The sequence below is a fragment of the Taudactylus pleione genome, unplaced genomic scaffold (genome assembly GCF_031769625.1).
Source record: "Taudactylus pleione unplaced genomic scaffold, aTauple2 ptg000064l, whole genome shotgun sequence".
Classification (NCBI taxonomy): Eukaryota; Metazoa; Chordata; class Amphibia; order Anura; family Myobatrachidae; genus Taudactylus; species Taudactylus pleione.
This window is the reverse complement of record NW_028284466.1, coordinates 5,151,128-5,428,649: the sequence shown is the minus strand read 5'-3', so window position 1 is coordinate 5,428,649 and position 277,522 is coordinate 5,151,128. Positions and strand designations below refer to the sequence as shown.

Below are 277,522 nucleotides of genomic sequence, written 5' to 3'. Positions count from 1 at the left end.
AATTTATGTGGTATACACTTTTTATGGTCTGATTTATGTAGTCCTATTACAGTTAAGGAGTGGAGTTTTGGGACTGTTGCTGGTTTATAATAGTGATTTCCTGGTTGGAAGGTCTCTTCCCTCTTTGAAAGTTACCCCCCACCCACTCTCCTACCAGGGACATGCAGTCAGGGCAGGCAAGGGAGACAGAGCCTTCCCTGTAATACACCCTGTCAGACTACAGAGTTTTGACTATAAAAATTATTAGAATAATACAAAGAAGATATTTATAACTTATATATATCTTCTTTGTATTAGTCTGATAGTTTTTACAGGCAAAATTCACCAAAATTGCAGCACTCCCTGGAAATACAAGGAGAGATAGGAGATGAGGCAGTAAGAGCTCAGCCTCACCTCTAGTAGCCAGACAATGCCTGGAGCTGGAGGCTAGGCCACAAAGCAGCCAATAAAACACAGAGAAAAAGAGATAATGGAGGCATGCCTCACTGTGAGAAGGCGTGCCTTAAGCTCTGATGGACATCTCTGGCGATCAGGTGACCAGTCCAGGAAGTACTCAGGCATCGGAGCTCAGTAGCAGCACTGAGGAGGGAAAGAAATGGGAGATTTGTATGAGGGGTATATGTGCTACATGATATCTGTGTGTGTTGGGGGATCTGTGTGAGGGGGGAGATCTGTGTAAGTGGGGCAGGTTCATATGTGTGTGTGTAAATCTGGCTCTGATAGTAGCCAGCACCTCCTAATTCATTGACCTAACCGCACGTCCCTGCCTCCTACTTATTGTCCTTGTCTGCTTTATTATTTTGTGGAAAAGGAAGATAACAGTGTCTTGCTGTAGGTCTGGAGGTGCTTTCCTCATAAACATGTTTCATTTCTATCCTCTGGGGTCAGAGATACCACTGGTCCCGGTGGGCCATTTTGTGTACAGTTGGCAGGGGAGTTTGAATACCTTGAGTTGTTGGCATTGGGATGGCAGTTGGCCCCCATCTAATTCTTCAGTTGTTGATAATGGGCTGGTAGGTAGCCCTCATGTAGGCATTGAGTTGCTGGTGATGGGCTGGCAATTGGCTCTCACCTACACCTTTTAATTACACCTTTTATTGAATTATTTAATCAAGATGGTAATACTGTGTATAGTGCTGTAATTTCTTTACTACCATAATTAAATAAAGCTGGTCATTTTCCCACCAATATGTCTTCCTGTCCTTAATATAGGATATGCTTTTTCTCTATTCACCTGGCGTAGAAATGTAGCCTGACATCAGCTGATAGGAAGTTTATAATGCTGTGAGTTTGCCTGCTATACAGGGAACTCCAACTAAATGTACCCTATCCACAGGATTGCAGAATCTATTTACATTACATATAAGTGCATTGTTAGATGCGTTGGTGCCTAACTCACACATGCCAAGAAAACATCAGCTCCTCTCAGATAATAAAGTATTTTACACCTCTGCAGATTTTGCAGCTATGCTGCAGCAGATCCATCTAGTTCTCCATAAATCCAGATGAATTTGTGTAAGAACAGGAGCATGATGTCTTAAAACTGTACTGTACTTTTGTAAATGACCCATCCTGGCGGCAATATGAAGTGTTTGTGACATTACTGTCTGTTTCGAGGGCACGCAGCATGCATTCCAATAAATATCGTCTTTGAAGGAAGGAATTTTTTTAGGAATGTGTAATAGAATTGGGAGCTGGAATTGGTCACCCAAATAGTTACCATTACTTTCCTGACCCCTCTTACTTGGATTGAACTGGCTGTCTGTAAGTTAAATAACTTCTGATATCTGGCTCTCCTTATAATAGCTGCACATTATTGTTTGCCTGGCTTCTCAATAATGGATACACTTCCTTCCTTGGCCAAACTCCCGCACTTCTTCCTCCTGTGCACAATACCTCTCCTGGCAGGTGACCTCCAATGTCTATTGACCCTTTCTGCATTTAGTATGCTGATGCAGTCTCTGGCACCAGGGCTGCATAGAACCGTCCCCAACCAGTGGCTCCTCCTTTCCTCTCTCTCCATCCAATACAGTTGAGCATAAAATTTTTCAGTGATTTGATGCGGCACTTTTACCAAAACAAACGTATTACATTCCAGCTTAGGACTGTGGGCCTGATTCAGACCCGGTCGCAAGCGCTGAGTGCTCGCAACCGGGTCGATGTTTGCCCACTGGGCATGCGCACGATGGAGCCGGCTCCGTCATGCGCATGCGCGAGACCCGGCTAGCGACAGGTGCTCCGTCACTCCGGGTATCACACCAAAGGGGGCGAGCTGTCGATGGTGATTGATAGCTCGCCAAGTTTGGTAAGTGGGCAGGGGGGGTGGCTGGCCAAACGGAGGCGTTTGGGGGCTGCCCCACTGACATCACCAGTGATGTCAGTGGGAGAGCTTCCGGCTCTATTAAAGCCAGAAGCTCTCTGGGGCTTGCGGCCACAAGACCCTACCACAAGGGTCTCATCGCAAGCCCGATGGTCGAGATGGTCTTGACCATCGCGACCATCAACCTGGCCGCTCGTAATAGCTGTGGGTGGTCACCCACAGCTATGCGAGCGGCCAGGAGGCTGAACAAAAAAAAAAAGCCCTGATTCAGAGCGAGCGCTCGTTAAGAGCGTCCATCTCTGAATCAGGCCCTGTGTTACACCAGCTTTAGCCTGAACTATGTAGTGCGTATTTCTGTATTGGTAGAATACAGAACAAATACATTCTAGGAGTAGTCACCAAAAAAAAAAAAGATGATGATGAAAAATAAGAGACAAATTATCATTTTCATTAAGAGAAGCAAAACTCTGGGGTCAAATCTGTGTGGTCTTGGGTAGGTTTTCATAAAGCCACTAAATATAATTAAGCTACAATAAAACTTTATGCCTCAAATATGAGTTTTCTATGAAGCAGCTACTACTGACATTCACTGACTTACATGTAAATGTTTCATGAGCTTATTTTTGCATGCACTGATCTGCCAACTGCAGCTGAGAATGACACAAAGCTTTTCAATACCTTATATAACTGAGAATAGCAGATAATAATGTCATGTCAGACATCTGAAAAATTCAATGTGGCAAGGGAACTAATACATATGTTAATGTAACAAGGTGTCTAATCATATGGGATCAAGTCATGCTTTTAATTTTAATATATGTAAATAGATATGTTCCTATGTCCCAATGTGAATCTGTCGGGTGTGGGTAATTTGTGAGAGAGACGAATTTTAAAACAGTCTCTTCTGAACAAAAAAAATATCACGGATGGATAAAAAGAAAATGATGTCCGGTTGTCAACTAAAGACGCAATAGTGGAACTATAATGTGGGTGCAGAAGGTTCAACCTCTATTGGGCACAAAGATTAGGTGGACCGGGTGCTTGGTCACTCCCAGCCCCCCACACTTCCCGGCCCTCAACCAAGCTCTGGAAAGTAGACAATGTCCCAGCAAATAAATTGATAGCATTCTGAATAGTGAAAACAGGGCCCTGAATGTTTGACAGCGACCAGGATTAGAAATGGCTGCAGATTGTTAGTTTACACACCGCAGGTCAATAATACGACTTGGCATATGTAAAGGTAGCTTAGGTACAGAGTAGAGAGCATAGGTACTGAGTAGAGAGCTTAGGTACTGAGTAGAGAGCTTAGGTACAGAGTAGAGAGCAAAGGTTCTGAGTAGAGAGCATAGGTACTGAGTAGAGAGCATATGTATTGAGTAGAGAGCTTAGGTACTGTGTAGAGAGCATAGGTACTGAGTAGAGAGCATATGTATTGAGTAGAGAGCTTAGGTACTGAGTAGAGAGCATAGGTACTGAGTAGAGAGCTTAGGTACAGAGTAGAGAGCATAGGTACTGAGTAGAGAGCTTAGGTACAGAGTAGAGAGCATAGCTACTGAGTAGAGAGAGAGAGAGGTGTATTCTGTCCACAGGAATTTGTCCTAAGCAGATCCACACCCAGAACCTCCTAGGAGTAAAACTGGGGCCTGGAGTAGTAGCAACCTGATGGCAGGCTGGGGTCTGGTGGTATCCTGTAAGACAAATAGTCACAAAGGGACTTATTCATCATCGGGGGGCAGTATTAAGTAATCATCTCATTGTGAGGGATACTTAAGTATCCAACTCGCAGCAGGGGAAACTTTACACCGGAGCAATTCATCATTGCATCTGAAGATTGCGCTTGTTCTCGCAAGCAAACTCCGAAAACTTTCAGTTTTCAGAGTTTGCTGAATATCAGGTGGTCTATTTGGGATCCCTGATAATGAATGGCCCGGTAACCTAAATATGCGCTTCTGCATGGTTACCTGCCATTTATCGGTTGATGAATAGGCCCCGAAGTCCTTAGTTCAGCAGCTTGAGTCTAGAGACCACACAATGCCAGCTCTTTTGCCACCTTCTCCTAGTCTGATCTTGATTGCTGGCGTCATCTGTAAAGGAGATACAAGCAAGACTAAGGAACAGTCACACTGACAGTGTTAGAAGACAGAGTGACAGATCAGATAGGCACACAGACAGTGCGCATCCTCTTTCCTCCAGGCAACCGCAGATTCCGCAGAGTTGAGTCCTCTCCTCCCAGAGCTGTGTGCTGGGCACCTCCTGATGATATAGAGGAGACACTCAGCAGACGATTGGCCTGTTCAGCTGCTTCCTGAACAAGACCCTCAGCTGCTGACAGTCTCCCAAAGTGCCCAAAGCTCCTGCAGGATAGAGAAGGTATACAATGATTTACTGCACCCAGGGGAATGTCTTGGCAACAACAAAAACCCCTAGGGACACCCATGAAGACATACAGGCCTTTATTAATTTTTGCGAATGAATGTGCCATCAACATCTCATGTGGTGATGAAGTCCCCATCTTAGCCACAGAATCCTTCCTGTGCTCATGGTAGTCTTTAATCCAGTCATAATTATTGTTCCTTGACCAAATCAGGATTCACTGTGAATGCTGGTAAATCACAAGATTTGTATATATTCTCTTCCAGACAAAAGTAATAAAATGCTTAAAGAATGTCTCGGTTACTGATTTTGTCATTGATTAAATAAGTCCCCTATGCACAGCTATAAGGCAGATTTATGCTGGGTACACACTGATAGATACATTGGCTGATCAATTGATCGGCCAGTGTGTACCCGCGATATGTCGGTGAACGTCGCCATTCACTGACATATCGCATTGGCTGTGCTGCACAGCCGATGGACAGATATGTCTGCAAACATATCAGTCCATCGGCAGGTGTGTACGGGCGGTCAGCAGACCGCCCATACACACACAGCAGCATCCGCGAGGAGGGGGACGGGATACACCCCCAACACACCCGCCGGTCACCGGGTCCTACCCCCTGGCACAAGCAGATGATGGCCGTTCAGTGTGTATGAATGACCATCATCTGCAGATATATCTGTCAGGTGTGTACCCACCTTTATTCTTGTAACTTTCATTTTTAATCTATTACAGATTGTTTACATTTATGCTAATTTTTCCTGTAGCGATACTGCATACAAGCCAGGCACACTGCAAAGGCATTCATTATTTATATAATGAACACCACCCGGTTTTAAGTATAAAGACTTTTTGCACTTTATTTATTTATTTCCAGTTATTTATATAGTTCACAAAAGAGAGGATCAGTACCTAGAAGGTAACTGATGAGGCGCTGCTTTGAGGTGTAAAGATCCAATATTAAAGTGAGCTGCTGCATATATTGGAGGACGACCAATCCTCACAGACAAATGGAAATATAACAAGAAAAGAACAGCGCTCAGAATACAAACACGAACATGAAAAATTTATCACAATTTAATACCAAAAAGTTATCAAATGCACAAATAAAAACACATGTAAATGTAAAGATATAACTATATCAGCACAATAAGAAGAAATGAAAATAAAAGGATAAAAGTCACCCAATCCACATGGACAAAAATAATGTCAAGAATATAGCAGTAATTTTAGGAGCTGATATCCAGATTAAGGGCCTGATTCAGAGCCGGACGCTCTGACAGAGCGCTCGCTCTGAATCAGGGCCGGGCATTTTTTTTTTTCAGAACGGCCTCCTGGCCGCTCGCATAGCTGTGGGTGACCACCCACAGCTATAGTGAGCGGCCATGATGATGGTCGCGATGGTCAAGACCATCGCGACCATCGCTCTTGCGACGAGACCCTTGTGGTAGGGTCTCGTTGCCACAAGCCCCAGAAAGCTTTCGGCTCTCCCACTGACATCACTTGTGATATCAATGGGGCCGGCCCCAGACGGTAGGCGTTCCCATGGGAACGCCTCCGTCTGGGCAACCACGCCCTCGGCCCGCCCACTAAAGGGGGCATGCTGTCACTCAACATCGACAGCACGCCCCCTTTAGTACGAGACCCGGAGCGACGGAGTGCCCGACGCTATCCGGGTCTCGCGCATGCGCACGACGGAGCCGGCTCCATCGTGCGCACCTACCATCGACCCAGTTGCGAGCGCAGAGCGCTTGCGACCGGGTCTGAATCAGACCCTAAATTCCTTGTTCATGGAAAAGCTGATGATGCTTGGGGCTCTATTTATCAGGGGTGTATCTAGGGATCCAAGCTCCCCTGGCAATGTAATGTACTGGCGCCCTCCTACCCCCCTTATGCAGTGCTCCCAGTAGTAATCCCCAAGTAGTAATCCCCCCTATGCTGCATTGCCCCCAGTAGTAGCCCCCCTATACAGTGCCCCCAGTAGTAATCCCCCCTATGCTGCATTGCCCCCAGTAGTAGTCCTCCCTATACAGTGCCCCCAGTAATAGTACCCAGTAGTAATCCCCCCTATACAGTGCCCCCAGTAATAGTACCTAGTAGTTGTCCCCCCCTATACATTGCCCCCAGTAGTGGCCACCCCTATACAGTGCTCCCAGTAGTGGCCACCCCCATAAATTGCCCCCAGTAGTGGCCACCCCAATACAGTAGTGTGCACCCCCCCATAAAGTGCCCCCAGTAGCGGACACCCCCTATTTCAGTGCCCCCCCATGCCAGACTTACACACACACACAAAGAACAAAAAAAAATTCAACTTACCTGGTCCCCGCTCCTGACACGACCGCGTCCCAGCCCGCTCTTCTCCTGTATGGGAGAGACGTTTTGACGTATGACGTCTCTCCCGTCACATGCTGTGGGGGGAGTCGGAACACGGAGCTCATGAGTGAGCTCCAGCCGGCTCCCTCCGCGGACGACGCAGCAGCTAATGAGAGTCAGGCAGACTCTCATTAGCTGGCTGCTATTACAAACACACAGCCGCCGCTGGTGGCTGTCTGTTTGTAAACTGTGTAGGGCAGACCGCTCTCACTGCGGTCTGCCCTACAATTGTGGGGCCCGGGGGACTTGTCCACCCCTTGGCTACTGGTGGCACTGCCGGGCGGCTCCCCCCCTTTGGTCGGCATCCCTGGCGAGTGCCATCCTGGCCAATGGGTAGATACACCCCTGCTATTTATTAACATTATTTCTCCTTCATCTACTAGGGGACACTGGAGTCTCAATACAATGGGTATAGGAGTGGGTTAACCGGGAGCTGACACCTTAAAAAAAAAAAAAAAAGCTAACAGTGGCTTGCTCCTCCCCCTCTATACCCCCCCCAAGCCAGTCTAAAAAAATGTGCCCTGGGAGCGGGACGTTGATCTCCTGTTTAGGGCTTATTTTAATAGAAAGAATGACCTCCAATCAGCAGGAGGATGGACAGGCAGCCCACTGCCCCTGCCTGTCTACACCGATGGATGCTGCCGGGGGAGACCTCACCGCTGCTGCGCAAGATTTGCGCTGAGGTCTCCTGCTACAGAGACCTCAGTCTCTGGGGAACCCAGATACGCGCTGGTTGCAGTGCTCGTAGCGGGTTCCCACAGCACATGCCCGCCACCGGCAGCATAGGCAGGGTCAAGGTTAGTGTCACCTGGCTCCCTGGTTAGCAGAGGAGCCAGGACTTTATAATAGCCGGGCATTTCACAGTTGCCGCTTGTGCGGAAGGCGCCATAGCGGGGGGGCGGAGTCTAAGTTTTTTCTTCTGCTTCTGCCTCCCATCAGCCTCAGCGCTTCTAAAGAACACTGAGGGGCCATTTTGGAGCACTACTAAGTGAAGGAGCAGGCTGTGTCTGGAGTCAGGCTAGTACTCAGTTATCAGCCCTCGCTATTATTGTTGCAGCGTTATTGAACTAGCGCTGTACAGTACATTGCTTATCCCCCTCTGTGCCCCTTCTCAGTCAGTCATAGGTGCGATTGTAATTACTACTGTCATATTTTTCTGACTCTGTGTGTGTGTGTGTGTGTGTGTGTGTGGTAACAGTAATGTCTACCAAGGGGTCTAAGGCAGCCCAAAAGGCCTTTTCCTGCAAGACGTGTGGGGAAAAATTCACACAGGGACAGCCTAATGCATCCTTACTGTGTGATAATTGCATGTCTCAACCTCAGGACTCTGTTAATGTGAGCCAGCCTATGTGGTCGGATCAGATAACATCAGTTATATCCAACCTGTCATCTGAGTTTGAAGCAGCTCGCAGAGACAGGGAGAGGCTGAATCAGACAGCAGCTGAACCAGATTGGGCCCGATCTCTAGCAAGATCGGTAGAGGGTCTTACAAAAGCAATGTCCCAGGCTCCCTCTGCATCTACTCAGGTCCTTAGTAAAAGGTTGATTCATAATCCCCTACATTGGGATGAATCAGACGAAGAGGATGTTCAGGACCAAGAGGAGGGGGAAGTGCAGGAGGAAGAGGTTCAGATTACTGAGGAATTTGAACCTGCATCACAAGGGGTAGAGGCCTTGATTACAGCAGTACGACAGGTGTTACATGTGGAGGAGGTAGAGGTAACTGCAAAACCATCTATTTTTGGTAGAAGGGTTAAGCAGTCCGTTACCTTTCCAGCATTGGAGGAGCTGGATGATATTCTCTCTATTGCATGGAAACACCCAGATAAGAGATTTCAAATGAACAAAAAATATCTCTCTTATTACCCCTTTCCGCAGGACAGTAGGAGATAGTGTGAAACTCCTCCTGCGGTAGACCCATCAGTAGCCCGTCTTTCTAAAAAGACAGTACTTCCAGTGCCGGGTGCGGTTGCTTTAAAAGAGACCTCGGACAGGAAGCTGGAACAGACATTAAAATCCCTATACACTGTAGCAGGTGTTTTGATGCGTCCGGCTCAAGTCTGCTGTTGGGTGAACAAAGCCATTGAGAATTGGGCTTTGCAGCTAGCGGAAGGGTTTAGGTCCGGTGCACAACCCGATGACCTCATTCAGGTAGCTGAGCAGATTGCAGAATCAGCTGCATTCTTGGGGGAAGCGTCAAAGGACATTTGCAGTCTATCCGCCAGATCTTCAGCATTGGCGGTGTCAGCTAGAAGGGCTCTGTAGTTGCGTCAGTGGCAAGCAGACGCAGAGTCTAAGAGAGCAGTAGAGGCTCTTCTTTTTACGGGGGAGGTTCTTTTCGGCTCAGAATTAGATAAGTGAATCTCACAAGTTACAGGTGGAAAGTCCACGTATTTACCATCTGCTACCCCTCCTCCTACCAAAAGACCCTCGGCAGGTCCGTCCTTTCGTGCCCCTGGGAGATTTAGAGGGCGTGCCAGAGGAGGCCCAGCTTTCTCCAGGGGTACCAGAGGCCGGGGTAGAGCATTGTCTTCAGCTGCCTCCAGCTCACTGCAGGATAAAGCCGCTGCAAAGCCTACCGCATGACATTTTCCCTTCTCATTTGGGGGACCCCAGAGTAGGGGCTCGGCTCCTACGTTTCAAGGACATTTGGAACCAGTCTTGTCAGGACGCCTGGGTTCGGGATGTCATTGTTCAGGGACTAAGGCTGGATTTTAGAATACAGCCTCCCTCTCGTTTTTTCAAGACAGGTTTACCTCAGGTTACGGTAAAACATGTAGCTATCCAGGAGGCAATAAAAAAACTGTTATTGTCTCAGGTAATAGTGAAAGTTCCATCCCACCAGAAATGTCAAGGGTTTTATTCCAGTTTGTTCGTGCCCAAGCCAGACGGCTCCATGAGGCCCATCCTCAATATGAGGCCCATCCTCAATATAAAGGAATTAAACCCTTATCTGCGAGTCTTCAGATTCAAAATGGAATCTCTCCAATCCGTGATTGCGAGTCTCGAGAAAGATGAGTTTTTAGTGTCCCTCGACATAAAGGATGCTTATCTCCATATACCGATATGGCCCCCTCATCAGTTTTTTCTTCGTTTTGCAATACTAGACTCGCATTTTCAATTTCAGGCCCTGCCTTTCGGTCTTTCGTCAGCACCAAGGGTGTTTACAAAGATTATGGCAGAAATGATGGCCCTGCTGCATCGTCAGGGTATTGTTATTGTTCCGTATTTGGACGATCTCTTGATAAAGGCCTCGTCACGGGATCGCCTGTTAAAGGATATTCATCTAACGCAGAGTGTTCTCTTACAACACGGATGGATCCTAAATTTCAAGAAATCCTCCCTGATCCCCACCCAACGCCTGCTTTTTCTGGGAATGATACTAGACACAAGGGAACAAAAAGTATTTTTGCCCCAGAACAAGGTTGCCCCCATTCAGCACCTGGTGCGCATGGTTTTACAGCATCGCTGGGTGTCGTTACATCTCTGTATCCGTCTTATCGGGAAAATGGTAGCAGCTTTCGAGGCGATATAGTACGCAAGATTTCACGCCCGAACCTTTCAATTAGATCTTCTTTCCCAGTGGTCAGGGTCCCACCTGTTTCTACATCAGAGGGTCCTTTTGGCGCCGCAAACACGAACATCCCTCATATGGTGGATGAATCCCTCTCACCTGTTGGCGGCAAGAAGATTTGCGATGTGGGATTGGATACTCCTCACCACAGACGCAAGCCTGAGAGGGTGGGGAGCAGTGACCCTGGGAAAGCATTTTCAGGGGCTCTGGACTCAACGGGAAGCAAGTCTATCCATAAATGTGCTGTAGTTGAGAGCAGTATTTTATGCCCTTCAGAAGGCGCAGCCCATATTGAGGGGTCAGGCGATCCGAGTTCAGTCAGACAATGCCACGGCTTTGGCATATATAAACAAACAAGGCGGCACAAAAAGCAGAGCCGCTATGAGGGAGGTAAGCAGGATTTTGATATGGGCAGAGGAATTCACAGTAGCAATTTCTGCAATATTCATACCGGGAGTAGAGAACTACGAGGCCGACTATCTCAGTCGGCAGAACATCCATCCAGGGGAATGATCCCTGAATCCTCAGGTGTTCCATCAACTGACTTGGAGGTGGAGCTGTCCGCAAGCCGATCTCATGGCGTCAAGAGTAAATCACCAGTTACCAGTCTTCTACTCCAGGACAAAGGATCCTCAAGCTGCGGCGCTGGACGCTCTGTCAGCTCTGTGGCCCTTCCATTACATCTACATCTTCCCTCCGTTTCCTCTCATTCCACGCTTGCTCCAGAGAATCAAGCGAGAAAGAGTCAAGGTACTACTAGTAGCACCAGATTGGCCCAGGCGAGTGTGGTACTCGCAAATACAAAATCTGTTAATAGACGAACCTTGGCCCCTACCCCTTCAGGAGGATCTTCTTCTGCAGGGGCCGTTTGTTTATCAGAACTTACGGCGGCTTCGTTTAACGGCTTGGCTACTGAAAGGGCCGTCCTCAGAAGCAAGGGGATCCCATCCAGCGTGATTCCCACTATGCTGCGGGCCAGGAAGGATGTCACCTCTCAGCATTACTATCGGATATGGAAGGCTTATGTTGTTTGGTGCGAGAGACGTAATTACCCTCCAGCAGTTTTTAGGACATCACATCTCCTGCTTTTTCTTCAGGCCGGTCTAACAGCGGGCCTTCGTCTAGGTTCCTTAAAGGTACAGATATCTGCATTGTCAATTTTCTTTCAGAGGAAATTGGCCTTGCTTCCAGATGTTCAGACCTTTTTACAAGGAGTCATCAGAATTCAACCTCCTTTCGTACCGCCCACTGCACCTTGGGATTTGGATTTAGTTTTAATGTTCCTTCAGTCTGAAACCTTTGAGCCTTTACACAGGGTAGAAATGAAGTATTTAACCTGGAAGGTGGTTCTGCTGTTGGCGCTCGCCTCAGCAAGGCGAGTGTCGGAGCTCAGTGCCTTAGCCTGTCGTCCCCCCTTCCTCATTTTTCATGAGGATAGGGTGGAGTTACGCACGCAGAAATCCTTTCTTCCCAAGGTAGTGACTGCTTTTCATATAAATCAGCCGATAGTGGTCCCGGTTTTCAAAGACGATTCTCCAAATTCAAAGTTATTTGATGTCGTCAGGGCTCTTAAGACTTACGTGGACCGGACGGCTTCCCTCCGTAAATCTGACGCTTTATTTATTAGGTTTGATTTGGCCCGTCCAGGTTGGCCGGCGTCCAAACAAACCATTTCAAGATGGATTCGCCTGGCTATCAGACAGGCTTATGTGGTGGCTTCCAGACAACCACCTAGTACCATTACCGCTCATTCAATGTGCTCGGTAGGTCCTTCATGGGCGGCTGCTCGGGGGGTTTCATTAAACCAACTTTGCAGAGCAGCTACTTGGTCGGGAAAGCATACTTTCCTTAAGTTTTATCGATTTGATACTTTTGCGGCCTCCGCTTCTGAGTTTGGTCGTGCAGTCCTGCAGGGTTCTCAGCGCTCTCCCACCCGGGAGGTAAGCTCTGGGACGTCCCCATTGTATTGAGACTCCAGTGTCCCCTAGTGGATGAAGGAGAAAATGGGATTTTGGTACTTACCGATAAATCCATTTCTCCGATTCTCCGGGGGACACTGGACGCCCTCCCTGCGCTGTTCTTTTCTGCAAGGTGCTACAGTTGTTGCATTAGGTCATTTGATTGGTCTGTTACCGTTTTTCTTTCTGTGTATGATGTGTTAGTACATGGATGTAGTTATTGTAGCTTTTCTGTCTCCTTCTCTTTACTTCCAGCTCTCCTCGGGCACAGTTATTTTAGACTGGCTTGGGGGGGGGTATAGAGGGGGAGGAGCTAGCTACTGTTAGTTTTTTTTTTTTTTTTTTTAAGGTGCCAGCTCCCGGTTAACCCACTCCTATACCCATTGTATTGAGACTCCAGTGTCCCCTGTGGAATCGGAGAAAGGGATTTATCGGTAAGTACCAAGATCCTATTTTTTACTAAAATACAGTGAAAAAGGGTGTTTTCACACCCTTTTCACATTATTTTAGTATCACCTAAAGTTACTACAGGGCAATTGGAGTAGAATTCATAAAAACTATTATCGATAGGGGCCCCCACACGTTTGTTGCCCAGGGCCCCCCACAGTCATTAATCCGGCCCTGTCCAGAATATAGCAGTAATTTTAGGAGCTGATATCTGGTTTAAGGGCCTGATTCAGAGCCGGACGCTATTTGCGAACGGTCGTTCTGAAAAAGGGCTGGCTATTTAAATGAAGTGCTCGCTCTTTGCGGTCTGTTGACGCCTCTAAGTCTGAACGAGCGAACAAAACCTGCGGCCGCTATTTTGATAAAAACGCCCCCTGGCCGCTCGCATCCTACGTCATCTCCGCTATTTATTTGATTATTCGAGTACATCGAAAGGCGTCTGAACTGCTCGCAGTGCTTGTGGTTGGATTTTCCTACCGCAATCATGCGAACAGTTCAGGCTAAAGGTGACGTGGTCGATGACGCTGCTTTGTTAATTATGCACACCCTTAAAACGCCCATTTTGACCTTTTGGCACGCCTGCGTTCGGATCACCACTTCCCGTTTTCAAGCACCTTCCCCTGTTACCACCCACAAACGCCTCATTCTGTCACTCAAAATAGCAGGCATTCGCTATTTTGCGAGCACATGAATTTTGACCGCACTGACTGGTTCGCGCATGCGTATTACGAGCAGTACGCATGCGCAGTTGTGCGAACATCGCTCGGAGCGAACGAGTGGCCGCTTACGATTGGCTCTGAATCAGGCCCTAAATTCCTTGTTCATGGATCACAGGGGGCGGGGCTTAGCGACGGTCGGTCAGTGCATGCGTCGGCACTTGTCACAGTATTTTTTGCAAAAATACTGTGATAAGTGTGGAGGGGATTCGCAGGGACAGAGCTTTATCACAAGTAAATATCACACTACAATCTGCATTACAAATGCCGATTGTAGTAAATAGAGCTCTTTGTGAGAAAAATGTCCAGCATGAGGCTACAGCTACCAGTTCCAGTGTCCAAATGATATTGTGGAACCGTCATATTTAAATGTTGCCCTTTTGGAAGAGATAAAAATATATATGCATAAATGCCTTTGTACATACAGTATAGTATTAGCATCATGAATGCTGACATGAATAAGATATGCTGATGCTAATACTGTACTGTATGTACAAAGGCATTTATGTATATATATTTTTATTTCTTCCAAAAGGGCAATATTTAAATATGATGGTTCCACAATAGTTCCCGGAGACCAAGGTGCAAACTATGTAGACTTTGTAAAAACCTATACAGACAGCTGTCTTAATACCAGTGGACTGGACCTGTGCCATAGGGGACTATTTACATTGCAAAAGCTTCGCCAGCGTTGCTAAAGGACCCCACAATATCATTTGGACACTGGAAATGGTAGCTATGGACTCATGGGACATTTTTCTCACAAAGCATCATAAGCTTTTCCATGAACAAGGAGTTTAGGGCCTGATTCAGAGCCGGACGCTCTGACCAGAGTGCTCGCTCTGAATCAGGGCCCTCCTACCTAAACTTGGAGCGGCCTCCTGGCCACTCGCATAGCTGTGGGTGACCACCCACAGCATATGCGAGCGGCCAAAAAGATGGTCGTGATGGTCAAGACCATCGCGACCATCGGGCTTGCAACGAGACCCTGCGGTAGGGTCTCGGTGACGGCAAGCCATGGAGTGATTTTGGCTCTATCAGAGCCAAAATCACTCCCACTGACATCACTAGTGATTCAGTGGGGCCGGACCCAGACGGTAGGCGTTCCCATGGGAACGCCTCCTTCTGGCAGCCACGCCTCCGGCATGCCCACCAAAGGGGGAGTGCTGTCAATCAACATCGACAGCACGCCCCCTTTGGTGCGAGACCCATAACGACGGCTTCCCCGTCGTTATTCGGGTCTCGCGCATGTGCACGACGGAGCTCCCTCCGTCGTGCGCATGCACACTAGGGCACCATCGACCCGCTTGTGAGCGCTCAGCGCTCACGAGCAGGTCTGAATCAGGCCCTTAATCCAGATATCAGTTCCTAAAATTACTGCTATATTCTGGACAGGGCCGAATTAAAGACTGTGGGGGGGCCCTGGGCAACAAACATGTGGGGGCCCCTATCCATAAAAGTGTATCATGTATGTATGTATATATATACCCACACACACAACTTTTACATACATACACATGCATATATATATACACATATATGTGTATATATATATGTATGTATATATTCTAACACTATATATATATATATATACATACATATATACACACACATACATCGGGCTGCCTGCCTGATGTGTATATATATATATATACATGTATATATATATATATATATATATACACACTACCGTTCAAAAGTTTGAGGTCCTTACTTTGGAAAGAAAAGCACTGTTTTTTTCAATGAAGATAACATTAAATTAATCAGAAATACACTCTATACATTGTTAATGTGGTAAATGACTATACTAGCTGCAAAATGCCTGGTTTTTAAAGGAATATCTACATAAGTGTATAGAGGCCCATTTCCAGCAGCCATCACTCCAGTATTCTAATGGTACATTGTGTTTCCTAAGCGCGTTAGAAGACTAATGGATGATTTGAAAACCCTTGTGCAATTATGTTAGCACAGCTGAGAACGGGTTTGCTCGTTAGAGAAGCTATAAAACTGGCCTTCCTTTGAGCTAGTTGAATATCTGGAGCATCACATTTGTGGGTTCGATTATACTCTCCAAATGGCCAGAAAAAGAGAACTTTCATGTGAAACTCGACAGTCTGTTCTTGTTCTTAGATATGAAGGCTATTCCATGCGAGAACTTCCCAAGAAACTGAACATTTCCTACAACGGTGTGTACTACTCCCTTCAGAGAATAGCACAAACAGACTCTAACCAGAGTGGAAAGAGAAGTGGGAGGCCCCGGTGCACAACTGTGCAAGAAGACAAGTACATTAGAGTCTCTAGTTTGAGAAATAGACGCCTCACAAGTCCTCAACTGGCAGCTTCATTAAATGGTACCCGCAAAATGCCAGTGTCAACATCTACAGTGAAGAGGCGACTAAGGGATGCTGGCCTTCTAGGCAGAGTGGCAAAGAAAAAGCCATATCTGAGACTGGCCAATAAAAGGAAAAGATTAATATGGGCAAAAGAGCACAGACATTGGACAGAGGAAGAGTGGAAAAAAGTGTTATGGACAGACGAATCGAAGTTTGAGGTGTTTGGATCACAGAAGAACATTTGTAAGACGCAGAACAAGTGAAAAGATGCTGGAAGAGTGCCTGACGCCATCTGTCAAGCATGGTGGAGGTAATGTGATGGTCTAGGGCTCGTTTGGTGCTGGTAAAGTGGGAGATTTGTACAAGGTAAAAGGGATTTTGAATAAGGAAGGCTATCACTCCATTTTGCAATGCCATGCCATACCCTGTGGACAGTGCTTGATTGGAGCCAATTTCCTCCTCCAACAGGACAATGACCCAAAGCACACCTCCAAATTATGCAAGAACTATTTAGGGAAGAAGCAGGCAGCTGATATTCTGTCTGCAATGGAGTGGCCAGCGCAGTCACCAGATCTCAACCCCATTGAGCTGTTATGGGAGCAGCTTGACCGTATGGTATGCAAGAAGTTCCCATCAAGCCAGTTTGGAGAGCTGAGAGTCATCACAGCAGAGCCGTAACTAGACTTTTTGGTGCCCTGTGCCAGAGAGAGCATTGGTGCCCCCCCATTTTTTAAATAGGGACATAAGAGAGTGCATCTGAAAAAGGGCCATGGCCTCATGAGGAAGGGCCAGGGAAGAGATAGGGGAGGCCAGGAGATTCTGGGGATAAAAGAAGAGGAAGCTACAAGTGAGAATGATAATAAACAGGAAAATTAACAGGCCCAACAGCGCCCCCTGCCCTGCAGTGCCCTGTGCCAAGGCACTGGTCGCACTATAGTTACGGCCCTGCATCACAGCGACGGACAGAAGAATCGGCTCACTATATGCACCCTGCATGAAATGGCTGCTGCAGTCAGGGTCAGGCTGGCCTACAGGGGTACAGGGGAAATCCCCGGTGGGCCCCACTACCTGTGGGCCCACCCCCTCCTCTTGGTGTCAGGTTCCAGACCTCAAATTATAGATTGTTACTCTATTAGACTGTCAGATACCTGGTGGAGCAGGACCACTGATCAGCATGGGGGCTTGGTTCCCTTCTATAGAAACTACACGAAGATTTGCCTAATGGTAAGCCAAGTATCTGTGGTGGCTGGCCACACCCTCACTGGTGGATGACCACACCTCTTAAGCATGGGCCCCGGGGGGCCCTTCATGTTCCAGTCCGACACTGGCTGCATCCCGGATAATCTGGTCGCTAGGTATCCAGGTAGTAAATCTGATCGCCATGGCGACCTGTTCCCTGGGATTTGCCAAGCCCTGTTTTAATAGCAAAGCCTCTTCTCTCGATAAAGGATCAGACGGGCCACGGGCAGCTGACAGTTCTCTAAGCTGTGAATGGGCAGCCGGGCTGCCTGTCATGCTGAAAAAAATAACAGCCGGGTGATGCGATTCGGAGGGGCGGCGCCACAGTTATTATTATTTAGGAGAGAGGGGACAATACAGTGATATAGGAAGGGGAATAATACAGCTCCCGGATCCCACTGAATGTGTGGTATGATTATTAATATATAGGGTAGAGGGGACCATACAGTGATATATGAGGGGGAATAACATAGTTCCTGGCTCACATTGATATGTGGTATTTTTATATAGGGGAGGAGGGGACCATACAGCATACCTCCCAACATAACCCTCTCCAGGAGGGACACAATGCTCTGCTCCTGGACTTTCCTGGTATTTTATGATTGGTGGCGGCTTCAGAGGTGGGTCTGCAGTACAGTAAAAATTCAAATAGGGGAGTCCCAGCCAATGATGTTTGGCAGCGTTTGAAATGACAGTTGGTGTTGCTCCCCTATTTGAATTTTGAACTGCGCTGCAGCCCCACCTCTTACCAGGGAGGTCCAGGACCAGAACATTGTGTCCCTCCTGGAGAGGGCCATGTTGAGAGGTGTGATACAGTGATATATGAGTGGGAATAACACAGCTCCCGGCTCACACTGATATGTGGTATTATTATTAGTATATAGGGAGAGGAGACCGTACAGTGATATACAGTATACGGGGGAATAACAGCTCCAGATTAACAGACTTTCATCTTGGTTCAATTTTTTCTCAGGGCTTGCTCATGTATTTTGTATTAGCCAGAAGTGGTTCCATAGAAGTGGCCAAGAGAAATCTTATATGTGTGGCCATAGGGATCATTGTGCCTTATAACCAATGCAAGGTAATAGCACTGATTACACCATTTGAATGTATGGGATGGGTACGGGATGCCGGCTCTCAGGATCTTGGTCAGAATCCTGAAGCTGACATCCCGACAGTGTTAGAATACTGACATTTTTCTAGCAGTTTCCTAACCCTTCCCCTCTCCCTACCTTAACCCTAGCCCTTCCACCACAGTGCCTAAACCTAACCTCCCCCAGTGCCTAAACTTGACCTCCCCCTCCCCCTTAGTGCTTAACCCTAACCCTCCCCCCTAGTGCCTAAACCTAACCTCCCCCTCCCCCCTTAGTGCCTAACCCTAACTTCTACCTATTACCTAACCCTAAACCCTAATGCTAACCCTGCCCCCAACCCTGCTACTTACCTTTGGGATTCCGAATGTATATTTCTCTGATTTCTATTTTTTCCCCATGTATATAACAGCTACATAAGTCACCTATAGGTTTTATTACTCCCACTTCACTTACTTGATTATTTAAATAAAGACACACACAATGTTTATTAACCTTTTAAACCATATGAAATAACGACACGGACAACTGAGTAAATTTGCAAAAAGGGAGGTCTCAGCCAAATTTATTAATCAAATTGAATTATTGATTGAATTATTGAATATTGCTTAACCTATTAGCAATGGTGGTGAAAGGGAGTGCACCTCGGCTGAGCTCTATGAGTACATTATTAAATAACCGCTGGGGATAGAAATTCCACCCCCTGCGCATAACCGACTTGGGTAGAACCAGTTCCCCCTAAATGGCCCAGTACTGGTCCCTCCATGAGATGGTGACCTGGTCCCCCCCTTTAAGGTAGTGACCGACTAGGGGAAACGCTAATCAAGCCTTGTTGTGCAATATACTAGTTGCTGAGAAGCCCAGCCTTCTGCCACGTACGGGTCAAAGACCAAGTACCGTCACCAGAAGCTAACCAACTCCCCCTACCTAATGAATTGAGATAAGAGCCTTGACAAACAGCTCCAGATCCTCGCCAGTCAAATGCACGCCATCATGTAAATAATAATCCACCTCCTCAAATCGAATGCGATGGTCCTTAATAGCACGCCCACCTATGCCTAACACAAAACGAGAAACCGCTGCATTAAGCTTCCTTCTTACCCTATCCAAAGCAGCCCAGCTTTGTTCCCCCCCCCCCAAAACCCACGTGGTATCATCTCTGACCAAACTAACAAGACTCGTGGCCAGCGGTCCGCTATAATCTGAAAATCCTTCTTGATCGCATTTATCAATTCAATGCCCTTGCAAGTGCCAAGGTAATTCCCCCCTAAGTGGACCACTACACAATCGGGGATCCCCCACCTCTCCTCTGACTGCCACAGCAGATCCAACAAACCATTCCATCGCATGCCTCTCACTCCAATCCATCTATCCACAAAAGGTGCTACAGAGGCCAAAAGTGCCTGTTGGCCCAAAAGACATAAGAATGGCTGATAAATCACACTCGACTTGAAACATCCAGACCAACCGGTAAAATGAAAATATATAAACTAGGGGTGTGCACCGGCCACTTTTCGTGTTTTGTGTTTTGGTTTTGGATCTGGATCTTTCTTCGTGTTTTGGATCTGGATTGGTTTTTCCAAAACCACCCTTCGGTGTTTTGGGTTCTGGGTTTTGTGTTTTGGATCTGTATTTTTTTTTAAAAAAGCATAAAAACAGCTAAAATCACAGAATGTGTTGATTTTTCTGCTCCTATGCTATTATTAACCTCAAAAACCTTAATTTCCACTCATTTCAGGTCTATTCTGAACACCTCACACCTCACAATAGTGTTTTTATGTCCAAAAGGTTGCACCGAGGTAGATGGATGACTATGCTAAGCGACACGAGTGGGCGGCACAAACACGTGGCCCATCTAGGAGTGACACTGCAGTGGCAGACAGGATGGCAGTTTGAAAAACTAGGCCCCAAACAGTACATAATGCAAAGAAAAAAAAGAGGTGCAAGATGGAATTGTCCTTGGGCCCTCCCACCCACCCTTATGTTGTATAAACAGGACATGCACACTTTAACAAACCAATCATTTCAGCGCCAGGGTCTGCCACACGACTGTGGCTGAAATGATTGGTTCGTTTGGGCCCCCACAAAACAAGCTGGCAATTAATCTGTCCCTGCACAAACTGGCTCTACGGAGGCAAGATGTCGTCCTCATCCTCCTCATCCACCGATTCCTCACCCTCTTCAGTGTTGTGTACATCCTTATCCTCACAGAGTATTAACTCGTCCCCGCTGGAATCCACCACCACAGGTCCCTCTGTACGTTCTGGAGGCTGGTCTCCCTGGAAGAGTTGATAATTCATTTTTATGAACATCATATTCTCCACATTTTGTGGAAGCAACCTCCTACGCCTTTCGCTGACAAGGTTCCCGGCTGCACTAAACACTCTTTCGGAGTACACACTGGAGAGGGGGCAACTCAGGTAAAATAGAGCCAGTTTGTACAGGGGCCTCCAAATTGCCTCTTTTTCCTGTCAGTACAGGTGCGGACTGTCTGACATGCCTACTTGGATGCTGTCACCGATGTAATCCTCCACCATTCTGTCAATGGTGACAGTATCATATGCAGTGACAGTAGACATGTCAGAAATTGTTGCCAGGTCCTTCAGTCCGGACCAGATGTCCAAACTTGGTCCTGTCTGCCCTGCATCACCGCCAGCGGGTTGCTTAGGATACCTAAGTTTTTTCCTGGCAGCCCCAGTTGCGGGAGAAAATGAAGAAGGAGCTGTTGACGTGTCACGTTCCGCTTCAGCTGACAGTGTTTTCACCAGCAGGTCTTTGCACCTCTGCAGGCTTTTGTCGGCCGGAAAAAGAGACACCACATAGGCTTTAAACCTAGGATCGAGCACAGTGGCCAAAATGTAGTGGTCTGATTTCAACAGATTGACCACCCTGGAATCCTGGCAAAGCGAAAGAAGGGCTTCATCCACAAGTCCCACATGCCGAGCGGAATCGCTCCGTCTTAGTTCCTCCTTCACTTTCTCCAGCTGCTTCTGCAAAAGCCTGATGAGGGGAATGACCTGACTCAAGCTGGCAGTGTCTGAACTGACTTCACGTGTGGCAAGTTCGAAGGGCTGGAGAACCTTGCACAACACGGAAATCATTCTCCACTGCGCTTGAGTCAGGAGCATACCCCCTCCTTTGCCTATGTCATAGGTGGATGTATAGGCTTGAATGGCCTTTTGCTGCTCCTCCATCCTCTGAAGCATATAGAGGGGTGAGTTCCACCGCGTCACAACCTCTTGCTTCAGATGATGGCGGGGCAGGTTCAAGAGTGTTTGCTGGCGCTCCAGTCTTCGGCACGCAGTCGCTGAATGGCGAAAGTGGCCAGAAATTTTTCGGTCCACCCAAAGCGTCTCCTGCACGTACCTGTCGCTTTTTAGAAAATTCTGCACCACCAAGTTTATTGTGTGAGCAAAACATGGGACGTGCTGGAATTTGCCCAGATGTAATGCCCGCACAATATTGGTGGCGTTGTCAGATATCACAAATCCCCAGGAGAGTCTAAGTGGGGTAAGCCACTGGGCGATGATTTCCTCTAAGAGGTTGTCGGCGGTGTGCCTCTTACTGAAACCGGTGATACACAGCGTAGCCTGCCTTGGAACGAGCTGGCGTTTCTGAGATGCTGCTACTGGTGACGCTGCTGCTGTTGCTGCGTAAGGTGATACATCTACCCAGTGGGCTGTCACAGTCATATAGTCCTTAGTCTGCCCTGTTCCACTTGTCCACATGTCCATGGTTAAGTGGACATTGGGTACAACGGCATTTTTCAGGACACTGAGGACACTTTTGTTGACGTTTCTGTACAGTCTCGGTATCGCCTGCCTAGTGAAGTGGAATATAGACGGGATTTGGAACCGGGGACACACTACCTCCATCAATTGTCTAAATCCCACTGCACTAATGGCGGATACCGGACGCACGTCTAACACCAACATAGCAGTCAAGGCCTCAGTTATACGTTTTGCTTCAGGATGACTGCTGTCGTACTTAAAGGACTGTTGGAGGGTCAATTGTTTAGTAAAAGTAGTGGTGTTCCTACTTCCTCTCTGGGATGATGAACGACTCCCAGCAGCAGCAACAGCAGCAGCGGCAGCAGGAGGCGTAGCAATGCAGGATCCTCCGGAGGAATCCCGGATAGGAGAGTCAGTCATGCCAGTGACATGGCCTGCAGGACTACTTCCAATCCTGACTAAGGAGGAAATTGATGAGGAGGGAGTTGACGGTGTGGTTTGCAGGCGCTTGGATACAACAGGACAACGGGATTTAGGTGTCCCTGGACTGCTTACGGTCATAGCCAAAGTTTCTGAACTTGACAGTAACTTATTATGAACGCGCTGCAGGTGCCGTATAAGGGAGGATGTTCCTAGGTGGTTAACGTCCCTACCCCTACTTATTCCACGTTTACATATGGTACATATGGCAAGACAGTTGTTGTCCGGATTTGGATAGAAATATTGCCAGACCAAAGAGGTGGAATGTTTGGTCTTCTGCCCAGGCATGACCGTGATGGGCTTTTTCATCCCACGGACAACAACTGTCTCCCCCGGAGCCTGATTTAAACAAACCACATCACCATCAGAATCCTCCTCGCCAACTTCCTCCTCAGCGCCAGCTACACCAGTATCCTCATCCTGTTGTACTTCAACAGTGACATCTTCAATTTGCATATCAGCAAGTGGACTGTGGGTGCTCCTTTCAGCACTTGCAGGGGGCGTGCAAATGGTGGAAAGAGCCACCTCTTCCCGTCCAGTGCTGGGAAGGTCAGGCATCGCAACCGCCACCACACTTGGACTCTCCTTGGGGATTTGTGATATCTTCTTAGAACGCACAGTTCTTTGCTGTGCTTTTGCCAGCTTAACTCGTTTGATTTTTTTAGCGGGAGGAGGGCTTCCATCGTCATGTGAAGCTGAACCACTAGTCATGAACATACTAGTCATACTAGTATGACACACACTAGTCATAGGGAAAGACCTTAGCCGTTCCTTGCCACTCCGTGTCATCAATGGCATACTGGCAAGTTTACGTTTCTCTTCAGATGATTTAAATGTTTTTTTTAAGGTCATTTTCCTGAACTTTATCATGTGGGATTGTATGTGGCTTCTACTAAGACATTGGGCATCGGCCTTGGCAGACGACGTTGATGGCATGTTATCGTCTATGTCATGACTAGTGGGAGCAGCTTCTGCACTAGGAGGAAGTGGTTCTTGATCTTTCTCTATTTAATTTTTATCGGAGAAAGTTTGGTCCTCCATTTATGTTATATCGATTTGATACATACGTGCGGCTAAGGCGCACACAATCACAGAAAATATTTTTTTATTTTTGCTGGAGAGTAGTGCACTTTGTAGGTTACACCACCCTTTAAGAAATTAGCCAGCCGGCCCTTTACTTATGGGACACAGGCGCACGCTTGGTGCTGCTCCTTTGTTGATGCACGTGCGGCTATTGCGCACACAATTCACAAACACAGAAAATATTTTTTTTTTTGGTTTGGACTGGAGTGTACTTTGGGGGTTACAGCACCCTTTAACGGTCAAGCCAGCCGGCCCTTTACTTATGACACAGGCGCACGCTTGGCACTACTTTGTTGATGCACGTGCGGCTACTGCGCACACAATTCACAAACACAGAAAATATTTTTTTTTTGGTTTGGACTGGAGTGTACTTTCGGAGGTTACAGCACCCTTTAACGGTCAAGCCAGCCGGCCCTTTACTTATGACACAGGCGCACGCTTGGCACTACTTTGTTGATGCACGTGCGGCTACTGCGCACACAATTCACAAACACAGAAAAAATATTTTGTTATTTGGTTTGGAGTGTACTTTGGGGGTTACAGCACCCTTTAACGATCAAGCCAGCCGGCCCTTTACTTATGACACAGGCGCACGCTTGGCACTACTTTGTTGATGCACGTGCGGCTACTGCGCACACAATTCACAAACACAGAAAATATTTTGTTATTTGGTTTGGACTGGAGTGTACTTTGGGGTTTACAGCACCCTTTAACGGTCAAGCCAGCCGGCCCTTTACTTATGACACAGGCGCACGCTTGGCACTACTTTGTTGATGCACGTGCGGCTACTGCGCACACAATTCACAAACACAGAAAATATTTTGTTATTTGGTTTAGAGTGTACTTTGGGGGTTACAGCACCCTTTAACGGTCAAGCCAGCCGGCCCTTTACTTATGACACAGGCGCACGCTTGGCATTACTTTGTTGATGCACGTGCGGCTACTGCGCACACAATTCACAAACACAGAAAAAATATTTTGTTATTTGGTTTGGAGTGTACTTTGGGGGTTACAGCACCCTTTAACGGTCAAGCCAGCCGGCCCTTTACTTATGACACAGGTGCACGATTGGCACTACTTTGATGATGCACGTGCGGCTACTGCGCACACAATTCACAAACACAGAAAATATTTTTTTATTTGGTTTGGACTGGAGTGTACTTTGGGGGTTACAGCACCCTTTAACGGTCAAGCCAGCCGGCCCTTTACTTATGACACAGGCGCCCGCTTGGCACTACTTTGTTGATGCACGTGCGGCTACTGCGCACACAATTCACAAACACAGAAAATATTTTGTTATTTGGTTTAGAGTGTACTTTGGGGGTTACAGCACCCTTTAACGGTCAAACCAGCCGGCCCTTTACTTATGACACAGGCGCACGCTTGGCACTACTTTGTTGATGCACGTGCGGCTACTGCGCACACAATTCACAAACACAGAAAAAATATTTTGTTATTTGGTTTGGAGTGTACTTTGGGGGTTACAGCACCCTTTAACGATCAAGCCAGCCGGCCCTTTACTTATGACACAGGCGCACGCTTGGCACTACTTTGTTGATGCACGTGCAGCTACTGCGCACACATTTCACAAACACAGTAAATATTTTTTTGGGGGGTTTGGACTGGAGTGTACTTTGGGGGTTACAGCACCCTTTAACAGTCAAACCAGCCGGCCCTTTACTTATGACACAGGCGCACACTTGGCACTACTTTGTTGATGCACGTGCGGCTACTGCGCACACAATTCACAAACACAGAAAAAATATTTTGTTATTTGGTTTAGAGTGTACTTTGGGGGTTACAGCACCCTTTAACGGTCAAACCAGCCGGCCCTTTACTTATGACACAGGCGCACGCTTGGCACTACTTTGTTGATGCACGTGCGGCTACTGCGCACACAATTCACAAACACAGAAAATATTTTGTTATTTGGTTTAGAGTGTACTTTGGGGGTTACAGCACCCTTTAACGGTCAAACCAGCCGGCCCTTTACTTATGACACAGGCGCACGCTTGGCACTACTTTGTTGATGCACGTGCGGCTACTGCGCACACAATTCACAAACACAGAAAAAATATTTTGTTATTTGGTTTGGAGAGTACTTTGGGGGTTACAGCACCCTTTAACGATCAAGCCAGCCGGCCCTTTACTTATGACACAGGCGCACGCTTGGCACTACTTTGTTGATGCACGTGCAGCTACTGCGCACACATTTCACAAACACAGTAAATATTTTTTTTTGGGGTTTGGACTGGAGTGTACTTTGGGGGTTACAGCACCCTTTAACGGTCAAACCAGCCGGCCCTTTACTTATGACACAGGCGCACGCTTGGCACTACTTTGTTGATGCACGTGCGGCTACTGCGCACACAATTCACAAACACAGAAAAAATATTTTGTTATTTGGTTTAGAGTGTACTTTGGGGGTTACAGCACCCTTTAACGGTCAAACCAGCCGGCCCTTTACTTATGACACAGGCGCACGCTTGGCACTACTTTGTTGATGCACGTGCGGCTACTGCGCACACAATTCACAAACACAGAAAAAATATTTTGTTATTTGGTTTGGAGTGTACTTTGGGGGTTACAGCACCCTTTACCGATCAAGCCAGCCGGCCCTTTACTTATGACACAGGCGCACGCTTGGCACTACTTTGTTGATGCACGTGCAGCAACTGCGCACACATTTCACAAACACAGTAAATATTTTTTGGGGGGGTTTGGACTGGAGTGTACTTTGGGGGTTACAGCACCCTTTAACGGTCAAACCAGCCGGCCCTTTACTTATGACACAGGCGCACGCTTGGCACTACTTTGTTGATGCACGTGCGGCTACTGCGCACACAATTCACAAACACAGAATAAATATTTTGTTATTTGGTTTGGAGTGTACTTTGGGTGTTACAGCACCCTTTAACGATCAAGCCAGCCGGCCCTTTACTTATGACACAGGCGCACGCTTGGCACTACTTTGTTGATGCACGTGCGGCTACTGCGCACACAATTCACAAACACAGAAAATATTTTTTTATTTGGTATGGACTGGAGTGTACTTTGGGGGTTAAAGCACCCTTTAACGGTCAAGCCAGCCGGCCCTTTACTTATGACACAGGTGCACGCTTGGCACTACTTTGTTGATGTACGTGCGGCTACTGCGCACACAATTCACAAACACAGAAAATATTTTGTTATTTGGTTTAGAGTGTACTTTGGGGGTTACAGCACCCTTTAACGGTCAAGCCAGCCGGCCCTTTACTTATGACACAGGCGCACGCTTGGCACTACTTTGTTGATGCACGTGCGGCTACTGCGCACACAATTCACAAACACAGAAAAAATATTTTGTTATTTGGTTTGGAGTGTACTTTGGGGGTTACAGCACCCTTTAACGGTCAAGCCAGCCGGCCCTTTACTTATGACACAGGTGCACGCTTGGCACTACTTTGATGATGCACGTGCGGCTACTGCGCACACAATTCACAAACACAGAAAATATTTTTTTATTTGGTTTGGACTGGAGTGTACTTTGGGGGTTACAGCACCCTTTAACGGTCAAGCCAGCCGGCCCTTTACTTATGACAGGCGCACGCTTGGCACTACTTTGTTGATGCACGTGCGGCTACTGCGCACACAATTCACAAACACAGAAAAAATATTTTGTTATTTGGTTTGGAGTGTACTTTGGGGGTTACAGCACCCTTTAACGATCAAGCCAGCCGGCCCTTTACTTATGACACAGGCGCACGCTTGGCACTACTTTGTTGATGCACGTGCGGCTACTGCGCACACAATTCACAAACACAGAAAATATTTTGTTATTTGGTTTGGACTGGAGTGTACTTTGGGGTTTACAGCACCCTTTAACGGTCAAGCCAGCCGGCCCTTTACTTATGACACAGGCGCACGCTTGGCACTACTTTGTTGATGCACGTGCGGCTACTGCGCACACAATTCACAAACACAGAAAATATTTTGTTATTTGGTTTAGAGTGTACTTTGGGGGTTACAGCACCCTTTAACGGTCAAGCCAGCCGGCCCTTTACTTATGACACAGGCGCACGCTTGGCATTACTTTGTTGATGCACGTGCGGCTACTGCGCACACAATTCACAAACACAGAAAAAATATTTTGTTATTTGGTTTGGAGTGTACTTTGGGGGTTACAGCACCCTTTAACGGTCAAGCCAGCCGGCCCTTTACTTATGACACAGGTGCACGATTGGCACTACTTTGATGATGCACGTGCGGCTACTGCGCACACAATTCACAAACACAGAAAATATTTTTTTATTTGGTTTGGACTGGAGTGTACTTTGGGGGTTACAGCACCCTTTAACGGTCAAGCCAGCCGGCCCTTTACTTATGACACAGGCGCCCGCTTGGCACTACTTTGTTGATGCACGTGCGGCTACTGCGCACACAATTCACAAACACAGAAAATATTTTGTTATTTGGTTTAGAGTGTACTTTGGGGGTTACAGCACCCTTTAACGGTCAAACCAGCCGGCCCTTTACTTATGACACAGGCGCACGCTTGGCACTACTTTGTTGATGCACGTGCGGCTACTGCGCACACAATTCACAAACACAGAAAAAATATTTTGTTATTTGGTTTGGAGTGTACTTTGGGGGTTACAGCACCCTTTAACGATCAAGCCAGCCGGCCCTTTACTTATGACACAGGCGCACGCTTGGCACTACTTTGTTGATGCACGTGCAGCTACTGCGCACACATTTCACAAACACAGTAAATATTTTTTTGGGGGGTTTGGACTGGAGTGTACTTTGGGGGTTACAGCACCCTTTAACAGTCAAACCAGCCGGCCCTTTACTTATGACACAGGCGCACACTTGGCACTACTTTGTTGATGCACGTGCGGCTACTGCGCACACAATTCACAAACACAGAAAAAATATTTTGTTATTTGGTTTAGAGTGTACTTTGGGGTTACAGCACCCTTTAACGGTCAAACCAGCCGGCCCTTTACTTATGACACAGGCGCACGCTTGGCACTACTTTGTTGATGCACGTGCGGCTACTGCGCACACAATTCACAAACACAGAAAATATTTTGTTATTTGGTTTAGAGTGTACTTTGGGGGTTACAGCACCCTTTAACGGTCAAACCAGCCGGCCCTTTACTTATGACACAGGCGCACGCTTGGCACTACTTTGTTGATGCACGTGCGGCTACTGCGCACACAATTCACAAACACAGAAAAAATATTTTGTTATTTGGTTTGGAGAGTACTTTGGGGGTTACAGCACCCTTTAACGATCAAGCCAGCCGGCCCTTTACTTATGACACAGGCGCACGCTTGGCACTACTTTGTTGATGCACGTGCAGCTACTGCGCACACATTTCACAAACACAGTAAATATTTTTTTTTTGGGGTTTGGACTGGAGTGTACTTTGGGGGTTACAGCACCCTTTAACGGTCAAACCAGCCGGCCCTTTACTTATGACACAGGCGCACGCTTGGCACTACTTTGTTGATGCACGTGCGGCTACTGCGCACACAATTCACAAACACAGAAAAAATATTTTGTTATTTGGTTTAGAGTGTACTTTGGGGGTTACAGCACCCTTTAACGGTCAAACCAGCCGGCCCTTTACTTATGACACAGGCGCACGCTTGGCACTACTTTGTTGATGCACGTGCGGCTACTGCGCACACAATTCACAAACACAGAAAAAATATTTTGTTATTTGGTTTGGAGTGTACTTTGGGGGTTACAGCACCCTTTACCGATCAAGCCAGCCGGCCCTTTACTTATGACACAGGCGCACGCTTGGCACTACTTTGTTGATGCACGTGCAGCAACTGCGCACACATTTCACAAACACAGTAAATATTTTTTGGGGGGGTTTGGACTGGAGTGTACTTTGGGGGTTACAGCACCCTTTAACGGTCAAACCAGCCGGCCCTTTACTTATGACACAGGCGCACGCTTGGCACTACTTTGTTGATGCACGTGCGGCTACTGCGCACACAATTCACAAACACAGAATAAATATTTTGTTATTTGGTTTGGAGTGTACTTTGGGTGTTACAGCACCCTTTAACGATCAAGCCAGCCGGCCCTTTACTTATGACACAGGCGCACGCTTGGCACTACTTTGTTGATGCACGTGCGGCTACTGCGCACACAATTCACAAACACAGAAAATATTTTTTTATTTGGTATGGACTGGAGTGTACTTTGGGGGTTAAAGCACCCTTTAACGGTCAAGCCAGCCGGCCCTTTACTTATGACACAGGTGCACGCTTGGCACTACTTTGTTGATGTACGTGCGGCTACTGCGCACACAATTCACAAACACAGAAAATATTTTGTTATTTGGTTTAGAGTGTACTTTGGGGGTTACAGCACCCTTTAACGGTCAAGCCAGCCGGCCCTTTACTTATGACACAGGCGCACGCTTGGCACTACTTTGTTGATGCACGTGCGGCTACTGCGCACACAATTCACAAACACAGAAAAAATATTTTGTTATTTGGTTTGGAGTGTACTTTGGGGGTTACAGCACCCTTTAACGGTCAAGCCAGCCGGCCCTTTACTTATGACACAGGTGCACGCTTGGCACTACTTTGATGATGCACGTGCGGCTACTGCGCACACAATTCACAAACACAGAAAATATTTTTTTATTTGGTTTGGACTGGAGTGTACTTTGGGGGTTACAGCACCCTTTAACGGTCAAGCCAGCCGGCCCTTTACTTATGACAGGCGCACGCTTGGCACTACTTTGTTGATGCACGTGCGGCTACTGCGCACACAATTCACAAACACAGAAAATATTTTGTTATTTGGTTTAGAGTGTACTTTGGGGGTTACAGCACCCTTTAACGGTCAAACCAGCCAGCCCTTTACTTATGACACAGGCGCACGCTTGGCACTACTTTGTTGATGCACGTGCGGCTACTGCGCACACAATTCACAAACACAGAAAAAATATTTTGTTATTTGGTTTGGAGTGTACTTTGGGGGTTACAGCACCCTTTAATGGTCAAGCCAGACGGCCCTTTACTTATGACACAGGCGCACGCTTGGCACTACTTTGTTGATGCACGTGCGGCTACTGCGCACACAATTCACAAACACAGAAAAAATATTTTGTTATTTGGTTTGGAGTGTACTTTGGGGGTTACAGCACCCTTTAACGGTCAAGCCAGCCAGCCCTTTACTTATGACACAGGCGCACGCTTGGCACTACTTTGTTGATGCACGTGCGGCTACTGCGCACACAATTCACAAAAACAGAAAATATTTTTTTTTTGGTTTGGAGTGTACTTTGGGGGTTACAGCACCCTTTAACGGTCAAGCCAGCCGGCCCTTTACTTATGACACAGGCGCACGCTTGGCACTACTTTGTTGATGCACGTGCGGCTACTGCGCACACTATTCACAAACACAGAAAATATATATTTTTTTGGTTTGGACTGGAGTGTACTTTGGGGGTTACAGCACCCTTTAACGGTCAAGCCAGCCGGCCCTTTACTTATGACACAGGTGCACGCTTGGCACTACTTTGTTGATGCACGTGCGGCTACTGAGCACACAATTCACAAACACAGAAAATAATTTTTTTTTTTATTTGGACTGGAGTGTACTTTGGGGGTAACAGCAACCTTTAACGGTCAAGCCAGCCGGCCCTTTACTTATGACACAGGCGCACGCTTGGCACTACTTTGTTGATGCACGTGCGGCTACTGCGCACACAATTCACAAACACAGTAAATATTTTTTTATTTTTGCTGGAGAGTAGTGCACTTTGTAGGTTACACCACCCTTTAAGAAATGAGCCAGCCGGCCCTTTACTTATGGGACACAGGCGCACGCTTGGTGCTGCTCCTTTGTTGATGCACGTGCGGCTATTGCGCACACAATTCACAAACACAGAAAATATTTTTTTTTTTGGTTTGGACTGGAGTGTACTTTGGGGGTTACAGCACCCTTTAACGGTCAAGCCAGCCGGCCCTTTACTTATGACACAGGCGCACGCTTGGCACTACTTTGTTGATGCACGTGCGGCTACTGCGCACACAATTCACAAACACAGAAAATATTTTTTTTTTTGGTTTGGACTGGAGTGTACTTTGGGGGTTACAGCACCCTTTAACGGTCAAACCAGCCGGCCCTTTACTTATGACACAGGCGCACGCTTGGCACTACTTTGTTGATGCACGTGCGGCTACTGCGCACACAATTCACAAACACAGAAAAAAGATTTTGTTATTTGGTTTGGAGTGTACTTTGGGGGTTACAGCACCCTTTAACGATCAAGCCAGCCGGCCCTTTACTTATGACACAGGCGCACGCTTGGCACTACTTTGTTGATGCACGTGCGGCTACTGCGCACACAATTCACAAACACAGAAAATATTTTGTTATTTGGTTTGGACTGGAGTGTACTTTGGGGTTTACAGCACCCTTTAACGGTCAAGCCAGCCGGCCCTTTACTTATGACACAGGCGCACGCTTGGCACTACTTTGTTGATGCACGTGCGGCTACTGCGCACACAATTCACAAACACAGAAAATATTTTGTTATTTGGTTTAGAGTGTACTTTGGGGGTTACAGCACCCTTTAACGGTCAAGCCAGCCGGCCCTTTACTTATGACACAGGCGCACGCTTGGCATTACTTTGTTGATGCACGTGCGGCTACTGCGCACACAATTCACAAACACAGAAAAAATATTTTGTTATTTGGTTTGGAGTGTACTTTGGGGGTTACAGCACCCTTTAACGGTCAAGCCAGCCGGCCCTTTACTTATGACACAGGTGCACGCTTGGCACTACTTTGATGATGCACGTGCGGCTACTGCGCACACAATTCACAAACACAGAAAATATTTTTTTATTTGGTTTGGACTGGAGTGTACTTTGGGGGTTACAGCACCCTTTAACGGTCAAGCCAGCCGGCCCTTTACTTATGACACAGGCGCCCGCTTGGCACTACTTTGTTGATGCACGTGCGGCTACTGCGCACACAATTCACAAACACAGAAAATATTTTGTTATTTGGTTTAGAGTGTACTTTGGGTGTTACAGCACCCTTTAACGGTCAAACCAGCCGGCCCTTTACTTATGACACAGGCGCACGCTTGGCACTACTTTGTTGATGCACGTGCGGCTACTGCGCACACAATTCACAAACACAGAAAAAATATTTTGTTATTTGGTTTGGAGTGTACTTTGGGGGTTACAGCACCCTTTAACGATCAAGCCAGCCGGCCCTTTACTTATGACACAGGCGCACGCTTGGCACTACTTTGTTGATGCACGTGCAGCTACTGCGCACACATTTCACAAACACAGTAAATATTTTTTTGGGGGGTTTGGACTGGAGTGTACTTTGGGGGTTACAGCACCCTTTAACGGTCAAACCAGCCGGCCCTTTACTTATGACACAGGCGCACACTTGGCACTACTTTGTTGATGCACGTGCGGCTACTGCGCACACAATTCACAAACACAGAAAAAATATTTTGTTATTTGGTTTAGAGTGTACTTTGGGGGTTACAGCACCCTTTAACGGTCAAACCAGCCGGCCCTTTACTTATGACACAGGCGCACGCTTGGCACTACTTTGTTGATGCACGTGCGGCTACTGCGCACACAATTCACAAACACAGAAAATATTTTGTTATTTGGTTTAGAGTGTACTTTGGGGGTTACAGCACCCTTTAACGGTCAAACCAGCCGGCCCTTTACTTATGACACAGGCGCACGCTTGGCACTACTTTGTTGATGCACGTGCGGCTACTGCGCACACAATTCACAAACACAGAAAAAATATTTTGTTATTTGGTTTGGAGAGTACTTTGGGGGTTACAGCACCCTTTAACGATCAAGCCAGCCGGCCCTTTACTTATGACACAGGCGCACGCTTGGCACTACTTTGTTGATGCACGTGCAGCTACTGCGCACACATTTCACAAACACAGTAAATATTTTTTTGGGGGGTTTGGACTGGAGTGTACTTTGGGGGTTACAGCACCCTTTAACGGTCAAACCAGCCGGCCCTTTACTTATGACACAGGCGCACGCTTGGCACTACTTTGTTGATGCACGTGCGGCTACTGCGCACACAATTCACAAACACAGAAAATATTTTTTTATTTTTGCTGGAGAGTAGTGCACTTTGTAGGTTACACCACCCTTTAAGAAATGAGCCAGCCGGCCCTTTACTTATGGGACACAGGCGCACGCTTGGTGCTGCTCCTTTGTTGATGCACGTGCGGCTATTGCGCACACAATTCACAAACACAGAAAATATTTTTTTTTTTGGTTTGGACTGGAGTGTACTTTGGGGGTTACAGCACCCTTTAACGGTCAAGCCAGCCGGCCCTTTACTTATGACACAGGCGCACGCTTGGCACTACTTTGTTGATGCACGTGCGGCTACTGCGCACACAATTCACAAACACAGAAAATATTTTTTTTTTTGGTTTGGACTGGAGTGTACTTTGGGGGTTACAGCACCCTTTAACGGTCAAACCAGCCGGCCCTTTACTTATGACACAGGCGCACGCTTGGCACTACTTTGTTGATGCACGTGCGGCTACTGCGCACACAATTCACAAACACAGAAAAAAGATTTTGTTATTTGGTTTGGAGTGTACTTTGGGGGTTACAGCACCCTTTAACGATCAAGCCAGCCGGCCCTTTACTTATGACACAGGCGCACGCTTGGCACTACTTTGTTGATGCACGTGCGGCTACTGCGCACACAATTCACAAACACAGAAAATATTTTGTTATTTGGTTTGGACTGGAGTGTACTTTGGGGTTTACAGCACCCTTTAACGGTCAAGCCAGCCGGCCCTTTACTTATGACACAGGCGCACGCTTGGCACTACTTTGTTGATGCACGTGCGGCTACTGCGCACACAATTCACAAACACAGAAAATATTTTGTTATTTGGTTTAGAGTGTACTTTGGGGGTTACAGCACCCTTTAACGGTCAAGCCAGCCGGCCCTTTACTTATGACACAGGCGCACGCTTGGCATTACTTTGTTGATGCACGTGCGGCTACTGCGCACACAATTCACAAACACAGAAAAAATATTTTGTTATTTGGTTTGGAGTGTACTTTGGGGGTTACAGCACCCTTTAACGGTCAAGCCAGCCGGCCCTTTACTTATGACACAGGTGCACGCTTGGCACTACTTTGATGATGCACGTGCGGCTACTGCGCACACAATTCACAAACACAGAAAATATTTTTTTATTTGGTTTGGACTGGAGTGTACTTTGGGGGTTACAGCACCCTTTAATGGTCAAGCCAGCCGGCCCTTTACTTATGACACAGGCGCCCGCTTGGCACTACTTTGTTGATGCACGTGCGGCTACTGCGCACACAATTCACAAACACAGAAAATATTTTGTTATTTGGTTTAGAGTGTACTTTGGGTGTTACAGCACCCTTTAACGGTCAAACCAGCCGGCCCTTTACTTATGACACAGGCGCACGCTTGGCACTACTTTGTTGATGCACGTGCGGCTACTGCGCACACAATTCACAAACACAGAAAAAATATTTTGTTATTTGGTTTGGAGTGTACTTTGGGGGTTACAGCACCCTTTAACGATCAAGCCAGCCGGCCCTTTACTTATGACACAGGCGCACGCTTGGCACTACTTTGTTGATGCACGTGCAGCTACTGCGCACACATTTCACAAACACAGTAAATATTTTTTTTGGGGGTTTGGACTGGAGTGTACTTTGGGGGTTACAGCACCCTTTAACGGTCAAACCAGCCGGCCCTTTACTTATGACACAGGCGCACACTTGGCACTACTTTGTTGATGCACGTGCGGCTACTGCGCACACAATTCACAAACACAGAAAAAATATTTTGTTATTTGGTTTAGAGTGTACTTTGGGGGTTACAGCACCCTTTAACGGTCAAACCAGCCGGCCCTTTACTTATGACACAGGCGCACGCTTGGCACTACTTTGTTGATGCACGTGCGGCTACTGCGCACACAATTCACAAACACAGAAAATATTTTGTTATTTGGTTTAGAGTGTACTTTGGGGGTTACAGCACCCTTTAACGGTCAAACCAGCCGGCCCTTTACTTATGACACAGGCGCACGCTTGGCACTACTTTGTTGATGCACGTGCGGCTACTGCGCACACAATTCACAAACACAGAAAAAATATTTTGTTATTTGGTTTGGAGAGTACTTTGGGGGTTACAGCACCCTTTAACGATCAAGCCAGCCGGCCCTTTACTTATGACACAGGCGCACGCTTGGCACTACTTTGTTGATGCACGTGCAGCTACTGCGCACACATTTCACAAACACAGTAAATATTTTTTTTGGGGGTTTGGACTGGAGTGTACTTTGGGGGTTACAGCACCCTTTAACGGTCAAACCAGCCGGCCCTTTACTTATGACACAGGCGCACGCTTGGCACTACTTTGTTGATGCACGTGAGGCTACTGCGCACACAATTCACAAACACAGAAAAAATATTTTGTTATTTGGTTTAGAGTGTACTTTGGGGGTTACAGCACCCTTTAACGGTCAAACCAGCCGGCCCTTTACTTATGACACAGGCGCACGCTTGGCACTACTTTGTTGATGCACGTGCGGCTACTGCGCACACAATTCACAAACACAGAAAAAATATTTTGTTATTTGGTTTGGAGTGTACTTTGGGGGTTACAGCACCCTTTACCGATCAAGCCAGCCGGCCCTTTACTTATGACACAGGCGCACGCTTGGCACTACTTTGTTGATGCACATGCAGCAACTGCGCACACATTTCACAAACACAGTAAATATTTTTTTGGGGGGTTTGGACTGGAGTGTACTTTGGGGGTTACAGCACCCTTTAACGGTCAAACCAGCCTGCCCTTTACTTATGACACAGGCGCACGCTTGGCACTACTTTGTTGATGCACGTGCGGCTACTGCGCACACAATTCACAAACACAGAATAAATATTTTGTTATTTGGTTTGGAGTGTACTTTGGGTGTTACAGCACCCTTTAACGATCAAGCCAGCCGGCCCTTTACTTATGACACAGGCGCACGCTTGGCACTACTTTGTTGATGCACGTGCGGCTACTGCGCACACAATTCACAAACACAGAAAATATTTTTTTATTTGGTATGGACTGGAGTGTACTTTGGGGGTTAAAGCACCCTTAAACGGTCAAGCCAGCCGGCCCTTTACTTATGACACAGGCGCACGCTTGGCACTACTTTGTTGATGTACGTGCGGCTACTGCGCACACAATTCACAAACACAGAAAATATTTTGTTATTTGGTTTGGAGTGTACTTTGGGGGTTACAGCACCCTTTAACGGTCAAGCCAGCCGGCCCTTTACTTATGACACAGGTGCACGCTTGGCACTACTTTGATGATGCACGTGCGGGTACTGCGCACACAATTCACAAACACAGAAAATATTTTTTTATTTGGTTTGGACTGGAGTGTACTTTGGGGGTTACAGCACCCTTTAACGGTCAAGCCAGCCGGCCCTTTACTTATGACAGGCGCACGCTTGGCACTACTTTGTTGATGCACGTGCGGCTACTGCGCACACAATTCACAAACACAGAAAATATTTTGTTATTTGGTTTAGAGTGTACTTTGGGGGTTACAGCACCCTTTAACGGTCAAACCAGCCAGCCCTTTACTTATGACACAGGCGCACGCTTGGCACTACTTTGTTGATGCACGTGCGGCTACTGCGCACACAATTCACAAACACAGAAAAAATATTTTGTTATTTGGTTTGGAGTGTACTTTGGGGGTTACAGCACCCTTTAATGGTCAAGCCAGACGGCCCTTTACTTATGACACAGGCGCACGCTTGGCACTACTTTGTTGATGCACGTGCGGCTACTGCGCACACAATTCACAAACACAGAAAAAATATTTTGTTATTTGGTTTGGAGTGTACTTTGGGGGTTACAGCACCCTTTATCGGTCAAGCCAGCCAGCCCTTTACTTATGACACAGGCGCACGCTTGGCACTACTTTGTTGATGCACGTGCGGCTACTGCGCACACAATTCACAAAAACAGAAAATATTTTTTTTTTGGTTTGGAGTGTACTTTGGGGGTTACAGCATCCTTTAACGGTCAAGCCAGCCGGCCCTTTACTTATGACACAGGCGCACGCTTGGCACTACTTTGTTGATGCACGTGCGGCTACTGCGCACACTATTCACAAACACAGAAAATATATATTTTTTTGGTTTGGACTGGAGTGTACTTTGGGGGTTACAGCACCCTTTAACGGTCAAGCCAGCCGGCCCTTTACTTATGACACAGGTGCACGCTTGGCACTACTTTGTTGATGCATGTGCGGCTACTGAGCACACAATTCACAAACACAGAAAATAATTTTTTTTTTTATTTGGACTGGAGTGTACTTTGGGGGTAACAGCAACCTTTAACGGTCAAGCCAGCCGGCCCTTTACTTATGACACAGGCGCACGCTTGGCACTACTTTGTTGATGCACGTGCGGCTACTGCGCACACAATTCACAAACACAGAAAATAATTTTTTTTTTGGTTTGGACTGGAGTTTACTTTGGGGGTTACAGCACCCTTTAACGGTCAAGCCAGCCGGCCCTTTACTTATGACACAGGCGCACGCTTGGCACTACTTTGTTGATGCACGTGCGGCTACTGCACACACAATTCACAAACACAGAAAATATTTTTTTTTTGGTTTGGAGTGTACTTTGGGGGTTACAGCACCCTTTAACGGTCAAGCCAGCCGGCCCTTTACTTATGACACAGGCGCACGCTTGGCACTACTTTGTTGATGCATGTGCGGCTACTGCGCACACAATTCACAAACACAGAAAATATTTTTTTTTTTGGTTTGGACTGGAGTGTACTTTGGGGGTTACAGCACCCTTTAATGGTCAAGCCAGCTGGCCCTTTACTTATGACACAGGTGCACGCTTGGCACTACTTTGTTGATGCACGTGCGGCTACTGCGCACACAATTCACAAACACTGAAAAAATATTTTGTTATTTGGTTTGGAGTGTACTTTGGGGGTTACAGCACCCTTTAATGGTCAAACCAGCCGGCCCTTTACTTATGACACAGGCGCACGCTTGGCACTACTTTGTTGATGCATGTGCGGCTACTGCGCACACAATTCACAAACACAGAAAAAATATTTTGTTATTTGGTTTGGAGTGTACTTTGGGGGTTACAGCACCCTTTAACGATCAAGCCAGCCGGCCCTTTACTTATGACACAGGCGCACGCTTGGCACTACTTTGTTGATGCACGTGCAGCTACTGCGCACACATTTAACAAACACAGTAAATATTTTTTTATTTGGTTTGGACTGGAGTGTACTTTGGGGGTTTCAGCACCCTTTAACAGTCAAGCCAGCCGGCCCTTTACTTATGACACAGGCACACGCTTGGCACTACTTTGTTGATGCACGTGCGGCTACTGCGCACACAATTCACAAACAGAAAAGATTTTGTTATTTGGTTTAGAGTGTACTTTGGGGGTTACAGCACCCTTTAACGGTCAAGCCAGCCGGCCCTTTACTTATGACACAGGCGCACGCTTGGCATTACTTTGTTGATGCACGTGCGGCTACTGCGCACACAATTCACAAACACTGAAAAAATATTTTGTTATTTGGTTTGGAGTGTACTTTGGGGGTTACAGCACCCTTTAACGGTCAAACCAGCCGGCCCTTTACTTATGACACAGGCGCACGCTTGGCACTACTTTGTTGATGCACGTGCGGCTACTGCGCACACAATTCACAAACACAGAAAAAATATTTTGTTATTTGGTTTGGAGTGTACTTTGGGGGTTACAGCACCCTTTAACGATCAAGCCAGCCGGCCCTTTACTTATGACACAGGCGCACGCTTGGCACTACTTTGTTGATGCACGTGCAGCTACTGCGCACACATTTCACAAACAGAGTAAATATTTTTTGGGGGGGTTTGGACTGGAGTGTACTTTGGGGGTTACAGCACCCTTTAACGGTCAAACCAGCCGGCCCTTTACTTATGACACAGGCGCACGCTTGGCACTACTTTGTTGATGCACGTGCGGCTACTGCGCACACAATTCACAAACACAGAATAAATATTTTGTTATTTGGTTTGGAGTGTACTTTGGGGGTTACAGCACCCTTTAACGATCAAGCCAGCTGGCCCTTTGCTTATGACACAGGCGCACGCTTGGCACTAATTTGTTGATGCACGTGCGGCTACTGCGCACACAATTCACAAACACAGAAAATATTTTTTTATTTGGTATGGACTGGAGTGTATTTTGGGGGTTACAGCACCCTTTAACGGTCAAGCCAGCCGGCCCTTTACTTATGACACAGGCGCACGCTTGGCACTACTTTGTTGATGTACGTGCGGCTACTGCGCACACAATTCACAAACACAGAAAATATTTTGTTATTTGGTTTAGAGTGTACTTTGGGGGTTACAGCACCCTTTAACGGTCAAGCCAGCCGGCCCTTTACTTATGACACAGGCGCACGCTTGGCATTACTTTGTTGATGCACGTGCGGCTACTGCGCACACAATTCACAAACACAGAAAAAATATTTTGTTATTTGGTTTGGAGTGTACTTTGGGGGTTACAGCACCCTTTAACGGTCAAGCCAGCCGGCCCTTTACTTATGACACAGGTGCACGCTTGGCACTACTTTGATGATGCATGTGCGGCTACTGCGCACACAATTCACAAACACAGAAAATATTTTTTTATTTGGTTTGGACTGGAGTGTACTTTGGGGGTTACAGCACCCTTTAACGGTCAAGCCAGCCGGCCCTTTACTTATGACAGGCGCACGCTTGGCACTACTTTGTTGATGCACGTGCGGCTACTGCGCACACAATTCACAAACACAGAAAATATTTTGTTATTTGGTTTAGAGTGTACTTTGGGGGTTACAGCACCCTTTAACAGTCAAACCAGCCGGCCCTTTACTTATGACACAGGCGCACGCTTGGCACTACTTTGTTGATGCACGTGCGGCTACTGCGCGCACAATTCACAAACACAGAAAAAATATTTTGTTATTTGGTTTGGAGTGTACTTTGGGGGTTACAGCACCCTTTAACGGTCAAGCCAGCCAGCCCTTTACTTATGACACAGGTGCACGCTTGGCACTACTTTGTTGATGCACGTGCGGCTACTGCGCACACAATTCACAAACACAGAAAATATTTTTTTTTTTGTTTGGAGTGTACTTTGGGGGTTACAGCACCCTTTAATGGTCAAGCCAGCCGGCCCTTTACTTATGACACAGGCGCACGCTTGGCACTACTTTGTTGATGCACGTGCGGCTACTGCGCACACTATTCACAAACACAGAAAATATTTTTTTTTTTGGTTTGGACTGGAGTGTACTTTGGGGGTTACAGTACCCTTTAACGGTCAAGCCAGCCGGCCCTTTACTTATGACACAGGTGCACGCTTGGCACTACTTTGTTGATGCACGTGCGGCTACTGAGCACACAATTCACAAACACAGAAAATAATTTTTTTTTTGGTTTGGACTGGAGTGTACTTTTGGGGTAACAGCACCCTTTAACGGTCAAGCCAACCGGCCCTTTACTTATGACACAGGCGCACGCTTGGCACTACTTTGTTGATGCACGTGCGGCTACTGCACACACAATTCACAAACACAGAAAATATTTTTTTTTTGGTTTGGAGTGTACTTTGGGGGTTACAGCACCCTTTAACGGTCAAGCCAGCCGGCCCTTTACTTATGACACAGGCGCACGCTTGGCACTACTTTGTTGATGCACGTGCGGCTACTGCGCACACAATTCACAAACACAGAAAATATTTTTTTTTTTGGTTTGGACTGGAGTGTACTTTGGGGGTTACAGCACCCTTTAACGGTCAAGCCAGCCGGCCCTTTACTTATGACACAGGTGCACGCTTGGCACTACTTTGTTGATGCACGTGCGGCTACTGCGCACACAATTCACAAACACAGAAAATAATTTTTTTTTTGGTTTGGACTGGAGTGTACTTTGGGGGTAACAGCACCCTTTAACGGTCAAGCCAGCCGGCCCTTTACTTATGACACAGGCGCACGCTTGGCACTACTTTGTTGATGCACGTGCGGCTACTGCGCACACAATTCACAAACACAGAAAATATTTTTTTATTTGGTTTGGACTGGAGTGTACTTTGGGGGTTACAGCACCCTTTAACGGTTAAGCCAGCCGGCCCTTTACTTATGACACAGGCGCACGCTTGGCACTACTTTGTTGATGCACGTGCGGCTACTGCGCACACAATTCACAAACACAGAAAAAATATTTTGTTATTTGGTTTGGAGTGTACTTTGGGGGTTACAGCACCCTTTAACGATCAAGCCAGCCGGCCCTTTACTTATGACACAGGCGCACGCTTGGCACTACTTTGTTGATGCACGTGCGGCTACTGCGCACACAATTCACAAACACAGAAAATATTTTTTTATTTGGTTTGGACTGGAGTGTACTTTGGGGGTTACAGCACCCTTTAACGGTCAAGCCAGCCGGCCCTTTACTTATGACACAGGCGCACGCTTGGCACTACTTTGTTGATGCACGTGCGGCTACTGCGCACACAATTCACAAACACAGAAAATAATTTTTTTTTTGGTTTGGACTGGAGTTTACTTTGGGGGTTACAGCACCCTTTAACGGTCAAGCCAGCCGGCCCTTTACTTATGACACAGGCGCACGCTTGGCACTACTTTGTTGATGCACGTGCGGCTACTGCACACACAATTCACAAACACAGAAAATATTTTTTTTTTGGTTTGGAGTGTACTTTGGGGGTTACAGCACCCTTTAACGGTCAAGCCAGCCGGCCCTTTACTTATGACACAGGCGCACGCTTGGCACTACTTTGTTGATGCATGTGCGGCTACTGCGCACACAATTCACAAACACAGAAAATATTTTTTTTTTTGGTTTGGACTGGAGTGTACTTTGGGGGTTACAGCACCCTTTAACGGTCAAGCCAGCTGGCCCTTTACTTATGACACAGGTGCACGCTTGGCACTACTTTGTTGATGCACGTGCGGCTACTGCGCACACAATTCACAAACACTGAAAAAATATTTTGTTATTTGGTTTGGAGTGTACTTTGGGGGTTACAGCACCCTTTAACGGTCAAACCAGCCGGCCCTTTACTTATGACACAGGCGCACGCTTGGCACTACTTTGTTGATGCACGTGCGGCTACTGCGCACACAATTCACAAACACAGAAAAAATATTTTGTTATTTGGTTTGGAGTGTACTTTGGGGGTTACAGCACCCTTTAACGATCAAGCCAGCCGGCCCTTTACTTATGACACAGGCGCACGCTTGGCACTACTTTGTTGATGCACGTGCAGCTACTGCGCACACATTTAACAAACACAGTAAATATTTTTTTATTTGGTTTGGACTGGAGTGTACTTTGGGGGTTTCAGCACCCTTTAACAGTCAAGCCAGCCGGCCCTTTACTTATGACACAGGCGCACGCTTGGCACTACTTTGTTGATGCACGTGCGGCTACTGCGCACACAATTCACAAACAGAAAATATTTTGTTATTTGGTTTAGAGTGTACTTTGGGGGTTACAGCACCCTTTAACGGTCAAGCCAGCCGGCCCTTTACTTATGACACAGGCGCACGCTTGGCATTACTTTGTTGATGCACGTGCGGCTACTGCGCACACAATTCACAAACACTGAAAAAATATTTTGTTATTTGGTTTGGAGTGTACTTTGGGGGTTACAGCACCCTTTAACGGTCAAACCAGCCGGCCCTTTACTTATGACACAGGCGCACGCTTGGCACTACTTTGTTGATGCACGTGCAGCTACTGCGCACACATTTCACAAACACAGTAAATATTTTTTTTGGGGGTTTGAACTGGAGTGTACTTTGGGGGTTACAGCACCCTTTAACGGTCAAACCAGCCGGCCCTTTACTTATGACACAGGCGCACGCTTGGCACTACTTTGTTGATGCACGTGCGGCTACTGCGCACACAATTCACAAACACAGAATAAATATTTTGTTATTTGGTTTGGAGTGTACTTTGGGGGTTACAGCACCCTTTAACGATCAAGCCAGCTGGCCCTTTGCTTATGACACAGGCGCACGCTTGGCACTAATTTGTTGATGCACGTGCGGCTACTGCGCACACAATTCACAAACACAGAAAATATTTTTTTATTTGGTATGGACTGGAGTGTATTTTGGGGTTTACAGCACCCTTTAACGGTCAAGCCAGCCGGCCCTTTACTTATGACACAGGCGCACGCTTGGCACTACTTTGTTGATGTACGTGCGGCTACTGCGCACACAATTCACAAACACAGAAAATATTTTGTTATTTGGTTTAGAGTGTACTTTGGGGGTTACAGCACCCTTTAACGGTCAAGCCAGCCGGCCCTTTACTTATGACACAGGCGCACGCTTGGCATTACTTTGTTGATGCACGTGCGGCTACTGCGCACACAATTCACAAACACAGAAAAAATATTTTGTTATTTGGTTTGGAGTGTACTTTGGGGGTTACAGCACCCTTTAACGGTCAAGCCAGCCGGCCCTTTACTTATGACACAGGTGCACGCTTGGCACTACTTTGATGATGCATGTGCGGCTACTGCGCACACAATTCACAAACACAGAAAATATTTTTTTATTTGGTTTGGACTGGAGTGTACTTTGGGGGTTACAGCACCCTTTAACGGTCAAGCCAGCCGGCCCTTTACTTATGACAGGCGCACGCTTGGCACTACTTTGTTGATGCACGTGCGGCTACTGCGCACACAATTCACAAACACAGAAAATATTTTGTTATTTGGTTTAGAGTGTACTTTGGGGGTTACAGCACCCTTTAACAGTCAAACCAGCCGGCCCTTTACTTATGACACAGGCGCACGCTTGGCACTACTTTGTTGATGCACGTTAGGCTACTGCGCGCACAATTCACAAACACAGAAAAAATATTTTGTTATTTGGTTTGGAGTGTACTTTGGGGGTTACAGCACCCTTTAATGGTCAAGCCAGACGGCCCTTTACTTATGACACAGGCGCACGCTTGGCACTACTTTGTTGATGCACGTGCGGCTACTGCGCACACAATTCACAAACACAGAAAAAATATTTTGTTATTTGGTTTGGAGTGTACTTTGGGGGTTACAGCACCCTTTAACGGTCAAGCCAGCCAGCCCTTTACTTATGACACAGGTGCACGCTTGGCACTACTTTGTTGATGCACGTGCGGCTACTGCGCACACAATTCACAAACACAGAAAATATTTTTTTTTTGGTTTGGAGTGTACTTTGGGGGTTACAGCACCCTTTAATGGTCAAGCCAGCCGGCCCTTTACTTATGACACAGGCGCACGCTTGGCACTACTTTGTTGATGCACGTGCGGCTACTGCGCACACTATTCACAAACACAGAAAATATTTTTTTTTTTGGTTTGGACTGGAGTGTACTTTGGGGGTTACAGTACCCTTTAACGGTCAAGCCAGCAGGCCCTTTACTTATGACACAGGTGCACGCTTGGCACTACTTTGTTGATGCACGTGCGGCTACTGAGCACACAATTCACAAACACAGAAAATTATTTTTTTTTTGGTTTGGACTGGAGTGTACTTTTGGGGTAACAGCACCCTTTAACGGTCAAGCCAGCCGGCCCTTTACTTATGACACAGGCGCACGCTTGGCACTACTTTGTTGATGCACGTGCGGCTACTGCGCACACAATTCACAAACACAGAAAATAATTTTTTTTTTGGTTTGGACTGGAGTTTACTTTGGGGGTTACAGCACCCTTTAACGGTCAAGCCAGCCGGCCCTTTACTTATGACACAGGCGCACGCTTGGCACTACTTTGTTGATGCACGTGCGGCTACTGCACACACAATTCACAAACACAGAAAATATTTTTTTTTTGGTTTGGAGTGTACTTTGGGGGTTACAGCACCCTTTAACGGTCAAGCCAGCTGGCCCTTTACTTATGACACAGGCGCACGCTTGGCACTACTTTGTTGATACACGTGCGGCTACTGCGCACACAATTCACAAACACAGAAAATATTTTTTTTTTTGGTTTGGACTGGAGTGTACTTTGGGGGTTACAGCACCCTTTAACGGTCAAGCCAGCTGGCCCTTTACTTATGACACAGGTGCACGCTTGGCACTACTTTGTTGATGCACGTGCGGCTACTGCGCACACAATTCACAAACACAGAAAATAATTTTTTTTTTGGTTTGGACTGGAGTGTACTTTGGGGGTAACAGCACCCTTTAACGGTCAAGCCAGCCGGCCCTTTACTTATGACACAGGCGCACGCTTGGCACTACTTTGTTGATGCACGTGCGGCTACTGCGCACACAATTCACAAACACAGAAAATATTTTTTTATTTGGTTTGGACTGGAGTGTACTTTGGGGGTTACAGCACCCTTTAACGGTTAAGCCAGCCGGCCCTTTACTTATGACACAGGCGCACGCTTGGCACTACTTTGTTGATGCACGTGCGGCTACTGCGCACACAATTCACAAACACAGAAAAAATATTTTGTTATTTGGTTTGGAGTGTACTTTGGGGGTTACAGCACCCTTTAACGATCAAGCCAGCCGGCCCTTTACTTATGACACAGGCGCACGCTTGGCACTACTTTGTTGATGCACGTGCGGCTACTGCGCACACAATTCACAAACACAGAAAATATTTTTTTATTTGGTTTGGACTGGAGTGTACTTTGGGGGTTACAGCACCCTTTAACGGTCAAGCCAGCCGGCCCTTTACTTATGACACAGGCGCACGCTTGGCACTACTTTGTTGATGCACGTGCGGCTACTGCGCACACAATTCACAAACAGAAAATATTTTGTTATTTGGTTTAGAGTGTACTTTGGGGGTTACAGCACCCTTTAACGGTCAAGCCAGCCGGCCCTTTACTTATAACACAGGCGCACGCTTGGCACTACTTTGTTGATGCACGTGCGGCTACTGCGCACACAATTCACAAACACAGAAAATAATTTTTTTTTTGGTTTGGACTGGAGTTTACTTTGGGGGTTACAGCACCCTTTAACGATCATGCCAGCTGGCCCTTTACTTATGACACAGGCGCACGCTTTGCACTAATTTGTTGATGCACGTGCGGCTACTGCGCACACAATTCACAAACACAGAAAATATTTTTTTATTTGGTATGGACTGGAGTGTGTTTTGGGGGTTACAGCACCCTTTAACGGTCAAGCCAGCCGGCCCTTTACTTATGACACAGGCGCACGCTTGGCACTACTTTGTTGATGTACGTGCGGCTACTGCGCACACAATTCACAAACACAGAAAATATTTTGTTATTTGATTTAGAGTGTACTTTGGGGGTTACAGCACCCTTTAACGGTCAAGCCAGCCGGCCCTTTACTTATGATACAGGCGCACGCTTGGCATTACTTTGTTGATGCACGTGCGGCTACTGCGCACACAATTCACAAACACTGAAAAAATATTTTGTTATTTGGTTTGGAGTGTACTTTGGGGGTTACAGCACCCTTTAACGGTCAAACCAGCCGGCCCTTTACTTATGACACAGGCGCACGCTTGGCACTACTTTGTTGATGCACGTGCGGCTACTGCGCACACAATTCACAAACACAGAAAAAATATTTTGTTATTTGGTTTGGAGTGTACTTTGGGGGTTACAGCACCCTTTAACGATCAAGCCAGCCAGCCCTTTACTTATGACACAGGCGCACGCTTGGCACTACTTTGTTGATGCACGTGCAGCTACTGCGCACACATTTAACAAACACAGTAAATATTTTTTTATTTGGTTTGGACTGGAGTGTACTTTGGGGGTTACAGCACCCTTTAACAGTCAAGCCAGCCGGCCCTTTACTTATGACACAGGCGCACGCTTGGCACTACTTTGTTGATGCACGTGCGGCTACTGCGCACACAATTCACAAACAAAATATTTTGTTATTTGGTTTAGAGTGTACTTTGGGGGTTACAGCACCCTTTAACGATCAAGCCAGCCGGCCCTTTACTTATGACACAGGCGCACGCTTGGCACTACTTTGTTGATGCACGTGCGGCTACTGCGCACACAATTCACAAACACAGAAAATATTTTTTTATTTGGTTTGGACTGGAGTGTACTTTGGGGGTTACAGCACCCTTTAACGGTCAAGCCAGCCGGCCCTTTACTTATGACACAGGCGCACGCTTGGCACTACTTTGTTGATGCACGTGCGGCTACTGCGCACACAATTCACAAACAGAAAATATTTTGTTATTTGGTTTAGAGTGTACTTTGGGGGTTACAGCACCCTTTAATGGTCAAGCCAGCCGGCCCTTTACTTATGACACAGGCGCACGCTTGGCACTACTTTGTTGATGCACGTGCGGCTACTGCGCACACAATTCACAAACACAGAAAATAATTTTTTTATTTGGTTTGGACTGGAGTTTACTTTGGGGGTTACAGCACCCTTTAACGATCATGCCAGCTGGCCCTTTACTTATGACACAGGCGCACGCTTGGCACTAATTTGTTGATGCACGTGCGGCTACTGCGCACACAATTCACAAACACAGAAAATATTTTTTTATTTGGTATGGACTGGAGTGTGTTTTGGGGGTTACAGCACCCTTTAACGGTCAAGCCAGCCGGCCCTTTACTTATGACACAGGCGCACGCTTGGCACTACTTTGTTGATGTACGTGCGGCTACTGCGCACACAATTCACAAACACAGAAAATATTTTGTTATTTGGTTTAGAGTGTACTTTGGGGGTTACAGCACCCTTTAACGGTCAAGCCAGCCGGCCCTTTACTTATGATACAGGCGCACGCTTGGCATTACTTAGTTGATGCACGTGCGGCTACTGCGCACACAATTCACAAACACTGAAAAAATATTTTGTTATTTGGTTTGGAGTGTACTTTGGGGGTTACAGCACCCTTTAACGGTCAAACCAGCCGGCCCTTTACTTATGACACAGGCGCACGCTTGGCACTACTTTGTTGATGCACGTGCGGCTACTGCGCACACAATTCACAAACACAGAAAAAATATTTTGTTATTTGGTTTGGAGTGTACTTTGGGGGTTACAGCACCCTTTAACGATCAAGCCAGCCAGCCCTTTACTTATGACACAGGCGCACGCTTGGCACTACTTTGTTGATGCACATGCAGCTACTGCGCACACATTTAACAAACACAGTAAATATTTTTTTATTTGGTTTGGACTGGAGTGTACTTTGGGGGTTACAGCACCCTTTAACAGTCAAGCCAGCTGGCCCTTTACTTATGACACAGGCGCACGCTTGGCACTACTTTGTTGATGCACGTGCGGCTACTGCGCACACAATTCACAAACAGAAAATATTTTGTTATTTGGTTTAGAGTGTACTTTGGGGGTTACAGCACCCTTTAACGGTCAAGCCAGCCGGCCCTTTACTTATGACACAGGCGCACGCTTGGCATTACTTTGTTGATGCACGTGCGGCTACTGCGCACTCAATTCACAAACACTGAAAAAATATTTTGTTACTTGGTTTGGAGTGTACTTTGGGGGTTACAGCACCCTTTAACGGTCAAACCAGCCGGCCCTTTACTTATGACACAGGCGCACGCTTGGCACTACTTTGTTGATGCACGTGCGGCTACTGCGCACACAATTCACAAACACAGAAAAAATATTTTGTTATTTGGTTTGGAGTGTACTTTGGGGGTTACAGCACCCTTTAACGATCAAGCCAGCCGGCCCTTTACTTATGACACAGGCGCACGCTTGGCACTACTTTGTTGATGCACGTGCAGCTACTGCGCACACAATTCACAAACACAGAAAATATTTTTTTATTTGGTATGGACTGGAGTGTGTTTTGGGGGTTACAGCACCCTTTAACGGTCAAGCCAGCCGGCCCTTTACTTATGACACAGGCGCACGCTTGGCACTACTTTGTTGATGTACGTGCGGCTACTGCGCACACAATTCACAAACACAGAAAATATTTTGTTATTTGGTTTAGAGTGTACTTTGGGGGTTACAGCACCCTTTAACGGTCAAGCCAGCCGGCCCTTTACTTATGATACAGGCGCACGCTTGGCATTACTTTGTTGATGCACGTGCGGCTACTGCGCACACAATTCACAAACACTGAAAAAATATTTTGTTATTTGGTTTGGAGTGTACTTTGGGGGTTACAGCACCCTTTAACGGTCAAACCAGCCGGCCCTTTACTTATGACACAGGCGCACGCTTGGCACTACTTTGTTGATGCACGTGCGGCTACTGCGCACACAATTCACAAACACAGAAAAAATATTTTGTTATTTGGTTTGGAGTGTACTTTGGGGGTTACAGCACCCTTTAACGATCAAGCCAGCCAGCCCTTTACTTATGACACAGGCGCACGCTTGGCACTACTTTGTTGATGCACGTGCAGCTACTGCGCACACATTTAACAAACACAGTAAATATTTTTTTATTTGGTTTGGACTGGAGTGTACTTTGGGGGTTACAGCACCCTTTAACAGTCAAGCCAGCCGGCCCTTTACTTATGACACAGGCGCACGCTTGGCACTACTTTGTTGATGCACGTGCGGCTACTGCGCACACAATTCACAAACAGAAAATATTTTGTTATTTGGTTTAGAGTGTACTTTGGGGGTTACAGCACCCTTTAACGATCAAGCCAGCCGGCCCTTTACTTATGACACAGGCGCACGCTTGGCACTACTTTGTTGATGCACGTGCGGCTACTGCGCACACAATTCACAAACACAGAAAATATTTTTTTATTTGGTTTGGACTGGAGTGTACTTTGGGGGTTACAGCACCCTTTAACGGTCAAGCCAGCCGGCCCTTTACTTATGACACAGGCGCACGCTTGGCACTACTTTGTTGATGCACGTGCGGCTACTGCGCACACAATTCACAAACAGAAAATATTTTGTTATTTGGTTTAGAGTGTACTTTGGGGGTTACAGCACCCTTTAACGGTCAAGCCAGCCGGCCCTTTACTTATGACACAGGCGCACGCTTGGCACTACTTTGTTGATGCACGTGCGGCTACTGCGCACACAATTCACAAACACAGAAAATAATTTTTTTTTTGGTTTGGACTGGAGTTTACTTTGGGGGTTACAGCACCCTTTAACGATCATGCCAGCTGGCCCTTTACTTATGACACAGGCGCACGCTTGGCACTAATTTGTTGATGCACGTGCGGCTACTGCGCACACAATTCACAAACACAGAAAATATTTTTTTATTTGGTATGGACTGGAGTGTGTTTTGGGGGTTACAGCACCCTTTAACGGTCAAGCCAGCCGGCCCTTTACTTATGACACAGGCGCACGCTTGGCACTACTTTGTTGATGTACGTGCGGCTACTGCGCACACAATTCACAAACACAGAAAATATTTTGTTATTTGGTTTAGAGTGTACTTTGGGGGTTACAGCACCCTTTAACGGTCAAGCCAGCCGGCCCTTTACTTATGATACAGGCGCACGCTTGGCATTACTTAGTTGATGCACGTGCGGCTACTGCGCACACAATTCACAAACACTGAAAAAATATTTTGTTATTTGGTTTGGAGTGTACTTTGGGGGTTACAGCACCCTTTAACGGTCAAACCAGCCGGCCCTTTACTTATGACACAGGCGCACGCTTGGCACTACTTTGTTGATGCACGTGCGGCTACTGCGCACACAATTCACAAACACAGAAAAAATATTTTGTTATTTGGTTTGGAGTGTACTTTGGGGGTTACAGCACCCTTTAACGATCAAGCCAGCCAGCCCTTTACTTATGACACAGGCGCACGCTTGGCACTACTTTGTTGATGCACGTGCAGCTACTGCGCACACATTTAACAAACACAGTAAATATTTTTTTATTTGGTTTGGACTGGAGTGTACTTTGGGGGTTACAGCACCCTTTAACAGTCAAGCCAGCCGGCCCTTTACTTATGACACAGGCGCACGCTTGGCACTACTTTGTTGATGCACGTGCGGCTACTGCGCACACAATTCACAAACAGAAAATATTTTGTTATTTGGTTTAGAGTGTACTTTGGGGGTTGCAGCACCCTTTAACGGTCAAGCCAGCCGGCCCTTTACTTATGACACAGGCGCACGCTTGGCATTACTTTGTTGATGCACGTGCGGCTACTGCGCACACAATTCACAAACACTGAAAAAATATTTTGTTACTTGGTTTGGAGTGTACTTTGGGGGTTACAGCACCCTTTAACGGTCAAACCAGCCGGCCCTTTACTTATGACACAGGCGCACGCTTGGCACTACTTTGTTGATGCACGTGCAGCTACTGCGCACACAATTCACAAACACAGAAAAAATATTTTGTTATTTGGTTTGGAGTGTACTTTGGGGGTTACAGCACCCTTTAACGATCAAGCCAGCCGGCCCTTTACTTATGACACAGGCGCACGCTTGGCACTACTTTGTTGATGCACGTGCAGCTACTGCGCACACATTTCACAAACACAGTAAATATTTTTTTGGGGGGTTTGGACTGGAGTGTACTTTGGGGGTTACAGCACCCTTTAACGGTCAAACCAGCCGGCCCTTTACTTATGACACAGGCGCATGCTTGGCACTACTTTGTTGATGCACGTGCGGCTACTGCGCACACAATTCACAAACACAGAATAAATATTTTGTTATTTGGTTTGGAGTGTACTTTGGGGGTTACAGCACCCTTTAACGATCAAGCCAGCTGGCCCTTTGCTTATGACACAGGCGCACGCTTGGCACTAATTTGTTGATGCACGTGCGGCTACTGCGCACACAATTCACAAACACAGAAAATATTTTTTTATTTGGTATGGACTGGAGTGTATTTTGGGGGTTACAGCACCCTTTAACGATCAAGCCAGCCGGCCCTTTACTTATGACACAGGCGCACGCTTGGCACTACTTTGTTGATGTACGTGCGGCTACTGCGCACACAATTCACAAACACAGAAAATATTTTGTTATTTGGTTTAGAGTGTACTTTGGGGGTTACAGCACCCTTTAACGGTCAAGCCAGCCGGCCCTTTACTTATGACACAGGCGCACGCTTGGCATTACTTTGTTGATGCACGTGCGGCTACTGCGCACACAATTCACAAACACAGAAAAAATATTTTGTTATTTGGTTTGGAGTGTACTTTGGGGGTTACAGCACCCTTTAACGGTCAAGCCAGCCGGCCCTTTACTTATGACACAGGTGCACGCTTGGCACTACTTTGATGATGCATGTGCGGCTACTGCGCACACAATTCACAAACACAGAAAATATTTTTTTATTTGGTTTGGACTGGAGTGTACTTTGGGGGTTACAGCACCCTTTAACGGTCAAGCCAGCCGGCCCTTTACTTATGACAGGCACACGCTTGGCACTACTTTGTTGATGCACGTGCGGCTACTGCGCACACAATTCACAAACACAGAAAATATTTTGTTATTTGGTTTAGAGTGTACTTTGGGGGTTACAGCACCCTTTAACGGTCAAACCAGCCGGCCCTTTACTTATGACACAGGCGCACGCTTGGCACTACTTTGTTGATGCACGTGCGGCTACTGCGCGCACAATTCACAAACACAGAAAAAATATTTTGTTATTTGGTTTGGAGTGTACTTTGGGGGTTACAGCACCCTTTAATGGTCAAGCCAGACGGCCCTTTACTTATGACACAGGCGCACGCTTGGCACTACTTTGTTGATGCACGTGCGGCTACTGCGCACACAATTCACAAACAGAAAATATTTTGTTATTTGGTTTAGAGTGTACTTTGGGGGTTACAGCACCCTTTAACGGTCAAGCCAGCCGGCCCTTTACTTATGACACAGGCGCACGCTTGGCACTACTTTGTTGATGCACGTGCGGCTACTGCGCACACAATTCACAAACAAAGAAAATAATTTTTTTTTTGGTTTGGACTGGAGTTTACTTTGGGGGTTACAGCACCCTTTAACGATCATGCCAGCTGGCCCTTTACTTATGACACAGGCGCACGCTTGGCACTAATTTGTTGATGCACGTGCGGCTACTGCGCACACAATTCACAAACACAGAAAATATTTTTTTATTTGGTATGGACTGGAGTGTATTTTGGGGGTTAAAGCACCCTTTAACGGTCAAGCCAGCCGGCCCTTTACTTATGACACAGGCGCACGCTTGGCACTACTTTGTTGATGTACGTGCGGCTACTGCGCACACAATTCACAAACACAGAAAATATTTTGTTATTTGGTTTAGAGTGTACTTTGGGGGTTACAGCACCCTTTAACGGTCAAGCCAGCCGGCCCTTTACTTATGACACAGGCGCACGCTTGGCATTACTTTGTTGATGCACGTGCGGCAACTGCGCACACAATTCACAAACACTGAAAAAATATTTTGTTATTTGGTTTGGAGTGTACTTTGGGGGTTACAGCACCCTTTAACGGTCAAACCAGCCGGCCCTTTACTTATGACACAGGCGCACGCTTGGCACTACTTTGTTGATGCACGTGCGGCTACTGCGCACACAATTCACAAACACAGAAAAAATATTTTGTTATTTGGTTTGGAGTGTACTTTGGGGGTTACAGCACCCTTTAACGATCAAGCCAGCCAGCCCATTACTTATGACACAGGCGCACGCTTGGCACTACTTTGTTGATGCACGTGCAGCTACTGCGCACACATTTAACAAACACAGTAAATATTTTTTTATTTGGTTTGGACTGGAGTGTACTTTGGGGGTTACAGCACCCTTTAACAGTCAAGCCAGCCGGCCCTTTACTTATGACACAGGCGCACGCTTGGCACTACTTTGTTGATGCACGTGCGGCTACTGCGCACACAATTCACAAACAGAAAATATTTTGTTATTTGGTTTAGAGTGTACTTTGGGGGTTACAGCACCCTTTAACGGTCAAGCCAGCCGGCCCTTTACTTATGACACAGGCGCACGCTTGGCATTACTTTGTTGATGCACGTGCGGCTACTGCGCACACAATTCACAAACACAGAAAAAATATTTTGTTATTTGGTTTGGAGTGTACTTTGGGGGTTACAGCACCCTTTAACGATCAAGCCAGCCAGCCCTTTACTTATGACACAGGCGCACGCTTGGCACTACTTTGTTGATGCACGTGCAGCTACTGCGCACACATTTAACAAACACAGTAAATATTTTTTTATTTGGTTTGGACTGGAGTGTACTTTGGGGGTTACAGCACCCTTTAACAGTCAAGCCAGCCGGCCCTTTACTTATGACACAGGCGCACGCTTGGCACTACTTTGTTGATGCACGTGCGGCTACTGCGCACACAATTCACAAACAGAAAATATTTTGTTATTTGGTTTAGAGTGTACTTTGGGGGTTGCAGCACCCTTTAACGGTCAAGCCAGCCGGCCCTTTACTTATGACACAGGCGCACGCTTGGCATTACTTTGTTGATGCACGTGCGGCTACTGCGCACACAATTCACAAACACTGAAAAAATATTTTGTTACTTGGTTTGGAGTGTACTTTGGGGGTTACAGCACCCTTTAACGGTCAAACCAGCCGGCCCTTTACTTATGACACAGGCGCACGCTTGGCACTACTTTGTTGATGCACGTGCGGCTACTGCGCACACAATTCACAAACACAGAAAAAATATTTTGTTATTTGGTTTGGAGTGTACTTTGGGGGTTACAGCACCCTTTAACGATCAAGCCAGCCGGCCCTTTACTTATGACACAGGCGCACGCTTGGCACTACTTTGTTGATGCACGTGCAGCTACTGCGCACACATTTCACAAACACAGTAAATATTTTTTTGGGGGGTTTGGACTGGAGTGTACTTTGGGGGTTACAGCACCCTTTAACGGTCAAACCAGCCGGCCCTTTACTTATGACACAGGCGCATGCTTGGCACTACTTTGTTGATGCACGTGCGGCTACTGCGCACACAATTCACAAACACAGAATAAATATTTTGTTATTTGGTTTGGAGTGTACTTTGGGGGTTACAGCACCCTTTAACGATCAAGCCAGCTGGCCCTTTGCTTATGACACAGGCGCACGCTTGGCACTAATTTGTTGATGCACGTGCGGCTACTGCGCACACAATTCACAAACACAGAAAATATTTTTTTATTTGGTATGGACTGGAGTGTATTTTGGGGGTTACAGCACCCTTTAACGATCAAGCCAGCCGGCCCTTTACTTATGACACAGGCGCACGCTTGGCACTACTTTGTTGATGTACGTGCGGCTACTGCGCACACAATTCACAAACACAGAAAATATTTTGTTATTTGGTTTAGAGTGTACTTTGGGGGTTACAGCACCCTTTAACGGTCAAGCCAGCCGGCCCTTTACTTATGACACAGGCGCACGCTTGGCATTACTTTGTTGATGCACGTGCGGCTACTGCGCACACAATTCACAAACACAGAAAAAATATTTTGTTATTTGGTTTGGAGTGTACTTTGGGGGTTACAGCACCCTTTAACGGTCAAGCCAGCCGGCCCTTTACTTATGACACAGGTGCACGCTTGGCACTACTTTGATGATGCATGTGCGGCTACTGCGCACACAATTCACAAACACAGAAAATATTTTTTTATTTGGTTTGGACTGGAGTGTACTTTGGGGGTTACAGCACCCTTTAACGGTCAAGCCAGCCGGCCCTTTACTTATGACAGGCACACGCTTGGCACTACTTTGTTGATGCACGTGCGGCTACTGCGCACACAATTCACAAACACAGAAAATATTTTGTTATTTGGTTTAGAGTGTACTTTGGGGGTTACAGCACCCTTTAACGGTCAAACCAGCCGGCCCTTTACTTATGACACAGGCGCACGCTTGGCACTACTTTGTTGATGCACGTGCGGCTACTGCGCGCACAATTCACAAACACAGAAAAAATATTTTGTTATTTGGTTTGGAGTGTACTTTGGGGGTTACAGCACCCTTTAATGGTCAAGCCAGACGGCCCTTTACTTATGACACAGGCGCACGCTTGGCACTACTTTGTTGATGCACGTGCGGCTACTGCGCACACAATTCACAAACAGAAAATATTTTGTTATTTGGTTTAGAGTGTACTTTGGGGGTTACAGCACCCTTTAACGGTCAAGCCAGCCGGCCCTTTACTTATGACACAGGCGCACGCTTGGCACTACTTTGTTGATGCACGTGCGGCTACTGCGCACACAATTCACAAACAAAGAAAATAATTTTTTTTTTGGTTTGGACTGGAGTTTACTTTGGGGGTTACAGCACCCTTTAACGATCATGCCAGCTGGCCCTTTACTTATGACACAGGCGCACGCTTGGCACTAATTTGTTGATGCACGTGCGGCTACTGCGCACACAATTCACAAACACAGAAAATATTTTTTTATTTGGTATGGACTGGAGTGTATTTTGGGGGTTAAAGCACCCTTTAACGGTCAAGCCAGCCGGCCCTTTACTTATGACACAGGCGCACGCTTGGCACTACTTTGTTGATGTACGTGCGGCTACTGCGCACACAATTCACAAACACAGAAAATATTTTGTTATTTGGTTTAGAGTGTACTTTGGGGGTTACAGCACCCTTTAACGGTCAAGCCAGCCGGCCCTTTACTTATGACACAGGCGCACGCTTGGCATTACTTTGTTGATGCACGTGCGGCAACTGCGCACACAATTCACAAACACTGAAAAAATATTTTGTTATTTGGTTTGGAGTGTACTTTGGGGGTTACAGCACCCTTTAACGGTCAAACCAGCCGGCCCTTTACTTATGACACAGGCGCACGCTTGGCACTACTTTGTTGATGCACGTGCGGCTACTGCGCACACAATTCACAAACACAGAAAAAATATTTTGTTATTTGGTTTGGAGTGTACTTTGGGGGTTACAGCACCCTTTAACGATCAAGCCAGCCAGCCCATTACTTATGACACAGGCGCACGCTTGGCACTACTTTGTTGATGCACGTGCAGCTACTGCGCACACATTTAACAAACACAGTAAATATTTTTTTATTTGGTTTGGACTGGAGTGTACTTTGGGGGTTACAGCACCCTTTAACAGTCAAGCCAGCCGGCCCTTTACTTATGACACAGGCGCACGCTTGGCACTACTTTGTTGATGCACGTGCGGCTACTGCGCACACAATTCACAAACAGAAAATATTTTGTTATTTGGTTTAGAGTGTACTTTGGGGGTTACAGCACCCTTTAACGGTCAAGCCAGCCGGCCCTTTACTTATGACACAGGCGCACGCTTGGCATTACTTTGTTGATGCACGTGCGGCTACTGCGCACACAATTCACAAACACAGAAAAAATATTTTGTTATTTGGTTTGGAGTGTACTTTGGGGGTTACAGCACCCTTTAACGATCAAGCCAGCCAGCCCTTTACTTATGACACAGGCGCACGCTTGGCACTACTTTGTTGATGCACGTGCAGCTACTGCGCACACATTTAACAAACACAGTAAATATTTTTTTATTTGGTTTGGACTGGAGTGTACTTTGGGGGTTACAGCACCCTTTAACAGTCAAGCCAGCCGGCCCTTTACTTATGACACAGGCGCACGCTTGGCACTACTTTGTTGATGCACGTGCGGCTACTGCGCACACAATTCACAAACAGAAAATATTTTGTTATTTGGTTTAGAGTGTACTTTGGGGGTTGCAGCACCCTTTAACGGTCAAGCCAGCCGGCCCTTTACTTATGACACAGGCGCACGCTTGGCATTACTTTGTTGATGCACGTGCGGCTACTGCGCACACAATTCACAAACACTGAAAAAATATTTTGTTACTTGGTTTGGAGTGTACTTTGGGGGTTACAGCACCCTTTAACGGTCAAACCAGCCGGCCCTTTACTTATGACACAGGCGCACGCTTGGCACTACTTTGTTGATGCACGTGCGGCTACTGCGCACACAATTCACAAACACAGAAAAAATATTTTGTTATTTGGTTTGGAGTGTACTTTGGGGGTTACAGCACCCTTTAACGATCAAGCCAGCCGGCCCTTTACTTATGACACAGGCGCACGCTTGGCACTACTTTGTTGATGCACGTGCAGCTACTGCGCACACATTTCACAAACACAGTAAATATTTTTTTGGGGGGTTTGGACTGGAGTGTACTTTGGGGGTTACAGCACCCTTTAACGGTCAAACCAGCCGGCCCTTTACTTATGACACAGGCGCATGCTTGGCACTACTTTGTTGATGCACGTGCGGCTACTGCGCACACAATTCACAAACACAGAATAAATATTTTGTTATTTGGTTTGGAGTGTACTTTGGGGGTTACAGCACCCTTTAACGATCAAGCCAGCTGGCCCTTTGCTTATGACACAGGCGCACGCTTGGCACTAATTTGTTGATGCACGTGCGGCTACTGCGCACACAATTCACAAACACAGAAAATATTTTTTTATTTGGTATGGACTGGAGTGTATTTTGGGGGTTACAGCACCCTTTAACGATCAAGCCAGCCGGCCCTTTACTTATGACACAGGCGCACGCTTGGCACTACTTTGTTGATGTACGTGCGGCTACTGCGCACACAATTCACAAACACAGAAAATATTTTGTTATTTGGTTTAGAGTGTACTTTGGGGGTTACAGCACCCTTTAACGGTCAAGCCAGCCGGCCCTTTACTTATGACACAGGCGCACGCTTGGCATTACTTTGTTGATGCACGTGCGGCTACTGCGCACACAATTCACAAACACAGAAAAAATATTTTGTTATTTGGTTTGGAGTGTACTTTGGGGGTTACAGCACCCTTTAACGGTCAAGCCAGCCGGCCCTTTACTTATGACACAGGTGCACGCTTGGCACTACTTTGATGATGCATGTGCGGCTACTGCGCACACAATTCACAAACACAGAAAATATTTTTTTATTTGGTTTGGACTGGAGTGTACTTTGGGGGTTACAGCACCCTTTAACGGTCAAGCCAGCCGGCCCTTTACTTATGACAGGCGCACGCTTGGCACTACTTTGTTGATGCACGTGCGGCTACTGCGCACACAATTCACAAACACAGAAAATATTTTGTTATTTGGTTTAGAGTGTACTTTGGGGGTTACAGCACCCTTTAACGGTCAAACCAGCCGGCCCTTTACTTATGACACAGGCGCACGCTTGGCACTACTTTGTTGATGCACGTGCGGCTACTGCGCGCACAATTCACAAACACAGAAAAAATATTTTGTTATTTGGTTTGGAGTGTACTTTGGGGGTTACAGCACCCTTTAATGGTCAAGCCAGACGGCCCTTTACTTATGACACAGGCGCACGCTTGGCACTACTTTGTTGATGCACGTGCGGCTACTGCGCACACAATTCACAAACAGAAAATATTTTGTTATTTGGTTTAGAGTGTACTTTGGGGGTTACAGCACCCTTTAACGGTCAAGCCAGCCGGCCCTTTACTTATGACACAGGCGCACGCTTGGCACTACTTTGTTGATGCACGTGCGGCTACTGCGCACACAATTCACAAACAAAGAAAATAATTTTTTTTTTGGTTTGGACTGGAGTTTACTTTGGGGGTTACAGCACCCTTTAACGATCATGCCAGCTGGCCCTTTACTTATGACACAGGCGCACGCTTGGCACTAATTTGTTGATGCACGTGCGGCTACTGCGCACACAATTCACAAACACAGAAAATATTTTTTTATTTGGTATGGACTGGAGTGTATTTTGGGGGTTAAAGCACCCTTTAACGGTCAAGCCAGCCGGCCCTTTACTTATGACACAGGCGCACGCTTGGCACTACTTTGTTGATGTACGTGCGGCTACTGCGCACACAATTCACAAACACAGAAAATATTTTGTTATTTGGTTTAGAGTGTACTTTGGGGGTTACAGCACCCTTTAACGGTCAAGCCAGCCGGCCCTTTACTTATGACACAGGCGCACGCTTGGCATTACTTTGTTGATGCACGTGCGGCAACTGCGCACACAATTCACAAACACTGAAAAAATATTTTGTTATTTGGTTTGGAGTGTACTTTGGGGGTTACAGCACCCTTTAACGGTCAAATCAGCCGGCCCTTTACTTATGACACAGGCGCACGCTTGGCACTACTTTGTTGATGCACGTGCGGCTACTGCGCACACAATTCACAAACACAGAAAAAATATTTTGTTATTTGGTTTGGAGTGTACTTTGGGGGTTACAGCACCCTTTAACGATCAAGCCAGCCAGCCCATTACTTATGACACAGGCGCACGCTTGGCACTACTTTGTTGATGCACGTGCAGCTACTGCGCACACATTTAACAAACACAGTAAATATTTTTTTATTTGGTTTGGACTGGAGTGTACTTTGGGGGTTACAGCACCCTTTAACAGTCAAGCCAGCCGGCCCTTTACTTATGACACAGGCGCACGCTTGGCACTACTTTGTTGATGCACGTGCGGCTACTGCGCACACAATTCACAAACAGAAAATATTTTGTTATTTGGTTTAGAGTGTACTTTGGGGGTTACAGCACCCTTTAACGGTCAAGCCAGCCGGCCCTTTACTTATGACACAGGCGCACGCTTGGCATTACTTTGTTGATGCACGTGCGGCTACTGCGCACACAGTTCACAAACACAGAAAAAATATTTTGTTATTTGGTTTGGAGTGTACTTTGGGGGTTACAGCACCCTTTAACGGTCAAACCAGCCGGCCCTTTACTTATGACACAGGCGCACGCTTGGCACTACTTTGTTGATGCACGTGCGGCTACTGCGCACACAATTCACAAACACAGAAAAAATATTTTGTTATTTGGTTTGGAGTGTACTTTGGGGGTTACAGCACCCTTTAACGATCAAGCCAGCCGGCCCTTTACTTATGACACAGGCGCACGCTTGGCACTACTTTGTTGATGCACGTGCAGCTACTGCGCACACATTTCACAAACACAGTAAATATTTTTTTGGGGGGTTTGGACTGGAGTGTACTTTGGGGGTTACAGCACCCTTTAACGGTCAAACCAGCCGGCCCTTTACTTATGACACAGGCGCATGCTTGGCACTACTTTGTTGATGCACGTGCGGCTACTGCGCACACAATTCACAAACACAGAATAAATATTTTGTTATTTGGTTTGGAGTGTACTTTGGGGGTTACAGCACCCTTTAACGATCAAGCCAGCTGGCCCTTTGCTTATGACACAGGCGCACGCTTGGCACTAATTTGTTGATGCACGTGCGGCTACTGCGCACACAATTCACAAACACAGAAAATATTTTTTTATTTGGTATGGACTGGAGTGTATTTTGGGGGTTACAGCACCCTTTAACGGTCAAGCCAGCCGGCCCTTTACTTATGACACAGGCGCACGCTTGGCACTACTTTGTTGATGTACGTGCGGCTACTGCGCACACAATTCACAAACACAGAAAATATTTTGTTATTTGGTTTAGAGTGTATTTTGGGGGTTACAGCACCCTTTAACGGTCAAGCCAGCCGGCCCTTTACTTATGACACAGGCGCACGCTTGGCATTACTTTGTTGATGCACGTGCGGCTACTGCGCACACAATTCACAAACACAGAAAAAATATTTTGTTATTTGGTTTGGAGTGTACTTTGGGGGTTACAGCACCCTTTAACGGTCAAGCCAGCCGGCCCTTTACTTATGACACAGGTGCACGCTTGGCACTACTTTGATGATGCATGTGCGGCTACTGCGCACACAATTCACAAACACAGAAAATATTTTTTATTTGGTTTGGACTGGAGTGTACTTTGGGGGTTACAGCACCCTTTAACGGTCAAGCCAGCTGGCCCTTTACTTATGACAGGCGCACGCTTGGCACTACTTTGTTGATGCACGTGCGGCTACTGCGCACACAATTCACAAACACAGAAAATATTTTGTTATTTGGTTTAGAGTGTACTTTGGGGGTAACAGCACCCTTTAACGGTCAAACCAGCCGGCCCTTTACTTATGACACAGGCGCACGCTTGGCACTACTTTGTTGATGCACGTGCGGCTACTGCGCGCACAATTCACAAACACAGAAAAAATATTTTGTTATTTGGTTTGGAGTGTACTTTGGGGGTTACAGCACCCTTTAACGGTCAAGCCAGCCAGCCCTTTACTTATGACACAGGCGCACGCTTGGCACTACTTTGTTGATGCACGTGCGGCTACTGCGCACACAATTCACAAACACAGAAAATATTTTTTTTTTGGTTTGGAGTGTACTTTGGGGGTTACAGCACCCTTTAATGGTCAAGCCAGCCGGCCCTTTACTTATGACACAGGCGCACGCTTGGCACTACTTTGTTGATGCACGTGCGGCTACTGCGCACACTATTCACAAACACAGAAAATATTTTTTTTTTTGGTTTGGACTGGAGTGTACTTTGGGGGTTACAGTACCCTTTAACGGTCAAGCCAGCCGGCCCTTTACTTATGACACAGGTGCACGCTTGGCACTACTTTGTTGATGCACGTGCGGCTACTGAGCACACAATTCACAAACACAGAAAATAATTTTTTTTTTGGTTTGGACTGGAGTGTACTTTGGGGTAACAGCACCCTTTAACGGTCAAGCCAGCCGGCCCTTTACTTATGACACAGGTGCACGCTTGGCACTACTTTGTTGATGCACGTGCGGCTACTGCGCACACAATTCACAAACACAGAAAATAATTTTTTTTTTGGTTTGGACTGGAGTTTACTTTGGGGGTTACAGCACCCTTTAACGGTCAAGCCAGCCGGCCCTTTACTTATGACACAGGCGCACGCTTGGCACTACTTTGTTGATGCACGTGCGGCTAATGCACACACAATTCACAAACACAGAAAATATTTTTTTTTTGGTTTGGAGTGTACTTTGGGGGTTACAGCACCCTTTAACGGTCAAGCCAGCCGGCCCTTTACTTATGACACAGGCGCACGCTTGGCACTACTTTGTTGATGCACGTGCGGCTACTGCGCACACAATTCACAAACACAGAAAATATTTTTTTTTTTGGTTTAGACTGGAGTGTACTTTGGGGGTTACAGCACCCTTTAACAGTCAAGCCAGCCGGCCCTTTACTTATGACACAGGTGCACGCTTGGCACTACTTTGTTGATGCACGTGCGGCTACTGCGCACACAATTCACAAACACAGAAAATATTTTTTTTTTGGTTTGGACTGGAGTGTACTTTGGGGGTAACAGCACCCTTTAACGGTCAAGCCAGCCGGCCCTTTACTTATGACACAGGCGCACGCTTGGCACTACTTTGTTGATGCACGTGCGGCTACTGCGCACACAATTCACAAACACAGAAAATATTTTTTTATTTGGTTTGGACTGGAGTGTACTTTGGGGGTTACAGCACCCTTTAACGGTTAAGCCAGCCGGCCCTTTACTTATGACACAGGCGCACGCTTGGCACTACTTTGTTGATGCACGTGCGGCTACTGCGCACACAATTCACAAACACAGAAAAAATATTTTGTTATTTGGTTTGGAGTGTACTTTGGGGGTTACAGCACCCTTTAACGATCAAGCCAGCCGGCCCTTTACTTATGACACAGGCGCACGCTTGGCACTACTTTGTTGATGCACGTGCGGCTACTGCGCACACAATTCACAAACACAGAAAATATTTTTTTATTTGGTTTGGACTGGAGTGTACTTTGGGGGTTACAGCACCCTTTAACGGTCAAGCCAGCCGGCCCTTTACTTATGACACAGGCGCACGCTTGGCACTACTTTGTTGATGCACGTGCGGCTACTGCGCACACAATTCACAAACAGAAAATATTTTGTTATTTGGTTTAGAGTGTACTTTGGGGGTTACAGCACCCTTTAACGGTAAAGCCAGCCGGCCCTTTACTTATGACACAGGCGCACGCTTGGCACTACTTTGTTGATGCACGTGCGGCTACTGCGCACACAATTCACAAACACAGAAAATAATTTTTTTTTTGGTTTGGACTGGAGTTTACTTTGGGGGTTACAGCACCCTTTAACGGTCAAGCCAGCCGGCCCTTTACTTATGACACAGGCGCACGCTTGGCACTACTTTGTTGATGTACGTGCGGCTACTGCGCACACAATTCACAAACACAGAAAATATTTTGTTATTTGGTTTAGAGTGTACTTTGGGGGTTACAGCACCCTTTAACGGTCAAGCCAGCCGGCTCTTTACTTATGACACAGGCGCACGCTTGGCATTACTTTGTTGATGCACGTGCGGCTACTGCGCACACAATTCACAAACACAGAAAAAATATTTTGTTATTTGGTTTGGAGTGTACTTTGGGGGTTACAGCACCCTTTAACGGTCAAGCTAGCCGGCCCTCTACTTATGACACAGGTGCACGCTTGGCACTACTTTGATGATGCACGTGCGGCTACTGCGCACACAATTCACAAACACAGAAAATATTTTTTTATTTGGTTTGGACTGGAGTGTACTTTGGGGGTTACAGCACCCTTTAACGGTCAAGCCAGCCGGCCCTTTACTTATGACAGGCGCACGCTTGGCACTACTTTGTTGATGCACGTGCGGCTACTGCGCACACAATTCACAAACACAGAAAATATTTTGTTATTTGGTTTAGAGTGTACTTTGGGGGTTACAGCACCCTTTAACGGTCAAACCAGCCGGCCCTTTACTTATGACACAGGCGCACGCTTGGCACTACTTTGTTGATGCACGTGCGGCTACTGCGCACACAATTCACAAACACAGAAAAAATATTTTGTTATTTGGTTTGGAGTGTACTTTGGGGGTTACAGCACCCTTTAATGGTCAAGCCAGACGGCCCTTTACTTATGACACAGGCGCACGCTTGGCACTACTTTGTTGATGCACGTGCGGCTACTGCGCACACAATTCACAAACACAGAAAAAATATTTTGTTATTTGGTTTGGAGTGTACTTTGGGGGTTACAGCACCCTTTAATGGTCAAGCCAGCCAGCCCTTTACTTATGACACAGGCGCACGCTTGGCACTACTTTGTTGATGCACGTGCGGCTACTGCGCACACAATTCACAAACACAGAAAATATTTTTTTTTTGGTTTGGAGTGTTCTTTGGGGGTTACAGCACCCTTTAATGGTCAAGCCAGCCGGCCCTTTACTTATGACACAGGCGCACGCTTGGCACTACTTTGTTGATGTACGTGCGGCTACTGCGCACACAATTCACAAACACAGAAAATATTTTGTTATTTGGTTTAGAGTGTACTTTGGGGGTTACAGCACCCTTTAACGGTCAAGCCAGCCGGCTCTTTACTTATGACACAGGCGCACGCTTGGCATTACTTTGTTGATGCACGTGCGGCTACTGCGCACACAATTCACAAACACAGAAAAAATATTTTGTTATTTGGTTTGGAGTGTACTTTGGGGGTTACAGCACCCTTTAACGGTCAAGCTAGCCGGCCCTCTACTTATGACACAGGTGCACGCTTGGCACTACTTTGATGATGCACGTGCGGCTACTGCGCACACAATTCACAAACACAGAAAATATTTTTTTATTTGGTTTGGACTGGAGTGTACTTTGGGGGTTACAGCACCCTTTAACGGTCAAGCCAGCCGGCCCTTTACTTATGACAGGCGCACGCTTGGCACTACTTTGTTGATGCACGTGCGGCTACTGCGCACACAATTCACAAACACAGAAAATATTTTGTTATTTGGTTTAGAGTGTACTTTGGGGGTTACAGCACCCTTTAACGGTCAAACCAGCCGGCCCTTTACTTATGACACAGGCGCACGCTTGGCACTACTTTGTTGATGCACGTGCGGCTACTGCGCACACAATTCACAAACACAGAAAAAATATTTTGTTATTTGGTTTGGAGTGTACTTTGGGGGTTACAGCACCCTTTAATGGTCAAGCCAGATGGCCCTTTACTTATGACACAGGCGCACGCTTGGCACTACTTTGTTGATGCACGTGCGGCTACTGCGCACACAATTCACAAACACAGAAAAAATATTTTGTTATTTGGTTTGGAGTGTACTTTGGGGGTTACAGCACCCTTTAACGGTCAAGCCAGCCAGCCCTTTACTTATGACACAGGCGCACGCTTGGCACTACTTTGTTGATGCACGTGCGGCTACTGCGCACACAATTCACAAACACAGAAAATATTTTTTTTTTGGTTTGGAGTGTACTTTGGGGGTTACAGCACCCTTTAATGGTCAAGCCAGCCGGCCCTTTACTTATGACACAGGCGCACGCTTGGCACTACTTTGTTGATGCACGTGCGGCTACTGCGCACACTATTCACAAACACAGAACATATTTTTTTTTTTGGTTTGGACTGGAGTGTACTTTGGGGGTTACAGTACCCTTTAACGGTCAAGCCAGTCGGCCCTTTACTTATGACACAGGTGCACGCTTGGCACTACTTTGTTGATGCACGTGCGGCTACTGAGCACACAATTCACAAACACAGAAAATAATTTTTTTTTTGGTTTGGACTGGAGTGTACTTTTGGGGTAACAGCACCCTTTAACGGTCAAGCCAGCCGGCCCTTTACTTATGACACAGGCGCACGCTTGGCACTACTTTGTTGATGCACGTGCGGCTACTGCGCACACAATTCACAAACACAGAAAATAATTTTTTTTTTGGTTTGGACTGGAGTTTACTTTGGGGGTTACAGCACCCTTTAATGGTCAAGCCAGCCGGCCCTTTACTTATGACACAGGCGCACGCTTGGCACTACTTTGTTGATGCACGTGCGGCTACTGCACACACAATTCACAAACACAGAAAATATTTTTTTTTTGGTTTGGAGTGTACTTTGGGGGTTACAGCACCCTTTAACGGTCAAGCCAGCTGGCCCTTTACTTATGACACAGGCGCACGCTTGGCACTACTTTGTTGATGCACGTGCGGCTACTGCGCACACAATTCACAAACACAGAAAATATTTTTTTTTTTGGTTTGGACTGGAGTGTACTTTGGGGGTTACAGCACCCTTTAACGGTCAAGCCAGCCGGCCCTTTACTTATGACACAGGTGCACGCTTGGCACTACTTTGTTGATGCACGTGCGGCTACTGCGCACACAATTCACAAACACAGAAAATAATTTTTTTTTTGGTTTGGACTGGAGTGTACTTTGGGGGTAACAGCACCCTTTAACGGTCAAGCCAGCCGGCCCTTTACTTATGACACAGGCGCACGCTTGGCACTACTTTGTTGATGCACGTGCGGCTACTGCGCACACAATTCACAAACACAGAAAATATTTTTTTATTTGGTTTGGACTGGAGTGTACTTTGGGGGTTACAGCACCCTTTAACGGTTAAGCCAGCTGGCCCTTTACTTATGACACAGGCGCACGCTTGGCACTACTTTGTTGATGCACGTGCGGCTACTGCGCACACAATTCACAAACACAGAAAAAATATTTTGTTATTTGGTTTGGAGTGTACTTTGGGGGTTACAGCACCCTTTAATGATCAAGCCAGCTGGCCCTTTACTTATGACACAGGCGCACGCTTGGCACTACTTTGTTGATGCACGTGCGGCTACTGCGCACACAATTCACAAACACAGAAAATATTTTTTTATTTCGTTTGGACTGGAGTGTACTTTGGGGGTTACAGCACCCTTTAACGGTCAAGCCAGCCGGCCCTTTACTTATGACACAGGCGCACGCTTGGCATTACTTTGTTGATGCACGTGCGGCTACTGCGCACACAATTCACAAACACTGAAAAAATATTTTGTTATTTGGTTTGGAGTGTACTTTGGGGGTTACAGCACCCTTTAACGGTCAAGCCAGACGGCCCTTTACTTATGACACAGGTGCACGCTTGGCACTACTTTGATGATGCACGTGCGGCTACTGCGCACACAATTCACAAACACAGAAAATATTTTTTTATTTGGTTTGGACTGGAGTGTACTTTGGGGGTTACAGCACCCTTTAATGGTCAAGCCAGCCGGCCCTTTACTTATGACACAGGCGCACGCTTGGCACTACTTTGTTGATGCACGTGCGGCTACTGCGCACACAATTCACAAACACAGAAAATATTTTTTTATTTGGTTTGGACTGGAGTGTACTTTGGGGGTTACAGCACCCTTTAACGGTTAAGCCAGCCGGCCCTTTACTTATGACACAGGCGCACGCTTGGCACTACTTTGTTGATGCACGTGCGGCTACTGCGCACACAATTCACAAACACAGAAAAAATATTTTGTTATTTGGTTTGGAGTGTACTTTGGGGGTTACAGCACCCTTTAACGATCAAGCCAGCCGGCCCTTTACTTATGACACAGGCGCACGCTTGGCACTACTTTGTTGATGCACGTGCGGCTACTGCGCACACAATTCACAAACACAGAAAATATTTTTTTATTTGGTTTGGACTGGAGTGTACTTTGGGGGTTACAGCACCCTTTAACGGTCAAGCCAGCCGGCCCTTTACTTATGACATAGGCGCACGCTTGGCATTACTTTGTTGATGCACGTGCGGCTACTGCGCACACAATTCACAAACACTGAAAAAATATTTTGTTATTTGGTTTGGAGTGTACTTTGGGGGTTACAGCACCCTTTAACGGTCAAGCCAGCCGGCCCTTTACTTATGACACAGGTGCACGCTTGGCACTACTTTGATGATGCACGTGCGGCTACTGCGCACACAATTCACAAACACAGAAAATATTTTTTTATTTGGTTTGGACTGGAGTGTACTTTGGGGGTTACAGCACCCTTTAACGGTCAAGCCAGCCGGCCCTTTACTTATGACACAGGCGCACGCTTGGCACTACTTTGTTGATGCACGTGCGGCTACTGCGCACACAATTCACAAACACAGAAAATATTTTGTTATTTGGTTTAGAGTGTACTTTGGGGGTTACAGCACCCTTTAACGGTCAAACCAGCCGGCCCTTTACTTATGACACAGGCGCACGCTTGGCACTACTTTGTTGATGCACGTGCGGCTACTGCGCACAAAATTCACAAACACAGAAAAAATATTTTGTTATTTGGTTTGGAGTGTACTTTGGGGGTTACAGCACCCTTTAATGGTCAAGCCAGACGGCCCTTTACTTATGACACAGGCGCACGCTTGGCACTACTTTGTTGATGCACGTGCGGCTACTGCGCACACAATTCACAAACACAGAAAAAATATTTTGTTATTTGGTTTGGAGTGTACTTTGGGGGTTACAGCACCCTTTAACGGTCAAGCCAGCCGGCCCTTTACTTATGACACAGGCGCACGCTTGGCACTACTTTGTTGATGCACGTGCGGCTACTGCGCACACAATTCACAAACACAGAAAATATTTTTTTTTTGGTTTGGAGTGTACTTTGGGGGTTACAGCACCCTTTAACGGTCAAGCCAGCTGGCCCTTTACTTATGACACAGGCGCACGCTTGGCACTACTTTGTCGATGCACGTGCGGCTACTGCGCACACAATTCACAAACACAGAAAATATTTTTTTTTTGGTTAGGACTGGAGTGTATTTTGGGGGTTACAGCACCCTTTAACGGTCAAGCCAGCCGGCCCTTTACTTTTGACACAGGCGCACGCTTGGCACTACTTTGTTGATGCACGTGCGGCTACTGCGCACACAATTCACAAACACAGAAAATAATTTTTTTTTTGGTTTGGACTGGAGTGTACTTTGGGGGTAACAGCACCCTTTAACGGTCAAGCCAGCCGGCCCTTTACTTATGACACAGGCGCACGCTTGGCACTACTTTGTTGATGCACGTGCGGCTACTGCGCACACAATTCACAAACACAGAAAATAATTTTTTTTTTGGTTTGGACTGGAGTTTACTTTGGGGGTTACAGCACCCTTTAACGGTCAAGCCAGCCGGCCCTTTACTTATGACACAGGCGCACGCTTGGCACTACTTTGTTGATGCACGTGCGGCTACTGCGCACACAATTCACAAACACACAAAAAATATAATTTTTTTAGCACTTGGGGGGAGCACCCCTGATGGACAGAGCACCCCCTGGACAACACTACAGCACCCCTTTAGGACTGGGACACTGCACAGGACTTTGGAGTGGAAACAGCCCCTATGGAGAACTGCCTGCACAACACAGTCCAGCCAGCCCCTATGGACTTTGAAGTAGTGGACACAGCCCCTATTAACAACAGCAGCACAGCACAACACAGCCAGCCCCTATGGACTTTGAAGTAGTGGACAACAGCAGCACAGCGCAGCACAGCGCAGCACAGCACAACACTACTCTGCACTACACTACACTACACAGCCCAGCAAGCCCTAACTCCCACCCTCCCTCTTCAGTGTCCACAGCCGAGTGAGAAAATGGCGCCGACGCGGGTACCTTATATAGGATCCAAAACCCGCGAGACTCGGAAGGCGGGATGATGACGTTTTGCCTCGATTTCAGATCTGAGTCAGGCGGGATAGGTCAAGCCTGACTCGGATCTGCCTCGGATCGGGGGGGTTCGGATTTCAGAAATCCGAACCCGCTCACCCCTAATATAAACATTAGTATTGTAAAGTAAATAACATAACAGGCCAAGGAAGGGGTAACAGGCTGTTTGGGTGACCCAAATGAATCTGAAAAACACAAAAACCTCCTATATATCTATATATTTGTGAGGGTAAAACTTGAAAAGCACTTCACTCCCCAATGTTATACGGTGAGAAGCTTAAGGCGTTGGGTTTCCCAAAAAGCAACACGCAAGGAGCACAACTCCCCTCCTCTAATATATCCATTATAAGCAGCAGAGCGCCAATGACCTAATCGTTTTATCTCTGCAATAGAAGCTCCTGATACCGCTGCATATGTCGCTGCCCCTATGCGAAAGGAATGTGTCCCATAATACTCTAGCGGCAAATCCAGCGCAACTAAACATTTTTAAAAAATGCTAGTGAATTGAAATCGGGATAAAGGGGACAGGTCCTCATGGACTAACCACTGCACTCCCCCTTTTGGGCGCTGTAACAAGAAACTCCTAGCTAAGGTCACTGGACAAATGTCAGGGTCCTGATACGAAGGGACAGAGATCCAGCGACCTTTACCCAATTGATCGGTTTTTGACCTCTGAATTTGAACCAAAACCAGATCTGTCTGTACTACGACATTAGCGGCAAGTAGCCCGGAATCAGTCGTTCTTTTACTGGAAGCAGTCAGCTCGCCTACCCTGAGCGCCCCAAAAAATGTAAAAGAAAAAGCTAAATTAAATAAAACCACTTCATAAGGCCCAAACGCAATACCTGACACTGCCAGGAGGTGTCAGGTGGTCAGGAGGAGGTGGTCGCACCCAAAGTGATCGAGAATATGCAAAACGAGCGCTCAGTCGCAACGCACATCGTAAGCGCAGAAACACCCACAACAATGAAAGCACACATCCTATCTCTACGGCCTAATTCAGAGTCGGTCAGAGGTGGCAACCTACGTCAGCACGATTAACACCTGTTACATTGTTAATTGCCTACAAACATCGGTAGAGGCAGAAACCATCGCCAGCACTCGCAATGCTTAAGGTAGACCCTGGGCTACCCTTATCTCTGCGAGCAGTAGCGTCGTTATTGCAACGAGATGACGTGTGTGATGACTCCCTCAGTAATATATGCACGCCCTTAAAACACCCTTTTTAAGGTCAACCACGCCTACGTGCGCACCACCACACCCCCGTTCACAAGCACCATCCCCTGTAACCACCCACAAACGGCACAATATGTCAATCACAGCTACGACCTCATAGTGACTAGCGAGCAAGAGGATTGAGGTCGGGAAGACAGGCTTGCGCACGCGCACTGCCATGTACACGCATGCGCAGTTGAAAAAGACATCGCTCGCTACCACAAATCGCTCTGTGCGACCGCCTCTGAATAAGGTCCTAAGTTTTTTAGTAATTTGATATCAATTGGCCTGCGCAAATCACCCACTTGAACCTGCTCCCTCGCCCATCCTTTACTAAGGATGAAGGATTTGGTAGGATCACTAAGCCCTAACATTTTAGAGAAATAAGAAATCCCTGCCAATGATGCTGACATAGCAGCTTTGGAACGGCCTTTTTCATGCCAATCCCATACAAACTGCAAAATTACCTCCTGCAACGGCTTACCCCCACCTCTTGAAGCCAGAAACACTTGCCAGTCACTCCAAGCTGCAGAATAAGATCCCATCGTTCCCGGAGCCAAAGCCTTCATCGCTAGACCTTTTATGTCGACCTGATAACCTGCCAGATGTGATCAGGGCAGGTTAAACCAATTCCGCAAGCTAACGGTGCTAAAGATCTAAACCTATCCCACTGAAAATGGGACAGCGCATCCGCTATGCCGTTATCAACGCCTGGAACATGACGAGCCGTGAACGCTATATTCCCAGTTAAGCAAAGCAACACCAAACGCCTCAATAAGCGCAAAGCCGGAGGTCAGTCCATTCTTTGGTTATTGACGGCCTGCACGATGCCCAAGTTGTTGCACCAGAAAACTATACGCCTATTACCGAGCCTAGAAATCCAAAGCTCGACTGCCACAACAATCGGAAAGAGTTCCAAAAGTAACATGTTGGCTGTCAAACCCTCCGTCTTCCAAGAAGCAGGCCAAGCCGCCGCACACCATTCGCCATCTAAATACGCCCCAAAACCTACTGAGCCGGATGCGTCAGTATATAACTGAAGCGCACTATTAGTAACCGATTCCGGCAGCCATATGCGCACCCCATTGAAGGTCTGCAAAAAAGACAACCAAACTCGCAAGTCCTCTTTCATCTCTACTGACAATCGAATAAGATGGTGCGGTTTCTTAACCCCTGCAGTAGCCCGCTCCAACCTATGGCAAAAAACTCTCCCCATCGGTATAACCCTGCAGGCAAAATTCAATAAATCTAACAAAGACTGCATTTGCTTCAGCGAAACTTTTATTAGCCAAGACGAAGGACACCAACAACTACTGCAATCTGCACACTTTATCTTCCGGCACTACAAAGACCCAAGACCGTGTCTATCTCGATACCAAAATAGGATAACTGGCTAGTTGGCCACTCTGTTTTCTCCTTAGCTGTGGGGACCCCCATAACTGAAAAAAGTGCTTTCACTGAGAAAAGAAGGTCACTACATACTGCGGAATCAGCCGGCCCCACCAACAGAAAGTCATCTAAATAGTGAGCCACGCCCAATTGCCGCGTGCCCGCTTGAATGCACCATTGCAAAAAAGAATTAAAACATTCAAAAAGGGAACAAGATATGGAACATCCCATCAGCAGACACTTGTCCACATAGTATTGGCCACCAACTTTAAAACCCAAGTATCGAAAAGAATCAGGATGAAGGGGAAGCAGCCTAAAGGCTGACTCAACATCGACCTTGGCTATTAATGCCCCCTTCCCAAATTCCTGTACAATACCTAGCGCGTCCCCAAAGGACTGATAAACGACAGAACAATCCGAAGGATTAATTGCGTTGTTCACCGATCCTCCATCCGGGTAAGACAGGTGCTGTATCAACCTGAACTTACCCAGTTCCTTTTTCGGTACCACCCCCAACGGTGACACGCAGAAACCGTCGAAAGGTGGGGATTGAAAAGGACCCACCATGCACCCTAATTCTATTTCCTTATTAACCTTCGCCAACACCACCTCTGGAATATCCCTAGCTGATTTTAGATTATTTCTGGCAATAACCGACACCGGTGCACCAAAGGCAACCGAAAACCTTCCGAAAAACCCCGCAACAAAAAGGCCGCCTCGTCCTTCAGAGGATAGCGCCCTAACCAACTGACTAAAACAGCCCTATTAACTGGAGATATAGCTATGTTTACCAGATCCTTTTTGTTCTCCTCGCCCCGCTGCCTGACCGCTGCAACGACTGCCCTCCCCCACATGACATGCAAACATGCTTATATTTGCAACTGGCTACCCTATGACACTGTGCATTGTTGAAGGCGTAACACCGTCCTTTTTGCGGGCCTGCTAAAGCCCGGCTTTGCCTGAAAGGGCTGCTTACGATTAACTGCCCCTTCAATGGCAACCTTCCCTTGCTGCGTGACTTTAAGCCACACCTCCACATCTTTAAAACCTAAAGACAACACTTTCTGCCTTTCCTGCTTCTTCCTAAACACTTCGTCATACTGCCGCCATACATTGGCCTGGCTGATACATACATGCAATGAATCATATGCATATATTTCAAAATGTTCCCATACGCCCAAGGACGGGTTTCCGCATAACAAGCTGCCAACACATACATGCCGACATCCAGTTGGCGTAACTACGCCTACTTTCCTCCGCTACTGGACCACTGGATTTTGCTGCATCTAAGGCCTTTTTCGCATCATGCGTTACCGCAAATAAATCTACAAACTTACCCCTCCTAATCCTAACCCGGACCGTACGCCGCGCAATATAGCTGTATTTGCGCAATGTACTATGTCTCCCCCGGCATCATGCAAAGAGCTACTTCTCTCTCCAACCGATTTATCTCGGCTTTTACCTTTCCCTCTAATTTGCTGTGCAAAATAACGCATAAGCTTCCGAGGTTTCCCCGAAGAGCTGGACAAATCAGTAGAGTCATTGGAACTTGAAAAAGCTTTGCGCTGCTGGGAATAGTCACTTCATGCTCACCTGTTCCAGATGTAGAAGGGCCCTCCGAGGGCTCCTGTGAAACTGAATCCTGTCCCTCGCTGCATGGCGCGCCCGCCACGGCTTGATTCGCCGATCCTAACTCAGCTGGCTACCTGCTAGGCACCTCCGAACCCGATGCTGTCGTAACCAAGGCAGAAACCTGTGGGCTCGAAACGGACACGTTAGCCTTCCTGCAACACAGTATCAGCTAAAACCGGGAGCGCGTACTGGGCAGACAGGTGGGGGCGGACCCGCTGGTGGAGGGGGGGCGCAACCGGGGGGGGGCATCACCGGGAGAGGGGGTTGGAATGCTGGCTGCGGGCCACCTGAAAAGCCAAATGACTGCTGCGTCAACTGAGATGGGGCAATGTGCAAGCCGGCAGGCTGCTGAAATTGTTGCACATGCGCCTGTGACATGTAATGAGTGGGAGGGGGGACGAACAAGGGCTGCTGCTGTTGCTGCAAAAAGGACACAAAGGGAGGGCCAAACTGGTGCTGCGGCGCACCTGTAAAATATGGTGACCAGCCTAAACCCGTGTTTGGTAAGTAATGCAGTGGGGGGGCGGGAATAATTGAATTAGGTGCTGGCGGTGCTGTGCCCCCTGGGATCGTCGACCACCACCCAGCCCGCGCAGGTGAACTACCTGGATGATAACTGTGCATGGAGGGCGACAGCAGCTCGCCTGGGCTCTGGAGCGGAGACGCTCTTGTCAGATTAAAACCAGTAGCAGGAAAATCCCCTGCCCGTGAGGTCCTGGGGGAGGTCTAAAATGGCGGCTGGGAACATATGCGCTGTGGAAAACGCGGCTCCTGGATGCCTGGTCAGATCCAAAATGGCGGCCGCAAGGACGGGAGAGGGGCCGGGCACCAGAGCCGAGCATGGCGTGGCCTGCGGGGATGCGACCCGCGAAGCGGGGCCAGGCGTTCCCACGATGCTGGCGGCCCCGCGCAGGAGCCAGGCATGCAAGGTGGAAGGTGAGGGAGCTGGCCCCGCTGCGGACCCGGCATCACTCTCGGCGCGCCGGGTTGGCGCGGGAGCACGAGGGGGTGCTCAGTTGGTGCCACGGCACGTGGAAGCAGCCACTGCAGTGGACAGGGGACGAGAGGCTTCCAAAAGGCGGCGAGGAGTGGGGCATTGTGGCGGGGACGGGGCATGTTCCCAGCACTGGTAGGGTAGGAGGGGAGGGTTGATGGAGGGTTTGAGCGATGAGGAAATGGGTGCTGAGAGGGATAAATGATATAGGGATTAACAGGTAATATAAAATACAAAAAACAAGAAAAAGAAAGGGGGATTAAGAAATTGAAAGAAGTGGTTTACTATAATATTTCAGTAAACACTGTGTACTTATCCAGCCTGGGAGGACAAAACTGGAAAGAGGACAGTCACTCCTCTACCAGCAAATATATATCACCTACAGTACCCACCTACTAAGAACTATCTGTTGGCTAGACTACTCCCTAGCAACCCAGAAAACCAATCTACAACTGGAACACAACAACCAATCACTGTCCGTTTTGCTCCCATAAAAAACCAGGTGCTTATATTCTCTCCAGCTTATACAAGCACTCGAGTGTATTAATGGGGGTAAGGTGCAATCAGGGAGATTGCTAGAATGTACAGAGAGTCAGGGAGAGATGGTAAGTATGATGATAATCAGGGAGACAGGGGCGGAACTAGCGGCGGTGCAGCCGGTGCATTGCTCCGGGGCCCGCTGTGGTGCAGGGGCCCATAGTCACTCCTGACTAGTCCTCCGGGCCCCACAAGTGTAGGGCTGACTGCAGTGAGAGCGATCTGCCCTACACAGATTACAAACACACAGCTGCCAGCGGCGGCTGTGTGTTTGTAATAGCAGCAGGTGAGAGTCAGACAGACTCTCATTGGCTGCTGCGTCGTCCACGGAGGGAGCAGCTGGAGCTCACTCATGAGCTCCGTCTTCCGGCTCCCTCTGCAGCGGGTGATGGGAGAGACGTCACATCATGACGTCTCTCTCATCCCATGGTGCAGAGAGAGAGCGGGCCGGGAGGAGCATCCGGACAGCGGTGGTTTTTCTGTTTGTGTAAGGGGGCACTTGCACAGCATAAGGGGAGGGGGCGCTACTATGGGGGCATTGGCACAGCATATGAGCTACTGGGGGCATTTTATAGGGTGGGGGGGCACTATTATGGTCACTGTATAGGGGGGGCTGCTACTGGGGACATTGTATGGGGGGGCTGGCCACTACTGGGGTCACTGTATAGGGGGACTACTACTGGGGGCACTGCATAGGGGGGGCTACTACTGGGGACACTGCATAGAGGGGACTACTACTGGGGGAACTGCATAGGGGGATTACTACTGGGGGCACTGCATATGGGGATTACTACTGGGGGAACTGCATAGGGGGATTACTACTGGGGGCACTGCATAGGGGGGGTTACAACTGGGGGACTACTACTGGGGTCACTGCATAGGGGGAACCACTACTGGGGGCACTGCATAGGGGGGGCCACTACTGGGAGCACTGCATAGGGGGGACTACTACTGGGAGCACTGCATAGGGGGAACCACTACTGGGGGCACTGCATAGGGGGGACCACTACTGGGGGCACTGCACAAGGGGGACCACTTCTGGGGCACTGCATGGGGGGCCCCAAAGCATATTCTTGCACCTGGGCCCACCACTCTCTAGGTCTGCCACTGCAGGGAGAGTTGGTAAGTATGATTATAATCAGGGAGAGTTGGTAAGTATGATGATAATCAGGGAGAGGTGCTCAGTATAATGATAATCAGGGAGAGGTGCTCAGTATAATGATAATCAGGGAGAGGTGGTAAGTGTGATGATAATCAGGGAGAGGTGGTAAGTGTGATGATAATCAGGGAGAGGTGGTAAGTGTGATGATAATCAGGGAGAGTTAGTAAGTGTGATGATAATCAGGGAGAGTTGGTAAGTGTGATGATAATCAGGGAGAGTTGGTCAGTGTGATGATAATCAGGGAGAGTTGGTCAGTGTGATGATAATCAGGGAGAGGTGGTCAGTATAATGATAATCAGGGAGAGTTGGTAAGTATGATGATAATCAGGGAGAGTTGGTCAGTGTGGTGATAATCAGGGAGAGGTGGTCAGTGTGATGATAATCAGGGAGAGTTGGTCAGTGTGATGATAATCAGGGAGAGTTGGTCAGTGTGATGATAATCAGGGAGAGGTGGTAAGTGTGATGATAATCAGGGAGAGGTGGTAAGTGTGATGATAATCAGGGAGAGATGGTAAGTGTGATGATAGCCAGAATCTGATTGCTTATTATTATTATGGGCAACAACTCCACTTTAGATGTTTTAGTAAATATACCCTTAGTTATCATGGTGTCCCCAGGTTGTGTGCCAGTCAGAAGGACAAGAGTCCCTCCTGTAGGCAATATATAAATATAGGGTAATACTGGTAATAATTAGATATCCCTAATAGCAGGTCTGAACTAACAGCACTTTGATGGGACAAACTGATCTGAATTTCTGTTACTGTGAGAACACATCAGGGATATTATATATTTTCCCTGCATAACTGATCCCTACTAAGGCCTTGGCCACTTCCTAGCTGTCACTGTTACATCACATGATGCATCACAGTGGGGCTGGAGCTCAGGCTGATATCACAGACTTCAGCATTTGGAGTCTTTTGATAGGTAGTTTTCAGGAGAGATAGTTGCAAAATGGCTGTGTGGTGTTACAGAATAGTATTTCTACTAATACTGCTCCAATCAGGACATGGGATGCCCATACCGACAACCAAAGGTAAATTATACCTGTTATTTTCATTATTTTTATTAAGTGGAAATAAATAATTTTTGTCAGCCAAACAGAGACATAGGGGGAAATTTTCTTTGGTCATTTTACTGCGATTTTGAAAATTTTAGATTACGGAAAAGTAAAACCATACAGAGCATGTTATTATTGCACATGGTTATAAAACGCATCCCAACTTATTCACATGACTACAATATAAAACGTGTGAGTAATGAATGTGTGCTTTTACAAACCACTAAAAGGCGGCAGGTTTTTTTGTTTTTTTAAACTGCTTGCCCCCAGCAAGAGCCCAAATCACCATACAGAAATCTCTGATTTATCCAGTGCTACCATTTGATAAATAGAGAGAGTTGAGTGATGTCATTAATTAGGCACCAGTGACAGCAGGACGGCCGGGTACATCCATTGTGTTCTTCAGCACTTACATAGCTGGCAGCATTTCCTGGGACACATTGCTGCTCAGCCACTGCATCTAAGCATGTCCTGTGCGGTACTGTCTCTGCGGACCTTGGACCTGAAGATAATGTAGATTTTTGTATATTAAATATTACTCTTACGTATTGACTTCCAAAGCCCATATTTTAAGAATAGATAATATTATTTACAAATAAAGTAATAAATAGTAGTAATATAACAACATTTCCAGGACAAATTATTCCCGGTGATACAGCTTTTAGATCAGGGCCCTGGTAATTAGGGAAATTGGCAGCTAAGCACTTGGGCTGGTCGTGTTTAGTACAGGGGCAGGTAGTAGCCTATGCTGCTGGCCTCCTATATCAGGATAGCCGGATCAGGCTTTCTAGCTCAGGGACTGGGTACAGAAGTGATATAGCTGCACCATACTGTCTTATATTACTTATTACCTACATTACCAGCCCTGCTCATGTTACAGGAGCAGCTCTATTGGTTGTATTATTGCTTCAAATTGGGAGTGTATATGTGTAACACGGCTGCATGTGATAACAAGTTTATTCACCTAACCTGTTCCTTTCTTGCATAGATGACCAGATGCCAGAAGGATGGCTGATGGCTGCACTGGTCATGATGGCTGTAGGCGTTGTGGGAATAATAGGCCTGTACATTTACATCTGGTAAGTTACTGACTCCTACTGATCGTGTTATAGTTCACTTACCTAGATAAAAGGGTAATATTACTGTACTATTATTACCATAACCAATGAGATGGGTGACTGGTAGGTACGTATGTTGCCTATCTTCACCAGGGGCAGATTTGGCATCAGGTGCACCCCTGTCTCTGTATATACAGTGTAACAAACCGTGCCCCTGTATTTTCAGTTTTACCACCCCCAGGGGGAGATGTATCATCGGCGACATCGCCGATGCGGTACACCCCCCCCGACTTCGCGTACATACCGCGGTTAATTACCGCGGTATGTACCAAGAATATCGCAAAGAACAGCTCTCTCGATGAGAGCTGCCCTTTGCGATGCTGCCGGGCAGAGGGACTTCCGGGTTTAACACCCAGAAGTCCTTCTGCGCATGAAGGCCGCGGGGGCTCATGGGAGGGATCCGTTTGGATCCCTCCCAGCCCCGAGTGTTGCGCTAAGAAGCCCACAGGCTTCTATTGGGTAACGCCACCTGAAGGTGGCGTTACCTAGCAACGCGAAGCAGCAGAATGCAGCACATTCTGCTGCTTAATACATACAGGGAATGCAGTAAAACCCCCGAAAACTGCATTTTCGGGGGTTTTACCGCATTTTTGCCAATGAAACATCTCTCCCACAGTCCCTGTATTTTCAGTGTTATCACCAGTATCTAATTTTACTCCCCTCCCCCCAGTAAAATCCACCACTTGCAGGGACTGTTTAGCATTGGCAGTAACTTCACATTAGAAAAGCTCCATGCTAATCACAGCCAAACAGGCAGCCTCAAGGGGTGGTGCTTTGTTCCCTTGGGACCATATGCGAAACTGGTGAGTGGTCCGGGGGTGCACAGGACCACCCATTAGCCCAGTTTGGCGATCCGCTGCTGCCCGGCTTGCCCGCCCACCGCCGTCAAGGGCCGGTCTCTACAGTGGCTGCCCTCTCCCACACCATCTCAGATCGAGCAGCAACTTCTGCGCAATGCACATGCGCAGAAGCTTACTTTAAAAAAATGGCTGCTGGGGGAGATGCTGCGCATGCCCAGCAGCAGTTCTTCCCACAAGCAGTCAAAACAGAGGAGCAGCAGGTAAGTGCTGGCGGTGGTGACTGCAGGGGAGGTGGGGGAGGTTGGAGCTGATGATACAGGGCTGGGGGGAATTGGAGCTGACTGCACAGGGCAGGGGGAGGAGGGGTTTGGAGCTGACTGCACAGGGCAGGGGGAGGAGGGGTTTGGAGCTGACTGCACAAGGCTGGGGGGGAGGTTGGAGCTGACTGCACAGGGGGCTGGGGGGAGGTTGGAGGTGACACAGGGGCTGGGGAATGATGCTGAGACACACTGTGGCTGGGGAATGTGGCTGAGAGACGCACACTGGGGCTGGAGGAATGGGGCTGAGAGATGCACACTGGGGCTGGAGGAATCAGGCTGAGTGACACACACTGGGGCCAGGGGAATGGGGCTGAGAGACACACTGGTGCAGAGAGATGCACACTGGGGCTGGGGGAATGGGGCTGAGAGACGCACACTGGGGCCGGGGAATGGGACTGAGAGATGCACTGGGGCAGGGAGACGCACACTAGGGCCCGGAGAATGGGGCCGAGAGACGCACACTGGTGCCGGGGGAATGGGGCTGAGGGACACACTGGGGTAGAGAGATGCACACTGGTGCCGGGGGAATGGGGCTGAGGGACACACTGGGGCTGAGAGATGCACACTGGGGTCAGGGGAATGGGGCAGAGAGATGCACACTGGGGCTGGGCAAATGAGACTGAGCCACAGGTGGGCCTTAGGATGGAGAGACGTAGGGGGCCTGGGAATGGAGAGGCCCAGGGGGTCCTGGTGAGAGACAAGGGGGCCTGGAGATGGTGAGACATTGAGGCCTGGAGATTAAGAGACACAGAGAACCACAGGGGGCCCTGGGGATGGAGACATTTGGGGGTCTGGAGTAACACAAGGGAGCCTGGAGAGACAGAAGTTTGATCAGGGAAATTCACATTTTTCCTGCACAAAAACTTCTGTTACTACAGTATAAATTCTTCAGAGGTTCCCCATTGCAGAGAAACCGCCATATAGGTAAGAAAAGACTTTAAAACTGACTGGGGCCCCAAAAACCCGCCGAGGGGGACACCATGGGGAAGGACGCCACTGGTGTGTGTGTGATAGAATATTTTTTTCCCAAGTAACAGTAACACAATATCTGACATGGTACTAAAACTGGGACCACTCATTATCAGATCTCTAGTTTTGACTATGCTTGGGACTGCCAGTCCTGACTGCAATTAGCATACAGAGGTCTTCCAATGGGAAGCCACTCCCCTGCTATAACTATACTAAGGGAAGGGGGGTGCAGCGGACCTGGGCCCCTCCACAAAGCTTGGGCCCGGGTAATTAGAACAACCCCACAACCCGTCCCTGCATTCCACATCACCTGCCCTTAGCCATAGCTAAATATATACAGACACACGGCTGATCACTTATGTTTCCCATTTTATTATTTGTTACTTCTAGGAAGAAACTGAAGGACATAGGTGACTCTGTGAGCATCCTAAAGAGATCATTTGTCATCATTACACCAGGTAACATTAGCTAGATTACTATGTAATAAGTACTGACCACAGCACAGACAAAGTCATCTCAGTATATTGCAGCATATTGTTGTGTATACATTGGCCACATTAATAATGTTATTGCTGGTGACAATGGCCAATCACCCCACAATGAGCAAGATGATGATTGAATTAATGAAATCTGCAATGGCTCAAACTACATTTGTGTGATACAAGCCGGGCCTACTGGGCATGTTCCCGGTCCTGTAGGACTAGGAGGACGACGTGTTGTGTACCAGGGTAAAGCTGTCCAATTATACTACAAGTGGCACTACAAGCGCCAGCATACACTGGTAGACAATTCTACATATTGGTCCGTGATAGAAGCAGAACTGTTCTTTTCTCAGATGAATTCTAGGAGTTTATTGTAGATGCAGATTTGTAATGTCTTTAGTCTTGTTCCTCTGTGCCTCCCCCTGTACATGTATCCTCCCTCCCTTGTGCCCCCACCTCACTCACCCTGGACCTTGCACACTTACAGTAAATAGGAAGTTAAATGTCCTATAGAGAATTACAAATGTATAGGGGCTGCCATACTTCTCATTAAACATTTGCCGCTACTAGATATATTTGATCAAGTATTTACAATTGTTCTTATATGCTCCCAAACAGAGTCACCAAGTGTCTTGTGAAGAGCATATTATGGATGAGAGAGAGGCTGGCACATATAAACAACATTCAGGGTGCACATCAGATGGATGGAACATCAGACGGGCATACTGTATATAATCAGCAGAGAGCACCGGAGGCCACCCCCTCCCTCCTCCCCTTTTCCAGTAACCTCTAAAGTTGGCAGCATGAGATGGATTGCTGGTGTTTGGGGACATTACTCATAGGTTTAGGTTGAGTTTCCAGGTCCTGGAAAAAGTCACTTCAAAACCGGATGGTGTTGAGGTATCGTGCCTTGGAGGACCTGTGCTGCCATAGGGAGATTATCAATTCCCGGGATTTACCTTGAAGAGACTCTTGCTTGATATACTCAGTGCTGAAGTCCTTTTGGCAAGGAAACATGCGCCCCCATTGGGGATTTTATTAAAATACTATCTGTATTTTAAAACATACTGTATGTGAGTGCATATTGCTTTAGTTTTTATTAAACTTGGTTTGGAGGTAATGGACTAGTTGCTCCCTTCCATTACTTTTGTATATGACACCATGTTGCAAGGACACCATATGAACAGATGACCGTCCATATTTAAGATGTGCCTGACATTTCATCCCGTCTATGAGTACAATCAGTAATATATATAACGCTAGACATTATATACAGAACTTCACTATAAATTTTGTTTATCCCACCACATCTGAGTCTAGTAACAATGTAAAGGCGCACATCCACTACCCGATTAAACAGCGATTGAACGATAACGACATAGTACGCGCTCCCGCTGGTCGTTTTTGACATCTATCATTGCCCGAACATGCTGGTCAGTCTGCTGATAACGACAGATTGGCCATGTTCGGGGATGAGGGAGGGTGCCTACACTGAATGACTGATCGCTTAGTGTAGGCACTGCACAGACTGTGAAACGACTGCACAATTACAATGTCATAATCGTGCAGTCGTTTCACAGTCTGATAGTGGATGGGCCACATTAGTTTTGGTTTATACAAGTTGTTTTAGATTTCAAGTAAAAGACAGGTATAAGGTTCACATATAACCACTGTGTGATTTGGGGATTGCATGAAGTCACCCGTTGCCATCCATACGTGAATATTGTTTGGTTGATAGATTACCATTGTTATTTATTAATGCTTTGTCTTATTCTTTCCCCATTCTTTTGTTGAAATGTAACTGTATATAGTGAAATCAGTTTCTTTTGTAGCCAGTGGCTGTGAATAAAAAGATGGTGTCACAACCTCCTGGTTTATATGAAATGTAGATAAAACCTTTGGAAAGAAAGTTGGATTGGATCTTAGGCTGGGTACACACGATGCGATTTTCAGCCTGACATATCTGACAGAAAGGGCCGGTAACTGTGTAGTGTGTATGCAGCACTTGGTTGGATCGGCTCCCGATATAGTGAGGGCAGCACACGCTATGTAATTCACCTCGTTTTAGTACCGTCCAGAAAGTGCAGCGTGTACAGATCATGACCGATGTCTGCTAATTAATTAGCATTTCCCTTGAAAGGTTAGATGATTTGGGATTTAATGAATCAGTTTGTAATAAACAATTTTGGGTGGTGTATATCGGCCATTTTCGGGATTATTTTTGGTTGGTCTGAAATCGGTCTAGTTATTAGCATCGTTTGGCAAAATCTGATAGTATGTACCCAACTTTAGAACCACTTTGAACTCCAAGTCATAGATATGTATAAAAGGATTCATTGCAACATAGTGCGTATAGCTCTCCAGTCCTTCAGGTAGGGGTCATTGCCACCGAGAACACTATTATTTTTTTTTGTGTCTGTGTAAATAATCTCTGGACAAAGCAGTAAGGCTGAAGCATCTTACAGGCTGCCAGGAACAATGGATGCAGTGGCCAACGTAGGATTGCTATCACTTCCACTTTCTTTTTTCTGAGCTTTCTCAGCATGTGCGGGATGAGAGGAAATGGGAATGAGACATAGGCTAGCTGAAACCTCCATGAACCTGACAAAGGAGCATATACAATTGGGCACGAGGATTAGCGAGGAAAAAACCTTGCGCCCAATTTCTTCTTCAGGGTCCATAGGGGGTCCAGAGGGTTGACCTTGGGGTATATGTTGGGAACCAAATCCGGGCACCACGCAGTTAAAGCTTTCAGCTCCCAGGATGGGATTTGGTCCACTCTCCCTATAGCCCCGCCCCCAAGCCAGAGGCACCTCAGTTTAAGTTGGTGCCTGGCTGGAGTCGGGTCACCGTTATCGCAGGAGGGGCTGATTAGCAGCTCCTAAACTTATTGTTATTTTTTGAGTTCATAGTTTTTTATTTACTTTTGGACTCTGCAGAGCGGCATCGTCGGACTGTCCATAGGACGTCCAAGCTGCCGCTCCGTCACCCCGCCAGTGCCGAGACGCCAATACAAATCTGGGGATCTCGGCGGGACCCCAGAGTCTGTGCTAGCTGGACTCTGTTGGGCGCCCAGGACTGCTTCCGGATTGAGGGGGAGCAGGTAAGGTTTCGGATCACCGCTTGCGCATCTATGCAGTCTCTTGCCTCGGTCTCTGTGGACAGACCGGAGGCGCTGGCAGTGGCGTTGGGGCCCCACTAGACCACCAGGGACTTAACGATCCCCCGCGTATCCACTAGACCACCAGGGACTTAACGATCGGCAATGAGAGCCGGCTTCCCGGGGGTTAATAGCCGACCAGGGGAGGCAGCCTTCCCTGTTACAGAGGCTCCTCCCCTCAGCTCAGCGCACCTTTCAGTCCTATAGTCTTGCATCCCTGAGCTGCTTACTCCGTGGGCCACGCTTCCTCTGAGGTCTCGGTGGCCATCTTCCCTCTGGTGCAGTGCAGATCTCCTAGGACAACAGTTGGTCCAGTCCCCCTGCGTACCTTGCCATTTGGGTGAGTGTACACAGCGCTATAGCCTTCCCAGACACTCAATCTGGGCAGTTGAATGTAGTTCCATTTGCAGTATATTATATGTAATGTTTATGTATACATATTTCTGCATTGTATGCGACTTATGCTAGCGCTGACTGTCTGTGTTTTATTCTCTCACCTGTCAATGTATATATATTCCTTTTCTTTACAATCTGCCCTAATACAGGTGTACCTAGGGTGGTTCTGAGACCTCACATATATATACTTGTCAATATTTGTGAGGTTTCTCTCACATACTGTTGCATGCTGTACATTGCCATATTTTAGGTGGAACTGTGTGTTGCATACGCTGACAATGGGTACCTGCAGCTAATCTTAGCGTCAGTCAGGACCAGTATAGCGCTGCTTGATATTTCCACGAGGATTGTTAGTCATATAGGTCTGACCAGGTAATAGAGCACGATACTGCACCCATTTTTGCTATCCTGCAAGTCATGGCCTGCAGGTATGAGTATGGAGGATTTGACTCAGGAAGGGTTATGTATACGTCACCATCAGGTGCTGGGCCCCTTGGACGGTTTGTTTCTCTAGATCCTGGCCTCCATTGCGGATCGCCTGGCGGCCCCCATTGTTGTAACTCACTTGGGGTTACTTCAACGTGCTGCCTTTCATCTCAGGGTATCTCGCAGTTTCTTGCGGTTTACTCCTGTGACACAAACTATCGCTCGCTACCGGGGTTTTTCACAGTACATGCAATTCCCTCAGGTACAATGACAGTCTGTCATTTCCCTTGCAGGGATTACGACAACAGCCATCCTGGGTGGATGTCGTTTCTACGAAACACAAATTGGCGTAGTAAACGCCATGTGGTTACTTCCCAGTCTGCACTGCTGTCTAACATAGATCGTCAGCCAAGGGTGAACTGGATGATGTATCTGACCTTTCCCTCTCACACGAGGGGGAGCCTAATTCAAGTATTATTATCCCTGCTTTGGTGCTGGCGGTCAAGTCCTTCCTAGTAATAGAGGATGTTGAACCTGCACCTAAATCAAATCACCCTCAGTTTAAGCATTAAAGTGTCTTCGGCTGTGTTCCCCTTCTCTGACCAGCGGGTGGATCACATGGCGGGAGTCTGGCTATCGCCAGATAAGAGGTATCACAAAAACATTTGGCCTCATGTTTCCCATTCCCTGAGGGTCATTACAAGTAATAGGAATCACCTCCTGGAGTGGATTTTCATGTTACTCGTCTGATTAAGAGCGCTACTACGCCTCCCATTCCTGCCCGGATGGATTCTACGGATCCGTAGGTGGTAACTTTGCCTGAAATCAATATACTCGCTTTCAGGGGTTGTTGCCCATCCAACCATGGCTATTGCATGGTTGGCTATTGAGTGCTGGAATTATGCATTTGTAGAGATTTTTCCCTCAAAAACTTCTGGGGATCAGATGTCTTTTGTTGCTCACATAAAAAAATGCAGTTTCATATGTTGGAGTAACTACATTGGATGCCAGTCTCCTAACCTTCAGAGTTTCGGCTGCGACTGTATCCGCCGCCATACCCTATGGCTGCGCTCATGGAAGGCAGAGGTGGACTTCAAGATAGGCCTTAAAATGGATACTCTATATTGGGGAGATCTTGTTTGATCCTTACCTAGACAAGATTGTAGCAACCTGGCAGTATCACTAACGGCAAAATTTCCGCCTTCAGCTACTCCCACTACAAAGCCTCGGACTAAATCTGTTCAGTCTTTTTGTCCTCAGGGACAGTCTACACGCCAGTCTTTTCCTAGGCTGTCGGCCTCCACGAGGGCCGCCATACCTGGTACTGAGCAGACCTGGACATCCAGATACCCTGCTTCTAAACCTAAGTATAAACATTCAGCCTGACGGGACAGGTCATCATCTGGGGGATCTCAGAGTGAGATACCGACTTTTTCAGTTCGCCCAGTGCTGGTGTCAAGTCACCACGGATGTTTGGGTAAGAGTTGAAGTCTCTCACGAGAATGCCCTCTCATTGCTCAGACGGCCTCCCCACATGTTTTGCTACACAGGTACTTCTTCAGACCCGAACAAGGCCTTCCAAATCCAGAAAGCTATACAGTCCTTGGGGTAAGCAGGGGTAATTATGCCAGCCCCACTATCTCAGCGAGGGACTGGTTATTCTACTTTCTTTCTGGTGCAGAGGCCAAATGGTCCTCATTGGCCTATCCTCTATCTCAAATCCCTGAACCAGTTCCTAAAGGTGCCTAGGCTCAGGAGGGAGCCCCTACACTTCATCATCCGAGCTATGGAACCTGGGGACTTTATGGTATCGCTGAATATTCAGGATGCGTACCTATAGGTACCTATAGAGCCCTCTCATCAGCGTTAGCTCAGGTTTGCTGTGTCACAGCAACACTTCCAATTTTCAGGCTCTGCCCTTTGGACTGTCCACAGCCCCACTGGGGTTTACAAGATTTATGGCTTTTATGACAGCCCACCTGTTCAGGGTATTCGACTGCTCCAGTATCTGGACGGCCTCCTGCTCTTAGCAGGATCACCAAGGTACTCTAAAGCCATTTCAAGTTAACCATTGCTTTCCTTCACAAATGGTTAATCAACTGGGAAAAAGTCCTCCCTGAATCCCTAACAGGGTATGATTCATCTGGGAGCCCTGCTGGATTCTCAGAATCGGAAAATCCTTCTGACGTCAGACAAGATCTCCACTCTACAACTACGAGTGCGCGGATGTCTCCACAGTCGACAAGTGTCATTACACTCTGTAATGCGGGTTCTGGAATCCAGGGTGTCTACCTTCGGAAAGGTGGAATATGCTCAGTTCCATTCCAGGCGTTTGCAAAAACTGATCCTCTCCAGATCAAATGGGTTTCTCCATCGCATCACTGTTCAGACGATGATGCTCTCTCCGGATGTGCGTCTGTCTCTATCTGGGTGGCTATGGCCATCTCATCTAGGGTAATCCTTACAACGGACGCCAGTCTCTGGGGCGCAGTGACCGGTCCATACTCCTTTCAGGGCAGTTGGACATCTGTCGATTCCGCCCTGCAAATCAACTTATTGGAACTTCAAGCTATCTTGGGCCCTCGCTCTTGCTTAACACATACTTCACGGTAAACCTGTATAGGTTCAGTCCGACAATGTCACAACAGTGACTTACAACTAGGAGACACTCGTAGATGGGCAGCAATGACAGGAATGTCACACATTTTGACATAGTCCAAGGGTCTCCTCCCGGCCATCTCTGCAGTGTTCATTCCGGGAGTTATCCATTGGGAAGCAGACTTCCTCAGCCGTCACGACGTTTCAACTCCTAGTGAGCAGAGGGGGCCTCCTACAGGTGGTCCTCAAGGTCTCCTGACTCTATCACACACTGCCGGTGTTAGAGTCCAGAACTAGAGGTACTGAAGCAAGCTTTGGTGATGCATTGTCAGTGAAGTGGACCTTCCACTTTGTGTACCTGTTTCCTCTGGTCTTCCTTCTTCCTCGAGGTCTTCAGAAGTTCAATCGAGACGGAGGTACTGTCCTGCTGGTGGCTCCAGATTGACCCAGACATCGCTGGTACGTAGATTTTTGGAGTCTCTCCATCGACACTTCGTTCCTGCTGCCTCAATATCCGGACCTGTTGTCTCAAGGTCCTTGCCTTTCCCAGGACCTGGATCGTTTGTCTTTGACTGCGTTCCTACTGTGGTCCTAAGGCTTCTCTGTCATCATCAGGATATTTAGAGCGCGTAGGCCAGCTTTTGCTGGGATCTACCACAGAATGTGGCATACATAATTCTTATGGTATTGTACCTGTAGCTACGATCCTCAGGTGTTTAGGATTTCCAGAAGTTCTGGCATTCCTTCCAGCTGGCTTGGGTCTAGCCCTCCGCCTGGTCTTCCTGAAAGTGCGGGTCTCTGCACTGTCAGTATGGTTCGGATGTGGAATTGCTCCACTCTCGGGTATCCAGACCCTCCTTCAGGGTGTTTTCTGAATTCTACCTCACTTTATCCCCCTTAAGGGTTCCTTGGGATTTGGCAGTGGTTCTTTGTGCCCTCCTGGGGCCTCCATTTGAACCACTAGTTTTGATAGCCCTTACGTGGTTTATGGCTTAGACTATCTTTCTTATGGCGTTTGCATCTGCCAGGAGAGTGTCGGAATTGGGAGCGTACTCATGTGGCTCCCTCTTCTGGATATTTCACCACTCAGGGTTGTGAGTCGCACCTGCCCTGTGTTTCTTCCTAAAGTGGTTTTTAAGTTCCTTATTATTCAGGAACTTATTTTACCAACATTTCAGTCTCCAGTCCTCTCGGTTGGGGTGGCCTCATTGACTGTGGTCCGGCCTCTCCGGATTTACGTGGTCCGTTCAAGTTCCTTCAGGAAATCAGACTCCTTATTTGTGGTCTATGGAATTCACAGGAAAGGATGGCTGGCTGATAAATAGACATTGGCTAGATGGCTTCGTATGTCTATCTCAGGGGTCTACACATAGGAAGTCCTTTCTGTTTCTGTTGATGCTTTTTTTACTCGGGCTGTGGGCCCCTCGTGGGCGGCTCGCTGTGGCACCTTGGCTGTTCTGCTTTGCAAGGTGGCCACGTGGTCTTCTGTCCACACCTTTCTAAGGTTCTATGCATTGGATTCCTTTGCCTCTCAAGATGCTTCCTTTGGGCAACGGATTCTCCTCTCATCACAGGAGCGTCCCCACCCTTATAAGAACTTATAAGACATCCCCAAGGTCAACCTTGTGGACCCCCTATGGACCCTGAAGAAGCAAATGAGAGATATGGTAAGAACTTACCCTTGTTATCTCTCTTTCTTCAAAGTCCATAGGGTCCACAGGGCACTCGCCCTGATGCACCTGGCTTCATATGGGCCGTGTTACTGGTCACCGGTTTCCCGTCTCCTTCTCTGTGAGTATGGTTCTTGAGTGTTCCAGTCTTCTCTCTTTCTTTCCTCCTCCGGCCTTTGGCTACTTACAAACTGAGGTGCCTCCGGCTTGGGGGCGGGGTTATAGGGAGAGTGGACCCAGTGCATCCTGGGAGCTGAAAGCTTTAACTGCGTGGTGCCCGGATTTGGTTCCCAACCTATACTCCAAGGTCAACCCTGTGGACCCTATGGACTTCGAAGAAAGAGAGATAACAAGGGTAAGTTCTTACCATATCTCTCATTTTTGGAATACCGTGGGTATTTACGCATTCCCAATACCCATGGTATTCAATAAAAAAAATAGAGGTTGCAGGGTTTTCAGCTCTGAAAACCCCACACCACTTAAATAAAAAAATTAAAAAAATCTTCACCTACCTGGCTGGTGGCTCCGGTGGTCTCTGCAGGTCCCGGTGGCTTCCCTTCTCTTCTTAGTGGAGAGGGGGCTGCTGGGAGTCCCGGGGCTCCTGGGAGGCTCCAGGGGCTGGTGGGAGGGGCAAGGGTTGCTGGGAGATGTAGTTCTTCCAGCACCCATTCCGGGTGCAGTGGGGGTCATACACACAAACAGTCACTCATACACACAAATACATACATACATACATACAAACACCACGCACACTGACATACTCACCCTGCTGCTGAAGAGCCGGCTCCCGCGCTGGATACAGAAGACAGCGGTGCAGAAGGTAAGTAACTAAGGACTAATTAAGCTAATTGGAAACTTAATTAGTCTTAAGGGGGGGTGCCGCCAGGGTGCCAGAGCAAGTCCCACTGATTTTTCCTAAAATTAACGATTTTAGGAAATATCACACTTGCTCTGGAGGTGCGAGAATAAAAACCTCCCGGCGGGCAAAAAAAAACAAGAAAGAGTACATGCATAGACAGAGTATGATAGTTTTAAAGAAAGTATACATGCATAGACAGAGTATGATAGTTTTAAAAATAAGGGAGCTTAACATGTATTCTGAATGAGATAAATGTATGGAGTGAGAAGGATGTTGGAAGCCAGTGAGATTGTTGTGGTGATCAAATGGGAAGATTGTGGGTTGTGGGAGCCACATAACTGCTCAAACCTCAGTTGCATAGACTGCATGTGTGTATTCCAATGAGCACACAATTCTGTGAATTAGCAGCTCCACTATTTTGTGAGTGACAGCAATCTCGTTCTGTGAGTGCTGAATCTGCAGTTAACCACAGGGTGTGATGGCATACCATATCTGTATTGCGCAAGGAACACATCCATTAATGATCGTAATTTCATTGATTTTTTTAGTTTGCGTGGCACAAATTAAGTAGGTTTTGTGAAATTTCAGATCATGTGTAAGAAGCCTTAATGGGACATGTAAAACTGTAAGGTTTTTTGTCTATGGAATTTCATTGCTTTTTTTATCATTTATTAACCATCAGGGTTTTGACAAGCAAACCGCGCCACCTGCAGGGCAGAAGGACATCAAATAGGTACACTAACATGGGTGGAGGAGCAGACAGCACACAGGAGGTGTTTTAAGGGTGCAGAGGGAGAGACGGCTGTGGGGGCAGGCTGCAGGTGTGTGGGGCTGTGGCAGCAGTGGAGGTGTGGAGCAGTGGTAGCAACGGGTGTGCACAGAAGCATCAGTGGGCGACAAAGGGACACACTGGTGCTGGGCATGCACCTAAGAAAATCAAATCAATAAGACACAGATGCATGGACGTATCAGTGAGATCCATCCATGTATTGTTTAAAAAAATGAATGTGTAATATAAAAAAAAATTATGTGCCTCTACAGCACAACCAGCATTGGGCTGTGGAGCCCCAGTGCTGGTTGTGCTAAACACAGGGGGAAAACAACGTAGGGGTTCCCTGTATTAAGCAAAACCAGCACTAGGCTAATCAGTGCCAGTCTTGGTTGCCAAAATACAGGGGATGAGCGACGTAGGGGTCCTCTAAAAAAAAAACTGAATTTTCCCATAGAGAAATCCCGAGTGGTCATGGTGTTTAAGGGGCAAAACCTCAAAAGCTATTGGAGGCATGGTGCTGAAATTTAGCATGGGCTGGTAGAACTGTCGCTCGGTGCTGCATGCCAAATTTCAGGGCAAAAATATAAAAAATTAGGACTTGGGAGTAATTTAAATTTCCAACTGTCAGTATTTTCTGACACTCAATTAGGACCACATTTCTGCTGTTTTGGGAAGGCATAACTCAGGGTAGGGAGCAAATTTACACTGGGTTTGTTTTATTAGGTAGCCATTGTTCCAGGGTAGGTGCTTTTGGGGTTTAGGTAATTGAGAAAGTTATAGTTTTTAAACTATTACCTCACGAATCTGCCATTATAGAGATAGGAAGTTTCAACTTGATGCGCAGCCTCAGTTGGAGCCCCCATCAGGTGTACTCACTGTGGCTTCACTTGGGTGCTGCAAGATGGCAGGTCAGTGCGGGTGGTAGTGGAGGTGTGCTCAGGGGAAGGAAGCAGCCTTACGCTGCGGCCGGACCTGGGGGATAGATGCCATTAGCTGCTGCTGGGACTCATGGGTGTTAGTGGTGGCGGTGGTGCAGGCGTTAGGACCCAGGGGAGGTAGCGGCAGACTGATGCAGGCTTGGATCTGAACGATCCGTGATACCTGTATTTAAATAAACACAGAAGCAGGGACGGGTCAGTGAGACCCGCCTGTGCTTCTGCTATAAAAAAAAAAACCTGTGTAAAAAAAAATGGCGTGGCCCCCTCCAAAAAACAACAACCAGCACCGGATTTTGGTTTGCAGGGGTACTATAGGTACCAGCAGGCCCTTAATGCCCCACCTGCTGGTACTTGTGGTTCTCCAAAAGCCAGTATGCGGAGATGCCTGCTGGGACCTGTAGTACTACTGCAAAAGACAATATTTATATTTTCATATGCACCACACAACACAATCAACCCAGCACCCACCGCCCAGGGGTGCCGTGGATAGCCCCGGGCTATCAGCCTGGGTCTGGGGTGCCCTGGAGGGACCCCTTTATTGGGGAGGTGCCTAGCTTCCCAGGGATCCCCGGCCTGGGCTGACTAGCAATCAGGGGTGATGCTTCGGCTGAAGGGCCCGGTGAAAGGGCTCCCCTAGCTGTGGCATCACCCCCCCACTAGAAAAAGTCCGGTGCTGGTTCTGGTAAATACATGGGGACCCTACCCATTTTTTCCCCCTGTATTTCCAGAACCAGGGCCGGCTCAAAGCCCAGTGCTGGTGGCGCTGAATACGGGGGACCCCTATGTCATTTGTCCCCTGTATTTTGGCAGCCAGGACTGGTTCTGAAAAGCCTGGTGCTGGTTGTGCTTCATACGGGGGACCCCTATGTCATTTGTCCCCTGTATTTAGCACAATCAGTACTGGCTTTCCAAAGCCCGGTACTGGTTGTTGTTTTTGGGGAGGGGGTCACGCCATTTTATTTTTTTTACATAGGTTTGTTTTTTTAATTAAACACAGAAGCACAGATGAGTCTCACTGACCCGTCCCTGCTTCTGTGTTTGTTTGTTTGTTTTAAACACAGATGCAGGCATTACGGATATTCCAGATCCGAGCATCCATCTGTGTGCTGCTACCTCCCCCAGGTCCTAACGCCTGCAACACCGCTGCCCACACAGCCGTTGCACCGCCGCTGCTAACGCCCACTACCGTCCCAGTTCCCAGCCTCAGCTAACACCCGCTAACCCCTACCCCCTCTCCCCCGCATCCCGGCCACAGCAAACGCCGGCTTACTTCCCCCCCGGACCCGGCCTCCACTACCGCTCACAAAAGACAGCCATCTTGCTGCATTCAAGTGAAGCCAAAGTGATTACACCTGCTGAAGGCTCCTACTGCAGCTGTGCAAGGAACTGAAGCTTCCTATCTGTATAATGGCAGATTTGTGAGATAATAGTTTAAAAACTGTAACTTTCTCAATGACCTGAACCCCAAAAGGCCCTATTCTGGAACAATAACTACCTAATAAAACAAACACCAAGTCTAAATTCACCCCCTACCCTGAGTTATGCCTTCCCCAAAATCCCCATAGAGAACAGCAGAAAAGTGGTCCTAATTGAGAATGTCAGAAAAAAGTGACAGTGTAGATTACTCCCAAATCCTCATTTTTTATGTTTTTGCCCTGAAATTTCTATGCAGCACCGAGCGACAGTTATACCCGTCCTTGCCACATTTCAGCCCGTTACCTCCAATAGCTTTTGAGGGGTATCCCCTTAAACACCCTGCCCCACCTTCAGAATTCTCTATGGAGATTTCCGTTTTTTTTCTATTTAGCCTTAAGGTGCATACACATGTAAATATTTTCTGTCCAAACATCCAACTAGTTGATTGGTTGGAATGAAAATCTGGTAACATATGGGAGTAACTGATGATCAGCAATTTGCTCCCAAACACTGGAAAATGGCCAAAAACTGTTGTTTGAACAAATTGTTTAGATCAAACATTTAACAAACTTGTCTGACGACCATTTTTATCTGTTTTCTGGCATTTAGGAGCAAATTGCTGATCATCTGTTACTCCCATACGGTACCAGATTTTCATTCCAACCAATCAACTAGTTGGATGGTTGGACAGAAAATCTTTATGTGTGTACCCAGCCTTAATATAAGGGTATGACTTATAATATACATACATACATACATACATACACACAAAGATACAGATACATACATTATATCAGGCTTGCCTACCCTCCTGATTTGGTCGGTAGCCTCCCGAATATCGTGTGCCGCTCCCGACCCCCCGGAAAGGCAGGCAAACCTCCCGGCAGCTGTCTGCCCCACCACTACTACAGCAAACCCCCGCAGCGGGGGGGCCCGATGTCGCGATTCGTGCTGAATCGCGTCATCGTGGCTCCACCCCATGCTTCACAATGCCAATATTTTCGGGATTGTGAAGAGGGGGCGGAGCCACAATGACGCGATCACGTGGCTCCGCCCCCAATATTGCGCCATTGCCCAGCCACGCCCCCTGCTGCGCAGGAAGTTCACTGGGGCTTGGGGTGGACGAGACCCTACCACAAGGGTCTCGTCTCAAGCCTGATGGTCGCGATAATCACGACCATCGCCAGGCCGTCCGCACAAGCTGTGGGTGGTCACCCACAGCTATGCGAGCAGCCTGGAAGCGGATTTTTTTTTTTTTGTTTAAAAACGCCATGATTCAGAGCGAGCACTTGCAAATAACGAGCGCCTCTGAATCAGGACCTTAGTCTGTCACCCCCGTCATTTCCCTACAACTATCCTAAACCTCCCCGGTTCTTAACCTCATCAGAGGAAGTCCTAGTGCCCGGTCTTGACAAGGGGAATCTGTGTGTGGGGGGGGAATCTATGTGTGTGGGGGGATCTGTGTGAGGCAGGTTCATATGTGTGTGTGTGTACATCTGGCTCTGATACTAGCCAGTACCTACCCATCCATTGACCTCACCACACGTCCCTGGTGCTCACCCCGATGAAGATGGAAAATCAAATTCAAAAGGGATTTGTCTAGAAAGGTGGGCCTACACTGGATATAATATAGAAGTACACACACAGGTTTTTGTGATGTAAAGCCCAAAATCAATATGTTATGCCAAAACTGTTTTCACCATGAGTGTGTCTCTGATGACATCACTATGTGCAGTGAGGAAACGCATCAGTCAGAGTTACTTATTATTAGGAGTCTGGAATTGTATTTGGGAATTGGTATTTGAATCTTCAATCCTTGGGTCTTGGCAGGGGCTTATGTTCAAAATATTCTGTGGCAGTGAGTATTCAAGTTATATGTGACAGAGGATCAGTTTGAATTATACTGGACACTGCATTTCAGTGCAGGGATTCCTGGCTTGTGATACCTGAGTGACCACCCCTGCTTTATTTATTGTAGAGATGGCAAGGCTTGTGTGTGACCCAATCATCTATCATTGTTGCCAGAAGGATAATACTACATATACTAGCTACTAAGAACTCGATGGGCCTTATTCACATTCACAATTGTGGCTGCTTTCAGAGATTGTAAATAAATGTGGATCTCTAGCTGTATTCAGAATCAGATGCATTTATGTGACTGCATCGCACCCATCAGCCACTTGTGAAAGTATCTGTTTGCACCAGCCCTATCCTTGGTGCAAGAGATCAGCGTGAAATGAGAAGGATCTCTGCATAAGCTCACCTCTGAGCAGCCTGCAATTCTGTCTCTCTGTCTCCATGCTCATGACACTCCCTCAAAGCACTTATTGTACGTGTGAAGGTCTCGCTGTTGCTTAGTTACATCAACTCAGCCGCAAGTGGAGATACAACAAAGATACATTAGAGATCCATACGACTCAGAATGACCCGTAATTGCTCTATAAGCCTGATTCAGAGATGGATGCAATGCTGATGTTTTTGCAAATGGCTGATGCTTTTTCTACTCCTACGGAGTCGCGCTGCGCATGTGCCGCCATGATCTTGCAACGGCAGTCATAGAAATTATTTAGTCATTGGCAGTCAGGGACATTTTGTGGGTGCTAACGGGGGTTGGATTTCTCAACTGACGTGTGCCCAATGGTTACGTCCTTGTACAGAAGCGGTGGTTTAGCCATGCTGCCGGGGGGTCTCTCAATACAATTTCCAGTAGCTGCCACATTTGCATATTTTCAGGCCCTAAGTTGCGTCTGTGTATGCAGACTCCAGCACATGCAGATCCATCCACAGATGGACTTGCATACAACTCAGAAGTAGGCCGATTGTGTCAGAGGCATGGGAATATTATCTGGTGTTTGGATTTATTAACTGCATACAGATACATATCAACAGGATTCAATCTAGACTGTTTCAGCTAGAACTATAATTTTATTTTTAGGCATATGTGCTTACATTGCAAATGACACTTATTATTATTACTTATGTAATATCTTTTTTTGATGGTATGTTTTATATATTTTTTTATTAATAAAACTTTTTATTAATAAAACTACTAGTCATTTTGTGGACATTATGTCAATATGTGATGTATACATACACATTGTCGACATTGTGCATGTTGACAGTCACAATGTTGACAATACATTTTCGTAATAGATTTTGGTTCAAAGTAAGGTCTAGGACATACTTGTCGGCTTTTTAAATCTCCTCTCTTGGAGAAGCCCGGAGAAAAGACGCAGCTGGCCTTTCCGGGGGGCGGGCCTGGGCCCCTATGTCATTAAGTCCGGCTCCTGTCACGGCAAACTACCGCAAATCACGGGGCCGCGAGGAAGGGGTGGATGTAAATGATACATTTTTGCTCCATACAGAACCCCGGTTCCTGGCAATTATATCCCCATCCTGCCCACTTCACTGGGAAGTGGGTGGGATGCAAGAGATCCGGACACTCTTCCTGGGGTGCATGGGGCTACCCGCAACTTCCGGTAGAGCGGGTAAGTATGGTTTAGGGTTAGGGTAGGGTTAGGCATATGGCTTAAATGGTGATAAAATGCTATCTCGACATGGTGACTGTTGACATGCACAATGTCGACATAATGACCATGTCGACATTGAGTATGTCAACATGTTACATATTGACATAAGATTTCAACAGTCAGAACATGTTGACATTCTGGTGTCAACATTCCGAATGTGGATATGACATACATCACCCCTTTCCATAATGAAATCCTTCTAGGATGCAGCCAAGAAATGGAATTCCTACAGGACCAGATGATCTTTAGTTTGGTTAATGATGCTCACTTTCATTGATTGGCAGCTGTATGCTAATTACCTTTGAACATGATTCAATGCGATTAGTTAACTCGGAACATAGCTACAGAACCCTTAGGTGTGTGCACACTTGTGCAACTATATTAGGGGTGTGCACCGGCCACTTTTCGTGTTTTGTGTTTTGGTTTTGGATCTGGATCTTTCTTCGTGTTTTGGATCTGGATTGGTTTTGCCAAAACCACCCTTCCGTGTTTTGGGTTCTGGGTTTTGTGTTTTGGATCTGTATTTTTTTGAAAAAAAGCATAAAAACAGCTAAAATCACAGAATTTGTAGGTTTTTCTGCTCCTATGCTATTATTAACCTCAATAACCTTAATTTCCACTCATTTCCAGTCTATTCTGAATACCTCACACCTCACAATAGTGTTTTTATGTCCAAAAGGTTGCACCGAGGTAGCTGGATGACTATGCTAAGCGACACGAGTGGGCGGCACAAACACGTGACCCATCTAGGCGTGAAACTGCAGTGGCAGACAGGATGGCATTGAAAAACTAGGCCCCAAACTGTACATAATGCAAAGAAAAAAAAGAGGTGCAAGATGGAATTGTCCTTGGGCCCTCCCACCCACCCTTATGTTGTATAAACAGGACATGCACACTTTAACAAACCAATCATTTCAGCGCCAGGGTCTGCCACACAACTGTGGCTGAAATGATTGGTTCGTTTGGGCCCCCACAAAACAAGCTGGCAATTAATCTGTCCCTGCACAAACTGGCTCTACGGAGGCAAGAAGTCGTCCTCATCCTCCTCATCCACAGATTCCTCACCCTCTTCAGTGTTATGTACATCCTCATCCTCACAGAGTATTAATTTGTCCCTGCTGGAACCACAGGTCCCTCTGTACGTTCTGGAGGCTGGTCTCCCTGGAAGAGTTGATCATTCATTTTATGAACATCATCTTCTCCACATTTTGTGGAAGCAACCTCCTACGCCTTTCGCTAACAAGGTTCCCGGCTGCACTAAACACTCTTTCGGAGTACACACTGGAGGGGGGGCAACTCAGGTAAAATAGAGCCAGTTTGTACAGGGACCTCCAAATTGCTTCTTTTTCCTGCCAGTACAGGTACGGACTGTCTGACATGCCTACTTGGATGCTGTCACCGATGTAATCCTTTAACAGACAGACGCACGCTTGTCGCTGCTGCTTTGAGGATTCAAGTGCGGCTACAGCCCACACAATTCACAAAGACAGAAAAAAAAAAAGAATATTTTTATTGTTTGTGGAGCACACTTTGAGGGTTACACCACCCTCTAACAGACAGACGCACGCTTGTCGCTGCTGCTTTGAGGATGCAAGTGCGGCTACAGCCCACACAATTCACAAAGACAGAAAAAAGAAGAATATTTTTATTGTTTGTGTAGCACACTTTGAGGGTGTCACCACCCTTTAACAGACAGACGCACGCTTGTCGCTGCTGCTTTGAGGATGCAAGTGCGGCTACATCGCACACAAGTCACAAACACAAAAAAAATAGTTTTTTATTTTTTGGAGCACTTTGAGAGTTACACCACCCTTTAACAGACAGACGCACGCTTGTCGCTGCTGCTTTAAGGATGCAGGTGCGGCTACAGCCCACACATTTCACAAAGACCGAAAAAAAAGAACAATATTTTAATTGTTTGTGTAGAACACTTTGAGGGTGTCACCACCCTTTAACAGACAGACGCACGCTTGTCGCTGCTGCTTTAAGGATGCAGGTGCGGCTACAGCCCACACAATTCACAAAGACAGAAAAAAGAAGAATATTTTTATTGTTTGTGTAGCACACTTTGAGGGTGTCACCACCCTTTAACAGACAGACGCACGCTTGTCGCTGCTGCTTTGAGGATGCAAGTGCGGCTACATCGCACACAAGTCACAAACACAAAAAAAATAGTTTTTTATTTTTTGGAGCACTTTGAGAGTTACACCACCCTTTAACAGACAGACGCACGCTTGTCGCTGCTGCTTTAAGGATGCAGGTGCGGCTACAGCCCACACATTTCACAAAGACCGAAAAAAAAGAACAATATTTTAATTGTTTGTGTAGAACACTTTGAGGGTGTCACCACCCTTTAACAGACAGACGCACGCTTGTCGCTGCTGCTTTAAGGATGCAGGTGCGGCTACAGCCCACACAATTCACAAAGACAGAAAAAAGAAGAATATTTTTATTGTTTGTGTAGCACACTTTGAGGGTGTCACCACCCTTTAACAGACAGACGCACGCTTGTCGCTGCTGCTTTGAGGATGCAAGTGCGGCTACAGCCCACACAATTCACAAAGACAGAAAAAAAAGAACAATATTTTAATTGTTTGTGTAGCACACTTTGAGGGTGTCACCACCCTTTAACAGACAGACGCACGCTTGTCGCTGCTGCTTTAAGGATGCAGGTGCGGCTACATCCCACACATTTCACAAAGACAGAAAAAAAAAGAACAATATTTTAATTGTTTGTGTAGCACACTTTGAGGGTGTCACCACCCTTTAACAGACAGACGCACGCTTGTCGCTGCTGCTTTGAGGATGCAGGTGGAATCTAGACGGGATTTGGAACCGAGGACACACTACCTCCATCAATTGTCTAAATCCCACTGCACTAATGTCGGATACCGGACGCACGTCTAACACCAACATAGCAGTCAAGGCCTCAGTTATACGTTTTGCTTCAGGATGACTGCTGTCGTACTTCATCCTCATCGCTAGGGACTGTTGGAGGGTCAATTGTTTAGTAAAAGTAGTGATGTTCCTACTTCCTCTCTGGGATGATGAACAACTCCCAGCAGCAGCAACAGCACTAGTAGGAAGTGGTTCTTGATCTTTCCCTATTTTATTTTTATCAGAGAAAGTTTGGTCCTCCATTTATGTTATATTGATATATATACGTGCGGCTAAAGCGCACACAAACACAGAAAATATTTTTTTATTTTTGCTGGAGAGTAGTGCACTTTGTGGGTTACACCACCCTTTAAGAAATGAGCCAGCCGGCTCTTTACTTATGGGACACAGGCGCACGCTTGGCGCTGCTCCTTTGTTGATGCACGTGCAGCCACAGTGCACACAAGTCACAAACACAGAAAATATATATTTTTTTGGTTTGGAGTGTACTTTGGGGGTTACAGAACCCTTTAACGGTCAAGCCAGCCGGCCCTTTACTTATGACACAGGCGCACGCTTGGCACTACTTTGTTGATGCACGTGCGGCTACTGCGCACACAATTCACAAACACAGAAAATAATTTTTTTTTTGGTTTGGACTGGAGTGTACTTTCGGGGGTTACAGCACCCTTTAACGGTCAAGCCAGCCGGCCCTTTACTTATGACACAGGCGCACGCTTGGCACTACTTTGTTGATGCACGTGCGGCTACTGCGCACACAATTCACAAACACAGAAAATAAATTTTTTTTTGGTTTGGACTGGAGTGTACTTTGGGGGTTACAGCACCCTTTAACGGTCAAGCCAGCTGGCCCTTTACTTATGACACAGGCGCACGCTTGGCACTACTTTGTTGATGCACATGCGGCTACTGCGCACACAATTCACAAACACAGAAAATAATTTTTTTTTTGGTTTGGACTGGAGTGTACTTTGGGGGTTACAGCACCCTTTAACGGTCAAGCCAGCCGGCCCTTTACTTATGACACAGGCGCACGCTTGGCACTACTTTGTTGATGCACGTGCGGCTACTGCGCACACAATTCACAAACACAGAAAATAATTTTTTTTTTGGTTTGGACTGGAGTGTACTTTCGGGGGTTACAGCACCCTTAACGGTCAAGCCAGCCGGCCCTTTACTTATGACACAGGCGCACGCTTGGCACTACTTTGTTGATGCACGTGCGGCTACTGCGCACACAATTCACAAACACAGAAAATAATTTTTTTTTGGTTTGGACTGGAGTGTACTTTCGGGGGTTACAGCACCCTTTAACGGTCAAGCCAGCCGGCCCTTTACTTATGACACAGGCACACGCTTGGCACTACTTTGTTGATGCACGTGCGGCTACTGCGCACACAATTCACAAACACAGAAAATATATTATTTTTTTAGCACTTGGGGGGAGCACCCCTGATGGACAGAGCACCCCCTGGACAACACTACAGCACCTCTTTAGGACTGGGCCACTGCACAGGACTTTGGAGTGGACACAGCCCCTATGGAGAACTGACTGCACAACACAGTCCAGCCAGCCCCTATGGACTTTGAAGTAGTGGACACAGCCCCTATTAACAACAGCAGCACAGCACAACACAGCCAGCCCCTATGGACTTTGAAGTAGTGGACAACAGCAGCACTACACTACACTACACTACACTACACAGCCCTAACTCCCACCCTCCCTCTTCACTGTCCACAGCCGAGTGAGAAAATGGCGCCGACGTGGGTACCTTATATAGGATCCAAAACCCGCGAGACTCGGAAGGCGGGAAGATGACGTTTTGCCTCGATTTCAGAATCCGAGTCAGGCGGGAAAAGTCGAGCCTGACTCGGATCGGACTCGGATCGGGGGGGCTCGGATTTCAGAAATCCGAACCCGCTCACCCCTAAACTATATATATATATATATTTTGTATTCCACTTCTCTTTCATATAAGCAGCCTGTTTGTTTACCATTTGCATTTTCATTGTTATAAGATCACACTAAAATTGGAAGACGGTCAGATATGATTCATCCAGATTTGGGGCTTTTGCCATTTCTATAAGGGTGTGCACAATTATAAAACCACCGTATCTTTCAAGCGTTAAGCATACATTTTTTTTTATTCATGTTAAACTGAGTCTGACATCGCCATAGCTTTTATTTATCCCTTATGTTAATGAGTTTAGAAATCATGAATGCAAAGCAGGTTTCTTTTTTCTCTTTCCTGTTCTCTTAACAAACATGAGCACAATTATATGACAGGATGTCAGGATAAATGCAGTAAAATAGAAGAGTGTACTTTAACATCCTACCCCTTTTCACGTAACGTTCAGGTACAAAGAAAATTACACATCTTCATTCCATTTGACAAGTTTAACAATGCAACATTTGGATTACACATAATATCCTGCTTTAAAAAAAATAAAATACAGAGAACAATTAATGGAGTCTCTTTATTGTCCTGCGATCTCCAGTTAAAACTACATAGAAAATGGCAGTTGTCTCCAGCCTTAACCTACTAACTGGTGCTTACTGCAGTCCCCATAGACAAGCTAGACATGGTGCTAGCTCTGCCTGTCAGTGGGGTCCAGCAAAGTCAGAGCAAATTATGATCTACTGAAGCAAATTAAGACAACCAGACGTATATCATTTGATGGCAAATCATTTTTTACCCTCTCCCTTTGAATTATTGATCAATCGACATTGAGGGGACTGGGCTGGGAATCATGATCAGGAAGGTGGCTGTCCGTGGGCTCCTGTATAATGTACTTTATTAGCTGTCCCCTTATAGCGGCCAAGCTGCTGCTTATTGGTCTCTCTATGGCCCCACCCCCTCCCCCTCACACACCACGGTAGGAATGGCCATTGAAGGATTCATTATCAATGGTCCCCATTGATGGTGCCATTGGTGCTTTACATCACTGGCATGAAACAGTAATTGGAAAATCATTGATAGTTTGAACTGTCAATAGGCATCAGATGTCTGGCAGGGTTGGGTAGGCACTGGCACACACAATGCGGCGGTGAGAATCCCGGCATCGTTATCCCGATGTTGGAAATCCATACACATGTAGGTAAGTATCCTAACCAGTGGCGGCTCCTAGGGGTGGGGCTGCAGCGCAGTCCAAAATTCAAATTGGGGAGCAACACCAACTGCCAGTGAGTCCCAGCCAATGATGTTTGGCAGCGTTTGAAATGACAGTTGGTGTGGCTCCCCTATTTGAATTTTGGACTGTGCTGCAGCCCCACCTCTGGAGCCGCTACTGATCCTAACCCTAACTCACATTTCCTGCAGCCTAACCCTAACCCTTCCCCTAGTGCCTAACCCTATCCCTTTCCCTAGTGCCTAACCCTAAATCTAACCATAATCATAATATTTGCCGTCGGTATCGCAGCCATCGGAATTCTGACTGCTGTCGGGATTCCAGTACTGGAATTTTAACCGCCGGCATTGTGTGTGCCAGGATGCAGACTATATCCCGTCTGGCATATCTACTATGGGACACAGAGAGTGGCGGGCCAATCAGGGAAAATGCAGATCTAAATGCAGTGACAGGTAGGTACTGTGCCCCCTGCCCTGAATGGAAAAACACCTCCACCATCGATGGCAAATCCAGCATCCATCAATGGCACTGGGTTTGATAGTTCATGACCATCCCTACACACTGCTCCTGGGGTGGGCTGGACTGGACCTGTGTCTGACTCTCCTCCAGGTTTTTGGCTGTGCCGTGTGCAGTGCTTACTGCAGGTATTAGTAAGTCTAACTGTGGCAGTCTGGTGCAGAGTTCATTTGTTAATATATGTAAGCACTGTTGTATATGTGTGCCTGGGAATATGTATCTATATTTGTGCATAGGTTGATGATTGTATGTCTGTACCTCTGTACATAGGAATGCAAAGGGGGTGTGAAGGTGTGCTCAGGCTTACCCTAATGTTGGCAGGCACCCAACTACAGTATTACACACTACAATGCTGCACCGCTCTTTTAATAGTCAGCTAGGGAATGAGTGCCGAATTTGAACAAATCACTCTGGAAAAGATTTATCAAAGTTTGATGAGAGATAAAGTGGAGAGAGATAAAGCACCAACCAATCAGCTCCTGTCATTTTTCAAACACAGCATGTAAAATGACAGTTAGAAACTGATTGGGGGGTATTCATGAAGCTTGGAGAAAGATAAACCAGTCAATATGCTCATAACTGTCTCATTACAGGCTGTGTTTGAAAAATGACAGTTAGGAGTCTATTGGTTGGTACTTTATCTTTCACAACTGTATCGGTCTCCAAGCTTTCATGAATACCCCTCCCCCCCCCCTTAATCTCTCTACAGTTTATCTCTCTCCAAGCTTTGATATATCATCCTTTCTGTCTTTAAAAATCTTACGTCACACTGGCCTCGGCAGCAAGATGCACAGGCAGTATGCAATACGGGGTGGGTGATGACAGCAGCTCCTCCTCCCTGTGTAAGAGGACATGCAGCATCTTCCCTGCCTGTTCCCCTCACTGCGAAGTGACGGTCTGCAAGAGCAGGAAATAGGAAGGCTGGGGTTGGAGTTCGGCTCAGTATTACGAGGTCTCTTTCTCCAAGTTACAACAGGAACCCGGATACTTTATTTTAAAACATTTATATTATTATAATATAGATTATCAAATCTATTAAATTGACACTACCAGTTTATGGTCCTCAAATTCATTACCCTTATATCAGGTCTCACATTTTCATCATTCCTAACACCTTTTGCATTTTGTCCTGTTAGCATGCAATTCAAAAAACCAGAGTTCGTTTTTTAAATCAGAGTTCCGAACCGCAGGAAGATCTGAACCGGGACTCGGTCTTACTCTGTACCCCAAAGTGATTCTGAACTCTGACTCGGTTCAACTCTGAACCACTAAATTTGGTTGTTGTCGGTTCTCTGAGAACCGGACCCAAACATATCTGAAGGTATACTAGGGACATGTGGAGGAATCTGATGGCATATATGGTACATATGGAGGGGATTGATGGCATATAAGTGGCATGTGGAGATACCTGATAGCATATAATGGACATTTGAGAGAGGCTAATGGCATAAGAGCCACGTGGAAGGGTCTAAATTTATAAATTGACACTACCAGTTTATGGTCCACTTCAAACCCATTACCATTATCTCAGGTCTCACATTTTAATCATTCCTAACACCCTTCGTGACTTCATTTTGACCTGTTAGCATGCAATTTAAAACCCGAGTTTGGTTTTTAAATCAGAGTTCCGACCCGCAGGAAAATCTGAACCGGTACATATGGAGGGGATTGATGGCATATAAGTAGCATGTGGAGGTATCTGATAGCATATAATGGACATTTGAGGGAGTCCAATGACATAAGAGGCATGTGGAAGGGTCTGATGACATATAAAGTGAATGTGGAGGGGTCTGATGGCATACACGGGGCATGTGGAGGGGCTCATGGAATATAAGTAGCACATGGAGAGGTTTGATGGAATATAAGTGGCATGTTGAGGCATCTGATGGCATATAAAGGGCACATAGAATGCCTGATGGCATAGAAGTGCCATGTAGAGATATCTAATGGCATATAATGGATATGTGAGGTAGTCTAATGGTATATAAAAGGCATGTGGAAGGGTCTGATGGGATATATGGTGAAAGTGGAGTAGTCTGATAGCATATAAGGGGCATGTGGAGAAGTCTAATGGCATATAAGAGGCATGTGGAGGGGTGGCATGTGGGAAGCTGTGAGGGGCATTTAAAGGGCATATGGTGAGGTCTGATGGCATATTAAAAACACTACAAAACATGTGAGCACTATATAAGTAACTGTTAATAAATTATATTTATTATTTAGAAATTTTAAAACTCTAAATTATGATGAGACCCAGTAACATTGAAGTAGGACCCCACATTTTATTAAATTGTGGGTCTCTGGAACCTACATAATTATGAGCTTGTGTTAATCACTAGAAATATAAAGTAATCTATGATGGCAATGGCTGGCTATTTTACTTTTCAAAATACACAGTTCTTTAAAGTATTTTACTGCTATGCTCCCCGTCCATCAAGTAGAATATGTAATTTATGATTATATTGTAGTGTTCACGCTAGCACCTGCGGCAGACAGGGCGCCGGAGCTAGAGAGGGCACTTTTGCCACGAATAGGGTCGTGGCCATTAAAAGGGGGCGTGTCTATAAGACGCATCCCCTTTTCATCACTCTTGGGGGCGTGCTCGGCAGTAACAGAAACGTCGGGCAGCCCCCAAGCGCTGCAGACAGGGAGAATAGATGACCGGGTCACCGCACATTTCTCCATCCGCGGGACACTGCGACCCACGGGTGAAGACGGCACCTGCAGGCTCTGAGGGCAGTGCGCTTTTTGCCCTCCTTCTGGAGGATAGGGTGCTTTTTGAAGTTAAACAGCCTAGCGGGAACGCTAATATTGTATATAAACCATGCCTCTAAGATTTGATTTGTTTTATTCTTATAATGAATGAATATTAGCATCTATACATGTTAGATGTGCACATTTCCCCTTCATTCACTTGGATATGAATAAAGCTCACTTTTATTCAGGCCAAACAACAGAAATCTTTTGGCACAATGCACCCATGTATCCTGCAGTTCATATTATATGCTACATTGTACCCCCATTGCACATTATATGCCACACTGTGCCCCCAGTTTACATTGTATTCAACACTTTGTCCCCAGTTCACATTATATGCTACAATATGCTCCCAGTATGTAACACTATGTCCCCAGTTCACATTGTATGCCACAGTGATGCCCCCAGTTCATATTAAATGCCACAGTGATGCCTCCAGTTCACATTAAATGCCACAGTGATGCCCCCAGTTTATATTAAATGCCACACTGTGCCCCCAGTTCATATTACATGTAACACTGTGCCTCCAATTAACATTGTATGCCACACTGTGAAGATCAGTAGACAACAGCAGCCTCTAATGAGATCATTCCCATGAGGCTGCTGAGCACCAGGTGTCAGAGGAACAAGTGTTGAGCTCCTTCAATCAGAGCTCAGCACATTTTCCTCTGACTTTTTGTGCTGAGTCTCATGGGACCTACTCAATGTGAGCTCTAGCTGTGCCTCCATTCTCCAACCCATCCAAGCTCCCACTCTCCCTCTGCAGCTGGTCATGATGTACCATTGAAAAAAAATGGACTTTACAACTCTGATGGACCTATTTTGAGTAGGAAGCCTGGGATTACAGTCACTTTGGCTTTATTGCTAATCTGACCCTAGTACTAGAGAGAAGTTAGAATAAGCCATGAGCCATTCTTCATTTTGTGAGAAATCATAAAATAGTACTAGACATGCCCCCTGAGTAATGTTAAGATACACACCATAGGTGGTGCTAGACATGCCACTCCAGCTGTGCACATCATAATACAATGTGCTTAGCATTCATGTATATGGAGGATAACTAGAAATTTGTGCCCAAGAGCTATGGGATATTGATGGTTCTATAATATTCGTATTCGGTAGTGTAGACTAGTGTCTGTCAATGTCTATGACACAATCGTGGTGTGATCCACCAATTAATGCAATCTCAAATTGCTGTAGGAAGGGTTTTCTAATCACAGTGGTTTCCAACATGTAGGCTCTGTGTGCAAAAACTGTGCGCTGGCTGCTGGTCCTAGTGGAACTTGTCCTTATAGTTTGTCCCAGGTATCATGTACCAGTATGCCAGAATATGTGTGGTCTCCAACTTCCATCAAACAGACGCTGCTGTGCCTATGTGCGTCGCCTCGCCATCTTAAATTTACCGGTGGCAAAGCATCTGGGACTTAGGTTTTGATTCAGCAAGGATCGCTATTGTGATCGCAATTACACATGCAGTTTCACTGCGAAGATATGCTAAAGATTGCAATCACAATGCCATACACAGCCTAACATAAGGACCCCCCCCCCCCTTACCTTACACACATGCATAATACTTAGCAAGACTGCAAAACCATCTATACCCTTAAGTAACATCGGAGCCTCATGCACACTTGCACAAGGTCAGACCTTACTCAGAAATTGCTAACTTCATCGCACACAGTGGAAGCCCAAGCTGCGTATGGCATTGCAATGGATAATTTATGCATACCTCTGTAACGGCGTTCAAATGCACTGGCACGCCTGCGTTTCGTCGACCACCCCCCATCACCTCCCTCAAACTGTACTTCCTGTCAATCACTCTGCGATGGGTCTGTGTAGTCACTGAGATCGCAGTCTCGATCGCAGTTGCGTGCGTAATCACAATGGTGATCCTTGCTGAAACAGGCCCTTAGGACACTATTATGCAAACTAGTAGGTAAGTGGTGTGCACTTACCCGGATCTTGCTGCTGTGTTGCTGGTCCACCGCTGTCCCGTGCCGTGCGTACTCTGTTGTTTGTGTGTGTGTGAGAGGGAGTGAAGATTAGCACACAAAAAAAAAGTGGGTTGCACAAGGTGAATAGTACAAATCCTTTTATTGATGTGCTCTGCCCATGTCACACAGCTTGAGCTGCATGGTGCAGGAATTAAAATGATCAATTGGCACAAGTACACAATACTAGTAATGCTACTTTATTTATTGTGTTATTCATATTCATGCGTATAATAGACCGACGACAGGTGATATTTTAAATCACTTTTTTTCCATATATATATATATATATATATATAATATATATATATATATATATATATATCACATACTCTATTCTATTTATTTTAACTCATTTCGCCTTTCAATATTTTGGACCTGATATTACCTTTTAATTAACAATAATAAAAGTTATATTTTACTATGATAACAGAGAAATTGATTTGAACCATAGTGATCCCTACAGTGCACCAGACTATAATCTTTTTTTTTTCTCCGTTTTTCTCGATTCACAATTAAGGGCCTGATTCAGAGCCGGACGCTATTTGCGCTCACTCGTTCAGAAAAAAGGGATGGCTATTCAAATGAACCGTTCGCTCTTTGCGGTCTGTTCACGCCTCTAGGTCTGAACGAGCGAACCAAACATGCGGTCGTTTTTTGGAAAACTACGCCCCCTGGCCGCTCGCATCCTACGTCATGTCCGCTATTTATTAGATTAATCGAGTACATCGACCAGCGTATGAACTGCTCGCTATTCTTGTGGTTGGTTTTTCCTACCGCAATCTTGCGAGCAGTTCCGACTATAAAATAACCCAGTGACGTGGTCAATGACGCTGCTGTATTAATTATGCACACCCATAAAACACCCGTTTTGACCTTTAAGCACGCCTGCGTTCGGATCTCCACTCCCCGTTTTCAAGCACCTTCCCCTGTTACCACCCACAAACGCCTCATTCTGTCACTCAAAATAGCAGGCATTCGCTATTTAGCGAACAAACGATTTTCGGCCGCACTGACTGGTTCGCGCATGCGTATTACGATCCGTACGCATGCGCAGTTGTGCAAACATCGCTCGGAACGAACGAGCGGCCGCTTACGAGCGGCTCTGAATCAGGCCCTAAGTTTGCTTATGTGAGAACGCCCCAGTTAGGAATCATATGGTCCACCATAATTACAAAGCTGACAGCCCCCGTCTTAGACAAGCCATGTACAGAGGGGTGGGATACAAACTATAGTTATAAATGTAGAGAGGTGTTGGAGTGGGATTGCAAGGTTCAGCAGAGTCACATTATTTTGCTGTGTGCACTGGGCACATCCTGTTAGCGGTTAGAGCAGAGGGTTACCGGCCAGCCTGAATAACGGTAAAGGAAAATATGACGCACTTACTGGCTCATGATATACTGACAATAACAGATGGAACATGACAATATTTTTCTACTAGTTTGAGCTCTCTCCTACATCAGATGTTCTCAGGAAGATCTGGCACCGCGCCATCCGATTCAGTGTAGTAACAAGCAAATGTAATTAAAACAATATGGGCAATTGGATACATTGCCATGACAGCAGAACTTAGGATCGTATCTTTTATACATGTGCTTGTGCCTTTGAGCATAAAGTGACAGATGAAAAAGATAATTTGGCAACTCATTGTAGCCCTGGAAAACTGTGCCAAACACTGCTGCCAGTGACATCTGTAACATAATGAGGTACTCACTCTAAGGGATCAGCATACAACAAAGTTTAGCATTAAATTATTTCACTGCATAAAATTAACGGAAAATATATTATTTCTTTAAAAGCAGCTTGACTGACCTTATTCTTAATGCATGGGCAGCACTGGACCCACAACTAGTGATTGGCTGTCTCAGCTGGCTGTTATTTGCCAGAACCAGTCATGAAACAGTAAGGTGGGGTGTGGTGCTGTCCACTGCAACATGGTGAAGTTGAGTGAGAGGCGACTTTCCTGGAACTCTGGAGTTATGCAAAGGTCTGTTTAAAAATTAGACCGAGCATTTGGCATGGCCTTCAGGATGTAAATGCAAACATATATTCCATTTATACATTGGGGTTTAATTCCCCTTTATACATTAGGGAGATTCAGAACAATATAACAAACAAATTCAAACAATAGTACTCACAGATTGCTTTTTATTGATCGAAATAATAAAAACAAATCATCATTTATTTTCAGTAAGAATCTTGACCTGCCTTACTTATCTACACAGCTTTCTACCTATTATATGCAGACAAACACCACTCAGACCAGCCCTCTGCATAATTCTGCCAAGCCTAGACGATGGGACATTGTGAACGTGAACAATCGCTGCAGAATTTAGAATCCCATATTGAGCTAAAGATGGTTTGTTAACCTATTTGAAGCAGTGATATGCGGTGAGGTGAGGCAGAGCCTTTCCTTTCATACATAGGTATACTCCAGAGTTTTGACTATAAAAATGACGAGAAAAATGGAAAGAAAATATTATAAATATCTTCTTTGAATTGTTCTAAGAATGTTTATAGTCAAAACTCTGGAGTAAAATGTGTATGGCAGGTGAGGCACTGCCTCCCCTATCTACCTTTTCCGCACATCCCTGATCAAAACTCACCAATATTTCAGCACTATATACTGCTGCACCTTTGTATAATGCCCACATGTACCCTCGGGTTCATATCTGTTAATCTGGCTCGGATACTAGCCAGTGCCGCCCCAGCCATTTACCTCACGTCACTGATTTGAAGCTAGTAAGGCTCTTACCTTCCCACAGTCCCAAGTTTCAAGGGGCAGTCTGGGAATTTTGACACCCCAAAAAAGGTGTTGCTTTATCCGAAATGGGCAGGTCAGGTGAGTGACCTATTATGTATTTCCAATTGGATATGTGTTGGCAGGTATGAATACAATCTGGAGACTGCTTCAATTATATAGTAAGAGAATAAATCAGTTCCTTTCATTTCCCCTATAACTGGGTGATAATATATTCAAAACTTTTTGGCAGGCACATGTTGGCATTCAGTAGGTAGTAGTTTTATCGCACCCTTACCCAGTAATTTTCTTTACTGATCAGAGGCAAATGATGAATCTCAGTCACATAACATACAAACTTTTAACATCAGCAATCCGTGGTGCCCAAACTAGTTGTCATGGCACCCTGTGGTGCCACAGGTTGATGGTCCATGACCAAATAAAATGAGTTATGGTCAATGTGATAGACAAAACCAGTGCTGGTGGCTGCCAGTCATAACATATGTGAACAGATAGAAGTGCATCCCTGTCCACCACCACATAACTGAACCAACTGTAAGGATGACAGGTAAGCACAATATACGTAATAAAAAAAATAATCAGAATTTCTCAATAAGAAAATCATGGCCTAGGGGCAAAAGTTTATGTATAATGGGTGCAGTGTGTGTGCTGTAGACGAGCTCCTGAGTCCATGGGGACCCCGCTCCGCACACCCTGCACGCAAAGTATACTTACCTTGCTCCGGCAAGCGGGTCCCTCCTCCTCCGCTGTGCCATCTACCCAGTGACATCTTCGGAAAGATGCCACTGCACAGTAACAGCAAAGACTCTAGCACTGAGATTCTGAGACTCCTTGTCTTCTTGTGCGCATGTGACATCTTCCCGAATATCATTGGTAAGATGGCAGTGGGGGAGGGGGGCACTACTCAGAAAAAAAAGGCCTGCTGCACACGAGCCCCCTTGGGTGTAAATACAACCCTGCCTGTGGTGCCGTTAAACAAAGGCTGATACTCCAGGGCACCGTGATTCAAGAAAGTCTGGGAACCACTGTGTTAGGAACTTAGGATAGCGTCACATGAATTAATAAAATGCCAGATTTTAAGAACTGTGCTTAATTGCTAGTACACTGATACAGTACAAAGTAATGAAAGGAGACATGAGACCAGCAATTGTAGAATGTATAAATGGATTCGGCGGTTCAAATCCCGGCAGCGGAAACCGACACAGGTGGAAATTCCGAACGTCGGAAGGTAAGTATAAACTAACCTATTCTACCCCCTAAACCTAACCCTCCCTTAAGGGTGCCTAACCCTAACCTCCCCCCCAAGTGCCTAACCCTAATCCCCCCCTCTAATTGCCTAAACCTAACCCACCCCTTCCCCGCCGCCTAAACCTAAGTCCCCAGGGGTGCTGCCTAACCCTAACCTCCTCCCGGGAGTGCCTAACCTTAAACCCCCTTCCCCTAGCCTGACCCTAACCTCCCGAGGGGTGCCTAACCCTAAGTCCCCCCCGGGAGCCCTAAACCTAACCCTCCCCTGCTGCGCAGCTGTCTGCGCCTGGCGCCCGGCATCCCTTCCATCGGGATGCCGGCCGCCGATCTCCCGGTGTAGGTAAAATGACAGGTGTCGAGATTTCGACGCCTGTCATTTAACCCATGCCAGGATTTAGCAGTTGGGAAGCCGGCATTTGGCATTGCGTCCGCCGGCTTCCCGGCTGTTTCCCGTATAAATGCTACTTTTGATTCCAGCAGCAAACCTAGGATTTCTTTCATGCAGGACTCAGCTTGGTGTGTGTCACCCACCACTCTTCCCACCCCCCACAGGTAAAAGGCTGACATGCTATGGAGTGTTGCCAGATAATCAAGATTTCAGTGTTTGGAAGACTAAGAGCATGGGAGTCTAGGGAGATAGAAAAGGTTCATGTGTAAAAAATTGCCAGCACTGATATATTTGAAGGGCCCATTTGCAGGCTTGCAATAACCAAGGGCCCATTTTCAGGCTTGCAATAACCAAGTAGCTGCACTAATGACGTACAGTGAGCCAATACTCTTCAACGGTGAAGTGGAAGCATTGAAACAGTGATATAGCATCAAATGCAGTGTTCATACCTTAATGCAGGGGTAGCTAACCTCAGTCCTCGAGAGTTTCTAACAGTTCACGTTTTCCAGACCACCTAGCTTGTGCATAGGTGTATTCATTACTCACTAACATATTTGAAAAGATCCACAAGTGGAGCTTATTATTACACTTGTGATTCTGTGAGGAGACCTGGAAAACATGCACTGTTGGTAGCTCTCGAGAACCAGGGTTGGCTAACCCTGCCTTAAAGCATGTCATTCTGTGTCCCTCCATGAGAGGTTAATCCGGCCCAAAGGGGAAGATAAGGGAACTCTGCAAAGCATTGCCTTCAGCATCCAGTGCAGCTCAGCTTCCCAGCCACACTCTCACAGCCAATAGCTGCCCCCGCCATCTCAGCTACACCCAGTGCTGCAGTGAATCAAAGCTGAACGCCTATATGTTGGCAGCAGGGTTATGGATTCTTCCTCTGGTGTTGGCTCACGTACACTCAGGAAGGGCCCTTTCTGGGCTCTTGAGGTGGCTGCGTAGAGCACCACCTCTGTATGGTTCTCTACACAGTTGCCAGGGCCGGCTCTACCAATAGGCAGCTTTAGACAGGTGCCTAGAGCGCTGGTCACTGGAGGGCGCCGCTGGGTCCAGAAAAAAATACATGGTTTCATTAAGTGTAGGGCGGACCACACATACAGTAAGTGCGGTCTGTACTGAACAGTTACAAACACACCGCCGCCGGCAGCTGTGTGTTTGTTTTATCAGCCGATGAGAGTCAGACAGACTCTCATTGGCTGCTGCGCCCACTATCGGAGTCGGCTCTTGCAGTGGGTGAAAGGAGAGACGTCATGACGTCTTTCCCATAGTGCAAAGCGGGAGGACAGAGGAGCACGCGGCGTTGGGCGCAGGAGTGGGGATTCAGGTAAGTATAATGTTTAATGTCTGTCTGTGTGTGTGTTTTATGTGTACGGGGAACTGCATAGGGGGGACCACTACTGGGGGCACTGTATAAGGGGCACTACTGGGGGCACTGCATAGTGGGACCGCTAGTGGGAGCACTTCATAGTGGGGACCACTACTGGGGGCACTGGATAGGGGGGGCCACTAATGAGGGCACTGTATAAGGGGCACTACTGAGGGCACTGTATAAGGGGCACTGCATAGGGAGACCACTACTGGGAGAACTTCAAAGTGGGGACCACTACTGGGGGCACTGCATAGGGGGGGCCACTACTGAGGGCATTGTATAAAGGGCACTACTGGGGGCAGTGTATAGGAAGACCACTACTGGGGGCACTGCATAGGGGGACCGCTACTGGGGCACTCCATAGGGGGGGCCACTACTGAGGGCACTGTATAAAGGGCACTACTGAGAGCACTGTATAAGGGGTACTCCCGGGGGGGACTCCATAGGGGGGACCACTACTGGGGGCACTGCATAGGGGGGGCCACTACTGAGGGCACTGTATAAAGGGCACTACTGGGGGCAGTGTATAGGAAGACCACTACTGGGGGCACTGCATAGGGGGACCGCTACTGGGGGCACTCCATAGGGGGGACCACTACTGGGGGCACTGCATAGGGGGGACCACTACTGAGAGCACTATATAAAGGGCACTACTGCGGGCAGTGTATAGGAAGACCACTACTGGGGGCACTGCATAGGGGAACCACTACTGGGGGCATTGCATAGGGGGGACCCCCATACTGGGGGCACTGTATAAGGGGCACTGCATAGAGTGGACCACTACTGGGGGCACTGTATAAGGGCTTGTGTAGCTATCCGAGGGAAGGAAAGGGGGTGCCAAGCTGAAGCTATGCACCGGCCCTGACAGTTGCAGGCATACCTAGGAGGTATAAATCTATGATGTTGGCACTGTGCACCGACGCCCCTGCAGGACACAAGTTCCGCCAGACCCCTGCCTCCCCCCAGTTTTCCCTATCTGAAGGCCAAATATAGTTGCCTGGTTTTTCCTATTTGCCTCTTTAAACCTAAGGACTGTCTCACCGGCATAATGTTGGCTCCTGCAAATTGCAGGATATTACATTTGGCCCTGAGCCTCTATTTGCTCCACTGATTAAGCTCCACTCTTAATAAGGCAACATTTTAATCAGTCATGTGACAATAGCTGAGGTATTGGCAGCTTCTCATGCATAGGAAACCGTATTCTGATTAACATTTACATACATACATACATACTCTGGTGGGAGCTGGCATATTGGTCATAGTGCTACAGTACATTTGTCCAGCCAAATTTGAATGTTTACAAAAGTTTAACCATCTAATAACATTGATTGTACTTGTAAAAAAAATTGCATTCAACATCTGAGAAATCGTTGTCAATTTACTAATAGTCAAATAAAAGATGCAATTTAATTAAATTAAGTAATGATTTAGTGTTTATTCATGCTTAATTTAGTGTTGGTCTAAACACTAATTATAATAGTAAATACATTTTATCTTAACACATGTGATTCCTCCTCTAGCACAGGAATTTATCAAAGCTTGGAGAGAGATGTAGGGATCTATGTACTAAGCCTTGGAGAGAGATAAAGTACCAACCAATCAGCTCCTAACTGTAATTGTACAGGCTGTAATTGAATAATGACAGTTAGGAGCGGATTGGTTGGTACTTTATCTCCGCCTACTTTATCTCTCTCAAAAGCTTAGTATATAGTACCAATCAATCAGCTCCCAACTGTCGTTTTTCAAACTCATCCTGTACAATGTAAGTTAGAAGCTGATTGGTCGGTACTTTATCTGCCACAATTTTATATCTCTCCAAGCTTTGATAAATTCCTGAGGGCTCTTTCTTCTTTCCTTTTATCTGGCCTGATACTTGTCAATGTGCAACACCCCTTGTTATGTTTGATAGTCATCCTTAATTACAAAGGATTTGAGAACATTTTACCACAGTATTTTCAGCACACAGAAAATGCACACATAGGGCCTGATTCTGAGTCGCACCATAAGTGTACACATCTAGTGATTCCATGGATTAGGTGTTTCTGGGTGGCAACTGGGTGGCTACTTGGCGAACGCATACAAAAGAGTGGGAGTGAGGTGGGAATGTTGTTGGCTTATAGCCAGGGTTCCGTCCTAATATGAGTCCTGCGTTTTCCGCCAGGACGCCTGCATCAGACGGATCTACTGCAACTAGCATGAGGTAGATGTAAGTGCTGATACCAATGATGATGGATGTAGAAGCAGATGGAAAAATGTTGGCGGTGTGACTGAAGCCGCACGGATACTCGCATTAGTATAATGTAGTAAGTACATCTGGCTGCCGAGGCTGTCCACACCTGTGGCTGCTTTGTGCACAAATCAGAATCAGGCCCTTAAGGTTCACTGTACTGTGAGATTCAGTATAATACATGTTATATAAACAGCTGTCTTCATTGAGTCTCTATTTCCATGAATGACAATATTCTCTTTGTATCGAGGTTTGCTCTCCTCACTTGGGGGAAGATGGTGCTGTGAATGGAAGGAGCTGTGGTACTGCTGGCATAGTTGATGAATATTCCTCCTCCTGCACAAAACAAACAATAATTCCAGTGATTAAAGGTGTTTTTCTTGTTCATTCCATTAAAGAAATAATAAGTAGATTTGGATGAGCAATCACAAATATAGCAAAACAGTTATTAGATGTGTCGTAATGGTATGCATGAAAAAGCATCACTAGTGGGGGTTCACATACACGTGTCATCATGCATCTAGCCTCTATAAGCCACGCAGCGTGACTTAGCTGGCGTGAGTGAGCCACCAGGACCTATGCTACTAGCAATGCGATGCGACCAGGAACACACCAGCAAACCGTGCTGATTCATTTGATATGAAACACTTGTATGTCTGTGTGCACCTGAGTCTGTATATGAAGCACAATGGAACTTGGAAAGATAAAAGCTGCGGTCACTACATTGTAGCACTACGTATACAGATTCAGAGACTCAGGTGCACACAAATATACAAGTGTCGCATGTCACATTTATCAGCACAGTCTGCAGGTGCATCCTAGCAGAACCGAAACTAGGATTTTTGTCACCCGAGGCAAGGCCATAATTTGGCGCCCAACACAAAAAAAAAAATAGAACAGGATGCAGTTATGAGCCGCTGGTCACAATCCCAACAACAGAATGGCGGCTAGGGACTTATGACAGGCGTCAAAATACTGACGCCTATCATAATCACCACGCCAGAACCCAGGACGATGCTTGCCCGAGCGAGGTCCGGGGCGTCCGTCCTGTTAGAGGTGGGGGGGGAGGGTTAGGTTTAGTTCAGGTAGCGGGGTTAGCGTTAGGTTTTGGGGGGTGGTTAAAGTTAGTCTTTCAAGGGGGGAGTGCTAGGATTAGGCACCCCCAGGAAGAGGTTAGGGTTAGGCTCCGCCCCGCGAGAGGGTTAAGTTTAGGGAGTGGTTAGAGGGAGTTAGGGTTAGGCACCACTTAGGGAGGGTTAGGGTTAGGGGAGGGTGACAGGGGAGATTAGCATACTTACCTGCCACTGTCGGGATTTTCATCTTGTCGGGATTTAAACCGGCGGCTAAACAGCCACCAGCATTCCAATCCCATTCCAATAGAAGAGGACGAAAAGGGTGTGTGGTTTTGTGACACAGTAATGCCCCTTAGTTATAACACATTATGCCACACATTAATGACCCTCATAACACATTATGCCACAGTAATGCCCCTTACAACACATTATGCAACACATTAATGCCCTTACAACACATTCTGCCACAGTAATGCCCCTTATACATTTATGCCACAGTAATGCCCCTTATACATTTATGCCACAGTGATGCCCCATGTACATTATGCCACAGTAAGGCCTCTTACACATTATGCCACAGTAAGGCCCCATCTCCCTTCTCTTACCTGCCAGGGCCATGCGGTGGGTGAGCTCGGGGTGGCGCGGGATGGGGCTGGCACACGCTGGGGAACTGTCAGTACTGCCGTCATTGTAATGTGGCGCCGCTCTCAAACCAATTGGAGCTCACGGACCAGCAGCCTCTGCTGATTGGCTTGCGACCGGCACCACATTAGACTGACGGTGTCTCTGTGCCTCTCAAGGACGGGATGCGGCTCCAAACCCACAAGAGCAGCAACCTAGCCTCCCGGCAGACTCTCCCCGGCACCCCATCATGTTCGGCACCTGGGTCATGTGCCCCCTTAGCCCCCCCACCTAGTTGCGGCCCTGATCCTAGTCACATCGTATTGCGACTCACATTTTTAGCAGAAAAAGACGGCTGGCGCTAGCAGAGTCTCACAGTACCTGGCTCACAGAGAGTGCATTTTAGTGCGACTGCAGCAAAGATTTGTAAGGACACATCACAATCATATCAGAAATGAAAGACTTCAAACGATGAGCTGTATATTTGCTGTAGTGGATTTGTGATTCTTTGGATGATGTTTGTTATTGGTGTGGTTTCCAGCCTCAGCTGCGAGTCCTTTTACACAAACCCTGTCATTGTCATTTGAAAAAGACAAGTCCGCGGGATTTCAAACCAGTAAAAATACAGGGGCGATTTCTGTCCACTACACATACACAGGTGCCAGCCCTAATTTGTGCATTTTCAAGAGTATACATGCATGTGTTTGGCAAAACATTTTCCAGGATATCAGTCCATTAGAGGAATGGTAAAAAAGTAAGAATGCCACATTAATGTTCTGTCTACCATCACATTTCATGCACCCCTTAATTAAAGCACAATTTTCCATATTTTCTCTTACTCATAGGAGCCAGTGGCATAACATCAGTCATAGCAGTCAATGCAGCTGCCATGGATATAAGAAGTATGGGCTCCCTGGCCACTTGCTGCAAAACATACTCTTCCCCCACACAGTCCATGTCCACAAGCAGCAAAACATAGAATTTAAGGCATTTCTTTTAAACAGTCTGCTCCCCAAAATAGCCAAACTCCTACTTCCTGACAAACTGCCGTTATAAGCTCACACTTCCAGTTTCTGTTAATTCCTAGTAACTGACAACTTTGTAGGGTGGGGAATTGAGACAAAAGGGTATATTTACTAAAGTGCAAGTTAGGGTTTATAGAAGTGGAGGTGTTGCCCATAGTAACCAATCAGATTCTACTTAGCATTTATCTATCACCTTCTAAAAGATAATAGCTACAATCTGATTGGTTTCAGCGGGCAACACCGCCACTTTTATAAACCCGAACTATAGTAAATATACCCCCAAAAATATGGGGTGCGTCAAACATCCCACAGTCATATCCAGCACTTCCGACACAACTGGACCATTCCTCACCAGTTTGTATTTATCATAGGACAAATATCCATTTTTACCAGCAAACAGGATTGTTTCCACTTTGTTTTACACATGTAAGTGGTAACCATGGGCAATAACATCACTATCTCTAATGATAATTATACCAGTGGTTTCACTGACAAAGTCTTCCTGATGCCATTGCCTGGGGAAGCCTATTTATCAAGCATCTCGGGATAGCGGTAACAAATAGAGAAACTGGAAATAATATTTATTTCTGCATTAATTATTTCTTTAACTGAAAGAAGTTTTGTTAAGTTACATTGTGCTATTACCATAAACTCAGGAAATAAATACTATTTAAATGCCAAGCCTGGCCACATGCTCTCATTGACATAATATCCCCAGTTATGTGTAGCATATCCCTCACCCTCAAGCATTGGTTTTCTTAAAAGATTACCAACCTCAGTAAAGTTAACCGTAGAGTTCTGGGATATGATAATAGTACTATGGGTAAGAGAAGATAAACAATGTCTTCTCTATTATGAGCTCTGCAACCAGAGACAGACAATATATGAAGTCCTAGATAGACAATATATGAAGTCCTATAGCAATAATATTCTATATAAATTACATTTACATGTCACGCGGAATACGCATGTGCGATAAAACAAAGCAGAACAATACAGGTCTGATTTGTGCTCATAGAGGACCTAAATGTTCCAGTAATGACTCATTTGATTCCTGCTCTGCATACAATAGGAACATAGAGAACAGGGTGCCAGAAAATGTACTGGTTGTTAGCAGTGCTATGGTAGCCCCAACGGGAGTTACCGAATAGGCCAAACTGATCTCCACCCACTCACCATTTATAAAATTTCTTTCATAATAGCCACCACTGGAGAAGCTTGAAAGACTGGAAGCGTTAGAGGTAGAGGCGGTGGTGTTAGATCGGGTTGATTGGTAAGAGTCTGATGGCGTCAAGCATATGCGGCCATGTTTTGTGTCCACATTGCTCAGTCTACTCCAATCTGAAAAGCAAAGTATAGATGTGACATTTTAATATACTGCTAAATAAAGTAGACAGACTATATATGTGTTCATAATATTATTCTAATTGTGAATTAAACCTATGGATGTAAAGAATTTTCCTGCTATCTCACATCCTCCCAAATTGTTATAATTCTCATTTCTCTGTTTTGGCCTAAAACTGGATGTTGATAGAAAATTATTGCTACTATAATGAGAACACTGTATGCTCAACGCTGGGTCATCACTAGTCTTCTGCAATCAGGGTACTACCACCACAATAACAGCAGCATAAGTGGAGAAAGTGAGGAGTGGGAGACTACTTCCTCTCCCTTCACTGCTGATGCTCCACTCCTGCATCAGTTACTGGCACCACAAGAACACTTTGCAGACCTGGATGCGAGTTGAGAACCTGCTTTCTACAACTAATAGAAAGACAATAACTGCTTGGGACAACGCTATCACCTTGCCTCATGTGAAGAAGAGCTCTGGGGATCTGTACAATGTGTGGGGACATACTATTATTTATTTATTTATTACCAGTTATTTATATAGCGCACACATATTCCGCAGCGCTGTACATAGAATATTCGGCCATTCACATCAGTCCCTGCCCCAGTGGAGCTTACACTCTATATTCCCTACCACATGCTCACATACACACACATACATACTAGGGGCAATTTTTGTTAAGAGCCAATTAACCTACCAGTATATTTTTGGAGTGTGGGAGGAAACCGGAGCACCTGGAGGAAACCCACGCAAGTACATGGAGAATATACAAACTCCACACAGTTAGGGCTGTAGTGGGTATCGAACCAACAACCTCAGTGCTGTGAGGCAGTAATGCTAACCATTACACCATCTGTGCTGCCCATAGCAATAGAGTCTCTGTGCGATGGAGTAGTGCGTCTTTTCAAATGTGAAATGCAGGTGATAATTGCGCAATATGGTCTTTGTGCAAAGCAGCTTATATAGCCTAGTATATATATCTTACAGCCTAAATTTTTGGACATTACATACACATTCGGTCTATGCGAGTAAGTGGGTGTGGCCATGCCTCGAGTCACAGGGGTGTAGCCCCGTGTCAAGCTCCCGCCTAAGCATGCCAGGAGGCGAATCTGCTCAGCTAGGCCTTCACACAACTGGAACGGCCCATTTGGTCATTTGCCAGATGGCCAGTCCAGCATTTACATGTATGTTAGGGCTGCAAATTGCGCACAAACCTGCATGAGTCCCAAGATGAGGAGGAGATCATCATTATGGGAGCAATATAATGGAAACAAATTGTCAGATATCAGTGTTCTGTAATTGTGTGTGTACTTTTAATGTTATTTTTTTCTTTTTATATGTAAAACATTTTTTTTTCAATATTTAGAGAATAATAGAAGGATCACAGTGCTGACCGTCCATATAATTAAATTAAATCTCATCTATAGGAATATACAAAATTTGAATAAAAATCGAATAAGTTTTGGAGTAACAAAATCTTAAATTTTAGTTTGTAGCGTCATTATTTAATTAATCTGCCGGCCAGGTGACCAATGAAGTACTGTAGATAATAAATAGAAAATGCCACATGCAAACTCCCAGTAGACACAAAGAAAATAGAGTGCACCAGTGCTATTTACATCTGGCTAGCAGCGAGTTCAGAAGCTTATCACATGGTCTATATACATATGTGTGATAATGAAAATTTGTCTATTTCACAAAGTTTTGGGAAATTACTATGTATAAATGGTATTGCTTACACAATTGAAAAAAAACAAAGAATAAAAAGTGACAGAATAAATGACACTACAGAGAATGCAACTATTGTCTGGTGTAGTTAGAATAACATATATGAAATAACAATGGCGATGAACAATCACACCTTTAGCACTGGCGAGCCAGAAAAATACATTTAGCATTCAATTACTATCATTATTTGTTTATTATTTAGGAATTTGATGTTGATGACAGCTTTTTTTTATCTGTATACAGAATTTAATCTTTGCCCTCTTTTTGCCAGACTCGTAATCATTTGTATAATGATATTTTTATTCCAACATATAGGTAACGAGAAAACACCTGTCCAACCGCCAACACTTTCCGATTGATGCCACACGCTGGCATTACTATCACAACCCTCAGAAGTGTTTAGGAATGCGGATATTACCAGCTCAGTCATGAGCCGGGAACATCTGTCATCCAGAAATAGACTTCCCACACTGCTGTGTCACAATGCAGCGGATAAAGGGGTTTGCATTGTTACATATGACACAAGATTCCTTTTGAAGTTGCCATTAGAATATCCCAAAGTATTAGAGCAAAATATTAACCTGGTAAAATAAGTACTTACCTGAATAATTGTCAAGTCTGCATTGTCCACAGCAGAGATACATCCTCCATTGTCTCCTTACGCTCTCCTTAATTACACAGTGAAACACAAAAATAAACATACCTAATGTAGAAGAAAATATAGATAATATGATTATTTATTTTTCATAACATTTCATTTTTAAAACAAATTATGTTTTTTAAACATGAATGAAAATAGGTATATTTTATTTTAATTGAGGAAACTGCTTTCTCTCTCTGTGATTTAAGTGAAGTTACATTCAGCCCACATAAAAGCTGTCTCCTATGATTCAGCCATGGTTCTGTATTATTACACTAGTTGGATATACAGCACTGTCACAGACTGCAGTGATACAGGCCTGTAAAAGCTGCCATAGGCGGAGTGTTGACTTAGGGGCTGGTGTGCAGCTTATTCTATTGCTGTCACTTGAGTCAGTGATCTGCTTTGTAAAAACATGATACACCTGGTTCATACAGAGATGACAGATGAAGGAAAAAGTAAATAAAAATCAGTGTTCTGTTTCCCCTGTAACATGCCGGCCCCGTGCATGCTCGTTTATACAGGAAAAAGAAAATTCAGGTGCATTCTAAGCACCAACAATACGGGTAGTCACAACAATTAGCATCAACTCTACAATTAAAATGGAGTATAAATGATGTTCTTAGCACATGTCTATAATGTCAGTGTCATAATATTGACATGGCTAAAATGTGGATGCCCAACATGTTGACAGAGTCAAAATGTTGATATATGAAATGTCGACACAGTCAAAATGTCGACAGTAGAAATTGTAGGGCTGGGGTTAGGCTTAAGTAAAAAATTTGGTATCAACATTGTGATTGCGGACAAATATACCACAATCGTTTAATACAGTATAGCCATGCAGTATAGGCTTTTTAACTTTTCCTTAACTTTTATATCCAATCACATATATTTTCTTCCAACATTCTGCAAATATAGTACTTGTTTTAGGGGTAAGTTTACTAAGGTTCAATTTTAATAGATCAACATTGACATTGTGTTTCAGGAGCTAAATCACACATTTACTAAAATACATTTTTTTAAAGTAGATTTTTATGTCTGTTTCTTCCGAGTTGGCGCAGAAACTACTAAACCGATTTTCATGAAAACTGCATCTTTTTGTAGTGGAAACTCCTAGAAATAACCTGTTCTTTTTTTCAATCTCGATCCGTCAAGGTAAAGCTGAGCAATAACAAAACAAATTTTATTTACATCATCAATGCAAGAGATAGGTATGGCACAACCAAATGACCGGTAAGGTGTGGGAGGAGAGGTGCTTTGGGCCTGCGGTCACTTGAATGGGATAGGCTACATAGCAGTCTGTGCACTGGGCACACAGTGACATTGGTGTGAGAGGTGGGTGAATAGGATAGGCTACATAGCAGTCTGTGCACAGGGCACACAGTGACATTGGTGTGAGAGGTGGGTGAATAGGATAGGCTACATAGCAGTCTGTGCACAGGGCACACAGTGACATTGGTGTGAGTGGTGGGTGAATAGTATAGGCTACATAGCAGTCTGTGCACTGGGCACACAGTGACATTGGTGTGAGAGGTGGGTGAATAGGATAGGCTACATAGCAGTCTGTGCACAGGGCACACAGTGACATTGGTGTGAGAGGTGGGTGAATAGGATAGGCTACATAGCAGTCTGTGCACAGGGCACACAGTGACATTGGTGTGAGTGGTGGGTGAATAGTATAGGTTACATAGCAGTCTGTGCACAGGGCACACAGTGACATTGGTGTGAGTGGTGGGTGAATAGTATAGGCTACATAGCAGAGTGTGCACAGGGCACACAGTGACGTTGGTGTGAGTGGTGGGTGAATGGGATAGGCTACATAGCAGAGTGTGCACAGGGCACACAGTGACATTGGTGTGAGTGGTGGGTGAATAGGATAGGCTACATAGCAGTCTGTGCACAGGGCACACAGTGACATTGGTGTGAGTGGTGGGTGAATAGGATAGGCTACATAGCAGTCTGTGCACTGGGCACACAGTGACATTGGTGTGAGTGGTGGGTGAATAGGATAGGCTACATAGCAGTCTGTGCACAGGGCACACAGTGACATTGGTGTGAGAGGTGGGTGAATAGGATAGGTTACATAGCAGTCTGTGCACAGGGCACACAGTGACATTGGTGTGAGTGGTGGGTGAATAGGATAGGTTACATAGCAGTCTGTGCACAGGGCACACAGTGACATTGGTGAGAGTGGTGGGTGAATAGTATAGGCTACATAGCAGTCTGTGCACAGGGCACACAGTGACATAGTTGTGAGTGGTGGGTGAATAGGATAGGCTACATAGCAGTCTGTGCACAGGGCACACAGTGACATTGGTGTGAGTGGTGGCTGAATAGGATAGGCTACATAGCAGTCTGTGCACAGGGCACACAGTGACATTGGTGAGAGTGGTAGGTGAATAGGATGGCTACATAGCAGTATGTGCTCAGGGCCACAGTGACATTGGCGTGAGTGGTGGGTGAATAGGATAGGCTACATAGCAGTCTGTGCACAGGGCACACAGTGACGTTGGTGTGAGAGGTGGGTGAATAGGATAGGTTACATAGCAGTCTGTGCACAGGGCACACAGTGACATTGGTGAGAGTGGTGGGTGAATAGGATAGGCTACATAGTAGTCTGTGCACAAGGCACACAGTGTGAGTGGTGGGTGAAGACGCTGCTGCCACCAGTCTGTATAGTGCTGCTGGTCACGTGGGCCACTCCCGCGACAGGGCTCCTATGCAAAGCAATCAAATAAAACAACATTTTGGCAGAAGCAATTTCATCGTGGGCGAAGCTGTAGGCAACAGCTAGTTAATTAATAAAGGTTTTAGAGGGCCCAGCTTACAAGTTTACGGTCTACAGGAATAGATAACAGGTGTGTGATACAGGAGGTTTAATGCCGCAAATACCTTGTGCTGTATTAAAAATGACAAAAAGATACATAAAGGGAACTTTAACAGGACCCCATGCAAAGAAGGCAAAGCCCCAAGTTATTCCAAGTAAGAAAGAGAGACTGAGCGTGCTCTTGATGTCATGAAGAAAGAGGGCCTTCCAGTCCTTTATCCTGGTAGACTTCAATGACTTGATTTGAAGAAGCACAACAATAAACATGGATATGTTGATAAGAAACATGACACAGAAGTATGCCACGACTGTCACATAAAACACAGTATCATTCTGAATCCAGCAACTACAAAGAGAGAGAAAACTTGTTGCATTATTTTGAATACAGAAAAAAAGAGGTAACTTCTTCTTTATGGACATTCTCTTGCAAAAATAAATATGGGTTATGAGGTTTTGAAAATTTGTTTACATAAAAACTTTTTTGTTTATCAATAGCAACCAATTCAATAGTATCTGTCAATTTTCTCATTCTGTGTAGAAAATGAAAGCAAATGACTGATTGGTTGATTTGGTTTACAGCACTTTTCCCAGTTTCCATAAATATCCCATCTATCTCGTATACGTACCTTCCATGGGTTGTTAACTAGATTCACTGGGGACATCGCACACTCTAATGGCACACTCTAATGGCCCCATGCTCCATTCCACTCTCCTCTTCCTGTGTGATGTGATCCATGGGTGTGGATGTACACTTACTTGCCAAGCATGAAGAAGAGAGTGGATTGTGATGTGGGATCGATCAAGGACCCCAACTAATCAGGCAAATGGAATGGGGCGTGTAAGTAAACATTTCTTTCAGATTTCTGTCCACTGAAGTGCACTTAGAACTCCACTTTTAATTTTAGGTCTTATGAGGTGTGTGTCTTTAATAGGTTTGACGGCCTTTTTGCCATATTTTTGGGGGAATTTTGCACTGATCATTAGTATGGCACTTACAGTACATAAGAAAATACAGTAATATGGAATTATTTTGCTCTTTGTGTATGTTCTCTGTGTCTACCCAAGAGCCTTAACCAGCAGCTAGGGCTGACATTGGGATCTGCCTTTTCCATTCACTCCATTACCATTACTCTACCTAGTCCTCAATAGTCACAAAGTACAGTCATGATGTTTATCATCCAAAAGGTGTGGAGGTTAATGATTTGTTTAGTGGGGTGCAAGTATAATATGGTATGTTTCAGCAGGTGGAGCTATGACTGGTCAAGTCAGGCACATGACCTGTTTTTGTCCTTATGTTTTTGACACCTGAAATTTAGGGAGCTTTACTGTATTCACAGAGCTATTATTAAATAGCGATAACACAGGTAATAATAACTCTGTGTGTATCATGTCTACTGAGGGAGAACAACTTTACATGTAAAAACAACTATACCATGTCTTCCAACAATAAATCGAAAAGATAAATGTTTGCATAAAAGTTCGCTACACAAAATAAAAAGAACTGTACTCTCATCAAAGCTTTCTTTAAGTTTTGCTTCAATTTGATCATTGTTTCTCTTTTTAATGTACTAAATAATTTTTACTCACAACAAGGAAGAGCTGTCATCAATTTCGCTATATTGCTTGTATTCAGATCCATTCCCATAGAAATTGGTATTTATACTGAGTACTATGGCAACTACAATTGTTGGTATTCCTGCCAGAGACAAAAACAGTAAGAGTGATTCATTCTATGAATGTAAGCAGGAAACTTACAGCACTTAGCTCAAATGATAAACCTTGTGGTAACATACAGTAGGGCTCTATTTATTAACATTATTTTTACTAAAATAAAGTGAAAAAGGGTGTTTTCACACCATTTTCACATTATTTTAGTATCACCTATAGTTATTACAGGGAAATTGGAGCAGAATTCGTAAAATTCTACTCCAACCCCTAAGTATCACTTATTTTTAGTAATCAGATCGCATTTCCCATAATTGTAATGGGAAATGTGATCCGACCAAAGTTACTAAAAATAAACTGTAAAAAAATATTCCCCGGTTACCGGCCTCCTACTCTGCTCTAAAAGGCAGAGCAGAGCCGGGAGTCGGTCACAGTAATCAGCTGTGTGGTCTAAACAGACCGCAAGCTGATTACTGTAAAAAAAATGTTTTACTTACCTGACTCCAGGGACCGGTCATTGGGGCGGTGACGTCTCCCCTCCGGTCATCTGGTCTCCCATAGTGCACTGCGGCCCGGTCATCAGGTGATCGGGTCCCAGTGCAGTATGGGAGATCACCTGACCGGAGGCATGGAGGACACCCGGAGGCCCGGATCATGCGGGTAAGTGTAATTAAGGTAGAGGGGGGATCAAGGGGGGGGGGGGGCGCGCATCGCGGGGGTGGGGCTTAGGGCCAGGGCGGAGCTTAGCGCCGGGGGGAAGCAGCGGCGGCCGGTAAGCGCATGCGCGGGCACTGTGTCACTATTTTTTTTGTGAAAATACAGAGCTTTATCGCAGGCTCTGTCCCTGCAAGGGATTTGTAGTAAATGCGAATTCAGTCGATAATATCACACTACAATCTGCATTCAATATGCGGATTGTAGTAAATAGAGCCCATAGAAACTTCTTTCCAGATGAAGGACCACATAGGGGAGATGTATGAAGGGGCGGTAGGGGGGAAACCGGTAACTGTGCATGTTAAGTGCTGCAGTTACTGCTTCCCTGCATGTAGTAATGCAGAGAAGCGAGCAGAATGACAGGGGCGAAAAATGATAGCAGCACTGGTGTGCCAGGCAGATGTATGAATGGTCAGTGGCAATAACAGTTCCAACAGCTGCAGCTGTCGTAGCCCTAACACCACAGCAGGGACAGCACTGTCCCTGACTGCGGCTGGGTTCCAGGCCCGCGCATGCCCAGTAGAGCCAGCCGGGAGGTGAGACACGGCATCAGCACTAGGCTGATGCTCTGTGGGCTCTGGTAGGGATTGCCAGAGGGGGAATCTTCACTCCCCCACTCCGGCAGATGAGATGTTAAGACAACTCATTGGTACGGCTTCCTGCTTCGCCTCGGTAAAGAGGCAAGACAGGAAGAGTTATAGCAGCACGATGCGTGCCCCTATAATACATCTCCCCCTAGGAACCATCAGTGTAACAGCTAAAATGAGACAGATCGGAGTCGGCCTGACATAGATATGCTTCCTGGTATCTGGCCCTTCCCTGGACCAGCCACTTTACAATCAGCAGCCCAGATAAGCTTAGGCCTGATCTGTCCCTCTTTTTGCCACAGCACCTAGGACCTCATTCAGAGGCGGTCGCTCGGGAGTGATCGAGAATATGCAAAACGAGTGCTCAGTCGCAAAGCACATCGTAAGCGCGGAAACACCCACAACAATGAAAGCACACCTCCTATCTCTACGGCCTAATTCAGTGTCGGTCGCAGGCGGCAACCCACGTCAGCATGATTAACACCTGTTACAGTGTTAATTGCCTACAAACATCGGTTGACGCAGAAACCATCGCCTGCACTCGCAATGCTAAAGGTAGACCCTGGGCTACCTTTAGCACTACGAGCAGTAGCATCGTTATTGCAACGAGATGACGTGTGTGATGACTCGCTCAGTAATTATGCACGCCCTTAAAACACCCTTTTTAAAAGGTCAACCACGCCTGCGTCTGCACCACCACACCCCCGTTCACAAGCACCTTCCCCTGTAACCACCCACAAACGGCACGAAATGTCAATCTCAGCTACGAACTCGTAGTGACTAGCGAGCAAGAGGATTGCGGTCGGAAAGACAGGCTTGCGCACGTGCACTGCCATGTACACGCATGCGCAGTTGAAACAAACATCGCTCGCTATGACCAATCGCTCCGTGCGACGGCCTCTGAATGAGGTCCCTAGTGCGGTCCACTACATGGACTCCTTGTAACAGATGGCAGGGTGGGCTACACAATGCTTTATAGCTTGCCTTACCCACTTGTAGGGAAGCGACAGTGAGTAAGGAGTGGATACTCGGAGAAGGCGGTGAGTGAGGACTGTGAGTGAAGGGACCTCATAGTCAGCCTGATTCAGTTGCTGTGGAACTAGAGGTTGCAGCATGCTCGACCAGCCGGTTATATCTGGAGATCATGGTGTGGCTTGTATTTTTGCCGTATCGATCTTTGACTATGAAAGATATGACACTGTCCACTTTATGTCCAGTGTTGACCTTTTGACCATTTTGACTGTCTATATTTTGATAGATGTTTTGACTACATCCCCGTGTGATAAACGTTGTGTCTAATACCACCTAATTTCTACTTGGTTAATAAACTTTCCATCTGGTTAAGTTACTTGTTGTGTGGACTAACCGCCACTCGCACATACAGTGCGCATACAGACCAGAACCCCAGCACCCTGCTAATAGCTTCCGAGGTCACTGGTGCGATTACTCTACTAATTATACATTTATTCAGGGAATAGTCCGATTGCAAGTATAGTTTCAGCAATAACTTTGTCTCTTCTCAATGATAAATGAACTATATTTTAGAAGTTAATATTTCCAGACGATGGCCCTGCTTTCAAAAATGTAATACCTCACCCAGTAAATTCACTGTAATATTTTATCACTGGAAAACATCCCCAACTATTATATTGTGGGGCAGTTATCACAACTCAATGATACCACTTTCAGACATACGACCCGTGAATTTCCCTGCTCAGACCTGGGATTTTCACCTCAGCAAAAACCTGGTCTTTTGCTCGAGACCTCCTTTCACACTACACTTGGGACCTGGGAAATTCCCTGGTTGATCCCTTTCAGACATAAGCTGGGTCAGCCTTGGTTTTCTAATAGCCAGGTCTGACAGGCTACTCTCGTTTCACTCTCATACACACACACATACATGTCATACACACGTCACACTGATACACACCGACGCAATCACACACTCCTTCTCCAGCCACCAGACCTCACAACAACGGGCAGCATCTCTGTAGCTAGTGTGCGCCGGCTGCTTCTACACACAGCAGCGCGGACCAGACACCTCTTTCCAATCCATCAGGTAATCGGTCTTCACCCCTTATTGTTCGGGCTATCAAACCACTGACTTCTATTTCCAGATCCAGCGCTGTCAGTTTGTGTCAGTAGGAGGACGCCCCACCTCCAGACAGTCCCGTTTTCTACAGGCAGACCCGAACGGCCAATCAGAGGGCTTCTAGGTGCGAGTAAAATCCCTGGTCACACCATTCAGACTTAACCTGGGTTATCTACCCAGGACAAAAGTCCCGGGAAAAACCCTGGCCAATAGCAGGGGCGACGATCCGGGACTGTAATCCCAGGTGGTGCCTTTCAGACATAAGAGAGTACCGGGTACATTGGCCGAGCCCTGGCAAAAACCCAGGGTTCTCGATAAGTCTGAATGGGGTATAAGAGTGATAGAACTCTGGAGGTGATAAATAGATATAAGCAAGAGGAGAGAGAACAATGGCTGAATACTGAAAGGTGTTCTCTGCAGTCAGACTTACTACTACCATCATAAAAACTAGGCATATCACTCCTCCCAAGTGTCCCGATTTTGGTGGGACACTTGGGAAGCTTCAGGATCCCAGGGTGCAGGGGTGTTTCAAGATTTCACCACTCGCATGGATAATCTAATAGAGAAACCATTATATGAACTTACCAAGCTTTTTAAAAGTAAGCATACATGTAAGCACATATCATCAATATTATCAAGTCACGTGTGGGGGTGCCTATTCTTTGGAAGTTTGGACTTTGTGAAAACTTCTCTGAATACTGGACTTCATCACTATCTACGATTTAACCCTCACCAGGGGTGTTTGACATTTATTGAGTTCCTTTTTCCTATTTTTGTTCATTTTCCTATGTATGGACTGATACGTGGACATTTGGAGTCTTTCTCAGTGTTGGAATACAGACAAGCGCGGAACTGTAAGATTATATTTTTCATGTACATGTATTTTGGACAAATCTGGTGAATTGTCACATAATTTTATTTCTGCAGCTGTGTGAAGCAGCGCCCAAGGTTGTGATTTAATTTTCATACACTAGAATAAGCTCTGCCTTTACTGTGCAGCTCCGAACCACGTTCTCAAGAATTTTCATCTTCTTGCGGGAAACGCGAGACCCTAACTGGTTCTGGGAGCGTCCAGTTGGGGGTAGTGATCAAGCCATCCCATTTAATGGATAGTCTGTTATCTGTGTCCCTTTCCTAGAAGTTGAGGAAAAAAAAAAAAGAGTTGAAAGCCTTGGTAGATTCCAGGAGCCGCCGGAAATTTTATTTCAGAATCCTTGGTATGTACCCTGGGTATACCATTCACTTCTCTACCCAGCAAGCTGACCCTATCGGGGGTAGACGGCCTAATTCTGGGAGATTCCATATTTTCTGTTATCCACCCGTTGTTCCTCCAAGTAGAATGCCTTCATCGAGAAATGTTAGAATTCTTAGTCCTACCTAAAACCTCCTACGAACTAGTTTTAGGTCTGCCTTGGCTTAAATTACATAACCCTGAATTGGTCTAATATGCAAATCCTTGCTTGGGGTCCGGGCTGTTTTCATCAATGTCTGTGTGCTTCCTGTACATATCAATCAAGCTTCTACCGGACCTGCTTTTAAGCCTCCTACTCCTGATCAATTGAAAGTCCTCCTAGATCCAAGTCTGCCAGAACCATATCAGGATTTTGCTGATGTTTTTAATGAACAGGCTGCCGACAAATTACCTCCTCACCGCTCTTGGGACTGTGGCATTGATCTCATTTCTGGGAAAATGCCACCTCGTGGCCGAATTTACCCTCTTTTGGTTCCAGAAACAGCAGCCATGTCCAATTACATAAAAAAAAAACTAGCTAAATGGTTTATCAGACCATCCTCTTCTCCTGCTGGGGCTGGATTCTTCTTTGTTGAGAAGAAAGATGGGGGACTCAGACCCTGCATAGATTACCGTGGACTCAATCTAATTACTATCAAGAACCGATACTTGCTGCCACTCATCTCAGAACTTTTCAACAAGGTTCATGATGCTCACTTTTTCACAAACTTGGATCTTTGCGGGGCCTACTACTTGATCCGCATCAAGGCGGGGGATGTATGGAAAACCGCATTCAAGACCTGAGATGGCCACTTTGAATACTTGGTAAATGCCTTTTGGGTTATGAAATGCACCAGCGGTGTTCCAAGGTTACATGAATGAAATTTTCAAGGACGTCCTTTACAAGTTCATTGTGGTCTATCTAGACAACATTTTATTTTTTTCCAAGGATCTGCAGTCACACGGATTTCATGTACGAGAGGTTTTATCTTGTCTTCGTAACCACTGTCTATATGGAAAGATTTCCAAATGTCTCTTTGAGCAATCCTTCGTGCCATTTCTGGGGCACTTCATCTTTGGAGATTCTCTACAGATGGATCCAGACAAACTGAGTGCCATCTGGGACTGGCCTCTACCTAACTCCCTGAAAGCTACCCAGCGATTCTTAGGGTTTGCTAATTATTATAGATTATTTATTTCAAACTTACCCACTCTGGTTGCTCCCATCACAGCTCTCACCAAGAAGGAAGCCAATCCTTCTCATTGGCCCACTTCAGCAGTAATGGCATTTCAAAATCTAAAAACAGCATTCTCCATGGCACCAATCCTTTGCCAACCACAACTTGAAAACCCCTTCATTCTGAAAGTTGATGCCTCTTTGGTGGGGGTGGGAGCTGTGCTGTCTCAAACTGCTGAGGATGGGAAGACTCACCCATGTATGTTCTTCTCGCAAAAATTTTCTCCAGCTGAGAAAAATTATGTAATCGGTGACCAGGAGTTACTAGCTATATGCTTGGCATTGGAAGAGTGTCGACACCTTCTGGAGGGTGCAAGATTCCCTGTCACCATCATTACAGATCATAAAAAAATTTGGCTTACCTCCAAACAGCTCATCGATTAAAAGCCAGACAAGCTCGTTGGTTCCTCTTCTTCTCTAGGCTTGACTTCAAGCTTCAGTTCCACCTTGGAGTCCTGAACAAGAAAGCTGATGCCCTGTCTCTGCCTATTCTATCTGCACCCGTGGAAGAGGATCAACCTCAAGTTCGCCCAATCCTAGACTCTCTTGTCTTTGCTCCCACTCAACTCCTGTCTCCCCCAATAGGCAAAATCTTTGTTGCTCCACAACTGCATTAAAGCTTACTGACATGGGCCCATGCCTCCCTTTTTTCTGGACATTAAGGCATTCTTAAGACTTACAAATTTTTGCAGCGATCTTACTGGTGGCCTACCATGAAGAAAGATGTTCAAGAGTTCATCATGTCCTGTGTCAAGTGTGCTCAGCATAAAGTCACTCACAATAAAGTCGTGGGACCATTACATTCTTTGCCTGTTCCAGTTGCTCCATGGACACACCTTTCTATGGATTTTATTTCAGAATTACCACCGTCCGAAAGGACATAACACCATTTGGGTGGTTGTGGATCGACTCTCAAAGATGTCCCATTTTATTCCCCTAGTCGGTCTTCATTCTGCTCCTCAATTGGCAAAGATATTCATCTGGGACTTCTTCAGGCTACATGGCTTGCCCAAAGAGATAGTATCCGATCGAGGGGTACAATTCATAGCCAAGTTTTGGAGAGCACTGTGTGCGTCCTGCGGAATTAAGTTAAAGTTCTCTTCTGCCTATCACCCACAAAACAAATGGTCAAACAGAGAGGGTGAATCAAGAGCTGGAAACATTTATCAGACTTTTTGTATCCTCTTCACAGGATGACTGGCTCGATCTTTTACCTTGGGCAGAGTTTTCGCATAACATCAGGTATCATTCTTCTTCTGATTCCACTCCATTTTTTGCAGTCTATGGTAGACATCCACGAGTGCCTGATTTTCAAGAATGACAGTCCATGGAAGTTCCAGCCGTAATTAACTTTGTAGGCTCATTTGTGGACTTATGGAAAAATATTCATTGTTCCTTGAAGAAAGCCTCAAGTAGTTACAAAAAATTTGCTGATAAAAAATGTTTTGTGGTTCTCCTTCTGAGAGTCGGAGGTTGGGTGTGGTTATCATCTCAGAACATTCATGTAAAAGTGCCAAGAATGAAGTTCGCCCCACGCTTCATTGGACCATACCGCATTCTCAAAGTAATAAATCTTGTGTTGTATAAACTAGAACTTCCACCCCAGCTGAAGATCTCCAATACCTTCCATATCGTTCTGTTACATCCTTTGATTCTTAATCAATTTCAACATTCTTCACCTAAAACGCCTCAAGTGCAAACTCAACATGGTGTCGGGTTTGAGATTGAGAGAATTCTTGATTCTTGACATCGATCTAATTGCCTTCAGTATCTTATTAACTGGAAAGGATAGGGACCCAAAGAATGAGCATGGATTAAGGCCTCTGATGTCCATGCAACTTAACTTGTTCAAGCTTTTCACAAAAGATTTCCTGATAAGCCTTGTGGGTGTCCGGAGTCCACCCTGAAAGGTGGGCTACTGTCAGGATTCGGCCTAGGATCGGCCGTTACTCACTACAGCGCTGACTTCCCCTGACTTCTCGTGCAGTCAGACGTCAGATGCGGCGGCGAGTCACGCGCTGAGGATTACGCCTTAGGTGTACTTGGACATCCATGTGCTGTTCCGTGACTTGGTTACCGAGGTTGCCATCATGGGCGCAGCCATGACAGTCTTCATCACCTAACTGACCCTTCGTCCAATGGTAGCATGGTTGTTGTCAGCTGATGCTGTCCGCCAATGAACTGCTACCTTGGGGTATATTACTGGGCTCTGGACAACAGGAAGTTATGTACAACATCGTCACTACTAGTGTTTGCTTTGCCATCACTGTGTTCCAGGTTCCCTTACTCTTCTACACTCGAGTCATTTCTAGTCACTCTCCTGTGCCAGCGGTGCGTCTGATACCTTGTCCGCGTACTCTGTACATCCTCTGAGTACAACCACAGTGTCACTCTCCTGTACCAGTGGTGCGTCTGATACCTTGCCCGCATATTCAGTACAATATCATAGTTCAGAATCCTCGCTAGTGCTTCTTTTAGAAGTACACTGTCTTGGGCCTTATCGTGTTATCTCCCTCCATTTCCCACCTGTATTGGATACCTGACCAAAGGGCCGCGACCTACTTGCTGGGTGCAGCTTAAACCCATATCCCGCTTGGAGGGGTCACTGGTGAACACCTCCCAGCAGGTTAGACTCCGCGCCTTTTGTCAGGTCTCGCCAACATCTGATACTTGTGGATGAGGAGTTCGTACATGCAGGCCCCTCACCTCCAGTTTCTTCCTCAAACCCAGGACCCCAGGACCTCAGCTTTCAGCTCCTCAGTAGGAGATCCCTGAGCCAGTCGTAACAGACAGTTCTGAAATGAGGAAGAATTTTGGCCAAAAGTAGGTATTTCTGGGTGAATAGAGATGGACTTTGGTCAGATCAGAGGCAGGCATTTTTTTTTCCTAATTTTGCATGTCTAAATGTTGTAATGTATGGGGTAAAACCTATATTAAGAATATTTTAATGCATTCACCCCTAAATATTTATATTAGACATATAGCAGGAAAATTAGAAATATATAGAGTTAGGAGCCCTTTAAGTTCCCACCTTTACTATTTTGTTCATGGCGGAGACACAGACTGCTTGATTAAAAAAGACCAAATCATTAGAGCCTATATGACTAAGGGCCTGATTCCGACCCGCTAGCTAGATGCGGCCGCTCGCTCTCAGCGTATGGAAATTTTGCAAAGTGATGTCAAGGCAGACGCTTGCTCGGCAAGGCATAAGCACGCCCACTATGTCTTGGCGAGCGATCACTTTGTGTTTACAGACGCCCACCAGGCTGTCTTTAGCCGCCCACTAGCGTACGTCATCTCCAGGAAGTATATTCAACCATCGGTACATCGGGTTACATCGGATCTGACCACAGAGCTTGCGGTTGACTGTACCCTACCGCAAGCACTGCGAGCACATCAGTGTATTTTTCAGCCACGTGACGTGTACTATGACGCTGCCTGTTAATTATGCACGCCCCAGAAAAAGGCGTCTGCAACTCCACTCCCCCGTTACTACTGCCCTGCCCCTGTTACCACCCACAAATGGCCTCTCTCCTGTCACCCATTCCACTGGGCTGTCTTTGCAGGGCGATCAAGCAAAATTCGATCACTCGTACTAGTTTGCGCACGCGCACTGTGAACTACACGCATGAGCACATTAGCAAACATCGTCTGCAAGGAGTGGCCGCTTGCTAGCGAGCGAGTCTGAATCAGGCCCTAAGTCTATTTATGGCTAATTTTCTGACGAAGCAAAAATACATCTGCTTTGACTTCTCTCCTTTTTAGGGACAATCTAAGCTTATAACAACTATTGTGCTTAATATTTGTTAGTTATGTTGTAACAATAACAGTAATATAACTTTTTATTGTAAGGTTTTACTTGTTCAGTTGCGACAACACAAGCAATCTCCAGCAGACCAGACAGAGGTTACACAGCTACTGTGTCTGCAATAAAGGTACATATCCCAGTATTCTCCCATTGTGTCTAAATTACAGTAATTACAGGAATATGTACTTACCCCAGCCAGCTATGCATAATTTCAGGATGTATTTATGGACATAAGAATTAAAGACTTTGACAAATGCAAAGTACATGTGTACAGCCTCCAGTCCCATCCACGTGAAGGATGTCAGTAAGAAGTAATGGAGGATGGCAGCAGTAGAGATGCACAGACCCCGATTTCTGAACGATGACAACCAGTTATTGACCAAGAAAGTCAAATTAAGCATCAATAGCGAAAAAGCGAGATTCATCAATATTTTAGAAGGGTAATCCTTTCTCAGCTGCCTACAAAGAAACAAAAACAGAACACTTTTGTAATACATTACATACAAACTGGAGTTATTATTCTGCCATTGTGACATTAAGGTCATGGGGTCTCATTCAGACCCGCTCGCAAGTGGGTCGATGGTTGTGCATTGCGCACGCAGAAATTCACTCGCTCCGGGGCTCGCTACAAACGGGGCGGCTGTCGATGTTGATCGACAGCTCGCCCCGTTTTGTATGCGGGGTGGGGGGGTGGCTGGACAAACGGGGGTGTTCCTGAAGGAACGCCTGCCGTTTGTGGGCGGCCCTACTGACATCACCAGTGATGTCAGTAGTGAGGTTCCGGCTCTATTAGAGCAGGAAGCTGCCTGGGGCTTGCGGCAGACGAGACCCTACCACAAGGGTCTCGTTGCAAGCCCGATGGTCGCGACCATCGCGACTATCATCTGGCCGCTCACAAAAGCTGTGGGTGGTCACCCACAGCTTAGCGAGCGGCCAGGAGGCCGGCTTTTAAAAAAACAAAGTGGCCGCCCTCTTTCATAGCGAGCGCTCGCTTTTTGTGAGCGGCTCTGAATAAGGTCCATGGTGTATTGTGTACAGAGGCCCTGATTCAGAGCCGGACGCTCTGACAGAGCACTCGCTCTGAATCAGGGCCGGGCATTTTTTTTTTCAGAAAGGCCTCTTGGCCGCTCGCATAGCTGTGGGTGACTACCCACAGCTATAGCGAGCGGCCATGATTATGGCTCCCTTCATGCCTCTCAGAAGTACCGGCGTCCCTAACATTAGAGGAGCCTTGACGTTGGCCCGGCGCTTAATCATATATTTGCAAATGTATGCAACTAATACCTCTGAATTCTGTTATCATGTAGGATTCAAGTATTTTTGCCAATATTGCTGCAGTGTGCTGTAGGGAATATCCTTTTTTTTCTCTGGTTCAGTGTAAACCCCACCCTTTACAAGCACCTGGGCAATATCATTAAGCTGATTTGAGCGATCACCATACTTTCTATTTGTACTTCTGAGAGGCATGAAGGGAGCTAGCATTGGGAGGATGTGCTAGTCCTTATAGTGCCATTTGGAGTTTTCTGGGGTACCTCCCCGGTGAGTCAGCTCTCGGCTTATATATGTGCTGTTATCATGCAGTACATTAATTGTAATTATATGACCCAGAGTGGGTGCTACTATTTGGTAGCAATAATTATTTTGGGGTGAGCGTTTGGGCGTGGGGCCCCCAGGGTTATTCTGGCTGGGCCTTTTTCAGGGTATCACCACTTAATTCACATAATTACTTTTCCATCACTTTTCTATTTGTTTGTTTATTATCTATGTAATTTTAATTCTTTCTTATTATATTAACACTTATTGATTTATCTTTCACACAACTATACTTTACACTTCACTATCACCTTTCTTCCATTTTCGTGTGATGCCCTGGGAATGGTCCTTGGCTGGATTCTTTTGGGGTGCCTTGCGCCTCGGACGTGAACCCCTTAATGTTAGGGACGCCGGTATAGAGGAGCCTTGACGTTGGCCCGGCGCTTAATCATATATTTGCAAATGTATGCAACTAATACCTCTGAATTCTGTTATCATGTAGGATTCAAGTATTTTTGCCAATATTGCTGCAGTGTGCTGGAGGGAATATCCCTTTTTTTCTCTGAATGCATAACTAGTCTGAACTCTTGGAAAGTAGTAATTCTGATTAAAACATTTCCTGTGGATAAAACTGGGACGAACCTGGAAAAACCTGGATACTGTACCAGAGATTAGTGCATTACCCATAATGCTTTACACTCAGCAGATCAAAGCGATGTGAGCAATTGGCACTATTTCATATTGCTGATATTTTCATTGTATGACTCTCTTGGGTTTTAGAATTTCAGTGAGCAGAACAAAATGAAGTGACAAAATAAATAAAAAGAACAGTAAAGAACATAAAAATAACTCAGGTCTCGGTCGGCTCTTCTTCTTAACAGTATTGCCCTTATCTGGATCTCTCTGGAAGAAGCAATTGCAGCCATTTACTTCTCGAAGGACAGTTTTATGAGGGGAAGCTTGGGTGAATATACTGTAAAATAAAACTTACACATTCCCTTTATTATGTTCTGATTTCTAGTACAATATTTTATGCATTGTATCTTGCAGAATGTACTTTATCCTAGCAAAAACTCACCTGAACATTCCATATGTTACAAGGGAAAACCCTAGACACAGACAAGCGATGCCACATGCCACATAAGACAGGAGGCTCAGTATATAGTCATCAAAAGGGTTTATAGGTGTTCTAGAAATATCCTGAAAGGAAGTGGAAATCCCAGGTCAGTATTTCTGTATTAAACCCCATAAAATATTTGTGTCCAAACCTTTGACTCAAGATTTTTAATCTACAAATATACATAAATTTCAGAATTGTAATATGTCAAATGCAGAAAACTATTTCCATGAAACACTGGTGTAGGTGCTGACAATACCTGCGTGAAAAGCATCAGTCTCTTGTACATCCCTTAGATGGCTGTTTTATATTGACATTCAATATCAATGTGCTCTACACATTATGTATCTTCTACATCTCTATATTATAGCATTATTCATCTCATATGTCTCACATGACTGTTTTCTACCAATCATCGATCTTCTATGTCGTGTTCTACCAATCATTCATCTTCTACGTCATTGTGTTTTTCCCATCATTCATCTCCTGCATCACTGTGTTCTACCCATCATTCATCTTCTACGTCACTGTGTTCTACCAATCATTCATCTTCTACGTCATTGTGTTTTTCCCATCATTCATCTTCTATGTCACTGTGTTCTACCCATCATTCATCTTTTACGTCACTGTGTTTTTCCCATCATTCAATGTCTATGTCACGGTGTTCTGCCCATCAATCATCTTAAACGTCACTGCGTTCTATTCATCATTCATCTTCCAAATCACTGTGTTCTATTCATTATTCATCTTCCAAATCACTGTGTTTTACCCATCATTAATCTTCTACGTCACTGTGTTCTATTCATTATTCATCTTCCAAATCACTGTGTTTTACACATCATTCATCTTTACATCACTGTGTTCTATCCATCATTCATCTTCTACACCACTGTGTTCTGCAACCTAGCCTCTCTGGTACACTGTGAATGGCTTGAATATGGCTACAATGTGACTAATTTGTAATATTTAGGGAAAAATTACCAGTGTCGGAGCATCTCAGTTGCACAAAGCGCCTTGCGCCTTATTGTTTAAAGAGGCTAGATTTATGAAGACACATCTGTACATTCATCTTCTACATCACTGTGTTCTACCCATCATTCATTTCTACATCACTGTGTTTAACCTTTCACTCAACTCATACATCATCCATTATTCATCTGTTATATTACTCATTCTAACCATTTGTTGTGTACTTGATTATGTTCTAGCTAGAGATGAGCGGTTCGGATTCGGAGGAAGGACATCTGGAATCTGAGTACACCCGAGCTCAAGCTCGGATGTTCCCGTCTGATTCCTTGAGGCCGAATGTAACCCGGCTGACGTCGGATTCTCGCGAGACTTGGGTGACGTTTGGCCACGATAAAAGGCTCGGCGCCATTTCACGCTTCACGCTGCGCAGAGCTGAGCTATGCATGTTACTTAGTTAGGACGGTGGGAGGGATTTCGGAGTGGCGGGGGCTGATCGCAGGCACACACAGCTGTATTAGCCTGGCCATGTACTATGCAGAGGACAGTAGACATTTGTTTTGTGCTGTACTCTAATATGCTTACAAGCACAGTGACTTCTTTGGCATAAGCCCTCTGTGTATAGAAGCGCTGTGACTGCTTGGGCATTAGTCTTCTGTATACAAACAAGCACTGTGACTTCTTGGGCATAAGCATTCTGTGTATAAATTTAAAATAAAGTAAAATAAAGTAAAAGCACTGTGCCTTCTTGGGCATAAGCCCTCTGTGTATAAAAGCACCGTGACTAATTGGGCCTTAGGAGCTCATTCAGACTCATTCGCAAGCGGCCGCTCGCTTGTTTGTGGCCGATGGTAAGCGACCGCGCATGCGCACGCTTAGTTCTGCATGTAAGCGTACTACTCGGAGCGATCGGAGTCTGCTCGCTCGCCCAGCAAAGACAGCCCAGTGTGAAAAGTGACAGGAGAGGCCGTTTGTGGGTGGTAACAGGGGCAGGACACTAAAAACGGGGGAGTGGAGGTGTGAACGTAGGCGTCGGGGACATCTTAAGAGAGGAGGGGGCCCATGTGCACTCCTTGTGCGGGGCCCCCTCCTCTCTCCCCAGTGGCCAGCAGCCGACTGATGCGGCTGGCCAGCTACCGGAGCATTAGTAAACTCCGGGCACTAGGGGCGGCCATTTTCCGGTGTTCTGAGCAGCGCTGACACCCGACGGGGTACCACAGACAGGTAAGTTTAAACCAATATGAGTGCAGGGTGTGCGGTGCGGGGCCCCCCTGGACACGGGGGCCCATGTGCCCCGCACACACTGCGCCCATTATAGATACGCCACTGGTAGGCGTGCCTGAGTGTTTCAATGCCATTTCAGAGGCGTGCATAATTTTCAGCCAGCGTCATAGTACACGTCACCTGCCTGTTTTTTTACACTGTAGTCATCACAGTGCTTGCGGTAAGATAAGGCAACCACAAGCGCTGCAAGCCCTTCTGATGGTCCTCAATGTACCAATGTTTTAATAAACGTCCTGGAGATGACGTGCGCTAGTGGGCGTCTCTACATACGCTAACGGGCATCTATAGACACAAAGTGATCGCTCGCCAACACAAAGTGATCGCTCGCCAACACAAAGTGGGCGTGCTTATGCCTTTCCGAACGAGCAAGCGCCTGCCATGCCATCTCTTACCCGTATTTGCATATGCTGGGTGCGAGCGATCGCATTTAGTGAGCGGCTCTGAATGAGATCCTTAGCCCTCTGTATACAAGCACTGTGACTTCTTGGGCATAAGCCCTTTGTGTATAAAAGTACCTTGACTAATTGGGCCTTAGCCCTTTGTATACAAGCACTGTGACTTCTTGGGCATAGGCCCTCTGTGTATTCAAGCTCCGTCACTGCTTGGGCCTTACCCTCTGTATACAAGCACTGTGACTTCTTGGGCATAAGCCCTCTGTGTATAAAAGCACAGTGACTAATTGGGCCTTAGCCCACTGTACACAAGCACTGTGACTTCTTGGGCATAAGTTCTCTGTGTATAAAAGCACTGTGACTCCTTGGGCCGTAGCCCTGTGTGTATACAAGCACCGTAACTCCTTGGGCCTTAGGGCCTGATTCAGAGTTGGGAATAGAGTGAGATCTCTCTCTCAACTGTGAACCTGAACAAACCATATTGCAATGCAAGGGGTGTAAATACACACTTTTTTTGCATTTGGGGTTAATACTGGCTGCTTTTGCATGAAGTCCACAAATACTGCACAGCTTTATTATTACTCTACAATTTAGATGTCAGTTTGAAAATAGTGCAGCATGGTTTCACCAAGATGATCAGTTGAGAGCGATCTCACTCTATTCCCAAGTTTGAATCAGGCCCTTAGCCCACTGTGTATACAAACACCATGACTCCTAGGGCTGTAGCCCTCTGTGTATATAAGCATCTGTGACTCCTTGGGCTGTAGCCCACTGTGTAAACAAGTACTGTGACTCTGCAGGCCGTAGCCCAATGTGTATACAAGCACTGTGACTACTTGGGCCGTAGCCCACTGTGTATACAAGCCGTACTCCACTGGGTGGGAGGGCCCAAGGACAATTCCATCTTGCAATACCTTTCATTTCTGCCACTGCTGTGCGGCAATGTTTCATAGAAGTGCTTTAAACTGCGGTGTCTGTGACGCTGCTCTGTCGCTTAGTAACCAGCCAGCTCCCTGCAGCCTTTGGCCAATAATGGTGCAAACAATATTGTAAGCTGTGAGGTGGTCTAAATTGACTGTAAATGACTGGAAATGAATGTTATTGATGTTAATAATACTCTAGGAACAAAAAAAGGCCAAATTATGTGATTTTAGCTTTTTTTGGCAATTTAAAACAAATATCCAAATCCAAAACCAGTCATGGCAGGTTTAGCAAATCCAAATCCAAAGCCGGACGACCAATCAGAGCCAAATCCAAATCCAGCAAAAATGGCCCGGCGCATTGTTCCGATATACAGTATGACTACTCATCATTTGTCTTATACATGATTGTGTTCTATTCTTCATTCATCTAATACATGCTGTGTCTTACTAGACAAATGTTTAATGCACAATTGTGTTGTACTCATTATATGTCTCATACATGATACCGTACATACATCATTTGTTTTATTCAAGATGGTGTTCTATTCATCATATTTACATGTTCGGCTAACAGACTTGACTGCTGCAGACACTCATCACCTGCTGTCTTTTCCCACTGTATTACTCTCGCTCCAATAGGAACTGAGTTGATCTGCAATGTTTGGAACTGCCCCGTAGTATGATGATGCCCCAGCACAGCCAATAAGATTGTGCCTTGTCATAAAAAATAGCCAATCCAGCAACAATTGTCGGAGAGATCATACCCCACCTTCCAGGAATGTCCTGCTTCAGTGGGACCCACAGCTATCATGCACTGTTATTATCATTGCATTCTAGCCATTATATGCGTTATGTATTACTGTACAAAAAAAACTGCAACCACCATGATGCAAAAAGTTGTTCTAAAATACTTTTTAAGTATTTAAATATATAATGCATATAATATACACAAATACAGAAATATGTCACTAGAACATATATTTAGACTTATAAAATAACACATTGGCAATAACCATTGTATTCGGTTACATTTGACCCATACTGCTAATGTCTATTAATGCATTTCTATATGAAAGAGAGACTACCATTTATTACATATACACATGTAATGTTTGTACTCTTTGTATTTAAGGCTAGTTATATGGTAAATGCCTCTATGACATATCAGAATATTAATGGACAATTGTTCTCTAATCATTTATAGGAGAGGGATTAGTGGTTTGAAATTGAGTACTAATAATACTTAAAGTTTTTGTTGGTCCCTGTAATGGACGAGTGCCCATTTTACAAACTAGTTTCTGTAAGTGGGTAAAATTGAAGAGTTTATTTCTTTAGTAATGTGTACTGTACTTACAAGTAGTACTCCAAAGTGCGTCAGATGGCTGCAATGACATGATGTATAGGTCATGCTTGTTGAGGTTACTGAACACCCGGATATGTTCCATCCACCCAAATTATCTGCGACAGAAAGAGATGACATAAGACTTAGCTCACTTTGTTAATATTATCCAATCAGCATCATCAAAATCAGAATAATGTAGTTATTATCCATTAAAACAGCTTAGGCATTGATGTCCGTTCTCCAAGATGTTAGGATAGCAAAGAAAAAAAATCTTTGTCTAGGAAAGAGCTGCTGTGATGTTTATTTTAATGTGCATTTAGATGGTATGGATGGGAATTCTGTCATTCTGCAATTTACTTGCCTTGAATTCGAAAACTCACAGTACACCCAGTATATGTGTTTTACTAAAGTTACAACTAGCACTCTGGCATGTATAAGATAGGTCATTAGCAGTGGTATAACATCACTCTCAACGCCTGGCAGCAACAGTCCACTAACACCTCTTGCCTCAGTGGCAAACGCAGGATTTCTAGAGGGAGGTTTCCAAATGCTTGAGTTTAGAGTGAGTCTGGCCAGTCCATGAAGAGGGTAGAATTAGCACTTCAAAAAGCTTTAATATGCATCATACAAAGAGTATTGTGTGTCATAATTCCAGCATATAGAGGACCAGCAATCACAGTAAGCCATTAAATGCGGCAGTAGGGCCATCCTGCCTGAGCTGGATGTTTTTATCTTAGATGTGGGCACCATTCCAGAGTATTAGAGCAAGTCCAGGACTCTGGGAAGAGCAGAATAACCTAGCACTGCCCTTGACATATATGTACATATTGGGCTCTATAGCAGCACATCCCTAACAGTGAATGTTTTCCAGATCTCCTAGATGGTGCACAGGTCATTTATTACTGACTGACACAAGTTAAAAGATCCACAGGTGGTGCTAATTATTTAATTTGTGATACTGTGAAGAACATGCAGCACTAGTAAAATTATATTACATATATTACTATTTCTATTGTGGTCATTGTGTGGGCTGGGGAGGGGGGTTTCCAGGCAGACGGAACCTCCCCCCCTGCGTTTGCCTATGTGCCTACCCTCCAACATGACCCCTTTCCACCAGGTACAAAATGCTCTGTTCCTGGTCTTCCCACCTAATTTGTGATTACAGTCACCTGTGTTGAACTAGTTGACGGGTGTTTCAGCACCGGTGGCTACAATCATAAATTAGGTGGAAAGTCCAGGAACAGAGCATTTTGTACCTGGTGGAACGGGTCATGCTGGAGGGTCTGCTCTAGAGCAGTGCAGGAAGGAGCTGCACACAGTGCAATATTTGTAACTTGCCATATGCTGCCTCCCTAAAGCTGGCCACACACTAGACCAACTTTCATCCAACCATCCAACTTGTTGATTGGTTGGAATGAAAATCTGGTAAGGTATGAAAGCAAATGACAATCAGCAATTTGCTCCCAAATGCTGGCAAATGGTCAAAAACTATTTGAACAAATTGTTTAGATCAAATATTTAACAACTTGTCTGACGACCATTTTCATCATCATTTACTCTCATACGTTACCAGATTTTCATTCCAATCAACAAGTTGGATGGTTGGATGCAAGTTGGTCTAGTGTGTGGCCAGCTTTACACTAGAGGCAGTGTATGACCCACCCAGATATGGTGCCCTAGACTGCACTCCCACCACATACCTATTTGTGGTAACATTAGATAGTAATGATCATGTGATCAAACTCGTTGGAATCCAGTCATTGAGTACAATGTGAAGTGTGAACCTCTTCCAAACAAGCGGAGATAAGTAATCATCTGGCCACATTTTCAAAATCATCTTGATAAAGACTTATTATAAGTCAAAACACGTTGGCAGAGTGGACTAGTGGTCCCCAACTTTAGACGTTCTGTCGGCAAACACTTCTGGACTATGTACCTGGGTTCTATTTGTGTTCGCTGTGATTTATCTGACATGCACAATTACATCTGCTGTCCGGTAGGAAGTGAATCCCACAATTTTAATATAATTCTTATGTTCAATATATGTATCTGGTCGTTTGTCCTGGCTTATTAAATGTTTTGTTTGACCTACTACACTTAAATTTTTTATTTCCATGTGGATTTATTACAACAAATGGATGGAATTTGGATGAAGATTATAAATCTTAGGAGCTCATTCAGACCCGGATGCAATGCAGCGGCACTCGTAACCGGCTGATTTTTGCTTTCTGCGCATGCATATAAGCCGCAGTGCGCGTGCGCAAGCCAGTCTTAGCGATCGGGAATCGGTCGCTCAAAGTACACAGACTGAGCGCTACTTTGAGTGACAGATAGTGCCGTTTGTGGGTGGTGTCAGGGGAAGGTCTATGTAAACGGGCATGTGCATGTGTGAACGCAGGCGTGCCTGTGTGTTCTAACGGCGTTTCATGGGCGTGCATAATTAGCATTAAGGCGTCATTGTACACTTCACCTGGTTGTATTTCAGCCTGCAGTGATCGCAGTGCTTGCGGCAGGGTAGGGTCTACCTCAAGGGCTACGAGCAGCTCCGATGGCTCTCGATGTTACTGTTACATACACTTTCTGGAGATGACATGTGCTAAGAAAGAAAAGGGGGCATCTTTAGACCGGCGTGCATTCACTCTGCCATCGCTCTCTAAGACATAGAGGGCGTCCTTAAGCCTTGCAGTGCGATCGCGAAATTTGCATACCCTGCCCCTGGCTGCGAAAGTGCATCCAGGTCTGAATCGCCCCCTTAGTCTCATGTGATCAGCCTAAAGAACCTTCTACATGCTTTTCATAAAGCCGTCGCAGAGTAAGTATATTACTCAAAGGGATTTGTGTCCCATACGCTGGATTCCATCATTTGGTTCCTGGGACATTATACCACTCTGATTTCTGAGCACCTTTTTTGGTAATTGCGAACGTTTATAGATTTACACTATGCTGTGTTTTTTTCATGCATTCTTTTACATGTTTGGTGGGAATTCCATGTGACCATCTTGGTGGAGACGAATCTGTAACGGTTATCTAGATTTAGGGACTATTGTTGGGACATTTCTTTAGCTCCTATTTTGTACATATTTGTTTGTTTATATCACATATTAAAACATGCCTGATCGGCACCATACAGCCGGTAGCGCCACTACAGAGCCACCTGGAGCATCCAAGCCTCTGCAGCTGCTCTTCCCAGAGCCGGCAGCCAAGTAAGCGACAGAGCAGCGGCACAAACGCACGGCAGTTTAAAAAATATAGGACATCTATGAAACATTGCCACACAGCAGTGGCGGACAGGATAGGAGTTTAATAAACTATAAAAATTACAGTCAGCAGTGCCCCAAACAGTGCAAAATTCAAAGAAAAAAGGTGCAAGAAGGAATTGTCCTTTGGATACAGTATGTGAGATATTAAAAAAGGACATACACAGTTTAACAAACCAAGCACTTCAGCGACATCGACTGACACTTTTAGTTACTGTCCTTGGTTTGTGTGGGCCCCCACAAAACTATGTTTTGGAAGGACTACCGCCAATCATTAAGGAGGAGGTTGATGATGAGGGTGTTGGTGGTGGAGATTGGATGTGTTGGTCCAAAGTGCTGATAACTGATACTGGACTGCTTTTTATTAACTTACAAATTATTATAATTTTGGTAAATAAATTGCATGAACTAGCTGCAAATGACATAACAGGGAGGAGTTTCCTAGATGGTTAACATCCCTACCTCTACTAACTTTGGCTTCACAAATGATGCCTTCACAAATGTTGACAGGATTTGGGTTAAAGTAATTCAACACCCAAGAGGTGGCTTTTCTGGTCTTATCCCCAGGAATGACAATGGCTTTCTTGTTATTACAAGCAAGAACTGCTGCCACTGGTGGCTGATTTACACAAACAACATCCTCATTAGAGTCAGATAGGACACAAATATCCCCCTCATCCTCCTGTTGCACTTCCTCAACACTATTATCTTCAATTTCTATTATTTCACCATCAATACTAGCACAGCCATCATGGCCTCAGTGATCCGCTGTGCAGCTGGGTGACAGCCGTCATACTTGCTTCCTCTGCGCTGGACGGAGCACATCCCTGGATGGACACAGCCTAGCCCCTGGATGGACATAGCCTAGCCCCTGGATGGACACAACACAGCCCTTCTGGATGAATAGCACAGCCCTTGGACAGACACAGCACAACCCCACACTTCAGAGTACTGCAGCAGTGAAGTAAATGGCGCTGATCACCGCGGGGATGTACTTATAAGCAATCCAAAACCCGCGAGAATCCGACGCAGGATTGGTGACTTTCTGCCTCGTTTTCGGACTTGAGTCAGACAGGAAGACCCGAACCTGACTCGCATCCAGTTCGGATTCGCTATGTTCTCATTAACTATGACATAATGCCCTGGCAAAAATGTATTTTCCATAATATAAGTTTTATTTTAAAGGCCCTTTTGAGTGCCTACTTTTCTAAATACTATACATATGTATATATAATATACATATAAAAAAAATTTCTATAGCGCCACCCCCAGTAGTTCCACCCACAGTTCTTGCACCTATTTTTCCCGAATAATAGCCTTGAGGAAGACTGTAGTATTAAACATAAACCAACGATTTTGGGTTGGGGGGGGGTCAAGATATAATTTTGGCACCCCTAAATCACCCCCTAAGGGGCAGCTGGAGTAACCCTGCCACACCACTTACCTGATGACAGATCAGTAAGCCTGAGGGGTCTTTGTTTTGCGGATTTGGCCTATGTATGCCGACATCACAGTCTCCTCACTCACAGACACAACACTGGCACAGCGCTACCACGCAGCTTCGGGAACATATGCAGCCAATAGTGCGTTCCTGTACAGACAAGTTGACTGCCGGGAGTTGTAGTCTGGCGTAGGTTTAGGAGCTCTAGGACTACAGAGACCATCATGCACAGTGCAGCCCATCACCAGTGACTTCTACCTATATACCCTGTACACTCCCCTCTCTGCAGCAATCAGCGTCACACAATCAGCAATAGAGCAAACACAGTGGGCTCAATCCTATTGGGTGTGAGTTTGTTTCATGTACTAATGTGCACCTGAGAAATGTGAGATCCAATTAGAAATGCCTATTTGTAGTACTCACGGCGAGGCTGTGCGACTTTTCTACAACATACGACCTGGGACAAGTGCATGAAAAAGTGGGGAAACATTCCTGGACTCCAAAAAAGTGGCAACTTAGAGAGCAGGGCTATTTTTATTAGTGGTTTAAAATGATAGCAAGAAAATGCTTTTCGGCAAATTAAAGTCTTTCCAGCAGTCTGGGCTTCAGAAAAATGTCTGTATAGTAATTTTGCAGTGTTTTATACAAGTTTGTAAAAGTTGGATCAAACACATTTACCTCTCATCTGCATGTTCAACCCCCCCTACTATCAATACAACACCTCCAAATACCTGTCCCACATCATTTTCACCTCCACATACCTGTCCTACATCATTTACACCTCCAAATACCTGTCCTACATCATTTACACCTCCACATACCTGTCCCACATCATTTACACCTCCACATACCTGTCCCACATCATTTACACCTCCACATACCTGTCCCACATCATTTACACCTCCACATACCTGTCCCACATCATTTACACCTCCACATACCTGTCCCACATCATTTACACCTCCACATACCTGTCCCACATCATTTACACCTCCACATACCTGTCCCACACCTCCACATACCTGTCCCACACCTCCACATACCTGTCCCACATCATTTACACCTCCACATACCTGTCCTACATCATTTACACCTCCACATACCTGTCCTACATCATTTACACCTCCGCATACCTGTCCTACATCATTTACACCTCCGCATACCTGTCCTACATCATTTACACCTCCACATACCTGTCCCACAACATTTACACCGCCACATACCTGTCCCACACCTCCACATCACTTTTATTTCCCTACCTTTTCATCTGCTCAGGGAGATGTGCACAAAAAAACTCGCAAAATTTCATTAAAAAAAAATCAATGTGAGTTTGGAATTGGATTGCAAACAATATTCGCTGTGCAAGTTCGCTGTGAGAATGGCTTGCAGGACCCTCCTTGCAGCTAATATGCACCCTGCTATTCCCTGCACTACACACACACACACCATTGCAAATCTGAAGGTATAAAACAAGAAAAAAAATTCAGGGATTAAAAAAAAGTACACATTGCAAACACTGCAAACTTTGGCCCTCATTCAGAGCCACTCGCTAGCGGCAGTACGCTCGTTCCGAGCGATGTTCGCACATCTGCGCATGCGTACGGTTTTTAGTACGCATGCGCGAACCAGTCAGTGCGGCCGAAAAACATTTGTACGCAATATAGCGAGTGCCTGCTATTTTGAGTGACAGAATGAGGCGTATGTGGGTGGTAGCAGGGGAAGGTGCTTGAAAACGGGGAGTGGAGATCCGTTCGCAGGCGTGCTTAAAGGTCAAAACGTGCGTTTTATGGGTGTGCATAATTAATATAGCAGCGTCAATGACCACGTCACTTGGTTTTTTTTAACTCAGAACTGCTCGCAAAATAGCGGTTGAAAAAACCAACCACAAGAATAGCGAGCAGTTCATATCCTGTTCGATGTACTCGATTAATCTAATAAATAGCGGACATGACGTATGGTGCGAGCGGCCAGGGGGCGTTTTTAAGAAATAAAAGAGCGTATGTTTTGCTCGCTCATTCAGACTTCGAGGTGTGAACAGACTGCAATGTGCGAACGGATCATTTGCATAGCCACCCCTTGTTTTTGAACGAACGAACGCAAATAGCGAACGGCTCTGAATGAGGGCCTTTGCGCCATCTGGACATTTTACAGGCCCAAACAGCGCCCCCTGCCCTGTGGTGCCCTGTGCGATGGCACCGGCCGCACTACCCTAGCTACAGACATGGACACTCACCTAACTCCACCCAAATACAGACATTGGGACTCCCAATCCCTCCAAACCAGCAATTCATGTAACAATGCATTAAAGTTGATCACAATAGGTGCACATTTAAGTTGGTTTTGTTTAGTCCTAAATAATAGTAGAGTTGTCAGTAGTATGTACAGTATTGTGAATTGGCAATTATGGTAAAAAAAGAAACAGTTTTACCTTAACTTTATCCTCTAATAAGTCAGACATGTTACATATAGGAGTAAATGTGTATCCAACATAGTAATTACCTCACTGCTTCTGTTCATTATAGGGGGCTCCATGAGTCTTCCTCAGCATACAGCAAAGGTCACATAGACCCAGCAGCAGCAGGCACTGCCTCACTCAGATGCATCCCTCCCATGAGGCTGCTGCTATAGATCTCCTCAAAGGGTCAGAGAAGCATGTGATGAGCTCCACCAATCAGCTCAGCATATGTCTCTCTGACCTTTTGTGGTGTCTCTTGGGATTAGCAAAGCACCTCACTTGTGCACTCAGTGGTGGGATTCAACTTTTTTTTAAGTCGTGGTAATTAATGGGCGCCCAATGTTGCAATTCAATTGTTTTGGAAACCCATTAATTGATGTGCCTAGTTAGACCAGGTTTCGCCTTGTAAAACAGCTAAATCTGTCCAGGCTAGGATGACTAGAAGTGCCGGCGCCAATGGCTAATGGAGCAATTGCCCCGTCGGGTGCTTGGCACTGACAGCCGCTGGTGAAAATATTTGAATCACCCCCAGTGTGCCCCGATGCACAATCCCTACATGTAGCTGGCGCCTCTGTCAGTTGTTGTGGGGAAGGGGTGCAGTCATCCCCTTGCCCCCCCCCCCCCCGCAGTTTTGGCACCTATGAACATACCTCTACCAAAAAAAAAGTGAATGCACTCAACTGATATATAACATTTGAAATAATAGCAGAGTAATTTTAATTTTGAAGAATAAAAACAATAAAAAAAGTTGTAAATATCACTCACTGTTTACAGCAAAGTCCCAAAATACACACTTCACTGGGAGATTGTCCTAAAAAACAAGATAAAAAAACACTTCAAATTTGGACTATAAATTGTTAGAATGTATTCTATAAGCAGGTTTAAATTTGGGGTACTGACGCTTCTTATAAGTCACATTGCTATTTGCATTTGTAAATCAGTGGTTTTCTGTCTAATAATTCACACATTCTAACAGATGTATGTAACTGTATGTAAGCTTGTGTAACCTACCACATTCCCACGAAGATGCCGCAGAGTTATGTCCACCGGCTTGTTCAATTCTTCTATCTTAGTACCTTCAACACTGGCACTTATGATGTAAGTGTTTAATATGTAATTGCTGAAATAATTATCCTACCAAAAGATACAAAAAAAAGATATGGTACTTATGACAGATTGGCCGTTTTACCCATCTATACAGATATAGCAGTTCACATATGTGGCCCAAATATTTGAGCTGAGCAGTTATTTACACTGTAAATGTTTTAATTATGCACAAATGTCAACCAAAGTATTGCATTAAAACTAGGGGTGAGCGGGTTCGGATTTCTGAAATCCGAACCCCCCGAGCCCCCCCGATCTGAGTCAGGCTCTACTTTTCCCGCCTGACTCGGATCTGAAATCGAGGCAAAACGTCATCATCCCGCCTTCCGGGTCTTGGATTCTATATAAGGTACCCGCGTCTGCGCCATTTTCTCACTCGGCTGTGGACAGTGAAGAGGGAGGGTGGGAGTAAGGGCTGGCTGGGCTGTGTAGTGTAGTGTAGTGCAGTGTAGTGTTGTGCTGTGCTGCGCTGTGCTGCTGTTGTCCATAGGGGCTGTGTCCACTCCTCCAAAGTCCATAAGGGCTGGCTGTGTTGTACTGTGCTGCTGTTGTCCATAGGGGCTGTGTCCACTCCTCCAAAGTCCATAGGGGCTGGCTGGGCTGTGTTGTGCAGTCAGTTGTCCATAGGGGCTGTGTCCACTCCAAAGTCCTGTGCAGTGTCCCAGTCCTAAAGGGGTGCTGTAGTGTTGTCCAGGGGGTGCTCTGTCCATCAGGGGTGCTCCCCCCAAGTGCAAAAAAAATATATATTTTTTCTGTGTTTGTGAATTGTGTGCGCAGTAGCCGCACGTGCATCAACAAAGTAGCGCCAAGCGTGCGCCTGTGTCATAAGTAAAGGGCCGGCTGGCTCGTCCATTAAAGGGTGCTGTAACCCCCAAAGTACACTCCGAATAATATTTTTTTTTTTCTGTGTTTGTGAATTGTGTGCGCAGTAGCCTCACGTGCATCAACAAAGTAGTGCCAAGCGTGCGCCTGTGTCATAAGTAAAGGGCCGGTTGGCTCGTCCGTTAAAGGGTGCTGTAACCCCCAAAGTGCACTCCAAACCAAATAAAAAATTATTTTCTGTGTTTGTGAATTGTGTGCACTGTGGCTGCACGTGCATCAAAGGAGCAGCGCCAAGCGTGCGCCTGTGTCCCCTAAGTCTGTTAAAGGGTGGTGTAACCCCCAAAGTGCACTCCACAAAAAATAAACAATTCTTTTTTTTCTGTATTTGTGTGCGAAATGTATGCGCAGTAGCCGCACGTGGATCAACACAGCAGCAGCGCCAAGCGTGCGCCTGTGTAATAAGTCAAGGGCCGGTTTGGACATCTGGTCCGGACTGAAGGACGTGCCAACAATTTCTGACATATCTACTGTCACTGCATATCATACTGTCACCACTGACAGAATGGTGGAGGAATTATTTTCTGTGTTTGTGAATTGTGTGCACTGTGGCTGCACGTGCAACAACAAAGGAGCAGTGCCAATCGTGCGCCTGTGTCATAAGTAAAGGGCCGGCTGGCTTGTCCGTTAAAGGGTGCTGTAACCCCCAAAGTGCACTCTAAAAAAAATAAAAAAATTATAATTTTTTTTTTGTCTTTGTGAATTGTGTGGGCAGTAGCCGCACCTGCATCCTCAAAGCAGCAGCGACAAGCGTGCGTCTGTCTGTTAAAGGATTACATCGGTGACAGCATCCAAGTAGGCATGTCAGACAGTCCGCACCTGTACTGGCAGGAAAAAGAGGCAATTTGGAGGCCCCTGTACACTGGCTCTAATTTACCTGAGTTGCCCCCCCTCCAGTGTGTACTCCGAAAGAGTGTTTAGTGCAGCCGGGAACCTTGTCAGCGAAAGGCGTAGGAGGTTGTTTCCACAAAATGTGGAGAAGATGATATTCATAAAAATGAATGATCAACTCTTCCAGGGAGACCAGCCTCCAGAACGTACAGAGGGACCTGTGGTGGTGGATTCCAGCGGGGACAAATTAATACTCTGTGAGGATGACGATGTACACAACACTGAAGAGGGTGAGGAATTGGTGAATGAGGAGGATGAGGACGACATCTTGCCTCTGTAGAGCCAGTTTGTGCAGGGACAGATTAATTGCCAGCTTGTTTTGTGGGGGCCCCAAACGAACCAATCATTTCAGCCACAGTCATGTGGCAGACCCTGGCGCTGAAATGATTGGTTTGTTAAAGTGTGCATGTCCTGTTTATACAACATAAGGGTGGGTGGGAGGGCCCAAGGACAATTCCATCTTGCACCTCTTTTTTTTCTTTGCATTATGTACTGTGTGGGGCCTAGTTTTTCAAACTGCCATCCTGTCTGCCACTGCAGTGTCACTCCTAGAAGGGCCACGTGTTTGTGCCGCCCACTCGTGTCGCTTAGCATAGTCATACAGCTATCTCGGTGCAATCTTTTGGACATAAAAACACTATTGTGAGGTGTGAGGTGTTCAGAATAGACTGGAAATGAGTGGAAATTAAGGTTATTGAGGTTAATAATAGCATAGGAGCAGAAAAACCAACACATTCTGTGATTTTAGCTGTTTTTATGCTTTTTAAAAAAAAAAAAAAATCCAGATCCAAAACACAAAACCCAGAACACGGAAGGGTGGTTTTGGCAAAACCAATCCAGATCCAAAACACGAAGAAAGATCCAGAGCCAAAACCAAAACGCGAAAAGTGGCCGGTGCACACCCCTAATTAAAACCATTCATGATAGTGTGAGAAATTGATAAACAATTCTTATGACTTTGGATTTTTTAGACTTATTACTCCATTAGGCGCACATAATGTAGTTTACAGAATGGTAGTTGCTCAAATCAATTTATAGGTCCATAACAGATGCATGCAAGGGAGGGGTTAATCATGACAAGAAAAAAATAATTGGAGGATCTTGGGATGCCTCCAGGTAAGTTAGCTCTTAATTTAGAAATACATACAGTAAACATATTATCCAAAGTAAGGTGCTGTTTATTGTAGTGCAGGACCACCAGAGCAGAGACACCTTGCCGTGGCTGGTGGCTTACCATATGTTTGTAAATGTATGTAACTGAGACCTCTGCATTGCTATTATCGTAGAATGTAAATCTCTTTTGCTGGCTTATCCAGTGTGCTGAGGGTTTTAGATAGTGTTTTCTTGTCTAGATTAACCCCTCCCTTACATGCTCTTGTGGTGAACCAATAAATTGATTTGAGCAATTACAATTCCATGTATTACTGTTCCTGAAAGGCATATATGGGATCAGTAGCTGGCGGGTATGCTGATCCTTGTAGTGCCAAATTGTGGTGCCTCCAGGTGAATTAGTTTTCAATTTAGAAATATATGACCCAAAGTAAGGTGCTATTACCACCAGAGCAGAGATGCCTTGCCATGGCTGGTGGCTTCCCATATATTTGCAAATGTATGTAACTGAGGTCTCTGCATTTCTATTATCAAGTAGGATGCAAATCTCTTTTCCTGGCCTATCCAGTGTTCTGAGTAAATGGCTTTGCTTTTTCTTGTCTAGATTAACCCCTCCTTTACATGCACCTATGATAGGCCATAAAATTGATTGAGCAACCACCATTCTGTGGTATCACTGTTCTTTGAGGCATATAGGTTATCAGTAGTGGAGGGTATGCTGTTCCTTGCAGCGCCAAATTGAAGGATCTTGAGGTGCCTCAAGGTGAGTTAGCTCTCAATTTAGAAATACATAAACATAGAACCAGGGGTGTCTTACGAGAGATGAGGGGGCCCCGTGTGCATTGCCCGTCAGGGGTCCCCTCCTCTCTCCCCAGCTGGCCGGCCACCGCAGCATCAGTTCACTTGTACCTTGTGAATTTGTTTTTTCTTTTTCTAGACAATTTAGTTTCTTTACACTCAGTAGAAATAACTGGTCACATGTTGCACTCATTTACACTGACCATGTGAAAAGAACTGCCAAAACTAGACGTTTGTGCCAATGAAAACATCATGACAAAAGAAAACATATATATTTCTGCTGAAATTTACGTACATTTTACACCAAACAAATTTGTTTGTTTCGAGGGTAAATCAGGATTTTCTGTGTAAGTAAAATGAACATGGCTGAATGGCTTAAGATGCTGCCATTGCAATATGAGAGTGTATACCAGTTATTCACTTAGAATGATTAGAAGCCTCAGAAACAAACTAACACATGCCTCCAGTTTATACTTATTGTGAATTAAAGGGAAATATACTGTTAGACATAAGGAGGAGACAATACTTTTACGGTTACCATAAAAAGTGATGGAGTCCCAAAAAAGTTAAACTGCACTTTGGATGCTGCTAAAGCCGCTTGGTCTTGTATTTCTTCAGGTAAATGGATGTAGGCCACAGCCTCTTCTACAGGAACTTTTTCTAGTGTTATCTGTTGGAATAGTTTACAAAATGATTCTCAATATGTATAACTTACTCCAATGGATATCAACGAATAGTATTTTTTTTAAACTCAAGTGCATTGATTTATGATAGGGGAATAAAACCTAAACGCAGTGCAATATTGTATTATAATGTATATGCCTAGCAGTGATGTTTGAAAAATTCAAATAATATAGGTGGTGGGCACGTCCCGGGGATTGATGTAAATTCCAGTGGCAGGTATCCTCCATTCACAGTAAGGAAGGACAGTGGGAAAATAGACATTCAAGGCCTGATTCAGCAAGGAACGCAAGGGAGAGAACGTACGCACCCAGCCACTGAGAAAAGAAGCTAATCAAAGAATACGCACGGCAACCGCAGCACAAGATGCAGACCCTCAGCAATATATAATGCAGCCCACCTCCCTTTACTCACAGCCTGAGTAGTCTGTAAGATAGCGGAAACATCGAACACATTAGCATAATAGTGGTTGACCTAACCTCACTCAGGATTTGACCAACTTCCTGCACGCAGTGAGAGCTCTGACTGCGTAGGTCCTCGCAATGGCTAATTTATGAATGCCCCTGCAACGGCATTCAAACGCACTGGCATGTCTGCGCTCGGCCGACTACCCCCAGTTGCCACCCAAAATGGCACTACCTGTCAATCAATATCGGAAGGGCCTGCGTACACGCAGCGTGTAGTCTGTGTACCCTTACCCGATCGCACTGGCTAGTTTGTGCAGTGCGATGCATACACAGTGCAAAAACATTGGTCGTGTGCGTTTGCTCACTTACGTTCCTTGCTGAATCAGGCCCTTAGGGACATTGTGGGCAGTCAATCGGTAACAACGGCTCACTCCCAGGTATGTTAGCCACACAAACCTCAGCTGTGGATCTAAAGTTCTATCACTATGGGGGAGATTTATCAAATCTTTTAGAGAGATAAAGTACCAACCAATCAGTTTCTGTCATTTTTCAAACACAGCCTGTAAAATGGCACTCAGAAGCTGATTGGTTGGTACTTTCTCTCTTTCCACTTTATCTCTCCAAGGTTTGATACAACTCCGTCAATGCACCCTATGCAAAGTAATGGAGTCTGAGTTTTAGCAATGATTCACAGCTTCTAAATACAAATATGTATTGTATATGTTTTCTTTAAATCCAAATAACTGTACTTTTTCTTACTTTAAATGGACCAATTCCAATCGGAGCCATATGTATAAATCTTCTAACTCTCTTTCTAGTCAATACTTGCAAGTGCGGGCAGCACAGATGGTGTAATGGTTAGCGTTACTGCCTCACAGCACTGAGGTCGTTGGTTCGATTCCCACCACGGCCCTACCTGTGTGGAGTTTGTATATTCTCCCTGTGCTTGCGTGGGTTTCCTCCGGGTACTCCGGTTTCCTCCCACACTCCAAAAATATACAGGTAGGTTAATTGGCTCCTAACTAAATTACCCTAGTGTGTGTGAGCATGTGGTAGGGAATATAGACTGTAAGCTCCACTGGGGCAGGGACTGATGTGAATGGCCAAATATTCTCTGTAAAGCACTGCGGAAAATGTGTGCGCTATATAAATAACTGGTAATAATAATAATTATACCTCTATGTCCTTCCCTTCCAGGAATGGCTTAACAGTGAAGTAAAGTTCTTTAAAGTCCTTAAAACCAACATTTGCCACTAGTAAAGCCAGAGAATCAACGGTCACATTTGCTGTATCTCCAGGAAAATCCATTGCGTATCCAATTTCCTCCGTAATGTTTAGTATCCTCAAAAGCAATTATAAAACCCCAATAAATATTTAGGTAAAGAAAAGTACAGGTTACATAATTATATTTGTGAGTCACTATTGACATACTGTAGCTTCTGGTTAGCCATAAAGTTGTTGCAGATGGCAATTTCGTCTGCCTTTTTAGTCATTTTATGAAACAGCACTGCCCTAAAATAGTCATGTGTATAGGACCAAAACAGCAAGTTGGCTGGAAAATAATAATAATAATAATAATAATAATAAAATCAGGTTACTACAGTATAACCATTTTGATATATCTTGGAGTAGACTTAATAAAACTTCTAAACGGAGATGTGTAGGTCATACTTTCCCACTCTCCCTCATTGTCAGGGAGACTCCCTGAATTAGTAACAGTCTCCCTGACTCCCTGAAGAGTCTAGCAATCTCCCTGAATGCACCTTACCCCCATTATGAAGCTGTTATATTTAAAAAAACACAGATATATACATTCAGATGGGATCATTAGTATAATTTTCCTGCATTGGTTATAAGGCACAATGATCCCTGTGGCTACATGCATTTTATGAAAAGTATCAGTATGTATTCATCAACATGTAGATCTTACTAACTGCTTTTGGGCTCATTTACATTGGCATGTAAGTAAATTTTATGACACGCCTCTCAGATGTAGCAGTACACGCCCACTTTACCACCGCGCTCATAGGTGCTGCTTTCACAATCTCCCTGAAATGCTTTTTCAAAAGTAGGTAAGTATGCTGTAGGTATTGCTTACAGGGGCTAATACAGTAGTGCGCGCAATCTGGAATCTGCGTGTGCAACCATTCTGCGAGTGTGCAGAATGAGTTTTGCTTTATCGCATGCAAGCCCTTGAATGCCTCTGCCTTTACCAGGAGTTGCCAGCCCAGGGACTGCGTGGACGTACTCAGTCTACTGGGCTCGCAAGCCAGCCAGCCTGAGTAAGCTGAGGCTTACTCAGCTGGCCGGCTGCCCGGCGCCGTCCACCATCATGACCATCGACCAGCGATGGTGATCCCAGCCTGCAACCTCCGTCGCAGTGCTGGGATCACATACACCTCCTGCTGCATTTGCATTATTGCAAGGATCGCATGGCAAAGCTGCCTGCGTGCAGTATTGCAATCCTTGCTGAATCAGGCCCAAAGTAACCAAACAAATTCTATCTATCATGTATTGATTGCACTCTCTACAAAATGATAACTACAGTAAAATCTGATTGGCTGCTATGGGCAACACCTTCATTTTTCTCTTTAGACTTTTTTATTTTTTTTTATTTAGGAAATCTGCCCAGTTAACCTCTACGGAGCTTATATATGGATCATTGTTGTTTTATGTATTAAAGCTTGTCCCTGGTATCGATTCCTACCTACCGATTCCTACCTACCTATACCTTCTAAAATTGTCGCTATTTAGCGTAACGAGTCGCACAAGAAATAAATGCTTTCAGACTTAGCGTGTGGTTCCAAAGCACAAAAAGTTATTATTCAATATAAAAACAGATGGTTACAAGCTGTGATCTTAATACAATTAGCGCAAATAAATCATACAGACCCAAGGTACAGTTGTTACATACGCACTACAAATTTCTTTAGTTCAGATATCTCACTGCAACCTTTTAACCCTCCCGGAACAAGATCGCGATCGAGAGGTCCACGTTATCTGCCTCGTCTCCGCCGTGTATATCCACCGGTTGGTTGACCTTCTTACAGTGAGTGGAATGGACCCAGGTATCTCTCTCCGCCACCTTTAATGAGGTTGTACTCGTCAGCAACACCTGATAAAGACTTTCCCACCGATCAGTCAAACAACCTGAAAACAAGAAATTTCTGATCATAACAAATTCTCCAGGTTCAACATCATGACAGTTTGTTTCAGGCATATCATGTGACAACAATTTCAGTTTCTGCTGTTGCTGTTTTAACTGTTTATAAGATACCTTACAGTTACCTCGTTGTTACCTTTCAAATCTTCCTGCGGACTTATAATCAAATGAGGTTGTCTACCAAACTGTATTTCAAAGGGGGACAGATTAAGAGGAGGCCTTAGGAGTTGTCCTGATACTATGAAGGACAAGTGGTAGTGCTTCTGGCCAACCTAGTCCAGTTTCCGACATGATTTTACTTAATTTGTTTTTAATAGTCCCGTTCATCCTCTCCACCTTGGCACTGGCTTGCGGTTGGTAGGGGGTATGAAGTCGACTATTAATACCCATCAGATTACACATATTTTGAAAAACATCACCTGTGAAATGGGTACCCATATCACTCTCAATAATTCTAGGGATACCGTATCTGCATACAAACTCCTGAACAATTTTCTTGGCAGTAAATGCAGCAGTATTACTGGCAGCTGGGTATGCCTCAACCCAATTAGAAAACACATCAGTGCACACTAATACATACTTGAGATTCCTGCAGGGTGGTAATTGGATGAATTCAATTTGTATTACCTGAAAAGGTCCGTCAGTTGGAGGAATGTGGGATGGTTCGGTAGGGATCGTTTTCCCAATGTTTTTCCTCAAGCAGGTCAGACAGGACATTGCTCTCTTCTCCGCTTGAGAGGAAAAACTCGGTGCGCACCAGTATGCTCTCACCAATTTGCACATACCTTGCTTTCCCAAATGAGTCAGACCGTGCGCTGCCTCAGCCAGGCTTGGGTAGTACGCTTTGGGAGCCACTGGCTTACCTTGTCCATCTCTCCAGAGTCCAGAAGACTCTTGCCCACATCCCTTGGACCCCCAGACTGCCTTTTCCTGAATGGAACACAAATTTTGCATCTCAATTAATTTCAGCATGTCAATTGTTTGAAAAGTCATCATTTGTTCAGTTGGTACATTCATTTTTAAACATGCTGCCCATTTTGCAGCTTCGTCTGCCCTGTTGTTGCCCAGTGATACCAGGTCATCCTCACATGAATGGGCTTTACACTTACTTACCGTCACTGCCTTAGGCAATTGGATTGCTGTCAGTAGTCCTTTTATATGTCTGGAATGTGCAATTGGTGTGCCTGCTGCTGTCAGAAATTTTCTCAGACGCCATAGAGCGCTGAAATCATGTACTACCCCGAAGGCGTACCTAGAGTCAGTGTAGATATTAGCAGATTTACCTTCCACTAAATCACACGCCCTCTTTAGTGCCACCAGTTCCGCCACTTGGGCCGAGTGTGGTGGGCCTAAAGGTTCGGCCTCTATAACGACCTAGTCATTTACCACGGCATAACCTGTACATAACTCTCCAGTGTCAGTTTGTCTATGACAACTCCCATCCGTGTAAAATGTCACATCTACATTTTCTAAAGGTGTGTTCTGTATGTCAGGTCTTGCAGTAAAGGTTTGATTCAGATATTCCATACAATCATGTGCATCAATATACCTGCAAAACTCACCTTTTGCCAGTGACTCACCTCTCTCCACTCTTTGTGCATCATGTTGCACATATGGTAAATACGTTGCTGGATTTAACGTACTGCAACTTTTGATGGTGATGTTTGCAGGTGCTATTAGGGCTAGTTCCCATTTTGTGAATCTAGCTGAGGAGACATATCTGGTTTGGGCAGTGTTAGCAAAGCAGATACAGCATGGGGAGTATAGACAATCATATCATGGCCTAGTACCACATCCTCACTCTTACTGACCAATAGAGCAGTTGCTGCTATACTTCTTAAACACGTTGGGAGTGATCTTGCCACAGTGTCCAATTGTGCACTGTAGTATGTTACGGGCCTACTGGCATAACCATGTTTTTGTGTGAGGATACCTGCTGCACAACCATCAGCTTCCGTACAATACAAATCAAAAGGTTTTTCATAATCAGGTATTCCCAATGCAGGTGCTCTTGTCAGACTAGCCTTAAGATTAAGAAAAAAAGCCTGCTCTGATTCCTCTGTGTGTATGACACGATCGGGTTTTGATGAAGAGACTAAGGGTCTCATTCAGACCTGGTCGCAAGCGCTGATGCGCTCACAACCAGGTCGATGGTTAGCCCTATGCATGCACAGCAGCTGCACTGCACGTGCGCAAGCCCCGGTAATCCACAGCTTAGCTAGCGACCAGGAAGCCGCACTAAAAAAAAGGAAGCGGCCGCCCTCATTCAGAGAGAGCGATCGCTTCTTGTGACTGCCTCTGAATGAGGGCCTAAGTCCTGTAATGGCAAGGCCAAAATAGAAAAACCTGGGATCCACATTCTGCAGTATCCACACATTCCCAAGAAGGTCCGAATTTGCTGTTGATTCTGTGGCAGTGTCATGTTCTGTATGGCTTGGATTCTGTCATTTGTCAGATGTCGTAACCCCTGGGTTAGGCAATGTCCCGAGTATTTAACCCTGGACTGGCATGGCTGTAGTTTGTCCTTAGCAACCTTGTGTCCTGTTTGCGAGAGATGAAGCAATAAAAGTTTAGTATCATTTAAACATGACATAAACGAATCAGAACATAACAATAAATCATCCACATATTGTATTAGAACAGATCCATTGGCAGGTTGAAAAGATTGTAAACAGTCGTGTAAGGCCTGAGAGAAGATACTGGGACTGTCTATGAAACCCTGGGGCAATCGTGTCCATGTGTATTGCACACCCCTGTATGTAAAAGCGAATAGGTACTGACAGTCAGAATGAAGAGGTACAGAGAAGAAAGCAGAACAGAGGTCAATGACAGTGAAATGGGTTGCATTTGGTGGGATCTGCATAAGAATGAGAGCTGGATTTGGCACTACAGGAAATTGGCTCTCTACTACCTTATTAACCCCTCTAAGGTCTTGTACCAGCCTATAACCCCTCCCACCACTCTTTCACAGGAAAGATGGGACTGTTGGCTACACTTGCTGTAGGGACTAAAATTCCCTGTTGTAATAATCACTCAATTATGGGATAATCCCCTAATTCTACCTCCTGTTTCAATGGGTACTGGGGAATTTTGGGAGTTTGCCTACCTACAGTGTCCTGTCCATCCTTGGTCCATAGTGAATCTGGAATTTGGAATAACATTTGATCTACCTGGGATGGATTTTTACCTGAACCAATAGAGTGATACAGTATCCTTTAGGGAGTGTCCAATATATCCCTCACCTCGTGCACAACTCTCTCTGGGATATCTAGAAATACACCATCAGGGGTACAATATATGACACATCCCATCTTACATAACAAATCCGTTCCCAGTAGGTTAGTAGGAGCCGCTGCTGCCAGGAGGAAAGAATGCCTGGTATGCAATGGCCCGATAGTGACCTCTGTGGATTTGGTTAAAGGATAATGTTGCACTTTACCCATTACACCCATTGCTGGTACTGTCTCGCTTGTCACCTGTAAATTAGCTGGAGATTTTATCACTGATCTGGTCACCCCTGTGTCATCAACCATCATCACCGGTTCTTCCCTAGTACTTCCCATTAACTTGACTATCTGTAGACTACAGGTATGACCTGACCCCTAGCGTTGACTCTCACTCTTCAATACAGCATTTAAGGCCACAATTGGAGCTGGTGACTGTTGTAAATTTCCTGTACTCTGTGTATATCCCTTATGGGGATATCCAGGTACTCCCTGGTTAGGGGGTCCTACCTTCTCCACCTTACAGTTCCTACTTACATGTCCCACTTGGTTGCAGTTAAAACACCTTCGTGAGTGGGGTGGGTGAAAGGGTTGCTGTGTGGGTTGAGCGGTAGGGAAAGATTGTGGGTGTGGATAAGGATGTTGAGGGTAATATGGTGGTTGTGGATAGTATGGGTTTTGTGTGTGATAAGTGGGGTAGCGTTGTGTTTGTGGTGGTGCAGGATTGGTGAGGACGTGTAGCTGTGCAGGTGCAGGTGTGTCTGGTGGCTGTGATGTTACAGTCATTCCTTCTAGAGCTTGAATACTAACAGCCATTAGCTTCTCGCTCTGGGTCTCTCTCTTTTTGAGGATGTTTATATCATGTTCAATAGCGGATTCTATGAGCGTGTCTACAGTAACTCCTCTCCAGCCAGGTAGTGAGGTCTGAACTCAGGTCTTTAGATTCTCTTTTAGACCATCCATAAGTACAGTGATAATCATTCCCCTGTGATAAGTGCTATCTTTAATATCCTCTATCCCAGTGTACAGGGTGATAGCCTGCAGAGCTCGGGTACAATAATCTTCTGCAGATTCACTCTCTTTGTTTTATGGTGAAAATTTTACTCCAGTTAACTACTACTGGAAAATATACACCCAATTCAGTTATTATGCGGGTAATGTTACCTTGGTTACTCTCGTCTGTTATGGGACCATCTCCATCCAATACGCAATCCGTGATAAACTTTGTATTGTGTGGAAGACAAGCCCTTAACACCACTCGCCAATCTTTGTTGGCTCGTGAGCACTACCCAAATTTTCTAAAATCTTTGGCATTTGGCTAATTCCTTTTTAGGCTCAGGGAAATCATTCATTATGGAATTTAGCTCCGCTCTTGTCCAAGGACAATGCATTGCTACCTCCCTTGTGGGCACTACATCGTTCGCATCCGCATTCCCATTCGGAACAGTTATTGTCGGGAAGGGATGCAGACCGGCAGCACTGCTACTTTTGACCTTGTTACCTGATTGGGGATTGAGTCTATTACTGCTACATATGTGGTTAACAACTTCCTCTATGGGTGCAGTGGATGTTAACACTTCCTGTACTATCACTGATGAAGATGGGGCCACCACTTGTTAGATGCTCCATCACAACAAGCACATGTGTACAGCATGGGAAATGGCAGACATAACAATAGGCTCATCATCCGCATCATAACATTTTCTTTGTGATTACTCAAGAGAGGGTACACCTTTAAGCCACGCATCCCCCTCATGCTGCCACAACTTTAAACACTCGTTATATTTTACCTTTTTCATTCGAGAGCGCACCATACAGATGCTATCTCGGACATTGTTCAATACCTCCTTATCAAAGCTGCCAATTCTGGGAAACGGTCTAACATTCTTCATCGTCATTTTAAACCATACATCACAGTACCTAGTTGCATAAGCACCGTATTTAGTATGCATAATATGCCGTGCCGACCCAAGCAGCGCTTCCAACAGCAGCACATCATCTAACATCTCTACCGTTTGCTTGGCTCCCATTCTGGAAGAACCCTAAGCTTTTCAATAGAGATACAGTGGCCTATTCATTAAACGTAAAAATTATTTGGAGATAATTAGCTTTAGAACTCTCATGGAGTTCTAGCTAATTATAGGTGGAATTCATCATTCCACCTCTCCATAAGTATCTATTCCCGAAAAGCTGTCATTTTTGCGATGACAGGTTTTCGGGAAATAGATACTTTTCCCTGCCTACACTACCTTATCGCATCTGGAAACAGTGCTGTGCATGTGCTGTTACATCTGTAAAACCAGCGCATGCGCAGCACTGCCTACAGATGCGTTAAGTTTCGTACCCCCCCCGATCTACCCCCACCCCCCTCCGCTCACCTCCCCCCCCCCGACTTACCTGTCCGCGCAGCAGCCTCCGCCTCCGTCCTGCTGGTCTGTCATGTGGTTTCCCAGCAGACCACATGACAGATTAGAAAAAAAAAAAATTTTTTTTTTTTTTGTCTAAACTTTCTTGTGCTCTGCTGGGGAGCACACATGTCCGACCAGCCTCCGGAGCCTGAGGACGGAGCAGAGCGCCGGAGGGACTCGTCGGGGGACCTGCACACGCGGATACAGGTAAGTTTCACCTGCTATTCGCCACCTCACAGTGGCGAATAGTAACTGCATCAAATTCCGAAAATTGATAATTTTCGGAATTTGATGAATACCATAATTTCCACATCCCCATTCTAATGTATGGGGAGTGTGGAAATTAACGCAGGGGAACTTAGCAAGGAGATATCTGTGATATCTCCTGTGCTAAGTGGCTACATGAATACCAAAATAACGTTATTTAAGGAAAACGTCCTTAAAAACGTTATTTTAGTGTTGATGAAAAGGCCCCTTAGACTGGTGAAAGACAGTCAAGATACTTTCACTTACCTGTGGACGATATTAACAGGATGCGCCCACACACCTATGGAAGAATAATAAGACTGCTTCCACGCACCTAATCCCTTTTGACTACCTTTCAACTGCTAGCATGTAGGTATTCCAATAACACCTACCCTTTTAAGTGATTTCGTCCACCCTCTTCTCAGTTCACAATCACAATTTAGACACAACTGTGCGGTTCAATTACAATGCTCAAATAACCCTAACTGATCACTGAATACTGTAATCACACTGAGAGCCGAATCTACAACAAAGACAACAACTACACCTGCTTATGTGTATAGACTGCGGTATCTACTACCGAGCCTCTAGGCCGACACCAGGCGCCTAGCTCTTAAGGGTCCTATGATACCCTTAACTAGGGAACATGTTACCCCTACCAACAAATATTCACTGTTACATACCCTTTTCCTGCGCAGAAAAATACATGTTTTCCCAGACTATGGCAACACTGATCAAGATATTTACAACAATGCTATCTATCAATGCAATCTCAATGGCTTTGTTTAAAAATGCGTGGCAGCAATACAGGAAATACGTATACGCTATTGTGCGACTAGTCGCATACATAATAATGCGACTACTACACAAAACGTATTATTACCCTTAGGCTATTGTGCGACTTCCCCTTTTTAACATAAAAAAATCTATCAATGAAGGAAAACAAACTTTTACCTCCCTTGCCCTGGATTCTTAATCAGCGCTCTTTAAGCCACAATAACGGGTAGCGGACTCTCAGCAACAAAGTGGTAGCAGATTTTCGAAGGCACAATGCATTCTTTCCCGCTATGGTGCCTCCACCCTTTTGCTGAGAGATCGCTGACCGAGTGTTACCAAGTGACCGGTAGCGTGATTCACACTGCGAGCCCCCTACTATCGATTCCTACCTACCTATACCTTCTAAAATTGTCGCTATTTAGCGTAATGAGTCGCAGAAGGAATAAATGCTTTCAGACTTTGAGTGTGGTTCCAAAGCACAAAAAGTTATTATTCAATATAAAAACAGATGGTTACACACTGTGATCTAAATACAATTAGCGCAAATAAATCATACAGACCCAAGGTACAGTTGTTACATACGCACGCGCTCTGGACCCAGATACCGGCATCAGAATAGAAACCTCCGTCAGCAGCAAAGCAGTCAGACTGGCATCCAGGTTTAGAGAGCCCACATATATACTCTTGCAGAGATAGGCAATACAATAGAACAGTTTGGCATGATTCCATTGGTTCTTCTTCCTGGTTCTTCTATTACAGTATAGTTCATAGGTCAATTCGTATGGACACAAACCAGCCTCCAACAGCTCTTTGTGTCCTGTTTCCCGCTGCATAATAAATCTAAGCTGGCTACATTACAAAGTACATTTTAATGTTTAACTCTCTATAGTCCATAGTTTGCAGACACATGTTGCGATCTTCTCACCGATGGTACCGGAAATCTGCAAAGACATAGTGGATCAGTACAACACCAAACACGTTCTGCTTACCATGTACTAAACCTTAGATATCAAATTACATTTATTTCACAACATTAATAATACTGGATAAACCTTGAATATTACACTTTAATGCTAGGGAACCTTTTCATGCAAGTGTGCAGTGTGTAGTATTGGGGAATTGAGAAAAGATGCTAGTTAGCGTTGTGCGACTACATGTTTATGGAGTACACCATGGTACGTGTTTTGCAGGGTTAATAATTTTATATGTTTTAGTGACTGTCTGTATTTATATGGTGAGGACTTTTAACTTCTTTTTATTGCGTGGGAATCGCACAATGCTAAATAATAGCATCGCCGTATGTACTTATAATGGGCGAGATTCACTAAAATGGCGCTGGGCGGCCAGTCGCAAAATGGCGTCTCATTGCCATTGCAAAATGGCGTTACGCAGATTAAATTTTAAACCGATCCTGTCTCAGCCAATTATCCGGCTTCGACACTGGACTCCAGCAGATGTTATCATGCGGAAGTAAGAACATTTTGTAGTTTGTCACAAACTAAGAAGACATGAAAGGAACACTGTTGTGTATGTGTTGCTGTATTTTACATGCAGTTTTTTTTGTTGCATGATATTAGTAGTGAATGGTACATTGGGGTATACTGTATGTACCAAGCCTTGGAGAGAGAAAAAGTACCAACCAATCAGCTCATAATTGTCATTTTTCAAACACAGCCTTTAAAGTGACAGAAGCTGGTAGGTTGGTAGTTTCTCTCTCTCCACGGCTTGATACATCTAGCCCAATGTCACAAGTTTAACTAATAAACCTATAAATCAGTCATCAGATCTTCAATATTTTAAATTATTATATTTGTTTACAGTAGGTCTGCCAACAGCTCTGCATGGTCCCGGTACTGGGAGGGGGCGTGTCCAACTCGGGGAGGTGTGGCCAGGCCCCCTCCTTACAAAAAAAATAAAAAATACTAAGTGCGTGACCGGCGAAGCGGGCGTTCATCCGGCACATGGGGGTGTCCGTGGCAGATCCGGTGCGGGTGAGTGTGATCGCCTAGACCCACACACATCACACAAGGAAAAATAGGACTGGGCTTGAATGGGCTGCAGGACTTGGGCCCTCGCTGGGCTACTCCAATAGGCCTGGGCCCGGGTAAAGAGTAACGCTCCCCCTCCTCTTTGTGCCCCTGAATATGAAACAGAAAACAGACTACAGGTGGATTACTCACTGGTTGGTAAACCTGGTCAGTGAATTGTCAGCTTTTCTCAAAATTAAACTTATTAAATCCAAATTCATTTTTGCAGTCTCGAGATCCATTTTTCCCAGTGCAATTATTTCAAAAAGTTTGTCGAGAATGATTTTTATGTCGTTTTCTGGTAAGGACAACACTCTCCTTGTCAGATTTAAAATCTGCTCTGACAAATACTTTGCGTTTTCTACAGAAAGGGAAAAAAGAAAACGTTAATATGTGTTATTGCTGCAAATTTTGTAGAATACAATAGGATAAGTGTTTGTAAATATTATCTAGAGCTGAGGTGGGCAACCTATCAGGGCTTGTTGGGATTAGTCAGGGTCACTTAGAGATTTTTCAGGCCCCTGTACTATGGGTCCGGCCTAGTGTGTGGGGGCGGGATCACAGTTTGTGTATACAGGGGCCCACCTTACATGATAGGCTGCCAATTTGGGGGCATGCCTACACCATATTGAGGGTGTGGCTGCCAGCTACAGGCCCCCAGACAGGCCTAGGAACAGGTACTCTGTACTGCACACGCCCCACCCCTTCTTTAGGAGTCTCTCTCATTCCTGCAGTACTCCAAACATAAAGGACTAATCAGTAGTAGGAATAGATGGCCGTGACTTGACATAATATAACCGTAACCCTAATGAATGAAGTACTATAAGTTGGATGTGTCCATAAACAAACAGCTCATCAGAAATTATAATTTTATTGATATAGCACCAATAGAACATATTGCACAATACAACAAGGGAAATGGCAGGTACAAAGATCCCTGCCAATGAGAGATTGCACTTTACAGGAAGGGTGATGTGACGTAGGGCCTGATGCAGAGGTGGACACCCGTGGCTACGTTTATAGGCTACGTCTATTGGCAGTTGCCCTTCTGTGACTTTATGCAAATGTAGATACAAAGCCCTTCCCTTCTGTGCGTCCATGCGTCCGAATGTGCAAGGACTGAGACTCCTACTTTCAGCTTAGATGCCACCATTGGTCGCATCATGGAAACTTGCACCAGCCTGATGGTTAGGTGCAGTTTCTCCATCTGTGTATGGGCTCCTATGTGAGCAGCTGAGCATCTGTCTACACAATCACTATCACCAACACGACTGCGACACTCCCATAACATGCCCATAAGACAGACCATCTCCACACGTGTGCTGAGGTAACTCCCTGTCACTGCCCAGGAACACCCACTTCATTATCAGTGCCCCTCTCCCTACATGCAGTGCGTACTATCAGGCCCATAGTGTGTGGGAACTGAGTGAAATGAACCACTTAGTGGTTTATATATCAAGCAGTGGAAAGCGTGGAGAAGTGGACCAGTGAAGAAGTTGCCCATAGCAATCAGTCAGCTCCTACCTATTAATATAACGGAGGTTAGGAATAGAGCCGACGGCACATAAACTTCTAGTCAGGGATAGAGGGGTTAATAAAGTTAAAAATGTTTGTTTACAGTTATAGGCAGATGCGATAGGACGTTAGGTTAGGGGCGGAGTTAGGGAGAGGGGTAGAGAATCTACTGTGGTAAAATCTGCCTCTTTTGAATTGATCTGCGACCAGGAAAGTACAGTTCCTTCTTAGCAGATCTGTCTGTTGTGAATTAAAGTTCTTTATTCATCCCTACTTTCTCTTTCCCTACTCTCTTCTCCATACTTTCCCTATATCTACACTCTCTTTTCTTATCTTCTAATTTTTAATTTTTTGTTATTTTTATTTTTTCTTCTTCTTTCCCTTGCTCACTGTTGGAGCAGCATGAGCCGTCCCCAACGTGCGCGCTCGGTACCCGCCCGTCTGTCAGACGGTGTCGGGTCCGGTGCGCTTTATCCCCCCCTCTCTCAAGGCCTGCCCTCCCGGCGTTCGGGAGGGTCAGGCGTGCCCTCCTTGCAGTTGGGAAGCGGGGCGGGCGCGCGGCCGCGGCGGTGCCGCGAGACATCAGCTGCTCTGCCTCCGCCTGCCTCTGGTTCCCCTCTGGTCGCCAGTACTAGCGCGGCCGGGGACCAGGGCAGGCAGGGATCGGGGGAGGCCGAGCGTGCTACAGCACCCGCGAGAGTCACGGGCGCGCGCTCTGGCCTTTCCCGCGGGCGGCAGCGGGCTGTAACGCCGCCTGTCTCTTCTCCCACGGTGGCCGCTCAGATTGAGTCGGCCACTGTGCGGGTGGAGGGGCGGCGAAAAAGAGGGCATAAGCGTGCAGGCTGGGTGCCTGTCATGGCGCCGGCCTGCACGCACGATACTATAAGCACAGGCGGGGGGCGGAGACGAAGGGGGAGGAGCCAGCGCCTGCACAGTGACAGGCAGGTTGGTCCTCCTCCTATTCTGCTCCCCTCTGTGTATAATGGTGACTCAGACATGGGTTCCCCCATGTCTGTAGTGGCCAGTTCTTTCAGGCCTGCAGGTGTGGCAGCAGCACAGGCAGTCTCTACACCTGCAGGGTCTGCGTCGACAGGGAGTGTTCCCTCGTTTGACGCTGGTGCCATTGCCGGACTGCTGGTCTCTGTGGTGGGTGCATTGACGCCGCTTTTGACCCAGCAACCCGGTAACGCTGAAACGGGGGGTCCTTCTGCGTCAGCGCCGTCCGCCGTCCGGACGCAGCTTGGCCCTCTGGTACAGCAGTTAGGCAGGATTTGCGGTCTCTCCCTCGCTTCCACACCAGCAACTCCTTCTGTTTCTTTCTCTCCCTCTGCAATCTCCCTTCCTCAGCCTAATCAGGCTGCGGGCACTGAAAATGCGCACGATGCTGCTTCAGTTTCTTCTTTTACAGACGACAGTCTGGAGGAGTTAGCAGTGGTCGCAGCTCCGACCAGAAGTGCGGTGGCTGAAGTCACAGCTAGCGCAGGCACTGGAGTCACCAATGCCTTTGCCGGTGCTTCTGGTGAGTGTGACAGTACATCTGACTGCGGGTCTACTTCCATTTCCTCCTCCTCTTCAAGCGATAGTTCGCATAAGGCTAGGCGTAAAAGGGCAAGGAGGTCTCGTAGACGCCGCCATAGGCATTCTAGCGAACGGTCCTCCGGCAGTAGTACCAGTGTAGATCGCGGAGCGGGTCCGGAGGATGTTGTACACTGCGCTAATACCGCTGTCACTCGAGGTATGCGTACCAGGGTTAAGCAGCGGATCAAAAAAGGGCGCTACGTAGATATGTTCACCCTTACAGCTACGGCGAAAAAAGCGGCTGCGACCGCAAAGGCAAAAGGGGGTATTGGTCTGGAGGCCTTTAAGTCCTACACGAATTGGCTATCTGGGTTCTGCGTGTTCTCAACTTGCTATCTTAAAACCAGGCCTTCCGAGTACCTTAATGTTATAAGATATTTACACCTGATACATGGCCTATTCAAGGCCTCACGCAGTACGGCGTGGCGTCAATACGACGAAGAGTTTCGTCGAAAGCAGGATCGGGTCAAGGTCATGGAATTGGGTTGTAAAGACGTTGAGGTGTGGATGGAGGTGACACAGCCTACACGCGTCCTTGCTGATCAGTTTCCTGGGCGGCCAGTTCAACCCTCGTCCCCCTCGGCACCAAGGACAGCCAGTGGAGGGCAAAACAAGCGTAAGTGTTACGCGTACAATAATGGGAATTGTACCCTCGGTAGCAGGTGTCGCTTTTGACACCAGTGCCTCCGCTGCGGCGCGACACACCCCAGTAAGGACTGCTCCCGTAGTCCAGGAGGAGCTCAGGCCTCCGCTGCGACACCCTCTGCCAAACGGTCAGGGGCCGGGACTTCGAAGTAAAGCGGCAACTCCCATCCGCTTGGATAGCAATGGCAAAATGGTTAGACTGGTATCCTGTGCGGGACCACGCCGCCTTTTTAAGTAAGGGTTTTGCAGAGGGGTTTTCGCTTCCAATAATACGGCCTGTCGGTTCCGGGTCCCCTAGGAATTTACGCTCGGCCTGCGATTTGCCTCACATGCTTAAGGACAAGGTTATGAAGGAGGTCGGGCTGGGTCGCATGATTGGACCTTTCCCGCAGCCTCCGATACCTGATCTGGTCCTTTCCCTGGTGGGTGTCGTCCCCAAGAAGGCCCCCGGGAGTTACCGTTTAATTCAGCACCTGTCACATCCGTCAGGCACGTCAGTTAACGACGCCATAGATGTTGAGGTCTGCCGCGTACAGTACCAGTCATTCGGATCTGCGTTAGCGTTAGTTCGCGCAGCGGGTCCGGGTTCTTTCATGGCGAAAGTGGACATTGAGCCGCCTTCAGATTGTTGCCCCTGCATCCAGAATCATTTCGCTTCATGGGGTTTCGGTTGCCGGATGGCTATTACCTGGACAAATGTCTCCCGATGGGTTGTTCGATTTCCTGCGCGTTCTTCGAGCGTTTCAATTCCTTTCTCCATTGGTGTGTCGCGATGGGGTCTGGGGAGACGAGCATAGCCCATTACTTGAACGACTTCTTGTGCGTGGGTCCGGCCGGTTCGTGTCGCTGCAATTGTTTCCTTTTTTCATTGCAAGCACTCTTCTCGGAATTTGGAGTACCTATTGCGCACGATAAAACTGAGGGCCCAGCCACTAAGCTGGTTTTCTTGGGTATCGAAATTGATACCTTGGAGGGTCTTTGCCGGCTGCCGCCGGACAAGATTCGTCGTTTGCAGGATACTATCCTCTTAGCACTGGCAGGAGGAAAGGTAACACTTCGTCAAGGTCAGTCCCTGCTCGGGCTGTTTAACTTCGCGTGTCGAGTTATCCCGATGGGGAAGATTTTTTGTCGGAAGCTACAGAGGGCCTTGGTAGGGCTACGTCAACCGCACCATTTTCTGCGGCTGTCGTCTGAACTAAAGCTGGACCTGGCGGTTTGGGAATCATTTTTGGTCGATTTTAATGGAGTGCGCGTCTGGCCTGCGGATCCTCAGCCTAATGCTTGCCTGCAGCTCTTCACGGATGCTGCTGGATCATCAGGTTTCGGATCTTTTTTGGGAGGAGATTGGTGTTTTTCAGTTTGGCCAGCGGAATGGGTACAGGCAGGATTGACCAAGAACTTGCTCCTACTGGAGCTGTTTCCCATAGTGGTGGCATTAGAGCTATGGTGTCAGCGGTTGCGCGACCGTTCCATAGTTTTTTGGTGTGATAACCTGGGGGTAGTACATGCGATCAATAACCAAAGATCGTCGTTGCTACCAGTGTTGCGGCTTCTTGCTTGGCTGGTTCTGCGCGCTTTGCAGTTTAACATATTGTTCACAGCTCGTCATGTGCCGGGTACTGATAATTCCATTGCTGATGCGCTCTCCAGACAGGATTGGCGGAGGTTCCGCGAATTGGCCCCGTACGCGGCATTAAAAGGTGAGCTTTGTCCATTTCATTGTTGGCAGATCATCAAACCAGAATGGAAGATCTCGCACGTCGGTCCGTGGCCCCACGGACGTTGACGGCCTACCAGACATCTTGGCAACAGTGGGAGACGTTTTTGCAAGGACGGAGTTCGTCAGGTAGTTCTCGTGATGCTAATATGGTTGCTTTCGTTTGTTTTTTGTTCGATTCCGGCAGGTCGCGGGCTTATGTTGCCCAGAGGCTTGCTGGGATTTCGTTCTTTTTGCACCTAGCGGGGCGGAGGGACATAACTAAGGGTTTTTTAATACAAAGGGCCCTTAGGGGTTGGTCTCGCGTCAGGCCTGCCACGGATGACCAGCGTCGTCCTATTGGTCCTGATTTGTTAGCGCGTCTAGGTGAAAGTTTGACGGGCATTTGTTCTTCGCAATTCGAGGTTCTGTTATTCCGCCTCGCTTTTGCGATGGCCTTTCATGGGGCTTTTCGCATCAGCGAGCTGGTAGCGTCTTCGCGCCGCGCTCAGCCCCCTCTGCTTCGTTGTCACATTTTGCTGCGTGATACGCTGTTGTGCCGTATTCGGCGTTCCAAGACCGATCAGATGGGTAGAGGTCACTGGGTGTCCCTGAAATCCTGTCCTGATGACGGGATTTGTCCGGTTCACTTGGCCTCCCAATATACTCTTTGCAGGCCAATGCGGCCGGGGGCTTGGCTTATGCACGAGGACGGAAGTCCTTTGACTAAATTCCAATTTAGATCGGTCTTCCATCGCTGCATACGGCACCTCGGGCTTTCCCCTTCGGATTACGGCACCCATTCTTTTAGAATAGGTGCCGCCACTTTTGCGGCCTCCTCGGGTCTTTCTTCACAGGAGATCCAGGCTCTCGGAAGATGGAAGTCCAATGCCTACAGAAGTTATGTTCACCTGGAATCATAAATTGTTATACTTTATTCGTTTGGACTCGAGTGCCTTGGCCAACTCGCTGCCTTTCCGGTGGGGGTCCCGAGAGATTTTGCCCTGTTTTTTGCCCTGCTTTGGACATTGATCGTTTAGCTTAATATAATATTAATGTGAACGAATGAAATATAGAAAAGATCCAGCAGGTTTTTTGTAGGTTTTCACCTCGGGTCAAGTCTTCCTCCCCCCCTCCCACCCTCCCACTCCTCCTTTGTGATTTACATGCTGCATATATACTTATCTATTTTATTTCTGTATATTTGCAGGTGTCCAGGACGCTAGGCCCATTTGGTTCATTGGTCACTCTTTTATTTTTTGGGCCGGGCAGTCGCGCTTTGCTGTAGATGCCTCCGTGTTCCCACATTGGGAGAGTGTTAGGTGGTTGGGGCAGAGGGGCATGCTTTGGGAAGCTTTGTTGCGCAACTTGCACAGGTCAGTAGCTGAATTTGGTTCCCCTTTAGTGTTAATTATACATCTCGGGGGCAATGATCTGGGCCAGCAAACTTCCTTAGAGTTGCGCCATGCGATTGTTCGTGACTTGAGAGAGGTGGTTCGGTTATTTCCTAACTGCCTTTTGGTGTGGTCCCCTATCATCGCCAGGCTTTCATGGCGGTATTGCTATAATAGTGTGGCTTTGGACAGGTCCAGGAGGAAGGTTAACAAATGGGTGGCCAGGCACGTGCTGGAATTGGGAGGGTTGGTGGTGCACCATCCTTTAATTCGGATTCAGGATGCCCACCTTTTCCGCAGGGATGGCGTTCATCTTACTGAGGAGGGAAATTTTTTGTTTCTAGAAGATATTTTTGCAGTTTTTAAGGGCTTGGTTGGTTAGCATGGTGGCGGGCTGCTTCTCTCCTGAGAGCCGCTGTGGCGGGAAAGACCGGCAATATTGAAGTGTCCATCTTGCAGCAGTAATAGCGGTGCGCACCCCTTCAATGCACTGATAGGCTGATTTCACCCTATTGGGGTCAGCGGCACCTCTCGACCGAGCAGGATGAATGGTGCATTGGCATGGGTGTTGGGGCCGCATCACTTGCTCTGAAAGGGATAGTTGGCCCTTGCAAGTTTTTAAGATCACCCTACTCTTGTCTGGGATAGTTGGCCCTCACAAGTTGTGATTTACTTCCGGCCTAAGACAAGTGGACGCTGGTTAGTTGCCGTTCTTTCTCCTGCCACCATGTCTACCTTTGTAACCAAATAAAGCTGACCAATTAATTTAAACGGCATAACTTGGTCTCCTGTGTTTATTTTAGTTAAGTTTAATTTAAGTTTATGGGTCACATCTATCATCTGACGATAGAAGTTTATAATCTTATAGACTGTACTTGATAAATGCTACTTCAAAGCTGATTAGTTGCTATGGACAACTTCTCCACACTTTGCACCGCTTGATACATAAACCCTTTAATGACAGAATGAGGATGATGGGGAGGAATTGGGTACTTGCAAAAAAATCTTGTTTCTAGAGAACTCCTATCAGCAACAAAAAGAACCATCAGTGTTCCTAAACTCTTTCTCTATGCCAGACTTTTCTTTAGAATAATAAAAATACTATACTACATGTTATCATTCGTATAAAAGATAAACTATATAGAAAAATCCAAATATCTATATTGCCACCCATGACCTACAAACTATACGTAGTCATATGTCCAAAACATAAAAAAAAACAAATCCTGTACTCTTATAAGACTTAGGCCCATATTCCATGCTGGACTTTTCACTCCATATCAGAGCTTTTCTGGGGATAAAGTATCGGGCGCGTGCCCGCATTATCATCGTATTCAATTTGGAGCCGGCGAAAACAGGAGCCTGTGGAAAGGTAAGTATCGGGAAAAATAGGGGAATTTTTGGGAATTCATCCTGGGACCCCTCTAATGATGTCCAGACATGGGGGATCACTGTGGGTACCCCCGTTTAGCCCTGCAGAATGTGTTCTGCATTTTTAAATAGCCGCGGCAGGTGTTTTTTCCCGACATTGAAGAAGTGATGCAGAAGAGCACTTAAGGTTTTTTTTTTTTTTCATTTTTAAAAGTTTTCCCATCAAATTTGGGGTAAATGAAAATGGCTACTAGCATATTTTTAAGTCATTAAACTAATTTTTTTTAAATTCTGCCAAAAAGCACCTGTCGCTAATAGCCTATTCTAGAAAACACCTGCCGCACACTTACAGAATACTCCTGAACCTATTTCGCTATTTTTAAACACTGTTCCCCATTTTTATTTTTTTTACCCCAAAATTTCAAAAATAAAAAAAAATTGGGGTGTCCCTATTTTTTATTTTTAACTTTTTTTGACACTTCGCCAATTCCGACTTTTCGCAGCCTAATTGAATACCCCCCATAGTAATGAGAACATTGGTATTACCTGCTGTTACAATGACATTTTCTATATCCTCAAATGAATTAAGAAGAATGCACATGCTATAGTTAGGATTTTCCCATTCTGCATGTTCACTGCTGACATTGATATTGCTGAAATATGTATATAACAAAAATAGATTAACATGAGTAATATGGAGACAAAGTGATAGTAGCTATATTAATGCAGCATATACAAGTCTAGTGGTTAGGACGTAACTATAATGGTTTTAAAATGAGCTAGGCCAATTACTCATCAAATTGTTATAATAAACAATTAAATGCTTCATTAAACAAACAATTACTTGTGTACAAAATGTTTGGTATATAGGGCCTGATTCACTACAGATCTCAATATTGCGTACGCACGCATTTCAACTGTGATAGCAGGCCAAACTACTGCGAAAGCAATGCAAACTCAGCGCCACATAAGGATGCCCACTTTACAATATACACATCTGTAATGTTTAACAGAATAGCGAAACCATCGGTACAATCAAGTACCATCGGACCCATACGCACACTAGCCCTGACATTACTCAGAAATTGTTAACAACCACGCACGCTATGAGACCTCAGACTGCGTATGGCATCGCAGTGGCTAATTTATGCACGCCCCTGAAAGGGCATGCAAATGCACTGGCATGCCTGTGCTTGACAGACCAGCCCCCCGTCACCACCCACAAACGGCACTTCCTGTCAATCACTCTGCGATGGGTCTGCATGGCCTCTGCGATCGCAGTCCCGATTGCTGTGGTCGGCTCGCGCATGCGCAGAACGCAATGATCGGCCGATTGCGTGCGTATTAGCAACTGCGATCCAAGCTGAATCAGGCCCATAGACGTTTTAATCTGGTGCACATGGAAAGATCATGTTGTTCAGCTTGAGAAAAAAATAGATCATTGTTGATCTCACCAGTATCTTGTGGCAGACTTGTCATGGTTTGTGTGGCATGGGTGTCTAGCTGTTTCTGCTGGATTTATTTCCATCCATAGATATGTATATTCCCCATTGTAGATTGTGGAGCTGCTAGGACAAGTTCCTGGAACTGGACAGAATAAAGAGCGAATGTATAAGCATAGACATCATAATATTAATACAGTTTCCAAGTAATATACACTGTACAAATAAAAGGTTCAGTATGCAGAAACATAATCTCGTACTATCTCCACTATAGCTCCTACAGTATATGGCAAAAGGAATAACCTGTATTATTTCTGTATGTTAAGTATCTTCAATTTCAAAGTCAGGTTGACCATAAACCAAAAGTTTGGGCAGCTTGGTTGGACCTTTTAAAATACCTTGAGTAGAAAATAGATTTCAAAAGAGAAGCACAAAGGGCTCTATTTATCAACATTATTTTTACTAAAATAAAGTGAAAAAGGGTGTTTTCACACCCTTTTCACATTATTTTAGTTTCACCTGTAGTTATTACAGGGCAATTGGAGTAGAATTAGTAAAATTCTACTCCAACCCCCAGTATCACTTATTTTTAGTAAAGCAGATCGCATTTCCCATAATTGTAATGGGAAATGTGATCCGACCGCGGGGGGCGGGGCTTAGCGGCAGGGGCGGGGCTTAGCGTCGGTGGGGGGGTAGTAGCGGTGGTCGGACGGCGCATGCGCGGGCTCTTAGTCGCGGTATTTTTTCCGAAAATACCGCGACTAGAGTGCGGATGGGATCCGCAGGTACAGAGCTTTATCGCAAGCTCTGTCCCTGCAAGGGATTTATAGTAAATCCCTGTGATATTGCCTGAATTCGCAATGTGAATTCACTCGGTAATATCACACTACAATCCGCATTCAATATGCGGATTGTAGTAAATAGAGCCCAAAATGTCCTGGGACTCCTCAAAGATAATGGGGCAGATGTATCAAACCTTTGAGAGAGATAAAATGGAGAAGTCACCCATAGCAACCAATGAGCTTCTAGAAGCGGATTGGTTGCTTTGCGCAACTTCTCCATTTTATCTCTCTCCAAGGCTAGATTTATCTCGATCTGCATTTTTAATGCAGATGTGATAAATAATTTTCCCCTAAACTCGCAATGTGAAAATGTAAATTTTCACGCAGATTTACTATACGTCTCTTGCCGGGAAACGGGCTCTTGGTGAAGAGCTGGAGCTTGCGCTATCACTCTGCTTCATGGTTCGGGTCACATGCGAAGGCAGCGGTCAGCACAAGCGTCATTGGGGGCTGATGGAGAGGGATCTAAACAATATTCTCTTGGGCAGGTTGCAGTTATTTTGGCCATGATAATTTTGGCCCAGCCAGTGACGTCATGGGTGGTGACACCTGGTGTGGCTCTTAGTTAATCCTTGCACCTAAGGGGAGGGGCGCGACCTTGTGTCCGCAAGGTCATGCCTCCTGTTGTTGTGCATCTCATAACACTGTGCTGCTCAGTGATACCATCCAAAGGGGTGACCCCAAAAAAGGAAAGCTGTTTTGCTATTTTGGTGTTATCCCCTTGGACGGTGCCACCCGGTGCGGCCAACACCCCATCTAGTGACGCTACTGTTGCCAGCCATTTACTCTAGACATTATTTTACCATAAAATGTGTTTATTTAAATACTAGGCTGAATTTGTTTCCATTCACTGTTAAACACAACCTTACAATACTTATAAAATCTAATTTGAATCAATATATAGTGTTGTTAATTTGAAGAAAATGAACCAAATACTTGAGAGAATGTAATTTAATTTTCATAAACTTGTAAAATGTGTTACAAAATTATGTGCAACGTCTATACTGTCACGGTCTGATTTTGTAGATCTGCGTCGGGGCCCTTGGGTCTGGCCAACGTACATACAAAATAAGGTGGCTTGATACAACTCTGACTCATGGGTATGAAAAGGAGATGGGAACACTGGTGCCAGTGTAGGAACCACAGTCTTGTGATATGCAAGGATACTAGACTGGAACTGAGGTGAACAGCCCAGGACTACTGGGCAACCCCTCGTCTAGTGAGCTGTGAAGGCCAGCAAGAACAGGAATACAGTGACAAGGGTGACCCCTGAATGCAGAATAGCATAGTACTGGTAGATAGGAACTCAGAACTGAAGCTAGGAATATGAGTCTTATGTATTCACAATACAACTTGAGGAAGTTGCGTCCCTGGTACAGCTCTGACGCAAGACCTGGAACTGGAACCAGTGAGGAACTCAGAACTGAGAGTCAGGATAGGTAATACAGCTACTGAACACCTCAGTGTACAGTCTGTATACTGCAAACTGAACCCTAGCCCTGGAACCAGAACCCTTCTCTGAACCAGCCCAAGACAATAGCACAAAGTGCAGGGAAGCCAATACAAATCAGCACAGTAGTATAACCTTTTCACCACTGAGCATAGAGTATAACAGCATAAGAAACTTGCATACAATGTCCCAGCGGTATGATGGAATGAGACCGCAACTGAGCACACCATCTTAGTACTGATAGTTGATGATACACAGGCAAATGGAAGTGATATACTTGCAAGCTTAGCTGAGATGAGATGGTAGTGCAGATTTGTATGCAGTAAATGCACTACGGCACTGATAGGTAACAGAACACAGTGGCAGACTGAACTCAGGTTGTTATGCAGCGTGGACACTGCGATGCAAACAGGTACAGGAGCACCGCAATAGATGGAACTCAGGTCGGTACGCAGTGTGGACGCTGTGGTGCAGACGGATACCGGCACACAGCGACAGATGGAACTCAGGTCGGTGCGCAGTGTAGACGCTGTGGTGCACATGGATAACGGAACACAGCGACAGATGGTTGGTAAGCGGCATGGATGTTGGAACGCTGACAAGTAATGGAAACACAGCGGCAGATGGAACTCAGGTTGGTATGTAGCGTGGACGCTGTGATGCAAACAGATACCGGAACACAGCGGCAGATGGAACTCAGCTCGGTACACAGTGTGGACACTGGCGTGCAGACGGATACAGGAACACAGCGACAGATGGTTGGCAAGCAGCGTGGACGTTGGAACGCTGACCAGTAATGGAAACAGCGGTAGATGTATAGCAGGTTTGAATGCAGCAGGAATGCTGCAAAGCCGGCAGGTGAGAGATACTCAGCGTAGACGATGAATAGCCGGAAGCCGCAAAGTAGCAACAAAGTCACAGAGAACATGAACACAGGACACAGGAGTAAGCCTGGAGGATTGAACTATCCGGGGTAGGAACACATTGTTCAGGCAATGAGTTGCACACAGGAACTGGTTTAAATAGGAGGTGGTCACTAGCCATTGTACTAGCTGACCAGGTGAACACACAGGTGCATCAGTTAATCACAGGGAGGCGTTCCTGTGGTGTTTTAGAAACTGCAATAAATGAATTTCTGAGTCTAAAAGGGATGCCAAGACCCCGATTGATGATAAATTAATTTATTATTACAAAAAATTATTGTTTTGAAAGAAAATATTTACCTAAGTGCTCTATGTTCACAGATTGTATGGACAGAGTTATATTGTTGAACTGATCTGTATAATAATTATTTGCCAGAAGATTATTCAACATTGCAGCAACTGATTCCGGGGATCCAGAAGAAGTAGCCTGGACTATGGATTTGGAGTTATAACTAGATAAAAGAAAATAAATAGCAATTAAAAAAAAGTCACAGTTATGTTTAGTAGTATATATAACATGTCAGATAAAACAACATAAATGCACACAAAGGATACAATAATTATACTAACTTGGAAGCGTCAAAGTCCACATTGGTTCCTCTTTTCTGGCAGCACAATCAAGAAATAACATTATTTATATAAGACCGTAAATCAGTGTTTTAAAAATCACTTTAAGACAAATAAAAGATGCAAACATGATTAAAAAGGCAAATTAAAAAGAAATTAGAGATAAAAAAGCCGGGAATAAATTATTCAAGGAAATGGTGGAAGAAACCTAGGACAGACTCCCAGCTAAAACCACATGGCTGTTAAAGGGTTTGGTTGAAATACTCATGACTAATTAAATGTGACCTAAGTTCTAATGCACTGCATTCTACCTCCTCTCTACAGGATCATTGGATGAGCTCTGTCAAATCCTGCTGGCAGCATTTAAAGCCACTTTGGTGTACAAGGTTAAACGTTCCGTCAATCTTGTAGGTTTTTTATTTTGCATGATATGCCGAGAAAAGGGGGGGGGTGGTACTAATTACCCAGGCACAAGCTTGTTGGAGGGACCCAGCTGCTGAGTGGGACATTGTCCCTTTTTTTTGAGAGGGGGAGTGGATCCACATCCCTTATTTGGCCACGTCCCGGGTACCCGGGCCCTTGATGGCTCTGAATGCTATTTATGGGGTAAATTTACTAACATTATTATTATTATTATTAAAAAATCAACACAATTCATTTCAGATGCTTGTTTACCTTTAATGTAACCACGCAACCAAAATAATGCAAGTGTAAAAAACAAATAGACAATTATTAAGGAAAATAAATGAAGATAAAAAGCCTATAATACCCTGGTTGTACAAGTGTGCACACTCCTAAACTAAAACATTTTGTAATCGGTTTCTGTTCTTATTATAGCGGTGAGTCTTTCTGAGTCTCTATCAACTTCACACACATGGACTCTGTAATTCTATCCCAATCTTCCATGCAGCAAAGCTCATGGTTCTTCAAATTGGCGATTTCTTGTGCTCATCCCTGCTTAGGTCACACCACTGGTTTTCACTAGGATTGAGGACTAGGGAAAAGTGATAAGAAAGTGATATGGTGCCAGCCAATCAGCTCCCAACTGTCATTTTTCAAACACAGCCTGTGAGAGGACAGTTGGGAGCTAATTGGCTGGCACCTTATCACTTTCTTATCACTTTTCACTCCTAACACTGCTTAGTAAATAGACCCCTAAGCAGTGTTAGGAGACAGAGTGAAAAGTGATAAGGTGCCAGCCAATCAGCTCCTAACTGCCATCTCACAGGCTGACTGGCTGGCACCTTATCACTTTTCACTCTGTCTCCTAACACTGCTTAGTAAATAGACCCCTTTGATCTTCCATTTCTGGTGCCATTCCTTGCAATGGGATACATTCAGTATCCTGGCACAAGGGATGCCGGCAGCAGCAGCTCCTGCCCTCTTACCTGAGGGGGGCTGCCGCTGCTGCTGACTTGGATCCCGATGCCTGCTCAATAATTCTGGCAGGCACCGGGACCGGCACATGAGCGACTGTGGCACCGCGCTTGCTTAACACCAGCTTCTCGGGGCTGCATTGTTTGCAGCCCCGAGAAGCCCTATTGGGTTCCCCGAAAGGCAGAGCAGTGGCTTCCACAGGAGGGTATGATCGCAGCCTGGTCTGGCAGTGTCAGGTGGAGGAGATACCTCACCCTGGCTGCCTGTCTTCAGCATGACTGGCAGGTGGCACTTCCAATGAGAAGCTACCTCCAGTCACAGTGAAGCCGGTGGAGTCACGGACTGCACTGGCTCACTGAAGTGGCGGATTTACTGGTGGACCTGAGCTTCGCAGCCCCTAGCTAAGATTCGCCACTGGATGCCGGCGCTTAGTATACCGGCGCCGGAAACCCGACACCTGTCAGAATCCCTGCGCCGGCATCCCGAAGGTAAGTAGCGGGGTAAGGGGGAGGTTTGGGGGTAGGTGTTAAGGTTAGGCACTAGTGGGAGTGTTAGGGTTAGGCACTAAGTGGGGAAGATTAGGTTTAGATCGCAGGGAGGGGGAGGTTAGGTTTAGGTGCTGATTAAAACCAGGTGAAATCCAGGTTTGAATTTAGCCAAGCACAGAACTTGTGTAATTCATATGTGTCCCAGATTAAAGGGATGTTATGAGCTTGGATGTAAATTTTTTGTGAGAAATAGCTTCCATCTTGTCACCCTATCCCATAGACCAGACATGTACAGACTACAGAGACTGCTGTTACATGCAGGGAGTGATCAAATCCTGACAGAAATTCCTGCAGCTCCTTTAATGTTGCACTGGGCCTCTTGGCAGCCTCCCTGATGAGCTGTCTCCCGTCATCAACGTTGGAGGGGTGTGCTGATCATGGCCATGTCCCTGTTGTGCCACATTTTCTCAACAGTGAGGATAGTCACAGTGTTCCATGTTATGACTTTGAACTCTTTTCCCCTCTCCTGATTGGCTCCTTCCAGCAATGAGATTCTGCAGATGCTCTGAAAGCTCCTTGTGGACACTGGTCATCGCAATGGAAACCCTACAGGAGCAGCTGTTTTAGGGTTAATCACAATCGCACAATCGCTTTGTAATTACCTCTGAACATGATTTGTCTGTGATTGTTCAACTCTGAACTCAGCAACAGCCACGTTATGGAAGGGTGTGCACACTTATGCATCCGGGATATAGTGGGTTTTTTAATTCAATTATTTGTACTATAAATTGTCTAATTTTCAATTGTATTTTGTTAGTTGCAAAGTCACATGATTTATCTTAATTTCAGGCTATAAAACACAAAAACCTGCAATTTCAATAAGGGTGTGTAGACTTTATATCCACTGTTGTTGGGGAATGGTTTATTGCAGATATGGCAAGTAAAGCCAATTATTTCCCTTGTTTTAAGCTTCTTACTACAGCTCACTCAGGCCTGAGGCACACTAATTACATCTGCTGCTTGTAATCCAGTTCTGGCTTCTGCCTCTCTTCTGCATTTGCAAGATTAACACAACTTTACAAATCCCCTTCACAAATGCTTCTAATTAAAGGGAAGTAATATAGACTATTTTACCTTTTTATTGCTTTTTTGTGTAGGGACAGTCCCAAGTTCATTACTGCAGCAAACATTGAGATAATAGCATTAGATCAGCAGATATAATTTAATTACATTGATTCATTTAAAGTGGGAACAGGAAATAGAAAAAATTAGTTCTAGATCAAGAAAACCATGGGGATATTATAATATTTACATAGGATGTACATTTAAGATGTATATTAGTGATTTGTTCATTCGAAATACAGAAAGTGGTTCTCCAAACAGTGGGCCTGATTCTACATAGGACACATCTATGAAAATGGACGTATCTCCCGTTTTTGGGCAGACTGCGCATGCATCTAAATTGAATAACAAAGTCTGAGCATGAAACGTACAATGTGCCCAAAGTCATAAACAGGTACAGTACATAAATGCTGTAACCAGTGCAAATGGAGACCAGCATGAAGTATCTAAAACGTGCGTAAGGGTAAGGGACGCTTGTTTCTGCCTGATCTCTTGCAGCTAGCATGGGCCTGGTGTATGTGCTGTAAATGGCAACTGTTGTGTAGGGAACACCAAGAAAGTGGGCAGAACAGGCTTGCGACTTAGGGGCTGATAAAGCCCCTGGTCCACGGTCCAAGCGGACAATTAGTAACCTATACACACTTACCTATCGGCTGCACAAGTTGTGATGTCAGTGTCGGCAGCAAGTGTAGGGGCGGTAGGCAGATGCACCGATATATCTATCAAGAGTACATCTGCGGGTATGTAAACCCAATATGTCTTTGAACTACGTCATTCACAGACATATCATGTCGGCCCTGCAGCACAGCCGATACCAATATATCTTTTATATCGACACAAGCTGTGCTGCAGGGCCGACCTGATATGTCTGTGAACAACGTTGTTCAAAGACATATTGGGCGGGATGCAGCAACCTGAGAAATGCGGTCAAACCCCCAAAATGCGTGTTTGACCGCGATGCAGTCCGGGCTTGGTTGCGGTGGGTAATGCAGTCCTGATGGTGTTATCCCTCCCCCCAATGTGGCGCGTCCCTCCTTCTGCACATGCACAGAAGGTCGCCAGAGGGGCTTCTGGGTCATAGACTCGGAAGTCCCTCCATCCAGTAAGAGCTGCCCTTTGCGGTGCTTTCATGCATATCGCGTTACCAAAGCCAGCATGCATGTGAAGGGCGGTGGGATGCACTGCGATGCGTCATGCATCCCGCTCAGTGTGTGTACACACCCGCCGATATACTCACGATATGTTGTTCGCTGATCGGAAAAATTATATCTCTAAAAGTGTGTGCCCAGCATTACAATTTTTACTTAAATAAATAGAAATCAGGACTATCTTTATTACCTATGTCAACTTTGCGTCTTCAAATGTACTTTCTCGTGTAAATTTCAAGTGCCAATGAAGTTGAGATGAATAATTTCCTGTTTTGTTTGGTTTGATATTAATCATGATCACATTTTTGCTTGTTAATAATTAGTTTATGAATATGATACATTTGCTGTTGGAACGCTTTCAATTACTGTCTATCTTGATCTCTAGCATTGTTCAATTGTTACGCTCTGGGTAATTGAGCTTAATGTAATTACTGAAGTACAGGGAGAACTCATGTGTTACAATATCTGACTCTTTGTCTATCACTGACATTAATCAAAATAAGCTCATTAGCACCTAAGATCTACTGTATATTGGATAAACAGTGAGCATATGTTACACCGATCCTTGCATAATATCTAATGGCATTCAAATTTCAATTGCCTAGTACCTCAAACCTTTCTACAAACTTAAACTTTCATCACCTTATTAAGCATAATGTTTTCAGGAAACTTTTTAATGTTTAGACACCAGTCGCAATAATCAGTTTTCCCACATATCAGGCAAACTGTAATTCAATAGCACTGTCAATGAATTTTACAATTACTCTAACTTAAATTGTTTCAAAGTATCTATCATATCTCTACTTGACATGGCTGCATCCTGTGTTCTTGAATCACTACTAATAAATTCAGCAGTGCATGCTAGTGCTCAGGAATCCCGATTTTTGGGAATCTGCACATGTGCAGAACGGGTCTGTGATTCTGCATGCAGTCTGGCAGCAGACTGTCAGAGATTGACAGTCTGCTGCAGGGGAGGGGGCGGCAATGACCTCTGCTTCTCAAAACGGAGGCGTGTCGCCACTGTTGGGGAGGAGTGGCGAGGCCAGGAGCTCCCTCAGCCAATGGAGATTTCCTGGCCTCTGTTACTCATCTGCGATGGTCGGCTTGTGTGACCCCATGATCAATCAGCCGGACGATGGAATTGCAGATGATCCAATGCTGCGTCCTAGGACGCAGCTCAGATCAATAATGCATGGATAAGATGTAGCATCTTCTGCTGCATTACCATATTACAGCTATCACAGCTGCTAACATGTTAGCATCTGCAATAACCTCTGCGTCCTCTGCTTTATCACCACTTAGTTCAGCCAGTTGTTGCATTAACATATGAGAGTGAATACAGTGCTGTGACCACAACAGCATGCCACTCAGAATTAGGCCCAGTGTGTGCAATATATAGAGGATATACAGAGAGTAATGTGTTCCCTTTTATTATAATATGGTACCTTCTGTCTGACAACCCCACTCCTAATTGTGTATGATGTCGTTGGTAGAACTGCTGAAGACATTGAAGGGGCTTGTCTCCGGGCATTAGCTCTGAAGGGGGCGGCTTTTACCCCTACCTCCTTTTTGCCCCTCACCCTGCTTCCTCTTAGCTCTGCTTTGGCTTTGGGAGGCTTGGAGGCAGAGCAGCATATAGCCAACCCGGAAAGAAAGACCAGTAATCAGTAGCATCAGGTGAGGGTGGTATTTTTTTTTTAACGAGTATACTGTACGATTATATCTCGGTGTACTGCTGAGGTTTGGGTTTTTGGTAGGGTGGGGGTAGGGGGTGTGACTGGGTGCTGCTGCAGTTGGATTGTTGGTAGAGGGGCTAAGGGCTCTATTGTTAAACATTATTTTTACTAAAATAAGTGAAAAAGGGTGTTTTCACACCCTTTTCACATTATTTTAGTATCACCTAAAGTTACTAAAGGGCAATTGGAGTAGAATTCGTAAAATTCTACTCCAAACCCTAATTATCACTTATTTTTAGTAAGCAGATCGCATTTCCCATAATTGTAATGGGAAATGTGATCTGACCAAAGTTACTAAAAATAAATTGTGAAAAAATACCAGGGTAAGCTCTGTGATAATAACGCCACCTGGAGGTGGCGTTATCCAGGATCTCCCCCGGTTACCGGACTCCTACTCTGCTCTAGAAGGCAGAACAGAGCCGGGAGCCGGCCCCAGTGATCATCTAAACAGACCACACGCTGATACTCTGTAAAAAAAAGTAAAAAAAAATTAGTAAAAAAAAAAAAAAAAAAAACTTACCAGAGTCCAGGGACCGGAGATCGGGACTCCCGTGATGTCCTCCCTCCAGTCAGCTGGTCTCTCATTCTGCACTGTGACCTGGTACCCAGTGCAGGATGGGATGTCAGCTGACCGGAGCCACGAAGGACATCACCGGAGCATCGATCACCGGAGGTAAGTGTAATTAAGGGAGGGGAGGTTTCAGGGGGGAGGGGAAGGGTCGCGGGTGGCGCGAGCTTGGGGGGCGGGGCTTAGCAGCAGCCGGTCAGCGCATGCATGGGCACTTGTCACTGAATTTTTTTCGAAAATACCGTGATAAGTGTGCGGAGGGGATTCGCAGGACAGAGCTTTATCGCAAGCTCTGTCCCTGCAAGGGATTTTTAGTAAATCCCAGTGATATTGGCTGGTAATATGACACTACAATCTGCATTCAAAATGCGGATTGTTGTAAATAGAGCCCTAAGTGTGTCTCTGGGTGCTTCTGGTGTTGAAGTGTCGGACAGAGAGGTGGGAGTATTGGTAGGGCGGCGGCACCAAATACTGTATTGCCTCTGGGCACTTGCTATAAACTTATGCCCCTGTTTGATGTTATAGCCTCTGTCTCTTTCTTTGTTATACAGTATTTTATTAACCACTTAACTGGTAAATTTTTATTTACAAAACTGCTCCAAAATTGTCAGGTGTTTTTATGATTGAAATAGGTCAAGAAGATCTATTTAACACTTATCCAACACGATTTTATAAAAAAAATAAAATAAAATAATAATTTTCTTTTTCAACACTTAACATTAACATGGATTTTTACTATATTGGTCATTGATTAATCGAACAATCGATGTTCGAAACATCTCAACCATCGTGCCAGGTACACGCTGAGGGGGAATTACTTTACATTTCCTCAGCGACTACTCCTCTCTGCAGCCACCAGGTAGGGGGTCCTGCCATGCTGACTGATCAGAAGTGATCAGCTACACAGCAGACAATGGGGGTGGGTGTAGGAATGCAATGGGGCCAGGAGGTCCCTCTGCTAGGGTTGGATACTGGAAGATTATCTCCCAGCAGCCGGCCACTGTGCCTTACTGACAGGTTGCATCATTTGCAACCATGTCGGTTAACGCACTGAATATATGTAAAGTGCAATATGATTTATTACGATAATGCTCAGTTTATATTAAGTGCAATATGAGAGCTGGAAGGCTCTCTATGAATGTACCTGCAGAATAGGAGAGTGTCCATGACAGTTATATGACCAGACATCAATGCACATACTATACTGAGGATGCACCTTCATTATATCATACTCTGGATGGGTCTGGGGCAGCTATTTTTTCATCCTCGCTCCCCCTCATGTCAGAAGCTGCTGTGAGTATTTTAGATTTAGCACATGTTTATGCAATGGCGATTATATCACAACAACATTAAGCTTGTTCGAGGGTCAAAAAAAAACACTGTAAAGCAAGTACACAACGCACCACATACATGCAATTGTTTGTATCAAAAAAGTTACTGAGCTTAGAACTTGGGTTAGAGAGATGATCCTGCTGATGTGACACTATGAACATTACATACCCCAGATCATTAAACATAATAATCTGCAGCAGATCAAAGTCTGTGTTCTTCAGGAGGAATTCCATCTGAGGAAGCAAAACACAACTGAATGTGCATAACCACACTGAATAAATTACATTAGAGGTTTATGGCCCTCATTCAGAGCCACTCGCAAATAGCAGTACGCTCGTTGCGTTCCGATGTTGACTAACCGCGCATGCGTCGGTGTAACACTGCGCATGTGCGTACGGCAGATTGCGAGTTTTTTTGGTCTCGTTCGTCAAATAGCGTACAGGAAGTGACATGTCAAATGTGATTGACAGAACAGGGCGTTTTTGGGTGTTGACGGGGGTGGAGAAGGAAAAACGCAGGCGTGGCGAGGCGTTTTTGGGGCGTACATACATTAGCAGATGCGAGCGTAAAATGTGTTCGGACCGACTCATACATCACTGGATGATCCTCTTTCCCACATTGGCGATGGCCTTCTCCTCCGTCCCGGGACTCCACGATGTTGTTGCGATTAATCGCGGGTGGTCAGAAAAGCAATTAGTGTTGGATTGAAAACCGGCTTGGTATGTGTTTTGAAATCAGTTTTTGGGGATAGCACAAAAGCGTACGCAGGTGGAAATCATAGCTGCTAATGTCAGGATGACACAATCAATTTGCGTACATTTGTGGGGGTTTATTTTGGCCTCAATTTGGTGGTTAGGGCCTATTGTAACAATAATGTCATCATGTTTTAATTTTCTCACCATTTTATTTTTGCCTGTTGAATTTGCCTCGTTATGTGATTTTTAAACGTTCCTTAAAGAGCCCTTTTTTTTAAAAATTGTTTTGTTTTCTTTTGCAAGTTTTTGCCTTTTGGGCCAGGATTAAATGTCACAATACAATGTCAGATTTTTGGCGTAAATTTATTGGCCAAACCAAAACTAAAATAATAAAAAATTTGGGGACATCTTTTTTTGGCAAAGATCATTTCCAAAATCAAACAAATTGGCCCAACATAACTGTAGACATAAACGTACAACAAAAAATTAAAAACATTTCACAAGAAAGGAGAGGGAAGTTTTGACCAGAAAGGAATATGAGCCAAGCACAGAAGGAGTGTGGGAAAAGTCGCCATTGCTGTCACCGTTTTTTCACCCGTTTGGATGGGGGAGGGAGGGCGCCAGACCGGGTCCGGGATGTCATCGGGCTGGCCTGTCCAGAGGCAGATGTTGTGGCCTCTGGACTAGGCACAGGGCTAGGCACATTTGGAGGATTGGCTGATGTTGTGCCAGAGGTGGAGGATCCTGATGTTCCGGCAGGAAGGGAGGTCGGCTCCACCATGTGCTGACGAACGAGCTGCTCCAGGGCATTGGCGATGCGGATGTTGGCCCTGGTATTTTCCGCCAGGGCCTGACCAATGGTCACGTTGGCCGCAGCATTTTGCTCCAGGGCCTCAGCCACCCGTAGCAGACTGGCGTCCATCCTCTGCAGAATCTCCGTATGGAAATCCGATCTGAAATTGAGTTCTGTGAGGAGGGCCACTGCCTGCGAGGGGGATTGCCCTGGACTGGCTTCTGCAGGGTCCTCAGCCGGATGTACTGGTTCCTCCCCTGCAGAGCCAGCAGAAATTCGGCGGCCAAGGCTCCCCTCTGGAGCAGACTCATCCGCCTGTGTCTCTGTTAGGAAAAATGAGAAAAGACTCACATTAGAATCTACATATTGGCCTACTAACATTTCAGAGTTGGTGACATCAAAAGATTTACCTGGGACAACATGAGGAGCCGCAAAGTCTGGCATGTCCGTATCCATGTTGGACACGCCAAACACCTCCACAGGCTGCACACACCCCTGTGCCAGCTCTTCTAAATCCGTCAACTCCAATGACACAGGGGTGGGACCTCCACCTGTCCCCCTTGCATGCCTAGCCCTGTCCGCGAGTTTTTGCTTTAGGCGATATTTGAAATCGGCCCATCTGTGGGAAAAAATGGAAGCCATTATCCTTTTGTTTAAAATGGTGTTTGTTTTTAGGGGGGGCAAGTGTTTACTTACCGCCGTTTGACATCCCGGGCTAGACGGACATAATCACCCACCCTATTGACAGCAACGGCTACCTCTTCCCACATTCTCCACTTCTGGCTTATACTCATATTCCTGTCTGCCTGTGGCAGGATGTCCACACACTTCTGAATCAAAACCTCCATCTCCTTTCTTGTGAAATGTGGCTGCCTTTTTTTTTTGGCAGCTTTGGCCGGAATACTGGGCCCAGCAGCCTCTTCCATGTCAGCCTCCTCACCTATTTGTGTAAATATTCAGATTTCTCAAATTCACAACTTGCCCAATCTTATGTTTCAAATTAATCATTGATACAAAATGCATGAAAGACTTACCGCCTGACTCTTGGCCATTGTTTCCCTGGTCTGTAGCCATGTCTGAGGTCCAAACAAGAAATACACCAGAATTTAAATGTGTTTTGGTGACGTATTTATACATGCGTCCTTATTTTGCGGCCGCATCATTGATTGTGCGTTCCTATGATCCCTCCTTAATTTGTGCGGGAAACGAAACACTATTTATGGCTTGGTGTGTCTCGAGTCGAGGTGGCGTTTTTGGATTGTTGGAGGTTACCTTGGTTGGAGTTTCTTGTTTGCGGATAAAGGAGTTGGCGTTTGGAGTTTATTTTGTTTGCTAGATTTGCGTTTTTATTTTCCGTTCTCTTTTTTGGTATATTTTTTTTTGGCCTCGTTTCTTGATTTGGTAAGTTTTGTGAAGTCTAACTTTGGTTCAATTTTTTGTCTCATTGTGTTTCTTCTTGTTTTTAATTTTTGGATCCATAATTTCATATCTTTTAGCTTTTTTTTAATTTCAGAACCAAAGACCTTTTGATTTGGAATCTTATATATTTGCTCAAGGTAAGTCCATTTTTTATCTTGTATTTGCGAACTAATTATCGCATTTTTACTACTTACTATTGTGACTTGTATTTGCGAACTAATTAGCGCATTTTTACTACTTACTATTGTGACTTGTATTTGCAAACTAATTAGCGCATTTTTACTACTTACTATTGTGACTTGTATTTGCAAACTAATTAGCGCATTTTTACTACTTCCTATTGTGACTTGTATTTGCAAACTAATTAGCGCATTTTTACTACTTACTATTGTGACTTGTATTTGCGAACTAATTAGCGCATTTTTCTCAGTTTGTTTATTAACTTGTATTTGCGAACTAATTAGCGCATTTTTAAATGCTTATTAATCCTGTTAAATTTTTGGTGGTTGCCCATTGGCTTTTTTGGCTTACATTTCAACCCATTTTGATGTACTGTGTGCAATGTCGTTTTGCTCTTTGGCCAAATGTGTGTTTTGCATATTTTAAGTTTTGTCTATCACAAAATTTAGAAACATAAATGCACACACTAAAATTTTTCACATTATTTTTTGGATTAATTTCAGTTTGGCCGTATCATGACAATACCCCGGCATGTAAGCAGCAATGGATGGTATCATCAAGCTAAATTGTTCTTAATTTTCTTTTGGGGTGGGTCCAAAGCCTTACATTCCAATCTTGCCATTTCAGGTTGATCTTGGGCGGATTGTTCTGGCCATGCTCCCGGAAGCCGACCAACCTCAATCTCGTCCCAGGCGTAGGCATCGTAGGCGTGCAAGGCCCCAGATATTTCGAACACGTGTCACCCTTTTTGGAATGCCCGATGATGAGGTTTTAAGACGCTACCGTCTTCCTCCCAAATTCATCATAGACACTCTCTCATTAATAGAGAGTGATCTTGAGCGGCAAATTGACAGTCCAACAGCAATACCACCACTTACGCAATTTATGGCGGTGTTACATTTCTGTGCCTCAGGATCGTTTCAAACAATGGTGGGAATAGTGGCGGGCATCTCACAATCCTCCTTTTCCAGGATCCTGAGGGCAGTGATGGAGGCACTTTTCAAGCACCTCCATCATTTTATTAAAATGCCTTTGGATATGGGTGCCCTTAGTGTGGCCAAGGCCAATTTTTACCAAATAGCTGGCTTCCCACACATCATAGGGGTTGTGGATGGTACTCACATACCACTTCAGCCTCCAGCACGGCTGGAGGCAATATTTCGCAACCGAAAACACTATCACTCCCTGAATGTAATGGTGGTATGTGATGCCTCCCTCCAGATCCTGTCCCTGAATGCAAAATTACCAGGAAGTGCACATGACTCCTTCGTCATCCGGCAATCAGGGATATGGCACAAATTAACCAACCTACAAGCTGGTGATGCGTGGCTTCTGGGTAAGTGTAGACCTTTAGTACATAACAATGTTAAGCTTGATACACAGTGATCCTGATGTTGTCTATTCTTTTTCACAGGAGACAGTGGATACCCTTGCATGCCCTGGCTGCTCACTCCTTATTTGGCTCCCACACCAGGTCCACAAAGTGAGTTTAATACCGCACTTACAGCCACCAGGCAAGTGGTGGAGCGCTGTATCGGCCTTTTAAAAGGCCGATTCAGATGCCTCCACCGCTCTGGTGGCGAGCTCATGTATTTGCCGGATATGGTTTCGAAAATTGTGGTCCTGTGTGGGATCTTTCACAACATCGCCATAAGGAGTGGTGTTCCAATGCAGCCAGAGGATGCCTTACCTGAGGATGGCCCCCCCGAGGTTGGTCGGAGGTCAGTATGTGGGGGGGGCCATACGCGATGATGTGGTGGCCCGATATTTTAGGTAATTATTGACCAAACAACAGTGTGTATACCCAATGTGTTACGGTTTTTTAGCGTTCATCTTTTTTTATATTAATTTTTGCACCATCGGGAATATATTCTGACACCAATATTGCAACACCATATTTTTGAAATGATGTGGGCATGGACCTTCGTCAACCAGTTCTTGATTTGTTGTGTGTTTGTTTCGTGTTTTTGGTATGTGGTGTATTTCTGATTATCACTGTGTGTTTTGTTTGTGAGTGACCACTTTGTATTTTGATTTCTGTTGTGAATAAATATTTGGAGAGTGTAATTTGTTTCCTTTTTGGGCACGTTAGAAGCAAGTGTAAACAAACTCCCAAATGTTAATTTTACCTAAGGGCTAACCCAGTAATGAAGCAAGTGGAGCTAAAATGTAATATGTTTTCGGGGTACTAACCAACACAACAAGGAATCCTGTACAATCAGTTGCCTTCGTAAGATTGTCCTAAGCAGTTTGGCCACCAAATAGGAACCTGAAAAATGGTGTAAACTATCATGTTGACCACCACAAAAAAGGAAAATGACATTGGTACTGGGAGGTGTTTCTTGTGCCTGTTTGCATTCAAAATACAACACACAATCTGTAGTGAGATTCTGTGGCAATCCTTGCTTGAAGAGTCTACTTATGTCAGTGTAAAGAATCTTGGAATTTACTCCAAACGCATGAGACAGAGCTTGATTTAAAACTGATTTATTATGAAACAATTAGAAAATAAAATAAAAAACAAACTAATTCCTAAGGAGGACCAACAGATGGTCAAGGCCCTGCATAAGCCCGGTGACCTGCTCCCGCATACGGCCCACACAATTAATTATTTGTTCCCGACGCCTCTGTTCCTCTGTGGGTGACAAAAGTTTGGGGATTAATAAATCGATAATGAAGCAACATTCTAAAAAAACACAAAACAAGCAAACCCAAACTTACTAGCTTGTGGGCCAAAAAAACATTACACGGATAAAACCCAGAACCCCAAAATGTCGTAGGCCAAAAATACAAGGGCCCTAAAAAAAGGCACACAGGTGTGATATGTGTATGGTGACATCAGCAGGAACAGGTAAAGACAACCCCCAAAAATACCCTAAGGCGACAGAAAGCCAAAAAAAATGGGGACGACACATGATTACATACAAACAGTTTGTGGTGTCCAAAATTAAATTTCAAAACATACCGTTCTCCAAAACGCCAGATCCAGAAGCCACTCCCTGGACCACCTCGGAGGTGGCTACATTCCCCAAACCAAGGGGCAAGGTGTTTGAGGAATCCTGGGAGGGGGTATTTGGAGGAGGGACGGATGGAGGAGAGGGGGAATTGGGCTGGAGGGGAAGTAGGCCTGAAATTTCGGCCACAGGGTCTGGGGAGGAGGGGGTAATTGACGAATTGGGGGTTGGAGAGAGGGGCCGGGACCGGCGTCTTGTCTGGCGATGCCACCGTAGTGTTTGCTGTGTCCCTAAAAAATGCAAAAAAAATTGTGGTTAGTTTCAACAGGAATCCAAAAAAAAAAAAAAGAAGACTAAATAGGACAGACATGAAAACATGCACATGCAGATATGACTACAATGACTCAATAGGACAGACATGAAAACATGCACATGCAGATATGACTACAATGACTCAATAGGACAGACATGAAAACATGCACATGCAGATATGACTACAATGACTCAATAGGACAGACATGAAAACATGCACACGCAGTTAGGGCCCACAAGATAAACTTGAAAACCACACAGTCCAGAACACTTACTTTCCGCAATCTGCATGCGAAAGCATGCCAGCAAGCGGGGCGTCCGCCGGTGCAGGTCCGACCACCTGCGCTCCAGCTGGCCAATATGTCGGCGTGAGCCGAAGGAGCGCAGGCGTCGACGTACCTCCGCATATGCGGAACGCTTTCGCCTATTGGAGATGGGTGGAGGCTGACTGGTGATCCGCCTGTCCATCACCTCCGTCAGCACCAGCAGTTCGCGCCTGGTGAATACGGCGGATCTCATGATGGCAATGGTGTTTTTTTGGCAAAATATTTTTAATAAAGCACCCCAAAATAATTTGATTGGCTAATGTATTTGGGAAATTAACAGGACAAATTCTATTGGTTAGTGTATGAGTCATGTGTTCGACAGGGCCACAAATCTCTTGAGAGTTATGATAGGCTTGATGCAGTGACATGCGTAAGCAAATTTAAATAAAGAAATGAACCACAGAAAAATTGTGGGGAGACAAACAAATAGAACAATTGTTTAATTGGGGCTAACATGTCTTTTGAACAATAAAAGCGAAGGTTTCAGCCGTACGTATTCTGCGAGCAAATACAAACACGGACAAGATTAAAGTTTATTGCATTGTGTTGAAAAAAAAAAAACAATTAAGCTAATTGATACATTGATTGACATGATACGATTGAGGGAGGTAGGCAGAAAAAACGAGCAGGTCATCGGAATCTGACAGTCCCACTTCCGGTTTGTACTTGTGCGTGCGTTCCCTTCAAGCCATTTCGGGGATGTACGCTCGCTATTTGGCACGCTCGTTAGTTAGAGGAGGGGTCGCCTGAGTTTGGGGCGGATTTTTAGCTGCATACGAAAATACGAGCGAGTGCTTGAATTTAAATATTTTTTTACGTACGCCGAACGTACGTACGCCCACTTGCAAGTGGGTCTGAATCAGGGCCCATATGTTTGTAACTTCACCATATGGGACATTATTTCCCAACTCCAGTCCATAATTTACATTATGCTTTGTACATTCCATTATAGCAGTGTATCTGCCTCATCTTTTCAACTCCTCACACTCACTTATAAAGCCCTTAGCCAATCCTATTTTCATTTCTGACCACATCCCCCTTTACACTCTCACCTGTCTACTAAACTCCTCAGAAGAACGTGGCCTTTCCTCCACACTGATTACTTCCTCCCACTCCTGCCTCCAAGACTCTGCGTGTGATGCTCCCTACCACTGGAACTCTTCCTCTCACTATCAGACTCTCCACCTCTCTACAAAACTTTAAGCGGGCTCTCTATCAAAGCCTTCCAGGTCTCATCCTAACTCATCTCTTAATGCTCACTGTCTCTCCACTCCGTGTCACTTTTCTGTCTGCCACTCCCCTTTAGAGTGTAAGCTTGATGAGCAGGGGAGGGACAGGGCGGCATAGCCCTGTTAATGTGCTGCACTAAACCTTTGGGTATTATGACTGTTGCTGCAGCAATGTTTTTAAACCTTATCCGTGTTCTGCAATATTTTGTACTGCCACTTTGTTCTTGTTTTGTTCATAATATTTCTGTTAATGTAGTTTGTAAGGAGCTGCGGACCCCATGTGGCGCCATATAAATAAAGGATAATAATAATAATAATGTCTTACCATGTTTTTCATGAGGGTAGACGCCAGTTCTTCATTAATGCTTACTTCTGCGATTGTTACGCTCATTCGGACAACGTAGAAAGTGACTAAAACACAATTACAGGGGAGAACAATAATGTCAGACATGCAACACATAAATACAACAGTCACTGGAATTGTTTATATACAGTTGTATGCACTAATGGTTATGACCTCTAGTACGTGTAACAATTACTTTTTGGTAACAACATTAAACTTCTACATGATAATGAAAAGAAACAAATGGCAATAAAAATGATAATTTTTTTTTTTGAAATGTGGACAGGTAACACATTACTCCTGTGGAAATACAACAATTTGATCAGCGTGGCAATGGCATACAGAGGCCCTGATTCAGAGCTGGACCCTCTGACAGAGCGCTCGCTCTGAATCAGGGCGTTTTTTTTTTTTTTTTTTAATGGAGCGGCCTCCTGACCGCTCGCATTGCTGTGGGTTGCCACCCACAGCTAATGCGAGTGGCCAGGATGATGGCCGTGATTGTCAAGACCATCGCGACCATCGGGCTTGCGACGAGACCCTTGTGGTAGGGTCTCGTGGCCGCAAGCCCCAGAGAGCTTTCGGCTCTAACAGAGCCGAAAGCTCTCACTGACATCACTTGTGATGTCAGTGGGTCCGCCCCCAGACGGTAGGTGTTTTCTTGGGAACGCCTCCGTCTGGGCAGCCACCCCCCGGCCCGCCCACCAAAGGGGGCATGCTGTCACTCAACATCGACAGCACGCCTCCTTTGGTGCGAGACCCAGAACGATGGATTGCCCGTCGCTATCTGGGTCTAGCGCATGCGCACGACGGAGCCGGCTCCGTCGTGCACATGCGCTCTCGGCCACCATCGACCCAGTTGCGAGCATATAGCGCTTGCGACCGGGTCTGAATCAGGCCCAGAGATAAATGCCTCTGGGCCTGATTCAGAGCTGAACGCTCTGACCAGAGCGCTCGCTCTGAATCAGTGCCCTACTCCCTGAAAATGGAGCGGCCTCTTGGATGCTCGCATAGCTGTGGGTTACCACCCAGAGCTTATGCGAGCGTCCATGATGATGGTCGCGATGGTGAAGACCATCGCGACCATCGGGCTTGCGACGAGACCCTGCGGTACGGTCTCGGTGACCGCAAGCCCTGGAGTGATTTTGGCTCTATCAGAGCCAAAATCACTCCCACTGATATCACTAGTGATGTCAGTGGGGCCGGATCCAGACGGTAGGCATTCCCATGGGAACGCCTCCGTCTGGCAGCCACGCCCCTGGCACGCCCACCAAAGGGGGCGTGCTGTCAGTCACCATCGACAGCACGCCCCCTTTGGTACGAGACCCTGAGCGACGTATTTCTCGTCGTTCGCCGGGTCTCGCGCATGCGCACGACGGAGCTCCCTCTGTTGTGCGCATGCGCATTCGCCCAACATCGACCCGCTTGCAAGAGGATCTGAATGACCCCCTCTGTTCTATTTTTGGGAAGTGCTTCATGCAGATATTTTGCAGTCACAGAAGAGCACATGACAGCAAAATAATAAATATGTACTGTGTATTGTTGTGATAAAGTGTCATTGTATGAACTCAAACTGCCACAGAGTGATTAATGCAGTGATAAATCAATCAGCAGAGGCTTTCCTGCATCATGTCTACTAGATTCCACATATAGGGCTCTATTTGCTACAATCCGCATTTGTAATGCAGATTGTAGTGTGATATTACCGACTGAATTCGCATTGTGAATTCAGGCAATATCACAGGGATTTACTACAAATCCCTTGCGATAAAGCTCTGTCCCTTCGAATCCCCTCCGCACACTTATCACAGTATTTTCGCAAAAAATACAGTGACAAGTGCCGACACATGCGCCGAGCGACCGTTGCTAAGCCCTGCCCCCGTCACTAAGCCCCAGCCCACGATCGCGGACCCCCCCCGCGACCCCCCTCCTCCCCCCTTGACCCCCCATCCCTTAATTACACTTACCTGCAGTCATCCTAGGCTCCAGTCAGCTGACATCCCATGCTGCACTGGGACTCAGGGCCTGATTCAGACCTGCACGCGAGCGCACAGCGCTTGCAAGTGGTTCGATGGACCCCCACTGCGCATGCGCACGGCGAGCGCGAGACCCGACCATCAACGGGCGCTTCGTCGCTACTGGTTTCTCACCAAAGCGGGGCAGCTGTCAATCGTGATTGACAGCTTGCCCCGTTTTGGAGGCGGGCAGGGGGGGTGGCTGGCCAAACGGAGGCGTTCCCGAAGGAACGCCTGCCGTTTGGGGGCGGCCCCACTGACATCACCAGTGATGTCAGTGGGTGAGCTTCCGGCCCTATTAGAGCCGAAAGCTCAATGGGGCTTGAGGGAACGAGACCCTACCACAAGGGTCTCATTGCAAGCCCCGATGATCGCGTTGGTCGCGACCATCGTGACCATCACCTAGCCGCTCGCTAAAGCGAGCAGCCAGGAGCGGCGGCAACAGCGCCAGCTTAGCGAGCGGCCAGGAGGCCGTCCTTAAAAAAAAAAAAAACAGGGACGCCCTGATTCAGAGCGGGCGCTCTCAAAGAGCATCCGGCTCTGAATCATGCCCTCAGTCGACCGGGTGATGACCGGACACCAGTGCCGGCTGGGAGACCAGCTGACCGGAGGGAGGACATCACTCGGAGCCCTGATCACCCTGATCAGGTAAGTTTTTTCTTTTTTACTATTTTTTTTTCAGCAGAGATCAGCATGTGGTCTGTTTAGACCACACAGCTGATCACTGGGGCGGCTCCGGGCTCTGATCTGCCTATTAGAGCAGAGCAGGAGTCTGGTAACCGAGGGAGACCCTGGATAACGCCACCTCCAGGTGGCGTTATTATCACAGGGCTTTCCCTGGTATTTTTTCACATTTTATTTTTAGTAACTTTGGCCAGATCACATTTCTCATTACAATTATGGGAAATGCGATCTGCATACTAAAAATAAGTGATAATTGATAATTAGGGCTTAGAGTAGAATTTTATGAATTCTACTCCAATTGCCCTGTAGTAACTTTAGGTGATACTAAAATAATGTGAAACGGGTGTGAAAACACCCTTTTTCACTTATTTTAGTAAAAATAATGTTAATAAATAGAGCCCATAGTCATCTCACATAGCGACCAAAAGACACATCAAGACCATAAATACTGTAATGCGCACTGTGTATGTGTTGTTGAGATTTTATTTCTATATTTCATTTTACACAGTGTACACTATAGGGTGTGCTTAGGTTTCCAAATATTTCTTCTGATATAGACATCTTAAAAGATCGGACAATATGGAGCGCTGTCAAACACACAGGGATACCATATCAATATAATAATATTCTAATATGTAATTGATTAGTGCATAAAAGAGTCATATACAAATAAAGAATTACAAGCAATCATCAGCTTGCAGAAGCAAGTCTATATTTGCATTAAAATATTTGAATGCTTAAATAAGTTTGAGAAAATATAAGCACCCTGTTTTTTATTTGGTGCAGTACTAGTTAGAGCTGTTTCTTTGTTGATAATTTATAATTGGTAGTAGTCAGTTGTCAGTCATTAACTGTAGCCTATTAGCTGCCGCGTTGAGGCGGGGTTTAGCCGTGGTATATTATGAAGGAGGAGGAGTCAACTTCCTCTTTGCAGCTTGCGATCCCGGACTGTTAAGTACCTGTGTCTTTATTGTCTCACAGATTTTGTTATACAACTTTAAAAATCTTTATTTCTCTTACTTTCACAGCTTTTTCTCACAGCCTTGCCCCCTGTCCCCTCTATTCCTTCGTTCACCTCTTTTCCTGCCTCTCTCTTTCCCTTCCATTTTCCTGTCAGGTAATTTCTGCCCCATTTCCATTCCCTTTTACTTTAACAATGCCCTGTCCGGCCTTCAGGCTTGGCTGGCGAGGTGCCCGGCAGGCGTTTCTGGCACCCGCCGCCCGCCCAGCTCTCCAGCGCTAAGCGGGACAGCGCGCCAGGGTGCCCCCCGGCTGCTAGCCCCGCCCCCAATGTAGCAGCCGCCATCTAAGACGCTGAAGAGGTTCTAATCTCCTCAGATTCCCCTCTCTCTGTCCCAGGGACCGGAGGCTTGGGGATTTCTGCAGCTCCTAGTATGTAGGCCTCCCCCAGGAGCCAAGATGACAGGCTCTTAAGTATCATGCAGTCCCCCTTGTTTTTAATTTCCCTAGGCCATCTTTGCAGCAGGATAGAGCAACCCCTTATGGGGGCTCTTGGCCCAGGTTGCTTGCACCAACATTGACCCCTCACCTTGCTGCGGATAGCACACATGCAGGGCCACAAGTTTGGAATTATGGGCCTGGCTCCACCCCCATCCTGCCTTTTGTTTTGCCCCTTATTTCAATCAGAGCTTATACCAGCAGCCATTCCCAAACCCATTTCCGGGTCTGAGCCACCAATTTTATGCCCCTTCATTCATGCAGGCACCTGGGCATTTCACTCAGCAATGAGCTGCTGCCCCGGCCATTTTTCCAAACCCATTTCCGGGTCTGAGCCACCAGCTTTATGCCCCTTCATTCATGCAGGCGCCTGGGCATTTCACCCAGCAATACGCTGCTGCCCCGGCCATTTTTCCAAACCCATTTCCGGGTCTGAGCCACCAGCTTTATGCCCCTTCATTCATGCAGGCACCTGGGCATTTCACTCAGCAATGAGCTGCTGCCCCGGCCATTTTTCCAAACCCATTTCCGGGTCTGAGCCACCAGCTTTATGCCCCTTCATTCATGCAGGCGCCTGGGCATTTCACCCAGCAATACGCTGCTGCCCCGGCCATTTTTCCAAACCCATTTCCGGGTCTGAGCCACCAGCTTTATGCCCCTTCATTCATGCAGGCACCTGGGCATTTCACCCAGCAATACACTGCTGCCCCGGCCATTTTCCCCCCTGTGCCCCAATTTGTTCCCGGGCAGCATCCAGGCCAGCAGCCGGTGAGCCAACCCCCTTTCCTCAAGCTCTGCCCCTGCCACCAACTCTAGTGCAGGCATCACCAGCTCAATCCCCTTTAACTGCCCCGCCACAGAGCGCCCCACCCGAGCTTGTTACTATCTGTGCACCTGCAGTTTCTGTGCCTAATCCAATTGTGTCAAGTCTACAGGTCTCTTTGGTTCAGCCGTTGGCATCCGCACTTCCGGAGATGTCATTGCAGAGGATCAGTTGTCGTCGTGTCAAAGCGCGGTGGGCGCACCACACATCGAGGGACAATGTTCTACTTCCAGGGACACACCTGCGATCCTGTCAGCATCCGGATCAGATGAGATGAGTTTGGCAGTACCTTCAATTGCTCCGCTATCAAATTCTGATGACTCTTTTGATTCATCTAGTTCGGGGGAACGGCCGCGCAAGCTCATGAAGTATTTTGTGCAAAAGTTGAAGGGTAAAGGCAAAAGAGCAGGTAGTGTAGCAGCCAGTTCGGTTCCGGATGCTTCAGGGGATGTGGTCCACTGCTCCAACACGGCAATTTTTAGGGGTGTTAGGTCCAAGATTAGAGAGTGAATAAGAAAAGGTCGGTACGTCGACATGTTCGCAATCACACATGACGCTAGGAAGGCATTAGATTCTGCGAATAAGGGAAGAGCGGCAGCTGAAGAAGCTAGGAGGAGTTATTAGAATTGGCTCTCCGGAATGTATGTGTTTGCAGCATGCTACATTAAAACACGCCCTGCTGAATGTTTGAATGTGTTCAAGTAATTACATTTAAGGCAGGGCATGCATTAGGAAAAAGCAAGATGTCCGTAAACAGCCCTTTTCGGCCCACCCAGGATTTAATACAGGGGGAAAAGGAAAGTGCTATGCATTTAATAATGCCCAGTGTAACAGAGGGGCTAGCTGCCGCTATCGGCACGTCTGTATGCTTTGCGAGGGTAGTCATCCGGTGAAAGACTGCAGTCGTCCCGGGGTCATGCAGCTGGTGAAGGGGATCAGCGATCTGGTTCTAAGTAAATCCGTGTCTCCAATTAATGTGGAGGTATTAAAGCGTTGGTTGAGGCATTATCCTCTTAAGGAGGAAGCAACCTTTCTATTACAAGGTTTTAAAGAGGGTTTTAGGTTGCCGTTGGTTCGTCCGGTTTTAGTTTTAGCTAAGAGGAATTTAAAGTCAGCAAGGGATTTTTCAGAGGTTGTGGCAGAAAAAATAGATGCAGAACTGAAATTGGGCCGTATGTGTGGCCCTTTTACCTCTCCTCCAGTAAAAGATCTTTGCATTTCACCGCTAGGTGTGGTACCAAAGAAGGAGCGAGGAAAATTCAGGGTGATATAACACCTGTCTTACCTGGAAGGTGGGTCAGTAAATGACTCTTTAGATCCAGAGGATTGTAGTGTTACCTATCAGTCATTTGAGGGTGCCCTTAGTATCGTCCAGGATTTTGGTAAAGGGGCTTTGTTAGCAAAAATAGATATTGAGTCTGCTTTCAGGTAGCTTCCGTTACATCCCGGGTCATTCAGGTACATGGGTTTTAAGGTAGGCAGCTCATTTTACGTAGACAAGTGTCTACCTATGGGCTGTTCTATTTCTTGTTCCTTTCTTGAGTGTTTTAGCTCCTTTTTACAGTGGTGTATTCAAGTGGGTACTAGCTAGTCAGGCGTAGCTCATTACCTTGATGATTTTCTTTTAATAGGGCTGGCCAATAGTGAGATATGTAGTGAGCTGCTTTTTTCGGTTCAAGCATTTTTCGTGTCAATGGGAGTTCCCATTGCACAGAAAAAGACAGAGGGACTGATCACTAAATTGTCTTATCTAGGTATTGAAATTGACAGAGATTCGGGGCTGTGTCGACTCCCCTGTGAGAAGGTGCAGAAGCTTAGCGAGTTATTATTACGTTTTGTTTCAGCTAAAAAAATCTCTCTAAAACAGCTAGTCATTGCTAGGTTTGCTCAATTTTGCTTGTCGTGTCATTCCCATGGGTAAGGTTTTTAGCCGCAGGCTAGAATGAGCCTCCGCGGGTGTAAAAAAGGTCCACCATATGATTCACCTCACTGCAGATATGAAGGAGGATTTTCAGGTTTGGTTGAGATTCTTGCAGGAGTTTAATGGGGTTCGCATTTGGCTCCCTTTGTCAGTGGCCAATTGTGAACTTCAGTTATATACAGATGTATCAGGTGCGTTGGGTTCTGGCGCATTTTTAGAGGGTGAGTGGTGTGCAGAGGCTTGGCCTAATTTGTGGATTTGAAAGGTTTGACAAGCAACCTACTTCTTTTGGAACTATTTCCAATTGTGGTAGCAGTTGAGCTTTGGGCATCGAGGCTTAGCAATCGGAAAATCGTTTTTTGGTACGACAACTTAGGGGTGGTTCAGGCTATTAACACTGGAGAACAAAAAAATATTTATTTTTTTTTGCCAAGGATTTAAGATCGGTTTGAGAGTACTCGCAGGTCCTATTTTCGCATTAGATCTTCGCTATGGCTGAATTGGCTCCAGTTTTCAAATTAATGAAAAATTATAAAATTCAATTATTTTCTCCATTTGAAGTACCTTACTAGTGTAAGTCTATTCTGTTAAGTAAAGCAGGCCTAGTTTTGCTTTTTTAACAACTACCCTCTTTCAACAATAAGAATTTGTTTTATTTGTGATAACTTAGCTGGTAGTCACATTTGAGACACATAAAACATTCAAATCTCCTCACTAATGCTGGGAGGAGGTGTGGCAGCGCACTGCTGAGCCTGCTGGGACATCCTCAGACCACAACCACGCCTCCTCCCAGCATACAGAGAGGAGCAACAGAGAGGACCGAGTGACGCGGTTAGCACACCTCATGTTCCTTTGTTCGGCCCTCTCTCTGTCCCACCACAACCAATTTCCCGCATTTGGGTTTGTTTTGTTCAGTACATCCTCGGCTTATGTTGGGAGTTAGCACTGAATGTGTGAAACAAAAAAATTTTGCCGTAAAAATTAGTTCTTCTCGGAGACGGTGTACTAACAACTCTGATGTTTTTTGTTATATTTGTGGCAAATATAGTGTTGCAAAAGAAAGAAAAAATATAACTGTATTCGTAAAACAAGCGTATCAGACTTATTTTGGTTGTCACATAAGCCAGCAAGACAAGATTTGGGTGCCTCACAAAGTTTGTAAAACCTGCGTGGAATAACTCCGCAATTGAACTAAAGGTGATCGAAAAGGACCAAAACATTTATTATTTCCAAAGCGCTAAAAGGTTGGGCGAGGGAGCAGGCGAGTTCAGGCGACTCACGTAGGCCCATAGATGTGGGTATGTTAAAGGATTTGGTGGTGGCGGTCTCAGGCATAGCTAAAGGTGAATTTGAAGCGGTCTGTTCAGTCTGTCTTTTGCGCTGGCATTTTTGGCGCTTTAAGAATTGGGGAATTAGCAGCAGTTAATAAGAAATAAGTCAGCACAGGGTTGCTATTTGATAATGTTGTAGTTAAGGCTAATTTAATCTTGTTAAAAATACAGAGATCTAAAACGGATCAGTTGGGTAAGGGGCGTTGGATTTCCGTCCCTTCACATCTGGAGCCGAGCATCTGCCCAGTAACGCTGGTCAAGACAGCGGCCTAGACCAAGGGCGCAATGGTTTATTCACGAGGATCATTCCCCTCTTTCTAAGTTCCAGTTTAATAAATGCCTGATAGCTCTGGACGTGCCGATTGATCAGTACGGCACCCATTTGTTTAGGATTGGGGCAGCAATATGCACAGCGGCATCAGGGTCCTCCGCAGAGGCAATCAGGCACTTGGGTAGATGGAAGTCTTCGGCTTACAAGGGTTATATAATATGTAATTTATTAGTGCATAAAATTCATATACAAATAAAGAATAAAAAGCAATCATAAGCTTGCGTAAGCAAGTCTATATTTGCATTAAAATATTAGAATGTTTAAATAAGCTTGAGAAAATATAAGCACCCTGTTTTTGATTTGGTGCAGTACTAGTTAGAGCTGTTTTTTGGTTGATAATTTATAATTGGTAGTAGTCAGTTGTCAGTCATTAACGGTAGTCTATTAGCTGCCCCGTTGAGGCGGGGTTTAGCTGTGGTATATTATGGTCAACTTCCTCTTTGCAGTTTGTGATCCCACTTACCCCACCAACCCGGTATTTTGTGAAATTAGTTTGTACCAATGATTATACGTTGGAATGTATTATGTTGTTTCTTCTAGCAGGAAACGCGCAGCGGGCAGAAAGCAATGCTCCTAGGCGGCTCAATTTAGCACAGCAGAGCTTAGCTAGCATTCCCCTTTTGAGACAGGCGAGTCGGTTACTACTTTAGGGCAGGGCTAGGTCTCCATCCTAGGGAGGGACCAGCACTGTGCTAGTTAAGGGAGGTGGTACTATCTAGGATGGTTTGCGCACGGGGTGGAAACTCCACCCCATTTTTGGTAAATTAACAATTATTATGAGCTGTGGATGGAGGTAGCACTGATTTTTCGCCACCAGGATTAATTCAAATTCTAATTCGATCTTAATAAATTTGTCTGTGACCTCTTTTTTCAAAATCTGTACAGTTGTCTGTGTTTTATTTATTATTTAAGTTAAGCTTAAGAGTAGTGTGTAAAATAATAAAACTATGGGTGACTTATACAGTGATTGTGACATAAGTTCCTGTTTTATAAGTATTTAATGCAAAATACCAAAAGGCAGGATGTGAATACTTTGTTGCAATTCTGCCGCAGTTTTTATAGTAACAGTTTTGGGTTGGGTACGGGATCCCGACTGTGCAAACGGTCAGAATACCGACACTCAGAATCCTGACAGATTTCTGTAAGTACTATAACCCTTACCCTAACTATCACCCTAAACCTACGCTCCCGCAGCCTAACCCTAACCGTCCCCTCCCGCAGCCTAACCCTAACATCCCGCAGCCTAACCCTAACCCTTCCCACCCAAAGCCTAACCCTAACCCTCCTCTCCCGCAGCCTAACTCTCACATCCCACAGCCTAACCCTAACCCTTATGTCCGGCAGCCTAACACTAATCCTCCACCCCAGCAGCATAACCCTAACCCTCCCCCAGTACCTAACCCTAGTTAGCAAGTATGGGATGTGACGTTACCAAGAGACCTGAGGAGGGGGATTATGGTTGTGGAGATAGAAATGAAAACTGAGATGATGGGGATGGGTGCAAGTTGCTGCAAAGGGTGCACAAAAATATACCTGGTGGATGTCCATCACAGATGGCAAAAAGCACCATTCTCACTAACTCTAGGTCCTTGCACTGGCATTTCTGTACCTATATATTAATCATCACATATACAGTGCTCACTATTATTATTATTATCATTATTATTTTATTTTTGTGCTTTCTGGTCACAACTATATATGGAGTCTAGGAGACTTGATGCAGCACTATACTGATTGCTTTATCACTGTGTTTATCACCCTGTGGCAGGGTAAGTGCATTCAATCACCACTTTAAAGAATTAAACTTTTCACAATAATAAATCCTATATATATTTCTTTATTGTTATTTTGGTTCATATGCTCCAGAATATCAATGGAAGCTTCAATATATGTGACCTAATAACGTCACCTAAAGTACTATTATTGGTCCATTGGGTGCTAGACACCTCATGTGTTATTCTCAAGTGTAAGTCAGTGCCCAGCTTGTATCACCTTTGAGGAGGTAGAAATTCAAATAATGGTGCAGGTGTAAACTAAAAAGACACTGGGGCTGATTCAGAGGGGGATGTGGGAGCGGCCCTGACTGCATCTATTCGACGTCGCCCTTCTGCGATTTTATGCTAATGCCACTACAAAGTCCTTCTCTTGTGTGCATCCTTACATCTGAAGGTGCCAGTACTGAGACGCATCCATCGGCACATGTTTAGATGCACCATCGGTCGCATCACCGAAACTTGCACCAGCCCTATGGCAGATACAGTTTCTCCACCCATCTATGGCCTTCTATATGAACGGTCGTGCACAGTGGCGGAACTTGTGAGTGGTGGGCCCAGGTGCAAAAATTTGCTTTGGGCCCCCCTCCTCTGTCCTACTCCAAGTTCAAAGTGCAGTGGGTGACAGGAAGAGGTAGAGGGTGACAGGGAGGGGCAAGAGGTAGACAAAGAGAGGCAAGAAGGTAACATATTATTTAAAACTCACCTGCCTGTGGTCCTCGCATCGGGTGTCAGCACTGCACAGAACAACGGAAAATGGCCACCACTGCCACTGTTCAGGTGTGCTGCACATGCGCAGTAGACTGTAATGACTCTGCGGTGGCCGGCCAGCCGCGTCAGTCGGCTGCCGGCCACCAGGGAGAGAGGAGGGGGCCCAGCACGGATAATGCACATGGACCCCCTCCTCTCTTAAGACACCCCTGTGACAGGCAGTGGGTGACAGGGAGATGCAGTGGGTGCCCGACACATTATAACACCCTCGTAGTGCCCCCCACATTATGTCAAACTGTAGTGCCCCACACATTAAACCACACTATAGTGCCCACACAGTATGCCACCTGTAGTGCCCACACATTATGCCACCTGTAGTGCCCCCACATTATGTCACATTGTAGTGCCCACACATTATGCTAAACTGTAGTCCCCACACATTATGCTAAACTGTAATCCCCACACATTATGCTACACTGTAGTCCCCACACATTATGCCACCTGTAATGCCCACACATTATGCCACCTATAGTGCCCACACATTATGCTACACTGTAGTCCCCACACATTATGCCACTTGTAGTCCTCACACATTATGCCACCTGTAGTGGGGAGGTACTGAGGCAGAGGGCGCCGGGCAGTTAGGTTGAGGTGACCAGGTATATGCATAATAATAGTGGCGACGGATGGGGATATAACGAGCACAGATTGGGCAGCAGGCAGTCATAATTCAGAGGAGACTGCATATGAATATGCCCTGGCCTCCTCTGATTGGCTGCTGTCCGTGAAGAGGGTGGAGACACCTGGGAGAAGGCAGGGAGACAGCGGTCTTCACTGCTCTTCTCTCCTAACAAGCATCCATTCGCCGTCCTGAAGTGGCGAATGGATTTTGCTAAGCGAAATGGACAGCATAGGTTTCCGTGCTTCTATGAATCGCTCTCCCATCCTATTGCATGGGGAAGCTTTCCAGCCACAGAGCATATGCTTAGTGAAAAGCCCTGTTTTCAGTAAAATAGGGCTTTTCTTTATTTCATGAATAGACCCCTGTGGACGCAGATGTAGCCTACATATGCTGAACAGCTTTATTTTTACACTGAAATTCAGATTTCAGTTTGGATACACCCCTCCCAAATCTAATCTCTCTGCACATTTTAAATCTCTCTCACCTGCAGTGCAGCATGGTTTAACCAAGATACACAGTTACTTGCTCTATCTTACTCTAGGCCTGGTTCAGCAGCATACGGAAATGCGATCACAGCTGCGATAATATGCTGATGCCTGCCACAGCTCAGCCAGCATAAAGATCCCACTGCTGCTTTCTCATATCTGTCTAATGTCGCTGTGCTGCATAAATATTGGTACCATCAATGCACATTGGCGAAGAATGCAGCATTTACAACAAGTCTGACCAGTTGCAAACATTGCGAGTCTCCTCGCACGCAGAGAGTTCTCATGCTGTGTATGGAATCGCAGTAGGTAATTTATGCACGCCCATAAAACGGCGTTCGAGCGGAAGGACACGCCTGCTTTTTTATGACCACTCCCCCATCACCACCCCCAAACCATGCTTGCCTACCCTCCCGATTTGGCCGGGAGCCTCCCGATTTTCGGGTGCCGCTCCCGGCCCCCCGGAAAGGCAGGCAAGCCTCCCGGAAGTCTCCGACCCTCCCCACCTCCCCCCTGAAAAAAACAAATACCCGCAGCGGGGGGCCCGGTGACGCGATCCGCGTCATCGTGGCCCCGCCCCCTACTTCACAATGCCGAAAATCACGGCATTGTGAAGAGGGGGCGGAGTCACGATGACACAATCGTGCGGCTCCGCCCCCAATGGCCAGCCCCGCCCCCCGCTATTAGCCGACAATCAGCTCCCTCCCGGAAGGCTGGAGCTGATTGTCGGCAAGTATGCCCCAAACGCTGACAGCTTGTCCCTCACTTTGCAATGGATTCCTCTGTGCGTCCGTAATCGCAATGAGATCGCTGCGCGTGCACAGTGCAGCTTGTATATATGCGCGATCATTCGATCTGCATGCGTAATCAACATTGCATACGCTGCTGAATTAGGCCCTCTATTCCCAATTCTAAATCAGGCCCTTAGTACATCAGCAGCAGCAGCTTGCATGGCTATACAGGTGTTTCGTACATGACGTACAGTACCAGTAGTGGATCACCGTACAAGATATTTTTTGAAGTTATGCCTTTCAACTACATTATTTTTATATATTAAATATTACAATTTTTATATGCTCTACATAAAATATTAATAGCCAATATGACAAATTGCCCTCACAAACAACTGTGGAACACAGATTATTAGACTTGTATTTTCAGGCGTTACGCAGGATTATTTCATTTATTATCTTTTTACAAAATGTAAATTCTTTATTTTTAAACTCAGTTATTGAAATGGTGTAATGTCATCTTCAAACATTATTATGGGCTAAACACTTTAGTTCTCCCTAGCACCTTACCTGTGGCTGCCGGCGATGATCTCTGGCTGGATACGGAAGTATCCAGTAATTCTGTAATTCCTGTATGTGATACTGAAGTCACTGTCACCGTATTGGGAGCATGGGATGAAATGGACGAAGATTTATTATTACTAGATGTACTAAAAGCACCGTATGTTGTTCCATTAATAGCGCTTGTAGAAGCAGAAGTTGAAGTCTGTACAGAGGATAAATTGCCTTCAGATGCTGTACTTTCAATTTCTGGCAGTAGTTGTGCTGTGGAAATTTTAGGATTTTCTTTCGTTACAACTGGGGTATCTGGAAATGAAATTCACAGTCGTTCAATATTTGCAGTTTGGAGATTTCACAGTCTAATTGTGATGATGTTTATTTGTCTGCTTTATCATTCTATTAAGAATATTTTAGCATGTATATGGATATAACACAATTTTACTATGTATAATAGAATGGTTGCTTAGTGTTCTTAGATACTGTACTGAGCTTTCTATTTCTGGTAGATGTCGTGTAGTGTGTCTTTTAGTTCATACTGGCTGACATATGGGCTGCTCCTTCTGGGAGGGTGCCGCTCGGTCTTTAGAAGTGGGTGGAGCGGGGGTGATTATGTCATTGTGGCCCCATCCCAGCTATGCAATGCCACTATTACCGGGGTCAGACCGCCCACTTCACTCTGGAAGTAGGCAACCGCGGGCGACTCTGGGAGACTTGCCCACTCTCCCGGGCTGCCGGGAGTGCCACCTGATTTTCGGGAGTCTCCCAGATGATCCGTGAGAGTAATCAAGTTTGTGTTACTTACAACTGGAGTGTCTGAGAATGAAATTAACAGTAATTAAGCATTTATCTTTTGGCTTGGCGCCGGTAGCTAATGCCATTTTTAGATGGAGATAGCCATGGTAGCCTATGGGCTACTATCTGCTACATTTCTGTTGGTTTCCTCCCTGGCAGTGGCCTTTGTACATGTATAGACTGATGAGTATGCACAGTCGCACAGCTGGCCCCAAAACCGAAAAGTGAATGGTCGCATTAGCGATCACTTTATTCCTACGCATTGCAGGGATGGACCTTGTCCCAGGATATATTTTTTAATACATTCGGAGGATATATAAATTCTTATTGATAAGATAAGTGGCAATAAGAAATTATATCTATAAATTTTAAAATCTGATAATTAAATGTGCCCCAAAGTGCACTTACCTGTGTATGTTGGTAGAGATGGTTTAGATGGGGATGAGTTCTTAGTGGAGTCTGTGAAGGTAATTATTGGTAATACTGACGATGTTGTCACAGTAGCTAATGAAGAAGCATTCCCTTTTGTGCTGTTGGTATCTGCTGACTCTTGCTTTTGTACAGTTGTATGGTTTGTCCATGGCGAGAATGGCACAGAAGATGTGGTTCTTAATGCTGGTGGAATATGATGCGTTGAGGATGTATTGATGGTTGTAGATGCATTATTTCCGGTAGGTGATATGATACTGGAGTTAGCTAGTTGATTATCTCCATTAGAGGTGTTTGATAATTCTGGCTGGGTTGTCAAAGTATCAGGTGGCTTAGTAAAAGATGTATTATGTGGTATACTAGAGCCCATTGTACCCTTTATAGCCAGTGTAGTGGAGAGCATTCTTGATGTGCTTGTTACAGTAGAAATACTTGTAGTGGCAGTATTAGAGGTCTCATTGGAGGGTAAAGAACCATCTAGTGTTGTAGTACTGGTAGATGTTAAGGTATCTGAAAACAAAATATTATAATCAATATTAATTATACAGTATATTATAACAATTTTACTCATAGTAATTGATATCGAATATAACATGAGCACTTGTATACACTGAAGTGCCAAAAGTCATGGGAGCTATGCCTAGTATTGTGTAGGAACCCCTCTAGCCCGGCGAAGTGCAGTAACTTGATGTGGTATTAATTCCACAAGTGGACGGAAGACCTCTGGAGAGATGTTGATCCGTGCCATCTGGTTAGCTTCCCACAGCTCCCTGATATTAGTAGGTGCAGTATCTCGGGTGCGAATGGACCTCTCAACCATGTGCCATAAATGTTCGATTGGGTTCATATCAAGTGAACGTGGTGGCCACACCATTCGTCGGAACTCGCCAGAATGCTCCTTGAACCAATTTTAGACAACTTGGGCCGATGACACAGTGCATTATCCTGCTGGAATATTCCATTGTTGTGGGGGTGCATGAAGTCCATGAAGGGTTGCAAATGGTCATCAAGCAATGCAACATAGCAGTTACCAGTCATTAACGTATTGAGATGGACCAGCGGACCCAACCCATGCCACGTGAACATACCATACACCGTTATGGAACCACCACTAGCCTGCATGGTGCCTTGTTGACAATTGGGGTCCATGGCCTCATGGGGTCTGTGCCACACCTGAACCCTACCATCAGCCTAAAATAACTGCAACCATGACTCATCGGACCACTCTACATGTTGCCAGCACTCCAGGGTCTAATTAGCGACTACCAAAAGCCCAAATGAGGCGATGTGTCCGGTGTCGTAGTGTTAACTGGAGCCTAGCACTCTGGTGGGTCTTGTGCTCCTATATTCCATGAAAGCTAAAGAACGCTGCACTGACCTGCTGGATATGCATCTGGTACCTCCTGCATTGGATGTGGAATTGAGTTGAGCATGTCTGCTACTGCTAACAATTCTGGCCATTAAGCACCCATAGTCGGCCACTGTGCTGTCGACGGTGGGTGGTAATGCCTTCCATGAAGTATTCCTTGTACACATGTGACACCGTAAATCGAGGAACATTAAATGTCCACACAACTTCGGAAATTGAATGTCCCATCCATCAGAGACCCACTATCATGCACTGTTCGAACTGTCGCCTTACCATTAGCAGCCTAGGCGGTGTTCAGAATGACTCACGAGATTACACCTACCATTACCTTTACATAATGCAGTACCATGACTTTTGTCACTTCAGTGTATATAGACTATAGGGCTCATGTGGAGTAAACAGATTTGCATGTATATAGTGTCAAAGCTGTGGATGTTTAAGAATGTTTGGTGATAATTCATACAGAAAAAGAACGACATTTGTAAATTTTTCTAATCTTAACTAATATATAGGAAGAAAATGCTCCAGAAAGTAATATTTGAAAATCAGAACGACCAGGTACGACAAAGAAAATGATGATCCTGCTACATTGCAAAACATAGCATTGTATAATACAAAGTAAGCTATAAAATGAATTTTGAGCTAGACAAAATAAGTGTTCTTAGTACCACATACCACATTTTTGAGGGTTTTGTATATGCTGGATGTAATTCTCATGATCCATTCTTATATAAGGACAAATAATGCAACAGCAATGTTTCCTTGGGAAATAGTAGAGGTATACCCCTCATGACCTCTGTAACGTAAAGGTCATCTGCCATTTTATCTAAGTGTTCCTGTCTGTTAAATTAATATTGTAAACTGTTTTAGTAATTATTAGGGGTGTGCACCGGCCACTTTTCGTGTTTTGGTTTTGGTTCTGGATCTTTCTTCGTGGTTTGGATCTGGATTGGTTTTGCCAAAACCACCCTTCCGTGTTTTGGGTTCTGGGTTTTCTATTTTGGATCTGTATTTTTTTGGTAAAAAGTATAAAAACAGCTAAAATCACAGAATTTGTGGGATTTTTTGTTCCTATGCTATTATTAACCTCAATAATATTAATTTCCACTCATTTCCATTTGTTTCTGAACACAATATTGTTTTTAGGCCAAAAGGTTGCACTGAGGTAGCTGGATGACTATGCTAAGCGACACAAGTGGGCGGCACAAACACGTGGCCCATCTAGGAGTGGCACTGCAGTGGCAGACAGGATGGCAGTTTGAAAAACTAGGCCCCAAACAGTACATAATGCAAAGAAAAAAAAAAAAAAAAAGAGGTGCAAGATGGAATTTTCCTTGGGCCCTCCCACCCACCCTTATGTTGTATAAACAGGACATGCACACTTTAACAAACCAATCATTTCAGTGCCAGGGTCTGCCACACGATTGTGGCTGAAATGATTGGTTCGTTTGGGCCCCCACAAAACAAGCTGGCAATTAATCTGTCCCTGCACAAACTGGCTCTACGGAGGCAAGATGTCATCCTTATCCTTCTCATCCACCGATTCCTCACCCTCTTCAGTGTTGTGTACATCCTGATCCTCACAGAGTATTAACTCGTCCCCGCTGGAATCCACCACCACAGGTCCCTCTGTACGTTCTGGAGGCTGGTCTCCCTGGAAGAGCTGATAATTCATTTTTATGAACATCATCTTCTCCACGTTTTGTGGAAGCAACCTCCTACGCCTTTCGCTGACAAGGTTCCCGGCTGCACTAAACACTCTTTCGGAGTACACACTGGAGGGGCAGAAAGTTAGGTAAAATAGAGCAAGTTTGTACAGGGTCCTCCAAATTGTCTCTTTTTCCTGCCAGTAAAGGTACGGACTATCTGACATGCCCACTTGGATGCTGTCACCGATGTAATCCTCCACCATTCTGGCAATGGTGACATTATCATATGCAGTGACAGTAGACATGTCAGAAATTCTTGCCAGGTCCTTCAGTCCGGACCAGATGTCCAAACTTGGTCCTGTCTGCCCTGCATCACCGCCAGCAGGTTGCTTAGGATACCAAAGTTGTTTCCTGGCAGCCCCAGTTACGGGAGAAAATTAAGAGAGAGCTGTTGATGTGTCACGTTCCGCTTCAGCTGACAGTGTTTTCACCAGCATGTCTTTGCACCTCTGCAGGCTTGTGTCGGCTGGAAAGAGAGACACCATGTAGGCTTTAAACCTAGGATTGAGCACGGTGGCCAAAATGTAGTGGTCTGATTTCAACAGATTGACACCCTCGAATCCTGGCAAAGTGAATGAAGGGCTTCATCCACAGGTCCCACATACCAAACGGAATCACTCCGTCTTAGCTCTTCCTTCACTTTCTCCAGCTGCTTCTGCAAAAGCCTGATGAGGGGAATGACCTGACTCAAGCTGGCAGTATCTGAACTAACTTCACATGTGTCAAGTTCGAAGGGCTGGAGAACCTTGCACAACACGGAAATAATTCTCCACTGTGCTTGAGTCAGGTGCATACCCCCTCCTTTGCCTATGTCATAGGTGGATGTATAGGCTTGAATGGCCTTTTGGTGCTCCTCCATCCTCTGAAGCATATGGAGGGTTGAGTACCACTGCAATACAACCTCTTGCTTCAGGTGATGGCGGGGCAGGTTCAAGAGTGTTTGCTGGTGCTCCAGTCTTCGGCACACAGTCGCTGAATGGCGAAAGAGGCCAGAATTTTTCGGGCCACCAAAAGCGTCTCCTGCACGCCCCTGTCGTTTTTCAGAAAATTCTGCACCACCAAATTTATTGTGTGAGCAAAACATGGGACGTGCTGGAATTTGCCCAGATGTAATGCCCGCACAATATTGGTGGCGTTGTCAGATATCACAAATCCCCAGGAGAGTCTAAGTGGGGCAAGCCATTGGGCGATGATTTCCCTCAGTTTCTCTAAGAGGTTGTCGGCGGTGTGCCTCTTACTGAAACCGGTGACACACAGCGTAGCCTGCCTTGGAACGAGCTGGCGTTTCTGAGATGCTGCTACTGGTGACGCTGCTGCTGTTGCTGCGTAAGGCGATACATCTACCCAGTGGGCTGTCACAGTCATATAGTCCTTAGTTTGCCCTGTTCCACATGTCCGTGGTTAAGTGGACTTTGGGTACAACCGCATTTTTTAGGACACTGAGGACCCTTTTTCTGACGTCTCTGTACATTCTCGGTATCGCCTGCCTAGTGAAGTGGAATCTAGATGGGATTTGGTACTGGGGACACACTACCTCAATCAATTGTCTAAATCCCACTGCCCTAATGGCAGATACTGGATGCACGTCTAACACCAACATAGCTGTCAAGGCCTCAGTTATGCGCTTTGCTTCAGGATGACTGCTGTCGTACTTCATCCTCCTCGCTAAGGACTGTTGGAGGGTCAATTGCTTAGTAAAAGAAGTAGTGGTGTTCCTACTTCTCTCTGGGATGATGAACGACTCCCAGCAGCAGCGGCAGCAGTAGTTGTAGCAATGCAGGATCCTCCAGAGGAATCCCAGATAGGAGAGTCAGTCATGCCAGTGACATGGCCTGCAGGTCTACTTCCGATCCTTATTGACGAGGAGGGAGTTGACGGTGTGGTTTGCAGGCGCTTGTATACAACAGGACAAAGGGATTTAGGTGTCCCTGGACTGCTTACGGTCTTAGCCACAGTTTCTGAACCTGACAGTAACTTTTTATGACCGCGCTGCAGGTGACGTATAAGGGAGGATGTTCATAGGTGGTTAACGTCCCTACCCCTACTTATTCCACCTTTACATATGGCACATATGGCAAGACAGTTGTTGTCCGGATTTGGATAGAAATATTTCCAGACCAATGAGGTGGAATGTTTGGTCTTCTGCCCAGGCATGACCATGATGGGCTTTTTCATCAAACAGACAACAACTGTCTCCCCCGGTGCCTGATTTAAACAAACCACCTCACCATCAGAACCCTCCTCGTCAACTTCCTCCACAGCACCAGTTACACCAATATCCTCATCCTGTTGTACTTCAACAGTGACATCTTTAATTTGAATATCAGTACTGTGGGTGCACCTTCCAGCACTTGCAGAGGGCGTGCAAAGGGTGGAAGGAGCCACCTCTTCGTGTCCAGTGTTGGGAAGGTCAGGCATCGCAACTGTCGCCACACTTGGACTCTCCATGGGGATTCGTGATATCGTCTTAGAATTAGAAAGCACAGTTCTTTGCTGTGCTTTTGCCAGCTTAACTCGTTTGATTTTTGTAGCGGGAGGAGGGCTTCCATCGTCATGTGAAGCTGAACCATTAGTCACGAACATAAGGGAGGACCTTAGCCGTTCCTTGCCACTCAGTGTCGTAAATGGCATATTGGCAAGTTTACGTTTCTCCTCAGACAATTTAAATTTTTTAAGGTCATTTTCCTGAACTTTGCCATTTGGGATTTTATATGCCCTCTACTATGACATTGGGCATCGGCCTTGGCAGACAATGTTGATGGCATTTCATCGTCTATGTCATGTCTAGTGGCACCAGCTTCAGCACTAGGAGGAAGTGGTTCTTCACCTTTCCCTATTTTATTTTTATCGGACACATTTTTGTCCTCCATTTATGTGATATTGATGCACGTGCGGCTAAGGTGCACACAAACACAGAAAAATATTTTTTTTATTTTTTTTGGAGCGCACTTTGGGGGTTACACCACCCTTCAACAGACGAGCCAGTCGGCCCTTTACTTATGACACAGGCACACGCTTGGCGCTACTTTGTTGATGCACGTGCGGCTACAGCGCACAAAAGTCACAAACACAGAAAAATATATATTTTTTTTCTTTGGAGCATACTTTGGGGGTTACACCACCCTTCAACAGACGAGCTAGCTGGCCCTTTACTTATGATACAGGTGCACACTTGGCGCTACTTTGTTGATACACGTGTGGCTACAGAGCACACAAACAGAAAAATATATATTTTTTTTGCACTTGGGGGGAGCACCCCTGATGGACAGAGCACCCCCTGGACAACACTACAGCACCCCTTTAGGACTACAGCCTTTATGGGACATTGCACAAAACAGCCCAGCCATCCCCTATGGACTTTGGCGTGGACACAGCCCCTATGGACGACAACAGCAGCACAACTCCCACCCTCCCGTTTCACTGTCCACAGCCGGAGTGAAAAAAGGCGCCAACATGGGGACCTTTTATTGAATCCAAAACCCGCGAGAATCCGACAGCGGGATAATGTCGATTTCAGATCCGAGTCAGGCGGGATAACTCGAACCTGACTCGGATCTGGCTCGGATCGGGGGGGCTCGAGGGGTTCGGATTTCAGCAATCCGAACCCGCTCATCCCTAGTAATTATGTCAATCATCCACACTGATGGGCAAAGCTACTGAGACTGTGCTAGTGAGAGGTAAAAGTGGACATTTGTGTCCTTGTTATCAAAACACCATAGCTTTGTACTGTCTTCTTTACTAATGATACACAAATAACATTTGCATCATGTGGTACAAGGGGCCTCATTTAAGAACAATACATAACCCCTACAGCACTTGTCAACAACAAATGTCATCCTTTCAGTATTCAACAAACAGCGGTAATCTAAGATTACCGTTGTTTGTCACTGCATCGTTGTCGCCATCTTTAGATGAGAGCGAAGCCTTCTAGGCACTGCCGGGTCCCCGCCAGATGAAACTGTCATGGACATGTGCAGACTGACCATCGCACATGCGAATAACATAGAAGTCCGTCAGTGGCAGCGAAAGGCTGCCAGCAGGTGAGTGGAGGACGCCTCCAAGGAAGGGGGCATCGCTGGACCTCATCATCGAGGTAAATAATGTTGAATACCAGTGGCATATTCATTTGTATCACTGTGATACTAAATTAAACAGGCCACTGTTATTTAGGTTTGTTGATAAATGGGGCCCTAAGTTTCATACAGATGAGTCCTGCTAAATCTTTGCCGATCGCACTACAAATGTGCGCACGCATCACGTCATGCGATTACCCACAGCAGCATACGCTATGGCTCGCACTGCGATCACGCCATGCATTCCTTCGGAGGTGTGGGTGTGAACACAGTGCGCATACAAGCTCGGGGCGCACCCTCGTACCACATATGTCATGTTTCACTGTATACGCAGCAAAGATGTAGCAGGACACATCTGTATACTAAAAGGGGCTATTACCAAATCCAATATTTAACTAACAACAGTAAGCTTTGCTTATCATTGTTTATGAAGATATCATTACACCATCTGCAGATAATGTTGGTGAAAAAGCCCCCATTGCTGACAATGTGGACCCAGCAAAGCCTTTCCAGTGTCAGCGAAGCTTTCTAGGCTTTGAAGAATCCCCGGCGGGTTCTAGCATTATGTTCATGCACGGACATCCACCACGCATGCACACCTGACAGTATCCACTGCTGGCAATGTTAGGCTGAAAGCAACACAACAGAAGATGACGATGACAATGGACCTTGTTTGACAGGCAGGTGATGTTAAATACTGACTTTATAATAGTAAGTATTACTGCGAGATGCAGTGTGATAATATTCAAAATACATAGCCGGTAAGTAGTTTGAATGTTAAATGGTGCCTAAGGTTAGTAGAGGACTATCAGCATACTGTACTTACTGTTAGTGGTGGTCGGAGCAGTGGCAATTACTGTGGATGTTTGTTTATTAGATGCATTTGCTGAAATGAAAAAAAAATTATTGAGTAAATATTGGAGACTTTGAAACATGAATATATAGAATTGTCTGTGTCAAGAAGTGGATGGAGAATAGGACATGAATCTAAGAGGCGAGATGAAAGGAAGAGGACAGTGAGAATGTAGATGACTATCTGATCCTCCTGCCAATGGGAAGTATGTTTCCACAACTCTCCCAGGATAGCTCCAGTTTTGAGGCGCCTTACTGCTAACCCATCATATACTGTATACACCCTGACTTGGGATATCTGTGATTGTCCCTTCTTCACTGCACGACTGTAACACTTCTCTGCATTGAGAAGATAGGTGGTATAATGAATAACGTACAATGTACCATGTCTGCCTGGCCTAGGAGGAGGAGGAGGAGGAGGAGGAGGAGGAGGAGGAGGAGGAGGAGGAGGAGGAGGAGGAAGACATATTGGCCCCTGGCCAATGTTAATGGTATCCAATTAGAATAAAGAGAGATTATTATTTAGACCTTCAACCAATGTAAATTAAGATTAGAAAACATTTTCTGGGTACCTAAGGTAGTCCATAGTTATGCTAACCTCGTCATATATGGCAATTCTAATAGAAATAAGAGAAACTCACAGCACAAGGGAAGGTAGGTAAAAAACAACAATTTAATTACATGATATACATAAAAATAAAATCATCTAAACTACACAAACAATTTCACAACAACGAAGCACAATTAAATAACTAAGTGTTAGTATTGGGCACCAACACCTATTAAAGTGCCCAAATGATAACTATAAAATAGGTTAATGCACCATCCAAGGTGGAAAGCAGTAACAGACTGTAGTAACTGGATCCCCAATGTGTAGAACTAGAATCCAATGTCAGGATTGCAGCAATACAGAAGCCCTTTAAATTTCTTTAAGCAATGGGAAAACACTCAGAGCCTGATTTAGTAAGGGTCGCAATGCTAAGACGCACACAGTCGGACGGTTTTCACAATCTGCGCATGCATCGCAGTGCACGTGTGCGACCTAGCCATTGCGATCGGGAATGAGAGCGCATTGTGTACGCAGACCCATCGCAGAGTGATTGACAGGAAGTACCATTTGTGGGTGGTGACGGGGAGGTGGTCAAAGAAACGCAGGAGTGCCAGTGCGTTGGGACGGCGTTGCAGGGGCATGCATAAATTAGTCACTGCAATACCATACGCAGCCTGAGGGCTCATAGCGTGCGCTGAAGTAAGCAATTTCTGAGTGAGGTCTGACCTGCCTTACCTGTGTGTATGGGTTCAATGTTACTCAATGTTACTGATTGTTTCACTATGTTGCCCAAGTATACAGATGTGTGTAAGGGGAAGTGGGCATCCTTATGTTAGGCTGAGATCGCATTGCGAATAAGCAGAATTGCGATCCTTGCTTAATCAGGCCCACAGATACCAATACACAGGTGTTAGTATCACCAAAGTAACATTGGAGCAAATGGAAATCTCTTACTCAAGCAGTATACACTTATCCCAGTGGTATACAGGGGACTGAATTATCTGGGTCGAAGTCAATTTGCGCTTTTCGCCTGTTTTCTGCCCTATTCAATTCCAGAAAGTTTTCGCCTGCGCGAAGACTCCATATTCAATTACAGGCAAATAAGTTTCTCCACCCAGAGGAAGGCGAAATGTAGGTGCAAAATCTCTATTTTGGGGTACAAATGTGGCGACTTGATTCAGAACCCTTTGGACACCCCCCTCCCCCCCCAAATGACTAATGAGGCAAAAATAATAAAAGACTTGAAACACCCCAAAAAAAGTAAAAAGTGTTGGAAAATGGGTAAAAAGTAGGGGGCCTGGTATTTTGGGGGGCTGTATGGATGAGATAGGTGTTTTTGGGATTGCAGGAGGCTGCAGCAGGTGTATCTTTGAGATTTTTTAAATCTTCACTTTAGAGACACCAAAATATACTAGTACCCATTTACATGTACCCCAAATTTAACTACGATACTTATGTTTCTAAAAAAAAACATTGCTTTATATAATTTTTCCACACTTATGCAAACATGCATATAACAGCCCTTTGAATCAATATAAGATCACTAAATACTTTTATTAGGGCTATTTATACTCTTCTATATTGATACCCAGGGTCAGTTAGGCTTTTTTTGGAGTACAGACTGATTTCTCCAAAATGTGCTGTCCTTTTCGCGTTTTTGCCTGTTTTGAAATTAAATAGCTCTGGTATATAGTATATGTACCTGGTTTACTCCAGGAGAGAATAATAGTATATGTACCTGGTTTACTCCAGGAGAGAATAACAGCATATGTACCTGGTTTACTCCTAGGGGTTTATTTACTAAAGTGAGAGTTTTTAGAAGTGGAGTTGTTGCCTAGAGCAACCAATCGATTATAGCTATTGTCTTCTAGAAGGTGCTAGATAAATAAGTAGAATCTGATTTGTTGCTATTGGCAACAGCTCTACTTTTAAAAAACAGCACTTTAGTAAATATATACCCCCTAAAGAGAATAATAGTACATGCACCTGGTTTACTCCAGTAGAGAATAATAGTATATGTGCATGGTTTACTCCTGAAGAGAACAGGAGGATATGCACCGGGTTTACTCCTGGAGAGAATAATAGTATATGTGCATGCAGATTTCCTGGCCTCTTTTTCTAATCTGCGGCGGCCTGCTTGAGTGACCCCATGGTCACTCAGCCGGCTGAAGGAATCGCAGATAATCCGATGCTGCGTCCTTGGATGCAGCTCAGAACAGTAATGCATGCAGGAGGTGTAACGCCTACTGCTGCATTACCATATTACAGCTGCTAACACAATAGCATATCTGTCCGCAGTTGAAACAGCCCCTCTGTCCTGCAGTGATTTCTGAAACTCCAGTGATTTTGGAAGCTATACTGATTTTTGTTCTGTAAGTCAGTCTGCTCCTTATATACCCCATTCCAAACAGTATGAGAATACACCTGCCCGCACTGTCATTTACTCCTAATTTGCATAGTTATCCAGGTAAAACAACGAAGGCTGCAGGTGTACTTCAGGGTCCAGACTTCAACCCGGGCAACGCTGGGTATCCCAGCTAGTTATTAATAATTCCAAAAAAGTGAAATCTTTTTATAGCCACTATATGTGTTTATTAGATTTGGTTTAAACAGGAACTACTGTAATACAATTGATGAGGAAAGACCTAATCTGTGCCCCCAACATCTGATCTAATGCAATCCTTTGTGATATAATTACAGCATCACTGGAATTTCCCACATCCCTTTTAACAGGGAATGTGAAAGGGCTCATAGCTTTCTCATTTTGAACATATGGATTGCTCTCAGTGGCAAACGCAGGATTTCTAGAGGGGGGTTTCCAAATGCTTGATATTAGAGCGAGCGAGCCATGAAGAGGGCAGAATTAGTAATTAACCAGCTTTAATATGCGTCATACAAAGTGTATTGTGTGGCAATACTTCCAGCATATACAGGACCGGTGATCACAGTAAGCCATTAGATGCAGCAGGAGGGCCATCCTGCCTGAGCTGAATGTATTTATTTTAGATGTGGGCACCATTCCAGACTATTGGAGCAAGTCCAGGAGCCATGAGGAGCAGCAGAAGGACCTAGCACTGCCCTGGACATATATGTATATATTGGGCTTTATAGCAGTGCATCCCTAAAGCTGGCCATACACGCTACAATTATCGGGGCGATCCGCCTAATATCGGCGGATCGCCCCGATAATTGTAGCATGTGGGGGGGAGCGACGGAGGGTTAAATATTGCTGGGTCGGGCATGCCGGATTGTCCAGCACCCGTCCGATGCGATATTTACCGGTAAACTGTCGGCCGCATCGGGCAGTGTATGCCCAGCCGCAGCCGACAGACAGACATTTCCTGTGTTCCTTCCTAAGGAAGGAACAGGGAAATGTCTCCTCCCCCGGGGGCGGAGCGCGGATGTCGGGCTGATACACTGTGAGAAATCTCACAGTGTATGCCGGCGACATCTGCGGCTGGCAGGCTGCCAGATAAAATGTCATTTTATCTGGCCGTGTATGCCCAGCATAACAGTGTATGTTTTCCACATCTCCTAGTTGATGCACAGGTTATTTATCACTGGCTGATAAATGTTAAAAGATCCACAGGTGGTGCTAATCATTTCATTTGTGATACTGAGAAGAACATGCAGTACTAGTAAAATTCTATTATATTACCATTTCTATTGTGGTCATGGTGTGGGCTGGGGAGGGGGGTTTCCAGGTAGCCGGAACCCCCCCCCCCCCCAGCGTTTGCCTATGGCTCTGAACCTCATGCCAGGCAGACACTTTGCTGCATAAAGGGATTTAGGGATCTATTTATAAAACTGTTTTATTCCAAAAGTCATGTGAAAATATTTTGTTTTTGTTTTTTCCTGCAAGGAAACAGTAGTTTCTGCATAATTCCATATGGTTCCGTACAACGTGGGCTGTAAATTGTTTTTATTCCCTTTTCCCTGATTTTACTCTCCTTTTCTGTCTAGTCTTGTATATAGTATATTCAGTAATGGGCACAGAAATGATATAATGAATTGGGTGCACAGTACTGGTCAGTATGATAAATTGGGAAAAGTCCTGGTATTGTATGTCGGAACAAAGTATCAGTATCATATGTGGGGACACAACACTATGGGAACACAATATTGGTATAATATGTGAGGGGCACAGAGTGGTATAATATGTGGGAGCACAGCAGTGGTATAGTGGTCGGGATACATAACACATCGCAATTTGCATGCGATGCATCCAGACACTCTTCACATGCATGCCAGCGTTAGTTAAGCATGAAGAAAATCCCAAAGGGCAGCTCTCCTGATAAAAGCTGTCGTTTGCGAGTGACGGATTTCCGGGTCTATGACCCAGAAGTCCCTCTGGCATTCCTCTGTGCATGCACAGCAGGATGAGCGCGCCGCATGCAGAGAGGGATCCAATTGGATCCCTCTTACATCACTCTGCGATTAGAAGCCCATAGGCTCTATAGGATACCCACCGCAGCCAAGCATTCTGGGGCTTGGTGCATGGGACAAATGCTGTCAAACCCCCGAAAACTGCATTTTCTGGCTTTTTATGCATCACCACAGATATAATCTATGAACAGTACTGGTATAATATGTGGAGATACAGCACCAGTATAATATGGAGACACAGTAGTGGCATTATATGTGGGAAGTAGTGGCATTATATGTGGGGGCACAGTACTGACATAATATTGTAATAGAGGGGATCTATATATGCATATACTTACGTTTATAAATATATATGTTAGTGGGTGGCGCTTGACACACACAACACAGGGGTATTTAATAAGCACTTTATTGGTGCATTAACCACATAGAATAATACAACAATTCTATAAAGCTCTCGGTAATGGTGTAATATACATACAATAAATGTTTATATTAAAACATATCTATCTGTATAAAAAAAGAATTGGCATAAGACAATCTATAAACTGTAAACTAGTGACAATAGTCCATTACAAGACGACTTTAAACGTGAAGCTCACTAATTCCATACAGCCTTAGTATAGTTCACTGATACAGTATCCAATGCTGCTTTATATGACCTTATTAGAATCCAGAAAACACACCGCTTACCACTGGCAATAGATGTTTCCACACAGTACACATGAATAACTTACGTACGTATGTACATCGGGCAGTCACATAGCATGTAAGTCAAGTCTGAGCAGCCGCAAACACTGCAGCTCTCCTGACACGCAGAGAGGTCTCCTGCTGCGCAGGAGATCACAATGACTAATTTATGCACAACCACAAAACAGTGTTTAAGCAATCAAACACACCTGCAATTTCCTAACCATCCCCTGTCACCACCCCCAAACGGATTGTGGGAGAAAATCGGTGCACCAGGAGGAAACCAACGCAAGCACAGGGAAAACAAACTCCACACAGTTAGGGCCTTGGTGGGAATCAAACCCAAGACCTCAGTGCTGTGAGACAGTAATAACACCATTCATGCTGCCCAAATGTGGGCTGGTGTAATATGTGGAGGCACAGTACTAGTATAATACAGGGGCAGAACTATGGGAGACAATGGAGGCACCTGCCGCCGGGCTCCAGCTCTGAAGGGACACCTCCTCCATTGTCCACAACATATTCACCCCACTTAGGGCTGTAACTATGTATCCAGAATGTACCGTCACGGCCGCCCAATACATGGTTCCTCTTCCCGGCACCTTAGAAGCCACCATACACTAGTAAAGAGCTCCATGTCAGACCATCAGCTGCTGCCTTCATCTATCTATAGCCTGTCTGCATGCAAATTGCTACATTACAGTGTCAACAGCTGTGACGGGAGGGGCACCAAATTATAACTTGCCTCCAGGCATCTGGGATGAATTTACACCACTGGTATAATATGTGGACACACAATACATGTATAATATATGGAAACAAAGTAGTAGCATAATATATGAGAGGGCACAGTAATTGTATAATATGTGGAGACATAGGGCCTGATTCAGAGCCGGACACTCTGAAAGAGCGCTTGCTCTGAATCAGGGCGTTATTTTTTTTTTTTGTGCGGCCTCCTGGCCGCTCGCATAGCTGTGGGTGACCACCCACAGCTAGTGCGAGCGGCCAGGATGATGGTCGCGATGGTCAAGACCATCGTGACCATCGGGGCTTGCGACGAGACCCTTATTGTAGGGACTCGTCTGCCGCAAGCCCCAGAGAGCTTCCGGCTCTAATAGAACCGGAAGCTCTCCCACTGACATCACTGGTGATGTCAGTGGGGCTGCCCACAAACGGCAGGCGTTCGCTTGGGAACGCCTCAGTTTTGAAGCCACCCACCCGCCACGCCTCCTAAACGGTGCGAGCCGTCGATCAAAATCGACAACCGCCCCTTTTTGGTGCGAGAACTGGAGCGATGGAGCACCCGTCGCTAGCAGGGTCTCACGCATGCGCACGTCAGAGCTGGCTTCGGCATGCGCAGTGGCCAAACATCGACCCGCTTGCGAGTGCATAGCGCTCGTGAGCGGGTCTGAATCAGGCCCACAGTACCAGGATAATATATGGCAGAGCCCTGTGCCGGCCCCTCCCACTGAGTGTGTAACATCATGATGTAGCGCAAAGGGAGCATGCCCAGCAGCTCAGATATTGGCTGCATATAGTGTGCAGGGTTCCGTGATGCTCCGCGGGTGCTGCAGCAGCAATCCAGGCTGCAAGGTGCCGTTCTGGACACTCTACTAGCTGCTAGACGGCCCCACCCATGGAGCCTCTGCGCTCTGTGCCTGATTCAGACCTGCTCGCGAGCGGGTCGATGTTTGGCCACTGCAATGCGCGTGCTGGAGCCGGCTAGCGACGGGCACTCCATCGCTCCGGGTCTTGCACCAGAAGGTGGCGGCTGTCAATTTTGATCGACAGCTCACACCGTTTTGGAGGCGGGCAGGGGGGTGGCTGGCCAAACGGAGGCGTTCCCGACGGAACGCCTGCCGTTAGGGGGCGGCCCCACTGACATCACGAGTGATGTCAGTGGTGAGCTTCTAGCTCTATTAAGAGCTAGAAGCTCACTGGGGCTTGCGGGAACAAGACCCTACCGCAAGGGTCTCGTCGCAAGCCCCGATGGTCGCGACCATCACCTGGCCGCTCGCAATAGCTGTGGGTGGTCACCCACAGCTATGCGAGCGGCCCAGAGACCGCACCACAAAAAAAAAACAATGCCCTGATTCAGAGCGAGCACTCTTTCAGAGCGTCCGGCTCTGAATCAGGCCCTCTGTGCAACAGTATTTGTCGCCAATAGATAGAGACGGTCCTGATATATAAAGACACAACAGTGGTGTAAAATGTTGCAAAATATGTACCAGTACCAAAATATGTGGGGGAACAGTACCAATAAAATATGTGGGGGAATACTGGTATAATACAGATGCGACCTCATACACTGTGGCTTCAGTCATGCCAAACAGCCACTCTTGGCACGCCAGATCCCGGGCAATGTTGAGCAACCTTTTCGCTCAAAATGTGCATCTTATTCATGTTAGAAGTGGAGTCTTCAACAACATGGCTCCTCAAGGGACACTTATGTTCCCTCATCAAGATGGCCACTGATACCCTGCCTGCACATGTGTGGCACCATCTTGCTTCACAGTATATGAGCGGTTCAGTGTAGGGCGACTGTCCTCCACTTAGCTCCTGAGACTTGAGACCAGTAACCACTTATTACCGCAGTTCTAGAGCCTACACCGTTGCAGTAGTACATGAGAGTCACCAGCTGATGAGCTGCCTAATCCTGCCTTGGACAGAACCAGTGTAACAATGAATTTGAAAAAGGAAACAATCTTACTTGCGCTCTAGATTGTCCCAACTGCATACTGTATTTAATTATCATGTGACGAAAGAGTCCAGTTCCCCAATTCCACTCTAGACAACCCAAACGGATATCTCACATAGGGCTCTATTTACTACAATCTGCATTGGTAATGCAGATTGTAGTGTGATATTACCGACTGAATTCGCATTGCGAATTCAGGCAATATCACAGGGATTTACTACAGATCCCTTGCAGGGACAGAGCTTGTGAGAAAGCTCTGTCCCTGCGAATCCCCTCAGCACACTAGTCACTGAATTTTCGCAAAAAAAATACCGTGACAAGTGCCCCGCGCATGTGCCGAGCGGCCGCCGCTGCTACCCCCCCCAGTGCTAAGCCCCGCCCCCCGGCGCTAAGCCCTGCCCCCGTGACCGCAGACCCCCCCCTCCTCCCCCCATAGGGCTCTATTTATTAACATTATTTTTACTAGAATAAAGTGAAAAAGGGTGTTTTCACACCCTTTTCACATTATTTTAGTATCACCTACAGTTACTAAAGGGCAATTGGAGTAGAATTCATAAAATTCTACTCCAACCCCTAAGTATCACTTACTTTTAGTAAGCAGATCGCATTTCCCATAATTGTAATGGGAAATGTGATCAGACCAGAGTTACTAAAAATAAATTGTAAAAAAATGCCGGAGAAAGCCCTGTGATAATAACCAGGGTCTCCCCCGGTTACCGGACTCCTGCCCTGCTCTAACAGGGAGAGCAGAGCCCGGAGCCGGCCCCAGTAATCAGCTCTGTGGTCTAAACAGACCACACGCTGATACAGTGTAAAAAAAAAAGTAAAAAAAAATTTAACAAGTGAGAATAATTATAAACAGAAAATTGACAGGCCCGAGCAGCGCCCCCTGCCCTGCGGTACCCTGTGCTGTGACACATGTCACACCACCCTAGTTAGGGCCCTGTGCTAGATATGCAAATTATTGTATTGGAAACTTGCTCTTTTGGGCACGGACATTGGGATTCCAGGTAAGAAAAAGATTGAGTACCAGCAGTGCCAGCCCCCATGTAGCAAGACCTTAAGATGCACCAGGAATTCAGCTTCCTGGTCCTGGTAGTGGACCGGCCCCTATTTGTGATGTTATTACATCACATGTGCGGTATTTGGGGCTGGCCCAAAGCACATCATTGCTCTATTACGGCCCTGGCACCATTGCTGTAATATTCTCATCACTTCCAAGTCATTCCAGCATCCTTGCTTAATTAATTTTCATTCTTATATTGACTGAATTCAATATTATAATTTTTTTCAAATAAATATTGATTTATTGTTATATCATGTTTAATTTTAGCCATTGGAACTCAAGCCTTTAGGTTACATTGGTTTCAATCTACTTATATGTACAAAGAATTATAAGTGTGGTAATCAAGGAAAAATAAAGATTGTGGAGTAGGTGGTTTAAGCCCCAACCAGGACCACTACTGCAAGAAATATACCCCTTTCATAGTGCATTTGTCTGTGTCTGTAGTGTAAGTACAAAATGTGTATGTTAATAACAAAACACTTTTATTCAGGGGAATATATTACTTACCACAGCGCAGGGTAAGATCTATTTCGAGTCTTGGGAAGTCCCAAAGCTGTTTAGTCCAACTGATAAGATTCCCTTCGGAACAATCGTTCAGTTCATCTTGGGATCTTGCATAATTCCATAGCTGGAAGTTGTATAGAAATCCAATAAAGTTGGAATTCTCAATTAAAGTAATTTCTGCACCATTCCTGTTATGGTTAGCACCCAACACCAGGCTTCCATTGCCTTTAAACAGAGCATCTTTAGTTGTAGTGTGATATACACATGTATCATCGAAACAAACTTTCAGTTGGCTTGTTGACTTCTTCCAGATTATGCACACCGAATTCCAATGGTATTGCTTTAGAATGTTCTCATATTCATGCACCACTCCCAAATGAGATATTACAAGTTTATGAGACTGCACACCTAAGCCAAGTTCAGGAGGTTGATTCCCATTTTCAACACAGTATGAAAATGCAGTCCAGGAGTTACTACCAGTTTCAGGAAATAGGTCCAGACACAGTGTAAATTCAGATAGTGCCGGGATATTGGTAATGGGCAGTGTTGCGGAGTGCCTTACTGAAAAAATTGTTGCTTTTTGCTTTGCAAATAAACTTGTATCTGCAAATACAAAAAAAGAAAAAAGGAAAGGTCTTAGTCCAGTTCAAACCAACATGTCACATAACAGTATTAGTAGATGCCCTTCAATCACACATGGGAGGGTCAGATATGTTGTGGCTTAACACAAATCTGATGTGACTGCATCCCATAATTCCACTTGCAACTAGGGGCAATTATAAATTTATACACTGCAGTCTTACTAATATTGGCTTGGTCCGAAAAAGACTGACCTCATGTGGGCAGGTGAGAGGTACACATAATGATTCTTACAGTTTAAATACAAGCTGACCCATAATGATAATGCATTTCATGTTATTGACACATATATACATATATATATATATATATATATTTGAAATATAAATGATCCTCCCAACTTTCTACATCTGAAAACTCCTGATACCAGGGAGTGTATAGAGATACACATTGAAGTGCCAAGTTATATAGTATGTGAATGGCTCTTCTATTCTCAAAGGGTTTACTACATATTATAAAAATCTAATTTATTCTACAAATAAGATATTACATGAAAAGAAATGCTTTGCCATTCTACATGTTGCAGACATAACTGACATAATATATTATTAACAAACAAGGTTATTTGATACGTATTTAAATATTCCTGTGCCCAGGGCCGGCTCTAGGGGTGTTTGACCAGTGCGGTCGCACAGGGGCGCCACCCATAGAGGGTGCACCCGTCCCCAACATGCCGATTTCAGTACTGTCCCGCTGTTCCACCCGTGGGCCGTGCCTGACCCCGGAGTCTGAATGGATGCTGCGCGCATGCACGCGGCATCCATTCAGTGCCGCGAGAGGGCACGCCTACAAATAACGTCACGTAGGGGGCGTTGCCTATGGTAATTAGGCCATGCCCCCATTTTCAGTGTAAGTGCACCCTGTTAAGAGCCGGCACAGGATGCTCCGACCCCTGGAGCCGGCCCTGCCTGTGCCAGCTCTATGTACAGGGCCAGCACAAGCCCTGGGGGTGGCCACTGCTGGTCCTTAACCCATTGGTTTTTACTTTGGCAGGGGGTAGGTGAGTGTGGCATTTGACTGTGACATCATAGCCAAGCGCTACAATCGAATGGTGGGTACACGCTACACGATATGCTCCCTGAGCGATATCATGTAGTGTGTCCCCGGCAGGCTGTGCTCAATGTCATTCATGACATTGAGCACAGCCATTGACCGATATCATTAACGATATCGTTCAGCGCCGGGCTCTCTCCCCCATTCCCTGACATGCAGCAACCTGACGAGGTCGTCAGATTGTGCTGCATGTTCAGGCGATGGACAATGTCGGAAACGACCAGCGGGAGTGCGCATCGCTGGTCGTTTCCGACATGAAAGTGCACGATTACTGAGTGATTGCACGATTACGATGTCGTAATCGTGCAGTCGCTCAGTAATATCGCCCAGTGTGTACCCACCATTAGTGTAATACTGACATGGAAGAGTATAAAACCCCTTCAGTAGCTGTACCTGGAAGTGACGTGAGGGCGGAAGTGGAGGTTTCTGCCCACACTTTCCAGGAAAATATGAAAGACGGCCCCTTGCGGACACGGTGGCTCGCTTCGATCGCCACAACAATATATTCCCCCTCTATGCTCTCTTGGATGGTAGGGAATGACGTTGGACACTGGCTGATGATGTCATCATACAGAAACGGAAGGGGATCTATCTCATTCCATTCTTTTGACATGGAGGGGCTGCAGCTTCATACGTGAGAAGATGTCAATGGCCGTCGCTTTATGTGGGGGTGACGCAGGGATATTTAACAGACATAGGGCCTGATTCAGACCCACTCGCGAGCGACTGTCCGCTCGCAAGTGGGTCGATGGTCTGCACTGAGCACGCGCACGACGGAGGGAGCTCCGTCGTGCGCATGCGCCAGACGCGACGAGCGAAGGACTTTCCTTCGCTCGTTGTGTCTGATCAAAGGGGGCGTGCTGTCGATGTTGATTGACAGCACGCCCCCTTTGGTGGGCGTGCCTCCCTGACGGGGGCATTCCCAAGGGAACGCCTGCCGTCAGAAGCCAGCCCACTGACATCACTAGTGATGTCAGTGGGAGTGATTTTGGCTCTGATAGAGCCAAAATCACACCAGGGCCTTGCGGTTGAAAACCTCAACCGCAGGCTCCGGCTCGCAGTGGCGATGGTTGCGACCATCGCGGCCATCAAACTGCACGCTCGTATAGGCTGTGGGTGGTGACCCACAGCTATCGAGCGTCCAGGAGGACGCTCCATAATTATGGAGGGCGGCCCTCATTCAGAGCGTGCGCTCTGCTCAGAGCGTACGGCTCTGAATGAGGGCCATTGTATTTCATTCAGAGTTTTAGTTTCCCTCTAACCACCGGCACCACTGGTTTGTATAATGGTAGCGCTGGTCTTGCCTCTGTGAGAAGCTAAGATATATGGCATTGTATGTATGTGTCCTTATCTAGTAATGTTTCATTAATGTATTTTGGAGAAAAGACAACAAATGTATTTTAAAATTTCAATTAATCATGACTCCAGTGATTAAGTGACTAGAGTTTTGCACATCATGGCTAAATTTTCCCCGCCTCCATTTTGTGCTTTACAGACTGGTGTCCCGCCACTGCCCCCTGTGCTTTCCTTCCTGGCCCTGCCCTCCTAGACAGTGCTCCTTTTCCTGTTCCCCAACCTTAATATAAAAGCTGTTTCAGTTACTGTATTTGTTGGCTGAAATGTTTAATTTATGTTCTTGTATTCACGCCTTGTGCCTCTTCACCTGACTGCACTATGTCTCCTCTGTTGATGTTGCGTGACCCTCTGTTATGCCTGATTAGTGCATCCTTAGATAGAGCAACACATGTGCTACAGGACAGACAATAAAAACTGAGCTTGTCATCGCTCTGCAAAGGCTCATCACACTTCACCACCATAGCTATAGGGTTATTTGCAGCAGCCAAATGCACCACTGGTTAAATCTCAGGTTTCTCTGCAGCCTTTTAGTACATTTTAGAGAGGCGGTAAGAACCCTTTTTTGGTAACAAAAGAAGAAAAAGAAAAAAACACAGAAAAAAGGGGTTATCACCACTTGATACATGTACCTCATTGTCTAGTGGGCACCTGTCATACACCAGACAATAGAGACGTGAACAAATAGAAAGGTTGTACATAGCAACCAATAAGCTTCTAGCAAAACATAATAGTAATGTTAATAAATATATATATATATATATATATATATATATATATATATATAATTGACTTTTGACTGGGACAAAACCTGCCTGATATGGAAATCCCAGGGGTCAACCAGCTCCAAGGATCAGTCTAAAATATGTGTCATAGTCCAAGGGACAGTGGCGAAGAAGCATTATCGTGAGTTAGGTAAGGGGACCAGATGGCTGCAAAATGGTTTACTTTATTGTTTTTGTTGCTAGAAATATGTTCATTATAGTAAATCTGCCATATGGCTTCCTTATTTGGAGGAGAGGGGAGGTAGGTTTCCTTTCTTACAAAATAAAGTAATCTGACATTTTGTTCCATGTAACATGTTCCATATCAGTTAGTGAGAGGGCTTCAGATTTTCCGGAATGGGCTTAGGGACATGACGAACCGGCTCCAAGTGGGAACAATTATAGGACAATAACAATAACTCTATACTAGAGAAAGCATTCAGAAGTCCAGATATGGGGGATTCTAATGCCAAGATTTCCTACAGCCTGGCATAAAAAAACACAAGGGTCCCCTAATTTCACGTGGTGTGTCCACATAAACCTTTCCTAAAATCGAGCCGTGTGGCCAAATTTGCCATGCCTTTGAATCTGTGTATTAGCCATGCCTTGTGATATTTCTTAAAATTTGCAACTTTAATCTAATACTTAATACAAATACCTTGGCAGGAAAAAAAAATGTGGGATCTATCTAATTGCTACTCATTGTGGTGCATCTTAGCGTGACGGCATCTTGTGCCAAATGAAGAAAAAAAGGAAAAGGTGTATGAGGACACATTTGTAGGTTGTCTACTATAAAGCTGTAAGCCTTGTTTAGCTACCATATTATTCCTACACATGTTATACCTTTCATTCAAACTATTAAGAAAAATGCACTATCATTTTTGCGTGCATATCTTAACATGGGAAACAAACTGTGTGTAGAATCTGTCTGTTTGTGGCTCTTACTTCAGCATTATCTACCATTTCAAATCATCAAAGTATTTATGGTAGTGATTAGAGAAAAATACACACATTTGCTCTTACAGTAGTCACTTTCTTACAACTTCAGTCAGCAAATCAGTTGGAAGCACTCAAAACACAAGCCAAACGCAGGGACCGTGGGTCAGCAATGGTGCCGCCCCCTGGGGCCCTGCTCCCTGGGCGACGGCACTGCTTGCACACCCCTAGTTACGGCTCGGTCTATATTCCTTCGATGGTGCGGATATTTACTGGTTTCATGTACATGCAATCCAAAACCCGAGGTTCGGTTTTTAAATCTAAGTTCCAAACTTACAGCAGATCCAACCTGGGACTCGGTTCTACTCTAAACCCCAAAAGTGATCCAAGCCAGGACTCGATTCGACTCGGACTCCCAAACTTAGGTGTGTTAGTTTTTCAGGAAACCAAACCGCACATCTCTAACTGGTATACAGCTATACATTTACTTAAGTAATTCAGCTACACATTAACCTATAAGACCACTTTCTACTCTACCAATATTAATATATACTGTAGCTGTATTTTTATATAATATTGAATCATGCTAGGTATAGATGCACCCTTTATTTCATGAATACAGTATGGTAACAATAAGTTAAACCTCTTACTACAAATTCGTTCTCTATCTCTTAGCACTGTGCTCTTGGCATATATTGTTTTTAATCAAGCTGAGAACCCATCCGCCTGGCTAATGCTGCTTATCTCAGGGTATTATTGAATTTGTGTATGGATTTCTCAGGGTATTACCACATCATTATTGAAGAAGCCTATCTTTTGAGCATTAAATTAAAACAGAAGATTAATAAAGCTTATTTAACGGGCTGACTGGCTAACAGCCAATTCATTTGTCAACATTTGCAATGCTACAAAATCAAACATAGCAAATAAACAATATTAACCAATGTATCAGTAATAAAATATCAAAAGCTTCAAACTTCAGATAATTATTCTTCAGGCAGATATATTTGTTTTCTTTATTTGCAAACTAATAAAAGAAATACCAATCATTTCAGAGCTATTTATTTCTTGCTGCAAAACTGTTAACTGGGTAAAGCCAAACTGTGGGCCTGATTCAGCAAGGATCGCTATTACGATCACAATAGCGATTATGCTAATCAGTGCAATCGAAATGCCATACGCAGCCTAACATAAGGACGCCCACCTTACCTTACCTCCCATATCTGTAATACTTAGCAAGACTGCAAAACGCTCGGTAACATCAAGTACCATTGCAGCCTCACGCACACTTGCACAAGGTCTGAACTTACTTGGGAATTGTTAACCTCATCGTACGCAGTGAAAGCCCAAACTGCGTATGGCATCGCAGTGGATAATTTATGTACGCCCCTGCAACAGCATTCAAACGCACGGACACGACTACGTGTCGCCGACCACCCCCCCCGTCACCACCCCCAAACGGAACTTCATGTCAAACACTCTGCGATTGGTCTGCTTAGTCACTGTGATCACAGTCCCACAAGCGCGGAACTTAACAATCAGTCGATTGCACAAGTAATTGCAATAGCGATCCTTGCTGAATCAGGCCCTGAATTCCACAATAACCTGGATCTACTATGCCAAGAGTATCCGGATTAAAGATAGACAGCGTCGATAGACACTCAATAGGATGACACCAGATGGTCAACAGGCAATAGGTCGATGGGGCAAAAGGTCGACAGGTACAAAATGTTGACTGACAAATGGTTGACAGTGAGAACGGTCAACATGGACAATGGTTGACACAAAAATGGTCGACGTGTGTTTTTTCAAAATTTTTCAGGTTTCAAACATTTCCCGGAGGGATAGTGTTATGCTGCGGAAGGGGATGGTTAGGCACTAGTTGGAGGGTTAGGGTTAAGGTTAGTCACTTGGAGGAGGGTTTGTGTTATACAGCAGGGGGAAGGTTAGGTTTAGTCACTAGGGGCAGGGTTAGAGTTAGGTCGAAGATTAGGTTTCAATTATGAAAAAAGTGTCGACCATTTGTCCCTTTCAACCTTTTATACATGTTCGACCTATTGACAGTCTACCATTGTTATCAATCTATTGATGGTCTATCTAGACACTATTAATCTTCTATACCACATCCTATGCCAAGTACCTGGAAAGTAATTTATAATGGACCAATAGCATCATACAAGTTGGTGAGCTATGGGCTAAGATGTATTTTGCTGATCAATCTGAAAAAAGCACTGTGCTGGGTAGGAATGTAGACACATGAATGAGAGTAGACAGAAATCAATGGTGTGTGTGGTCCCCCTCCTCACTGGCAGTGCAGAAGACTCTGGCTTTGGGTCCTCCCAATTATTCTAATACAAGCACTAGGCTTGACAAGCCAGGACTACTGGAACCATAGAGGGGAGACACGCAGTGTGGGAATCCCCCCACTATGATTCTAACAGCGCTTGGCCAATTGGCACCAGGGCTGGTTTCCTCAGAGGAGTAACTCCTCCCCCCTTCCTTCCTGGGTATAACCAGCCAATAGCATTAGGGATTTTCTCCATAACATGTAGGTAATGATTAAATAATACTAAGTAATATTGTTTTTAACAAGTGGACTACAAGTTCCAGCAAGGCTGCCAGGGCATGATGGCATTTGGAGAATCACAAGTGCCAGCATGCCCGGACATCAAGGGCTCACTGGCACCCTTAACTTTTTTTTCATGGAATCTCTAGCTATACACCTCTGCTTGTTCCTCATATATTGAATCCTCCTTACAATTTCTCCTGATTATAATAAATTGGGAATAAGGTATATTCATAACCCATTTTCTTAAGTGACAGCTCTCATAGTGGATGTAACTATTACTGTCCATCTTTTTTTATATATGTATAGGTATTCATTTTCTTCTTCTCCCACCACTCACTTGTATCTAGTATTATATCTAGAAATTCTATTTTAGTCTCGTGAAAGTTCGAGGTAAAGCATAAGTTATATGCATTACAGTTTAGGTATGTCATAAACCTATCAAACATCTCTATACCACTTTTCCAAATTATTATAGTATCAGCTATGTATCATTTGAATAGACAAATATTTTTGTCTATTCAAAAATCAAGGCATTATTTCTTAAATCACCTCGTTTTCCCATTTCCCTAGATACAAATTTGCAAAACCAGGGAGTGTAAGGCGTACCCATTGCAGTACCCCACTGCTGGTTATAGAACTGCCCTTGGAATTTAAAATAGTTATTTTTCAATACATACTCAATACACTTCATAATAAAGACCCTAGTATCCTCATTCAGAGTCTCATCCATATCTAAATAATATAAAACCACCTTCAAACCTTCTTTATGCAATATGCTGGTGTACATTCAACATCAACTGTATACCAGCTATACCCATCCTTCCATTGAAACTCTTCAGTATTTCCAATATATGGGTAGAGCTCTTCCTTAATATAAGAATTTGATAGAGTACATATTTATTTAATAAATTATACTCCAACGCTTATAGGCAAATCTGATTAGTTGGAGATAAGAACCATACTGATCGGAGTGAGGCCACACCAACTGATGAAGTCCTTGTGACGAAACGCATTGGGTGTGGTTTGGAGGACACAGAGGATGCACTGACGCCACTTGCTGAGTTCCAGGTAGTGGAGGACCAGGCTGGGTTTCTGCTTCATTAAGCCAGTGGGATCAATTACTGGTAGCCATCTGGAGGCACTGGGGAGTGATCGTGAAGCTGACTGCTATAATTCCTGATGTACTGTATGTGAGCATTTATAGATAAAAATAGATTTTTATACCTTACTCACAAGGCGCGCCTTTCCTCTGTTTCCTTTGCATGTTTGATGTATCGGCCCATGCTTGGGGCTTCTGAGGAAGTGGCTACACCAATATCTATAATCTCTGGGACTAGATTATGGACATTTGTTTCTTAAAAGTGCATCAGGATATCTTGTGCATCATGTTTTGTGTGTGTGTGTATATATATATATATATATATATATATATGTGTGTGTGTGTATATATATATACATCCAAGTTTCAGAACGCACACACTTATAAATATATATTTGTCGGTGCCAGGTAATCATAAGTCCAGCAACAGAACCAAAAAGTTTACCCTTCAGGATAAACCAAGGAACCAGCACACCACCATGTATGTATCAAACAAGCATATTTAATAGAAAAAACTTGATAAAAAAGCCATCATCAAAAAATTTTTATCATAAAGTACTCATCCATAACTGGAAGCTGCAGTTAGAGTATAAAGCGATGAGGAGCAGCCATCCCAACGGGCCGTTTCGGCACATATAGCCTTTTTCAAGGGTCAGCCATAAGAAAGTACTGCATAATGAGGCTTAATATAGCATGAGAAATCAACACACATCGTACTCACCTGTCCATGCGCGCGCGATCGCCAAGCACCAACATCTGGAGACATCACCCACCGGGAACCAATGTGCACACCATTGTTTCCGGAGGACTCACTAAAGGTTCCGCCAACCCGGAAGTGACGCGACGCGAACGCCGTTTGTCAACATCCGGTCAGCCGGAACCCCGTGTTACCATCAACAGAAACAAGGGGAGTGTCCAGGCTCACTCAGGGGGGAGCCAACAGGTCGTCAAGACGACAGCACGTACACAAACAGACAACATATAACACAAGAAAAACGCATGAGGTATAAGTTCCCAAAATCGAATCCATCTAGGGGATGTATATCATAACCAAAGGATATAATTATTACTAGCTAAATAAATGTATATTAATAAAGACATTAGCACATTATGAACTATTCAGCCATTGAAACTAAATGACCAATCATAGCTAATTTAGAAAAAATCTCATTCTGGCTTAACAAGAGATATCGATCAGATATATAAAGGGCTAAACATACATACCTACATTACAGAAAAAAATAGAAAAAATAAACATGAAACTAAGAAAATAATCATAAACAAAACATCAATAACATTGAGCCAATATCAATATCCTCACGAAGAGGGGGTGATAGACATCGCTTATTGTTACAACGCGAATGGATTTATAAACTTAATGCAATGTCTCCAGCTGGCCTCAATGAGGAATTATTATTTACGCCATTTATTTGAATTATTTCTTTTTTGATGTATCGTTGTATGTCTTTTATGTAAAATTTTTGGCGTCTTTGTACAAATCTTTGAGCATTATGAAGTTAGCATATATTTTTGGCAACTTTAATCTATATTATTGATGGCGTTCTCACTACTAGATATTGGCTCAATGTTATTGATGTTTTGTTTATGATTATTTTCATAGTTTCATGTTTATTTTTTCTATTTTTTTCTGTAATGTAGGTATGTATGTTTAGCCCTTTATATATCTGATCGATATCTCTTGTTAAGCCAGAATGAGATTTTTTCTAAATTAGCTATGATTGGTCATTTAGTTTCAATGGCTGAATAGTTCATAATGTGCTAATGTCTTTATTAATATACATTTATTTAGCTAGTAATAATTATATCCTCTGGTTATGATATACATCCCCTAGATGGATTCGATTTTGGGAACTTATACCTCATGCGTTTTTCTTGTGTTATATGTTGTCTGTTTGTGTACGTGCTGTCGTCTTGACGACCTGTTGGCTCCCCCCTGAGTGAGCCTGGACACTCCCCTTGTTTCTGTTGATGGTAACACGGGGTTCCGGCTGACCGGATGTTGACAAACGGCGTTCGCGTCGCGTCACTTCCGGGTTGGCGGAACCTTTAGTGAGTCCTCCGGAAACAATGGTGTGCACATTGGTTCCCGGTGGGTGATGTCTCCAGATGTTGGTGCTTGGCGATCGCGCGCGCATGGACAGGTGAGTACGATGTGTGTTGATTTCTCATGCTATATTAAGCCTCATTATGCAGTACTTTCTTATGGCTGACCCTTGAAAAAGGCTATATGTGCCGAAACGGCCCGTTGGGATGGCTGATCCTCATCGCTTTATACTCTAACTGCAGCTTCCAGTTATGGATGAGTACTTTATGATAAAAAATTTTTGATGATGGCTTTTTTATCAAGTTTTTTCTATTAAATATGCTTGTTTGATACATACATGGTGGTGTGCTGGTTCCTTGGTTTATCCTGAAGGGTAAACTTTTTGGTTCTGTTGCTGGACTTATGATTACCTGGCACCCACAAATATATATTTAAAAGTGTGTGCGTTCTGAAACTTGTATATATATATATATATATATATATATATATATATATATATATATATATATATATATATATATATATGTGTGTGTGTGTGTGTGTGTGTGTGTATATATATATATACACACACACACACACACACACACACACACATATACTGTGTGTATATATATATCTAATAATAAAAATGGGGGTGCACAGGTGAAAGTACAACTAACACAAATTTTAAAAGCAAATTTAGAATTTGACACTCTTCAACATATATGGGTGGCTGCTATTTACTAAATAAAGGAATTGTGCTGGTGATCACAAAAAAGCAAAAACATTAATGTTGAAAAGTATGAGCGCCTAAATGTGTCTAAAAAAGAATGTTTGTAAGGTGTAGAAATGTGTATAAAAACACGTGTATGGTAATAAATGACAACTTAACTGGTGGTGGTATCTTCGGTCAAATGACCATTACACGTTTCATGAAATAAAAAAGAAAAGAATGCAACATAGTGTGTACCATTTTTCAACACTGTAAGCTAGATATATAGTTATCATATACCCATTTTAGGAACACATTTGTCCCATATAAAGTCCTCAATCAAAGGTAGTTAAGGTAAAAAGTAATATATATGTCCATAAATAGGGATACAGGTACAGTTATCCCAACAAGGTGTGAAGAAGTCTGATTATTGAAGGACGAAATACGTTGCGGTAACTGTACCCCTATTTATGGACAGATAATCTCTTTTTGTGTTATAATCTTGTATGTGTGTTTTTAGCCATTTATGTCAGTTAGAATAAACAGCATCTCTGTACAAATCCCATCGGCTGCAGCGTTAGCATAAGACATAGTACCGGCTGTATTAGCGTGCATCTATGAATCTCTCCCATTATGTGTAACATACTAGAATATTTGTAGATGTGATATTAATTTTACCTGTTGATGTCACAAGATCAATAGTGAAGATCAGTGTGAGCAAAGTATTCAAGAGATATCGTCTTGTCCCCGGATCTCTCATTTTTATTACTTTTGCATCTAGGAGAGAAAAAAAGATGACATTGGCTCATTGCTTTTTATGTCTCTGGTTTTCTCATTATCTTGTTTGACCTTCATATCAATGCAGGATATTGAAATAATAAGAACAGTGTAAACAATGGCGCTGTTTAAAACCAGTTATTTGTATTTAAAACTGCTCATTTCCAACATTGAACCATATGACCTTGTATAGCTACTTCATTTCAGGGTGCCAAACATAGTCATAATACATCCCAAACAGCTTGCAGATTATGGGAAGATTTACCAAACCTTCTAAAGAGGATAAGTAGAGAAGTTGCCCATAGCAACCAATCAGCTCCTTGCTAACATTTATGTAATACATTCCATAAAACTATAGCTAGAAGCTGATGCTGCCCCCAATCTATCCACTGCTCTGCCCCCTCTCTGCTGATTTGTCCCACACCATCCTTTCTCCTCCCACTCAGTCCTGCTCCACTCAGCCCCTATGCTTTCCCCGCTATAAAGCTTACCCTCCGCTCCGAAAGCAGTTGTCCCCGTGGAAAGTATCGCAGCTAGTTCTGTAGCTGCGTTACTTAGCTGCTCCCCGTCGACTTCAGGTCACGCATGCGCAAAGCTGCCGGGAGGGAGTGAGGAGGCGGCGGAGGGATCTGTTCAGATCCCTCTTCGCATCCCCGTAACTCCTTCCCATAGGAAGGAGCGGGGATCCGAGAACAAGCGCTGTCTGAAGATGGCGCTTGTTCTCGGAAGCAAACTCCAAAACTTTCAGTTTTTGGAGTTTGCTGAATACCGGGCTGGTCCTATCGGACTCATAATGATGAATAGCCCGGTAACCTAAATATGCGGAAACTAGCGTTTCCGCATGGTTACCGGGCCATTTATCGTACGATGAATAGGCCCCTGAGGCATGATGAATGCCTCAATGTGTGTTTGTGGAAATGTAATGAAATAGACAGCGCCATACTGTAAAAATATAGCAACGTATTGAGTAAAAGAGCTATGGTACATGCATAACATGGAGACCTCAATAAAATAAGTGTTTTTTTAAATAACTTTTTAAGCTTTAGGGATGGTTGTCATATTTTTATACTAAAATCTGTACTTTATAGAGCTACAGTAGCAGAGACGGACTTTCATCTTGGAACATTAATGATGCGTTAGCATTGAAAAGCACCTAGTTACTTTAGATAAGATGCTATCTAAGCAAACACTTCTAGCAAACTGTACAGCGAAGATCATTCATTGGTAATTCCCAGTTACGGTGGGTTAGGTACACACTGCAAAGATAAATCTGCAGATCAAGCGATCTGCAGATATCTGTAGATGATGGTCCTTTATATACACTGAACGACCATCATCATCCAGGTAGCCGCGGGTCCCGCTAGCCGCTGCATGTGTACGGGCGATCAGCTGATTGCCCGTACACACTTGCCGAAGGACAGATATATCTGTCCATTGCTTTGCAGCACAGCCAAGTTGATATCACTGGTACACACTGTCCGACAGGCACTAAATATATTGGCCGATCAATTGATCGGCCAATATATTTGTCAGTGTGTACCCAGCTTTAAACACATTCTGCTCTTCAACTGACACAAGCCAATATTTCACAGACAATTATTTATCACAGGTCAGAACAATAAAAAGTTTTCCAGAATCCTGGAGCTTTACAGGGACATGGCCTGACATGAACTACGATTCCTGTGTGAGAATCCTGGTGTTCTTGCCAGCGTTATTTGTATAAATGTGTATACTTGCAGTGGTTTATGACCGCCACCCTTAGTACTCATGCCATTTTCTGTTTTTATTTTGATTGCTTAATAAATATTCCAACAGTTTATGCACTATGTGGTGCCCCCTTTTTCTGCTCTGCCTTTAGAGCAAATACTTTTCCTGTTTTGGTTTCGGGTAATTTAGTTGGGGAAGATGCCAACCTAAATCTGTTTTTTGTGCAAGTGGATCAGCAGTGCTACTCAATTGAACTTGGGAGACTGGTTCATTTTAGCAATCCACTCTGGGACTTGTTGTTCCACAAGTACATCTGATAAGGACTGGTATATAGCCCACTGACTTGCTGTATATATATATATTGTGACAAGAATCACATTGACTGGGTAAAATCCATCAGAAGCTTTATTGCTCACCACAGGCAGGTACACAGGATATGGCAGTTGCACAAGCGAGATGTTACACAAGGTCTTCAAAACAGCAATATTTCTTCAGTGGACTCGCAGGTCCAGGAACTCTAACACTAGTCACCCACGGTCCCATAAGCTGGGCGACTATGTCACCATCAGGCTCAGTTTCCAGCAGCGTCTCTGCAGTTCTTAAACCAGCCTCACACAGGTGTCTGTAATCAGCTGCCTTTCCAGACTCTGATTGAGGCAACACCTGAACTGGACATTACACATTCCTAATGCCTTTGCTCTGCCAAACCTGGGAGATCTGGATATTCCACATTTACATCATGTGGAATTATGCTGACCCTGTCACTATATGTATATATGTATATATATATATATATATATATATATCAGCGGCCCCAGATGATGAATTGGCCCTGAGTCTTTTAATTAGTGCTGATGATAATTGTGCTGTTAAAGTTTGAACTGTATTTACTGTGCCTTATCATTGTAGAGCTGAAGCTTTTATTTTGTCCGAATCAAGATAGCTCAGCATTAGATACTAGCTTGTGGTTTCCCTATTGTGGAGAGTATTCCAATGAAATTACTTTTGTTCACCTTAACTTAAATGTCTGATCAGTCTGGGATTTTGCTAGTTTGCTTGGTGATCATATATTTTGCTATATCATTATGGGGCCTATGCATCATGACTTACTTTCTACAAAAGCAGGTGAAAATGAAAATTTTCACCTTCAATTGTAGATATAAAGTATTCGGGTTCGGGCCATTCATCAAGAAGGTAAAACAAGAGATATCGCAGATATCTCCTGCTTACCTTCCTCTTGCTGAATGGCCCGCTGTCCCTATACACTAGTATGGGGACAGCAGACTAGCATGGGGACTTTCGGATCTCTCCACCCCTCTCCGGCCCCTTCCGCCAGACGTCAGCGCTCTTGTGCACATGCAGGACCTGTAGGTCACGCACAGGGCCGTAACTAGGGTAGTGTGACCTGTGCCATGGCACAGGACACCGCAGGGCAGGGGGCGCTTTTTGGGCCTGTCAATTTTCTGTTTATTATCATTCTCACTTTTAGCTTCCTCTTTTTTATTTCCAGCATCTCCTGGTCTCCACTATCTCTTCCCTGGCCCTTCCCCATGAGCCATGGCCCTTTTTCGGGTGCGCATCTAATGTCCCTATTTGAAAAATAGGGAAGGAGGAGGCGCCAATGCCCTTTCTGGCACAGGGCACCAAAAAGTCTAGTTACGGCTCTGGTCACGCATGCGTACTAGTGTCACTGCTCCAAAAGTAGCAGTGAAAAGATTCACTGCTCCAAAAGAAGCAGTGAAACACTTCAGGGAGACAGTTGATTTTCGGATCAGCTGTCTCCACGCAGGAGCCATGATGAATTGCTCCGCCGCTCACATTGAGTTAGAATGTTAATTATCGGGATACAAATTGTGGACACAACAGTGGATGATACATGTTTTTTATGTTATTTTCAACATTTTTAAAGTTAGGGTTAGGCACTTGTGGGAGGGTTAGGGTTAGGCTGCTGGAGAGAACGGTTAGGGTTAGGCTAGGGTTAGGCACTAGGGGGAGGGTAAGGTTTAGGCACTACGGGGAGGGTTAAGGTTAACATAAGGGGTAAAATACAAAGAAACTGTCGACCTTGTTACTGTCAATCTTTTATACCACACCCAATAAAAACATGCAAACACACAAAAATGACTCATATAATAAACACAGTCTACATGGGTCCTCAAACGCATGATAAATAAGCCTAAACCAAGCAATTAGTTTAGCAGGTTCAGATGATGACCACATGGAGCACTGTTCTATTGGGTCATATAGAGGTGTCCTATAATCACCACCAAGTTAATATGGCATTTCTTTTAAATATTTACTGTAAATACATAGAGAACAAAAGTTCCCTGGGGATGATAACTATATATGTTTTATTATTTAATATAACTATTGGCTATATTATTAGGCTAATTCATATATAATATGAAAAGACATTAGATTGATTATTTTAGTAGCAGATTTCTGAACCATCATTTGTTTGTTGCCTAATAAAACATTACCAATATACAAAGTTATATTAGTTTTTATCAAGAATTTATAACATTGTGTGTATTAAATTGTTTTATTTAAATAAAAAGCGATGACTACAGTATATGAGCTATAGATTTAAGATGGATAGCTATATTATACAAATATAATTGTAATAAAGATAAATAATGGATTGGGAATTAATACTTTTTTATTTGAACTGACATTTAATAAAGAAAAACATTGGAGAGGTCCACAGCCTTCATACGCTACAGCTATGACCTAAGGAAGGGTATGGGTGGTGGGCATCTCAAAAACTAGTCATGAAAAACCACCAAATACTACAATACTCCATAAGTAGCTTTTCAGATCTTACCTAATGGCTTCTAACAAAGTCTTCTTTTGGGTCTTTTGACAAATCCATGACAAACAGAATAGGTTTCCATATTGTGCCCCTAAGAGAACTCCATCTAGCTGTGTCTCTAGATCTCCATAGTACGACAAATAGTGACTGTCTGGAGCATTGCTTCCTGACATACAGAACAATAGACGTCATAACATGTCTGTAAAAGGGAACTGATTCCAGGGCAAGAGCAAAGCTCTGATAGTCTCATATGTCAACTGTTCTGTGATTATTTGAGTGGCTTTTTCTTTTCTTTACTTACTAGTGGCAGATGTGCGTATTTATTCTTCACAGAGCTAAATATAGGTGTTTTTTGCTCAACGTATAGTCATTGGCCACTGTTGTTTAATCTATCGTGTCATTCTGTGCATTTATCTATACCTTGCTTTAGTTAATAATTTTGGTGAGAGCTTGACTGCACTTAGAGAAATCAGCTGTTTTGTACATTCAGTCTTACCTTGTAGATTATAGATTACTACAGAGAAGTATAGAGCATCTGGCACCTCGCTAAATGCTTGTTCAAATTTACAGTCAAGTGAATTTAGCAGTTATAATTAATTGATCAATTCAGTCTATGCATTATTTAATTATAGGTATATTAATTAAAACACATATAATGGCCCAGAAAAAAGGGGGTTAATGGGGAGACAAATGGGCTCTGTACTCGAAAAAGCTTCAGCCCGTCCACATAAAAAAGCCGAGCCGGCACTGCAGAGCACCCAAAATTACTGGGAAAATGGCGGCAGTCATTTTCCCAGTGACCTGCGCATGGGCAGTACTAGTGTCCCCAGGAAAACAGCGCGGGGGCCATTTTCCCAGAGACTCACGCATTTGCAGTAGATTCTGGCACTAAGCCAGAATCAACAGTGCGCTGCGGGACCGCTGGAGAATGGAGAGGGCCCACACGGAGTCTGCACATGGGCCCCTTCCTCTCTTAAAACGCCCCTCTTTGGGCAAGTCACATTTAAGAGAACATACCCTTACTGTACTCTGCCTACGCTAGCAGGTACAGCCCCTCCCCTGTTCCTACTAGTGCAAGACATCAGCGAATCTGCATATGGATGACAGTGTGAGCACCAGTGCAGTCATTATATGCAGAATGTTTGTAATTAAAACATTCCTACATCTACCTCTACATCAGGCCCAGGATACGCACAGGTGAGCAGTGTCGGACTGGGGCATGAAGGACCCACCTTCTGAGCGCTCGCAACAAGGTCGATGGTGGCCCACAGAGCCGGCTCCGTTGTGCGCATGTGCGAGACCCGGCTAGCGACGGGCAATCCGTCACTCCGGGTCTGTCAGCGATAAACGATAATTGACCAACATGTTGGAGAGACAATTTGTCGGCCATGGGAGTGCGCATTTTTATCGTTCAGAGCCTATCCATTAGCAGATAAATTGAATGACTGAACGATAAATCATTCATCATTAAAATTTATCTGCTAATGGATAGGTCCCTTTACTCTGCAGAGCTAATTCTGGTACCAAAACTAAAACGCAGATTGATATCTGATTCCAAGACTAACATAGAGAGATACTGTATATTTAGTGCTCATACTGATATGTATATAGTTACATACAGTATATGGTGCCAACAACAATGCACAGTCACATCTGGTGCTAATACCTATGGACAAAGCCACATCTGGTAACAACACTAATGCACAGTGCCAGATCTGGTAACTAACAACACTAATGCATAGTGCCAGATCTGGTAACACTAATGCACAGTGCCAGATCTGGTAACTAACAACACTATTGCATAGTGCCAGATCTGGTAACACTAATGCACAGTGCCAGATCTGGTAATAACAACACTAATGCACACTGCCAGATCTGGTAACTAACAACACTATTGCACAGTGCCAGATCTGGTAACTAACAACACTAATGCACAGTGCCAGATCTGGTAACAACACTAATGCACAGTGCCAGATCTGGTAACAACACTAATGCACAGTGCCAGATCTGGTAACTAACAACACTATTGCACAGTGCCAGATCTGGTAACTAACAACACTAATGCATAGTGCCAGATCTGGTAACAACACTAATGCATAGTGCCAGATCTGGTAACAACACTAATGCACAGTGCCAGATCTGGTAACAACACTAATGCACAGTGCCAGATCTGGTAACAACACTAATGCATAGTGCCAGATCTGGTAACTAACAACACTGCCAGATCTGGTAACAACACTAATGCACAGTGCCAGATCTGGTAACACTAATGCACAGTGCCAGATCTGGTAACAACACTATTGCACAGTGCCAGATCTGGTAACACTAATGCACAGTGCCAGATCTGGTAACAACACTAATGCACAGTGCCAGATCTGGTAACAACACTAATGCACAGTGCCAGATCTGGTAACAACACTAATGCACAGTGCCAGATCTGGTAACAACACTAATGCATAGTGCCAGATCTGGTAACTAACAACATTGCCAGATCTGGTAACAACACTAATGCACACTGCCAGATCTGGTAACAACACTAATGCACAGTGCCAGATCTGGTAACAACACTATTACACAGTGCCAGATCTGGTAACAACACTAATGCACAGTGCCAGATCTGGTAACAACACTATTACACAGTGCCAGATCTGGTAAAAACACTAATGCACAGTGCCAGATCTGGTAACAACACTAACGCACAGTGTCGATACGCGCACGCAGGGGGTGGTTTCCGAGTACCTAGAAACCCCCCCTGGCCGCCGCTCGATCGCCGCGCAGCTGAATGATATTATTTTTATTTTTTTTGAGAAGGAGCAGCCGGAGTTAAGCTGACTTACAACTGGCTGGGGCTGTGCTGCTGGCTGAACGTAGGGGGCGCTGTAGCAGCAGCATGCAGCTCCTCCCTGGCAGTTCCGATGGGGGCAGCGTGAGAGGCTCTCTCTATTCCCGGCGCTCTATCTTGGAGCTGCAGGTGAGGGGGTTGCCGGGGATGGGTTTCTTTGATAAATGATGCTGTCTTTGTTTGCCTGAATGTCTGTGTGTGTAGTCTTGTGAGATTCTATCAGTGTGTGTGAATCAGGGGGGTACCGCTGGAACTTATGTACCAGACCCGGGTTCAGAGGGGGCCACACAGAGTGCAGATGATCCTGCCTGGGAACTGCTACAGGCAGATGTCTGCCTGTAAGTACAGAGCAGTTTGCTGTTAGGATCAGCGGCGTCCTGCGGGCCCCCTGTTACTGTGACAAAGGCTCCAGCACTGCTCTGCTCCATTCACAGTCTGCGACATTGCGTCTATGCAAGGCCACCTGTCCTCCTTTCTTCCCTGCAGGGGATGAGTTAAGTCCCCTCTCCCCCCCTATCCGAGTCCCGCCCCCTCCTCTCTCCTGCTCTGCCTGGCCTGTCTGTCTCTATGGCAGGTGGAGTGTGAGATCCCTTCTCCCTGCTTCTTCCAGAGCCTACTCCCCTCTCTACGAGGCCCCGCCCCCTCCTGCTATGACGGGCCTGTCCATGTCCCATGCAGGTAGCAGCCGGTGTGTGAGGGACACATAATGCTGCAATCAGAGGTAAGTACCTTAGGGTGATGTACCTATTCATGTTATGTGGGTGAGGTGCGGGTATATACTTATACTACCTGGAGCCTGGTGAGGTGGGTTGAGGGGTGTAATGTATGGGGAGGGGGTAAGCATATTGTCTGGGGGTTGAGGAGTGTAATGTATGGGGGGTAAACATTGTCTGAGGGGGGTGAGGTGGGTTGGGGGGTATAGTAATGTATGAAGGGGTAAGGTAAATGTATCTGGGGGTGTATAGTTATGCATCAGGGATGGGGATGGAGGATGGATGAGAGCTATAGTAATGTATCTGGGGATGTATACTTATATATTATCTGTGAATTGAGATAGGCTTAAGGATGTAATATATCAGTATATCAATATACCTATTTTATCTGGTAGGGAAGATAGGGTAGGGTGTGTAGTATTGTATTGTGGGGGTGTCATATACTACTAGCTTTTTTGGGATTGAGATAGGTTACAGGTTGTAGTATATCTGGGTGGTTGTGCAGTAGTATTTTGTGCCGTGTGGTATAGTAATATGACGGGATGTATACTATGTTATTTCGGGATATATTGACGTTATTTGGCAAGTCTATAGTGTGTATGTATATATATATATATATATATAATTAATATAGGTGTTGCTCAGTGGGTAGAGGAGGTGGGGGGCCCCGCTTTTTTTGTTTGTACTGGGCCCCACAATTTCTGATGTCAGCCCGTGTGTAGTCTGTGTCAGTGTGTGTGTATAGTCTGTGTCAGTATGTGTGTGTGTAGTCTTTGTGAGTGTGTCTGTCACTGTATCAGTGCATTTGTGTAATGCTGATCAAATGGAAAAATATATATATATTAAAAACAACAAGTGCTGCTGCTTGTTTTCATCTGGTTTCATAACAATTCTTTCCAGAGGGCACCGTTGGACACTAGTAAAACTGTGGGAGTGCTGGGCTATTGGCATATATACTGTGCGGTACGTGTCTGTATATGTGTATGTTTGTAATATATATATATATTAGGGGTGTGCACCGGCCACTTTTCGTGTTTTGTGTTTTGGTTTTGGATCTGGATTGGTTTTGCCAAAACCACCCTTCCGTGTTTTGGGTTCTGGGTTTTGTGTTTTGGATCTGTATTTTTTTTTAAAAAAGCATAAAAACAGCTAAAATCACAGAATTTGTTGGTTTCTCTGCTCCTATGCTATTATTAACCTCAATAACCTTAATTGCCACTCATTTCCAGTCTATTCTGAACACCTCACACCTCACAATAGTGTTTTCATGTCCAAAAGGTTGCACTGAGGTAGCTGGATGACTATGCTAAGCGACACGAGTGGGCGGCACAAACACGTGACCCATCTAGGAGTGGCACTGCAGTGGCAGACAGGATGGCAGTTAGAAAAACTAGGCCCCAAACTGTACATAATGCAAAGAAAAAAAAGAAGTGCAAGATGGAATTGTCCTTGGGCCCTCCCACCCACATGTTGTATAAACAGGACATGCACACTTTAACAAATCAATCATTTCAGCGCCAGGGTCTGCCACACAACTGTGGCTGAAATGATTGGTTCGTTTGGGCCCCCACAAAACAAGCTGGCAATTAATGTGTCCCTGCACAAACTGGCTCTACGGAGGCAAGATGTCATCCTCATCCTCCTCATCCACCGATTCCTCACCCTCTTCAGTGTGTACATCCTCATCCTCACAAAGTATTAACTCGTCCCCACTTGAATCCACCACCACAGGTCCCTCTGTACCTTCTGGAGGCTGGTCTCCCTGGAAGAGCTGATAATTCATTTTGATGAACATCATCTTCTCCACATTCTGTGGAAGCAACTCCTACGCCTTTCGCTGACAAGGTTCCCGGCTGCACTAAACACTCTTTCGGAGTACACACTGGAGGGGGGGCAACTCAGGTAAAATAGAGCCAGCTTGTACAGGGGCCTCCAAATTGCCTCTTTTTCCTGCCAGTACAGGTATGGACTGTCTGACATGCCTACTTGGATGCTGTCACCGATGTAATCCTCCACCATTCTGTCAATGGTGAAAGTATCATATGCAGTGACAGTAGACATGTCAGAAATTGTTGCCAGGTCCTTCAGTCCGGACCAGATGTCCAAACTTGGTCCTGCCTGCCCTGCATCACCGCCAGCGGGTTGCTTAGGATACCTAAGTTTTTTCCTGGCAGCCCCAGTTGCGGGAGAAAATGAAGAAGGAGCCGTTGACGTGTCACGTTCCGCTTCAGCTGACAGTGTGTTCACCAGCAGGTCTTTGCACCTCTGCAGGCTTGTGTCGGCCGGAAAGAGAGACACCACATAGGCTTTAAACCTAGGATCAAGCACGGTGGCCAAAATGTAGTGGTCTGATTTCAACAGATTGACCACCCTGGAATCCTGGCAAAGCGAATGAAGGGCTTCATCCACAAGTCCCACATGCCGAGCGGAATCGCTCCGTCTTAGCTCCTCCTTCACTTTCTCCAGCTGCTTCTGCAAAAGCCTGATGAGGGGAATGACCTGACTCAAGCTGGCTGTGTCTGAACTGACTTCACGTGTGGCAAGTTCGAAGGGCTGGAGAACCTTGCACAACACGGAAATCATTCTCCACTGCGCTTGAGTCAGGTGCATACCCCCTCCTTTGCCTATGTCATAGGTGGATGTATAGGCTTGTATGGCCTTTTGCTGCTCCTCCATCCTCTGAAGCATATAGAGGGTTGAGTTCCACCGCGTCACAACCTCTTGCTTCAGGTGATGGCGGGGCAGGTTCAAGAGTGTTTGCTGGCGCTCCAGTCTTCGGCACGCAGTCGCTGAATGGCGAAAGTGGCCAGAAATTTTTCGGGCCACCCAAAGCGTCTCCTGCACGCCCCTGTCGCTTTTCAGAAAATTCTGCACCACCAAGTTTATTGTGTGAGCAAAACATGGGACGTGCTGGAATTTGCCCAGATGTAATGCCCGCACAATATTGGTGGCGTTGTCAGATATCACAAATCCCCAGGAGAGTCTAAGTGGGGTAAGCCACTGGGCGATGATTTCCCTCAGTTTCTCTAAGAGGTTGTCAGCGGTGTGCCTCTTACTGAAACCGGTGATACACAGCGTAGCCTGCCTTGTAACGAGCTGGCGTTTCTGAGATGCTGCTACTGGTGACGCTGCTGCTGTTGCTGCGTAAGGTGATACATCTACCCAGTGGGCTGTCACAGTCATATAGTCCTTAGTCTGCCCTGTTCCACTTGTCCACATGTCCGTGGTTAAGTGGACATTGTGTACAATGGCATTTTTCAGGACACTGAGGACACTTTTTCTGACGTTTCTGTACAGTCTCGGTATCGCCTGCCTAGTGAAGTGGAATCTAGACGGGATTTGGAACCGGGGACACACTACCTCCATCAATTGTCTAAATCCCACTGCACTAATGGCGGATACCGGACGCACGTCTAACACCAACATAGCAGTCAAGGCCTCAGTTATACGTTTTGCTTCAGGATGACTGCTGTCGTACTTCATCCTCCTCGCTAAGGACTGTTGGAGGGTCAATTGTTTAGTAAAAGTAGTGGTGTTCCTACTTCCTCTCTGGGATGATGAACGACTCCCAGCAGCAGCAACAGCAGCAGCGGCAGCAGTAGGCGTAGCAATGCAGGATCCTCCAGAGGAATCCCGGATAGGAGAGTCAGTCATGCCAGTGACATGGCCTGCAGGACTACTTCCGATCCTGACTAAGGAGGAAATTGACGAGGAGGGAGTTGACGGTGTGGTTTGCAGGCGCTTGGATACAACAGGACAACGGGATTTAGGTGTCCCTGGACTGCTTACGGTCTTAGCCAAAGTTTCTGAACTTGACAGTAACTTTTTATGAACGCACTGCAGGTGCCGTATAAGGGAGGATGTTCCTAGGTGGTTGACGTCCCTACCCCTACTTATTTCACCTTTACATATGGTACATATGGCAAGACAGTTGTTGTCCGGATTTGGATAGAAATATTGCCAGACCAAAGAGGTGGAATGTTTGGTCTTCTGCCCAGGCATGACCGTGATGGGCTTTTTCATCCCACGGACAACAACTGTCTCCCCCGGAGCCTGATTTAAACAAACCACATCACCATCAGAATCCTCCTCGCCAACTTCCTCCTCAGCGCCAGCTACACCAGTATCCTCATCCTGTTGTACTTCAACAGTGACATCTTCAATTTGCATATCAGCAAGTGGACTGTGGGTGCTCCTTTCAGCACTTGCAGGGGGCGTGCAAATGGTGGAAAGAGCCACCTCTTCCCGTCCAGTGCTGGGAAGGTCAGGCATCGCAACCACCACCACACTTGGACTCTCCTTGGGGATTTGTGATATCTTCTTAGAAAGCACAGTTCTTCACTGTGCTTTTGCCAGCTTAACTCTTTTGATTTTTTTAGTGGGAGGAGGGCTTCCATCGTCATGTGAAGCTGAACCACTAGTCATGAACATACTAGGGATCGACCTTAGCCGTTCCTTGCCACTCCGTGTCGTAAATGGCATATTGGCAAGTTTACGTTTCTCTTCAGCTGATTTAAATGTCTTTTTCAAGGTCATTTTCCTGAACTTTGCCATTTGGGATTGTATGTGCCCTCTACTATGACATTGGGCATCGGCCTTGGCAGACGACGTTGATGGCATGTTATCGTCTATGTCATGACTAGTGGCAGCAGCTTCAGCACTAGGAGGAAGTGGTTCTTGATCTTTCTCTATTTTATTTTTATCGGAGAAAGTTTGGTCCTCCATTTATGTTATATCGATTTGATATATACGTGCGGCTAAACACAGAAAATAATTTTTTTTTTGGTTTGGACTGGAGTGTACTTTCGGGGGTTACAGCACCCTTTAATGGTCAAGCCAGCCGGCCCTTTACTTATGACACAGGCGCACGCTTGGCACTACTTTGTTGATGCACGTGCGGCTACTGCGCACACAATTCACAAACACAGAAAATAATTTTTTTTTTGGTTTGGACTGGAGTGTACTTTCGGGGGTTACAGCACCCTTAACGGTCAAGCCAGCCGGCCCTTTACTTATGACACAGGCGCACGCTTGGCACTACTTTGTTGATGCACGTGCGGCTACTGCGCACACAATTCACAAACACAGAAAATAATTTTTTTTTTGGTTTGGACTGGAGTGTACTTTCGGGGGTTACAGCACCCTTAACGGTCAAGCCAGCTGGCCCTTTACTTATGATACAGGCGCACGCTTGGCACTACTTTGTTGATGCACGTGCGGCTACTGTGCACACAATTCACAAACACAGAAAATATATTATTTTTTTAGCACTTGGGGGGAGCACCCCTGATGGACAGAGCACCCCCTGGACAACACTACAGCACTCCTTTAGGACTGGGACACTGCACAGGACTTTGGAGTGGACACAGCCCCTATGGAGAACTGACTGCACAACACAGTCCAGCCAGCCCCTATGGACTTTGAAGTAGTGGACACAGCCCCTATTAACAACAGCAGCACAGCACAACACAGCCAGCCCCTATGGACTTTGAAGTAGTGGACAACAGCAGCACTACACTACACTACACAGCCCTAACTCCCACCCTCCCTCTTCACTGTCCACAGCCGAGTGAGAAAATGGCGCCGACGCGGGTACCTTATATAGGATCCAAAACCCGCGAGACTCGGAAGGCGGGATGATGACGTTTTGCCTCGATTTCAGATCCGAGTCAGGCGGGAAAAGTCGAGCCTGACTCGGATCAGACTCGGATCGGGGGGGCTCGGGGGGGTTCGGATTTCAGAAATCCGAACCCGCTCACCCCTAATATATATATATATATATATATATATATATAAAATCTCTGTGGATTTTAATTTTTTTAATTGGCTCTGTATTCGGTATTTGGAAACCCCCCTTTCAAAACCTGCGTTTGCCACTGGTGTCAGATCTGGTAACAACACTATTGCACAGTGCCAGATCTGGTAAAAACGCTAATGCACAGTGCCAGATCTGGTAACAACACTAATGCACAGTGCCAGATCTGGTAACAACACTAATGCACAGTGCCAGATCTGGTAACAACACTAATGCACAGTGCCAGATCTGGTAACAACACTAGGGACCTCATTCAGAGCCGCTTGCAAAAAGCGATCGCTCGCTCTGAATGAGGGCAGCCGCTTCTCTGTAAAGAGCCGGCCTCCTGGCCATTCGCTAAGCTGTGGGTGACCACCCACAGCTTTAGCGAGCGGCCAGGTTGATGTTCGCGATGGTCAAGACCATCGTGCCCATCGGGGCTTGCTACGAGACCCTTGTGGTAGGGTCTCGTCTGTCGCAAGCCCCAGTGAGCTTTCGGCTCTAATAGAGCCGGAAGCTCACCACTGACATTACGAGTGATGTCAATGGGGCCATCCCCAAACGGCAGGCGTTCCTTTGGGAACGCCTCCGTTTGGCCAGCCACCCCCCCCATTTACACACCTAAATACTTTCAGGGTACATAGATATTTACACACCTAAATAATTTCAGGGTACATAGATATTCATATTGATTTATTTACCCTTGTATTAATGTCGTTTTTATTACCATGAGATCAATGAAAGTAAACCATGTTTTTACTACAAATCCCATAATTCCAAGTATACTGATTCTATCTGAGATAGGGTAAATTGTTAGCCATGTCATCGAGAGTAGCAGTTCAATTCAGATCATGTGATGATATCACATGATCGGAGTAAATTATATGCCCTTCATTACACAGATAAGTTGGACTGTGAATCACGTACGGCACGTGACTATACGTCACGCATGGAACCGCTTTCCGATCACGTGATCGGGTCACGGATTGCCACAGATTGAGACATCGAGGGGGACTAAGGTAATAAATAGGCATTTGAGTTGCCAATTGTCCTCTCCACTATCCCCGCTTAGGGGATACTTATCTAAAAAGCCATGATTGGCTTCCGATTAGAAGATACTCTTTGTAGCTGGGTTTTTGTTTACATCATGTGACCTAATGCCGGGAAACCGGAAGTCACAAATAAAATGGTCCGGAATAATATTATATTATCTCTTTTTATATAAATATCTCTCTCTCTTTTTATATAAATACTTTTTAAATAGGTCTGCCTACTAAACATATTAAATATTCTATGTATAGCAACGTTTATATGTTTTTAGTTTCTGAAATAAGTTAATTGCTTGTATTTGGCATTGTAATATTGAATACAGGTGCTAATCAATCACCCTTGTTTGGAGGGGTATAAAAGCACCATTTTGGATATACAATGGATACCTTTGATAAAGCTGCGCTTGGATGCAGCGAAACGCGTCAGCATTTCACTAGGATCATCACCCCATGTTTATCTACCTCAATTGGTCCTACCTACTTGGATTTATACCATTTGCCCTAATCTAACATCTGGGAAGGAGCAACTTAAGAACTGACAGTCATGGGTTACAGCCAAGCATTTGCTATTTGTGGATACAGCATACTGTGAGGACCCAATTACCTACACGGATCCATACAATTGGAAGGGACATTCCTCTAGCGGATACCAGGAATTATCTCCAAGACAGGCACTTATACCAGAGCGAGACTGCTATTGTTCCCCTATAGTGGCTATATGGAAAATTAGACCTATATGGACTTGAGGTTGTGGGTGAGATTCTACATGCATATTTACCCATTGATGTTTTTATGTAATATGTCATAGTTCATGTTTTAGTGAAAGAATATTCTCACATTTTGATTAATTAATTTTATTTTTTACATAATAAATGTGGATGGCATCCAATGATCAATTTTAATTAATAACATATGTTTATTATTGTTAGCGCTACCTTCATCTTCGTGATACCACCCCCCCATCCCGCCTACATAATGGGGCGAGCTGTCGATCAACATTGACAGCCACCCCTTTTGTAGTGAGCCCCGGAGCTAGATAATATTTCTCTCGCTCCGGGGCTTGCGCGTGCGCAGGGCCTCAACAGCGACCCACTTGCGAGCGCTCAGCGCTTATGAGTGGGTCTGAATGAGACCCTAGGTCTTTATATTCAAAATATTTTCCAATAAATGTGCTTACTGTCAGTGGCTGGTCCAGAAAGCGGAACAGGAATGTCTGGAAACACTATTTCTGAATCATTTAATAAATTGCATAAGGGGTGATAAAAAAACAACCTTATCACTGCATTTTGACAAACCTGCCCATATTGTGCTCGGTCCTGTTAAAGAAAAAAATATTGATCAGTTAGCAGTATTTTAGTATTTAGGCGAAATATCACATCTTGATATGTACTCAAGGCTTTTAATGCATCTCGTTCCTCATGTGTTAGATTGAATTTTACTCGTTATCTTTCTTTCATGTTTTCCATCACTTGTAAGTCCAATATTTTCATGAAGCTTTGTATAGCTAGGCTAGAATATATACCACGCACTACTTAAAATGAAAATAAAAGAAATTGACTTCCTGCTCCATGGTATAACCCTGTCCGAATACCACAGAGAGAAGAAGATCCCAAGGGGGTTCAGGGTGAAGAATATACCCACTATAGGCAGATTCAATAAGGACTTTTGCCGCAAATGGGTTGCCGTGCTAAACAAGTGTGCATTTGATTGAATGACACTTGTAATAGAAGAAGCAGCACGTGAATTAGCCCTCTGCAAACAAAAAATTAAAGATTATGAACAGCTACATCTTAGTACTTTAATGAAAGATACCCCAAACTTATGGACTGACAAATTAACCCAACAATTGGCTATATATAAAAAAGATCTGGTCAACTTCAAAAAACAAAAATTTGAAAAAGTCAATAGGGATTATTCAGAACAGCGAGTTTATAGATGGTTGGCAGGCTCTAACTGTGAATGAAATAAATAACGCAACACTACTTTTCGTAGGCACTACCCAAAACAAGATCTGAAAACATTGAGCGAAGCCTGCTCCTCTTCTGGAGAAGATCATTTACTATTACAACAATGTGCACATACCAACCGCAGACCCCCGTTAGGGGTGAATACCCGTGCAACGCATGGAGGAGCACTAGGAGGGGGGGAAAGCAAGCCAGGGTTCGCAGGAAATAACTACTGTATTTAATCTATCATCTAGAACATTTCCAGATGTGGAAATGAGGGCTTTTAACAAGGGTCTATGGCCCTCATTCAGAGCCGTACGCTCTGAGCAGAGCGCACGCTCTGAAAGAGGGCCGCCCTCCATAATTATGGAGCGTCCTCCTGGACGCTCGTATAGCTGTGGGTCACTACCCACAGCCTATACGAGCGTGCAGTTTGATGGCCGCGATGGTCTTGACCATCGCGACCATCGCCACTGCGAGCCGGAGCCTGCGGTTGAGTTTTTCAACCGCAAGGCCCGGAGTGATTTTGGCTCTATCAGAGCCAAAATCACTCCCACTGACATCACTAGTGATGTCAGTGGGCTGGCTTCTGACGGTAGGCGTTCCATTGGGAACGCCCCCGTCTGGGAGGCACGCCCACCAAAGGGGGCGTGCTGTCAATCAACATCGACAGCACGCCACCTTTGATCAGACACAACGAGCGAAGGAAAGTCCTTCGCTCGTCGCATCTGGCGCATGCGCACGACGGAGCTCCCGCCGTCGTGCGCATGTGCAGTGCACAACATCGACCCACTTGCGAGCGGACAGCCGCTTGCGAGTGGGTCTGAATCAGGCCCTATGTTTCACACCCACCACCCCATTTAATGAGTTTGAATGGAAAATTGAACAAAGTGTATTACATAGCCAATTAAAATTGAAGGAATATTTTGGGACAGAAACAAGTACCACAAACCAGAAAACAGATAAAGTATTTAAAAACAAATCCTGGTTTGAGCCTTTTTCCCACAGCCTAGCTATACAAAGCTTCATGAAAATATTGGACTTACAAGTGATGGAAAACATGAAAGAAACACCATGAGTAAAATTCATGCATTAAAAGCCTTGAGCACATATCAAGATGTGGTATTTCGCCCTGCCGACAAAGGCGGAGGCATAGTGATCCAGGATCTTTCCTATTATAAAGAAGGCATTGAGAAACAACTGTCAGAGGAGGCAATATACAGTAGACTTGACTTTAACCTGACTGGAAAGTTCAAGGAACAATTGGACTCAATTTTAGATGCAGCATTAAGCAATAAAGTCATTGATATCGACATCGGTGCTTTTCTAAAAACAGAACATCTGAAGGTTCCACTGTTATACAGTGTGCCTAAAATACATAAAAACTTGGAAAGGCCTCCCGGCTGTCCAATAATATCGGCTAGAAACTCTCTGTTTAGTCAAGTGTCAGAATACTTAGATCACTTTATGCAGCCGTGTGTTCAGGCAGAGCCAACATACTTGAAAGACACGACTATGCTGCTAAACAAACTAGAAGAGTTGGGGGAAGTGCCACCGAATGAGTGGATGTGTACCCTAGACATAACGAGCCTATATACCAATATACCACACAAGGAGGGCATAGAAGCAACATACAAATTATTGAATAATAATGCCCTGTTTAGGGGCCCCAACCTGCAGTTTTTCTTGACTCTACTAGAACAAGTATTGTATAAAAACTACTTTTACTTTAATGGGCAGTTTTTCTAACAGCGCACAGGATGCGCTATGGGCTAACATCTAGCCCCAGCGTATCCTAATAGCTACATGTTTATGATTGAGCAAAAATTATTTTTCAATAGGGATGTAAAAGACAAAAACATGTTTTACAGTCGTTATATAGACGATGTATTACTTTTTTGGAATGGTGATTTTAATGAATTCAACACACTTATGGAGAATATCAATAATATTGACTGTCCAATCAAATTCACATTCCACATGAGTCTAGAACAAATCACATTCCTTGAAGTTATGATTAAGAAAGAGGATAACAAACTGAGTACATACATCTATGAGAAACCGACTGATCGCAATACCCTTCTAATAGCATCAAGTTTCCATCCTATTGCCACTAAAAAAAGTCTCCCCTTCTCCCAACTTATAAGAGTTAAGTTGAGGAGAATTTGAATAACATGCAACAAATTTAGGGAAAGAGGTTATTCTACACAATCCCTAAAAACGGCTAAACAAAGGGTAGACAAGATAGCGAGAAGTGAGCTGCTGAAAACCAGTCTAAAAAGGAAAACCGATAGCAAAATTAACTGGCCTCGCAGATATAGCAATGCAAATGATATTATAAACAAAACAACACGGACTCTTTGGCCAGTAATCCAGCAGGATAAAGGCCTCAAATGTTTAAAACATATCAAGATTCGGCCATGTCTCAAAAGAGGTACAAATCTTAGGGATGTGATTGTTAGGTCGGATATCACAGACTTAGTAACTAGCTCCTTTAATATTCAGAAGAGAAGTGGAGGCTGCCATAAATGTACTTTCTGCATTACGTGCAGCCATATGATTACAGGCAAGTTCTTTCTTCATCCACATACCTGACGTAGATACGATATCAGATTTCCACGAACATTCTCAAGTTCATTTGTCATTTATTCTATCAAATGTCCATGACGACTTTGTTACATAGTCAAGACTATCCGATCTTTTAAAGAAAGGATGGCCTTACATAGATCTGCAATACGAATGGCCCTGAATGGCAAAGTATCAGAACAATCGGTGGCCAGGCACTTCTCTGATATGAAACACAGCATGGCTAATCTTAGGCATATGATAATAGATCACATACCGGACAATCCACGGGGGGGAGATAGACATAAAGCACTCCTACAATTAGAAACCAAGTGGATTTATCTATTAGACACAGGTAAACCAAAAGGATTAAATGATCATTTAAAATTTTCAGCCTATATGTAAAACTGTTATAAGCTGCGTTGTTCTATTACAGCTGTCTGTCTCTGCAAATAGTTTCATTTGTTCAATTTGTTTAATGTTTAATACTACACAAGCTTGTTACATGTGACATCCTGTATGGCTTGAAATGCGTATCTTTTATGCTTAGATTAGTGCACTAATGTGCACTTATGGTGATTGCCTTACTATATCATGATCCTTATTTTTCAGCTCAGATATAGGATTAAGTTTTCTATTTATCGCTGTTAATGTACTGATGTTACAATATAACTCGAGATCAGATGATTACAGTAGTATGTCATGACATCTGATCCAATTAAGGGAATAGCTACAGATTTTAACCATTTCTATTTGATTGTTTTGTTAGTTAAAATATATTAGCACTTAGCATAGTAGTATTGGTGGTGCTGGTGCGTCTGGTTGCCTGGGCAACGCGGCGACTCCTGTGACGTCATTGGCTACGGCCGAGCGGGAGCCGAAAGCCGAGCCAGTAGGCGTCCAACGCTCTGGCGGATGTAGGAGGTATATAAGGTAGGATCACTTTTTTGTATACTTGTATGTCCTGATGACGAGTTTGCCAATAAACTCGAAACGTTGACCGCTCAGATGTGATGCATTTATTGTCCTGTTTAAAGACCGGAGAGTGACACCATCCTGCTTTGTTTTATATATACATATATATATATATATATATATATATAACCAATAATCTCAGAGGGCGCTACAACAGTATTGAAAATATTTTATTTCTCTTTGTACTCAATGCTTGGTCCACAACATCACAGTGTGGTTTGCTTAATTCTCTTGATACCATCGATCAACTCCAAAAGGATGAAGTCCCCAATGGGACGAAACGCGTAGGGATTTATGCCGAAGCAAATGGCTACGTTTTAAAAAAAAAGTGTAAAGTTCAAAGAATCACAAATTTTGATAATCTACAAAGTGACATTAAGCTTGACATCATTTTATGTAAGAACAATTATTGTTGTATTAAAAATATTTTACACTGGAAGAAGTTTTATAGGCATTTATTAATAGTTGGCCTCCTTTTCTGGGTAAATTATTTTTGGTGAGTGGGTATAATTACAGATACCCATGAAGTAATCAAGCTCATCCTTTTGGAGTCGATTGATGGTATCAAGAGAAATAAGAAACGCACACTGTAATGTTATGGACTAAACATTGTGTACAAGGAAAAATGTAATACTTTCAATACTGTTCTAGCGTTCTCTGAGATTATTGGCTTTATATTGTTTTGTAGAGCTCTGCTAACAGAGGATCCTCTTAGAGGTGCCGCATTATCAATTTTTTTTGCAAGATAATGAGATCTTTTCATATATATATATATATATATATATATAGATTGTACACTGTGGAGATGTACTTGCAGTGATACTGTAACTGTACAAAGTACGAGCAAGACATAACAGGCGAGCATAACTTAAAACTTCACAATACATGTATTTGCGTTATATTTATTTATGTAACATAAATGTCTCTCTGTAAATATTCTTTAGTTTTATATTACTTGATCATTTACTTAAAGAGACCCATAAGTTCATTACTTTCGGTTTAGTAACAGCAAGCTTTATACAACTAAAGTCATAGCATAAACATAGATTACAAGACAACATAAATAATACATAAAACATGTACCTGCATAAGTCTTCAGGTTATCATGGTCTATGGAAACGGTAATCAAAGGTATATGCCCTCCAAATGGTATAATGAGCCCCGTATATTATACACAAGCCCAGCTCTATAAGAATGTAAGTATGTAATAATCACCATGTGGACTATGATCTCTAAAACAGAACTGTTTGTCGAGTGTTGATTTATTATCTGTAACTGGTAATAAAAAGGACATCTTGGTCTGAGTAATGTTGCATAAGAACTAAGAAGTGAGGTTGAGGTTAGTTTCTTATTGTTAATATAAGTCATTCTATTTGTACATAGAGTTACCACCGCAAGTCTCTAGGAAAATGGATCTATCTAGAAAGTTAGATACAGAAATATTAGATTTCTCATACAAATACAACTCTGAGTAGTCTGAAGTGGTTATATCAATCAGTAAGGTGAAAATATTTTTCTCAGTGTTGTAAAATAAACTGGTAAAACTTTAAGTGAATTGACCTTTGTGCCATGTAATGATAATTACATACTAATCCACATGGTGTGTATGTAGGCATGACCCTGCTGTAACATAAAATGCCTTACAAAACCTAAAAATGAAGGGTTTAATAATTAGGGAGCTGTCTACATGTGTGTGGGGGGTTGACTTGGAGCTAGTGGGGCATATTTACTAACCAGCGCGTTGTCAAAGCCACTTATAATCGACGTTTTTGGCAGATAGATTTAAAACTGCAATAGAAATAAATGCTAAGCAAGCCTGGCCTAGACTTTATTTTCATTGCTGTTTTAAATCTATCAGTCATAGCCGCCAATGATCGGTGGCTTTCACAATTTGCATAGTTGACCTTTAGGTCAACTATGCCTCATGAACTGCAAGTAAACCCGCATGTTTAAGAAAGCCTACCAGTTCCCCTCACACTCTTAACTCATATCCACTGATTGTACCCCACCCCATCTATTCCCGGTCCACCCCCCAGTTTTACTCCCAACCGCTTTAGGATGTAAGCTCTCTCGAGCAGGGCCCACCAACCAAAAAGTTGGCGATATTTGAGGGGCGAATATTCCTTGTCAATTTCATCAGTTTAAAATTTAATAATACGCCTCATAGCAGTGCCCTCAATTTTTATAAATATTAGAGATGTGCGTGTGACCATTTTGCTGGTTTTGGTTCTGTATCTCCTTCATGTTTAGGATTTGGATTTGGTTTTGCAAAACCACCCTTGTGTGTTTTGGTTTTGGATCTGTATTTTATCTGAAAAAAATCATAAAAACAGCTGAAATCATATAATTTGGGCCTGCTTTTGTTCCTACAGTATTATTAACCTCCATATAATTTATTTCCAGTTAGTTGTGACCACCTCACAGCTCACATTACTGATTTCATCCAGTTTAGACCCAAAGGTTGCACTGAGCTAGCTGACTGACTAAGCTAAGCAACAGCAGAGTGCATCACAAACATGTGTCAGTTCAGCTTCCAACATGGCACATCTAGGAGTGGTACTGCGGTGGCTTATATGGATACAATGGGGTACAGCCAGAAGCATCACAATGCTTATATGGATACACTGGGGTACTGCCTGTAGCGTCACAATGCTTATATGGATACACTGGGGTACGGCCTGTAGCGTCACAATGCTTATATGGATACACTGGGGTACGGCCTGCAGCATCACAATGCTTATATGGATACACTGGGGTACGGCCTGCAGCATCACACTGCTTATATGGATACAGTGGGGTATGGCCTGCAGCATCACAATGCTTATATGGATACACTGGGGTACGGCCTGCAGCATCACAGTACTTATATGGATACACTGGGGTACTGCCTGCAGAGTCACAGTGCTTATATGGATACACTGGGGTACAGCCAGAAGCATCACAATGCTTATATGGATACATTGGGGTACTGCCTGCAGCGTCACAGTGCTTATATGGATACACTGGGGTACAGCCAACAGCATCACAGTACTTATATGAATACACTGGGGTATAGCCTGCAGCATCTCAATGCTTATATGGATACACTGGGGTATGGCCTGCAGCATCACAGTGCTTATATGGATACACTGGGGTATGGCCTGCAGCATCACAATGCTTATATGGATACAATGTGGTATGGCCTGCCGCATCACAGTACTTATATGGATAGACTGGGGTATGGCCTGCAGCATCACAGTACTTATATGGATACACTGGGGTACTGCCTGCAGCATCACAGTGCTTATATGGATAAACTGGGGTACGGAAGCATACACTTGAGTACGGCCTGCAGCGTCACAGTGCTTATATGGAATGGATACACTGGGGTAGAGACGCATACATTAGGGTACGGCCTGCAGCATCACAGTGCTTATACGGATACACTGGGGTACGGCCTGCAGCATCACAGTGCTTATATGGATACACTGGGGAACAGAAGCATACACTGGGGTACAGCCTGCAGCATCACAGTGTTTATATGGATACACTGGGGTACGGAAACATACACTGGGGTATGGCCTGCAGTGTCACAGTGCTTATATGGGTACACTGGGGGGTTTCAGTTTGCAGCGTCACAGTGCTTATATGGATACACTGGGGAACAGAAGCATACAGTGGGGTACGGCCTGCAGCATCACAGTGCTTATATGGATACACTGGGGTACGGAAACATACACTGGGGTATGGCCTGCAGTGTCACAGTGCTTATATGGGTACACTGGGGGGTTTCAGTTTGCAGCGTCACAGTGCTTATATGGATACACTGGGGAACAGAAGCATACAGTGGGGTACGGCCTGCAGCATCACAGTGCTTATATGGATACACTGGGGTACGGAAACATACACTGGGGTATGGCCTGCAGTGTCACAGTGCTTATATGGGTACACTGGGGGGTTTCAGTTTGCAGCGTCACAGTGCTTATATGGATACACTGGGGTAGAGCACAAAATAAACAACTTTTTTTTGCTTATTTTTTTTACATTTTTTAAAAACTTTTCTTGACTTTTTTTTACAGCCCCTGAACAGACAGCACAGCCACTGAATGGACTCAGCACACAGCCGCTGGAAGGACAGCACAGCCTGAGGATGGACAGTACAGCCCCTGGACAGACTTAGGGTCTGATTCAGAGCCGCTCGTAAGCGGCTGCTCATTCGCTCCGAGCGATGTTCGCACATCTGCGTATGGGTTTTAGCACGCATGCGCGAACCAGTCAGTGCGGCCGAAAATCGTGTGCTCGCAAAATAGCGAATGCCTACTAATTTGAGTGACAGGATGAGGCGTTTGTGGGTGGTAACAGGGGAAGGTGCTTGAAAACGGGTAGTGGAGATCAGAACGCAGGCGTGCCAAAAGGTCAAAACGGGCGTTTTAAGGGTGTGCATAATTAACAAAGCAGCGTCATCGACCACGTCAGTTGGGTGTCTTTTAGCCTGAACTGCTCGCATGACTGCGGTAGGAAAATGCAACCACAAGAATAACGAGCAGTTCATACACCGTTCGATGTACTCGATTAATCAAATAAATAGAGGAGATGACGTATGATGTGAGCGGCCAGGGGGGCGTTTTTTTCAAAATAACGACCGCATGTTTTGTTCGCTCGTTCAGACATGGAGGCGTCAACAGACCGCAAAGAGCGAACGGTCAATTTAAATAGCCAGCCCCTTTTTATGAACGAGCGAACGCAAATAGCGTCCGGCTCTGAATCAGACCCTTAGCACACAGCCTCTGGATGGACAGCACAGCCCCTGGATGGACTCAGCACATTTTAATGTATTTTTTATTTTAATTTATATTTTGGATTTATTTATTGGAATATGTTTTTAAGTGTCTGATTCCTACTTATTTTCCCTTTTTTTGAGGTATAATATGTATGAAGGACATTAAAAAGAACATTATGGATGATATTTATATCAGAGGACCCTCTGGATAATATCTGCTATATTTGGGACCATTGTTGACATAATGGAATGTTTTTATCAAACATTCTACCGTATGAATGACTACTTCCAGGCATGCGCAGGCACCTTGGAACACAAATCGGAACAAACCGGAAGAGACCGGGTTGCCACTTCCGGCCATGCACAAACAATTTGGAATGCACATTGGAACACATTTGGAAGAGCTCCGGCGGCCATCTTACGGCTGTACTCAGGAAGTTAATAAAAATGCGTGGTTACACTGGTACGTAAGCTGGAATACATTGATGCAGCGTGCAATAGCCATCTTATCACATGGACCGGAACGTCAATGATGTTAGTAAATGTTTACAGCTGCGGTTAATTTGTTGTAATTGTAGGGGTATATAAGTGGATTCTAGTTCACTATTTCCACATATGCTTCTGAGGAAGGACATACTTTTGTCTGAAACGTGTTAATCTTTAATATGTGGACTCTGACCAGTGGCAATGAAAGGGATCTCTGGTTGGCCTCCGGGCGGTGAGCACGCTATTCCAGGGATGTGTGCAATCTTGGTCGTAATATCATCTGGATTCTGGGTAGGGGTACCCATATCCTTTCCTTAGCCAAACTGGATAAAGAGTATTATATGCTTTTATATACTGGTACATTATGAGTGCAATTTTATTATTAAAATAACCTATAAATGAAAGATCTCTGCACTAGCACTTTGTTTTGCTGTATCTTCCCTACTTCTTTACCTGAGGTTTGGAAGGTGAGGAATATGTGTATATATAAGTGTGGAACATTACCTGTTTTTGGACTCTGCTCTTAGGATAATATGGACGTTTCCTCATATTAGGGTGATTATTATTCAGCTCATTTTTACTTCAGTGGTGACACAATTCTGATATATTTACACATGTTTATGGTATTAGCACCTTTGGTGGCACTTTACTTTTGTTATCAGTTTAATGAACTATAAAAATATTTGTTGTCTACGCAAAAATACAGTCAGCAATGCTCCAAACAGCGCATAATGCAAAGAAAAGAGGTGCAAGATAGAATTGTCCTTAGGCCCTCCCACCCACCCTTATGTTGTATATATTAAACAGGACTTGCCAAGTTTAACAAACCAATCATTTCAGCAACAGGGACTGCCACTTGTGACTGAAGTGATTGGTTTGTTTGGGCCCCCACAAATCAAGCTACCAATGCACAGCTGACATTGCTGGCAATGATCTCTACATACACAAACTGGCTCTACAGAGGCAAGATGTTGTCGCCGTCATCATCCGATTCCTCACCCTCATCAGTGTATACATCATCTTCACACAATATTAATTTGTCCCCGCTGGAATCCACCATTACTGATGCTCTGAATTCTTTGGACGTAATTGGCGGTAAATGTCTTCCTTGTGGAATTTGTAGTTAATTTTGCTGAACATAAACTTTTCCACATTTTGAGGAAGTAGTCTCCTATGCCGATCGCTGTAAAGGTTCCCAGCTGTGCTGAAAACTCTTTCTGAGTACACACTGGAGGGTGGGCAGCTCAAGTAGAGCAAAGCCAGTTTGTACAAAGGCCTCCAAATTGCCTTATTTCCCTGTCAATAGTCAAATGGACTGTCTGACATACTTATTTGAACGCTATCATAAAAATAATCCTCCACCAGTCTTTGAATTGTGACCATATCAGATGGAGTCATGATAGAGGTGTCATTAATTGTAGGCAATTCTTTTAGACCCGACCAGATGTCAAAAGGTTGTGTTAACTCATCTGCATCACCAGTGAGTCTCCTAAGAAGCTGAGTTTTTTTCTGGCAGCTGCACTTGCCGGAGAAACTGAAGGAGGGGCCATTGCTGCGTCACATGCTGCTTGAGCTGCCAGTTTGTTCGCCAACAGCTCTTTGCATCTCTGCAGATCTGTTGGGAAGAAAGACACGACATATGACTTAAACCTAGGATCGAGCACGGTCGCCAAAATGTATTGATCCGATTTGAAGAGAATGACAACCCTTGGATCGTGACGAAGCGAATAAGTCCAACATACTAAGCGGAATTGCTGCCTATTTCAGCTCGTCTTTCAGTTTCTGAAGCTACTTTCCAAAAGTCTAATTAGGGGAGTAACCTGACTTAAGCTGGCAGTGTCTGAACTCACTTCACAAGTGACTACTACTCACTTCACAGGTGACTACTTTGAAGGGTTTCAGCACCTTGCACAACATGGAAAGTATTCTCCACTGCGCTTGAGTAAGGTATATTCCCTCTCCTATCCCTATGTCATCAGTCGTTGTGTAGCTTTGGATGGCTTTTTGCTGTTCCTCCAGTTTATTTTTAGAGGGAGGATAAAAGTAAAATATAGATATTTTGAATGTCTTGAATGTCACTTTAAGTGTAAACACTCCTGTGTGAAACACTGATAAAAAGTCAACAGTACTGCACTGGACAACGGGTGTGGGTGTTGTTTCAATATTTCCAAATATACCTCCAATGTAAAGCTTCACCACGTTCCTCTCTTGTCACCAATCATTAACGAGATCCACATAAAATTATAAGAACAAGGCATCTCGTAGTGTAAAAACTTCAAACATATTTATTCACACAATAATATAAAATAGCACAGGTAAAAAGTGGCCGCGTACCGCAGTTAACCTTTTAGGAAAGGCACATGTACAAGCATAATGGGGGAAAACAGCCTGGGTAACTTTCACCTTCTCCTGTGAAAGTTACCCGGGCTGTATTCACCCCTTATGCTTTTTTTTCCTTTGCTGGTGGGGGAGCTCTTTATTCTTATTTTTCGTTATATATCTGAGTACTTTGTGATTGGTGTATATCACACTATAGAGCTGCCTTATTTTGGATCGCAGGTGATCAAACGTATATTTGTTTTACTATATAAAGGGTGGAGTCCCACCTTATTACTACCTCTTGCTTCAGCTGGTGGCAGGGCAAATTAAACTGTTCTTGCAGTTTCTGCAATCTTCTATATGCACCCGTTGAATGGCAAAAATGTCCCGAAATTTTTCAGGTCACAGAGAGCATCTCCTGCACGGCCCTGTCATTTTCTAGATGTCTTGACTGAAAGCCTCTATACTCTTGAGCATCGGCTTTAGTATATGACGTTGAAGTCAACACAACAGTTTGACATCTGGTCAGGTCTAAAAGAGTTGCCAAAAATGAATGACACCTCTACGGCAACTCCATCTGATACAGTCACCATTCAAAGAATGGTGGAGGATTATTTTAATGATAGCATTCAAATAGGCATATCAGACAGTCTGTTTGACTACTGGCAGGAAAAGAAAGCAATTTAGAGGCCCTTGCAGAAACTGGCTTTGGTTTACTTAAGCTGCCCACCCTCCAGTGTGCACTCAGAAAGAGTTTTCACCACAGCCAGGAACCTTGCCAGCTATTGTCGTAGAAGGATTCTTCCTCAAAATGTGGAAAAGATAATGTTCATCAAAATGAACTGCAAATTCCACGAGGAAAACCAATACCAGTAATTACTTCAAAGTCTAGAGGTACCTGTAGTGGTGGATTCCCAGCGGGGGCGAATTAATATTGTGTGAATATGATGCATACTGATGAGGGTGAAGATAATGATAGCGACAACATCTTGCCTCTGTAGAGCCAGTTTGTGTACATAGGGATCATTGCCAGCAATGTCAGCTGTGCATTGGTAGCTTGTTTTGTGGGGGCCCAAACAAACCAATCACTTCAGTCACAAGTGGTGGTCCCTGTCGCTGAAGTGATTGGTTTGTCAAACTGTGCAAGTCCTGAGTAGTATAAACAACATAAGGGTGGGTGTGTCGGCCTAAGGACAATTCCACATTGCACCTCTTTTCTTTGCATTATGCGCTATTTGGGGCATTGCTGACTGTCCTTCTGCGCAGACGACAAACATTTTTATATTTTATTAAACTGCCATCCTGTCTGTCAGTGCATTGCTACTCTGGGCCTGATTCAGACCCGCACGTAAGCGCTATGCGCTCGCAAGCAGGTCAATGGTGGGGCACTGCACATGCGTGGCATGCGCGAGCCCCGGAGTGAATGAGAAATTCACTCACTCCGGGGCTCACTACAAACGGGGCGGCTGTCGATGTTGATCGACAGCTAGCCCCATTTTGAAGGCGGGGAGGTGGGGTGGCTGGTCAAACGGAGGCGTTCCTGAAGGAACGCCTGCCGTTTGTGGGCGGCCCTACTGACATCATTCGTGATGTCAGTAGTGAGCTTCCTGCTCTATTAGAGCAGGAAGCTCACTGGGGCTTGCAGGAAGAAGACCCTACCACAAGGGTCTCGTCACAAGCCCAATGGTCGTGATCATCACCTGGCCGCTCGCAAAAGCTGTGGGTGGTCACCCACAGCTTAGCGAGTGGCCAGGAGGCCGTTTTTTTTTTGAGCGGCTCTGAATAAGGGCCTCTGTTTCCTAGATGTGGCTTGTAGGAAATTGAACTGCCACATGTTTGTGCCGCCCACTGCAGTCGCTTAGCTTAATCAGCCAGGTTCCTCGTTGCAACCTTTTGGCCTATACTGGATGAAAACAATATTGTGAGCTGTGAGTTGGTCAAAATTGACTGAAAATTAGTGGAAATTAATGTTATTGAGGTTAATCATACTGTAGGAATAAAAATTGGCCCAAATTATGTGATTTTAGCTGTTTTATCATATTTTGAAACAAATACAGATCCAAAACATGCGAGGCAACTTTTTGCAAAACCAAAACACGAAGTTAATACAGATCCACTACCAAAACACGGAGGTCGGCACACATCTCTAATATATATATAAATGTGTATGGCAACCGCACTCGTGTTGATACACAATGATGTCATCACGACGCACCTCCTCCGGTTCGGAGGCCCAGCAGGATGCATCCTCACACGCTGTTTAGGGGTCTATACCAGGGCAACATAGCGAAACAATCGGTAACATCGAGTAGCATCGGACCCAGGCGCACAGTTAAGGAAGCCCAGATCTCACTCAGAAATTGATAACTTCTGCACATGCTATGAGACCTCAGGGGGCATCTGGTATCGCAGTGGCATAGCCCTTTGTGAGGTCCAGGCTCGTAAGATACCGGCTACTTGCCAGATTTTCTACTAATTTGTCCACCCCAGGAACCTGAGGGTGGCAGTTTCCAGCATATCCATGGCAACATCTGTATTAGGTATAACATTTCTGCCAATACTTTTGTCTGGCCGTAACCAGGCAGAGTGTTGCGGATTTGTTTCCTCAGACGTTAATTATGCAGAGGTTCCCTCTCCAAAGACAACTGGCTGTGCTTTTCCACTCTTCTCCCTTTTACGAGGTAGGGCCTTGAAAACTTTTCACTGGCGTTGCCTCTGTGGTTCCTTTAAGAACTCAACAAATCCTGGGAAATTGTGTCCCAATATGATAGGATAGGGGAGCTTAGCACCAACCGTGGTGACCACCTCATAAGCGCACCCCTTTATGGTGAGGCTCACTCACACCCAGGAAAAGTTTTCTGTAGATCCATGAACGCAGGCACCTTTTCCACTGCCCTGGGCAGGATAGCCTCTGAAATCAGGGTTAGTTCACACCCTGAGTGTATAATAGCAGGGAGTTCTCGGACATTCAGCAACACAGTTTCCCAAATTTACAGGGGTCTGGAATCCAGGGGTACCATTGTGCACAAAGCAGAGTACTTAGCGCCCATACTAGCAACCCCACATTCTATAAGCTCTGTTTTTCTGTGACAGTCCCGCCTTACATGACCTGGCTCTCCGCACTCATAGCAAACTCCCTCGGCATCTCCAACAGTGTTTGCTTTAGAAGGGGTGACAGTTGGGGTCACAAGCCAATGGGGTGCCATCTTAATGGGTCCCTCATTCCCTGCTTTCTTTTCTCACATTTGTGTCATATTTCCTACGGCCTCATAGCACTCCAACACTATAATTAATTTCTCTAGATTTTGAGGATCAGCGTGCATGACCCAGCACTGCATATTTCACCCTAGGGTTCTTATACACTGGTCAATAAGCACCGTCTCTACAATCTGAGCAGCAGTGTAGTCTTCTGGCTGGAGCTAACTCCGCCCCTGTCTGGCAAGATCTGCAACCTGCTTCCGAATAGGGACCCCTGGTAATAGTGTCCATTTGTGGAAGCACTGCGCTTTCCCAGAAGAAGTGAGACCTGACCTAGCTAGAATGCACTTTTGACTAGGTCATATTTCTCTGCATCAGCAGAGGACAAATCAGCATAGGCTTTCTGAGCCTCACCAGTGAGATAGGGGGCAAGTCTATCAGCCCAAGTATCTGCTGGCCACATTAAGCACTGTGCGACCCTCTCAATTATTAACATATATGCCTCTGGGTCATCTGAGGCAGACATTTTATTCATATGCCATGCAGCATTTGCTGTGCCCATTGATTGAGTCACTAATTGTAACATTTGCTCCTCTGTCTTTTGGGAGGCTAGCAAATTTACTATAGTACGTAAAACTTGCTCCATTTTTATAGTGGGAGGTGTATGTGTAAGTGTAGGTGCGGTTAGATAACATTTGTTGCAGCAAAGCAATTGTTATTCAAGTTTAACAATGAAAAAGAAAACACTTTTTTCTTCAGCAATGCAAGGGTTAAACAGAACACAGGGGAAAAAACTTTTTTTTTCTTTCAACACTGCAGAAATAAAACCTCAATATGTGTCTTGCTTTGTTCAAACAAGAGGTGAACTTAATTAGACAGCGTAAACACTGATCAGGATTTTGATATGTCTTTTTTTTCCTCAGTATAAACACAAACAGCTTTTTTTTCCAGTGCAAAGCAGGTTACACTATGGACCTCATTCAGAGTCGGTCGTACGGCCAACGACTGCAAAATCCGATCGTACGGCAGGGCGATCGTAAACATTGTGACGCCCATTCGTTAGCACTGCACCTCCTCTAGCTACCGACTGATCTGAACGAACGATCGAGTCAATCGTTGTCCGGCGCTGTCAGTCGCTATATGCTAATTTTGTTCTGATGTTTGCAGACGTATGTGCTGTTTTGATGGTCACGTGTCATGTTTACATGGACAATCGATCAGCTTGTTATTAGCTTGTTGGCAATTATCTAATTAAGTGTTTAACTCTTGCTGTTCTTTCAAACGAGTTTTTTAACGTGTCAATAAACTTTATTGTTCATTTCGTGTTTGCTTTCTCCGTTCTTATTTTTTCACACAATCTGAAAAACAAAGCAAGGTATATTAACTGTGAATGTCCGTTTGCTAATTGTGTTAACTTTATAAATGCATTTGCATTTTGCGTTAGGATCATTTGCACTCTTA

At 45.3% G+C, this 277,522-nt stretch overlaps 1 protein-coding gene and 1 pseudogene across 1 annotated transcript; one reads left to right on the top strand and one right to left on the bottom strand.

Annotated features, from left to right (window-relative positions):
* Positions 1 to 8,567: 8,567 nt before the first annotated feature.
* On the top strand, positions 8,568 to 18,529 carry LOC148534760 (uncharacterized; annotated as a pseudogene).
* Positions 18,530 to 117,292: 98,763 nt separating this feature from the next.
* Positions 117,293 to 244,928, bottom strand: ADGRG4 (adhesion G protein-coupled receptor G4). The gene is given in 24 exon segments (XM_088465848.1): positions 117,293 to 118,197; positions 121,757 to 121,921; positions 124,261 to 124,362; positions 127,195 to 127,475; positions 128,717 to 128,825; positions 138,654 to 138,922; positions 141,075 to 141,196; positions 146,033 to 146,136; positions 153,939 to 153,984; positions 154,185 to 154,307; positions 158,494 to 158,625; positions 160,220 to 160,385; positions 171,042 to 171,249; positions 179,634 to 179,740; positions 180,542 to 180,674; positions 184,045 to 184,196; positions 192,251 to 192,315; positions 200,316 to 200,401; positions 213,845 to 214,141; positions 215,036 to 215,566; positions 223,034 to 223,093; positions 232,954 to 233,553; positions 244,798 to 244,909; positions 244,911 to 244,928. Coding segments are annotated over 24 exon segments (4,122 nt in total). The 3' UTR covers positions 117,293 to 118,063.
* Between the last annotated feature and the right edge of the window lie 32,594 nt (positions 244,929 to 277,522).